At 42.0% G+C, this 217,993-nt stretch overlaps 6 protein-coding genes across 8 annotated transcripts; 4 read left to right on the forward strand and 2 right to left on the reverse strand.

The window, feature by feature from the left end:
* The first annotated feature begins 15,426 nt into the window (after nt 1-15,426).
* Nucleotides 15,427-22,125, forward strand: psmf1 (proteasome inhibitor subunit 1). The gene is made up of 7 exons (XM_030779841.1): nt 15,427-15,647; nt 16,075-16,227; nt 16,353-16,435; nt 17,526-17,723; nt 19,734-19,787; nt 21,612-21,773; nt 21,988-22,125. Exons 1-7 carry the CDS (start codon nt 15,519-15,521, stop codon nt 22,037-22,039), a joined length of 831 nt encoding a protein of 276 aa, XP_030635701.1. The 5' UTR covers nt 15,427-15,518; the 3' UTR covers nt 22,040-22,125.
* Nucleotides 22,126-28,418: 6,293 nt separating this feature from the next.
* Nucleotides 28,419-29,174, reverse strand: tmem74b (transmembrane protein 74B). Its single transcript, XM_030779103.1, has one exon. It carries the CDS (start codon nt 29,172-29,174, stop codon nt 28,419-28,421), a length of 756 nt encoding a protein of 251 aa, XP_030634963.1.
* A 3,710-nt stretch (nt 29,175-32,884) lies between these two features.
* On the forward strand, nt 32,885-35,969 carry blcap (bladder cancer associated protein). Its single transcript, XM_030780791.1, has 2 exons — nt 32,885-32,955; nt 34,178-35,969. Exon 2 carries the CDS (start codon nt 34,317-34,319, stop codon nt 34,578-34,580), a length of 264 nt encoding a protein of 87 aa, XP_030636651.1. The 5' UTR covers nt 32,885-32,955; nt 34,178-34,316; the 3' UTR covers nt 34,581-35,969.
* Nucleotides 35,970-37,726: 1,757 nt separating this feature from the next.
* On the reverse strand, nt 37,727-78,743 carry ripor3 (RIPOR family member 3). 2 transcript variants are annotated; one of them, XM_030780278.1, is made up of 23 exons: nt 78,670-78,699; nt 64,939-65,007; nt 64,020-64,131; nt 61,379-61,528; nt 61,075-61,153; nt 60,556-60,579; nt 60,268-60,321; nt 59,274-59,423; nt 55,420-55,483; nt 55,225-55,268; nt 54,558-54,683; nt 53,419-53,564; nt 48,557-48,686; nt 45,913-46,488; nt 45,683-45,822; nt 44,339-44,534; nt 44,076-44,205; nt 43,103-43,264; nt 42,087-42,245; nt 40,755-40,957; nt 39,929-40,012; nt 39,130-39,220; nt 37,727-38,612 (listed from the first exon to the last, which is right to left on the reverse strand). In XM_030780278.1, exons 3-23 carry the CDS (start codon nt 64,115-64,117, stop codon nt 38,512-38,514), a joined length of 2,907 nt encoding a protein of 968 aa, XP_030636138.1. In that variant the 5' UTR covers nt 64,118-64,131; nt 64,939-65,007; nt 78,670-78,699; the 3' UTR covers nt 37,727-38,511. The 2 variants fall into 2 exon arrangements, with proteins under 2 accessions (XP_030636138.1, XP_030636137.1); XM_030780277.1 differs by lacking the exon at nt 64,939-65,007 and having other exon boundaries at nt 78,670-78,743.
* A 9,071-nt stretch (nt 78,744-87,814) lies between these two features.
* Nucleotides 87,815-148,097, forward strand: chd6 (chromodomain helicase DNA binding protein 6). The gene is made up of 37 exons (XM_030779104.1): nt 87,815-87,857; nt 103,269-103,825; nt 106,275-106,422; nt 107,150-107,299; nt 107,500-107,565; nt 107,710-107,768; nt 108,257-108,374; nt 108,842-108,928; nt 114,226-114,360; nt 116,634-116,755; nt 117,605-117,848; nt 118,420-118,596; nt 120,284-120,427; nt 121,626-121,881; nt 125,138-125,348; nt 125,637-125,832; nt 126,182-126,346; nt 128,365-128,544; nt 129,243-129,353; nt 129,761-129,963; nt 130,575-130,774; nt 131,346-131,505; nt 132,081-132,170; nt 133,214-133,317; nt 136,342-136,471; nt 136,862-136,997; nt 137,120-137,129; nt 137,409-137,655; nt 138,064-138,272; nt 138,510-140,492; nt 142,031-142,182; nt 142,803-143,018; nt 143,563-144,030; nt 144,643-144,834; nt 145,866-146,009; nt 146,466-146,570; nt 146,809-148,097. Exons 1-37 carry the CDS (start codon nt 87,831-87,833, stop codon nt 147,991-147,993), a joined length of 9,087 nt encoding a protein of 3,028 aa, XP_030634964.1. The 5' UTR covers nt 87,815-87,830; the 3' UTR covers nt 147,994-148,097.
* A 5,615-nt stretch (nt 148,098-153,712) lies between these two features.
* Nucleotides 153,713-171,348, forward strand: rbl1 (retinoblastoma-like 1 (p107)). Of its 2 annotated transcripts, none has more exons than XM_030779897.1 (22): nt 153,713-153,871; nt 154,955-155,088; nt 155,313-155,513; nt 156,548-156,612; nt 158,791-158,919; nt 159,047-159,207; nt 160,456-160,520; nt 161,030-161,216; nt 161,646-161,812; nt 163,835-163,947; nt 164,094-164,197; nt 164,499-164,636; nt 164,896-165,060; nt 165,259-165,400; nt 165,732-165,977; nt 166,267-166,451; nt 166,678-166,854; nt 167,084-167,155; nt 167,277-167,367; nt 167,552-167,700; nt 169,560-169,724; nt 170,003-171,348. In XM_030779897.1, the coding sequence occupies exons 1-22, from the start codon at nt 153,713-153,715 to the stop codon at nt 170,171-170,173; spliced, it is 3,186 nt and encodes a 1,061-aa protein (XP_030635757.1). In that variant the 3' UTR covers nt 170,174-171,348. The 2 variants fall into 2 exon arrangements, with proteins under 2 accessions (XP_030635757.1, XP_030635756.1); XM_030779896.1 differs by having other exon boundaries at nt 167,277-167,361.
* The last annotated feature ends 46,645 nt before the right edge of the window (nt 171,349-217,993 follow it).

The following is a 217,993-nucleotide window of genomic DNA, read 5'->3' on the forward strand; positions in this document are numbered from 1 at the left end:
TACCATCTGCAGATTCTAAATATTCACTGGTCTGCTTATATAAAATCTGATTATATCAAATCTGAAAATGAGAAAACACCAGGGCACAAATAAACAAGTCAGATTTCTTCTCTGATTATGTTACTGTCATCAAAATATCAATAGATTATATAGGTTATTTACAAAAGAGCTGGGATTCCATCTAAATGTGATTTTCTTCTCCCAACATCAGCTCTTATCCACTCTGGGCAGACATTCACTTCCCTTGGATTTGCTTGATCTGCACAAGCTTTTCCAAAGGAAGATTTTATCTCATTTCATTTCTCTGCTTCTTTACCACATGAACGTGCACACACACACACACACACACACACACACACACACACACACACACACACACACACAGGGATACAGGTTATTCATTAAGACCTATTTGACTAAATGAGAATTTAGACTAATGATAATCAAACAAAATTCCTGATATCATGATAGAGTAATAGACATATTGACTGACTCACATTTCTGTTAGTGTGTTTTTCTGTGTCTCAGTGTGGGTATAATATGCAAATAAAAGTAAATTTAATTAGAGATAGCCCACTTAAACGTATCTTGCTCTGGCAGCTCAAATGAACAAAACACTAAGTCACATATTTAAAAGAATGTCATCACCACATGCAGGGCCCCTTTCCAAACCCAAGCAGTTTTCTTCAATACAGTTACTCAATTACCATTTTATTTACCTAAATCTGCAGCGGATCCTTCTCTCCATTATGTATCATGATGTTCAGGATAATAATTTGGTATGTAAAGAGGAGATTTCAGCTCCTGATGAAAGTCTGTGTTTGATAAGGAGCCGAAGCTGAGCTGAGGCCTGTTCCACTCACGACAGTCCTCTAAATGTGCACCAGATGCATGCTTGTGCAGTGTGAGTTACTGGCTGCTCTGTGGCACGCTATTCTGCCTCGCGTCTGCGGTTCTGGTCTCTGCTCAGTGTTGTACGGACACTGCAGGTTGGCTGTCCTCTGGCTGATGTTATTCCCAGGGTCACACACAGTTGTTGTCAAGCCTGCGTTTGGCCAACACTTGGCTGATGGGATTCCTGAGTGTAGCTTAGGTCCTGCTCCTTCGCTTGTTTACTCGTCTTTCATTCTTTAATATGGGGTTCCTTTTTGGCCCTGAGGGAGCTGATAGAGTTAACTCTCATAACTTTGATCACAACACACACACTCACAGCCTAACACACACACATAAATGCTCTCTCTCTCTCACACACACACACATGCACACACACACACAAATGCTCTCTCTCTCTCTCTCTCTCTCTCTCTCTCTCTCTCTCTCTCTATCTCTCTCACGCACACACTAACACACACACACGCTTCTCACAGTTTATAGGAGAAAAGGAAACAGTGCAGGAGGATGTGTAATGTAGACTTCCCGCTCATGTTAGCGTCAGATAAATGGACATAAAGCATGTCTTGTCTCTTAATCGATAACACTGATGGTGCAGGCATGATGTTCTGTGTAATGTCTATGTAAAGTCATGCAGTCATACAGTCTCTTGGGTAAGTCTTTCTCACTGTGTTAATGACATAAAGTAGTGTTTACCAGGCATCCAGTAGTCAGACACTCTGATCAGACTAAAAGAACAAATGGGATTTAATACAATCATTCATATTTCAGCTTATGCATGCTCCAGGTGTGGTGTGACTTATAGCATATTAATCGACCAATGTACATTTGTTTTTGTTTTGTTTTGGTGATAAATGAGGGCTCAGGGACAAGTCTCTATGAAAGTTAATGACATCCATGTATCAATGAGATGTAGAAATGTAATGTAGATTAATTATGTCTGTCTTTCTCCATACAGTGTCAAAAGTGGTGTTCCAGTTCCTCTGCAGTTCATTAGCTGCAGCACAAGCACTGTTGCATAAAGCAATGTGTTGCATACAGTTCAAAATAACGTTGGATCAGATTCCTGGTATATTTAGGAGCAAAATGATTTTTCTGCGTTTAGATGGGTGACTGTTGTTTAGCCTGTTTCTACAAATACACACAAACACATAGGTAAAACCATCACTATTTGGCATGAGGGAGACTTGCTATTTTTGTCATATTTATGGACGGTCAACAGGGAACTGTCTTCAAGGCAAACTGTTCCCTCACGTTGTACATGGCTCTAATGAGTGTCTCCTCTCAGAGGGCTCTGTCGTCCTCATACAACTTATGCCAAACACAATAGTGTCAATACCTTTCTTCTCACTGTGTCACAGATACAGGCGCTTCAGGTGGAGAGCAGATGTTTTGTACTCCAGAGACAGAGAGAGAGAGCAAAAAAGAAAGAATTAAACTCTGATGCAAGGACTCAAGCATTTGAGCTCCCTGGGATACAGAGACTCAGCAGGTAAAAACAGTGCCCCATCTCCACATGTGTAAATCACTCCCACTCCTCGTAAACCAGTGTGAGGCAAATGTACCAAGTCGTCCCGCAGTCCAGTGACCTTCCTCTGGCCTCTCCACAAATGATGCCCTGCCATGAGGGAACCGTCTATCAATCCACCTGTAAAAAAAATTGAGACGTCACATTTTGACGGACAGTCCGTTTGAAAAGAGTCCTCTAGCCAGACTTGAAAGAAAAGTGTCTAATGCCGCATGTGCACCATGCACAAACTTCAGACAGCCAATGCATATTCCCCTGAATCCTCCTGCTGGGAAACCAGTCAGTGGTAAACACTGAACAGCATTGTGTATTGTGACTCAAGACTGAAGACATTCTGAAATCTACAGGTCGTGAGACATCAAAGAAATGGTAGTCTTGATTCAGTTAGATCACATGTGTCAAAATCTGGTCCTTAAGGGCCAGGGTTCTGCCGGTTTTTGTTTTCACTTCTTAGTTACTAGTTGATTTTCACTTTGAAAACAGGTGTGCACGCTCTTCAGCCAATCAGAGAATATATTTAGATGGTCGACAAGAAAAACAGCAGGACCATGGCCCTCCAGGACTGGATTTTGACACCCTTGAGTTAGATGTATATGGGCCATTCATGCAGTGATAATTTCTCAGAGTTAATTGAGATAATTCCACATTCACTCCATCACTGCTGAGTCATGAGAAGCTGCAGCTGATATTATTTTGAATGTCTTGGTGTTTGTGCTAAAATCCTTATCCATGGTCTCTTCTTGTGGTGCTACCAGATGAGGTCCTTAGTGGACACTAGCTATGCTAGGAATTAGCACTGTTGTCATGGTTTTTTTTGGAGTGGCTGGCCTGGCACAAGTGAGATGAATTAGCTTTGTCGTCAACCTCTCTGGAAATTTCTGAGACTTATCTATTGTACACAGTAAGGTTGGCATTGCTTTGTGGGAAAGAAAAATGAGGAGTGCGGAGAACTGAGTTTCACAGAGGTGCAAACAAGTTTCTCAGAGGTTCAAGCCCCTAATGTAGGAGTTTAGCTAAGATTTACACAGCAGTCCTGCATCCAAATCAGGACCATCTGTCGCACCTGGACCTATTGTGTGTGTGTGTGTGTGTGTGTGTGTGTGTGTGTGTGCGCCAAATGGCAGTGTGAGTCTGAAGTATGCTAGAGTGCTTTAACGCCATTCCTCCCCAGGCTATCAGACCAGTCTCTGTGTATGATGGGAGTTCAGAGGAGGTCGACAGCAGGGCTGTACCATGACTAACTGCCTCTTTTTCTCCAGCTCCAGTGAGCTAGCACCTTTAAGCTTATGAAAATCCCTTTATTATGTGTTGTTTTCATTCCCAGTTATGTTTTTTTTTTTTTTAATTTTATGTGGTTCAACAACTGTCTTTGATGACAAGGTATACATTTCATTTAGTTTATTTATTGTAGGTAGAGAAAGGTCCCTAAGAACCGACTAGCTTTTTATTTCTGCCATCTATTAATTCCAGTTTGTCTTGTTTCTGTAAATGACTAAGAGGGAGCAGCACTCTATTCAGTGGACGCTCTATTCAGAGGGGCGTCTTTGCATTTCTAACCCGAATTTTGAGAGACTTAAACAATGCTGACTCTGACAGTGCCTGCTTTAACAGTGCTGTTTATTCGTTACACACTTTTTAAAATGTTTCTTTTCCTCTTTTTGAAGTGTTGTAAGTGACATGTTATATAAACATCTGACCCAGGCGCTATGTCCATGCAGTTTCTCTTTTAAACACCGTTTTATATGACATTTCAAATTTAGACAAGGTAATTTAGCACCATTTTCAAGGCAGTCTCAATAACTTTGCGTTACCTTTTTTTTTTTTTTCTTTGCCAGTAAGTGGCTTAGTCTGCTACATATAGAGAATAGCATGCTCAACACTACAAATGACTGAAATGATTCCATGATTCCAAATATTAATCACAAAAACATTACAGTACATGGTTTTTGTTTGTTTGGGGTTTTTTTTTTAAATCTGTCAGGGCAAAGCAAGATATAACATTGTGCACTCTGCCACAATTTACCAACGTACACCACAGCTAAAGATTCCATTTAACACTAACTCTTGTTTGTTTGTCTGCCTGTCTTTCATTGCCATTTTTGTGGCCTGGTCAATGGTTTAAAACAAATGTAACGAAGGGAAATCAAATTCAGTAAAATTTATATATTATCCCAGTTTTGGTTCTCAAAAATATGAATTGTCTCCTTTTTGCCGCTAAATTTGGTCTGCTGTTAAGTTTTTCTCTCAGTGTCAGTTTAAAATGATTTAGGAACATGCCCCTGAAAATGTTGTTCTGTCAGAAAGCGTGCCACAGAGTAAAGAGAGTGTGAGCGGGCTGTAAACACAGTGGGAGGGGAGCCCGTGGTAAGCAGACAACTACAGTGGGTTTTCTAATGAGACCCAGACATGATTCATCAGTAACATTAAACCAAGGACCCAAGGATTCTCACGTCAAAGGCCATAGAGATGTGTGTATCCCAACTAATATGGCATCATACAGCTATCAATAATCATGAGGGGAAACCAGTTCTCCATGCAAAACAGCAAATGTCTCTGAATTGAATTTTTGAGAATTTTAAGATTAAAGGTTAAGATTTTTTTGTTCCTAGAGTGCCAGCCATTCGGGCTCCAGTTTGCCCTCTTTGAAAGTCTGAAAGGTCGCACATTTTGACTTGTACTAATACGCAGACCTCTACAGAAAGAAAAATCTTGGGTAATGCATAAAGCACAGGACGTCTGCAGTGCATATATACATAGGATTTACATATCACTGGGAATCGTATTAACGTCTAAACATTAGCATTTGTTTCTTTATTGTTTGTTTGTTTGTTTGTTTGTTTGTTTTGTTAACCCAGACAACAATAATCCACAACAAATAGAACACAACAGACACTGACAATCTCCACATATATGTCTTACATTCAGGATATTTTAAAAAAATTAATCAGAATATCTCAAGAAAGTAGAGCTGACATTCTCCACTGGTATGTCCCACATTCAGAATATCTAGACATTTAATATTTACAGAAGTTAGAAAGACACTTGACAAAATAAAATATAATTTAATAGTGAATGTGGTGTAATGAAATGCTGAATGAACATCCCACATCTACTGTCAGTATACTGGCATAATGGCAGGATATGCATAAGATCTAAAAATCATAGTCAAAACCAGCACTGTGTTACTAGGTGCCATGGCAAAAACAGTTGGGACCAAAATTTAAATTTAAATTTCCATTTTAGAAGAAGGGGTCTATGTACGTACATACATTTGTGATTTATATCTGATCTGCCTAAAACAAAACTATGCATTACAGCGTTACAGAGTCACACAGTTCACAGAGGTCAAAAAGAAGAGGTTAAGAAAACTCTCGTAAACCCTGTTAATTGGCTAATTGTGCCAACAGCAGAGCATGTAGCTGATGGCAGGCAACATATCAGAGATTACCTTCTGTGCAATGTGTTTTTAATGCATCAAGAGGAGAAACACATGTTACCATTTTTGGAAATTTAACGAACTCAGCTGAGCCTGATGATAGAAGTCGGGACCTTTTTCCTTCGAAGATTTATTTCAGAGGCGCAAATCACAGCAGAGCGGCTCTTCCAACCATATCTGCGTGTAAAGTGTTCATTGTTGAAGATTTGGTCAAATTCTGTTAGCTATTAGTGACTATTAAGCCCAATCTTCAAACAGGTCTGTAGCAGCTCATGTCATGGTCTGTTTTCATTGGTAGATGAGGTAGACTTAAAAGCTGGCAAAAAAGTAGCTGAAATTGCCGATGACCTAATAAATAGTTGTGTCTGTCACCACTGCAGTTTAGCAGTGATATGAGTCAGGCCAAAGGATTGGGCACTGTCATTAATCAATCATTTCCTTTACACCCACTTTCCCAGTTTAGCAAGTCAATGGTAATGTCTATCAGCCGATAAATACAAACAGACTTGCCAAAACTGTAACCTTTTTAGTCACTTTAAAAAATTATTGAAATTGCTCAGATGGCCTGTGATCGGGAATATTTTATTAATACTTCTATAGGAATATGTGGGAAGATGTGGGAAAATGTACAACAGGAGTGGAGCAATTTTTATTGTGTTTGCTGTGCAGCATTCTTTACTGACAAAACATAAGTCTGTCACTGCTTTTGTGATGTATTCGTAGTTAACTTTAACATATGAGGAGTGGAAGCAACAAAAATTAATTGATGAAAATGGAGGTGATGGAAATGCATGTGAATTGAAAAATGGAACGGTAAAAATGGTTGTGAAATGAAAAATAGAGAGATACATCATCAAGTGATTTAATTAATTTAAAGCCGATTTGATTAAAACTGTTGTGATATGAAGACAACAGAGCCATGTTTCATCATTTTCATTCATCATTCACAACACAAAACTGCCATTTATCATTTAAGGAAAGTAACCTCAAGGGTGGAAGTAACAAAAATTAACTGATAAAAATGGAGGTGATGAAAATGCATGTGAATTGAAAAACAGATGGGCAAAAATGTATGTGAACTGAAAAATAGAGTGATAAATTGTTGATTGATTTGATCAACTTGATTGTCATGACACTTGAAACAGTGTTGCTCTGATAATTGACTCGACTGAAATTTATTGTTTACGGCAAGCAATTTTTGTTTCTTCCGCCCAAAATGTCAATCAAAAGCCACGCCCACTGACGAATTGGACGAGTTTTTGACTCTCAACTTCCAGGGACGCGGATATGTGGCAGAAAGGGTGAGATCTGCAAGGAGGGGAGAACTTACCACCTTAAACTTGGCCTCTGAGCAGAGGCACAACGTCCTCAGCTCCCTGTAAACTGAGAGCCACAAACTCGATCAGTTCGTCAGTGGGCTTGTTTTTTTTAATGACATTTTGAGCAGAAGTAACAAAAAGTTGGCAGATAAATCATTTATATTTTATTTATTGACCTTTGCAAGTGTAGGCTAATGGCCATCAATTCCTGTCGTCTTCATGTATAGCCTCAGTACTACCCAGCATGCATTGCAAGACATTTGTTACCTGGATTAAATTGTTCTTAGTTTGGGCTTCGAAACACATTATCTTAGTTTTGTAGTGAGACAATTTTAAACATGTCATTATCTTACTGTGAACTGATTAGGCACACCGTTACTGTGAAATGTACCACTGCACCCTAATACTGACAGCACAGTGCCAGTGAGTACACGTCAGTATGATGGGAAGTGTGACAAGGCTTTGTTTGGTGAAAAGTTCACACGCTACTTTGATTTCCAGGGAATATTCAAAATAAAGTGAAGAGTTCCTCATTAACGTATGAGTTAGCTTTGTGTATGAAAGAAGATTATTTAGATTCAATTGACTGTACTGAATAAATTCAAATCAATGTGCTGATTAATGTGGATCATTTTTACTCATTTATACGTTGTTGCCATGTAGAATTAAATGGATTTTTATTGCAACTATTTACAAATTTAGAAGTTTCTGTATTTCATATCAACTCACTACCTCTGTTGATGTGTTAATTAATTCCTTTTTGTTTTCTATTTGAATCTACTTATTCTAAATGGATAACTATAAAGGGTCTCATTTAATTAATATTAACTCAATACCAAACATAGTTCAATTTAATTAATAATATTCCTTGTAATTTGTTGCCTTAATTTTATCAAGGGGTTGGACAAAATAATGTAAACACATGGCATTTCAAGACCTATAAATTTGCTAATGTTTAGACGTTAATACGATTCCCAGTGATATGTAAATCCTATGTATATATGCACTGCAGACATCCTGTGCTTTATGCATTACCCAAGATTTTTCTTTCTGTAGAGGTCTGCGTATTAGTATAAGTCAAAATGTGCGACCTTTCAGACTTCCAAAGAGGGCAAACTGGAGCCCGAATGGCTGGCACTCCAGGAACAAAAACTGCTGTTTAATTTATCAAAAGGAACTGTTTTTTAACTCATGATGGCATACCAAAAAGTAGGGAAAACTAGTTCTGGGAAGCGTAACTGTACGTTCACACTGAGTCAAAATTCGATAAGGTTGCCAACAACGCTATTGAACATTGTGGACGCTCTGACGTTGATGAAATAGGCGGGTACAAGTTCATTCAGAATGCTTGGTCATGCAAACCTGTAGGGGCTGAAAGGCAAACAAACGTGTAGACCGATATATGCAGACTGACCACAAGTAGGGTATAAGTTAACTGTGAAAAAGTGAAATCTTTTAAATGTGAAGCTGAGAAATTGATTGATTAAGGAAAGAAATGAACAATTACAATGACAGGTTTGGTAACAAAATAAACTAACGAAATAAACTAATTATAAGCCATTTGTGTGGTGTGACCTTTGCGGTCCCCTCCTGGAATCACAGCCTTATCGTGCTGGAGGGGTTTGTGAGCCCCTGTGATCCTGGGAGCTGTGCTGCCTGGAGCATGTAGCTCCTGGTAGGGTCACCCAAGGCAGAGAGGTGAGGGGCCAGACAAAAAGCGATTCTGAAAGCCCTTATGATCAGCACCCACATAGATACAGGCACCTCGCCTGGAATAGGGAGACAGGCCTGGGAAGGGAGCTCGTAGACGAGCACCTGGTGGTCAGACCTGCCCGGCTCAGCCCAAATGAGCAACGTGGGGCTGCCCTCTTGTGGGCCCACCACCTGCGAGGGGAGAGATAGGGGCCAGGTGTGATGCCACACGGGTGGCAGGATGGGGCGAGGGCCCCAGCAGACTGGACTCACGGTACAGAAACTGGCTTTTGGTACATGGAATGTCACCTCTCTGGGGGGGAAGGAGCCGGAACTTGTGCGGGAGGTGGAGCGATACCAACTAGATATAGTTGGGCTCACTTCTATGTACAGCCTTGGGTCTGGAACCAAACTCCTGGATGGGGGCTGGACTCTGCCCTTCTCTGGAGTTGCCTGGGGTGAGAGGCGACGGGCAGGTGTGGGGTTACTTGTTAGCCCCCGACTGAGCACCGCTGTGTTGGAGTTTGTCCCGGTGAACGAAAGGGTCGCCTCACTGCGCCTTCAGGTTGCAGGGGGGAAATCTCTGACTGTCATGACGGCGTACGCGCCGAACGTCAGCTCAGAGTACCTAGCCTTCCTAGATACACTGGAAAGTGTCCTAGTGAAGACACCATCTGGGGACTCTGTAGTTCTACTGGGAGACTTCAATGCCCACGCTGGCAATGATGGAGAGACTTGGAGGGGAGTGATTGGGAGGAACGGCCTACCCTACCTGAACCCGAGTGGTGCTTTGTTGTTGGACTTCTGTGTGAGTCATGGATTGTCCATAACGAACACCATGTTCGAGCATAAGGCAGCTCATAAGTGTACCTGGTACCAGAGCTCCTTAGGCCAACGGTTGATGATCGACTTTGTAGTCGTCTCATCAGACCTGCGGCCGTATGTGCTGGACACTCGGGTAAAGAGAGGGGCAGAGCTGTCAACTGATCACCACCTGGTGTTGACTTGGATCAGATGGCGGGGGAGGCCTGGTAAACCCAAGTGCATAGTGAGGGTGAACTGGGAACGGCTGGCTGAGGACCCTTGTACGGAAGATCTTCAACTCACACCTCCAGAGGAGCTTCTCCCTGATCCCAAGGGAGGCTGGAGACATGGAGTCCGAATGAACCCTGTTCAGAGCCTCCATGGTTGAAGCGGCAGCTTTGAGCTGTGGCCAGACGGTCGTCAGTGCCTGTCATGGCGGCAACCCAAGGACCCAGTGGTGGACACCACCGGTGAGGGAAGCCGTCAGGCTGAAGAAGGAGGCCTTCCGGGCTTGGCTAGCACGGGGGACTCCAGAATTGGCTGAGAGGTACCGGCATGCCAAAAGGGCTGCAGCGACAGCTGTCATGGAAGCAAAAACTCTGGTATGGGAGGAGTTTGGGGAGGCCATGGAAAAGGACTTTTGGTTGGCCTCAAAGAGGTTCTGGCAAACCATCAGGCGACTCAGGAGGGGCAGGCAGGGCCTCGTCCAGGATGTTCTCAGCAGGGATGGGGAGGTTCTGATCTCAACAGAGAATGTGGTCGGACGGTAGAAGGAACACTTTGAGGAGCTCCTAAACCCGACTGACATGCCCTCCACAGAGGAGGCAGGGCCAGAAGATTCAGGAGGGTCGTCACCCATCTCTCTGGCAGAGGTCACTGAGGCAGTTAGAAAACTCCGCAGTGGCAAGGCGCCAGGAGTGGATGAGATTTGCCCTGAAATGCTGAAGGCTTTGGATGTTGTTGGGCTGTCATGGCTGACACGCCTCTTCAACATTGCTTGGGAGTCAGGGACAGTGCCCTGACTCCCACGACAGTTGCGTGGAGTGCTCCTGTGGAGTGGACCGGAGAGTGTGCTCCAATTATCGGGGTATCACACTGCTCAGCCTCCCTGGGAATGCCTGCTCCAGGGTTCTGGAAAGGAGACTGCGGCCGATTGTCGTACCTCGGATCCAGGAGGAACAATGTGGATTCCATCCTGGCCGTGGAACAGCGGACCAGCTGTTCACCCTTGCACGGATACTAGAGGGATCATGGGAATTTGCCAATCCAGTCTACTTGTGTTTTGTGGACCTGGTGACGGCTTACGATTGTGTTCCCTGGGATGTCCTGTGGGGGGTACTGCGAGAGTATGGGGTGCCAGGTTCGCTGCTGTGAGCCATTCGGTCCCTGTATAACCATAGTGAGAGCTGTGTCCGAATTCTCGGCACAAAGTCAAACTCATTCCCAGTGAGTGTTGGACTCCGCCAGGGCTGTACCTTGTCTCCGATCTTGTTCTTAATTTTCATGGACAGGATCTCAAGGCGCAGTCAGGGTGAGGAGGGTGTTCAGTACGGTGGCCTCAGGATTGCGTCTCTGCTTTTTGCAGATGATGTGGTTCTGTTGGCCTCATCAAACTGTGACCTCCAGCACGCGTTGGGGCGGTTTGCAGCCGAGTGTGAAGCGGTCGGGATGAGGATCAGCACCTCCAAGTCCGAGGCCATGGTCCTATGCCAGAAAAAGGTGGCTTGCCCCCTCCGGGTTGGGACTGAGTTTCTGCCTCAAGTGGAGGAGTTCAAGTATCTTAGGGTCTTGTCCACGAGTGAGGGTAAAATGGAGCAGGAGATCGACAGGCGGATCGGGGCGGCAGCGGTAGTCATGCGGTCGTTGTACCGGACCGTCGTGGTGAAGAAGGAGCTGAGTCAGAAGGCAAGGCTCTCAATTTACCAGTCGATCTTTGTTCCAGCCCTCACCTATGGTCACGAGCTCTGGGTAGTGACCGAAAGAATGAGATCGCGGATACAAGCGGCGGAAATGAGCTTCCTCCACAGGGTGGCTGGGCACACCCTTTGGGATAGGGTGAGGAGCTCGGACACCCGGAAGGAGCTTAGAGTAGAGCCGCTGCTCCTCCGCATTGAAAGGAGCCAGTTGAGGTGGTTCGGGCACCTAGTCATGGTGCCTCCTGGGCGCCTCCCTGTGGAAGTGTTCTGGGCACGACCAACTGGGAGGAGACCCCGGGGAAGACCCAGGAAACGTTGGGAGAGTTATATATCTCGGCTGGCCTGGGAATGCCTTGGAATCCCCCAGGAGGAGCTGGTGGATGTAGCCAAGGAAAGGGATGTCTGGGCTACCCTCCTCAGCCTGCTGCCACCACATCCCGGTCCCGGATAAGCGGTAGAAAATGATATGATATGATATGATGATATGACTTTTGTGGTGATGCTAAGTGCAAACATGCTAACAACGCTAAGTCAAATTTCAACATTTCAACCCGCAACGGCTATGATCAAACTGTCCTCCATTGTGCTGGGAACTAAATTACATGTTTGGTGGGAACAAAGGTTTACATGATTGTGTTCTCCAGAATTCTCTAGTGGGTAGCACTTCTAAATTCCGACTGGTTGCCGCTGAACTGAATCATAGCTCATTACCATAAAGTTAACCGAACTTCAACTTTATTCTGACGATTAAACTGCCGCTCTCAGTGTGAACAGTAACTCTGGACAGAAGACAAAACTCTGTAAATGTGACTGCACAGCAATAAAACGCATTGTGTCACAGAACCACAGCTAGTAAAGTGACTGCAGAGCTAAACCAACATCTTGCTAGCCCAGTATCAACCAAAACAGTTCATCGAGAGCTCAGTGCAGCTGGATACCATGGAAGGGCTGCCATTGCAAAACCTTTTCTTTCCTCCATCAATGTTCGAAAATGCCTAAAAATGTGCAAAGACCATCAGAAGTGGACAATGCACCAGTGGGAGAATGTCATCTTCTCTGACGATTCATCCTTCACGCTTTTTCCTTGTTCAGGACAAATTTATGTATGGAGGAAGCCAAAAGAAGGCTATGATTTTGATTGCCTGACCCCCACCATTAAGCATGGAGGTGGTTCTGTGGTGGTTTGGGCCGCAATATTGTGGAATTCTCTTGGTCCTGTGTTAGCAGTGCATGGTAGGGTTACCTCTAAAGAGTATTTGTCAGTTTTGGGTGACCAAATTCACCTAATGGCCCAAACACTCTTTCCAAATGGTGGTGCCATCTTTCAAGACAATAATGCACCAATTCACACTGCTAAAATCGTTAAAGACTGGCATGAAGAGCACAACGGTGAAGTTGAACACTTGGATTGGCCCCCACAATCACCAGATCTTAACATAACTGAAAATCTCTGGTATATTCTGGAGCAGCAAGTAAGGAGCCACTTCCTTCCACCATCATCTCTGAAAGAGCTGGAACACGTTTTGCTTCAGGAATGGATTAAAATTCCCTTAGCCATTGTCCAAAAGTTGTATGAATCTATTCCTCAACGTATTGAAGCAGTTACTGCTGCTAACTCGATATTAAATAATGAAATTGTTATTTAACAAGGTGTTTCCATTATTTTGTCCAACCCCTGTATGTACATATACATATACATATATATCATGTCAAAAAGACCAAAGCCCTCCGGTGCCCAGAGAAGGAAAAGAAGGAGAGAAGAGGAGGATGAATGGGAAAAAGACAGGGGTAATGTGATGAATGAATAGTTTATTGCGTAGTAGTTACCGTTGGAGCAGAGTGTTAGCTTACTTTGGACATAGTAATGATCGTTACATTAATAAATAGCTAGAGTTATCCCCATTTACTCCCACCTTAAATTCATTAGGGAAAGTTGGAAAGACTTTTCAGGTGTTTGGGGAATAACCCTCACATAATTTTGAGAAATGCACTTTTTCTTTTAAGTGTGCTGCATGAACCATCCACTGTTTGCCTCAAGAAACCAGACATACATTTTTCCTGACATCTTTGTCTTGTTAGCCAATGTTAGCCCTGCTTGTAGTGAATTAAATATTTTTCCTTTTCCATCCCCCTTTGTAATTAATAGTTGTAAGCCTTTGCACTTTCATTGTTGATTAGTCTTACATGTATAGCCAACAGCATGCATCATGTGAGAGAAGTGCTCATTGAATACACGTTTTGTGCATGAATGCTAGGTGTAATCACTCTTGCTGTTTGTGTTTAGAATGTTATAGGCTATAATGTGGCTTAGCAGTTTCTGTGTGAGTGTATGAACACAATGATTGGTGGTGGAATTGGCTGTGATGCAAGGGGCACCAGCTAAAATCTTGCCTAGGGCACCAGATTGGTCAGGGCCGGTGTCGTATGAAATATGGAACGGCATGAAATCTGGAACGTGAGCATCTGCTTAGCCATTTGCACAGGAAATGTGTCAAATTCTGTCTACAGTTAATAATGTAAACTATCACATTTGGAGGCACCAATCTGTGAAACGGCTGTTAAAGATACAACATATTTACAAAAAGTAAAGTGTGAAAGAATGAAATCCCACTTTTGTGGTGTATCTAATCCCTTTACAATACGTTTGGCTAACCGAGCCGCTAATAAAGATAATCAATGCTTTGCCGCTATACCTTGGCTCAATAAACTAATTGTAGACGATACGATATGGGATGTACATTACATGTCTATACAAACAGAAATATTGTCGTGAATTTGTAGTTTGGAAGTGTGTCTAGCAATTAAGTATCGTGTTGCTTCTATATTTTAATTCATTGATTTTCACATTTTGATTTTGCAATGCACTGTTGTATTGTCGACAGAATTTGATGTATTTCCTGTGAAAATGGCTAACTGGATGCACGAAATGGTTAACCGGATGTACCCGTTCCAGATTTCATGCCGTTCCATGTTTCATAAGACACCGGCTCTGGTGGCAGAAATATGCTACTGTGCAGAACACTGTTTCAAATAAAATGACAATCAGGTTTATTAAATCAATCAGCATTTTCTAATTTGTTGTTCAGTTCACATACATTTTTACCACTCTATTTTTCAATTCACATGCATTTTCATCATCTCTATTTTTATCAGTTAATTTTTGTTACCTCCACCCTTGAGGCTACTTTCCTTAAATGATAAATGGCAGTTTTGTGTTATGAATGATGAATGAAAATGATAAAACATGGCTCTGTTTTCATCATATCACGACAGTTTTAATCAAATCGTCTTTAAATTAATCAAATCACTTGATGATGTATCACTCTATTTTTCGTTTCACATCCATTTTTACCACTATTTTTTTAATTCACGTGCATTTTCATCGCCTCTCTTTTTAATCAATTAAATTTTGTTGCTTTCACCCCTCATATTATCGACAGTTAAGAAATAATAAGCGGAAACTCAACAGTGCCCTCTGCAGATGCACACCCACCCATGCGCTTTTTTTGTTTGTTTGTTTGTTTTTGGCTTTTTTTTTTGTTGTTGTTTTTTTTATTATTTTTGTTGAAGTTGATTACACTTCAGTATTTCAGTTAAGCATCATGACCTAGATCTACGTCAAATTACATTTATTATGAAAAGCGATCATCCCAGCGTAATTATTTAGCTAAATTAAAATACGTGATTTATGATTTTGAATTCGTAATATTTGATCGCTTTTGTTTCTTTGTACAGCAAATTAATAATTGTGATAAGTTAAACCTTATTGACGCCATGTCGATACCACTTCCGGAACTTAATATACGCTTCTTTGTTCAACGCGACCGACGTTTCGTGACGGACTTCCTCACGATGACAAACAAAAACAAAGTCTGCCATCTTTCAGTTTCATTTAAAATGCTAAATCTGTTGCGCTGGGATAGTCGTTGAAGATGGCAGGGTTAGAGGTCTTATTTAATTGCGTGTCTAGTTCCATAACTTGTCCTCAGGATGTTGTGGTCTGTTTTGTACATTGGGAAATCGTGAAAAGCGGCTATAAGTGTCTGGGGACTGGAGACGAGGTGAGATAAATTACAACACAAATTCGAAATAATTTATTAAGCAGTACTACCTGACACCAGTCTTTGTTCGCTGGTTTGTAAATAATTTTACTCTTAGCTAACAGCCTCTCGGACACAGGACTAGAATCAGATTTATTCGAAATAGTTGAACGTGATCCTTGTTTGGCCTCTTACTGTTTGCCATGTGTTTACAACTGCTTTGTAACTCACTCGAACATGAGCTTGTATCAGAAACGAAAACGAAACATAGCAGTTACATGGATATGAATTCAGTCATCCAATAATTTTCATTTGCTGTTATGATTTGACGTTACGCACAACATACATGAGACGAATCAGCTTTGAAATTACACAGTACATATTGAGCAGCGTCCCACAACACGCACAGTCCAGACTGACTGAAACGTATGCTGCTTTCTCTATACAGCCTAAAGATGGAGAGAAAAAGACAGAGTTGCTTCCCCCCTCCTGGAATGCCAGCAGTGAGCTGTATACCTTGAGGTATAAATCCAGTGACGACAGGAGCAGCGTCTTGTTCAAGGCCATAACAGTGGACTCCAGTATGATCTTCAACCTGATGGTACACACTGCTTTAAAGAGGGACATATTTGGAGAACCATGACACAAAGCTGATTGTACTATGGCCAGCATGACTGACCTTTTTTTGTTTCTTTGTTTGTTCGTTGTTTGCATTTCCCCCCACAGGATTCAGCCACTGAGAAAGTATCAGACTTAACCATTAATGTCAGCGACTATGTGAATGTGGAAAATCTGCAGATGTTTGACAGGTGTGTGGAATGAATACATTTATGCCAACTAACCTAAGATGTCCACTTAATAGTCATGTTCACTTCATTAAGAAATGTCGCTGGCAGCTGCCATAGACCACTTACTGATTTTTTTTTTTTCCTCGGGATCTGGTGGCTCTGCATGTTCACCAGAAGGCAGTCCTTACAAAAACAAAATTTTTCTGCATTCTCTGACAGTGGAGACCTAAGTAACACTGTTAAATGTGGAGTTTTGCCAAAGATCAAGATTTCAAACATATGTTTCTAAAAAAGTTAGAATGTGCTCAAGTTCCATTGTCACATCCTTTGTTTCAGTCATTTTAAAGTGGCGTTGTTAATGATTTAGTGCAAAACAGTTTTAATTACGCTACAAATACTTAGCTCTGTGCATTATACTGAGGATTCTAAATTTTAATTTCAAATAATATTTCATACAATGACCGGCATTTTCTTTGGCCATATTTGTGGGAACAACACTGTGCCAATTTCTTTTGTATGCATAACATGATTTTTTTTTTTTTATTATTTAGAATTATTCAAAAATTGTCACTCTCCAGAGTAATTGTTTGATACATTTAATTAATTACTCTGACCTATTCCCTTAGTAAAAACTCATGCACACAAAGTTTAACCCCACACATTTTAGACTTTCATTAGTCTGTCACTTACAAATTGCCTTTGACAGTCATTCCCTTCAAGTCATTGTGTCCCCAAAGTTTTTAGTCTAGCTCAATGCTCATACACCAAGTTGTCACACCAGGGTTTTTAGTTCAGTGCTGCAGATTCTGACTTCTGTGTTCATCAGGGAGCTACAGCATGGTACCCTTTTCCCCTGTCCCTCCCCATTGGCCACAGCCACCTTCAGAAAAAGCAAGGCTGCTCAGTGGCCCTAATGTTAAATATAGAGACCCTTCACTAACTCAGTGAGCTGCCAGTCATGTGCGAAAAAAAAAAAAAAGAACAGATGCTGAGGACATGGAGGCCTGTGGAAGTGTAAACACAAAACACTGGCCTGTTTTCATATTGTAACTCTCCATGTTTCTGATTTTTCATGCTTTGTGTTATTGCAACTCGCTCTCTGTTTTACCAGTGTGTTCAAGAATACTGAGGACTTGGCTCAGAAAGTCAAAACTAGCCTGTTGCCCTCAGCAAAGGGAGAGAGCACTGCAAATAGCACCAGAGACAGAGATAGAGGAAGAGACAACAACACCAGGAGAGACACACAGCCCGACTCTGACCCCTTACGCATTCCCACAAGGGCTCCCCCTAGTGGCCACAAGCCAAACTGGTAAGTTCATACAACCAGCAACCAGTCACTTGTCATGTACCACGCTGTATTCACTATAATGCTAAATAATACATCAGTGGCGAACTGTCAGGGCCTTCAAGGTATTCAGAGAAGGCCCTGGAATCCTCAGATGAAAAAATAAAAAACGCATCTGGTTAATTCTATAAATAAAATAAAATTTGAATTAAATGAATAAATAAAAATCGTCTCTTTGTTGCTCATCTGTAATATTACAGTGTTATGCCGATAGGCGCAGTTCGCCATTATGTAATACATAATATTTTTATTTGGTCTATATGATATAACCCATGTGACCTCAGTCTCTGTTTATAGACTCTGTAATGATATTAGTCCCCATCTCATGATTAACCCTCTCCCCAGCTGATGGGCAGTCATAATTATAAACAGTAAACAATTAAATAGTAAAAGAAATGTGCTACCAGCTGCTATTCTGTTTAGATCCCAATTTCTCAATTGCATTTCCTAAAAGAACCCTCACAAAAAAAGTAATGTAAGCGAGAGGTGGGTGTTCAGACAAAACTTTCTCTCATTCCTTCATTCCACGTCTCTCACTTTTCTCATACTGCACCTCCCAGACAGGGCACTGAGACATAAGGGGTAAAACCGCTGTTTCTTATTGCGTTTTTTTTTTTTCTCTCTCTCTTTTTTGGTGTTTATGTGTTATTTTATCGGACTGCTCCCTCATTAATTCTGAGTTGTCCTTGTAAAGGAATGTGTTTGTGTATTCAGGGCCGTGAGAGAATCTTGGTGTCAGCGCAGCTCTTGTCCTATGTCTTAGTCAGTATTGATGGCGAGAAGAGGGGAGGTACTGACGGTGCTGGCACTGGGTCTGGGCTTTTGAGATTAAAGGACCGTGTGAGCCAGGCTGCACATTGCCCATGCATGGTGAGAGAGTGATAGAGTATAGGAGCAGAGAGAGGAGGAGAGGATGAAAGATAAGGATACTAAGGAGAGTGTAGGAAGGTTGAGAAGAGGATGGCTGAAAAGAGAGATGTAGGAATGGACGAAAGGATAGAGAGATGAAGTTAGGAGGAAGACATGAGAGTGGAAGAAGAGTAAATTTCAATTTGATGTGATTGCAAAAAATAAGAATGATGGAGAAGGTGAGTGGCTGACAGATGGAGAGGAGCGGAGCAAGGGAGTGTTGCAGAGAGGGAGAGGGAGAGGGAGAGGGAGAGGGTTGGAGGAGAAGGACAGTGTCGTTCTTAAGGACGTGGCACTAGGCCAGAGATGGATCATGTCTCCCGCCCTCCGCTTCCTCTGTCCGCTCTGACCCTATCTGATTTTTTTATTATGTCAGCGTTTTATTGATATTCCTGTTGCCGTGGCATCCGTGGTAACACAAGATAATTAATGCAGTTTTCCAGCCCAAGAGAACTGAAGAGAAAAAGGAATATTTTGGGAGCTATATGTTGAATTGAGCCCAGGGCAAGAACTAAATGACTACTGTGAAGACTAGCGTACTCAAGGTTTTAAGTATCAATAGAGCATGAGCTTAAGTCAGTGTGAAGAATACTTAATGAAGTGTATTAAAATTAAAAATTAAAACACGCGTCATTTGCGCTGACAGTAACATGGTGTGTGTGTGTGTGTGTGTGTGTGTGTGTTGAAATCTTGACAAGAGGAGCTGTAAAGTGATGGGAAACATTCAGTCATATGACAGACAGTGGATACACAAGCCAAACCTGACACAATCATGGACTGTGATGTTTTAGCAAAACACACTTCGTTTCTTAATGTTCACATAATAGCAACACGACATTGTGAACCAGCACCAGTCTGAATTAACCCAGCGTGGTTTTAACTGCTGTTCTCAGATCAGTTGTGATGGTTTGCTCTGGTGTTTACTGGAATGGTTTAGGTTATGGAAAAGTTGAGGAAAGATGAGCCTTGTTAGAAAAGAATGGGCCTACTTGTAAAAGAAGGTAAATGCTGGCCTGAGAGTTTGTGCGAACAGTTCTGAGGGTTTGTGTGTCTGTGTTTCTCCAGGCCAGACCCACTGGCTCCGTTCGCAGCAGGTGGAGCGGACCTGGACCCCTTTGGGTAAGTGTTCTCTCATGTGCCCTCCCTCTCAATTCACTGACCATCTTCAGTCCTCTAGGCTCCCAAAGCGTGACAGACAGCATTCCTGCCATTTCACTAGCATTTACCCTGCCTGTCTGCTCATGGTCACTGTCATTCAAATTAAGCATTTTACATGTTCAATTAAACTGCTACACTACAGGTGTTGAATTTCAGCCCTGGGAAGTGAGACTGGCCACAGGGCAGTTGATTCAACCTTTCACTAAACCACCTGATTTCGCTGAAACACTTGATTTCACTAATGAGTTACCCTCCTTGGCTATGGACTAGAGGTAATTAGTGACCCTTTCTTAAACCTGGTGTATTAGGTAGTTTAAACAAATGCGTACAGAGTAGGGATGTACCCGAATCTGATTACGTTATTCGGGAAAGCACAAACAATGCGATGGAAATAGATATTTCTTCCCCCCAAAGTTACTCGTTATTATTCAGGGAGGGGGGGGCATGACTGACACATCTGTGCATCAGTCATTATGTTTCTTCAAATCAATTCATATCATTGTGGATGGCCACTAGATAAAAATGCCCATTCTATTTGCATCATAGGGGTTTGATTCCACTAACTAGTCATTTCATTTACTACACAGTATTGAAAAGTGATCGCTGTATTCTGGACTTGCCCTGATCAAGTCAGGTCTGGCAGCAAGCAAGACAAAAATCTGGTGTAGCAGCTGGTTTACCCTCACAACGTGTAGTTTTTGTATTTGTATTTTTTGTATTTGTATTTTGTAATTGTATGTGTTAATTTCCTCCATTTAAAAAAAACCTGTTCGAGTCATTTCATTTATTATGCATTATTGAAAAGTGATAGCTATATTCTGTAGTTAGCTGTATTCTGCTGTATTCTGTAGTCCCCGCCAAGTCAGTGCAAGTTACTGTTGTAAAATAGTTATTCACATTTCCCTAGTGAACTGCAGTAGCATTAACACATCAAGAATTGCGTAGCATCATTGGAATTTAAGATTATTCCCTTCAACTGAAGGATACTTTTCTATATATCTTTACTGTCAATAGTTTCTGTTTCCAATGCAAGACAGAATCTTTCATTTTATAAAACATTTTTTCAGTTTCTGATTGTTCCGTGTCCCCCAGTTAAAGGGGTTGTGGGATCCAGACAGTTCATAAAACTTAGTTTAGTTGAAAAGAAAAAGAAAAAGAAAAAAAAGAGAGATGAAAAATACAGTATGAGGATGTGGAAATATATTTCGTAATTAATTATATGCAAATATGAAATTATATGCAAATATGAATTTTTGTGAAGGCACAAAAATTGCATTGCCATTGAATATGAGGTTAGAAATTACAACATTTGCCCGATTTAACGTGACCTCCAGTATAAGCCATGTCCACGTCCGGTCTACTATCCAAATACAGATACAGAGACAGATCATTTTGTTGGTTGAACAGATACAGATAATGACGTCTCTGTAAACTTGTACTACAGAGACACCCTAGAGACTGCACTTTTGTAAGCCTGTGCTAAGGCTGAGTCCGGTCCTCGGACTTCCCCGAACATCTCACAGGTTTGCCCACATTAATAATGCAGTCTCCTGATTGGTGCAGTCTGGAGTGCCAGCTTTGCTAGAGGAAAGAAGCGTACACAGTAGTTGCATGAGCCTGAGGACTACACGAGGAGACACTAACATCAGAAACGGTCTGTGCTGCACTCTTTTGACTGCTCAGTCTCTCTCCCTCTCTCTCCCTCTCTCTCTCTCTCTCTCTCTCTCCCTCTCTCTCCCTCGCTCTCTCTCTCTCTCTCTCTCTCTCTCCCCCTCCACCCTGCAGTGGCAGAGGTGCAGGCGGTATGATTGTAGATCCTCTGAGAGCAGGCTTCCCCCGCTCTGGATTTGACCCGTCAGGTGGCATACCTGGGGTTCTCCCGCCGGGTGCCGTGCCCCCTGGGGCTCGCTTTGACCCATTTGGACCAGTCGGACGCCACAGACCAGGGTAAGGAAGAATTTATCATCAGCTATGGCAAAGCAGATCAGTGTCTGTACACATGTTCAAATATAATTCATGACACAAGTTCACAATTCTTTAACACAATTCATGACACTGATTTCTGTGTACATTTCAGTTGTTAGAAAATATTCTTGATATTCTTAAGCCACCAGAGGCCTTATCCATGTGGTTTTTTTTGTTTTTATTTTTTTTAAATCAGGCCGGATCCTGACCACCTGCCTCCGCCAGGATATGATGACATGTTTATGTAGAAAAGTCGGCACTTCCCCTCTGTCCCGGGAGACTTTGACTCCTCCTCCTCCCCCTCCTACCTTCATGCTCCTGTCTGTTTCCCAGCTGACTGATAACATCTGACATGGGCTTTTGTGTCTGCTTGTAGGAATAAACTCTCTGCACGTTTGTTTAGAGTTTTGTGAGGATTTTGTAACTTGAGGCAGTTTGTAATCCCATCCACTGCAGTGTGACTGGGTTACATGGTGTGGACGCTTTCCCCCCAGCCTGGTGGAGACAGGACTGATTTAGCTAATTACTGCAGGGATAGCTCAGTCAAGAGGGGAATCACATGTCGCATTAGGACAGGGAACAACATCCTGCAGGAGTTTTGATTTCTGAGAGAAACAAAAAAGTGCTGCAAGTTTTAGACATTTTATATTTGAAAATCAAAGTAGTGACTTGCTGTAGGCTTCTTTTTGTGTTTTTCATTGACCCAATCCCTAATTTTGTATGACAGATTAAAAAAAAAAATTCTTTTTCCAAGTTATGATTTAAGACATCTCTCCTACTAGGTTAACAGTTGGCCATTCACTCCTGTGGGAGCATTTTTCTCTGGCTTCACTCTCACTCATTAAAATACATGCTGAGTGTGTGAACATACTAATACCTTGAATAGGGTAAATAAACAATCTCTCTGGAGCAGAACATGTCAAAACTGTGTCTTTACTTCAAGAAATTCACATGCCATGCACTTACCACTCACTGGATAAAGTTCTATTAAATAGTATGGATAAGTCACGCATAACAAAACTAATGTGAGCAGTGGAGTTAGAGCTGTGGCTACAAAAATATGGAGAAATCTATCACTGTTCTACATCCTGAACAAAAATCTATAAGATAAATGATACAAACCATGAAATATATTATGATTTTAAGAGGAAGGGAAAATATTATATTTTTCTCTCAATGAAACAGAATCACCCCAACTCACAAATTATGCATTTTATTAAAGCAAATACTACAGTATTCAGTTATTCTTATCTGTCTTTGCACTGCTTGGTGTTTGTGATCAGGCTCAGTCCTGCAGACAGAAGTGCGCAATACTAAATAATTGTTCAGTTTAACAGTGGTCAGTTTTTCAGGTGTCAGTTTAATGAACCTGTTCTGTGCCACACACATTTCCTGTATGTACTTGATTTTAAAACAAAAGTGCACAGTGTCTCGCTTTTCAGGGGCTTAGGTGTTGTCTTCCTTTTACGTGTTTTATTCCCTATTCTCCTAAGAAATGTGTCACCCCTGCTTGTGTTTCATTCACTGTTCTAGTAGTGTCTATAAATACTACACTGACCTGTGTCTTTCCTCACTCTGTTTTTAAGACTGTCAGGTACACACTCACTGTGTGTGTGTCGGACACATGCTCACTCTGTGTGTAAGCAAAAAGAATCAGTTGGAGTCAAAACTGCATTTGACCTCCACTACTTGCCACATATTCACAAACATCGATGAGGTGATGGAGGAGATTTGGGGCGGATGTCTGGTAACATCTGATAATCGATCTGCGTTGTTTCAGATTCCTCAAGTATCTTACCACACCAGTAATCAATGGCTGAAACAGTAGCCCTTTTAGGAGTGGTCAGTTTTGTCATTGAGGTGGAGGCGGCACATCTGTTATTTATAGAGAGCAAGCGGACTGGGAATCAGCCCAAGCAAGCAGTCCCACATGAGTCACGGCTCTAAAAATGTCATCTCTCATTAACAGATCAGAGCAATGTCACTCACAGATACCTAACACCCATGTGTGTAGCGAGTGCTTAAAAAAAACAACACTTTTATTCAGAGGCAGAAATATTAGAATGGGTTTCATTCAGTTAGTAGGGGGGAATGATGTCTTTGTGTGGAGAAAGACGGAGAGAAATGGTGACTAAGAGAAAGTGCCAGTAATGGAGAGGGCTGGCCACATTGACTAGTCTAGTCAAGGCTTTGGGAACATTAAACACACTGATGTTACAATCTGCAGACTGATTTTCTTCAACTGAAAATATAAAAATAACATTGAAATCGTATGTTTTGGACATATTCTTAAAAAAAAAAAAAAGAAAAAAGAATAGGGACAGAAAAACAAAAGAAAAGAGGGAAAAGGCTTGGATCAAATGAGCATATTACATTAGATGGTTATTACTTAGCAATCAATAATTATGGATTTGCTAGTATTCTATCCACACCAGCAACAAGCCATATCACAGACGGTGTCATTTGTAATGATATTAAGCTGCTTAGCAGATATGCTCTTGAATAGATAAGAGGGCATTAGCTGCCAAGGACTGTGAACTCTGAATTTTACATATTTATTGAGCTCTGTGATTCTACAGGCTTCTTAGTTAATGCGTTAATCTGCTCTTCTGCTGAATACTCTAATGAAATGAGATTGGCTAGTCTGCAACAGATACACACACACACACACACACACTGTGCAACTTTTCCTCACTCACAAAATACCCTCATGGATGCTGAATCGGGGTTAGTAATACAATTTTCTCAAAAAGAAAAGGTAACATTCTGCAGGGGAAAAATGTTAAGAGAAAAAGGAAAAAAAAAAAAAAAAAGAAGTCCCATGGCCTGCATGTGATTATTGCATAGCATTCGACCAATCCTTGAGATTATATTTCACCTAATAAAAGACCTGTCTCAAGACAGATTTCAGACACTGGATGAGAAGAAACAAACAGGAGGCAGAGTCACTCATAACAATTACGGCAATAGAGTTTTATTTTATACATGTAAAGAATAGAAAAAACATTGGTGACACTGGTATGTCAACAGAAAGGAGATTGCAGGCCGCAGCTTCACGACATGTCACAAAAACACACATGCAATCAGATATCATCCATCGCCCCTCTCTTTGGAGAGACACAGAATTTTTATCTAAGCTTGTTGTAGATCCGTTTAGAGGCATCTCTGTCCACCTGTGCAATGGTATGTCTGGAGTCTAACATGATGTAACAGTCTAAAGTATGTGTGTGTCTGGGACCCTGTAGAGTGTTTCTTATTTACCATCATCTTCAACTAAAATCAACTATAACCCACAATTACCCCTCTCTTTGTCTGGGCATTGTGAAGACTTGCGTATAAAATGGGAATGATGGGAACATACAGTGAAGCCATACAGATAGGATATAAACTATACATTTGTGTCAGTTTCTGTTTTTTGCTAAAGGAGCTGGTCTGTGTGACACATTGTTAGCTGCCCTCATGTTCTGTCTCTTTCCTCTGTCCTGACTCTGGCTGCAAAAAGCATGTCTGTAAAAGGTTGTGACAGAACAATTCAAAATATCAGAATATGCAAGGAGATTATGAGATTGATATCAGTTTTAGAGAGAGAGAGAGAGAGAGAATAGCTGACTTAACAAATCCCCTATTTTCTTTAAAATAACAGAGATAACTGGGTACTTTATCAGTGGAGTCATCTCATGTCAGAGTCGGTGAAGCTGGTAGATAATGAATGTGAATTGTTGTATTCACTGAGAATAAATGTGTTAAAGTAGCAGCGTGGCCCTGACATCTCATAGATCACAGCGTAGCACTCAGAGGACATGAGTCTGATTCAAATACTTCACAGAAAATTTCACATATTCAATATATTCAATCCCTAAATACACCTTCTCATTACGGTTTCATACCCCGCTGAAATATTTATAGCATTAAAACATAATGGTGAGAATATTTGTGTTGACATAATTATGAAAATGATCCTTGTGATTGTTAAGGTACCCCTCATCCCCCCAGATTAACTTGTGTCATTCATGATACATCAAGCAATTCAGTATATCAATATGAAATATACAGTATAAAACAAAATATTTGTATTTTCAGTTTGGTTCATATACAAATCATGACCAAATATGACATGTGAATATGTGTCTCTGGTATCATTGCCTATATATATCCAAATATGTAATTATATATTTAATGTACTTTAACAGGTTGATCTGTATTTATACTATGTAAACAATATTCCTTAATTTCATATCTACATGATCAAAATATGAATGTGTGATGAGGACTGTTGTCCTAATACATTGTATGTTCTCCACAAACTGCACTTTAACAGCAAGTTACCACATGAGTCCTTGTTTACACACTAAAAACAAGAACACAGTCAACTGACAATCAACTGACAGATTTAAACATTCCTCTGCCTTGGAAAAACAAGCCAAACTAGGTGATGAAAGTCTCTTTAGGTCAAAACATTTTCAAAGAGGATTTCCTTAAAAAAAAAGGAGCAGATATACCCTCCTTCACACAACCCCTCTCTCTTTCTCTGTAAACATTTTTTTATCCTTACTTAAGTAACCTCTCACTCTGGCAATGATGAGTCTGCTGGTCTTTCAATCCACTGTAGGCACTCTCAAGCCTTGTCTATGAGGACTTCATTTTTTGTTCTAGTTCAGAGTAGACAAACAGAAATTTTTATAGTGGGGCCTGGGGGGCACTAAGACCAAAAGTGATTGAAACTTTGGAATAAGTGGCATAAAAATAATGGGGAGCATCGACATTACCCCAAAACTTCATTTCACATGACATGTACTTTTACTCCAGTGTTGCTTTTATCTAGGACAGGCACCTGAGTGGTCTTCCACATTTCTACATCTTTTCATTCAATGTGTTTCTACCCTGACTCATCTGGCCTCTTTGGATTAGAAGAACATTATCTTAGATTTCTTTTCATGTCTTACAGAAAATGGGTTCCTTCATCCTCAAATGCTGCCTGAGAATTTGTGGATTTTGAAAAAGAATGTGCATCCAAAATCTTGAGAGTGTCCTCTTCCATGACTGTGTTCATTTTATGGTCTGAGAACATTTACTGTCCACACCTGTCAGTCTGAAATATTATTAATGTACTGCTGTAAGAGTTTTTGCTTTTAACCACTGTCAAATGAGTGGAAACATATTTCATTGAGCAGTTTAGTTGCTGATGAATGAGTTAGATTTATCCAGATGGTATTAATTACTGATTAATTTAAACCTACAAATTGAACAACTGTGTATTGTGTTGTTGTTGTTGTTGTTGTTGTTGTTGTTATTGTTGTTGCTGTTGTTGTTTTTCTTCTTTAACAATGGAATTACTTTTTTCCCCTGTTGTAGAGCTTAGACTGTTAGACTGAATAGTTCACTCAAGACCAGACTAGTTTTTTATTCCTATGTTGTTGCTATTGTTGTTGTTGTTGTTGTTGTTTCTATGACTGACAGACACAGTTTGTATTGTTTTCAGAGCACTGTGATCTGAGGGAGTAGCTCTGCTTCAGAAAGAATGTGAATAAGAGAGAGAGAGAGGGAGAGAGAGAAAGAGAGAGAAAGACATCAAGATGTGCCAAGGCACTGCAGGTGTGCTGCTTGTCAAAATGTCACCATCCATTTGCAGCAATGTGCCAATGCAGACAATTGTTCTAGCACTACAGGCTTCTGTCAACACATACAGCACAATGCTTGTCTGAGGACACAGGGCAGAATAATATTTGTGTTGCTGAAAGAAATATTTCCTCTAAGAACTTCATTTAATAATTTATGATCTAGACATAATCTTAAATATTTGATCAAGGTCCTGTGCAACATATAATGACAATATCATTTTAAGTAACATTCGAAAGTCCCCACCACCCCGTTTTTGTTTTGTTTTTTTTGGTTGTTTTTTTTTTTTTGTTTTGTTTTGTTTGTTTTTTTTTTGCTCACTTACATGACTGCTTGTATAACGAAACATTATTAGCTTTTTGAACTTTAGTAGATATGTATTTTGTTTGTACAACCATGGAGATCCCATAAGTTATCTCCCAACTCTATGTGGAAATAATCTATGAATACTAACGTGAGGTTAATGACTACGGTATGTTATATCAGAGTGTTCCACGTTAACCCAAAGCTCCTACTTAAACCCACTGTTTATAAATAAACGAACGTCAGACTTCAACGTGTAAATATTATACAGTGACTGTATATCTTCTTAAGGCATGTTGTATCCTTGGATAATAGCAACATTTAAATATATCTATGAAGTATGCTCTGTCTATAATGTGATAAAGGTTATACAGACGAACATTTTTCAAGTTTTAAGAAGAAGCTGACAGCGATTAGTATGCAGCATGTTATTATATATGTATATTTTTTTTTAAGTTGCCCATTGTGCTTCTGTATATATATGCGTTCCAATACACTTTTTGACTGAGATACAAATACATATTTTCCTTTACAAATTCACGTTCTTGGCGGTGATCCTTGCTTACTTTGTAAATGCTCCTTTATCGTAAGCTCTTTTAGCTACTCTTCTCTTCTGCGTCTCGTTTTGGGCTTACCTGTCTTTGCATGTCATTAAGCAACCCCAAAGTGATGTTCAACGCGAAGATTTAAAATTGTGCTAAACTTGTGCTAGTGTTCTTGCCGTCTACCTGGCGCTGGGGTAACCTCATCAGCACTAGTCGCCCGCACGGCGGTACCGGAGGTTGGTTGACATTCTACCAGAGTCTCCCTTCCCTCACCTTCTGCTAGCTGTCTCATTCGCATATTAATGGATCCGTAGGTTTTCCTCAGTCTGCCTGACATGGCAAAAGTCCTGCGTCGGTAAAGCTCGCCTTTGCATATGGACACCATTAGCAAGATTGATAAAAGCATCCCACCCAGAGTTAGCAAACCTAACCCTGCTATGATGCACTTGTCGAGGTGGGAGCCGAGTTGTGCATAGTACATCTCCAGTTTCTCCATCTGGCGCGCCGTTACCAGATCTGGATTGACTTTAGCCTCCCTGGGGATGGTGTATGCGATCACCACGAGGACGATGCCACTCACGAGAAACACAAGAGCGAAAATAAACCCATAATCAACGGAGTGGTCACTGTAGTCGGGCTCAGGTTCTTCGTCAGAGCGAGGTGACAGTTCATGTCTTTGAAAATGCGGCGGATTTGACTGATAGTTTCTGTGCGATGTAGAGCCTTGAGCCGATGAGCCGGGGTGACTCCTAAACCTCGTTTCGTTCTCCTCGTCCTGAAATGACGCGTTTTCAATGCCGACCCCAGGATCTGTCCGAGGTCCTGAACGCAGAGGTTGCTGCGATGACGAGGCCTCGCGGCGAACACGCCTGCTGTCATCCCCCAGTTCGCGCAGCTCCAGGGCGTTCAGAGACTCCATCTACACACAGCCTGTGTGTTCATGTCGAATCAGAACCTGTCACCTTCCATAAACAGGCCGATACGCACCTGCGGATGACACACAAATGATCTTTCTGTCATTTTTTCACAACAGGTTTATACAGTTATTATGTTCTCATTACTAAAACTATTGCATAGTCAGTGCTTGGATTTGAATCAGAATAACAGAGAATTAATTAATTGAGAATTAAAACCGAAAATTTTCTGCTTAGTGGGATACACTTGTCTACCTTTCATAATGTCTACAGAAGAGAGCGGTAGTTGCAGTGAAAGGAGGCAATCTGATTATCAAGAGAGACATTCTCTACATAGAGGACGATGTCAGTGGCATCTAAACAATCCGACCCTTAACAGACAGTGATCGTATCGTTTAACACGTTGGCAGAACGCCTAGACTTGTGTATTGTATCTTTAGTACTGACGTGCTTAAATGCGAATCGGCCCTAGCTGTGGGAGCGCAGGTTGTGTTTATCGAAAAAGTAGATCCGTAATCGCCACCCTCCAATTCAGGAACTCCAGCATAGCTATATGGCTGCTACTGCAGCCGCCACAGCTGTCTCTGATGAATGGATTGATCGTGTTAAAAATCATCCACGTTCAGTCCCTGTCTGACAATGTCTAACAATGACAGAATGGCTATTAATAGGCAGATTGCCTCTCTCCAGTCATTTAAGTGCCAAAGCGATGCAACATGATGCCTTAAAGCTACATTAGATTACCCGTGCTGAACGATTTGAATATGAACTATGTGAGAAATCTCATGATATTTACCTGATGACCTAATGTTTTTTCCCTGTTAGTTACGTTTAACAGAAATATAAGAGATGACCTTGATACCTGTCGCAAATCTACTTTAAAGCTATATTCACGTCTTATACGTTCGCAGTGTGTGACACCGTATATCTAACAGACCTAAACTGGAAGCTATAATCCACATTAACACATACCACGGCTACGCCATATAGCCTAAATATCAGACTATATACGGCATTTTTTGTTTTTTAATTTTTATTTTTTTCTCTTTTTTCTTTTTCTTTCCTTTTTTTCCTTTTTTTGGAAAAGCACGCCTACCTACATGCAGGTGTTGATGCTCCGCTGATAGCCGTGTACGGGAAAGATGCTGGGTGTTGCGAGGGAGACCTTTGCGAGGGACCTCGCTGAGGATGAACTGGCCATGCGCGAACAAACCGCTGAGAATTTGCCAAATGAGCGTTGCAACAGCAGTAACCCTGAATGAGGATCGCTTTTTTAACGTCACCCGCTTGCGACCGGAGAAAGAACCTGTGCCTGGGTTATTTTGTTGAAGATCTCTGGCTATGAGGCTTATACAGTTCGTTGTACGCATTTAATGTGTCAGGATGTCAGGAGTGTACACGACATGGTGTTAATTCGCAAGAACTGTTTGATCAGATACAAAGGCAGTCGGTTGACCACTTCGAATTTGAACAAGATTGTTCTACCTATCGTTACTTGGTGTTCCATTTAAAATTTGACTGTGGACCTAACCAGCGTTCATGTACCAAAAACGTACGTGAAAAAGCTTTAGTAGTTTTTTGTACCAGACTGTCAGGAGAATTACAATGACATCTGAATTTTAATTAAATAGATAGATAGATAGATAGATAGATAGATAGATAGATAGATAGATAGAGCTGTTTAATCCATATTGTTATAAATACCCATGAATTACTCATCATGAAATCTTAGCCCAGTATAACCAACAAATAAGCATGTATCTTTATCTGCTTTTAAAGGTTACAGTTTAGCAGATTGAAATGTGTTCCTTAATATGTTCCTTCCTTTTTTGGAGGGGGGGGGGGGGGGGGGGGGGTTGCTAGCTGCAATAGCTACAGAGGAGACATTTTACTATGTTGCATTGCATGAGGTTTCTTCCTTTTTTAGTTTCTTGGGTTATGGAAACAACAACCTTCACTGATTTTTCTTTTCCTACCCAAAACAAGCAGATCTGAATGACTGCTCATTGCTGTTCATCAAAGGACAGCCAAATGAGTGTATCCCATTACTTGCCTTTAGGCATCTCAGCTTTCATTTGATTTAAGCAGTGTTGCCCTTTGCATTGTACCTCTGAAAATCAAGCATTCCAATGAAAGAGTGGAATTGCCATGGAAACCGTGAGGAGAAGCCAGCAGTTCTGCATTATTGATGCTGCAGCTAAGGCATGGAGACTCACTGTTCCACATCAACTCTATCATCATTCATATTTTCCCCTTTTCTTTGCCTTATCATCTACTTTACTGTATTTCCTGCCATTTGTCTCTGGTTTGAATTACTCATATCTAACTGTCACCATCTTGAAATGTTGCATTTGTGATGTTTTAGAATGTTACTCACATTTCTGGGTATCCTTATGTTTTATTCTTAGCAGTGGACATTTGATATTGGCATTGCAGTGCATTTTGGTAATCTTGTTTCACATTTCTTTTTTTTACCTTTACTGTCAAATCTCTTCATGACTGATGCTATAAAGGATTTTTTCAGTGTTTAATTTGGTTATGTAGACAGGTTCTGATAAATGATGTAAAACATTCATTTTGAGTCTTACTTATATTACATATCTCTTTACTATGTTTATTGTCATGTCACGTGAAAATACATATGGGGAGGCAATGGTGTGGTGGTAAGAGAATCATGGTTATAATATGAGTTGTAGGTTTAAACCCAAATATGACATTTAACTGCTGATGGGCCCCTGATCAGGGCTCTTGACCACAAAGCTGGTCTAGAGATGTGTAACCACTAATTTGGAACGAAATAATCTCAGACATCTCTAGATGAGGGTCAGTTACATAGTTAATGTTGATGTCTGCAGTGATGGTCAGTTTTGTCCAGGCAGTAAAAGTACTGTAAAATTATACCAATAACTACATTTGTGACCATAGGTCAAGACTGGTTTATGGTTATAAGCTATATGGTTATACTATACATGTGTTTATTAATTCATTCATTTTTTTACAGTGACATATTCATAAATCAAGCAAATTAAGAAAATGGAAAACATGTAGTTTCCCTCCTAAATTAAATTAGATTTGTTTCCTTGGTATACACATATAAACTCAAAAACATATACATGCAAACCCATAGTTTAACAGTAAAACATGATATAAATTCAGAGATTTATGCTGAAGAGACTTATCCTGAGCTCTTCATCCAACTACAGTTTACCGTCCTTGTACCACGAAAAATGTGTCTTTTTATTCAGGAATACTTTGTATCGCTCGCGCGCACGCAATATGTAAAGGTCCCTGGTAGACTGGAGATAGAAACTTTTTACAATTACCGAATGACTTTAATAGACTACACATTGGAATCCCTATGCAGCTACTTCCATCTTGTAATCACAGACCCAGGATCAGTTTTCTCGACCCTTTTAAGGTCTAGAAAGCGATGCATACATGTCATCGATGATCTAAGTTCAGCGCTGCGGCTAAGCCTCAATGCCGTTAATGAGCGCTGATTACGTAGAGTGTAAATATTAGCGTCTGTTAAAATACAAACTAATTAACTTTCCTTGTATCATGGTTAATCATTCGTTGACGATTAGGAGGGGTTGTTACGTGACACTTTTGCTAAATTAGCTAAAATAAATACCAAATACAAATTATAGTCAGGCAACTTTAACATAGTCCTCATTGTGGGGTCCTTAACTATTAGCCGAGCAAGAAGGCTACGCAATCACTTTACACCAACTAATGGGGTCAGTTTGTGTGTGAATGTTCAAGAGTGATACTGGAGAATGGCAGGTCTGAAGATTGTCTTTTAATCTTATTGTCTGTTTTTTGAGAGATCTGATGTCATCAGCTTTGAATCATGCAATTGTTTTGGAATCATATCCTCCTTTCTTTGTCCTCAGTGTCAAATATCTCGGTAGCTAACTAGATAGCTAACGTAGCCGAAGTATTCTACTTTGTAACCGAGCTTAGCCACGCTAACGTTAACGAACATAACATATGATTGTTTTTATTGTAAGAACGTGTGAAGAAGTTTACGTCATTCTTTATCCTCTTATGCAGTTATCAAATACTGTTGTTTTCCTATGAGCTGAACAACCAAGTGATATAATTACATAAGGAATAGTACTAGCTTGCTAATTCAAGTGCCTTTTGCGGAATGTATTGGTTGAGCTAACCTAAGCTGTCTAGGTTAGCGTTAGGGTAATTATACCATTAACTTAACGTTTATTATCTTAACGCTAGCAAGTCGATACTGCCAAGACTTTCCAGTGGGGAAAGTCTAGCTTAGCCATTACTGGCTTAATGTTAGCTAGGCAAGTTGCCAAGGATATCTATTGGTCAGGGATATCATGAGTTACGGCTAACTGGTGTTGTGTCCATGGTCTTGTCACTTTATGCTTAGGCAGCCGCATCGGTAGGTGAGCTAGCATTTAAGTTAGCACTTAAGCCATTATCAGTAACAGCTAAATACGTGGTAGCGACATAATTGTGTGAGCCAGTACAACAACTACAATCGTATTTCAGGGAGTTGAATACTCATTATTCTTTCTGTTGAACTTTGTTTCGCCGTTTCATTCTTCAAATAATTCAGTTGTTTAACTGTCAATATCAGCAACTTGACCTTAAAATAGATAATATGTCACCGAGTTATTTTTGTTGTGGTTCCTAGCTGGCAAACATGAAGTTGTAGGCTAGTATGTTAGGATAAAGCCAAATTGTAAAATTAACGTGACAATCAACGTGACCTTTTTCAAACTCACTGAGCACTGTAGCGTGTCATTTCTTGATGCGCTTACTAAGCAGTTGTTAACTTTACCTTTTCCCCCTTCTGTTGTTCCCTACCATGCAACAGTCAAGGACCGTTTTTGATAGGATAGCAGCTCCACTGTCTATAAAAAGCTTTTAGATGTTTACAGACATCCACAGAACTTTGTGCTGGAGAGGGCTGTGAGCATTGGTTTTAAGGGAACCCAGAGTTTTTAACAAGAGTTTATCTTATGATTCTCCTTAGGCCTGACCTGAAAACAGCATATCAAAGTTGACCTGCTCAGCTACAGGGGTGGACGGCGGGCAGTGTAGTTTGTGTCTCCAATCCTCATCTGTCTCTGGACTTTTCACCTGAATTCTGGTGCGTTCACTCCGTTGAGACAATGTACTGCCTCCAGTGGTTGCTGCCAGTCCTACTCATCCCAAAGCCCCTGAACCCAGCACTGTGGTTCAACCACTCGATGTTCATGGGATTCTACCTGCTCAGCTTCCTTCTGGAGAGGAAACCGTGTACCATCTGTGCCTTAGTGTTCTTGGCAGCATTGTTTCTCATCTGCTACAGCTGCTGGGGGAACTGCTTTCTCTACCACTGCCAGGACTCTCCACTGCCAGACTCAGCCCATGACCCCAACATTGTGGGCACTTAAACCCGCAACAACATGTCTGTCTACCCCCCCCTCCCACCCCCAATGATGATATGTGCACAGAGACCTCTGGACAATCTACATTCAGGCTGTGAATATAATCTTTGCCAGAAATGCTGGGACACTCCTGTTCTTGGTAACCCATATATGCTTCCCGGTCCCGTCTCCCACACTGACGCTCACAACACAGACAGTAGCCCGGCCCCCAACTCTCCCCTGTTCATGGGCTAAAGTCTCTCTCTTTGGGTTCTAGGATCTGAAATTTGCATGGGTTGCCTGTTTGATTTTTTTTTTTTCCTCCATCTGTTTGGGTTTAAATGCAGATTACATTTTCTTAATTTCTGGATGCTGAATGTTTCCAAAGGGTAGATATATTGTGTGATTGTGTGTGAGTGTGTGAAATATTTTGATTCTTGATCCCGTACTGACGGATCGTTCTGATTCAATGTAAGTGGTAAGGAGCTGTTGAATCTCCGTGGCTGTCGAGAGCTGAAAATGAATGTGAGGTTCTGCCAGTCTTGAGGCTTATACCTGGATTCTTCCAGAATGGCTAGAGACAGAGGGAATATTTACTTGACAGTTGAGTACACTTCCCCCCCCCCCCCACACTTTGACTGGTTGTACTTAAGGCAAGCAGAATCTACCCCAGGTTATCCCTAGCCATCTCTCTCAAGTCAGTCCAGGTACTGTCACAGCTTTGTAATCCAATAAAGGTAATTGCTCTACAACACACAGAGGTGGGAATCACAGTGACCATGGGTGTTTTTCTCTTTGTTTCTTGTGAACACTCACACATACACAGACACAGCGCTGTGCATGTTATAGCACAGAGGTCCAGGTGCAGATGACCCGATACAGGTGGGGATGGCTGGTGTGTTTGTAGGGAGACAATAAATTAACCTCCTCCATGACTACAGCACAAGGTAACGAAGACAAACCTTATCCGTGTGAATTAGCTTTGAGCCTGGCTACAGTCAGCATATATGACAACTTGACTTTTCCTTTTGTTAAAACTGTTTAAAAGGGTCAGAGAAACTCTCAGATCTGTTGTCGGAGATCAAACCTTTGGTTGCTATAGAAATGGCTTATTTCCATTGCTGGTTAATTAGTTGCAATTATATTTTCACATAAAATGTTGGGTTTTTTTTCTTTCTTTTTCCTTCCACTTTTGAGTGTTGGTTTTTTTTTTGCAGCTGGAGTCTCTCTGATGCTGCACACTGACTCACAGTTGCTGTAAGATTTTAATGTCATTCTATCCCATCAGCCGTATTTTGACAATGAATGGGAAGGTGTGACTTGTATACCACTGTGTAATTTATGCCATTCTTCAGCAAAACATTGTTGATCATTAAAAGAGCTGAAGCCACCTGCTTTGGACAAGACTTTTCTCTGGATGTGTGTGACCTCTGGATTTCATTTTGTACGGGGTAGATTTTGGACATCTCCTAAAAAAACGTGTTCTGATGGTTGTTTTCCCACTTAAGTCGTCTTATTTTATTTTTACAAAGAGCTTTATGTAGATGAGCCATTTTTTTATGATTACTGGTGTGTTTTCAGGCTAAAGCCGGCTAGCTGCATGACACTTCATTTTACAATTCCTTCCATTCTTTTTTTAAAGAAGCACTGGAAATAAATTTTCTAAATACAGCACCACACAGTTTGACTGTGATTCTGCTTAGTGTTTCTCAGGTAAACACTCTTTCATAAACTTTCTCTGTTTGCCACTTTAAACAGGTTAAGACATAGCCCTCCAGCTATTTCAGCGCTGCTTTTATTGCCGTGGAAACAGATGGTTTTTTGTACATGGCAGAGTTCCCTTGCATGCACTGACACTGGCCCAGTCTTTTTATATCCAGTCTGCGTGTGAGCCAAACGCTCTTCACACATGGCTTTGACAGCTGCATGCCAAGACAGGTTTCTGTTAGTTGCCTAGATACGTGAAGGTATTTACCCATTTGCTCGCTTGCACAATCACCATCTCTGAGACAAAAGAAGAATTTTACGTCACGTTACCTTGTAACACTCTGTGATTTGATTGGTTGTGGTGCATTCTTGCTATTGCAATACATGATGCACAACTGTCACTATACATGACACCAAACACAGGGCTTCAAATACTGAACCTGAACTTTGCCCAAGTTTGGCATTTTATGTTGCTGTTGGAACTGGGCTAGATAGAAACTATGCTGTTCAATGCATGCCCAGGGCTGAAGAAGAGCTGGACTGTATGAAAGTGAGGAACACTGTCATGTTGTGAGAAGGTAGCAGTGTTTTGTTGGGTTTAACTTGGAGGGATCTTATGAGCAGCCCTGTTCTCTGTCACTTCTCTTTATCTCCTTCACTGGTCTGTTCTTCACTCTAAATTAGCACTTCAGCTTTTTCTGATGAAGGCCCTGATAATCAGGCCACACAGTGAGGGAGTCAAAATGAGAAGCAGATCAGGAGCATAAAACACTCGCTCTTGAATGGCCAGTCAATTCACAGGGCTTTTGATCCCGCTCACTAGTCTGCTGACTCCTTAAAGAAATCTCTTGACTTTCACCTTTTTACAGTTCTGACTTGGTTTTCCTGGTCTTAGTTAGTGGCCAATTCAAAGAAGCTCTTCAGGAAGAACTCTGGACAGCCCAGTGCGAAAGATGTAGCCAGTATGAGCTGACAGTCAGAGGCAATCAGAGAGCCATGACAAGTATATTTACATTTACAAAACTATTTACATTTATTATCTGTGTAGTTTATTTGTACATTGTTTACATGTTACGGTGATTCTATATAGAGTAAACTTCATGTTTCCAATATAAATATTTCACAAACACTTTACATATACATATACATTGTTACGCAATAAGACTTAATGAATATTCTTGATAGCTCTCTTTTTTTGGCACCTCACATGGGTATTGATTTTCCAGGGTGTCAGCATTGTGCAGAAGATCATAATTTTGTCTGTCCTTTCTGAGGAAAACTACACAACAAAGCATGAATGCAAAAAAAAAAAAAAAAAAAGAATGGCATGCAAATGAATTGAGAAAACACAGTGACAAAAATACTGCACATATGTGCAAAACATAAAACATGTACCTCCAAAAACAAAAAGGCCGTGCCTGAGAATAAATCTGGAAAACACAGAAACCAAAACAGGAAACATGAAAATAAATAAGGAAGAAATCGAAAGGATCCAACGGCATCAGAGAACAAGAGGGCAGTATGACAGAAACAAAAACACGAGAAAACACTGCATTATGGGAAACTGACAGTAAAAGTGGTCTAGCAACTACAGGGCTCTGAGCGAGACTGAGGGGATGGCTGTTGCTATGTAATGGTTGTAATGCTTTTAAATAGTGGGAAGAATTTGGAACATTTATGCAGAAATGTTAGACAACTTTTTGTCTCATCATGGGTAAGAAACATTTTCATGTGTCTGAATTTAAATGAGTGTTTCCCTCTCTCTTTAACAGCAGATTCTGTCTTTCAACACTGCTGCTACTGATTACTTCTGCTCAACGCAGCACATGTGAGCCATGTCCCAGACACGGCCTCCTGCTTCCTGGAGCACTTCTGTTGTGGATCTCCTCCAAAATTCAGCATCTTGTTAAATGTGATCTAACTGGTCATAGCTCTATGTTACTCCTGAACACTAGGTGTGTGCGTGTGGTTTCATCTCTTGTTTTATGTTTTTGTGCTTCATGTTTCACTCTCATGCGTTTGTTCTTGTCACTGTGCGTCCCCTATTTGTTTGCATGGAGTCCTTTTGCAGTGTGTTGATTGGCTAAGCATTTTGCCACCAAGGGTAGGGAGGTTTATATAATCATGTCAAGACTACTCCCATATATGTGAAGCTTTAATTAATACTGTTATCCATTTTGTGCTGCCCTGTTAGGGAGAATGATATTTTGACCTTTGACCCTGACAGAGGAGCTGTGTTAGGAGGAGGTCTCTATAAGATGGTGGTCTCTGTGTCCAGATTGCGATATGCTTCTTCCTGTAACTCACTGCAGATCCTGTCCATACGCTGGAATGCCAGATGACCCTTTTTACCTGAGGAAAGAAAGCACACAGGATTAAACATTGCACAGAAAGAATACTGATTTTTATTTACTTTTACCTAAGTATCTGTCATCTTTCTCTAATTTGCTTTAACTATTCCAATATTGGATTTTTTTTTTCAGACTGGTTTTTATGAATGCATGAGCAAATGCTTTGCTTTGTGTTCCTGCTTGAAGTTTACAGTTTCTTGTACTCTGGTGTATTATTCTCAAGTACCCAAAACTACTGATAACAATCTCTCTTATTTCAGAATTAAGAAGATATCTCAGGTTACAAATGATAAAATGATCAGAAATAATGGTTCCACTGTTTCTTTGCATTATGCGATTCACAAAAATCTACTTTATGATCCACTGGTTCTGACACTCTCTTTCACAAGAAACTTTCTGTAGGCTTAAAGTAAGAAGAACAAAGACAGAATAATCTGTCATCAAACTGGGATCTGATTTGTTTGACTTATTTCTAAGTAGATAATCTGCTATCCGGCTGTGTAGGACTCAAAAGTTACCGAAAGACAGCACGGTCTCTCTGGCAGCGTTTCGCAAGTCCTCGTCCGCAGAACGCCAGAGCTCAGCCACCTGGTCTGCACTCTCCGTTGCCTAGGAAACACCACATCACACCTCGTAATCTCCTATTTATACATCCTGTGTGAGGATATGGTCTCCTCCACAGATGTTTCACTTGAAATAATCTATACATAATTAAAATGTCCAGAAACAGTGACGAATACCAGGTCAAATCTGTCCTCTCGCTCTCAAGGGGATTTTTCTTTCAAAAATCTAAACTTTCTAAAAGGAAAATCATATTCATAAATCTTTGTGATTTTTGTTGTTGTTTTTTTGGGGGGGTTTTTGTAAGTTATTAAAACAAGTCTACTTGGTGTACATAGAGGGTAAATCCCTTTGAAACATGGTGATTCAAAAGCTGGGATTAAAAATTGCGAGGGACGAGACAACAAGTAGGATTGAAAATGCAGGCCTCAGTAGAAGACTGTAATCTGTAGGATTATCTCACAGGAAATACTGAAATTTGGTGAGAGTGAGAGAACTTCAGGTAACACAAACAGGTCAGTGTGGTCCAGACCAGAATCTCATATTGTCTGAGCAGATGAGTGTGCAAACAGAAGACAGAAGGAAACAGAAACAATAATCTATCAGTTTGATCTTGTCTTTCCCTCTCTGTAGAGGCTTCCACTTTCACTCATTATGTCCCCATGGACTCTTAGTAGCTATAATAATCAAAATATAATTATATCCAATGGAGTAATAATAATTAGTGATAGTTAAAAAAATGTGGGAGGAGCTTACCTTGAGACATTTGAGGGCGAGACACGCTGCCTGCTGCTGGCGTATATCACTGTCTCTCAGCAGCTCAGTGTAGTACACCACAGCCTGATAAAAATCAAATACCATCTTCAACACATGACAACTACAGCCTGATAAAAAATCAGTCAAATATCATCTTGAACACATGACAACTACAACCTGATAAAAAATCAAATATGATCTTCAACACATGACAACTATAGCCTGATAAACAAATCAAATATGATCTTCAACACATGACAACTACAGCCTGATAAAAAATCATATATGATCTTCAACACATGATAACTACAGCCTGATAAAAAATCAATCAGTTATAGTTTAGTGCTTTCTCCAGCACCTGACAATTGCTCAGTGTCACGAGCCTAAGTCTAATGTTTGATTAATTGGAAATGGATTAATTTTAATGAAAGCAATGCTTAGTTAGATTTGAGATTCAAACACTACAGATGGGATTCTGAGAGCCAACATTATGATTAAATATCTAAATTATAATTCATCTGGGGAATGTTGATAAAGCAAGTTCTCAACTGGTCAAATGAATATTTATAAAACAGCTGTCAGCCTTTAGCTTTAAGACTTCTTCATTAAAAACATGGAAACAATTCATCTGAGAGTTCACTTGCGTTGGACTATATTGCCAATTTTCTTTAAAGTTCTAATTTACTGTTTTATAACTGTCATCTGACTGTTTTAGAAGAGACCACTAATCTTGCTCTTGTTACGGTCTAGTTGGTGTAAATCAGAACAGAGCATTTTTCCTGAGTTGGACACATTAATATGGAGATGAAGGACTGTTGCTCCTCACCTTTGACCTGAAGGCCCTTAAGCCCGAGGCCCTGCAGAGACAGGTGGCGGCGGCCTGGGCAACTTTAGGATTGGGGTCGACCTGCAGCAGGGCCAGGAGCTGCAGGGTTCTCCACAGAGGCTGCAGCTCTGAGATCCGTTTCCCTCTGAGCTTCCTCAGGGCCCTCCTCCTCTTTGGGGTTTCCAGACGGGACAGGAAATACACTGACACACAGAGAGACAGAGAAGATCCAATCAGGACAGGAAATACATTGACACACAGAGAGACGGAGAAGATCCAATCAGGACAGGAAATACACAGACATACAGGGAGAAAAAGATCCAATCAGGACAGGAAATACACTGACACACAGAGAGACAGAGAAGATCCAGTCAGGATAGGAAATACACAGACATACAGAGAGACAGAAAAGATCCAGTCAGGACAGGAAATACACCGACACACAGACAGAAAAAAGATCCAGTCAAGACAGGAAATACACTGACACAGAAAAAAGAGATATGCACCACTCGGATTCCTCTGTCACAACCTGCACCTCCATTTTGGACTTTTAGTTTGGTATGTCTTTGTGCTCTTGTTCTGTCTGTCTCCGCCCCTCACCTGTTCCTGTTTGTCTCGTTTATTAACCTTATTAATTTCAACCAATCCTGCTTTGCCCTTGTATTTAAGTCCTAATGTTTGCCTTGTACATTGTCTATCGTTGTTTGTGTTTTAGAGCACTCTGTTATGCTGCACCTTTTTGTTATTGGTTTTTGTTCTAGTTTTACTTGTACTTTGGTCTTCATTTTAAGTAAAGTCTTCCGTTTGGTCACCTTCATCACCGTGTCTTTGCACTTGGGTCCTGCACCACACCACCAGCGTGACATCCTCTCAGTATTAATTGCGTGGTCGGAGATCCTTACAGGTTCATGTGGATCAGTGAGGAGTGAGAAATGTAATCTCCCTCTGAATATTTCTCAGTCATGATAATCTTGTGACTTGTTCCTTCATGTATCCCTGTCTTTGTCTGAACTCAGATTGTAGGAGTGAAGGGCCTTGTGTGTGTGTGTGTGTGTGGAGAACTGTTTTGCCCAAACATTTTGCCGCCCGGTTTATCCCAACAGTTTACCCTGACAGTTTACCTACTCTTTGATATGTGCTCACAGTGTAAAGACACTGTGTATAAATGCATCTCACGCACAGTTACGCCACTAATGACAACTGTGCAGTGAGGACAGTGACATGGGGGTGGAAGTGTATTAGTTTATGCTTAAAACTAGTAGATGACTAAAAAACAGAGTAATATGTGTTAAAAGGGCAGTGAACCGGCTTAACGGAATGCCAGGGCAGTACCTTCTCTTGAGAGTTGGGAGATGTGCTCTCCAAAATCAGTGAGATTCCATCTGCTGAGGTAGACCTGAAGCTGGAAGACCGTCACTCTGTCTGGGGTGTACTGAGCTAAAGGCACCATCCTGCAACCAGCCTGGATCTGCTGTAGCAACTGTATAAACACTACAGACCAGACACAGACAAACAAACACAAACAGACACACATACACACACACAAAAGATGAGGAGGAAGGGATGCCCAAGGTTAGCCAAAAACAACCTTGCCTTTTAGTCCAAAGCATGGAGAAGACAGTAAAGGTCAGCATGCGCTAATTTCCATATTCATATATGAGCTGTGAAGTGTGCTGTACACTTAATAGGTTAAATATCAGATTTCCTGATCTGGAAATCTCGCTTCCAGTTAAGACACACCATACAGCTGCATCAAATCAAATATTAAGCTGACCATTGTGTGGGATCACAAGACTTTTTTCTGGAAAGACAGCGCTTTGGCTCTCAGGTTGCACATTCCGGACGCTAACAGTGCAGAGGTGTGTTCTGCCCCTGGGATTCACAGATTGACTCCCAGCCACGTCACACCTACTTGCAGCAGCAGGAAGCTCACACACACACACACACACACACACACATGCACAGCTCCGCAGACGCGCCACACACACATACATACATGCACACACACTGTTTGAGCATTTTCACACACACACACACACACACACACATTGTTTGGTCATGTTCACTGGCCTGGATGGTTGGCCTGGCCCCCTCTCCACTTGTCACTGAGTGGGGATCACCCATAATAAGCTGTTGATGTAGTTATTAACAGAGAATAGAGAGTCAAATATATAGTGCCCTGCTCCAGATGTGTTATGTTGCTCGGGAATAGCATGCAGAATGAGGAGGAAAATCATTCTGGAAGAAATGTTACTCACCTTAACTGAGCTGTCTGCCTTTTTCAGCAGGGAGAAAAGGGAACTAATTAGTAAAAAGAAATGAAAGAGAGAACAAAAGAAGTCTCTTGCCTGCATCAGACTGGCCGGGCCGCTTTGCTTTGACCTTGTGTATGAAACGTTTCTTCAGAGTGCTGAGAAACCTGTCTGCGGTGCAGCAGAAGAGGGAGTGACCGTCTATACACTCTTCCCAGAATGCCCGAATGCCCTTTGACCTGGGACCTGTAGGCAGTACTGAGACACAAGCAGATGGGGTTAAGACCTCCTAAAGACCACCTGGAGCTCCATAATTTTACCCCGAAACTGCTTGATTCCATAGAAGGTGCAACAGTGCCCTTAAAGGCACTGTTGTGTATTATCAGTTCACCATCCCTGGAGATTACTATTCTCTACCTCCTCATGAGAGTCTGCTCTGAATGTAGTCTTTTGCATTTAGAGGGTTTTTCTCTTTAAGGCTTAAGATTGCAAAGTCCTTCCCAGAAAGTGCTTGTCAGCGGAAGCCTGTTTGAGTGCCTCAGTAATGAAATGAGTCTTTGTATGCAACTAATTTTTCTATTTTGATGAAGCACAATACTCCAAACCAGAGAGAAATTAGTAACAGATGAAGCAGATTAATCAAATATTGTAGCTCTCTCTGGTTGCTATAGTTTCCTTAGTGTGATCTGCTCATGATCTGACTGATAACAGAGCTAAAGGGTTCCTTAGGTCCTGGTCTCTCATGATCTGACTGATAACAGTGCTAAAGGGTTCCTTAGGTCCTGGTCCCTCAGAGATAGAGACAAGTTAAAATTCTACTTCTGATTCTACCACTCACTTCATACGTCTTGTCCATCCTTAAGCTAATGCTCATGAGTACACTGATTACAGAAGTTTGATATAAGTTATGTACAAGTTAAATACGAGCAAGATGGGGAACATCTGAGCATGCCCAGGAAATAAACAGAAAACACTGATCTAATTAAAATTCAAAGAGTCCTTGAGTGACTAATCATTCAGAGAACTAAGAGTGTGGTGTAAGAGCTGACAGTAAGCCTGAGACACTTACAGTCAGATATCAAGAGCTTGTCCATCTTTCCCAGTGACAACTTGACCATTTTTTCAACCACATCAGTTTGTCGAGACAGTTCTTCTAGAATGTCCTTCCGTACAGCATCAGAATCCGACCGACTCAGTGCCTGCCAACAGAATTGGCACAGTTCCAGAGCACAATGTTGTGAACTTCTGAAGTAAACAAGTTTGAGTTGAGATATCCACACACATGCAGTAATAAGAACATTAATGCCTGTTCGTGGTGGATCAGGTTTTTACCCTCAGCAGGACCATGCAGACGCCCAAGTGGACCTCTAAGGCCTGGTCCAGGCTGTGGTCCCCCATGCTGAGTGGCACCTGCTGTCCAGGGCTTTTCCTGCCCCTGGAGGTACGGCCGTCTCTCTCCATGGCCGTGGAGGAGTCCTGAGAGAGGAGACCCAGACTCCTCAGGGTGTTCTCCTGAAACGTACTGATCCTTAAAAAAGATGAACATTTGTCTTACATTTTTCACTTCATCTTTTGTGGGCCAATGTTTTGATAGATTGTCATTCCACAGAGACTGAGTCACTGAAGAAGATACATGGACATCTCCAAATACTTCATTTCCATACCTTTGACCAATAACATAAAATTCTCTTGTTTAGAAACACAAATCAGTGACCATTTATGAAATGAAATGAGCTGCGGTTTCAAAAATGTCCCATACTCTCGCTCATTACATCTGGACATGTTGATAAGGTCAGACACTCTTCATATCAGTCTTTGGCAGTTCTACTGTGGCAAGTCATTTACTTTGAATATCATATTTCTGTGACAATTACTGCAAACTCAGAGATAAAATGATTCAGCCACGGTGCAGAATGTAATCAAATGTGAGGCCCACTGAAGTATTTATCAAAACCAATTACATTCTGTGACCCATGCAAAAAATACAGATACAGATTAAAATTGTAAGTAAACTAGCCTGAGACTGTTTGATGACTGCTGCTTTGGGAAACTGTCTGTTTATCTGATATACATCTGTTCTGTCATCATAGACATGTTTTGCTTTGTAATAGACTGGTATGTCCATAAGGGGGAGCTCTGGCTCCTTACGTTTCCAATCCTTGACTCAGTGACACCAACCCCACACTGACACAGGCTGGCATGTCGGGAAAGCAAACTGAGTTTAACCCAACCATCACCTTTACCCAGTAGACCTTTGCTAGGATAAACCAACCACAAAATCAAGTTAAAATCATTTTAGGAGCTTTAAAGAGGCTTTGATATGGCTGCTCCAATTTAATTAATCTCCACAGGCCAGAGAAAAAGATTAGGCAACATCTGACACCTCAAAAAACTCACAACTGAGGTACATCATCGTGTCTTTACAAGTATTAATAACCTTATATGTTTTCATAACTTATCAGTGCCATAATGTTTCAATGTTATTTTACTAACAGCATTACAGTATTGCTCCACATTATTTCCATCTTACAGAAAGGAGCTTAAGCTTGCTCATAATGAGGCTAATGACCCACTATTACTGTTTATGTTAATGAATTTCAGATAAAGACAGTGTCGAATGTCTGACTGTGTTCTGAGCAGTGCTCTACAGGGCTGTGGAGCTGACTGAAGACCCACCCCGTTTCCCTCAGGCTCATACTGCCCATGCACGACACCTCATCTGCGTTAAAGTCTGTGGACAGGAAGTCAAAACTGCCCAACACCTCCTCTACAGCCAGCGTCTCTGTGGAGGAATTCTTCAGCGACTCTAGGTCATTCTGAGGAGAGTAATAAAAACCGATAAATAAAAGCAGTTACACTCTCTCGACATTTGATCTTTGGGATCACCTTTGGGGTGACACGCTCACCTTTAGGATCTCGTTGAGTCGCTGTATCTGTTGGTCCAGTCTCTTGAGCTCAGGCTCGGTGAGGGTCGTGTTCTCCAGGATGTTGTCCAGCTCTCTCAGGACCGTACTCAGTGTCAGAGCTGCTGCCCTCATCTGAGTGCCACTGACTGCTGGCTGCACCGGGACCTTCTCCTCTGACAGCACCTCCCCAACCGGCCCCGTCTCCTCCTGCCCACCTGTCACAGTTCTGCTCTGCACTCCCTCATCCACCGTCTCTCTGTTCTGTTTCAGAATGTCCGGAGTGCTGTAACGATGGAGCATGAGTGTGGAATCATGCTGGTTTCCGTCCAGACTGGGGCTGGGATCGGCGGACCAGTCGTCAGCCTCATCCTCCAAGGGGGGCTTCAGCAGCTCCTCCCCTGGGGATGTGTCTGAGGGCGTCTCCGGGGAGATGTGGGAAAGGCTCCTGCTCTTGTATGTGTGAGGTGTTAGGGCTGGGGAGCAGTCAGACAGATAACTGAACAGAGACACCCCCCGCATGGGTCTGGAACGCAACAGGAGGGGGCTGTCAGCATCCTGCCACTGTCGCATCATAGACTATTCAGGATAGAGAAGACCAAACACAGCATTTTATTCATTACGGCAAAGAGAGGGAAAGCAAAGAGCTTTGCACTATGCACACACTACAAAATGCATTTAACATGTATACACACTTCATGCACTATATATAATGACAGTGATATATACACACTAAGTACACGATGTATGATAACTTTACTACATACACTTGATATAACATAGTTTATATAATAATATGCATAATAATGTATAATGTGTGTGTGTGTGTGTGTGTGTGTATGTGTATGTAACACTGGCTCAAACACACTAAGTACCATAAATATACTAAAAATTATATATACACATTAAGTACATTACATATGTAACAACACTAATCTATGCACACTACATACACTATATGTACACTGCCTGGCCAAAAAAAAGGTGACACACTCTAACATTTCATTGGACTGCCTTTAGCTTTGATTATGGCATGCATTCGCTGTAGCATTGTTTCAATAACCTTATGCAATGTCACAGCATTTATTTCCGCCCAGAGTTGCACTAATTTTTGGCGGAGACTTTGTTGATGACGGGAGAGTCTAACCATTTCATAAAGTCTTCTCCAGCATATCCCAAAGACTTTTAGTGCGGTTCAGATCAGGACTCTGTGGTGGCCAGTTCATGTATGAAAATGATTCCTCATTTTCAACAATTTGAACCCGATAAATCTTGGCATTGTTGTCGCGGAATATGCCCGTGCCATCAGGGAAGAAAAATTCCATTGATGGGATAACCTGGTCATTCAGTACATTCAGGTACTCAGCTGACTTCATTTTGTTGCCACATAATGTTGCTGAGCTTAGACCTGACCAATGTAAGCAACCCCAAATCATAACACTGCTTCCGTAAGCTCCAAATCCAAATGGCAACTTTTTTTATATATTTATATATATAGCGTATTGATATATGTGCAATCTATCTATCTATCTATCTATCTATCTATCTATCTATCTATCTATCTATCTATCTATCTATCTATCTATCTATCTATCTATCTATCTATCTATCTATCTATCTATCTATCTATCCAACAGTAGACATATGTATCATTGTTACAAATATGCTACAAACATTGTTATGAATGTATTAGCAGTATATTAGTGCTATGAGAAATGTGGAAATTTTGGGCTTGTAAGAGAAATAAAGTCATAAAACATTATCAGAATCACCATCAGCCCAGTGACAGAGCTGATGGAGTTCATTACCTGCCCGTCTAACTCCTCACGGGAGTCTGCAGAGCATGTTTGTGACAGGCCGATGTAAGGTCATGGAAACTAGCAGACAGGGTTGTTAAAAAGCCCCCCCCCCCCCCCCCACCCCCTCCCCCACCCCCCACGTAAATCACAGTGGATCCCATACACAAGGCACACCATCTGGAGACACATTCCTCAGCCATGTACAGTACAAGGGTTAATCAACATAGGAAAGAAGCAGCATTCCTGGGAAGATTTTTACAGTATGTCTGAGTGTGTTGGTATGTGTCTATGTGTGCACGTGTATGTTTATGTGCATGTGTGTGTTTGTGTTTCTGTGTGTGTCTACTTGTGTTCATTTTTCGAGAACCCAGAAATCATGGCAGACCTGCATAGCTGGCAAGGATTCAGTTTTCTCCCCAACTATTCAGCTGTTATGGGAAAAAAGTTCATTGTTACTGATAAGAGTGAAAATTTGACTTTAACATGTGACAAGTGAAGTGTGTTAAAAGTGAACGCCAGACATGATATGTGTGTCCAGAGAAACGTGACACATCTGGGGCTGTACCACTGAAATCCAAACCATGGACTGCACCTCTGTACCCAAAGACTCTGTCTGAAATAACATCTATCTATCTATCTATCTATCTATCTATCTATCTATCTATCTATCTATCTATCTATCTATCTATCTATCTATCTGTCTATCTATCTATCTATCTATCTATCTATCTATCTATCTATCTATCTGTGCATGTGTATATGTGTATGTGTACGTCTATGTGTGTGCGTGTATATGTGTGTGTGTGTGTGTGTGTGTGTGTATGTGCATGCATGGCATGTGGACTCACGATGAAATACTTCTCAGAGAAGCTGGGTGTGTTAGGGGGGGTCCAGCTGTAGACTGAGCCTTTCCTGCTGGGGAGGGACTGACGACTGGCGGACGACACCATTGGTTTTGTCTCTCCACTGTCAAACGGGCTGGAGAGACAGGCACAAAAAGAGTGTGAGATGGGGGCAGAAGTGTGGGATAGGGGTCAAATGAAACATACCAGAAGAGACCTCAGAACCGCCCAAATGTCCAATAGTTATACATCTGTCAGGAGAATGCTGATGAGTAATATTATTTTTTATGGGCAACTATAAGTCATATATCAAATCAACAAGTCCCATAAAAGCAAATAATAATAATAATAATAAAAAAAATCATATTTTAGAGGGTAAAGCCAAAGCCTATCTGTGAAACCGCAGACTTTAACATAAAATGGATGCAGATTCAGATCTATTCTGGAAAACCACAGCGCTCTTTCTCTGCCCTTGAATGCCACTGTGGTCTTCCACAAAAAGGACACAATCTGAATATGGACACTTGTAGTTTCAAGTTTCTTGTTCCCAGAAGGGAGAGGAAACCACTGAAGGTGTCTGCCTGCCCTTTTCCCAAAGACGATCTTCAAGGAACAGGACTAGAAACATCAGGCTCCTTTATTGTCATCGTGAGAAGAGAGCATTAAAGCTCCCTCTTTACTGAGCCCTGCAGGGAGCATTCAGACAGTCTAACATATGAGTGCACTGTCTTGTTTACTCTGACATCAGAAAGACACGGTCCGGACCGAAATTCTCAGTCAAACTAAGACTTAACTGACTAAGTTTAATTCAGTTCTTGGAATCTGAATTAGACCCTGATTTCCCACTTGTCCAGTGGATACAAATATAAACTGAACTTGATGAAATTTCATGGCATTGCACATCTCAGAGACATGTTATGTAAAATTTACTAAATGTTTACATTAGGTTGGTTAGTTGGCCATCAGATAAAATTAATTATTAGTTTGACTAATTTAACAACAATTTTGGTTAATGAATATAACTTCTAAAGTTAGCAAATATGCAATTTAAAAGTTTTATCACTTTTTAAATTTGTTGTCTGTGATTCACTTTGCAAAGTACAAGATATATTTTGAAAAATGTCAAAACATTCAAAGTGGCCAAACTGGGTTCAAAGTCAAGGCTTTGGTGGAATTCTTCAGTCATGGAATTCAATCCCAATTCTATGTTTTCAAAGTTTCTTTCCCATCCCAGTTTATTTCCAGTTCTTCACTTGTGATGGAATTGGTGATGTATGTTGTGTGTAGCAGAGCAAGCACTTCTGTTATTTCAAATGGCTTTCATATGGTCAGGCTGTCAGTTTGCTCCGTTCTCTGTGAGGAGATGGAGCCTGTGGTGTTGTGTGCAATTGCTTGGGCCTGGATGACAGAGACTCAGCAGCAGAGTCTGAATCAAGGAAACACTGCGCAGACCCCTGCATAGCCACGCCTGGGAGATGTGTTTCACTTAGCCAAGCTGTGAAGGAAAACCATGAAAATCCCTCCACCTGGGCCATGGAAAGCCAGAGAAATCTGAGCCCTGTTCTTGTGTGTGTGTGTGTGTGTGTGTGTGTGTGTGCATGTCTGTCTGTGTGTTTCCTTCTCTCTCACACACACACTTGCTCTCATTTTTTGACTTTCTGTCTATATCTCTCTATCTATCTCTATATTTCTCTTGCTTGTTTATTTCAATATATGTAGAAATACAGATGGATTTTCTTATAGATTTTTACATCCGTCAGTGTTTGAGAGCAATTGAGTCAATGGTGTAAATGCGTGTGTGTGTGTGTGTGTATGTGTGTATGTATATGCGTGTGTGTGTGTGAGATTTGATGAATAGGTTTTCTCTCTCTCTCTCTCTCTCTCTCTCTCTCTCTCTCTGATCAGCTGTTTTCTCTCTCGGCTGGCCTGTGTCTCAGTGACACTACAATGCTGTATGTTAGAGTGAATATATCAAGTGCTGTGAGATTCGTCTGTGTGTCACCTAACCCACAGTAAATGGAGAATGAAACTCCTTGAGAAAAAGCAACAGACTCAGTGATAGTCCACAACAGCTGGGCGATATAGCTTTTCACTCGGAGGATTTGCACGTCCAACTAAACTAGGCCAGGACAGGGTATTTATCATATGCACTTTTTTTCTCCAAGTGTTTGGAATTTTTGAATAATGATGAACCACAAAACTCCTGAAATGGACACATATCTAACTGGCTCCAGTATCAGTCAGTAATAGTGTTGGAAACATGTTCTGAATGATTTAGTATGTCACTGCAGAACTGTAAATAATTTTGGTAAACCCCAGGTAATTAGAAATAAGCTTTCAAAAACACTTTTTTTTGGCTTATTCTATGTGGTACTCCTTAATGTACAGTAAGACACTCAAATACCATTTATTGAAACGCTTCCTAATCCTGCTCCTAAAAACTAATAGCACTGCACATTTATTTACAATTTACAATTTGGTATTTGGCAGACGCTTTTAGCCAAAGCGACTTACAATAGGTGCATCAGTCAGATTCCTATTACCTCATGAGCAGAGATCACAATAAGACTGAGCGTTAATTTGCCCCTTCGTATTGCGCCCCTGGAATACATTTATATACCTCCCCCTCTAATTTACAACACATTTATATCCCCCCCTCTAATTTACTACACATTTATACCCCCCTCTAATTTACAACACATTTATATCCCCCCTCTAATTTATAACACATTTATACCCCCCTCTAATTTACAACACATTTATATCCCCCTCTCTAATTTATAACACACTTATACCCCCCCTCTAATTTACTACACATTTATACCCCCCCTCTAATTTATAACACATTCATACCCCCCTCTAATTTAGAACACATTTATATCCCCCCTCTAATTTATAACACATTTATAACCCCCCTCTAATTTACAACACATTTATATCCCCCCTCTAATTTATAACACATTCATATCCCCCCTCTAATTTACAACACATTCATACCCCCCCTCTAATTTATAACACATTCATATCCCCCTCTAATTTATAACACATTCATACCCCCCTCTAATTTATAACACATTTACATCCCCCCTCTAATTTATAACACATTTATATCCCCCCTCTAATTTATAACACATTCATATCCCCCTCTAATTTACAACACATTTATATATCCCCCCTCTAATTTACAACACATTCATACCCCCCCTCTAATTTATAACACATTCATATCCCCCTCTAATTTAGAACACATTTATATCCCCCCTCTAATTTATAACACATTTATAACCCCCCTCTAATTTACAACACATTTATATCCCCCCTCTAATTTATAACACATTCATATCCCCCCTCTAATTTACAACACATTCATACCCCCCCTCTAATTTATAACACATTCATATCCCCCCCTCTAATTTACAACACATTCATATCCCCCTCTAATTTACAACACATTTATATCCCCCTCTCTAATTTATAACACACTTATACCCCCCCTCTAATTTACAACACATTCATACCCCCCCTCTAATTTATAACACATTCATACCCCCCTCTAATTTAGAACACATTTATATCCCCCCTCTAATTTATAACACATTTATAACCCCCCTCTAATTTACAACACATTTATATCCCCCCTCTAATTTATAACACATTCATATCCCCCCTCTAATTTACAACACATTTATATCCCCCCTCTAATTTACAACACATTTATATCCCCCCTCTAATTTATAACACATTTATACCCCCCTCTAATTTACAACACATTTATATCCCCCCTCTAATTTACTACACATTTATACCCCCCCTCTAATTTATAACACATTTATACCCCCCTCTAATTTACAACACATTTATAACCCCCCTCTAATTTACTACACATTTATACCCCCCTCTAATTTACAACACATTTATATCCCCCCTCTAATTTACTACACATTTATATCCCCCCTCTAATTTATAACACATTCATATCCCCCTCTAATTTACAACACATTTATATATCCCCCCTCTAATTTACAACACATTCATACCCCCCCTCTAATTTACAACACATTCATATCCCCCTCTAATTTACAACACATTCATACCCCCCCTCTAATTTATAACACATTCATACCCCCCTCTAATTTACAACACATTCATATCCCCCTCTAATTTATAACACATTCATACCCCCCCTCTAATTTATAACACATTTACATCCCCCCTCTAATTTATAACACATTTATATCCCCCCTCTAATTTACAACACATTTATAACCCCCCTCTAATTTACTACACATTTATAACCCCACTCTAATTTGTAACACATTTATACCCCCCCTCTAATTGACAACACATTTATATCCCCCCTCTAATTTACTACACATTTATACCCCCCTCTAATTTACAACACATTCATACCCCCCCTCTAATTTATAACACATTCATATCCCCCTCTAATTTATAACACATTCATACCCCCCTCTAATTTATAACACATTTATATTTCTCCCCCCTTCAGTTTACCAGATTACACGTTTTACATCTCTCCCCACTCTAATTTACTGGATTACACCTTTTATATCTCTCCCTGCTCCAATTCATTGGATTACATGTCTTCAATTTCCCCAAGCTGTAATTCACTGATTTAGGCATTTTGCATCTCTCCCTGAGAAACAGATGTGTTAGTCACTTTAGCACATACAGAAGTGTCAGCCTCCAACAGCAGGAGAGCGTATCAGTGCATCGGACACTCTACACACATGTTTCAGATGGAATTTCCTGAGTATGCCTATTGTATTCCCAGCTCTTTTCTCTCCATTCTGTATAATAGTGTGTGTTTCTGAGGGAAATGTAATCAGGTCACCTAGTCCACTCACTTCCAGACAACTTCCAGCTGTAGCTTGATGGTACCCAGTTCTGTGATGTCCACCACCATTATCTGTGGCCGCGCCATGAAGAAGTCTGCACTTTTACACGTTACCATGCCAACCAGAATGGAGCCCAGCCCCTTCACCTCTGTCACCTTGGGGAAAAAAAAACCACACCATTGCCTTGGTAAACATTTTTGCCTCTTTTCAAACAGTTGCTCACTGTTTTCATTCAGCCATTGGTGCCAATAGCTGTGGGCCAGTTTTGCTCAAATGGGCTACATCATATTTGTTGTGTATTTTCAAAAAAAATAAGAAACATGCAAAAAAGAAAAATAATAAAAATAAAGTTCTTTTCCTTTATTTGCACACATTTATCAAGCAAGTATAGCAGAACCTGGCTAACAGTGGCACAGACTTCTCTGGCTGTCCGCTATTAACTGAGCAAATGGTTACACACATCGCTGAGTACTTATACAAGTCCCATTAACCAATCAGCTGCATTTTCCACAAAATGACTGTAACTGCAAACCAAAAAAAAAAAAAAAAAGCTGCAACAATACTCACTTGGAACATGTATTAGGCAAAACTTAGCTCTCTGAAGACCAAATGTGTTTTCATCTCTACATTAGACTGCCAACAGTAAAACCTTGCATGGTGCTAACCTCCTCTACTTTAGATTGCCAGCAGTAAAGCCTCACAGGGTGCTAACCTCCTCTACAGAGGTAAGTATCACTCCAAAATTTAACATCATGTTCCTCACTCAAAAAAGCAACTGATCATTTATTTTAGGCCATTACTTTGTCGGCATGTACTTAACATATACTTCATGAGAGTGAATAGATCTGTCTCTCTCTCTCTCCTCTTGTCCAGGACGTTTACCCACATAACCTTCAGATAAAACAAAAATTCTTGAACCAAAATATAAGCCAGGAACCTTGGAAGTCTGGCAAAATGCTGACTGGTTAAACTCCACTGCAGTTGCTCCTTCCTGGTGTGTGAAATGTAATCCATTTTATATATGCCAGCAAGTTTGAGCACAAAGACCAGGAAGCTGGCTGTCATCACATACCCTATAGAGCAGGGGGGAGGGGGGGGGGATCTGGACAGGAAGTGATGTTTGCATATGTTTGGACAGGTGTGCTCACTTTTATCTCAAAGTTCTCATGGATATGAGGGAGGAAGACCATCTCCTCTTCATCCCATGCCTGTTCATCATCTGTCTGGATCCGACCTCGGATTCTCCACCTTTGTCTTCCCAGTTTAATCAGCACCTGTTGACAGACACAGACCTGTGACATCTGTACACTGTATCCAGTTACACTGCCTAAAGATGTGTGAATGTGTGTGAATGTGTGCGTGTGTGTGTGTGTGTGTGCGTGTGCGTGTGTGTGTCTGTGTCTGTGACATACGCAAACAAATGCATGCATAGACACACAAAGACACAGACACACACTCTTACACACACATGCACGCTTACACACACACACACACACACACACACACACACTGCACTACAGTATGCTCAGTCGTCTTCTGGATGAATTCATTGTATTCTGTGTGAGGTCACTGGAAACTGATATCACTGCTAATATTGTACTAAATATGCGCTTTCCTTTTTCTTTAACCTGCTGAAAAACAGTGATACTTCTCAAAGACCCCTGTTTCTTTTTCTCTAACATGCTGAAAACAGTAACATTTCTCAAAGACCTCTTTCCTTCTTTCTTTTTTTTTAAGTATTGATCTACACAGATTAATTTGGATTTCATATAGCCTACTATGTGCCTGTGTAAGATGTTCTGTCAAAGCACTTACCTCATACTGATCTCCAGGGCACAGTCGAGCAAAACCAATTAGTCCTACGAGGAGAAGCAAAAATGAGTGATGAAGAGGACTGAAAAGAAGACAAGTTCAGGCAGAGGCAGGGGAATTGTATAAAAGGAGGGGTAGAGGAGGCAGGTGGGAGGTGAGTTAAGAGGGAAAAGAGGAAGAAAAATATTTTGCTTTTACCTTTCATCTTTATGTGTAACTCGCCCAGCAGGATTTCCAGTTCAGTCTCTATAACACTCATGTCCTGCAGGCACAGAGCGAAGTGGCACAGGGCGTTAGAACCACGACTGACCAACACTACTCACCATTCCCAAACGCTAGCCGCACGCTTCTCAGCCCCAAGCCAGGATGTCTGAGGAGCATAGACATCTTTCTCTGACAACACTTTAGAATCGTGTCAGATTGTCTTTGGTTGGGACTAATTAGTGAGTTAGTGTTGAGGAGTTGATGAGAATTAAAAGACCCAGTGTGTGATGAGATTCTCAGTCTAATTAACTGCATTAGAAACTACATTAACAAGCTCATTCCACAAACACACCATGCTCTGATAAGGCATATGCATGAGGTTATGATGTATAATAATAGGAAAACAATAAGACTGCTCTGGAACAGCCTTAATTCAGAGGCATTAGTGGGCAGCTACTGGCTTGATAAGGCATTTTATAAATGTATTATATTCACCCCATCCCCATTCTAAAGTGCTATAAACCTTTTTATTTGGTTAAATGGACACTTCACATGTGGGTATTCATATGCAACAGGAGACTATTGAATAGATAGGGAAGTTACACCCTAAATTATTAGCACTCTTGAAGAAAGACAAACCAACCCCAACAACAATGAGGACAACAACAACAACAAGTACAATGACAACAACAACAAAAACAATGGATCTTTATGCTTTAGGTCAGTGGATGTGCACTGGGTCATTTGTTGTGAATTGGCTACTTGGTGTGCTTTGGCCATTGCGTGTGCATTGATCAATGGGTGTGTTTGGTCATTGGTTGTGGTTTGGTCATTGGGTGTGTTTTGTCATTGGCTGTGGTTTGGTCATTGGGTGTCCATGGGTCATTGGCTGTGGTTTGGTCATGGCTGTCCATCAGTCACTGGCTGTGGTTTGGTCATTGGATGTGTTTGGTCATTGGCTGTGGTTTGGTCATTGGATGTGTTTGGTCATTGGCTGTGGTTGGGTCATGGGTGTCCATTGGTCATTGGCTGTGGTTCGGTCATTGGGTGTGTTTGGTCATAGGCTGTGGTTCGGTCATTGGATGTCTATGGGTCACTGGCTGTGGTCTGTTAATTGGGTGTGTTTGGTCATTGGCTGTGGTTTTGGTCATTGGGTGTCCATGGGTCATTGGCTGTGGTTTTGGTCATTGGGTGTCCATGGGTCATTGGCTGTGGTTTTGTCATTGGCTGTGGTTTTGGTCATTGGCTGTGTTTTGTCATTGGCTGTGGTTTTGGTCATTGGGTGTCCATGGGTCACTGGCTGTGGTTTTGGTCATTGGCTGTGGTTTTGGTCATTGGCTGTGGTTTTGGTCATTGGGTGTCCATGGGTCATTGGCTGTGGTTTTGGCATTGGCTGTGGTTTTGGTCATTGGGTGTGTTTTGTCATTGGCTGTGGTTTTGGTCATTGGGTGTCCATGGGTCACTGGCTGTGGTTTTGTCATTGGCTGTGGTTTTGGTCATTGGCTGTGGTTTTGGCATTGGCTGTGGTTTTGGTCATTGGGTGTGTTTTGTCATTGGCTGTGGTTTTGGTCATTGGGTGTCCATGGGTCATTGGCTGTGGTTTTGGTCATTGGGTGTCCATCGGTCATTGGCTGTGGTTTTGGCATTGGGTGTCCATCGGTCATTGGCATTGGGTGTCCATGGGTCATAGTGTACTTTAGTAAAATACCGGCCCTAATTTATGACGCATTTGGTAACTTATCTTTATACCATTAGCCAGATTATTGAGGTTCACTCTGTAGGACAGAGATGAGCTCAAAGACATAGATCATTAATGCAATTATGATTTAATTTAGTGATGTTCTTTGAATATTTTAACAACAAAATGTTTTTGAGAAAAGCAGTATTACCTACCAGATTAAATTATATTGTAATAAAAGAATGTAACTGTCCAATTTAAAATCTGTATAATTCATAATTTCTTTTATTGATTTATTGACTACTAGAAACCTAGTTGGTGATGTTTTTGACAGTAGACTATTTATAAAAGGAGGTGAATGGAGAGGTTGGTGATGATTTTGGTCAGTGGACTGTTTATAAGAGGAGGTGAATGGAGAGGTTGGTGATGTTTTTGGTCAGTGGACTGTTTATAAGAGGAGGTGAATGGAGAGGTTGGTGATGTTTTTGGTCAGTGGACTCTTTATAAGAGGAGGTGAATGGAGAGGTTGGTGATGTTTTTGGTCAGTGGACTCTTTATAAGAGGAGGTGAATAGAGAGGTTGTTGATGTTTTTGGTCAGTGGACTGTTTATAAAAAGAGGTCAAGAGAGGAGATGAGTGAGGAGGTTGTGTAAATGTTGTCTGGGTTGTGAAATGTCTTGCAGATTGACTTGGTTCAGTCATGTTAGAGAGACTCCTTTTCCTCATATCTGATGCATTTCAGATGAATTTTCATGAAACCTTAGTAAGAGACTAAAGCAATAACATTTAGCCGACCTCAACATGCTGCATTCCTTTAAAAACAAACACATGCTTTATTACATCTATGCACGAACACTGTCAGCCAGGGACATCATGAGTACACACTGAGCAATGTTCAGTATGATGAATAAGCACAAGATGAATTTAATTTGGCTTAATTCTCAGTTTCAGACTCATAAATGTTTACTTGAGCATAATGCGTTGTTCTGCAGGATCTGTGCTCTCACATAGAAGTAGAAAAACAATGTGTCATTCCACAAAACAAGCTGCCTCAGTCAGCCAGAGATAACAAAAGTCAAAAAAAGTCCAATAGGAGAACAGCAAAGGGTTACTCCTGTACAACCATCTTGATTTTTGATTTAAGTTAACCAGCTAACGGAGAAATCCTGCTGAGCGGTATAGCCTCCAGGTTTAAACATCCATGGCTTGTGTTTGTCCATGCCTTAATGGTTTTTCAAAGTGTGTTTGTATATAGCCAGGCCAGGTGACTTTAGGATGGTGATACACTACCTCCAGAGCACACGTGGTACGTGTTTTAGGTGTAATAAGTAATGCAGTAATAATAAGTAATAGGAATAATGCAGCTGATGTGAGTCACTTTGGGTGCTGTGCACCATTTCACTCATTCAGTCTCTCCATAGCTGAGTGCCTTGGATCTCTATTTTTTTTGTTTTGTTTTGTTTTGTTTTTTTACATGTTCTTTTCCTCTTGGGTTTACACTAACAGAAACCCCAATTGTTTGTTTATCCTTATTTATGGACTACCTGCTTCCAGAGCACACCGAGCTACTATCCCCCCACTGGCCCTCTGGTGTGTCCTTTCGCCTAACTCTGTGTTTTTTTGACCAGATGTCTTATTTGAGATGTTTGGTTTATGGGGCTCTGGACAGAATGTGTGCTGAAGTGCATGTCCGGTGTTGCATGAACTCGTTTGCCTCATGTGTCTAGATCATGGCGGTGGATTTGTTTATACTGGTGTGCTTTAACGGGGAAAATATGAATGATTGTGACTTTATGTGATACTAGTGAACAATAGATAAACAGAGGGGAATTTCTTTTCTCTTTACTGTGTTTCTACACCATGGCTCAGCAATCATCTCTGAGAAGAGCTGAATTTGCAAAAGATTTCCTGCCTGCACTGCTCTGACAGATGTGATCCTACTATCCAGGGGATCATCAGAGGCTTGATTAGATATTGGGAATGACTCACATGGTTTTGATTAGGGCTGGAACAACCACTGATCACCGAAGAGCTTCTCTGCCGAGGAAAGTTTACTGGTCGTGGAAATATAGACACATACAGAGGTGTTGTATGTGCAGGAGTTTCTGTTTCTGTGTGTGTGAGAGTGTGTGAGTGTGAGTGTGTGTAAAGTGTGTATTCAGACTCATACCTCCAGGCTGTGTCTGTGGTTGCGACTGAGCTCTAGCAGGCTCTCTCTGGAGGCGCGAGATGACGGGTAGAGGGAGAAGGCCCTCTTCATGTTCACAGCTCCCTGACACAGCCTCCACTGGATGCAGTACGTCTCATACAACTCCTCCACCTGTCAGTCAACAGCCAATCTCTTATCTCCGCCCTCAGTTAGACAACTGTGTGTTCCATGGTACACAGAACAGACACTCCAGCAATAGGCTAGTATCACTTTCTGTAAACACTCTCTCCACATAGTGTGTCATATATGTAAATATGATGTGTCATACACTGTCCACAATGTGTAAGAAAACACATCATAAACTCCTCATAAACATTTGTTCCTATATTTATGTAACCTTATGATTAAACATCACAGTCGCCTTTTACATTACAATGTATCAGATGACAATCCTAAAGTGATGACAGTCCGAAAGCGATTGTTGACAGTTTCTGAATGAGGACTTTACTTAAAGGGGATGGGTGCCAATAACACCATGTCAGTGCAGGAGTAACCAATCACCTGTTGACACTGACTTAAGGGTTAGCTGTTAGCTGCTTTATACAGTGAGAATTAGGAATGGTTTACAGAGCATCTAAAATTATGTTCTGATGGGAGGACTACACAGATAGGAGACGTTACACAGGAGTCCAAATTTCCATATTAAACACAGTTAAAATCTCTCCACCAGACCAGTGGCTGTGGTTTTACTGGGTTGGTTTTTATAGATTTAGGAAATAAGTGTTAAGGTTGAGTAAGCACCTCTTTCAGTCAAGGTCTCTGAGATGAAGTATTGCTGTTTGTCATAATTCACTCAAACAGTTTGGAGCTCTTGATAAAGCTGGGTCTAAGTAAAAGTGAACCGGATAAGGAATAAGGAACAAGTACTTGTCCAGTCACACTGTTAGAGGTCCATGTAAATTTTAATGGTCCAGTTTAAGCGTTATGTGTGTAATATAGTCACTGACTGTGTCACCTTGCTGATATGAAACTCCAGTCTGCGCACATATCTCTCCAAAGCTCGAATCTCCTGTGGGTCGAAAATAGACGCTTTATTTTATAACTGTTAAAATCAACTCTGTATATTTGATTACTTTTTAAATAGTTTCTTAGATAATGAAAACTCATGAGAATGTTTTGTTTTGTTTTGTTTTGTTGAGATGAAGTGCTCTGCTACAGCTTTGGAACGTGAAAATGAAAGTGAAAATGATGCCGATGAAAGCATCAGTGAGTCAGTGGGCAGTCTCAATAATCATACACTTACCTTTTCAAGATCATAGAAAAAAGCCTAAGAAATAAAGACAAATGAAAAATCATCAAACATTTCTACAAAGACCCTTGTGTTTACATACATGTTAAACTCTGTTTGGGATTCATGTTTTGTAAAAATCATGCTAAAGTATCAAGACATGTTTTGGTCAATATTTATTCACTGTAAAATCAATATATGTCAATCAATGCGTTATGTAAACCATATGAGATTAGATGAAATGAGATGTATGATATGTAGTGATATCTCTAAGACATATGATTGACCAAGTTCAGAATAATGACTTGAGATTTTATGATCCATTTACAAAAGCATGTTACGCATGTCATGAAAGATTTTAGATGTAGGCAGATGTTGCTTCTAAGCTCTGTTCTTGGATCAGTTTGATGTCTTAATTCCCAATGGTAAAAACCAGGATTGGGTTCAAGAGACAAAGGACCAGTTCAGAACAGTGTCCTGACTGTGTGGACCAGTGTGAATATAGAGCAGGTGTGAGTCTGAATCCTGTCTCACCAGTCTGGAGTTCCTCTTGGTATCTCTTTGCTGGGAAGACAGGAAGTCCAGTTCAAGTTGGTGCCCTTCCAGGTACTCCCTGTGAACACCATTATAATGAGACCATGTATGCTTATGATAAATATTAATGTGTGGAACATACATTTTACCACTGATTATTAGCTTGGGTTTGGCTATTTCACGCAAAACACATTTGAATTCAGCTCTTCAGCATGAAATGGGTCGAGACAACCTTTCATTATATTCTAGGCAGTATTTGTAATATATTTTTCAATGGTATAGTAGTTTCTTTGTGCATACGTACTTCAGCCCTTTCCTCAGAGCCTGAAAGATTCTGTCCACCTGTTCTGGCTGTTGTCCCCAGACACTGCTGCCAAGCCGAGTGGAGGGAGACATTCTTGGAGATCTCCCCGCGAAGACTTTGGTTCTGAGAGATCCACGCACTGATGAGGACCTGGGAGAAACAATCTGATCACTCACTGTAAAATCTGGAGTTCTACATGAAGCAGTCAAGATATCTGCAGGTATTCCCCTGTTGGGAATTTAATCTACAGTGTTGCTGGATAGAAAATAAGCAATGTTAGCCTCATAGAGCTGCAGAAGAAGGAGAATAAACAGATTATAAAAGCCAGACACAACCACATGTTCACCATGGGCTCAGTCACACAAACATCTGCGATCTGTCAGTCTGAATTCCTCCAGCTACACAACAAGGTGTTCACAAGACTGTTTGTCATTTGGTGACAGATGGTAACAACAAAATGTGTTTATGAAAGAGTCAGAGTGTAACACCAGAATGACCACAACAATATTTATGAAAGAGTCAGAGGGCAACCCCAGAATGACCACAACAATGTTTATGAAGCAGTCACTCCCTGGTCTTCCCTCAAGTACAGTGCTTTGGTACCAGATGAGTCTGGCAGACTTGGGAGATATGTCTGGTGAAACTGGTAAAACTCGTAAAACTAAAAGCTTTGAAAGGTAAGAGTAGGAAAGATCATTGTGTATGTATGTATCGAACACATTGTGAGTGATACTGCAATCTTTGCTCATCAAATAGCACAGAGATCCATGTTTCATAGTCTCTGTTACAACTTCATTAGATGTTGGCCTTGTTTTTAGGGTACGATGATATTCACAGTTAGAGAGATATTCATGAGGTAAAGGAACTTGGCGAATCAGCAACAAAAATAAACTCATTACTCAGCCACAGGAAATGCATTCCTCCCTAAGCTCATGGGTTGAGAGAGGATGTTCACAAGTTTCCCATTTTTCTTTCTTTTTTTTTTTTCTTTTTTTGACCAAATCCACATTCCAGTGTGCCGTCCCTCAGGTCCCTGGTGTGTGCTGAAAATAAACCATGTGAAATCTTGTCTTTGTCTTTTCACACCCACTACTCTGTCTCCACATGAAAGGCATTCCTGACATCGCAAACAGCATATAAACATGAACCATCAGTTTCTTTTTTTCTCTGTATATGAAAATATTCATATAGGAAATCTAGAGTACAGTGATAAATACCATTATGGACACATACACATGTACACACAGACACACACACACATACATACACACTCACACACACACGCACACATACATACACACTCACCCACACACGCACACACATACATGCACACACACGCACACACATACACGCACGCACACGCACACACACACACACACACACACATACACACGCACACGCACACACACACACAGGGACATAAAGAGTAAGATATGTGAATGATAAACACCTTTACCACCTGACAGGCAATCCTGATGCAGCCTGAAAGATCACAACACTGACTCACTAATTCACCTTTTTTAGTGAAATTATCTTCGATTGTTTCATGGTCAAACCTGACAGATTCAGTTGTGCACTGAAACAGGAATATGTGGTGTGTGCTACAGGGTGCTACTAAACAAGAGGTGACATTCAGTGGTGTCATTCAAATGCATGGGAACAGATTCTATCTAACTGTACAGTATAATGCTGCTCTAAATTCATAGATTAATGTGACAAGAGTAATCTTCAGATTAATCTTTATGTTTTTTGGTTAAATCTCATTCTTAATCTAAATCTCTGCTGTCTGTTATATCTTGACTCATTACAATAACTGTTTTTTTCTGAAGAATTCGCAGAGAATTTTCATTTGGCAGGAGAGCTGTAATTGAATTCAGATCTTAAAAAAAAAAAGCCAAAACAAAACAAAACAAAACATGTTGTTATTGCGACAGAAGAAGCCAACGTTCTCACGCTGTAAGCATTTAGCTAGAGAAGTCCTGCAGGGTTTCATCCGACTGACTCTGATAGTTTATGTTAACCTTACTAACACATAGGGAGATGCAGTATTTCAAACTATTCACACTGAACACACACACACACACAGTGCAGCTGTGCAACTTTACATAATCTAAAGTGAGTGCTGACAACTACAGGCCTCCTCACCTTTTGTTATGGGAAATATCCGACAGAATATAAGATGAAACCATGAAACCTTGCTTAGGTTTATGATTATGAAATTGCCAATAAATGTGGCAAATATATTTTAGTGAACTTTAACTAAATACATTTTCAGCATGGGAATGAGATGCAGACTCAGTCAGGACTTTTAGTTGTAAGGTTTACACTTATTTTTTTTTCTTTCTTACTCCGTTTATTTTTTCAGTTGTTTTCAGCTGCACTGGACAAAAATCTAACATTTTTTCCACAGTGAAATCCACACTGACCAATTCCCTCTGGCTATTCTTACAACAGAATTCAACCCAAATCCAGAACCTCATCTAAAGAATTAACCTGAGCAGAACCCCGATTGAGTACAGACATACTAAAATAATAAAATACACAATAAAAAACACACACACTCACAGGCACATGCACACACACGCCATACACAGTGACACACATAGCACACAGACATACATAGACAGACACACACACTGACCTGTGTCTGCCGCTGATGGTGCTGAATCCAGTGAAGGATCGACTCCTCTGAACCATGCCGCCCTCAGCTGGGCACTCAAACCGTAGTTTCACTGACATGCCCGTCCCAACACCTAGAACAAACACACACACATGCACAGCCCCGTAGACGCACCACACACACACACACGCACGCACACACATGTGCGCACACCACACCACACAGAGACACACCACACAGAGAAAAAGACAGCAGCTGAAATTGTGAATCATAAACTAGACTTGGGCGGCGCATGCCTTTACTGAAAGACACAGACACACACACACACAGCACATTCTCTAACATGACAAATATCTCTTACTTTGTTCCCTCTCTTTTCAAGTCATATTGTCTTTCCACTTTATGAACACACTCGTCTGTTCTGTGCATTTTTTTTCATTTGATCTCCTCTCCCGTGTTCCTGTCATTTTAAATGGTCCAGTCCAGTGGGAGCAGGGGTGCTAAACACTGTGTGTACAGCAGTAAGGGAACATTACCACGGAAACGCGTGGCAAAGCCATCTGGGCTCAGTCTGCCTCTATGTCTGCCAGGGACATTAAGGATGTATGTTTTATTGATCAGAGTAATGAATCAAAACTATTGGACAGAAATCCCACAGAGGACACTCCAAAGCAAGACTGCACACACTGATTACATGCAGCATCATGATATTTAAGTCAGGAGTTAAGGGGAGTTGGGAAAATGGGCTTGCAAATGTCGTCAAATATGCAAATATAGGGAAATATCCAGATACTTAGTTCAAAGACAAGTGTTTTGCTTTGTTTTGCTTTGTCTATTTGCTGTCTGCTTTTTTTTTTTTTTTAAGAAATCTTTAGCAGGAGTATTTCAATCAGGACTGTCCACATTACCCAAACATCCCAAGGTTCTATAACACACTCACAAGCACCTTCTTGTCCTGGAATATGAATTTCACACCAGTCTGAAATCCGCTGAACACAGAGGACTGAAGCTGTTTACAGAGGAAGAAAGGAGAGAGAGAGAGAGAGAGAGAGAGAGAGAGAGAGAGGATGGAGCGAAGACAAGACAGGAGGAATGGAGGAAAGTGATCAGCTGAGACATCTTGATTACAAACGCAGAAGAGAGAGAGCAATCTCTCCTGGGCAGTAAGTCATGTTCTGTTGCCTTACAGGAGGACCTGAGAGAGACACACGTGAGGAACTGCACAGGCCATAGCCCTGTCAGAGACTGCTGCAGCTGTGGACCAGTCAATCTAGACCCAAGCTGATCATTACAAATCCAGGCCAGCCCGGAGCTGCCCCTCTCATCTAATGCCAAAGGCAGTCTGTCTTCTTTGTGTAACTAACGTATAAGAAATATATAACTACATAGGTATATAACACATAAGGACTTTTAAACTCTTTTAAAATCTTTAGACTGCCTATTCTATGCAACTGACTTCAGTTGATCCAACCACAGAGACAAAGGAAATATATCTCAGAATTAGGACTCAGTTCCATTTAATGTGCTGTCAGAAATATCTTAGGCCAAAAGATAACGTGTGAAACCGACACATCTGGACGAAATTGACCCAGCATGCCAGCATGAGTGACTGTTATGTGCGTGCAGTGCTATATCTAAATATGTGTGAAAGGGAAAATTCCTCCCTTTAACTGTACTCTGTCAATGACACTGCAATGGGGAAAAGATATGGACAGGGTTGTAGAGCAAAAATCATTACCTCCTTGATGAGGTAAATAGTGGAATATCGCTTCAGCATGTGTCCGGATGCAAGTTTCAGGTTCTTGTAAATGTTTACATCCTCTAGTAAACAAGCGTGAGTTTTTTTAAGTCTTTAAAAGTAGCTCATTGCATTCTGTTTGGAACTCTGCCCTCACAGGTCAAAGTGAATCCCAGAGGGAAAATGGACTGTCTAAAGCACAGGGAGTCATTCTATACAGGGTCTCTAACAGACACGGCAGGGTTACAGTCATTTTTTTGCAGTGTCATCCTAGTTCAGCAGACATGTGCGACGTCTTAACAGTTGAGAAAATGTTCAAAGGTTGGAAAAATACGCGTTCACTCAAAATATTTCAGCTGGTCAGATAAATGTTGACAAAGGTCTAAACAAATGTTTACATTTGAAGTACCATATGGACAGAGGTTTATGAATTTAATACGATGCATCCTATGGTTTGAAACGTCTCTGTCACAGATGTGACATTTGAAGATCTCTTGAAGAACAGCTCATCAGGGATGTAGTAAATGTGAAACAGAAACACTCAATGCAATGCTCCTCTGGAATGCAGAACACATGGAGGAAAAGAGCAATCTTAATTACTCCTCAGAATCAGCAAAAAAAACAACAACAACAACAAAAAAAAAACTCCAAAGAATCCAAATCATCTGAGCGTTGTTAGCTCTGCCCCTAAGGACAATAGTCCCCCACATGGAAACAAGCCCTGAAGTGTGAGGGCGAGGGAGCCATCCCAAACATCTTCCACATTGCATGTATCACTCTGGACTGCATGGTAAATACTGTTTCAATAAAGAGCATTTTCTGACCTCTTCACACAAACTGCTAAGGGAGCTGAGTTTGAGATGTCCGTTTTCATCTCCCTCAGCGCTGAGAATTTTTGGATGAAGGGAGGAGAAGGGGAGGAGGAGGGAGGGGGAAGAGGTAATATGGGTACACGTGTGACAGAGGCCATGCAAATGATGTCTGATAGAGTTACCAAGAATCTTTCAAATCTACGTCAACCCCAGGAATCCGCCTCCCCTCCACGGGAAGAACCTCAGCAATTGGGCCAATCGAAATATTAGTCTAGAGATCATGTCCAACTTGACAAACTGCTTTGATTTTCTTTTTTTTCTTTTTCTTTTTCTTTTTTTTAATGTTACTTTGGCAGCATTGAAGGAAAACATTAAAGTGGAATGAATGAGTAGAGTCGCAGTCTGTTACTGCAATTCATCACTGCAGCGTTTGCTTGAGTTCAAGAAGGGCCAAAAAACTTCTGGGATCGGTAAACTAGCCCTCATGTCACAGCAGAGCAAGCGGAGGGTGTTGACACTTACCGATAACATTAATGATCGCGAGCTGTGAATATTTCCTCAGGAAAACAATATCCCTTAGCAATACATACAAACTCCTCTGACCACAGGAGATGAGTCAGATGGAAGCCAACAGAGAGCCAAAGATCAGAACCGGGCCAGAACACATGAAGCCCTGGATCCTGAGAAAGTGCCTTTATAATGACTGACAGGCAAACAGAGGCCTCTGTAGGCCAGTGTGTATCTCATTCTATGCACAGTAATGTTGGTTAAGGTCGAATGAATTTATACAGAGGTAATATTAGGAAAACTCATGAGAACACTAATACAGTTGACGCAAAGCAACGACATGCAAGGATATGTAAACTTTAAAACCATCATGTCTGTAAAGCAGAAAGTTTATTTTGAGCAAACAGAAACATTGTCATGGATAGAAACTCCCCCCAGTGACGGATGTATAATGGCTTTGGTGGATCATAGGAACTTCAAGTGTAATGGACGGATTTGGAAATGAATAAGTCAGTCATGGCAGAATTTCATTTCAATGATGTGTCTTCTTTGGCTTTTGCCTACTCTTAATGCTCATGTGGTTTTTGGATCCAAACACATTTCAGTGTCGGTCAGGTAGAACCTATTCACCGTTAGCTAATCTGTCTTAATCCTTCAGAAGAGGAGGATTACGGGTGTGGGGTTTAAATGAGGATTTGTCATGGCTTAGCGTCTGCTGCTAACTAAATTAACTTTCTCTCTCTGACCGTGCTTGCCACAACTTTCCAGCCTTAGTGATGAAAGTCATGGTTTTGGATCTGAAAGAAAGCTGAATGTAGATCTCTTTCTTCTTCTTCTCTCATTGTTTCCTGATTCTCGCCTCCTCTGTGTCTCTCTGTCTCTCTCTCTCTCTCTTTCTAAAAATGGACCCGTTAGTGAGTTACAAACAGGCAATGATAGGGTAGAAATGTAGAGTGAGTGTTATCAGTGAATATTTTGTTAGGAGTCAGTTAAACAATTAAATGATAGACATTTTTTAACCGCCATTATACACCTATTCGATCTGTCTGAGGGCTCATACCCTGGAACATGGTTGGGCATGAATAGTGCCATCTGAGGACAGAAAAAAACAACAACATTGCTCTTTATGCTCACAATAAGTCAGCATTTTGATCATCTGTAATAAACCCGTTACCTTGGGGACAGGTGTGGTGACCTGGAGGCATGAAAAATGGCTACATCATTGGCAACATATCAGATTCTGTTTCCATCCAATTAAACTCCAATTTTCATGTAAATACTGTGAAATCTAGACAGCAGTAACATGTCTGACACATTCAGTGGGAATGAATGGGGCTAATGCCCATGAAATTCAATAACTCACCTCTCATTTTCTGTTAATATTTTCTTGCTTTGGCCAGCCAGCCTGTTATTCATTTGTGTTTTTCCATAAGTATTGTGAGACAAGTCAACATTCCTCTGGCTTTTCATGTCAAATGCTCCTTAGTGCTATCAACAGAAAACTCCTTTAGGTTGTCTAATTCCTCACATCCCTCCACACCTTTCACAGGGAGCTAACTGCCGGTGCTCTCTGCTCCACAAGTGTGTTCCTGGTGGTGTGAGGGACTCTGGGTAAGCACACAGTTGAAAGTATGCTGCTTGTCGACCCTCTTTCTTCTCCAGACTAACCTGCAGCCTCACTCATTCATTCGCATGAAACCATCATCTTTTACCATGACAAACGTTAGCACATTGACACGAGCAAACCTGATGATGTAATGTCCAAAACAATTTGCTTCTGTCAGAGTCAACCAATCACTGAACAACCTTTAACCTTTAAAGACCCTGGATCCATTCAATAGACGATTTCTGAAGTTCTGTATTTAGATGTTAACTTTTCATAGCCTTCTGTAACAGTATTCATGGCACCAGCCTTGTCAAATGTTGTTCTAATATATATATGATGAATCTAATGGTAGACTGTATTAATGGTTATGTGATGTTAATGATTATATAATGGTAGACTGTATTAATGGTTATTTAATGTTAATGATAAATGTAATGGTAGACTGTAGTAATGGTTATGTAATGGTAGACTATATTAATAACAATGTAATGGTAGACTGTATTAATAACAATGTAATGGTAGACAGTATTAACAGTAAATGTAACGGTAAACTGTAGTAATGGTTATGTAATGGTAGACTATATTAATAACAATGTTAATGGTAGACTGTATTAATAGTAAATGTAACAGTAGACTGTAGTAATGGTTATGTAACAGTAATGGTAAATATAATGACTGGAAGCAGTGATGGTAGATTTAATACCAATGGTAAATATAATGGAGGATGTAATAGGAATGATAAATGTAGTGGTGATAGTACGCTTGTTCTTTTTGTGCTCTATGACTTAAGGGTTTGGATATTTTGTTGCATGGTCACAGAAGGGGAGCTCATATTTCTCTCTCTCTCTCTCTCTCTCTCTCTCTCTCTCTCTTTCTCTCTCTCTACTCCATAGAGCATTTTAAGGCATAGTTTTTCACTGAGGAAAGAGTTCCCAGGGGAAAGGGGTTAGTCATGAATGACCCCCCCTCCTCATGGCATGTCCCTAGAGAAAGTTCTGTCTTTTCTGGACGCTGGCCATGGATGATGAAGGACAGACAACGTTAATCTGATAATCATAACAACATTACGGCTGTCTCACAAGGCCTCAGACTTGGGCTCTGTGACACGCTCTGGATGCACACGGTAAACACTAAGCCAAACATCAGAGTGACAGCTATTGCCAAGGTCCCTGGCAGATTGGCTTAGCTGTAAACTTTCTACCTCACTAAGCCTAGTTGTAGATCTTCCTCCAATAAAATTATGTCTCCCAGGCGGTAAAATTACTGCGTTCTGTACTGAAGATTCACTATTGCTGAAACTCTTTTGGTGAGGCTTAGCATGGTAATGAGCCGTCAGTCTCTTTCAGGTCTAGGATCCTCAGGTATGGACATGGTCAGTGAGCTGTGATTCATTCATTGCTTACTTTCAGACGACTGTCCACGTGCAGAATGACAAGTGCTGGCAACAGAACTGTTCTGGCTGAACAAGACGCTCTAAACAGCTATTCATTAAGTCCCCCTCTCTCTCATCAGACATCTTAAAAAGAGATTAACAGATCCTGGAACAAACACACGTGCGTTCGTGCACGCACACACACACACACGCACACATACCTATACACACAAACACGCAGGGGGTGGGGGGGGGGGAGAGAGAGAGAGAGAGAGAGAGAGAGAATGAGAGAGAGATGGTCCATCCAAAACTCCATCCACGTTTAAAAGTAGGGGATACATTCTTTCAGGTAAAATCAGGAAAATTCAGATTATCCACACAGTTTGTACTTACACTGGTGACTGAGCGCTGTGCTATACCACAACGATAATTATTAGGGAAGGGAAGATCCAGAAAAGAGAGAGTCTGGATGAGAATCTATTGTTGTAAGTGTTTAAATATAACTGGGCTAGACACATTGGAGGAGTAGTATGCTCTTTTATAGCTATATATATAGCTATAATCTCTGACAAAAGCAACACTAAGGCACTGCGCGCACACACACACACACACACCATGTGAAGGGAGACATGCCCACAATCAGTCCCTCATGTTTCCCTCACGTGCCTCACTGTGATGCTCAGGGCTTGGGGTTCACTGGGAATGTGTATAAAGTCTGACCTGTGTACCATAATGTGTGAGTGTGTGTTTGTGTGTGTGTGTGTGTTCATGTGTGCATGCATCTGAGAGCAAAGGAATATATGTGTGTGTGTGTGTCTAAGACAAGGGAATGAGTGTGTGCGTGTGTGTGTGTCTGAGAGAGGCGGAAAGAATAAGTGTGCGTGCGTGTGTGTGTGTGTGTGTGTGTGTGTGTGTGTCTGTTTGACTGTGATATATGATGTACATGGTTTTCACAGGGGGAACATGCATGTCCACACTCGGCCCCCTTAAAGGCCATGTAAATCATTTGGGGGTCAGCAGTAATTGTTAAGATCACCCCCAACCCCCCATCCTCAACCCCTTTACAATGGGCCCCCAAGGACTCAGTCAATCTACACACTCACATGCACACAGACACACATGCACATGTGGAAACATAAACATGTGCACACTCTTCCAGACATGCACACACTCATGTGTACACACACATGCACACTCATACACACACACACACGTGCGGTTCTGTACATACATGCATTAAAGAGGCATTTTGACCACTTGCTCACTGATTTCCATTTACTGTATGTAGAGACTGGTAAACCTAAGGCTAAAACCCTAACTATAGACATCATTACAAAAAAAAACTAACAGGCCTGAGTGTTTTATTTATCTAGTGGGTACAAACAAAATTACCGCATGTCCTCACTTCATAGCAGGAGTGAGAAAATCCAGTATTTAAGGGCCGAGATCTCGCTGCTTTTGGTTATGACCACTTAATTACATGCTGTTTTTCACCTGGAAAGTCACTGTGTGCTCTCTTCAGCCAGAGACCACATGTTACCGGTGGACAAGAGACACCCTGGGACCTTGGCCCCTCTGAACTGGATTTTCACACTCCTGGTTTATAGGACATTCCTATATTTGTAATACTTGTAAGACAAACAAGTGCACAGATAACACACACACACACAGACACACACACACACACACACACACACAGTCACTGATTATCCACAGTTATTGTGGAGGCCTCAGCATGGGAGTTTGTAAGGGTTACTGACGTAATCCAAAAGTAGAATCCCAGCTCAAACACGCTGTTTCTCTCAAAAGCGACGGAACAAAACATTCCTCAAAAGTTGCGGGATGTTTGCTGCATGCGTGAAATGTTTTGGCCAGATATTGACTCCTCTCAGAACTAATTCTACATTCAGTCTTCACCCTGTTATAACAGATCTTATATTTCTGATACAATAAACACATACCCCTACATGTTCATACATTTCATTCTCCCTCAGAAAGCCATGAAGATCAAAACCACGTGTGCTGGAGATGTGAGGAGATGACAGCCAAAAGGTCCCGCAATGAATAATATTACATTAGCTAATCAAATTTAATATCATTAATTCAATGTTAAATGATAAAAAGGGGGAAAACATCCATTTTACTACTTTGTCAGAACATCTGAAAAATATTCACTTTACATTTTTGTTTTGGTTTAATTTAAGTTTCAGCTTGAGGGTTTTTGTGTGTGTGAGGGTGTGTGTGTATGAGTGTGTGTGTGTCTGTGTGTGTGCATGGGTTTGTATGTGAGTGTGTGTGCGTGTGTGTATGGGTTTGTGTGTGAGTGTGCCACATGTGGCTATAGAATGCTTTTTTAGCTTTTTTTTGGCACTGCCAAATCTAATGAGATGCTCACATGCCTGTCAGACAGCATTAAGGCAGTGGTTTAAACAGAGTCTGTTCACCAGGATCTGCCGGTGTGTGTGTGTTTGCATTTGTGCTTTGTGGTTGCAGTTTTGAGTTCCTTCGTGTGGTTTCAGGGGTCTGGACAAACAGACTCTCAGAGGGTCCTTCTAAGCGGCACTCTCAGACAAAACGGGAATTGTTTGCCTTCGCTTGTCCCGACAAACAGATGTGAGGTAAACAACAAAGCAACAACTGTTTGCTGCTGTCCAGTTTTCTTTATTCTCACTATACATGCAAGTCTCATGAGCAAAAATGATTTCTGGTCCACAGATGCACGTAATGTAGCTTTACAGTGACAGTCAGTGCTCTCAGATGCAGGTCATTTAATGTGTTGAGGTCCAATGCCTGTTTAGCCCTGCTCTCTATGAGGAAATAAAAACACAACCTGAGGCTGATTATAGAGGCATTTATGCTCTACTACTACCCCAATTGTGTATATGATAGAGAAAAAACAAACGAAAGCTTAAGTTTCTCTTTTTTTCCCTTTAAACCAGTTGTTCCTTACTCTGTATATTTGTTTCTGTTTTGTATTTAATGAATCACAGTGCTTTCTTCTTCTTCTTCTTCTTCTTCTTCTTCTTCTTCTCCCCCCCCCCTCTCTCTCTCTGTCTTTTAATGGTCCTCCTGTTACAGTAAACTGAAGAGGCATCTGGATTATGTGTTTTTGGGGGACAGTGTGTAGGACGGCTTTGCAAGAACAAAAGACAGAAACAGAAGAATGTGCCCCTCCTACCTCATCCCTCAGCCCCCTACAACCCTTTAACCCCCCCCCCCCCCCCCCCCCCCCCCCCCCCCCCCCCCAGGGGCAAATGCTTTAGGGATGCTTCTGGCACTCTGTGTGCTCTCTCTATCTCTCTCTCTCTCTCTCTCTCTCACTCTATCTCTCTCCTCTGGCTAAAAGTATACAGAAGCTTTTTTATAGATTAGGACAGCTACAAACATCAAAGAGAAAAACATGATAAGATACCTAGACACTTTCCTGACAAATACATTAAATCAGGGTTTTTTTGTATCATTAATTCTACTTTTTCACCTCCCTCTGGCCATCTGTGTTGTGGTTTACATTCGTTCAGTTGCTGTAAAACATGTGTTGTGTGACGCTGGACACAAGCGTGAGACAGCTTTTAACATTATTCAGAAAAGGGAACCATGTTGCTTAAGGTAATCTAAGATATTTAGGGAAACCATTCTCTAATTCAAATGAGCCCACCTTCACTGTGACTGAATGCAGTGTTTTGTGAACAGATCTTGGGTTGTCTGGTTAACTGGAGTGGCCCTTAGCACAGTAACCCAGAGAGAGTCCATGGCAAATAGCACTATCCTCTCTGGCTAGCTGCCACCCCTGATTAACATGCCTGGGGATATTCTTCTGTTAGATCATGTTTGATGTGCAAATTTCTCTTTTTCTTCCACACTTCCTGGACTTCTCCTCTTATTTTCCTTTTGTAAATAACTAATGTTTCAAACACCAGCAATGATGACAAGCTGGGATGAGAAAAAAAAAATTGAGAGAGTTCACCAAGGATGAATGTATAAACTATGTGGGGAATCCAGCAGAGAGTATTTCTTTCTTTCTTTCTTTCTTTCTTTCTTTCTTTCTTTCTTTCTTTCTTTCTTTCTTTCTTTCTGTCTTTTTCTTTCTTTCTTTCTTTCTAATACTTTTTATCTAATAATCTAATATCAAAAACAGATCCCCTCATCATATCTAACCCAGTGTTGAAATGCATATATTGGTCTTAGCCTATTGTAACTCTGTGCATGTGAGTGACAGCCTCACTGGCTGAGACTTCAGTACAAAAGGTAAACTGTTGGTGTTTCCATGAAGCAGACCTGTACGCTGACAGGGCACATGCTGTAGGTTTACCTCATAAAAGTCACACAAACTCTATCATCCATCGTCCAAACCATGACCATCTTTGGAATCCTGTCAAGGTGATTATGGTTTCTCAGACCCAGCCTCTCTGACTCTTTCACTTTATGCTCTATGGACTCCAGAGGCTACTGTCTCAAACCTAATTCTCTCTGTCTCCCCTCCCCCCCTTCTGTCAAGCTGAGAAAACCGTCTCAAATTTCAGCATCCACCTCCTAACAGCTTTTCAACTGTCCTCAGCCCTGCTAAGAAGGTGACTCTGTCTGCTCTCTCAACCACTCCACCTGACAGAACTGGAGAACCGGCCCACTCAACCACTCCACCCCACAAAACTGGAGAACCAGCCCACTCAACCACTCTACCTGACAGAACTGGAGAACCAGCCCACTCAACCACTCCACCTGACAGAACTGGAGAACCAGCCCACTCAACCACTCCACCTGACAGAACTGGAGAACCAGCCCACTCAACCACTCTACTTGACAGAACTGGAGAACCAGCCCACTCAACCACTCCACCTGACAGAACTGGAGAACCGGTCCACTCAACCACTCCACCCCACAAAACTGGAGAGCAAAGTGTCCTCTGTGTTTGAGAACTGCTCCAAAGCCATGTTAAGCCCATCACAGTCCTGCAGTCACACTTGTGGATCTGACAGAGAGTTTGGTCCTTAGGCTGTCACAGAAAGACCAGCTGACTCATGCATACATGAGTCAGATGGAATTGTGGGTCGCTGGCCTGTGTGTGCCACGCATGAGTTATCAAATGGCACAGTCTAGAGGTTTTGTGTGCATATGCAGCAGGCAGATACCACCATGAGACACAAACATGCCAACCGGGACACACAAACTCAGAAACACAACAACATACGTTCACGCATGTAACTTTCTTTAACTACCTTTTAATAAACCTGTTTATGTTTACAAGTGTGTTTTTTTGAGACCTAATGCTATCCATAAGCTTCCTGCTCAGTCCCTGCTACAAATCATGCCTTTCACTTCCCACTGCCAAATAAGGAGTGACACATATATAATAATATACAACAACGTGACATACTGATGGCTAAATACACCATGACAATGATACATGCAATTACATGTAATTAAACTAGTGTATGAAAGGAGAGATTTGACACACTAACAGGTAAAGGCAACATGCAACTGACAATTGTCACTGCAATATTCATACACAGGCAGACACACATACACACACACACACACACACACACACACACACTTATGAAAGGAGAGACTGGTAGCTTTGGTGGAGATGGAAGGTGATTATGACCCTTGGTGACCTTTGACACTTGGTGTGGATACTGTATACATGACCTATAGTTTACAGGGTCAGCTCTTTACAACTGAAAAACCAAACGCTCACATCTGCTGTAAACCATCAACCACAATTTATCAGTCATCTCTTACCAGTGAAATCTGTTTGTGTTGGAAGCATGTGCTGTCAGAGGAGTAATACAGTGATAGCCAGAGCAGCTTTTAAATGCATCAGCTAACCCTTTCAGTGCTCTTAACTTCACATTGCCATGGTGCAACTGAGAGAGGAGGACAGGACAGGAAGACAGGAAGACAACAAGATATGATCTCCAACGATCGCTGACAGCTTCTCTCACCGCACCCCTTTTGAAAATATTCTGCATGGGAGGCATCTGTGTTTGGATGGAAATCCCTCACAACCTTTAGAGTTCACATCAAAGCTTGCTTTTTGGTAATGCCAGGAAAAGTGACCCAAGTCCTACACCCCTCCCCCCAATCTTAAGCTGAGATAAAGATGTTTTTTAAAGGTTCACCATGTGGAGAGCCACAGTCAAATAATCTCATATTCAGATACACACATACACAGATCTATATCTGCCAGCGCAGTCAAGCCCCGTGGTTGGTACAAGAAAGGACAAGGCTGGTTCAAAACGGATCTATAGCAAAGGCTTTTTTGGTGTTAGACAGGTTATGTTAGCTACTAATATAATCAACTTTATAACAGGAATATAGCAATAATATAACATATAGCATATTGTAATAGTCTAGACTTAGTCACCGAGTAACCACCCCACTGTATCACTTTGTTCATGGCATTTTTCAACTCCAGTACGCAAAAGAGCATTAACCTGTCTGTGGTAATATTTCCATTACTAACTGAATAAATGAATGGCTTCTCTTTGTTTGGTTTAGTGTGTAAGTGGGTTAGGGAGTCGTTCTCACAGAAAGTATCAATCTGATCAGCTCAGAGCAGAAAAATGGGGCAGATGTTACAGAGTTAGTTATGTCATCCTCTGGACCTATGGGAATGTGTTTTAAATTCTCTCAGAAACAACTCATCAGCTGAAGCAAATTAGATTAAACCCCACATTCACTGAGCTTTCAGGTGGTGTTAGAAGAGAGAGAGCGAGAAGGACTGAGAGAGAGAGAGAGAGGCAGAGAGAGAGGCAGAGAGACAGAAAGAGAGAGAGAGCGAGAGAGAGGCAGAGAGAGAGGCAGAGAGACAGAAAGAGAGAGAGATGCCACACCAACAGCAGATTGTTTTATCTGAGTCATTGACCATGTTTGTAAGAGCTTTTTTTTTTTTCTTTGGTGGAACAAACAACAGGTAAATGACTCTGTAATTCATCCATACAAGTTGCTGGACTGTTCTAAAAAGTTGCACGTTGGTTATGTGAAGCTAATGGAGATGATTACATATTTAATACTCTCCAATAAATGCATATAATAAACTTGACTGATGACATCATCTCTGACATGTCACACAAGCCGTTTTTGGGAGTAATCCAGTTTATACCTCTGCCGAGCATCTCAAAACATCCTGTTTTGTTTTTATGAACCTATGGTCACGTAAAGCCCTCTGAGACGTTAAGCAGTGATATCAGGCTTTAAATAAACTTTAACTTAAAACAACGTGACACGTGACTACATCCAAGCACATCACTCAGGTGACTTTAAAGCAGAATGCAGGTGTTTGTTTACATTTGCAGTTGTGCATGCTTTGGTAAAATGGGGTTCCTTTGTTTCAGTGGAGAGGGGTGCCGAGAGGGGCCGAGTGGGGCCATGGAGGCTGGGGGGGTAGAAGAGTTACGAAAAACCCAGGCATTCTGGATGCTGGGCTGGTTCTCCCTTCTTCACGTCTCACGTTTCTCAAGAATGTAGTATAATGAGGAATTCAGTTTCAGATTTTCTCTGAGGGGTACCAGAAAAAAAAGCAGTTGGGGGGGTGGGGGTGGTTACAGAGGGATGGAGATATCTTGAAGATGTTGGGGGTCCGATGGGGTGGGGGGGGGGGGGGGGGGTGAAATGTAACTGTACGTACATTGAAATTACAACATGGCAACGACCCCTTGGTGAACTGAGTGTTTGATAGATTTTGGAACGTGTCAGAGTTTTCCACTGGGCGCTGCTTTTGATTAGTGCGTGACGGAGTGGTTCATTAAAAGCCATTAGTCATCTTTAGGAGCACACATAACCTTAAATGTCTATCAGCTTTTTGCTAAGATAAGCAAAACCTTATACAGCATATATACAAATACACAATCACACATTCTGTGTGTGTGTGTGTGTGTGTGTGTGTGATGTGTCTCTGAATTTGGCATTGAAAGGGCTCTACCTGAGAGAGAGGGAGAGAGAGAATCGTAGCTGAGATTAGCCTGCAGCCAGCTGTGCTTGTCCAGAGATATACTGAACCGTGGGGTTTTCCGAGCACACGTGCCAGGTTTTGAAAAAATAAACACAAGTTACAGACTTGAGAAGTATGATCCAGTTTTGAACACTTGAAACAGAAAGTTTGAGTGAGTGAACCTCATCTTACTTTCTCTGCTACAGAGGAGAGAGCACGAGAAAGAAAGAGAGAGACAGACACTGACAGAGAGAGAAAGAGAGAGAGAGAGAGAGAGAGAGAGAGAGAGAGGGGGACAGACAGACAGACAGACAGACAGAACACTAAAAAAGTGTTGTTTCTGTTTGGTCTGGTGACACACACACACACACACACACACACACACATCTGTCTGCTGCAAAGAGATACTCAGCTGGATAGTTTTTAAGTATTGCTAGCACTACATACTACATAGTTTGTTCTCAAAGAGAAACAGAAAGAGAGAGAAAGAAAGAGAGAGACAGAGACTGACAGAAAGAGAGAGAGAAAGAAAGAAAGAAAGAAAGAAAGAAAAAGAGAGAGAGAGAGACAGAGAGAGACAGAAAGAGAGAAAACATACAATTTTGACTTATTTGGCTAAAATGTAAACAGAGTAGAGCGGCTGGTCCCAGACTGAACATTAGGCTTAACTTGCGGTATTGTCAGTAACAGTGGTGTTTAGTCTTACCTGACTCAAAGCTTTCCTGTCCCTCTTTCAGTCTTCAGCTGACACAGACGTTAAAACGCAATCCGTATTCATCTCCAAAGAAGCATTCGTCCTGGCAGTCATACATGTGTGTGTGTGTGTGTGACGGCAGGGTGAGCTGATGTCTGCTTTTCTCTGATAGTGAAGTAAAGTCTTAGCTGAGAGGCACCAGGAGGTAAAAGTGACACTTGATTCCAAGAAACAGCTTTTCGCTGAATGCAAAGAAAGAAAGGAAACTGAACTCTGCCTCAGACCCCTAACATTTAGTACACTCTCTCTCACTCTCTCTCTCTCTCTCTCTCTCTCTCTCTCTCCCTCACTCACACTCTCTCTGACTCTCCACCTCTCCCCTGCTCTTCATCTTCCCAGTACCCTCTCTCTGTCTCTGTCTCTGTCTCTCTCTCTCTCTCTCTCTCTCTCTCTCACACACACACACACACACACACAATTTCTCTTTTACTTTGTCATCTTGGCTCTGAAACACATCAAAACTGTAAATTAAAATCCCTCCAAACCTCCCCTTGGCCAGTTGGCTTTGGTGTCTGGCAGCTTGACTAAAATGAAGAACTTGGAACGACCTCACTGCAAATTGTACAACTCTATTAACCATGCTCTGAGTACACAAAAACTCACTCTGCGAGAGGTTGTGGAGGAAACTTTACCCCCTCCCCAATGGTTCTGTGTCTACTTTAAGCTTAAATAATACTCTGTCTTTCTCTTTCCTTCACATATGTTCATACAGATTAATTATATATATTTTTTTGTTTTGAAAGGGACTCCCCCTTCCATTTTCTGTGAAGGGAATCTGCGAAAGGGCAGTCCTAGCCCATACACACATGCTCCAGTAGATAAGACAAAGGGCTAAAAACCCCACCCCAGTGCTGCCTCTGTCTGTGTGTGTGTGTGTGTGTGTGTGTGTGCAGTATGTCTTTCAGCACTTGTGATATGTCCTTCGTCCCCTGTCAAATGATAGTGTTGAAGCAGAAGTAAACAGATGTTTAAAAGCATGTAAATCTGCCTAAAAATGAAACACGTGGGAACATGTCTGTGTCTTTGGCTCTGCGTTGATCACACTCCATTCAGAAAGGTATAGATCAGCACAGTCACAGACTGCCTGGCATGAAACTGAAAGGTGAACATATACACCGGCTTGCGCAGACAGACAGACAGACACCCCGTCCAACCCCCCACCCCACACACACACACACACACACACACACACACAGGGGGGTTACTCAAATCTCAAATCGCTTATTTAGATATTATGTAACGTTTAGACTTTAATTTTGTTTGATACTGAATGAATACTATTTTCTTCCTGCCCCAACAGTTGACTCAGTTGCTTTTAAGTGCTTGGTTTCATATTCTGTATTTAATGTGCCCTGTATTTTTCCCTTGTAATGAGTAAAACATAATTACTTCAGATTGCAAACATCGGACATCGGCGCCTACACTTAAACTAACGTCACACTACTGCTCTCTGCTGTTAAAATAGAGGAATTACATGCTCGTTCAAACATAAGATGTGAGCAGGGAAACAGATCAACAGATAACAGGTATTTCCATCAAATTCATTCACTGTAATAAAGGGCAGTTTCTGCATCTTACACAGTTCATGAAATCTGACAGACATGAAACACATGCATGAAGACAGCCAAAGCAGTTAAAGAAAATGATATTTAATGTGAATATATGTCAGTAACACTCGGTGGTCTGGCATAATTCTTAACCTTTATTAGAGTCATCCGGAATATTTTTCAGAAGTAAATACAGGGTTTCACAAAACTCCCTTTTGTTATGAAACTGCTATCTAATGTTTTTTATAAAACTATAGTAATTACTCATATTGACCGATTATTAATGAATACAGTGATTGGATGGAGAATGATAACAGTCTTCAAATATTGGTGCCAGTTTAAAAATGATCAGCAACTCTATGAGGAACAGTTCTTCCTTCAAGTGATCCATAGATAAAAAGAGAAACAGAAAGAGAGAGAGAGAGAGAGAGAGAGAGAGAGAGAGAGAGAGAGCGCCCGAAATGAATTACCATGATGTTTATGGTTTGAATATTACTGACAAAAAAAAAATAACTTAAACTCGAGCCAGAGACACTCTGGGCTCCTGGCCAACACAGAGAGGAGAGGAGGAATGGGAGGGAGGGAGGAGAAAAGAGAGAGAGAGAGAGAGAGAGAGAAAGAGAGAAGGAAAGGGAAGATGAGGGAGGTCTAGCAAGGGGGTTTGAGAAGCCAAAAGCAGATGCCCGACAGTTTTAACCCTTACTCTACCACGCTGGCAAACTTTCAACCACCATGTCCTCTTCAGGTTTCCTTTTCCGTGGCTTTGCATTCCGGTTTATAACAGACACAACATTTACTATCTCAGAGACTGAAAAAAAACCATTCTTGTATATAACAGACACAACATTGAAAAAAACACTGAAAAAAAACATTAATCATTTATCTGTGCAAACTATCGAACAATGGTTTACAAATTCATTTCTATGTATCACAGCTAAATAGTTCGTCATCATTTGCTTTTTGGTTCTTTAGTATTGTCATCAACACGGTTCAAAATAAAACACACCTCTACACCTAAAGTAAACATATTTGCTGTAACCCAGGACACAGGCCAAGCGTAAAAATGTATTTGCTGTAATGCAGGACACAGGTTATATTTAAATGCATTTGCTGTAATGCAGGACACAGGCCAAGCGTAATTGTATTTGCTGTAATGCAGGACACAGGTTATGCGTAAATGTATTTGCTGTAATGCAGGACCCAGGCCAAGCGTAATTGTATTTGCTGTAATGCAGGACACAGGTTATGCGTAAATGTATTTGCTGTAATGCAGGACACAGGTTATGCGTAAATGTATTTGCTGTAATGCAGGACACAGGCCAAGCGTAATTGTATTTGCTGTAATCCAGGACACAGGTTATGCGTAAATGTATTTGCTGTAATCCAGGACACAGGTTATGTGTAAATGTATTTGCTGTAATCCAGGACACAGGCGATGTGTAAATGTATTTGCTGTAATCCAGGACACAGGCCATGTGCAAATGTATTTGCTGTAATCCAGGACACAGGCCATGTGTAAATGTATTTGCTGTAATCCAGGACAGGCCATGTGTAAATGTATTTGCTGTAATCCAGGACACAGGCGATGTGTAAATGTATTTGCTGTAATCCAGGACAGGCCATGTGTAAATGTTTTTGCTGTAATCCAGGACTCGAGTGGCCCTGTTCTCTTGCACTGCTCCTCAGACCCTGCGTAAAGGCACATCCACATCCAAAGAATCTTCTGTCTGTTTAGTGAGCAGCTCTGATTGCACTAATTGAGAGACACATCTGATTTAAACTTATATGAGGAGTCTGGCACATGCACATGCTGATCGTCCCCACAGGTCAGCGTATCCCTGTGTGTTGCCAAGAGCAACTGATTATAATCCTGTGTCCTCTGTGTCTTGATAGGTGTTGAGCCATCCTTTGGCAAAACCAGTTTCTTATGAAATTAATAAAGTCTTTATTAGTTCTTTACAAAGTAACAAAACGCAGGACAGATGGAATGTCAGTTCACTGACTTTGTGAGAGCTGGCATCTGAGGAAATAATAAAAGAAAGAGGCAGTTCTTTAAAATATATTTAAGACAGCAAAGTTTTCTGAGCTTAAAAAAAAAAAAAAATAGCTGACACATTGGCAACGCATGAAAGTAACAAAAACCTTCACAAAGACTGGACATGTAAGTGGAATAGAAAATGCAGCTGTTATAAAATTTGAGAAATAACTTGAGTGTGCTTTATTTGTTTTTGTGTAAGATCAGACCAGATACAAGCAAAATGCACAGAAAGTCCATCTCTTAGAGTTGACAAACCTTTAATGACCATTTAAGAACACGCTAGGAGGAGAGAAATGTGACATAATTGTCAAGCATAACAGGGGCACATGCATATACTGTACTGTATAAGGATTATGGAGCAGTGTGTACTCAGACTGCAGATAACAAAAGGACATGGGTAAGCCTTGATACAGACAGGCTGTATAACAGTGTGTATGTACATGAACTATCTTACAGATAACAGGGGCTCATGGATAAATTCACCTTCATATGGGCTGTGTAAAAAGCTTTATCTGTTGGAAAGTGATGCGTTAGGTATACCAGCTTAATGACAGTTTAATAATGAAATGCTGATTGAAAGCTGGTTGTTATTGCATTCGATAGAACGTTATCATTTGTAATGAGAATGACTGACAATGCCATTTTCATACAGTGCAGCAGTGAAAGTGAAATGGTGTTTTCTGGAGACTTAAGCACAGGACACAGGGTTTGAGCTGTGAGACTAAGACTGTGCTGACGTCTCAGCTGGACTCACCCCACTGACGGACTGGGCGCACGCTACCAGACTGAAATACAAACGGAACAGGACACAGTCCAGACAGACACAGAGAGGTGCATGCTGACAGACAAGAGACAAGCCTACAGACAGACAAAAGTACAGACAAACTGACTAAAAAAAAAAAAAAGACAGGAAGAAACTAAACGATTTTCTGGGGCGAAAAGACACACAAAGTCGATGGACAGAGATAAACGGGCAGTTCAAGGTTGTGTTCAGCATGCAACTGCACCTGCCTTTTCAGTCTCTTCTGGGAAAAAAAAAAAGACTCTCTGACCACCTCCAGCACAACATGTGTGCTGTGATAGAACAGATGGTTTGGAAATCGGCTCAGTACTGCCCGGAGACTGACGGAGACTCTACTCAGCCAGAGGGAGGTACTCCTCTGCAAGTCAGGTATAAGTCTGATCTTTTATACTGAATGGGGATTCTCCGTAGATAAGTCCTAAACTGCCCGTTTCTCATCTATGTACCAAGCTGATAAGGTGTGAAAACCCAAAGCAAAAACATGAAGAGCAGCTATAAACAAACATTTAATATAAAGTTTACACAACAACTTTTTCCATTAGGCAATGATTACATATATAATACGGTTTGATGCACTAAAAGGACAAATGTCAGTTAATAATGACAAGGTGCCTTGTGTTTTCACGCTTAACTTTTGTTATGCTGGGCATTATATGGGCAAACCCTTCACTTTTCAGTGCCAAGGCTGAAAATCTTTGCTATGTATCTCACTAACCTATAAACATAGCCCGGATTATCTTGAGGAGCTCTCTCTGGAGTGAAGCAAAGCACACAGACTGAGATCTACTGGGTCAGAGTACAGGTGGGTATGGGAAAGGGAGCAGGTTAGCGGTTTTTGACGGGGATATCCACTCCAGTCTGAGGTATGAGCAGCCAACCATTATAATGGGCAAAAGTTTAGAAACGTCCTAACTACAAAAGGGAGTCCCGGTCCATCTGCCTGGGGAAGGCAAGAGCCGAATTCACACTTGAGGAAAACAACACTTTGCGTTATTTCATGTTATGGCGACTCCGAACGCCTCTAAAGTAGAGCGAGAGCAGTTACAGTGAGCATATAGACCAGCTTATATAATGTTCACAGTTTGACGGTGATAGGACCAACATACTGTTCCCATAACCTCGAACGGGAGAGCACGGATCCTTTTTCGGATGAGCTCCTAAGAAAGAAAGGACACGGACATCAACAATGCATCCGCGGAACACGGCTCTTTGTCACCCAATTTGCGTTAAACCTCAGCAATTCTAACATCCGGGATATGAAACATGACCAAAGACGTGGAATGTTAGACATTTTTTCCTCTAGGGTGCCGTAATGAAGGAGTAAAAAGCACCATGATTGGTGGATGCAGGCAAGAAGAAATCTAAAACCACCGGAGAGGTTTAGCATTCGGATCTAAGACGATCAAGGAGCATCAAACGGCTTTTCCATACAGCGAAAAGGTCGAACTCGGTGTATTATAAAAGGAGCGTGATTCGTCGACTTTCATGAAATGCAAGGTATTTAAATAGAACAAAACGTAATGCAGTCTATATCCATGGAGCTAAAAGTGCACAATGGTGTTTGCAATGTGTGGCTCTCAGACAAACTTAGAGCGGCACTCCTTGTTTGACAGCCGGGAGACCAATAGAAATTTCCATAGAGCCAGCTGCGTTATAGAAGGGCCAATGAAAAATAGAATCATACGGGTCCAATTAAGGTTAGGCTGTTGTTGCAGGCGGCCAGTGCTAAACTTCACCAAATAATAGCTGTTTGTATTTTGGCTGCTGCAGTAGCCATTTTAGGTAAGTAGATCTTTTAACTTTTATTTGTAATGTGTGAGGGAGAGACGAGTCTCGGTTTGTAGCGATGTGGTTGGCTAGTCCCGAACGCGTGCATCCCTCATGAATGAACTGCTCTGGTCTTGTGCTTTAGTAGGATTAAGAAATTGCACTCAGTTTTTTTCCGACTCCCACCCCCTCTAATTTTTTATGCATTTTTCTAAACTGTCATGGCGTTTTGTGTCCTTGGAAATAAATGCGGGTTGAAGCGCAAGGTTCGCTGACTGATGTTCGGACCGGTGTGTGCCACTCAGGTAGGTGAGGTCGCATTGTGGGGTAGCGGAGATGTTCCTGCGAGGAGTTTGAGGGGGTGTTCACACGTGTAAGGTCTGGAATATAGCACGCCGTTGCAGTGACATTAGAGTTAGCAAGCTGGCTAGCTCGGCACATAGCTAATTTAAACGGGACACGGTGCTGCCGATGTAGTGGGGGTTTTTTGCCAAGGAGGATGTTTGCCTGTTATTTAACGTAAAGCATCCTGAACCTAATCACAAGTGTACAGGGGAAGACAGACCAACTTGTCACAAATTGGTTCTTTACAGAGCGGGTCTACTGTATCGCTTAAAAGAAGGCCTTTGTAATTATGCTGTTTCATAGGCATTTTTTTAATTTATTGCGATACGACGCGTTTGTTAAAACTACATCGTTCTCTGTCCAGCCCTACCGGGACGTAATCATACAGGTAGCCTGTCTATCAAGGCTTGCCTTGAACGCCATCCCTTACCTGGGGTGCCGAAGTAAACCTCAACACAGCCTGAAACTGAAGTTTGAGCGCTGTCTGCTTTGGCACATCTGATGTTACATTTGAATTTGTGGATGTAAGAAAAGGAAAGGAAAAAAAAGACGTTATACATTTGTCCAGTGTTTTACCACTTGGCGCGAACTTCAGTGTGACATTCCTTATAATTGGGTACATTGATAGGTGGTTTTGTTTGAATGCCGAACAGGTGGACATAGTTGGGATAGGAGTCCTGACCTTGGCTTTTAACCCCGCCCCCCACCTGTACTGTCAGCTCACTAGAAAAGATTTTCTTTCTCTCTTTTCTTTTCGTTTTTTTTCTCCCTCTCGTACGCCGTGATCATAGGGAAACCCGATCCATCCTCAGAAAGACCTATAGGAGCAGTCTACTCATAGATGCAGTGTGGAAAAATAAAACCTCACTTGGTTTTGGACAGAACCTTGCTATGAGATTCAACCCTCTCTGTCTCTTTAGTATATGTTTATATGTCTCTTTAGTATTATCTTTATATGCCACTTTAGCCTGACCACAGCTGTTAGTCTGAACACACAGTCAGCACTAAACTTGCATAAGTCAATGTCATCACAAAGTCAGAATTCTATACTGATTGTCTCTATGAGCTTAATTCCTAATGTATATTAACTATGCATGACTGTATCTTCAGAAAGAGCAGAAATTTCAGTACTCATGAAAAAACTTACTTTGGGGCTTTTTTTAACTATCCCAAAATCCATTGCTATGGACCTAGACACAGAGCAAAAAGTGTGTAGTAGAATAATTAAATTTTTTTTTTTTTTAAAAAAAAGAAAGAACGGCACAAAAGGACCACAAAAACCCAAAACCGGTATGTCAAGAATTATGTCACAAAATAGGGGTGTTTTCGTAAGACAGCTTAGTTATGCACAACTGCATGGTTTATAGGTTTGATTGACAGGAAATCTGTCCAATGACATTCTATCACCTGTGTGTTTACTTTCTGCACACTGTATGTTTGGCTGTTTCATCACATCAGAATGTTCTCCCATGTTTAGTTGTCTTTGAATTTCATATGGATTTTTAAGGGTGTCAGTAATTTTGGCACCTCTCTTTTAGAGAAAAGAAAATATTGCTTTTTGTGAAATGCTTCTTTTTCTGATTGAGTGTCTGTGTCACTGTACAAAAGGACATGCTGTACTTTTCCCATATATATGAGAGTAAAGTGTGGTTCATCACCAGTGTTGTGTGTATTGTTTTTTGCCACTCTATATAAAGGGTTTCATTAGATTTAGAGGTGTATGTTCAGGTTGAAAACCTGTTGAAGTTGCAGTGTACTGATGTTGCTATCAGGCAGTTGCACTAGTCATAAGAGACCACACTTAAATACATTTGTAACTTCACTGTTTGTTTAATGTAGTTCTCTGATGTTGTGTGCTTTTATCTCTCAGACATATTTAAAACACAGCTGTGGGGTAAGTCATATAGTTTTGGGTGTTGTAGGCAGGAAGCTGCTCTCTGGAGACCCTGTGCTGCCATGGCTGGTGTAGTTGACAAGAGCAGTACCTGTGACTTTGAACTGATTGAATTCAGTGAGTCTATCCTTGCTTTGATTTTGGTCGGGCCTGTTGGGTATGGTTCGTTATCCCTAGGCAACCAAACTATTGTCCAGTGCTCTATCAGTGTTTGTTCCGGTTCAGGCTCAGAAGACTACATCAAAACGTAGTAACTTGGCAACACAGTGGACACACTCGATGGCCTTTTGACCAGTGTAGAAAACTTGACAGAGTACGGTTGACCCATCCATTTTCATGATCTCGGCCTCCTCTCCATGCCTTTTGACATTTCACTGGTGGTGTGGTTTCAAACAGTGTGCTTCACGTGCAGTGCAGCAGTGGACCAATCAGAAGTCAACAGCCCATCGTCCCCCTTGTTTCTTTATCCTCATTAGTTCTGGGCTCTGAGATCTTTTTCTGATCTGCTTTTTTGGCTCTCTTTTAACTCAGCAGTGTGTTTGTAACACTTATCCAATCTTAAACTTGGTCAGGTAAGAAATATACCTGATCACTTTTGGCCTCATAGGTGATGTGGTAATTTGATAAAGCAATAAAGATGTGTGTTCTTCTCTCTCTCTCTCTCTCTCGCTCACTCTCTCTCCTCACACAGATGCAGTTGTGAGGTTACAGGGGAAAAACATGAAAATTCAGAAGAAAGATAAGCAGGTTGGTATACCACATCTGGTTCTTTTACTCAAAGTTCTGCTTTCTCTTTCTCTCTCTCTCTCTGTCTCTCTCTCTCTCTCTCTCTCTCTATCTTTCTGTATGTGCGTTGTAGTCTCTCAATCTCTCGCACTTACCTCATGGGGAATAAATAAAGATGAGTCATTATGCTGTAATCATATACTGCCATGGCAGACCACAGCGTTAAACATTTTTAAAGATCCTATTCGCAAAAGTTTGTCTCTTTTGTCCCGCATACTAGTAGAACACCCAGATATATGTTTTGGTTGCTTCTGCTGGTTCGGAATAGATTTTTCTATTTGGTTTGCGTGCTGGAACTTCTGTTTGAAGTATATTGTTGTTTAAATTGCACCTACAATTTTAATGCTGCTGAAACACAAACATATTTCTAAGAATATGTTTAATTTAATCTGAAGAATATCCTTTCATTATCCTGCCAGTTGGGAATTAAAGCCGTTATGTGTGATTAAGGTTAGGATTGTCAGCTTTTACAGTGATGTTGTTAAGATACATTCTGGCATTTTAAAGCAATGCTGTAAGTTATTTGAGTATGTCCACATTGTTATTGCACATTTAAACAGTCTTTAGTCTGTAATTACACTGTGAAGACAGGGTGATTTAGTAGAGTAAGTTGTGATTGTGTGTGGTCTGTTAGCTTCTTGACTTTGTCCAGCGAGTCTGTGCTGTGTGCACTGATCTTGGGTCTTTCTCAGGCCTGTCTCAGGCCTGTCTCTCCTCCGTCAGCAGAGATGAGGAATGTCAACATCACAGACAGGTCATGGCTGAAACGAGATAACTTCTCACTCTGCTTGCTTCCCACTTAAAACCCACCAATGAGACTGTTTTTATTTTGCAATACTGGGTTTACGAAAGTGTTCTGAGGTTATTCATATCTTACCTGCGGAAGTAGCAAAAGAGGAACAGTGAGGTTCAATTTGAACCAGATTCAGTTTGTTGATAGTGTGACACAGGGCTGAAAGGGTTGGGGTTTATTAGTGTTGTGACACAGGGTTGACTGGGTTAGAGTTTGTGGGCATTGTGACACAGAGTTGATTGTGTTGGAGTACGTTGTTGTTGTAAGTGTGTTGACACAGTGCTGACTGAGTTGGAATATGTTGGTGTTTTGATTGTGTTGACACAGGGCTGACTGGGTTGGAGTATGTTGGTGTGATAAGTGCATTGACACAGGGCTGACTGGGTTGGAATATGTTGGTGTTTTGACTGTGTTGACAAAAGATTGGGTGGGTTGCAGTTTAGGCACATTTCCATCACAGGAACTTTTTTTTTGTTGTTGTTGCATGAGAATATGTGAAGTGTTTCATGTGTCGCTTTCAGGAACCATCTAGTTCCTGTACAGAAAAGTTCTTGATCTCTAAAAAGTTCTCAAACCTTGTTGGGAAAGTGCCTTTTGTCACTGATAAAGGTCTGACTGTGTGGGAGTTTGTTGGTGTGTTGATACATGGCTGTCTGCATGGATGTTTTTTGGTGTATTGACACAGGGTTGACTAGGCTGGAGTTTGCTGGTGTGATGACACAGGATTGACTGGATGGGAAGTTATTGGTGTGTTGACACAGGCTTGACTGCATTGGAGTTTGCTGTTGTGATGACACAGGGTTGACTGTGTTGGAGTTTGTTGGTGACACACAGAGTTTTTCTTTGGTTGATCATAGTTTTTTTCTTCATTAAGGTTAATTATCTGCATTGTGTACTGTTTTGACAAGGTTACATGTTCTGTTCAGCGAAGCTTGTGGTTGCCTTTTCACGGTTCCTAGCCTGTGGAGAGACATGGGAGCCAGGGATTTTAACCGGTGTTCTTTATAATTCAAATTTTGATTTTGTGGTTAACATAGGGCTGCCTTTCTGAAAGTGTGGAGTATGTGTAAGAAAACACATGGATGGCTTGGAGATATGATAGTTCATGTGATTTCTGAAGAGTTTTTTTAATGAATGTATACAGCTATGCAAATATTATTAAGCCTGTGGGAATTGGTGAAAACCCTGGGAATAACCTGATGCTCATTAAGTTTGGTGGAACAGCACCTCCTACTTTGTCTCCATCAACATTAGTTTGACCTAGAAGAGGTCACAATTTGTGAGGCTCTATGGACACACACACACACACACACACACAAAGTTGTTTCAGGGAATGTAGTAATGTGATCAAACTGTTTTCATTTTAATTAAGTTTTAATGGTCTGATCAAATCTATTAAAAAAAAAGAACCTTATTAGTGTTGATGTGTGAAAACAAACGTTTCTCTCTTACCAAGAGAGACAAGACATTACTGCTGCTCCCCTGACCAGCCTCTCATTCATCTGTGCTTTGTCAATCACAACAAAATGCAGTGAATTGCTTGTTTTTAAAATTCTTTATTTTGGACCTTTTCTGCTGACCAGCTAGAGACTTGGCTGGTGGATTTGGCATTCTTACCACACATGCTTTATTTGTCACTATTGCTGTGTCAAAAGAGGACAGTTTTGTGAATTTTTAAACTCTTGTAATTGGAGTCGATCCATTGAGAAGGCTCATTTGTTCCTCAGTGTGCCGTGCTGGGGCAGTATGATGGTGTTCCATGGTGAGGCAGACCTGGGGAAAGGTGGTACTTACATACCTTTTGTCAAGGGCAGTGACACTGACCAGAGGAAAAACCAAACCCATCAAAACCCCAGCCCTGCCTTCACCAAGCTGCCTTCACATCATCACTGTCCCACCAAGGGTTTCCAACCAGGAACTCCTCAAACGTACTGTTTGAAATTAAACCAAATCTAAAATTGTACTGAAGTTGTAATGGCTAAAACACAGTGGTCTGAAAGGTCCTAACTGGGCTCCTGCTGTCTGTTTTCAAGCCCTTATGAGATTCTCTCCTCTAGATCTGCAAGACTGTCAAAGTCGCGGTAATTCTCTGAATTGGAAACCAGTGTTTGGTTGTAGCCAGAAGTTATTGAGAAAATTGTCTGGATTTGGTGAATTGCTCTAGTTCGTAGAACATTAGTTACACAGTTACTACACTACCCCTACTGACAGTTTCAATTAACGCAACTCAGAACATGGAGCTAGGCTATGGACAGCTTCCCTGTCTGTGCCCTTGTAATCTTGTTGCTTACCAGCCGCTTATTGCAAATTAGGTGGTATAACAACCTGATTTGAACTGATATTTCATAATATGACAGTATAAAATTTATGAGTCACGCTAACTGATTTTTAGTGATGTGCACCAAATCAAAACAACATCTCCACTGCAGTTGCAGACCAACTGATAGCACTGACAATCACGGATCCCCAGAGATTTTCTGTGACCTTGTCAGGACCCTCATTTACAGCCTGAGTTCTGTGAGGTTCATGTGTTGTAAAAATCGATGACTTACTGTTGTGCTAACTCACTCAGAAACGATCAGATTTCAGTTGTAGGCCTAAGTTCACCGAACCACTGAAGTTACAGAGGATTTTGTGGCACAATGCTACAAAAATGCTGTCCTGCAAACACAGATCAGTTTGAATCGGAGTATTATTGTGTAGTTGTGATTTGCTTTATGTGTTTAGGTTATCTCCAGCGACCAGCATAAGGACATTTTTGGCTATCGAAATGTTGAGGTTGATGTAAAATATGTGGAGATTTAGTTACTTCATCTGGTCTTTAATTTTCATGAAGATACATTGAGATTTAGTGGGTTTTTAATGCTTCCTTGTGTATTTTTTGGAAATTAAGGATTGAAAAAGAGGTACTGTATTCTTTCTCCTGAGAGAGGGTTTTTGGTTGTCGTGTAAAAATTAGTCTGACCAGTGTGTATGCATCTTCCTTCCTTCCGTGTCACATGATTTTAACAGGGACTGTGACACATGCCCTCTCCTTCTGAACTCCTGTCCGACTGGCCCAGGTGTGTTCAGGTGATAGCTTTGGAAAGGTTTGTGCTGAGTTTAGTGACATGTCTGTATTTAGTGGGCGCTTCTATTTCCTTTGTTACATTTTTGAATTTGGGACTGGAGAGTTTGACAGTCCTTGAACGTTTTCTTTCATAGTTAAGTGTGGGAACCCAGTATTGGTGGAGGGACATTTTACTGTGTCATGTAGGTGTATATGGATGTGCTTTTTTTGGGAAGGGTGTAGGCGAAATCGAAATGGTCGTTGATGTTCAATAAACTGGAACCTAACCATGTGGCAGTGAGTGTGTGTCCCGGTGAGTGTGTGTGTGCCAGTGAATGTGTCTGTCAGTGTGTGTTTAAAAGGGTGGAGGAAATAGCTGAAAGGTGTATGTTGCGTACCCGTTTGCTGTGCCAGCGTGTTTTTGTTGCTTGTTCTTTTTTCCTTCTGCAAAGGCGTTAAAGCCAGCGTGGAGAGGTGTATATGTGTATGGTAAGAAAAGAGATGCTAGAATGAAGTTGGCACCTAAGGAGTCCAGCATATGTGGAAAGGTGTGCATGCATATGGTAATGGGAAAAATGCTAGACTGAGCTGCCTATGGCCCGGTTACAGCCGTCGCAGTCAGAAGCCACTATTGATTCATAGGGAATTTGATTGGAGCCTATGTGTGTGCATGCGCACGTGTGTGATTTTGTCTCTGCACAGTTGGGGGATTTGCCTGGCAAGCGTTTTATACTGCGGTACGTCACAAGGCCAATGTATGTGCGTGTGCTTCCATTTGTGTGTGTGAGTGTGTGCTTGTGTGCGTACGAGTGTGCGTGTGTGTGTGTGTGTGTGTATGTTTCATATCCTCCATGTGAAACATATAGGCATGGACTGCAGTATGTTACAGGCTCTGCTCACATGGAGACAGGAGCCAGACTGAGAGAGAGAGAGAGAGGGAGAGAGAGAGGGGAGCACTTGGAGGAAGTCACTCTTTTTTCCAATCATTACCTTGGGGTGAAAATTCTCTTATTAACTTTATGAAAAGCTTTTTTTTTGCTGTTTTGAGCACAGTGTACCTTTTGTATTGATCATTTAATTTTTGTTTTTTTACATATATATTATTTTGCTTAAAGATTCATTCAGTGGTTTAGTGGCAAATTTTATTATCAGAAATACTTTTTCTCAGCATCATTGGATTGCTATGAAAGTCATTACGAACATCGAGTATGTAATTCCTTATTTGCATACCATAAAAATATCTAAAAATATATTTAAGGGTTTATTAAAAGAAAAAAAGAAAGTGGTCTTTGTCTCGATTCTTTGATAGCAGACCCCCCCCCCCCCCCCCCCCCCAAAAAAAAAAACACGTAATTTTTTTTTTTTCTGTCGTTTAAAAGGAAATGTCCCCATAACTCACTTTGCCATGTCCACATTCTGTTCAGACCCTGCACCTTTTCAAATGGCCATGTGTATGGAGTGCTCAGACACATGAAGGGTTGCCGCAGAGACTGCCTGTTTACGTTGCAGCTTTGGTACCGAGCCTGTTGCCGTGGCGACGGCCCTGATTCCAGCCCGGCTTTGGAAGCCACTGATTCATTGACATTACCCCCATACCTGCGACTGATCAGCCACGTTTGGGCGTGCCCAGAAAACACGGCACATTTCCTTTGTTCCCCCTCTGTGTGTTTGGGGTTTTTTTGTGTGTGTGTGTGTGTGTGCTTCCACATGTGTGCTGCTCCCCGCTTGGTTAAAAATAACCGGTGATGAGGAAAGTAGCTACCTGGCTAAATGTGGCTTTCGCCGTACTCTACAGCACACAAAGCTAACCAGTTGCCTCGCAGCTAAAACTAGACTGGACTGCCTTTTAGAGTCTGCTCAAAGAGAACGCACATGTGACCACACAAACCCCTGTTGTATGTTCAGCTGTTGTTATTTATTTTCCTATTTTCTTCTTCAGTTTAGTATGTACAGTTTGTATTTGTGACATACCAGTTTGTGAAAGCCATGTTAGCACTAGCAGAAGACTTCCATGTGTTGAATGGGAGTCTTAGTAAATGTAGCTTCAACAATTAGAAACATTAGAGTCCAGTCATATGGAAACGTCTGGTGTCATGTGTGACCCAGGCATAATAAACCAGCAGATGCATGTGTCTTAGCTAATGCAGAGTGTTGTGTTGGTAGGAGGCTCGGAGAGTATGGGTACCATTCTGAACCAATCCCATCCCCTGAGAAACTGTGGTTGATTTACTCCTCGAACTTAAGAGGAATCCAGAGAAGCAGGCTTGGATTGAGACTTTTAAAACAGCCCTGGGATTTCACAGCAAAAGTGGCAAACTCAAACACTGACAGTTAAAAGTTATAATAACAGAACTAGCCTATGACGTCGTCCTTCAGTGCCTGTTTTCAATAGGCTAATACACGTGCACACACACGCACACGCACACACACACACACACACACACACACACACACACAGTGCACTTGTTATATGACATGGTGCTGTCTGAGTTTGGGCTGTTGCCAGTTAGGTCTGCTTGACCATAACAGGCCTATTGACTATTTTGAAATGGCGCAGTGGCATCATTCTAAGACTTTTGAGAAATGTAGTATACCTGTAACAGCGCTGAAACTTAAAAACCACATCAAAACAAATTCAATTGACACAAAACTGTAAAGTCTAGTGCAGGGATAGCCAGCCAGTCCAGCATAAAGAGCCAAAATAAAAACAAAAAACGCACCAATGCGGAGAGCCGCACAACACACGCAGCAACATTGACTTATAGGCCTAATGACATTATACATAGCCTAGCGGTTTTCACAGGTCTTTTCTTACCTTGGTTTACTCAGTGGGACACCCGGCGGTGTTTGTTTTCCACAGTCATTTTCAGGTCTGGCTTGTACTCAGTTGTGGCCTCTTGAAGCAACTCTTTCACGTGTGTCTGTAAGAACAGAGTGATGTTTTGACTTCACTTGTTTCAGTGTAGAAAAAACTGATTCACAGACATAAGTTGATCCAAACATTGACGTTAGCTTGAGTGCCGCGTGTTTGACGTTGGGATATCTGTCTGTGGGCACAATTTTCCAAAGCTCTGTGGCTCCTTGTCTCAAAACACATTCAAGTCTGTCATCCCCGGAAAGTTCAGTCATCTCCAACTGGGACGCTGCTTCATCTGCCACTAAAGGGGCTTTCAAACAATCCGATTCAGCAGTGAAAGGGTTGATGAGGAATGTGATCTGTGGCCATTTTTGCAGGTTGCAGAATCTGTCCTCAAAACTCTACTGCAGATGATCAACCAGTGTTGCATAGCATGCAGTGCTCCCTTTTGAGACCTTAGCTGCTTCTCCACTTGCCTTCATCAAGGAGGGAAAATGTGTGAGCTCTCCCTTTTGAAGATGGGTCTGGAAGAGCTTGAGTTTGTTGACAAACGTGAACACTTTGCACCAGGTCAGACGGCATGTTTAACTTCCCTTGCAGATCTAGATTCAGTTTGTTCAGATGATACAGCATGTCGATCAGAAACCCCAAATCTGAAATCCACTGGGGGTCATGTAGCTCAGGATAGTCCTTATGTTTCTTTTCCAGAAACAGCTTCACTGGGTTCAAAAGTTAAAAAAAAACGGGAAAGCATGTTACCTCTTGAAAGCCATCTCACAGTGCAGTGGAGAAGCAGACCACTGTGACAGTCTTCATCAAGTTCCTATAAGGTTTTTGAGCTGTCTGTGATTGAAAGCATGAGCATGGTTCCCCCTAATTAAGACTTGGACCCCCCCAAAAGAGGTAAAAACAATAGTTCGGGGGGGGGGTCTAAACATTTATATATCCTATACTAAACAGTCCTGGAGAAAAAGTTGACCCCCCTGATTGTCATTCTATAATTCACGCTCTGAGCATGAGCATGAATAAAATTCATAATTTCTAGCACAGGTTTCATCACGTGGTTCGGCTTCTTAGACACCAGGTGCCCTTGATGGATGATGCAGTAAAATGTCCAAAAATCCGGGAAATGTTCGTCAACTTTACCCTACAAGGCCAATTGCAGATCCCAACATAGCTGGTACACTGTCTATGGCTACTGCTGTTAGTTTTGATAATTGCAAATTTGCCTTCTCAGCAACAGTCATGAGTATTTCTTTCAGGTCGATGCCACGGGTCCTATCTTTTAATGGCACAGTGTCAAGCAGCTCTTGCCTAATTGTGCAGTCTTCTGACACAGTACAAATGTTGTCAACTGTGGCTTATTTTGAACATTGTGAGACTCATCCAAAGCAATGCTGAAATACCGGCATTTCTCAAGATCCGTATATAACAGTGTTTCAGTTGCGTTGTTAATATCCAGTATTCTCTGTTCAATGGTGTGCCTCGACAGTTGCAGGTCTGACACAGAACGCTTCAGATTGTCATTTTCATAAGTGAGGATAGCAACAACATCTCTGAGGCACGTCTTCACAAATTCCCCTTTACTGTGTGGCTTTTTAGCACGAGCAATGTTCCATGCCACCTGTTATGATGCCAATGTGACCGTCTCTAATTGCTTCGTAAATTTTCGAAAAAACTGAGTCTGCTTCTCTGACTGACGTTTCAATGCATTTACCTTGTGCTTGTTAACTTCAGTACCTTTGGGAAACTCCTGGGCCATGTTAGCATGACGTGAGGTGAAATAGTGCTCCAGGTTTGAAGCTTTAAGATGTGGCAGGGAAGTCTGGCATATCAAGCAGAAACGTTTCCCATTTCATTCCATAAAGAAATACAATTCCTCCCATTCAGGTAAGGATATCCTAAGCTCCTCTTCATGTTTGCGTTTAGTGTTACGTTTTCTTGCCATGGCAATTCAGTCAGTAGCGCTAACCTGGCTATCAAACATCTGTGTCTGCGCAAGTATGTTTTATGTTTGGGCTAGAGTAGCTACATGCATGACTTGTAGGAGATTCCTATCACATGACGACAAGATTATTTTTTTATTTTATAAATGTTGGCTAATTTATTGGCAGTATTGTCAAATATCCAAATACATTGTGATTTATCAGAAATATATTATAAAATGTAAAAAAAAAAAAAAAAAAAAAAAAATTGAACGGAGAACGCCGCACAGGAGCAGGCAAAGAGCCGCATACGGCTTGCGAGCCGCAGCTTCGCCACCTCTGGCCTAGTCAGCATGTTTTTGCAGACTAACAGCTTGGGCTTCACCTGGTCCTGGGGGTGGTTCTGCATTAGTAGCGCCACAAAATTTGGAAGTTCGACACGTACAAAGACACAAAGGTCAGTATACCAAGTTCAAAATTACAAACACATTTTGTGTTGGGGTACAGTTAAACAAATCAACTTGTAGAACATGCGGAAATTTTGTTGACAGCCTTATAGTCAAATTGGTTGCAACCAGTTGAAAGCCATTCAGCTTTGTGCGGTAAATTTTATACAGCGATCAGATAGCATGCAGATATGGTTGTCACTTACATTCTATTTACTGATTCAGAGCGACTCATTATTTTGATAGATAAGTTTAGGGAGAAGTTATAGTGAGGACATACATGTGATAGTGAGTTGAAGGGGAGTGTACGTCACCAGCCTAGTTCCCTACCTCTTGTAACCTAGGCTAGTTAGCGAATGTTGGAAAAGTAATGTGGCTCAGACCAAATGGTGCTAAATTTGACATGGTGCCTTTTTACTGTGTGCAGGATATCAAGATATTCCATTCTCATAAAACATTTCAGAAACAGAGATGCATTTATTTAGGGAAAAAAGGCTACCCAAAAATGATTGGCCCGTGGTGGCCATGTGGGTGGGGCTACAGCAATTCTTTTATTTGTTTTCAATAAGAGTCCTCCTACAGATGATTTGCAGCAAACTTCATGCTGATCAGACAAATGGTCAAGGAAGATATGCCTTTTCAAAGATGCGACTAAAGTTCAGACATAATAGTTCATTAAATAGTTCATTAAATAGCATAATAGTTCATTAAAAGGCCAAGCATCTACTAGTCCTAACTGGATTCCAATCTAAACGTCGCCAGATATACACATGTTCATAGTTTATACACCCCTCCAAAGGCTAACCTATCCCAGAGTTTAGCAAAGCACTGGGAAGATGAGAGGGACTCAAAACTGTCATTGTACTTGGCCCTTATTAAACGTGTATAATGGGTGATTAAATCTTATTGGTTGATAGTGGCCATGATTTTTGAACAGTCATTTTTACCATCTGGGATGGGTATTATTCCCTTGATAATACTAATGTGTAGTAAGTTTCAAACAGGACAAATGGCAATCAGGGAGCTCCAGACTCGTCGCTCTAGTAGAGCAAAATGTACTACATTTGGACATTGCTTTTTAATTCGCCTAGAAAACATCTGGGCCAAGTTTGGTGATGGTCTCACATTGTGTTTTAGAGATGGAAACTGTTATGTAGAAATGAAAGGCAAGGCAAGACCTGTAGAAAATATTTACCCAGTTTTGTGTTGGTTGGACAAGTATCTAGGAGGAGATCTTGTAATGGTTTTTATCGAAAGTCAAAGTGTTTCAAATCTAATTCTTCAGAAATAATAGGGACTGTGTGTATTCTCTTTGTCTCCGACCAAGGAGTCGTCAGAAAGAAAATAAGACCTTTTTCCTGTAGGCCACGGGGTTCATGAATGATCGGCCAAAATGTGCCAGTATTTTGCATTTTGCCTTTTGCCCTACAGTGCCACCACCTGGCCAACAGGGGCCTGGTCCATTTCCTGCCTGTGAGTTCCTGCGAGTGTTGAGATCACACCTGCCAAGTTCGATAGCTGTAAGACTCAAGGTTTTTGCTCCCACATTTAAAGCTTGGAAATAAATTAGCTAACAACGAACAAACATACTGTAGGGTTCCTGCTGTTTTGGTTTGGGCACTGTACTACCTTCATGTAGGTTGTCGCTGTGAGTGTGGACTAGGTGACTGGTAGTGGATATTTGGGACTGGTGCCAATGAAGTGAGACCATGTATTTTCCACATGTTTTACTGTAACTGTAAGTCTGCCTACTTATGTCCGCATTTTAGAAAGAGAGTGAGAGAGGGGGAAAGAAAACAGAGCACAGTTGGTTAAATTACAGAGCTCTGCATAGCAAAGCTTTTGAAGGATTTCAGCAAAATATTTTAATTCTTTCCAGAGTTTTTAACAACCAGATCTAGTTTCAGATCTCACTCATGAGGTGCTATAGATAGAGGATCGAGTTTTTTTTGAGTTTCACTCCTAGAGACCTTATGGAGATGTAGCAGTAGTTGTGGTGTAGAGGGTAGTTGTAGTTGCCATGTAAGGTGTAGCTCTGGTGTAGAGGGTAGCTGTAGTTGTGGTGTAGGTTACTGTTGTGGTGTAGGGTATTGTAGGGTGTAGTTGTAGTTAGGCTACCATGTAGGGTGTATTTGTGGTGTAGAGTGTTGTAGTTGTGATGTAGGCGTAGTTGTAGTGTATGTGTAGTTGTGTATATGGTGTAGTTATGGTGTAGGGTGTGGTTGTAGTTGTTCTGTAGAGTGTAAGTTGTGTAGGCAGCTGAGTTTGGGATTACTTATATGCAGTAAAGTACTCAATAAAATATTTATTGAACACAGCTCAGTTTAATTTCTGAGTCCTTTCAGCCTTGTAATTGTGGAGACGTCTTGTGACTGTTTTGTAATCACAGAACTCTTTATACCCGTCATGTTGAGATACCCACAGAACAACAATGCTTCTTGGCTTAACTGAGATAAACTGTGTAAAAACAGGCACACTATAAACTGTGATTACATAAGTGGAGTGACACTTATGTTTTGGTCTCAGTGACAAGTAAGGGTTGTCAAGATGAGCAATTCAAAAATATTTTAAAAATTTGTTGTAAAAGCACCATCAGGTTTGTTAAAATGTATGTCATGTATTTATGTTGGTTTCATGTCATTTGAAATGACATTTGCACCATTTTTTTTTTAACAAAAGGTAAGATTGAATGTGCCTGAAAATGTCAAGTGGTGTAACCACAAAAGAATGAGAATTACTAAATATCTTATCCACCTAGAATGTATGTAAGTGTACTCATAAAAATAACTACTTCATTTTAAAATATCACATGAAAATAGGATTCATTAGGATTATCTCTAAATTGAAATTTTATGCATGTTTGCAATATTGAGGCTGAAAACACGTTTTCTAAATAATCTTTGACAAATTATGTAAAAATTGTTTAAAAATGTGTTATTACACTGCAATAGAGGATTACATTTTATTCCACATTAATTTTCCTGTAAATTATCATATTTTTATGAAAAATACTGGTTATGCTAGTTAACACAAACCAGTTACACCACCTGACCATGTTGCTTCTACAGTCAAAGGCCATTGTTTGTTGAAGAAATTGACACTGAAATCAAGGATGACAATCAACAAGGTCAGCTGTTGATTTATTTTATTTCAATGTAGAAAAAAACATCTGACCACAAGAATCATCTGGGTGAACTCATGTCTTCTGTTGTGATTTCAGTTAAGAAAAAATATCTGACAACGACAAATCGGGTTAAAAACATGTCTTAAAAAATTGTGTGTGTGTGTGTGAGGGGGGGGGGGGGTGTGGAAGGGAGCGAGAGAGAGAGAGAGAGAGGGAGAATCATGCGTGTTTAGGGCCAAGTGTTTCCAGTGAACTCCTATTCCTGTCCAGAAAAGTGTGTGTCACTGTGACAGAATATCTGAATTTTCAGGCTGTGTGTGCTTGGAAATGTTTCCAGTCCTCTGTCATGGGTTTTGTATGATGGGAGTTCAAAGGTCCTGGCTAAGAGATTATGTGCAGCACATCGGACTCATAGTAGAATAGGAGTGAATGATGCCAGGTGAATGATGCCAGGTGAGGACATTCTTCCCACACAGCTGTTGCATGCAGCTCCCCTGCACTTCTTAACCCTCCACCCGGATGACCTGTCCCACAAAAGGCTTACTTTCATGTCTGACCAGAATGAACTTACCTTTCAGATCCTACTGACAGTTGGTAGATGAGGGGAGGTTTTCTGGTAGGTTGCAGAAATCTACTGCAGATGAATCATAGCACTTGTAAGATACCAGGTCTTGCGCAGAAACATGAAATTTCCCTCCACTGAATTGCAGCTGGCCCTTCGGAAGTCACTTGGTGAATTTTCATTGTACCTTTCATGGCTGGAACATTTGTTGGGACTGATTCATCGTACTTTGCAATGGCCTCTTTGGATATCAGTAGTATTTGATGCCAGAGGATTGATCCTTCAGGAAGTTGTAAAGTTCCCCAGCTGTTTGCAAGTCAGTGCCTCTTTGGACTGCTGTATCTGCAATACGCTTTACAGCCCCACCGACTCCATCAGGAGCTCCTTTCCCATGCAGTTTCTCACTACCTTTCACGTCTTTTGGCAAGGTAATTGGCCCTAGCAGCAGGATTAACATTCACTCATGCTCATAAGCACATGACCTCAGTGTGAATATTTTAAACATAATTTCTAAATCAAATGCTCATTTTTATAATTATGATGAATGATCAATGTTTTCCTGGGGTCATACCATTTGACATGTAAACCTAAGCATACCTTACCATGCCTTAAAAATGTCAAATTATCTCATATTTTAAAGAGAGTTACTAACCATGGCATGCAGCAGTTAGGGTCATTAGGGGTCCTCTGTGATATCAATTCCTGTCACATAGTCTTCTTGCACAATATTAACAAAATGGCTCCTTGAGTGGTGGTTACACCACCTTGACACTTCAGGAAGTTACTATTTACTATTAAATAGTTCAAATATAAGATTAGCGTCATGTCATTGACCCTTTGTCTTTTGGTGAACTGTTTGTGGCACAGCATTCACCTCCATGAAAGTCATGAAGTGTCTTTGATCTTGTACTTTTTCTGCGTCCTCATTGGTCAGTACTCCTGAAAAATGGAGCTCGCAATGTTAAGTACTGAACATAGGCATTGCCTTTGTTTGCAAAAACAGAATATTTGATTGTTGTAATTGAGTTTTATAAGAGAACAGACTAGTGTTGTATTAGAGGAGGGCAGCTCAATCCTTCTGCATCACAACTCCCCGGTCTTTCCCCAAAGAACTGCTTCTTAAAGAGTGAAGCCTGCCCTAGAATAATGATGGTTAGCCTATGGATCTACTAATGTACAAATTCAACCTGCCACAGACTTGAAAAGAGAGGCTGGATAGGGGTCCTATGCAACAAGACATCTCTTTCCCTGGAGACACCTCCGGTCCCTCCTAATTTGCATGTTGTTGCATCTTGACCAGTAACATTTCACACAATAGCGTGGATTCACTGTGACACGCTGTCCTTTGCAAACAGCCATAAAAAAGGTGTTGTGTTTTTGTGATCTTCTTTTTTTTTCAGTATTGGATCTGCCTCAAACCATTTTGAAACCCCAGACAAACGCAGTGTACAGGGAGAAAGCTATGTGGACGTCATTATCTTCCCTGTATTCTTTACGCAGTAACACCATGTGCCATTCATGCAGTATTTTTAGCTGTTCTGTAGAATACTGTTTTTTATTAAATAGGCATATGCGGATTCTGCTAGCCAGAATGAGATGAGAGACTGCACCACTACCAAATTCTTAATTGTGATTAACTGTAATTAAAAAACAAGATTTGACAGCCCCCAAACAGTAACAGGTGGATCAGATGACATTTAATCTAGCACTGTTACCATACTGGACCAGTTAGAAGGTTTTGGGAATTATGTCTGTAATTCGTAAGTTTGTCAGATGCATAAGCAGATCTTGTGAAGGCCTGACATGTGCGAGAGTGTGAAAACGTGAGGAGATATCACTGATGTCATTCAAACATCTGTATCGGTATGGAACCAAGACTTTTCTGATCAGAAAACCTGTATTTACATGGCTTAAAGTGACTGAACTTATATGTAGCACTGCTGTGGTGAGTTTACGACTTGGCAGTCAAATTTAACGGTGAGTTGAAATGTAATATGATCTATATAATGTTTTGCAAGGCTATTTTAAGTCACGTCTTTAACTAGACATAAGGGCTGGGTTTGATTGCACGACTGACTTGTGGTTCATTGAAACACTTAGAAAAACAAGGTAAGTGTACGTTTGGATCCTTATCGGGCCATTCTGTGATATGCAGTGAGCTCCATGTTGAACTCCACTGCTTGACAGATATTGTTAACATATGTAACACAGCATCTCTCCCTTTCTCTCTGTCTCTCTCTCTCTCCTATCTTTCCAGGGACACATCCAGTCCATTGTAATTTGCATATTGCTATGTTTTATCCAATCACATCTCAGTAGCACAGGTTGACATATTTAGCCAAACGGGGATTTGAGTTGTTTTAGTGATCTCTATTTTTTTTAACTGAATCTAAATGAATATTCTTGTGCAGTATGGTTGTGGACTTCATAATTAGAGAGGTAAACAAAATTACTAGTAAAAATCTAAAGTCTTTGTGTGTGTGTGTGTGTGTGTGTATGTATGTATGTATGTGTATATATATATATATATATATATATATATATATATATATATATATATATATATATATTTATTTATTTATTTATTTATTTATTTATTTATTTTTGTATTTTTAGATGTCCGCCACCCACTTGTTAAAGCACACTCCAGCCTCTGCAGCCTCTACTGCCACTGACCAAAACGCACAAACAACATTTCCCATCGGCCACCCTGGTTCCAAGGAACAAATCCGGATCATTGGAGGGCAGACCAATCATTGCATGGCCCACACAAAGCACTCTGGGATTCAGGAGGCGGGGCCAGGTGGCAGCAGCAGCAGCCTCAGTCCGCGCCAACCATCTTCTCCAATCAACAGCGAGGAGGACGACGGGGGAGGTGGGGCCAGAGTAAAGAAGAAAAGAAAGAAAAAAGATAAGAGGGAGACCAGAGACTGGGAGAACTCTGAAAAGGAGAGTGACACCAAACCAAAGAAAAAGAAGGAGCAGAAAGAAGGGAAGGAGATTCTTCCACGGAAGTCCAAGGTCCCCAAGGAGCAGAAGGAGCCCAGGAAGACCAAGGAGCTGAAACCACCAAAGGAGGTCAGAAAGATCAGGAAGGGTCGTGAAGTCAAACCGAAGACACAAGAATGCAAGAATGCTGCCTCCCCTCCCAGACAGCGAGGGAGAAAGCCCAAGTAAGTCATACTGTTGGGTGTGGAGTTACCTGTGCTGTCGTCCTCTCGCCTGTCTACTGTACCTCTCTCTTCTCTGGAGCAGTCCGTCATCTTATCATGAAGCATGCCATAAACTGGTTAAATTTGTATGGGACTTTTCACTGTTGTCTCTTATGTCTAGAGAGGTTTCTGTTAATCACTGTGCATCAGTGTCTGACTGAAGGTTGCAGCCATTGGGATCAGTCCTTTATTAAAAGATGAAGGTGAAAATACAACATGGTCGTAGACCATGAGGGTTAGGACTGGATACTTCCTCTCCTTCAAACAAAAGAATTAAAGAATTAGCTCAGGCTTACCCTACAATAACATGGCCCTTTGTCAGTGAAATAGCTTGACTTGCAAGACCTTATTTCTGTCTGTGCTGTGGCTAAATTGTGACTTGGCAGGAATGTGCAGAAGGTTCAGTCAGAGTGGTGGATTTGGAGGATTTTAAAGCTGAATTTGTGGTGACTGAGTGGTGAGACAGATGCTAATTGAAGGCTGCTCCTGTACGACGCTTCAAAACGGCCAGTTTACGTTGACTAAACTCTTGTCACAAGATGTTGATGGGTTATGACAGTGGTTACCCTGGCTTTCACATAAAACTCAATTATCCAGATTTAATCAGCCATGAAAGTATTTTCTCCTCCTTTTATGTGCCCCACCCTTATCAGGTCTTATAGTCTGTGTTTTTCTGTAAGTAAACACACAAACGGCTGCTCAGCTTCTACAGCAGGGTCAGATCTTTTTGTTAGGTTAGGGTGAAAAGCTGTTCGTTGGGGTCAGATCTTTTTGTTAGGTTAGGGTGAAAAGCTGTTTGTTGGGGTCAGATCTTTTTGTTAAGTTAGGGTGAAAAGCTGTTTGTTGGGGTCAGATCTTTTTGTTAGGTTAGGGTGAAAAGCTGTTTGTTGGGGTCAGATCTTTTTGTTAAGTTAGGGTGAAAAGCTGTTTGTTGGGGTCAGATCTTTTTGTTAAGTTAGGGTGAAAAGCTGTTTGTTGGGGTCAGATCTTTTTGTTAAGTTAGGGTGAAAAGCTGTTTGTTGGGGTCAGATCTTTTTGTTAGGTTAGGGTGAAAAGCTGTTTGTTGGGGTCAGATCTTTTTGTTAAGTTAGGGTGAAAAGCTGTTCGTTGGGGTCAGATCTTTTTGTTAGGTTAGGGTGAAAAGCTGTTTGTTGGGGTCAGATCTTTTTGTTAGGTTAGGGTGAAAAGCTGTTTGTTGGGGTCAGATCTTTTTGTTAGGTTAGGGTGAAAAGCTGTTCGTTGGGGTCAGATCTTTTTGTTAGGTTAGGGTGAAAAGCTGTTTGTTGGGGTCAGATCTTTTTGTTAAGTTAGGGTGAAAAGCTGTTTGTTGGGGTCAGATCTTTTTGTTAGGTTAGGGTGAAAAGCTGTTTGTTGGGGTCAGATCTTTTTGTTAGGTTAGGGTGAAAAGCTGTTTGTTGGGGTCAGATCTTTTTGTTAGGTTAGGGTGAAAAGCTGTTTGTTGGGGTCAGATCTTTTTGTTAGGTTAGGGTGAAAAGCTGTTTGTTGGGGTCAGATCTTTTTGTTAGGTTAGGGTGAAAAGCTGTTTGTTGGGGTCAGATCTTTTTGTTAGGTTAGGGTGAAAAGCTGTTTGTTGGGGTCAGATCTTTTTGTTAAGTTAGGGTGAAAAGCTGTTTGTTGGGGTCAGATCTTTTTGTTAGGTTAGGGTGAAAAGCTGTTTGTTGGGGTCAGATCTTTTTGTTAAGTTAGGGTGAAAAGCTGTTTGTTGGGGTCAGATCTTTTTGTTAAGTTAGGGTGAAAAGCTGTTTGTTGGGGTCAGATCTCTGGATAGGTTAGGGTGAAAAGCTGTTTGTTGGGGTCAGATCTCTGTGACAGGTTAGGGTGAAAAGCTCTCTGTAAGGGTCAGATCTCTGGATAGGTTAGGGTGAAAAGCTCTCTGTAAGGGTCAGATCTGTGAGATAGGTTAGGGTGAAAAGCTCTCTGTAAGGGTCAGATCTCTGTGATGGGTTAGGGTGAAAATTGATTAGCTGATGTTGATTCTAAGACAAAACAAAGGTCTTACATTTAGTGGTTTTTATTTACTTGTTCTTTACAACTCAGAGGTTGTGGTGTTTTGTGGTTTAAAAGCATCCTGTGGATGGATGTGTAAGTCTAGTTGTTAAGGTGAGGTTAGATTAGCAAACAAAGCAGCTACAGCATCATCACAGTGAGATGAAGGAATGTGATTTCAGACACACACACACACACACGTTTCTGCCACTCTGTGTATACTTTACCACACAAACCACTAGGATAGAACTACTACTGCTGGGCGCTCTCCTCTAGAGGGCAGTTACATTCGGTTTTGAGAAAGTGCTGGAAACAACTGTGTGTCTGTGTGTGTGTGTGTGTGTGTGTGTGTGTGTGGCATGTGCACGTGTGTGTAAATGCGTGTGTGTCTGTATGGGAGCAGGGAGCAGGGAGCAGTGCCTCCAGAGAAGAAGAAGAAAGGGAAGAGGAAAAGTGAGGTGCTGCAGGAGTCCATGGAGAGTGATGACGCCGCCTCCCTCAGTGCTGTGGCTATGGGAGGAGAGGAGAGTACTGATCCCATGGACAACACTGTGAGTGTCTGAACCATACCTCCCCCTCACCCCTCTCTCTCTCTCTCTCTCTCTCTCTCTCTCTCTCTCTCTCTTTCTCTCTCTGTTTCCCCACCTCACCTCTTTCCCTGTCTTTCCTGTTCTGTCTCTCTCTCAGACACACACACACACACACACACACACACATCCGTCTCCCTCCCTCTTTCTCACACTCTCTCTCTGTCTCTCTTTGTCTCTCTCTCTCACTCACAATCCCCTCTTTTTTTTTTTTACTGTCTGTTGTTTGTAGGGAAAAGAGAGAGCATCTTATGGACAGTGCTCTGCCTCTTTTTCTCTATCTCTCTGTCCTTCCGGGTGTGTTTTCTCTCCAGTTCTCTCTGTTCCCTGCTCTCTTTTTTTGTTTCATTTTTCCTCAGTGGTATGGTGCAATATTATGTTAGCGACAATCTCCCAGCCCTATACAGGCATATGATATACATTGTGGGACGATGAACTTTGAGACTTGGCACCGTGACTATTTTAACTGTGCACTTTTTTCTCATAGTCTCTGTTCCCCCCCTTTACCATCTGTCTGTTTGTTTCTCTCTGTCTCTACCTCACATATAACTCTCTGTGTCTCTCCCCATTAGCCAATGACAGAACATCTTTTTATGTCTTCTCTCTCACTCTCTCGGTCTGCTTTTTCTCTGTCTCTCTCTCTCTCTCTTTCCCTGTCTGTCTTTTTCTCTTTTTCTCTCTCTCCCCATAGAAGAGGCGTTCAGGGCGACAGGTGAAACGCAGGAAGTATAACGAAGACCTGGACTTCAAGGTTGTGGACGATGATGGGGAGACCATTGCTGTTCTGGGCACAGGGCGGATCTCTGCCCTGTCCTCCTCTACACTTGCCTGGCAGGCAGAGGTAACCGTGGCAACACACGCTGTTCCACTTTCCCTCAGATGCGCCCTACTTCTGTCTGCCCGGGTTGGCGTCCCTCTTGCACGCACACACTCTGCCTCTCTCTCTCTCTCTCTCTCTCACACACACACACACACACACACGCACACACACGTTTCCTCACTTTGTATGTGTGACTAATGCAACCACCTGTGGCATGTTAGGAACCCCCTGAGGATGAGGCAAACATCATTGAGAAGATTCTGGCTGTCCGAACTGCAAAGAGAGAGGTACATTACCCCCACCCCCTCGTCTTGACCCCCCTGTCCCAGTCCCTGCGGTCCATATGTACTTGATTTGATAAACATGGTTTACGCTCTTCTCTTTTCCTTCACTCACTTTTTCTTTTTCTTTTTTTTTTCCCTTTTTTTTAGACGTCACTGGATGAGCCACCTGTGGAGTTTGAGGAGTTTTATGTCAAGTACAGAAATTTGTAAGTCTTATCTCCATTATGACAGTGGAGTAGGCTTTCATAGCACTTTGTAGCGAGAAAGCAGATGTGCTGTTTGATCTTTGTTTTTGTCCCTGCCACTCCTGAGATCTTTATTCACAAACTCAATGCTCAGCCTCTCCTCTTTTGTTGTAAAGTACACAATTTTAAAGTGTCTTTATTTGGCTGATTTTCTGACTCAGAAACAAATTTGTTGCAAGATGGCTGTTTTAATCTGTTTTACCAAGAGCTTTGATTAATGATGATCAGACATCCTGTAGCAGATCATTCAAATCTAACTTCATAAAAAATTATTCATCTTTATTTATTTGGCATCAGTAAGAAAATTTTGTCAATTTTACTATTTACTGTTTACTTCTTATCCAGCAGTAAGTAAATGTTGTCATAAACTGTGTGGTCGTGAAGACCAGTCACATGTGTTTGTTTGTGCTCTCAGTCAGAAATTGTGTCATTTTTTTAAATGCTTGCAGCTCTTATCTCCACTGTAAATGGGCCACGCTGGAGGAGTTGGAGAAAGACCCACGCATTCACCAAAAAATCAAGCGCTTCAGGACCAAGCAAGCCCAAATGAAGCACATTTTCACAGAGGTAAGTCAGGTTTTGAATTCATCTGTTTTAAAATTGACTCGAAGTGCTGTGTTACAGAGCAACAGCATGTTTTTTTTGGTTTGTTTGTTTATTTGATGCAGTATAGTGTTTTGTGTTAATACAGTCTTACTATGGTAAGAGATTGTGAGCTGCAGTAATTCTGATCCCAGCCAAAGCTTGAGTGGGGGAATCCACATCAGGAGCTCGTGTGTTCAGGCCCACCATGTTTATATGTCACATTGTTTTCTACTAACCCTGAGGTCATGCTGTTCTGTCAAACTCAACGTCTCTATTGCTTTGGATCAGAACGAAATCACCCAGGGTAGATTCAAATGAGTACTGGTTATCCCACACCATGGGTTTAAGTCAAAGTGAGGAGAGTTTTTTTGGTTTGAATTATACTAAGGATTTTCTGTTTCTGTGTTATGTTGCACTCTCTCTCTCTCCCTCCCTCCCTCCCTCCTCAGCCCGATGAGGACCTTTTTAATCCAGACTATGTAGAGGTGGATCGAGTTCTGGAGGTTGCCCACACTACAGACACAGAGACGGGAGAGGTGAGCATCTTTGGCTTTTTTAAAAGATTTTTTATTTTTGTGTAAATTTGATTTGGTGAAAATACAGTTGTAATTGTGTGGTATTGTAGAAACCTGTATAGGAAGGTGCCAGTCTTCTCTTTTAGGGCCTGTGTAGATTCAGAGAACAGGCAGTGTTGTGTAGAGGCAATGTTGTGTGTTATAGGCACAGCACTGTGCAATGTGGTGTAGAGGCAGTTCAGTGTGATGTGATGTGTTGTAGAGGTAGTGGAGTGTGATGTAGAGCAGTGTGGTGTATAGGCAGTGCTGTGTGGTGTGGTGTAGAGGCAGTGCTGTGTGGTGTGGTGTAGAGGCAGTGTACTGGAGTATAGAGGCAGTGTACTGGAGTATAGAGACAGTGCTGTGTGGTGTGGTATAGAGGCAGTGTACTGGAGTATAGAGACAGTGCTGTGTGGTGTGGTATAGAGGCAGTGTACTGCAGTATAGAGGCAGTGTACTGGAGTATAGAGGCAGTGCTGTGTGGTGTGGTATAGAGGCAGTGTACTGCAGTATAGAGGCAGTGTACTGCAGTATAGAGGCAGTGCTGTGTGGTGTGGTGTAGAGGCAGTGTACTGGAGTATAGAGGCAGTGTACTGGAGTGTAGAGGCAGTGTACTGGAGTGTAGAGGCAGTGCTGTGTGGTGTGGTGTAGAGGCAGTGTACTGGAGTATAGAGGCAGTGTACTGGAGTGTAGAGGCAGTGCACTGCAGTATAGAGGCAGTGCTGTGTGGTGTGGTGTAGAGGCAGTGTACTGGAGTATAGAGGCAGTGTACTGGAGTGTAGAGGCAGTGCTGTGTGGTGTGGTGTAGAGGCAGTGTACTGCAGTATAGAGGCAGTGTACTGGAGTATAGAGACAGTGCTGTGTGGTGTGGTGTAGAGGCAGTGTACTGGAGTATAGAGGCAGTGCTGTGTGGTGTGGTATAGAGGCAGTGTACTGGAGTATAGAGGCAGTGCTGTGTGGTGTGGCGTAGAGGCAGTGCTGTGTGGTGTGGTATAGAGGCAGTGTACTGCAGTATAGAGGCAGTGTACTGCAGTATAGAGGCAGTGCTGTGTGGTGTGGTGTAGAGCCCGACCAATACGGAATTTTTAAGACAGATGCCAATTTGGATATTTGAGGATTTAAAAAAACCATAATGATATATTGGCCTATGATGTATTCTTCTCAGAAATCCATAACATAAACAAAGATTTACCCTAACATTTGTCATGTGTAGTTATTTAAGAGTCCTCATCAAGATAACATGGCATAATGCAGTTTAAAAATAAACCTGTTTTATTGCCATAAATAGCACTTTGAACAAAAGTACAACAAAATATATTCAAGTTTTGATAAATAAAAGTCAAATGTATAAAAATACATAAATGATATATATATATATATTTATATGAGAGAGAGAGAGAGAGAGTACTATAGAGTACTACTACTAATGAACATTGAAGGAAATTGTGTGTTGTGTGGGCTTGCCATATGAACATCAAAAATTAAAAAACAAGCACAAATATATTGTCCCTGAGAAAAGTATGGGTGAAACAAACATAACATGCTGTCTGTAAAGTGTTTAACAAATAAACTAGATACAGTAAATGAGGTAGTGTGCTGTGTGGTTCAGCAGTAGTATGAACATTAGTTCCTCAGTCCTCGATGCTTCCAGCCCAACAGGGGCAGGTTGTAATACAGGAAGCAAAGCTTCTCTGCATTCTCTCCTTTCAGAGCACTCCTCTTCATAAATGTTGTCAATGGTGCTGAACACCCTCTCACTTGCCACAGAAGAGGGTGGACAGCAGAGATATCGCCTTGCCAAGGCTGGATATTCTGTTGAAATGGCTGCTGTTGTCTTTCCACCACTCATAGGGATTGCCTCTTTTTCTGTCAATGATGGGTTCCCAAAGGTACCTGTCAAGTTCCTCAAGGATCCCCTCAGGTTCCAGTGCATGACTGGTGGAAGGAAGCAGCATGGTGTCTTGGTGGGCTTGGTCCTCCATTCTCTGCATTTTGGGATCTCTCTCCTCAGAGCTTCAGTGATTGTTGTTTGTGGTGGACTGGTCTCTGGTTTTTGCTTGTCAGAATTTCTGGTGACAAAGGGCGCTCTTTGTATCGTGGGTCAAGAAGACATGCCCGCACCACCTCTTTTGACTCTCTTACTTTGGAGAACCTCTCCTCTAAGCTCTCTAGCATAGTCTTCCTCAGGGTTTGGATTCTTCTGCTGGTTGGTCCTTGTGACTCCAGTAGACGGTGTAGCACTTCTGTACAAGGTATGATGCAAGATAAGGAGGAGCCTGCTTTGTTTAATTCCAGTGTTATCTCCTCCAGTGGTGCAAGGGTCTCTCTGAGGTTGGATGCAATGTCCCATTCCTCTGCAGCTGGAATTAAGAAATGCCCATGGTCACTTGCATATGCTGTAATGGCCCTCTTTTGTTCCTGCATCCTCTGGAGCATATGTAATGTGGAGTTCTACCTAGTCTGCACAGCCTGTATTATAGAATGCTGGGGGATACCTAGCTCCTCCTGAATGACAGACAGTCGTTTCTGTGCAATAATCGAGTGGTTAAAATGTGTTGCAATTTTTTTCAGCTTGGCCAGAATGTCCACCACCACTCTCTGGGAGCTGAGGCCATCACTGACCAGAAGGTGCAGTATATGAGCATTGCAGCTCAGGTCAGGCATCTCCACAAGCCTCATGCCCTTGACCATGTTTGCACCCCTGTCCCTGAGTACAAGCAAGACGTGCTGTTCATCAATTCCCCATTCCTCCAGCATCGTCACAAACGTCTCCCCTATGTATTGGCCTGTGTGGGACTGTGATAAGGCCTTCATATTAAGGACAGTTTGGACCCTCGTCCAATTTTGGTCAATGAAATGAGCAGTCAAGCTCATGAGGGCTTCAGTTGAGCCAGACCAGCAGTCGGTGGTAAATGAAATGCTATTTCCTACATTTTCCACTGAAAGGAGCTTCTTAATTCTGTGGACGACTCCTGATTGTGTTTCATCCATCATCTTTGTGCGAAAATATTTCTCACTTTTTAATGGGTATCCGGGCTCTGCTTTGGCCATTAATCTTCTAAACTCAGCACCCTCCACTACTGCAAAAGGCAGGATGTCTGTGGCAATCATCTCCATGATTAGTTTGTCCATTTCCTGCGTTCTTGGGTCATTGAGGGTCCACTTTGTGATTTTCTCAAACACATGTTTGAGTGTGGGCTGTGTCAACTGTGTAGTTACAACCTGAGGCTGTGCATCTTTTTGTGCCTTGTCATAGATTTCTTTGTGTTTTGATTTAAGGTGTGCCCACAAGTTTGTGGTATTTTTATGTTTAATGGTGCCAGATCCCTGACTCCCAGGGGTTGTGCAGATGTTGCATATCACTGTATCTGATGGGTTTCTGGTAAAGTACTCCCATACTTTACATCTTCCACCACTTGCCATCTGTCAAAATATTAAACAAAAAAGCCAGGTGAGACATATAAACAAGAAAAGGAACTTTATTACTGCTACTACTACCACTACTACTACTAATAAAATACCATTTATTATTACTCTTGTGATTACAATTATCTGATAAACAGGGCTCTCCTTCATATGCAAAAAAAGAAAATACATTATAGGTTTTTTTTGTTTTTTTTTTGGTGATATAGTAGTTATTAACTTACACCTAATCTGACTATTTTCAAAGTAGCATATTCATATCTAGTTTATCCCTTAACCAGCACACTTGAAATTCTGTCCAATGCAAGCTATGAGAAACCATTTTTCAACCAACATTTGGCGGCGTCTAAAACATGCCATCTTAGACTATGCAGTAAACTGACAGTGGCCTAAACTAAACGCTGCTCTTAAATGCATCTAATCCTACATGACTGTCTGCAACGAGGACTTGCGACTTTGGGATTTCACGCTACATATTTGAAAGAGAAGCTAGATAACTTTGTTTGGCTACCAAGCCATGTTAGATACTTGTTCAGCTCACGTTTATTTACGTGTCCCCTCTGGTTTAATAATTTCCAATGCACCGACTGTAACTATAGACACAAGAGTCACAGATATATTTACCATTGCTTCATTTAGGCAGAATAAGATAAACACCATGGTTTAACCGCTCATTAATGTTAGTGGTCTTCCACTGATAAACATGGCATTAGCTAGCTTTGTGGGTAACCTTATTTAGCAATGGATAGCGCAGTAAGCTGCTGTAAGCAATGTTGCCAGAAAATTTTTAGAACGGACAAGGGAGAAATGATAGGACCATTGTTTGTTTCCTCAGTACAACTGCCACACTTTTTAATAGATAAACCTACAATCAAGTTTATCGACAGCTTAGCCTACACCACTCAACTACCCTAACATGTAATGCAATTTTGATGTTTGACTGACGGTACGGGCTTTCACTTTACTGCAGCAAAACCAGGCATGGCTGACATGAATGTTGTCAAGCTTATTTGGGCTAAAAGGAAAGGTGATGGGGAATGTTTATTATTATTTGGTAATGTATTTCATGATACAGTTATCAGCTTACCATGTACACAGATGATAACCGTCGTGGGCTACTCTGCCAATTGTCATTTGTGGTGTTCGCATGTGTCTTGCCAACCGTAGAGTTGCCATGTGCCCTCTAGAGGACAAACTGTGCAACATCAGCATTCAAAACTTCTTCAATCTCTCCATTAAAAACGCAGATACCAATATATTGGCAAATAGCTCATTTCGGCCGATAATATCGGCACGCCAATATATCTGTTGGGCTCTAGTGTAGAGACAGTGTGATGTGGTGTAGAGGCAGTGCTGTGTGATGTGGTGTAGAGGCAGTGCTGTGTGGTGTGGTGTAGAGGCAGTGCTGTGTGGTGTGGTGTAGAGGCAGTGCTGTGTGGTGTGGTGTAGAGGCACTGCTGTGTCGTGTGGTGTAGAGGCAGTGCTGTGTCGTGTGGTGTAGAGGCAGTGCTGTGTCGTGTGGTGTAGAGGCAGTGCTGTGTCATGTGGTGTAGAGGCAGTGCTGTGTCATGTGGTGTAGAGGTAGTGCTGTGCCATGTGGTGTAGAGGCACTGCAGTGTAATATGATCGCTCTACGGGGATTTGAATGTTTATTTAGTGCCAAGCAAGGAGAGAGGTCACAGTGTCAGATGAACTAATGTAACTAGTTTTGACATGTTCCTAAAGGTCATTCATTAAAGCACCACTGTTGAGGCTCTCACTTAAAGCAATGTTTTTATGTGTCTGTGTGTGTGTCTGTGGTGCGTGTGTGTGCGTACACGTGTGTGTGTCTGTGGTGCGTCTGTGTGTTTTGACAGGAGGTGACTCACTATCTGGTGAAATGGTGCTCACTATCATATGAGGAGAGCACCTGGGAGCTGCAGGAGGACATAGACCCTGGAAAAATCCGTGAGTTTGAGGAGCTCAAGAAAATTCCAGAGATCAAACATGTGGTGAGGCTTTTTTTAAAATATACATATAAATATTGTTCTTTTTCACTTTTATTGATTCAACTTTTGTTTGTTTGTTTTTAAATAAATGAATTTTAGAAGATTCTGTATTCCTGAATTTGGATTTGTTTTCCGTTTTGTCCATTCAGGTAATTGGTTGATATTTAAGTCATTAACTCCAATGGTTTTCCATTCATTAAAGCTGAAAATGTAACTGAGTTGAATCCAGCCTTGCTTAACACACACACAGACAAACGCACACACACACTCTTTCTTTCTCATTTACCTGCCTGTGTGTCTGAGCTGTACTGTAGAAGCTGAAATTCCTCTTGGAATACTGTTGTACAGCTTCTGAGCTGTGTTGCGTGGTGTAACTGACTGTTCTTCTGAGCTGTGTCGCATGGTGTAACTGACTGTTCTTCTGAGCTGTGACACGTGGTGTAACTGACTGTTCTTCTGAGCTGTGTCGCGTGGTGTAACTGACTGTTCTTCTGAGCTGTGTCGCATGGTGTAACTGACTGTTCTTCTGAGCTGTGACACGTGGTGTAACTGGCTGTTCTTCTGAGCTGTGTCACGTGGTGTAACTGGCTGTTCTTCTGAGCTGTGTCGCGTGGTGTAACTGGCTGTTCTTTTGAGCTGTGTCGCGTGGTGTAACTGGCTGTTCTTCTGAGCTGTGTCGTGTGGTGTAACGGACTGTTCTTCTGAGCTGTGACATGTGGTGTAACTGGCTGTTCTTCTGAGCTGTGTCGCGTGGTGTAACTGGCTGTTCTTCTGAGCTGTGTCGCGTGGTGTAACTGACTGTTCTTCTGAGCTGTGTCGCGTGGTGTAACTGACTGTTCTTCAGGATGGCAAGCTGAAGGAGATGAAGCTCTGTGCGCTGAAGCTCTAGGACGTTCCATAATGGTTCACTGATGTATGAGTCTGCTGATTACAGACTCTATGGATGAGTTTGAATTAATCCCGGTGCTTAGAAGCCCACTGTAGAATCTGTTTATCTGTGTGTGTGTGTAGCGTGTGTGGTAGTGTGTGTATGTGTGTGTTTGGTGTGTGTGTGTGTGTGTGTGTGTGTGTGTGTGTGTGTGTGTGTGTGTGTGTGTGTGTGTGTGTAAGTTATGGTCTCAGAGCATGAGAACGTTCTGAGGAAGCTGTTTGAATATAGGATGAAAAGGATAAACCTAAAATAGCAACACTTTGACATATACTGAGATTTCCTTGGCCATTGCTTTTTTTGGGGCCTTGTTTGTTTATAGTTTCTCTTCCCTATTTTTGTCCCAGTGTTTGACTTGCCCAGTTAGCCGTACTTCAGAACTGCTCTGTGTCTCTCTCACATGCAACACACCCGCTGTAGCTCAGCTCAGGTCAGGGTAGCACACTCCTCCCACACCGCAGGCTACAGGATCCAGTACCTGTAACCTCATACATACCTGACGGCCAGTGATGGCCAATAAACAGGGACAGGTCCAGGCTATTGCACCCATTTAAGGGAAGTAGGTTTTTGGCACAGCCTGGCCATCTTGGTTCTTATTCTACCAGGCAGAGCAGTTCCCGGGCCTGTTGCTTCCCTTACCGTGACACATCCACTCCCCTGGTCCACAGCTGGTACCAGGCAGTGTGGGTTGACTGGACCCTGTCAGACATAAACCCCTCTGGATGTGGGAGAGGAAACTAAAACGCAACTCATCAGACCATATTTCCTTTCTTTCCCTCTGATCAGTGGTCCGGATTTTGTTCTCATTAAACCTCATCACGTGTTTCTTGTGCGTTTGCCTTCGGTCACAAAGTGGTTTCCGAATGCCAGTCTTGCCATAAAGACCAGCTTTGTGAAGATCACAACACACACTGGTTTAGTTGGGGCTGATGTACACTTCAGTGTGTGGTTGTTTTTCTGGTGGAGTCTGGGTTAAGTATCACGGCTCTTGAAACACACATGTCAAAGTTTAAAACTTATATAAACTTAAAAAAACAAAACAAAAAAAAAACTTATGAAAGTTTTTAAGAAAAGTTTAAAACATAAAAGTGTCATCTGTAGTTGTGTTTGTCATGCTGTCTCAGTTAATTTAAAAGTCCTTTTTCACGTGCTGTTTTATTTTGTTCATCTCATACATTAGCCTGTACAGAATCACACTTGAGTCTTTTCTCTCTCTCTCTGTCTGTCTCTCTGTCTCTCTCTCTCTCTCTCTGTCTGTCTGTCTGTCTGTCTCTCTCTCTCTCTCTCTCTCTCTCTCTCTCTCTCTCTCTCTTTCTCACTGTGTGTGTGTGTGTGTGTGTGTTTGCAGGAGAGGCCTTTGCCAGAGCAGTGGCAGAAGCTGGAGAAATCTCGTGACTACAGGAATGGAAACCAGCTCCGAGAGTATCAGCTGGAAGGCATGAACTGGTTGCTTTTTAACTGGTACAACAGGTAAAGGCAATGGACAAACACCTGGACTCTTCAAGCCTGCGTCCTGTCAATCATCCTGAAAAAATGTCCCTAGATAATCCATCATTATTCATTATTATTCCATTAGATAATCCATCATTACTTAGATAATTACCGTTACTCCCCTCGCCACTCTGATCCAACTCATACAGCTCTGAATGTCTGCCTTCATTCAGCTGAATTTTATGAAACTTTAAGCATACTGGTCATAGATATAAAGCATCAGCCACATATGCTAGGGTCTGATGGGTGCAGTGTAAAAACTTTGAATCTTAGCTTGCTTTTTTTTTTTTTTTTTTTTTTTTTTAAAGTAGGTTTTGGTTCCTGTTGCTGTTGGTGGTGGTAATTGCTACTGGTAGATTATATCAGGCCTTGTGTTTTGTCAGTGCTTCTATCACATGTCAGTAGCACAGTTACTGATGTTATTTTGCATGCTGCCTTTGTGTTCTGTGGTTACACTGGTGCTGTAATGTGTGATGTAAGCCTGTTTGGTTGTGTTTATGCCTCTCTGTTGTTACAGTACTGTTGTTTGTTACTGGGACTACAGATATAAATGAGCATTACAGTGAAATTTGACACTCTTAGCAAAGATGCTTCAAGCAGAAATATATATGTTCCCCATCACATTAACATAAATATATGAGGTAAAGGCATCAGATAGAAAACAAAATTAAGTTGAATTCTGTCTCTTGTGAGTTGGTTCTCAGCACAGAATCAAAGCTAGCTTTTCTGTCTTGGCGTTGGGCGTATTTGCAGACATTTCTGTTTTGTAAGAAACCTTTGGTGTGTTGTGTATGAAACTTGATGTGAAGTCCGGGTCTGTGTCTACAGGAAGAACTGCATTCTTGCAGACGAGATGGGATTAGGCAAGACTATCCAGTCCATCACCTTCCTCTATGAGATTTTCTCCATGGGCATCCGTGGACCCTTCCTCATCATCGCTCCCCTGTCCACCATCACAAACTGGGAGCGGGAGTTCCGCACCTGGACAGAGATGAACGTGATCGTGTACCACGGCAGTCAGATCAGCCGACAGATGATCCTACAGTACGAGATGTACCACAAAGACGATCAGGTCAGTATCCCAGCATGCACTGCTGGTCGTTTTCTCAGGTATAAGACAGGTGAGTTGCCCATGGATACAAACGAGTAACACTCTGTGTTAGGATGAAGTGGGTTATTGGTGCTGGTCTTATGGATGTTGGTGTAGAGCTGATGGTGATGTGTCTACCCTTCCTCTGGCCAAAGCTGTTTATGTCCTTGAGTCAGATCTGTTGTCCCTCATCTTCAGCATGGTCATAAATATCATGCAAATAATTACATAGGAGACATTACAGTTACGTGGTAAAAACCATATACATATTTAAAAGGTGAATTTGTGCAGTTTCGGGCAAAACTCTGTTTAGAAACCTCACTCCCATTGTAGCTGTAGAAATTGCGTTCAGTATCCATGACGACCATTCAGTTTTCCTTGAACACATAATGCATCTAAAACAGTATTAGAGTAACAGAGGTTTGAGCAGAGTCTTTTGTTTAACTGGAGTTATTCCAATGCGCTTTCTGTCTGTCTGTGTTTCTTTCTATTTCTCTCTCTCACTCTCTCTGTATCTCTCTCTCTCTCTCTCTCTCTCTGTATGTCTGTGTAGGGGAACGTTGTCCCGGGCCTGTTTAAATTCCAAGGTGTGATCACTACATTTGAGATGATCATGGCTGACTGTCCAGAGCTGAAGAAGATTAACTGGCGTTGTGTGGTCATAGACGAAGCCCATCGCCTTAAAAACCGTAACTGCAAACTCCTGGAGGGTCTGAAACTCATGAACCTGGTGAGACCTTTCTACCCACGCTCTCTTTTTTCTGCTCATGCACAGCCCAAAAACCCACTGAACACCTGCAGTATTGCCCACATGTGGATTCCAGCATCAGATACAGGTTCACACTCTTTAGAGTTTATTTTGAGAAACTGATTGAAAAACTCATTGGATGTGCCAATTCCTGTAGAGATATGTTTCATCAGAGTTGCAGGTGAAAATTCAAGAGACCACAGAGAATTTAAAGCTTTTAAAATGCCTCAGCTATTCTAGTATGCTTCAGTGTGCATAAAGAGAGCAATTTCAGATACCAGGAGAAAAATGGAGGGATACTGGATGCGTGTTTCTCAACGTAATGTTGAACAGTGTTGCTGTCCTTTCTGTCATTTCACTGGTGATTTGCTTGAAACGCGCTGGTCTTTATCATTCAGTTTTGTTAATCAGTCACAGCGTTCATACGTGTGAAGATAATTCCCAGGTCACTGGTAGAGTCACACAGAAGTGCATTTGTGTACCATGTCATCAGGGTAACTGTGAGTACATATGAGAACCCTGTCATCTTGTCTACTGACATATAGACTCATGCACATACAGACCTGTGAGTGCAGAGTCAGCCTGGAAGCCCTGTCCCTTAGTCTTGGCAGGCAGATCAGATGTCACTGGGTCAATGTGAAACTATTGGAGGATGGCATTGTGAACTTATAGCCATGGTACTTACACTCTTCACATTGCAGCCCTCTGTGTACAAAATTTCATGTTTCGTCCCTCAAATCAGATTTTTTAGTGTCTGAAAGTTTATCTATACGTTTGAAAGTGACCCATACTCAGTATCAGCTGACTCTTTTGCTGAAATGTCCTGCACACAACTCATGAACAAAGATGCCTGTCTGCATACTCTGCTCTGGCCTGGCTATTCTTGGATGTATCTTGGAGATGAGTCTTACTGGTTTGTTCATGGCCATTCGTGAGCACATGTGAATTATGAGGGAAAAGAGCCACGTTTTCGACAGTCCTGCCAGCACATAGTGCTGACTGGAGTGACCTGTCACCTAGGGCGTGATGCAAAAGTCAGCCTGGCCTCGGAAGGCGCCAGACACGTCCCAAAGGGTGACTCACACGCAAGTCACGCACCGAGCAATCGGACTAAACACCACGTACACATAGGACCCAGGGCTGGTCTGAAAATCAGTGACTGTGTGTGCTTTTTTTTACAGCTGTTCATGTTGTCTTAAAAAGATCCAATCAAAGTCTGATTGATCTTAGACAGGTTTATAGCTTTGTTTATTTTAAGCTGACACCATGATCTTGGCTTGGTTAGGCCAAGGGAAACAACTGATCTGCTGAAATATGTATCTCTGGTTAGAGAGATCACACATATTTCAGTAAGCTTATAAATCTGAAATATTTGAGTTATTGAATTGTGCAGGTATATTACCAAACCATCGTCCCTAACTCGCCATTTCTGAACTATAAACTCTGACAGTCTCCAGTCACCAGCAGAAGTATGGTTGTGAGTCTAGCTGTACCACACATACCACATTTTTGCTCTGTTCTCTACAGGAACACAAGGTGTTAGTATGGTTGTGAGTCTAGCTGTACCACATGGTGAATTTTGACTTTGTTGACTACAGGAACACAAGGTGTTGGTATGGTTGTGAGTCTAGCTGTACCACATGGTGAATTGTGATGGTGCTGATTACAGGAACACAAGGTGTTGTTGACGGGCACACCTCTGCAGAACTCAGTGGAGGAACTCTTCAGCCTTCTCAACTTTCTGGAGCCGCTTCAGTTTCCCTCAGAGAGCAGTTTCCTGGAGGAGTTTGGGGATCTGAAAACAGAGGAGCAGGTGCGTTGGCACAGACCTGACTGCAGGAGATAGAGCAAAATGCAGTGTTGTGTCCAGACAGTTTCAGGCGGTCCAAAAAAGTGCAAAAAAAAACCCCAAAAAGTTTGTGAAACAGAAAGTGAAGCCATAAATACACAACAATTGCTCTGTGATCTGAGATATGTAATGTAATGTTAAATGTAATGTTTAATGTGATGTTAGCACAGCTCTTTGGAGGAAATGACACTTAATGAAGATATTTTGTTTTCCTGCACATCTAAGGGCAATGCAACAACCCTGATACAGATTTATCATGCTTAGTAGAACATTATTTTTTTATGCTCTTTGCAATTCTATTGGCTCTGAAGTCCCTAACAACATTATTCATCCAATCAAGGCCTGAGACCTATATTTAGATTTCCCTACTTGTAGAATTATACCTATAATTAGAGTTACCCATGAAAATTTAAAACCTGTAGGGTAAAATACTGGAAAAGTACCAAAGCACTTTTTTTTTTTTTTTTACAGTCATAGTCAATAGTCGTGAACCCACACAATGTGTAGAAGGAGATAACTCACAGTTAAATTTATTTTTCATCTGGACTCCCAGATGAATAGACAGTTCTGTACCGATTCATATAGTCACAGACTTCCTCGCACAGTGCACCAGAATCAGGCTATCACCAGTTTACCACAGGCAATAAGGATCTGTTATGATTGGAAATATGAGTCAGCTTTTCCATGTTTAGGATAAGGGTTTCAAACATCTGGGAGAACTCAGATCAGTGGTCTAAATATCTAAAGGCTAATTTACGCCTCAGAAGAGAACTGTTGGACAACATGTCGTGACAAAGTAAAAGAAGCAGTTTTGATATTTTTAATGTTAGTTTCACAGTTAGGTAGAGCCGCTCCAGTGTAGAGCACCTGCTTGAACATTGTAAGGTAACAGACGTAGTCGTGTGGAGGAACTATGTGCATTATATGTGTTTGTTGGCAGAGAAGAAGGGAAAAACTACATGAAAACACATGGCAGGCGTGTGGTTGCCAAAGAGACAACACGCTTAGGTGCTGAATCATTAAGGGCCATAACTGTCAGAGCAGGCTTGTCACATGACACCCAAAGCATCAACAAAGGTCATTCACAAAGATCATTTGTGTGGTCCAGCATTAACCTTGCTGGCCAGTACTAAGCCCCAGGCATGCACTGTCAAACCTCCAGGTGAAGAAACTACAGGCTATTCTGAAGCCCATGATGCTTAGGAGACTGAAGGACGACGTGGAGAAGAACCTGGCCCCGAAAGAGGAGACAATCATCGAGGTGGAGCTCACCAACATCCAGAAGAAATACTACCGTGCCATCCTAGAGAAGAACTTCACGTTCCTCGCCAAAGGAGCCAACCAGCACAACATGCCTAACCTGATCAATACTATGATGGAGCTACGCAAGTGCTGCAACCACCCTTACCTCATTACAGGTGATTTTACACACACACCCTTAACCTCATTACAGGTCATTTCACACACACACCCTTAACCTCATTACAGGTCATTTCACACACACACCCTTAACCTCATTACAGGTCATTTTACACACACACCCTTAACCTCATTACAGGTCATTTTACACACACACCCTTAACCTCAGTACAGGTCATTTTACACACACACCCTTAACCTCATTACAGGTGATTTTACACATACACCCTTAACCTCATTACAGGTCATTTCACACACACACCCTTAACCTCATTACAGGTGATTTTACACACACACCCTTAACCTCAGTACAAGTGATTTTACACACACACCCTTAACCTCATTACAGGTCATTTCACACACACACCCTTAACTTCATTACAGGTGATTTTACACACACACCCTTAACCTCATTACAGGTCATTTTACACACACACCCTTAACCTCATTACAGGTCATTTTACACACACACCCTTAACCTCAATACAGGTCATTTTACACACACACCCTTAACCTCATTACAGGTGATTTTACACACACACACCCTTAACCTCATTACAGGTCATTTTACACACACACCCTTAACCTCATTACAGGTCATTTTACACACACACCCTTAACCTCATTACAGGTCATTTTACACACACACCCTTAACCTCATTACAGGTGATTTTACACACACACCCTTAACCTCATTACAGGTCATTTCACACACACACCCTTAACCTCATTACAGGTCATTTTACACACACACCCTTAACCTCATTACAGGTGATTTTACACACACACCCTTAACCTCATTACAGGTGATTTTACACACACACCCTTAACCTCATTACAGGTCATTTCACACACACACCCTTAACCTCATTACAGGTCATTTTACACACACACCCTTAACCTCATTACAGGTCATTTTACACACACACCCTTAACCTCATTACAGGTCATTTCACACACACACCCTTAACTTCATTACAGGTGATTTTACACACACACCCTTAACCTCAGTACAAGTGATTTTACACACACACCCTTAACCTCATTACAGGTGATTTTACACACACACCCTTAACCTCATTACAGGTGATTTTACACACACACCCTTAACCTCAGTACAGGTCATTTCACACACACACCCTTAACCTCATTACAGGTGATTTTACACACACACCCTTAACCTCATTACAGGTCATTTTACACACACACCCTTAACCTCAGTACAAGTGATTTTACACACACACCCTTAACCTCATTACAGTTCATTTCACACACACACCCTTAACCTCATTACAGGTCATTTCACACACACACCCTTAACCTCATTACAGGTCATTTCACACACACACCCTTAACCTCATTACAGGTCATTTCACACACACACCCTTAACCTCATTACAGGTCATTTTACACACACACACTTAACCTCAGTACAAGTGATTTTACACACACACACCCTTAACCTCATTACAGGTCATTTTACACACACACCCTTACCTCATTACAGGTCATTTTACACACACACCCTTAACCTCATTACAGGTCATTTCACACACACACCCTTAACCTCATTACAGGTCATTTCACACACACACCCTTAACCTCATTACAGGTCATTTCACACACACACCCTTAACCTCATTACAGGTCATTTCACACACACACCCTTAACCTCATTACAGGTCATTTTACACACACACACTTAACCTCAGTACAAGTGATTTTACACACACACCCTTAACCTCATTACAGGTCATTTTACACACACACCCTTACCTCATTACAGGTCATTTTACACACACACCCTTAACCTCATTACAGGTCATTTCACACACACACCCTTAACCTCATTACAGGTCATTTTACACACACACCCTTAACCTCAGTACAAGTGATTTTACACACACACCCTTAACCTCATTACAGGTCATTTTACACACACACCCTTAACCTCAGTACAGGTCATTTTACACACACACCCTTAACCTCAGTACAAGTGATTTTACACACACACCCTTAACCTCATTACAGGTCATTTCACACACACACCCTTAACCTCATTACAGGTCATTTTACACACACACCCTTAACCTCAGTACAAGTGATTTTACACACACACCCTTAACCTCATTACAGGTCATTTTACACACACACCCTTAACCTCATTACAGGTCATTTTACACACACACCCTTAACCTCATTACAGGTGATTTTACACATACACCCTTAACCTCATTACAGGTCATTTCACACACACACCCTTAACCTCATTACAGGTGATTTTACACACACACCCTTAACCTCAGTACAAGTGATTTTACACACACACCCTTAACCTCATTACAGGTCATTTCACACACACACCCTTAACTTCATTACAGGTGATTTTACACACACACCCTTAACCTCATTACAGGTCATTTTACACACACACCCTTAACCTCATTACAGGTGATTTTACACACACACCCTTAACCTCAGTACAAGTGATTTTACACACACACCCTTAACCTCAGTACAAGTGATTTTACACACACACCCTTAACCTCATTACAGGTCATTTTACACACACACCCTTAACCTCATTACAGGTGATTTTACACACACACCCTTAACTTCATTACAGGTGATTTTACACACACACCCTTAACCTCAGTACAAGTGATTTTACACACACACCCTTAACCTCATTACAGGTGATTTTACACACACACCCTTAACCTCAATACAGGTGATTTTACACACACACCCTTAACCTCATTACAGGTGATTTTACACACACACACCCTTAACCTCATTACAGGTCATTTTACACACACACCCTTAACCTCATTACAGGTCATTTTACACACACACCCTTAACCTCATTACAGGTCATTTTACACACACACCCTTAACCTCATTACAGGTGATTTTACACACACACCCTTAACCTCATTACAGGTCATTTCACACACACACCCTTAACCTCATTACAGGTCATTTTACACACACACCCTTAACCTCATTACAGGTGATTTTACACACACACCCTTAACCTCATTACAGGTCATTTTACACACGCACACCCTTAACCTTATTACAGGTGATTTTATCATAGTGATCTAACCTCTAAATGAAGTCTCCTCACAGTCAAACCTGAAAGAGGAAAATTTTATGCAATTTTTTTAGTCCACTGTACGCTAAATCATCTTCGAATATGTGCTATCACGTACACACATGCTCTAAATACCTTTTTCTCTCCACTGCTGTCAGGTGCTGAGGAGAAGATTCTGGAGAGCTTTAAAAAAACACATTCTCCAGAAGCTTCAGACTTTCAGCTGCAGGCCATGATCCAGGCTGCAGGCAAGCTGGTGCTGATAGACAAGCTCCTGCCCAAGCTTATTGCAGGAGGACACAAAGTGCTGGTCTTCTCTCAGATGGTCCGCTGTCTAGACATCCTGGAAGACTACCTCATCCAGAGGAGGTGAGAATGAGGCAGTCATGACGGTGAAACATCGGGCCCGTCACAAAGGCATGCAGCACTGCCGCGAAGTAGCAGCCTACTATGACATAAACATTATTTATAAATACTGGAAATTAACAGTGAACGACTGGTTATTTGGTCCGAAAAATGCAGAACCAATTGTAACGTTATGATTATGATTATAATTATAACGGTATAATTTTGTGTTGATTCTGGCATGTCTGAGTGTGTGTGTTTGTCATATATATGTATGTGTGTGTCATGTGTGCGCTGGTGTTTTGACCTTAGATACACATACGAGCGCATTGACGGGAGAGTGCGTGGGAACCTGCGGCAGGCGGCGATCGACCGGTTCTGTAAAGCTGACTCGGACCGGTTTGTGTTTCTGCTGTGTACCCGCGCCGGTGGGCTTGGCATCAACCTCACTGCAGCAGACACCTGCATTATCTTTGACTCAGACTGGAACCCTCAGAACGACCTGCAGGTCAGAGGGTCAACTCTCACATTTATAAAACCCAGACCTCATTTTCTAAAACATGTTTCATGTCCCATCTTCCCTCAGATCATTTCATTTCTGTTGAAAATGCACAGATATCAAACTTAATGTAATAACATAATAGCTCAGGGTTGAGGGCAAGAAGTTTGAGAAAACATTCACAGTTGTACACATTTAGTAACAGTGCTTACATTGGCCTGTGTGCAGGCTTTCTTACTGGCCTTAAACTCATAGTGTAGACTGGATTCATATCTTATTAAGATATCCATCCATCCATCAAGCTGCAAGTCTCAGGTGATGTGCTGATCATTATGAAATGATTTTACTGCCCTGGTAGGCCCAGGCTCGCTGTCACCGGATTGGCCAGAGCAAAGCGGTCAAGGTTTACCGACTCATCACGAGGAACTCGTACGAGAGGGAGATGTTCGATAAGGCCAGTCTGAAACTGGGACTGGATAAAGCCGTTCTGCAGGACATCAACCGCAAAGGCAGTCTGAATGGGGTGAGTGCCTACACAAAGGCAGTCTGAATGGGGTGAGTGCCTACACACAGGCAGTCTGAATGGGGTGAGTGCCTACACAAAGGCAGTCTGAATGGGGTGAGTGCCTACACAAAGGCAGTCTGAATGGGGTGAGTGCCTACACAAAGGCAGTCTGAATGGGGTGAGTGCCTACACAAAGGCAGTCTGAATGGGGTGAGTGCCTACACACAGGCAGTCTGAATGGGGTGAGTGCCTACACACAGGCAGTCTGAATGGGGTGAGTGCCTACACAAAGGCAGTCTGAATGGGGTGAGTGCCTACACACAGGCAGTCTGAATGGGGTGAGTGCCTACACACAGGCAGTCTGAATGGGGTGAGTGCCTACACACAGGCAGTCTGAATGGGGTGAGTGCCTACACACAGGCAGTCTGAATGGGGTGAGTGCCTACACAAAGGCAGTCTGAATGGGGTGAGTGCCTACACACAGGCAGTCTGAATGGGGTGAGTGCCTACACACAGGCAGTCTGAATGGGGTGAGTGCCTACACACAGGCAGTCTGAATGGGGTGAGTGCCTACACAAAGGCAGTCTGAATGGGGTGAGTGCCTACACACAGGCAGTCTGAATGGGGTGAGTGCCTACACAAAGGCAGTCTGAATGGGGTGAGTGCCTACACAAAGGCAGTCTGAATGGGGTGAGTGCCTACACAAAGGCAGCCTTTTAACATGGTTTCTGTGCACTCAGCACCTTAGTTCAGCTTAATAATCAGTCAGTTCCTAGCTATTACTGCATACTTTACAAAACCTTTCTTTAAAAAATGCTTACGACGTTTCTCCACAAGAGAAACTGTTTATGAAGTTCAACTCTGCTAATTTTGAGGTTTCCTAGCTAGGGATGTATCTTTTAAATAATTCTTTTGATCAGTAATCATCGATGTTAACGACCAAATAATTGATGATCGTTAAAATAAAGTCTGTTACACAGTTTATCAATAAAACTGTGAGTGATTCCACAGGCAATACGTTTCCTGACTACAGGCTTTGTGAATGGGTTTTCAATGCTTTAGACCAAAGTATCTACCATGGCATAGGCACAGAGAAGTATTTGTGTACTTGTTTGTTAAATTTAGATAAAAAGGCATGTGATCAACAAGGCTTGGAGAATTGAATGTCCCTTCCCTCTGCTTTCTACACCTAAACTATCAATGGAAACAGCACAGGTGTCACCCAGGGAGACTGTTTTCATGTGTGTAAAAGATGTTTGTCGCAGTAACAAAACTCTGTTCAAACTTATGCTCACTGACGGATCAGGATTTCAGCTCACCTACACAAGAGCAGCACAAGCATGGCCAATGTAACTTAGCCCTCCCTTCCTGTTTTCCCACAATATGCACAAAAGAGAGTATTTTTTCACAAATCCACCAGGGAGTCTATATTAAATTATAGAGTCATAAGTTATGTGGCTATATTATGCCATTTGCCCATTGGTATAACGTCACTAAGACATCATTGCCTGAAGCTCAGCAGCTCTTTTAAAGTTATTGTGCAAATTTCATATAATTTATTAAAATAGGAAAGTATTGAAGAGAAAAGAAGTCTTGTATGTTTCTAATATTTTACATTAGTTAATGTAACTAATGTTGCAAATGTAAAATGATGATGTAACTATTGTCACAAATGTAACTAATGTAAAAGATATTTTACTAATGCTACAAATGTAACAAGCATAAATGGGATGTTACTAATGTTACAAATGTAACAAATGAAGACAAGTGGTCTAACTAGTTTTGCATTACGAATAGCAACAAGCTGAGAGGATTTAAGTCATTTGAGTGGATAGGATTTTTATTCTTTGGCCTTGAATCTTTTTTCTTCTATATATTCATGATGCTTTTTCAACCCAAAGTGAAGTTACTGGTGTTAATTGTTTTACTAATCATCGATTAATCAGGTAAATCCCTAGTGCCAAGCCTTTCCTCTTTGACCCAGATGTAAAAGAGTGATGTCTTTGGCTGAGTGCCTATGGATTCCTGTCCTCCAGGTGCAGCAGCTGTCTAAGATGGAGGTGGAAGACCTCTTGAGGAAAGGGGCATATGGCGCACTCATGGACGAGGAAGATGAAGGCTCGAAGTTCTGCGAGGAAGATATCGATCAGATTCTCCAGCGCCGCACGCAGACCATCACCATCCAGTCCGAAGGGAAGGGCTCCACTTTTGCCAAGGTACAGCTTGTCCTCGCTGCTCTGCTCTCTTCGGCCTGTCTCAAGTGGAGTTCTCAGACTAAACAATAATAAACTAATAAGCTGCTAGAGCTGCCCGAAGGTGAAAAACACAACGCTCTAATTGTTGATGTTTTTGTGGAGAGTTTGATTCATTTTTTGGTGTGCTCTGTCGGTGTGTTTGTGGGTGTATCTGTGTTTGTGTGTGGTGGTATAAGGAGCATCTAATGTCCTCTAGTATCTAAACTGTCAAGCTGCCAAACAGTCAATGGAAAGTTCCAGAACTCGGTAGAATTACACAAATTCAGTGTAACTGCATGGCTGTGCCTACTGAAACCTGATTGATAGTAATGTAAATAAAAACAAGCTGTTGATTTGGTCAGAAATAAACTAGTTATTTAATACAACACGGTGTGTTTTAAAAGTTCAGATTGTGTGTGTGTGTGTGTGTGTGTGTGTTTTTTTTTTTTTCCATATGGAAAACGTAATGATGCATGGAAAGTTTGCACAGGGTCTGATTCCACACCTCACGCATTCTGTTTTATGTCATGTGACCTCGGCCTCTGAGTCCACTCTTCTTTTCTGTCACTCTGTTTTATGTCATGTGACCTTGGCATCCGATTTCACTCTTCTTTTCTGTCAGTCTGTCGCACGTCTGAAATTCCCTCCTTTGATTGGTCCTTTATTTTTTCTTGAAACAGGCCAGTTTTGTGTCATCTGGAAACAGAACTGACATCTCTCTCGATGATCCCAACTTTTGGCAGAAATGGGCCAAAATTGCCGAGCTGGAGATTGACTCCAAGGCGGAGAAGGTGAGTGGAGAAGCTCAGGAGCTCCGGCCTAAATGCCATTCCAATGTTGAAAAAAGGCGTAGGGAGAAGGAGAGAGAGACAGAAGGAGAGAGAGACAGAAGGAGAGAGAGAGAGAAGTGTGGGGGAGGTGGAGGAGAGCCGTTTGAATTTCTGGCTCTCATCATAGACGGAGCAGATGGGCTGCATTAATGAAGGGGAAAGAAATACAACCGAGAGACGAAAAGGTTGAGTCGTGTGAGTGCGTGTGTGCGTGTGTGTGTGCGCGTGTGTGCGTGCGTGCGTGTTTAGTATGTTAACATCTGACATCTGTTACACCTCTGTCTGTGAGTTTCATTGTGTGTGTGTATGTGTGTGTGTGTGCCACTGATTCTTTAATATCTGCTATATAATGTCCTTGCACCTCCTAGGACAGTTTGGTGATCGACACGCCTCGCGTGCGGAAGCAGACACGACACTACAACTCGTTTGAAGACGATGAGCTGATGGAGTTCTCAGAGCTGGACAGCGACTCTGAGGAGCGGCCGTGCCGCACGCGGCGCCTTAACGACAGGAACCGCCGCTATTTACGAGCAGAGTGCTTCCGCGTGGAGAGGAACCTCCTGATATTTGGGTTTGTGTTTTTATTTAAGGGAAAGACATGTTGAGGTGAAATATTAAAGAGTATTATGTGTGTTTTTTAAAACTGGCAGCGGCTTCTGAAGTTGAAGAGAGAAGCTCTCTGTGGGGTTGTAATTGTGCTTTGGTTTGGCCAAATGCTCTGTGGGGGTACATTCAGCTCAGGGTCAGGAACGCCTAAGCCCTCGTGACTGGTTTAATTGCAGCTTTTGAAGTATTTAATTTACTATTCATTGTTAGCTCTGCTCTCTTTGTCTCACTTGGATTAGCCCTTTAATTAAACTGTGTTCTTTGTCTCTTTCTCCCTCCCTCTCTCTCTGTGTGGATGGTTTCTCTACACTCACCCAACGGGCCCCCTCCCTGTCTGTCTGTCTCTCTCTGTCTCTCTCTCTCTCTGTTCCTCTCTCTTTCTCACTCATTTCCACTCTCCTTCTCTGACTCTGTGTCATGCTCTTTGACCCGTGTCTCACTGCTGTTTGCCCACTGACTCTCTTCCCCACGTTCTTCTCTTGCTGTTTGTCTGTGTCTCTCCCTCTTATCTTTACTCCCTCTGCACATCCCTCTCTTCTATTCTCGTCCTCTCTCTGTCTCTCTGACTGGATCCAGTTGGGGTCGGTGGAAGGACATTCTGAATCATGGGCGTTTTAAGTGGCACCTGACGGAGCGGGACATGGAGCTGCTGTGTCGGGCTCTGCTGGTCTACTGTGTCCGTCACTATAAAGGGGACGACAAAATCAAAAGTTTCATCTGGGACCTGATCACGCCCACGAAGGACGGACACAACCAAGCCCTGCAGAATCACTCTGGTAAGATTCCATCCAACTTTTCCTCCATGCAACCATCAGCTCTTCCAGCCATCTACCAATCTGTGAAACTGTGAGATCCAAATGTCCAATCCATTAATCAGTCCCACTATCCATCTACTCATCCAGCTGTCCATCCATCCATCCATCCATCCATCCATCCATCCATCCATCCATCCATCCGTCTATTCATTCATCCATTCCTTCATCCATCCATTCTTTCAAACAATGGATGAAAATTACTGTTTCCCTTTAGTTTCCTTTCCCACCAGCGTTCAGCAGTCTGGAATGAATGAACTCCTGCTGTGTGTTTGTCATCTCCAGTACAACTCTATTCCCAGTGCTGAGGGCCTTCCATGGTGCTCATTTAGACAGTCACAGAAACTGGTTCCAGATGAGGACACATCTGAGGAAACCTTGAGTTCATTATTGGATCAAACAGAATGATTCAGAAAGAAATTTTTAAAGAGTGTGTGTTTGTGCGTGTATGTGTGTACGTGTGTGTATGTATGTGTGTTTGTATGTATGTGTGTGTCACAGTTGAAACAGTGACCTTTCCCACTCATGAATGCAGGTCTGTCTGCACCCGTGCCCCGGGGTCGTAAAGGCAAGAAGCTGAAGAACCAGCTGAGTCCCCCGGAGCTGAGCAACGCTGATTGGCTGGTTCACTGTAATCCAGAGGTGGTGCTCCAGGATGACAGCTATAAGAAACATCTCAAACAGCACTGCAACAAGTGAGTCTTATTGTCACTCTCTTTTTCAGCTGTGAGCAACTTCTTTACATTTGATCATTTTAGCTCGTGCTAATTTATTTAGTGAAGCCTTTTTTTTAGCCTAGTCCTGCCCTGAAACTGTTCTTTAATCACCAGTGTATTAGTTCTGTTCAAACCGAGAAGTGCTCCACGTGACCTGATAAAATCTGATTTATATCATTTATAAGTACTGAGATTGTGAAGACAGTGAAAAAAACAACATTAGTTGTGAAATGAGAGAAAGGAAAAATTGAACAAAACACTTGTTTTTATAAACCTTGATTTAATATGCCGTGGTTTTGCTCTTTTGAAGACGCTTTGTTTGTGTGTGTGTGTGTGTGTGTGTGTGTGTGTGTGTGTGTGTGTGTCCGTGTGTATATGTGTTTTGTTTTGGATGTCTTTAGGCATGTGTTTATTCTTTGGCAGAGATTCTACAGTGTCAGTTGTAGTAGTTCTGGCCAAAGAGAGAGGGTGGTTTGTCCTCTGTTATGGACGGTTTTGAGGTACAGACACTTTCAGTAACTGAGGGTAAAGGAGTGTGTTTATGTCTCTGACAGAGTCCTTCTGAGGGTGCGGATGCTTTACTACCTGAAGGTGGAAGTGCTGGGAGAGGCAGCTGACCAAGCGCTGGAGGGAATTCCTGCCAGGTACTACATTACCCAGAATGTACCTCGCCACCCAGTTTGCTGTTAGGACCTGTAGATCTTTAAATGAGGGACCATACGATGTGTAACTGCATTTTAACAGTTAGTCTGTCATTGATCTAATAGAGTCCCTTGTGTGGTTTGCTAAACATATCTGAGACAGAGCCCTGGCATTGTGTGTGTGTGTGTGGGTGTATGTGTGTGTGTGTGCGACCAAATCAGTTTAATACTTTTTGTCATTCCTATTGTATGTATGATATGTCCTTTACTGGCTGATGCACTGAGGATGCAGTACACTTATTCTGTTTTTCTCATATTTAGTGTAGGGTTAGGATTTCAGTAGGTGTGATTGTTTTAGTGTTTGGTTAAATACATTTTACTGATCCATGTTTTTAGGCCTTAGGTCTTACATTGCCCAGCATTCCCCTCATCCCCTAGTTCTGTGTTAGGAACAGCAGATCAGAGAGGCAATGTGATATATAACTGTATTTTAACAGTAAATCTGCTGTACTAATGCACCTTTTCTCTCTGCATCACGTAATATAGATCCAGATCCTTTTACTAGTTTACTTTTTAGTGTATCTGTCTGTATTTCCACTGAGTGTGTTTCAGATGTGTTGTGTTTTGTGTAGGTGAGGTTATTATGTTCTGATGCTGTGTATGTGTATGTGTGTTGAAGAAGTAAACTGATGGTGAGAGTACTAGGTTCTGATGCTGTGTGTGTATTTATTCAGTAAACTGGGGGAGAGGTTACTAGGTTCTGATGCTCTGTGTGTGTGTGATGTTTGTTTGTGTATTTGTTCAGTAAACTGGGGGTGAGAGTACTAGATTCTGATGGTCTGTATGTGTGTGTGTGTGTGTGTGTGTGTGTGTGTCTCTATTTATGCAGTAAACTGGGGGGTGAGGTTGCTAGGTTCTTATGCTGTGTGTGTGTGTGTGTGTGTGTGTGAGTGTGAGTGTATGTGTGTGTGTGTACTTATACAGTAAAGTGGAAGTGAGTTTACTAGATTCTGATGTTCTCTGTGTGTGTTTGTGTGTTTATACAGTAAACTGGAGGTTGCTCTGCCTGATATTGATTATATCGAGATTCCAGCTGGCTGGTGGGATGCTGAGGCTGACAAATCCCTCCTCATAGGAGTGCACAAACACGGTGAGACTGGGAATGTCTGGGAATCCTGCTTTTACGATGACCTGTCCTGTCCGTCTATTCTTATACTAACCTCTTTTTTTTTTTAACCTTGGTAGTGAGTGTGTGTGGGTGTCTGCGTGTGTGTACATGTGTTTGTGTATTTATACAGTAAGCTGAAGGTGAGGTTACTAGATTCTGATGCTCTGTGTGTGTGTGTGTGCGTGTGTGTGCGCGTGCGTGTGTGAGTCTGCGTGTGTATGTTTTTGTGTGTGATTACAAAGCCCCGGATTATACTGGACTCCTGCTAAGGGAGCTGGAAGCAACCGGAAGAAAGTGCTAAAAATAGCAGGCGGTTTATAGTCATGCTCTGAAAGGTCTTGAGACACGCTTCTGAAAACATCTTGAAATGTTTTAAAGTATTTTAAAAAATCACAGAGTGAATTACAAATAATTTGCTGAAATGTTCATATTTATTTGTAACTGTAATCTTGATTGTAAGTAGATTAGCTCATTAGATTGAATCATGCTAGGTCTTAAAGTAGAATGATCAGAGTAACACTTCTCAGAGTTTTTGTTCACCAAGCTCTCTGAGAACCCGCTGTGTAAAAGCTTGTATAATAAATAACACTGAGAAATAGAAGATTATGCTCACCACACATGAATAACACAGGAAACAATGACCAAATATAGCTCTGTGTATTTCCTCTATGTTTCAACACTAGGTTAGTTTACAGAGGAGTTTTCCAGCAGCTGCAGTAAGGAACATTGGGCTTTCTTTAATAAAAAGAGATGGTTGTGTTTGGACACTGGATAAGCTCCTGTGCCAAACAACATTAAGCTGCTTTGACAGCTACACTGTGTATGTGACTTTATAATGACTTTTATTGTGACTGTTTTGCTATGGCAATAAGTCAGACAGTGAGTGAATGAGTTGTTAAAACATCCAGTGAACTGACAAAGCAGGAGAGTGCCTTGAAACACCACAGGTACACACTGTATGCCACTGCCTTAAGCAGGTACACCCCTCCTGCCACTACACTGGTCTACAGCTGCACCGCCCTGCATGATACACACACCCACACACACCCCAAGATTATAGTCATAACTAACACCAAATCGTCTGTATGAAATTTACATACTGTAATACTGTAACAGTAAACACAGACACGAGCACAGCTGACACTCTCGTCCACCTCCCCCTACATCACAGTGTAAACCCACAGCTCTGAGACAAATGACTTTAAATGTGTGACACTGGTCAACTCAGTCTTTGTAGTTTTACTGCTCTACACTTACAGTAGGGATATTTTACAAAGCCCAGTTCTCTGTTGTTGTTGTTGTTGTTGTTGTTTGTTTTGTTTTTTTTCCTCAGAAGTTACCTCCATATTTATTGTGTGGATTGATGCATGTATTTGTTGGTTTGTTTGCTTGTTTGTTTGTTTCCAACAGTTTTAAATGAACTTTGCATTGACTCTCAGTAGTTGTTCATTAGAAGTTTTCTGTAGAAGCTTTGCTGGATGTTATAGAGTGCTGTGGAGGCAACATGGAGAAGCAAAAGCGAAGCTACAATCTGATTTTTCTGTGGCCTTTTCCTGCCTGCAGTCTACTGGCCTGGTTCCTTTTCCTGAGCTTTTTATTTAAACGCCTGGGTCACTCAGAGAGAAACTTTGCAAGGTTAAACAAAGCGGGTGTTTGTTTTTAATTCAGACAGAATGATAATTCAAATTCTGTTAACGTAATACAGATGGAACAACTAAGCTTGTGTGAATGACCGCTGACTGGGCAAACACATATTTACCATAACATACACACATACATGGACAAAAATCCTTGTTATAGCATGGACAATGTTTTTTCAGAGCGCAAATATTTATCACCATTTAAAAAATGCAGTTAAAAAAAGCAATTAAATCGTTCAATATCTGTGATACATTTACCTGTACTGGTCCCTGTGAGTGTTTTACATAACACTTACAAGTTATCAAATGCCATGGTTTTGCTGTGTAGTACCAGTTAGGGGGTTGTGAGCATTGTGGGGCGCGCGTGCATGTGCATGTGTGTGTGTGTGCGTGTGTGTGTGTGTGTGTGTGTGCGCGTGCATGTGTATGTGTGAGAGAGAGGGAGAGAGAGAGTAATCCATTCTTTGGTGCAACCTAAGCTACGAGGGGCCCCAGAATAGGGCTATCTAGAGACATGTTTTGAAACTCATACCTGAAGACATGCAGTGTCATGTTATCACCTCCAGACATGTTGGGGAAAAAAATTCCATTAACATGTTTCTAGAATACTATGTATAACATCTTGAGACATGTCATCAATGTTTGGAAAATAGCCTTTTGGCTACAGAATATGAGATAACAGTGCACAGTATCAGTGACTGGGAACATATTATCAGCGTAGATGAGCAAAATAGTGTCTTGTGTATGTACTGCATTTGTTCCCAGTACTCATCAATCTGTCTTTTTTCTGCTGTGCTCTTTAACACTTTAAAACAGAAAAAGCAAGCATACTATAAAACTTAACACACTGACTGACACAGTGCCGTGTGATTTCGTGCAGACGGTTGTCATCTGACACACACACTTTAGTACCAACAGCAACACACAAAAAGTCTGGAGTATCAGGTACGAATCAGCTTTAAACTGAGACTGTGGTTACTTCAGTCAGATCCAAGTCCTCTTGTTAGTGCCGTTTGAATGGGATTCTGTGAGACATCTGCAGGTGCGGTATTAAAATGCCTTAAACCTGAATGTGAAGAAGAAAAGAAAACACTTTGAGACATGTACATATTTCATGATGACACAAGAACTTCTCTAGTTTAAGATTTCTCTGAAGACTTGGGTTGTAGTTGGACATGAAGGAGGAAACTTTGGGAGGGCTCTCCTCTAGCCAGGACATGGGAATTCTCCATGTTACTACTCTGCCATTATCAAATGTCAAACAGTTCAGACTTGTCATGTTTTGGGTTGAACTGTAGGTGATTGTGTATGTGTGTGTGTGTGTGTGTGTGTGTGCGCGCGCGCATATGTGTATCTGTGTTTGCAGGCTATGAGCGATATAATGCCATGCGTGCGGACTCTAAACTCTGTTTCTTGGAGCGTGTGGGTATGCCTGACGAAGCCGCACTGTCAGCCGAACAGGGGGGAGTTGAACCTGTGACAGATTTACCTGACAGGTAACTGACGTCCCTCTGTAATAGCAACGGGTATCTCGTTCAGCAGGTGTTCTTGCCTACCTGACACCTAACGCCAATAAGACACCCCCCCCCCTTCATTTCACCAAGTTACCCTCAACTCACTCAACTGCTCTACACACAGATGACTCGTATGTAAAGAATACATTTTTATTTCATTTTTAAGAGGATACAGGTATAAAAAATTAAATATATTTAGAAGACAGGTTTAAAGTACTATTGTAAATATTGATAAATGTTATTTCTAAAAGCTGTTTTGTGTAGCCTTCTGTAGGTCATCTGTGAAAAGACACCAAAGTTCACATTTGTGTGTCTGTGAAACAAATCTGTTGGGGGGTTTTGTTTTGTTTAATTTATGCGTTCATTTTGTAGTGTCTGCAAGAGTGATGAAGTGAAAGAGGAAGTAAAGAACGAGATAAAAGAAGAGGTGAAGGACGAGGTGAAGGACGAGGTGAAAGAGGAGGTGAAGGAAGAAGGGAAAGAAGAGGCAGATGAAAAGCCTAATGGAGTGGAGGAGGGGAAAGAGGAGATTAAGGTGTGAACCGGTTTTTGACATTTAAAACGTATATTTCCTCACTCGTTTGTCTAACATTACAAACTTGGGTTCAAGTTAATTTTTCAGAGTAATAGACATTTCTGTGTGTGTGGTTTTTTTCCTCCTCACAGGAGGAGACCAGCTCTTTCCCAGTCACACCTGAGAAACTGCAGCCCTCTGTCACTGGTGAGTGTGGGTGACTATAGCCAATCAAATGCCACATTGGCTTGGATCAGACAGACTTATATCTGTAATTGTGTGTGAGTGTGTGTGAATGATCCGTTTTAATTGAATCAGCTTCTTATATGTCTTGTTTTATCCCTTTATCCCTTCTTTGCTTTTCTTTTTCTTTTGTTTTGTCTCTTCTCTCCTCTGTTCATGCAGCGTCAGTGCCATGTGATTTCGTGCAGACGGTTGTGGAGCAGGGTAGGGCGGTGTGGCCGACAGGCTCCTCCCTCACGGCACGTCTACGCCGTCTCATCACGGCCTATCAGCGTTACACGCGTCGCGAGCCTCTTCGCCACGACTTCCTCGTGCACGAGGGCGTCGGGCCGGTTGCCTGGCAACTGGGGGAGGAGCTACGGCGCTGTACGGCCGAGCCTGACCCAGTATTCTTGGAGTGGCAGAGGAGGTGAGTGATGTCATGACATGGGGTCTAAATGATTTGGAGTCACTGTCAGCTATTCACTCAGAGATTAAGTCAGCTCCAGTTCATTCAGTTTAATTGTAGCTCATTAAATTCATTCAGTTATTTCAATTATTGTATTTAGTTATTCAGTTGATTGGTTTAATTATAACCCGCTCAGTATTTTTGCTTGCTTGTTTTGAAGTGAACATTGTTTATTCACTGAATGTTGGTAGGCTGCACTATTTCAGTGTTGCAAATGCACATGCTTTCTGTCCAGCTTCTGTCAAAGCAAATGATAATATCAAACACAACATAAGGGGCTGTTGCACAGCACACGTGAGGCAGGTGTGAATGACCAATTCTCACAAACTTTCCTTTACAAATCAGTCCATTTGTTGTTCTTTTGACCAGGTGGACAAGGCGCGAACAGGCAGATTTTTATCGCACCGTGTCCTCGTTTGGTGTGGTGTACGACCCAGAGAAAAAGGCTTTTGACTGGAGCCAGTTCCGTTCTTTTGCTCGTCTGGATAGGAAAACAGATGAGAGTTTGGAGAGATACTTCTATGCCTTTGTGTCCATGTGTCGCACTGCTTGCAGATTACCGCCCAGGAAGGATGAAGGTAGAGATGGATAGAGTGGAGTGTGGTTGTCACGAAATGGAATGTTGATGGGTTCGGGATAGGAATGGCTGATGAAAGTAATGTGAATTTTTAAGGACTGGTAGATTTCATTGTAGTTTTTTTGCCACTAAAATGACAAAATTTAATTACTTTTATACAATATGTTTTCAGAACAACTTTATTACAAGGTCTCTCTCTCTCTCACACTCTCTCTCTCTCGATCTGTTTGTTCCTTAGGTCCCGTGGATCCCTCTTTGTTGGTGGAGCCTCTCACTGAGGAGCGCGCTGCCCGTACCCTCTACCGTATTGAGCTGCTGCGTAAAGTTCGGGAGCAGGTACTGCGTCACCCACTCTTGGGTCAGCGACTGCAGCTGTGCCAGCCGAGCCTTTACCTGCCCGTGTGGTGGGAATGCGGGAAGCATGACCGCGACCTCCTGATCGGCGTTGCCAAGCACGGACTTAGCCGCACAGAGTACTACATCCTCAATGACCCCCAGCTCTCCTTCCTGGAGGCTCATCGAAACTACGTGCACAAAGAGAACCATGGGTACCACGTGCAGGGCATGCCTCACCACCACTGCTGCCTCTACGATACCAACCTCGGGCACTGCCACTCACCTCAGCCCCCCGAATACCACCCCACACCTTCCCATCATGGCCACGCCCACACACACATCCACACGCACATGCACCACCACTCGGAGCCGGTGGCCTCCGACCCCTGCAGCACCCTGGGTATGAGCACCGGTCCCAGAGAAGGGTTTCTGGACTGCCCCCCTCTGGATGACTCTCTCGAGCTTACGTCTCTGCAGCATGATGGCCTGGCGTCGGACTCGCTCCACGGCAAGCCCAGCAAAGAGGCCTTCAATGGTTTCCCCTTCAACTCTGCATCGGGAGGCCAGAGCATGCTCAACTCGTACGGTGTCCAAGGAGACCTGGGCGGAGGACAAGGGGATATGGCTGACTCCATTGCTGGGAAGCTGCGCAGTGACGTGTTGGTCGGGGAACAGGGGTCGTCGGAGGAGACCGGGCTGATGGCCCCCTCGGTGGAGCTGGATGAGCTCCAGACACCCTGGGAGAGCTCCGACCATACCAGCGCCACTGACATCTTCAACGAGGCCGACCCCATCCTGGGCACGCCCGCCTTGGAGACGGGATTCCTCGACGCCGGGCAGCCCGCAGATGGGCCGGAGGGTGACGAAACATTGACAGACTGCCTGAACATGGCCAGCTCTGACTCGCAGAGTAACCCCGTCGAGCCACTCGCTCCCAGCTTCATGCTGTTCAAGGACCTCAGTGTCGGTGAGAGAGCCGTGGGGCAGTCGGATCTGTCGGCAAGTCCTCCTGAATATGTACCTCCACCTCCCCTCACACTATCGGACATGAACCTCCATCAGGCTCCTCCCGTCAGCGAGGAGCCGGAGGAGAAGCTGAGCGACTCTGACATCACTCACAGCATGGCCAGTCCTGGGGACAGGACAGAAAGCGTGGGCTTCGAGTTCGAGAAGGAAGACCTGTCACGAGACAGTCACAGTATGGAGGACACAGTTCTGGAGTCTGAGGAAACCTTAGAGGGAATGAGCATTGGGTCAACAGAAGAAAACCCGGAAGATAATAGGCTGGAATCCCAAAAGGGAACCTCAGAGGAGAATGTTTCAGAGCTACAAAAAGAGGCCCTAGATCTAGAACACCCAAAAGGCCAGCTGAAGGAGCCGTTAGCAGATCCCAGTCAGGAGCAGTTAATGGATTCAAGCAGAGTATCTCTGGAGGAGCCCTGCCAAACAGCCTTACGGGAGCCAGTGGAAATCCCCTTAGGAGATCCATGTGATGGTAATTTAAAGGAGCATTGTGAGGAGAGGCCCAGTGAAGACTCCACACTGGAACCTCCTGAAGAGTCTTCGGAGGAAAGGCGCTCTGACGTGCCCTGTCCGGAACCTTCTGAAACCACGGTAGGGAGCACTCTAGGTGAACCTCTCTCAACAGCTGGGCCTTCACCGCCGTCTCCGCCCTCGACCCCGTCCCTACCCCTCCCTCCACCCGACACCTCCACCTCTCCTGAACCTGGCATAGTCTCCAACATCAAGCAGGAGTTCCTGATGGATCCAGCCTGCTCAGAGATGAAGCCAGAACCTGACAGCACCACCCTCACACCCCATCTGGAGCAGACTGAGGTGCTGGACATTAAGAGTGAGATCAAGGAGGAGCAGGCAAAGACTCCAGGTATGAAACAGAATGCTGTCTTTTGCCTATATCATCATACTGCTTTCTTCAGTCTGTGAACACGTTGCAGAAAGTTTGTGAGAGAGAATTCCTCTCGTTCCTGTTTGATGACTTCAAAGAAAATCTCTAGTAATAGAATGTGCAGCAAGCAGAGTTTTCTGTAAAGTTCTTACACATATCCGAATGTCTCCCAGACATGGCAGTAAGTCTGTGTCACTGCGTTACAAGAGTAGTTTCAGAAGTTACAGATCACATTCCGGTTCACAAAATTAAATTGTGCTCATGAAGTTTTGAGTTTCCCAAACCAACTATCTCATTCATCCCAAACTGCTCACTGTTTTGGCACTTTGAATGTGTACTTATGGATTCCTCAAGCTTAGGACTCCTCAAGAGTTAGGACAAGTCACTGAATCCTGGTCCGAGTGGCCCTGGAGTTACTGCCAAGTCTTCCCTCCTCAGACCAGTTCTCAACAGCTCTTTAATCGTGGTTGTACAAACCCTCTGTGAGAGAGTCTTATCAGGTTCAGTTCTTGGCTGTGGGTTTTGTTTTAGTTTTGTTTTTGTTTTTTTCCTCTCTCAAGAGGAGCTCTTGAAACAGAGTACAGCCTTGTCTCATAATCACTGCCATGCAGACGCAAGTCACTGAGAAGAAAGGCACGTAAAGCTGGTTGTCAAGGCAGCCACCGATTGATCCAGTGGTTGGGATGTGATGACATTTGTTGAAACTGTTTTCTTCCAACGTTCCCTGTTAAAGTGCCTTTGGAGTTAGCAGTAACAAAAATGTGTGCCCAGTGCATGTGTGTGTCAGCTGGGCTCTTTCTCAGGACACATACTATGCATCACTGAATGTGTGTCTTCAGTTTTTCAGTACAGAGGAACTGTGACTTTAAAAAAAAAAAAAAAAAAAAAAGGAATAAGAAAGTTGTTCAAGAAAAGTCATTTAAGATTTTGAACTCTTAAAACACAGAGTGAGTGTTGACATCTGTATACACACATATACAATCAGAGTTGTGTTTAGTTATAATGGCAAATGGCAGTTTAGTTATGGATTTGGATTATGTCTATCACTAAAGTTTTGGAGAATAACAGTGGATGTGGTGTGCTTAGTTTTCAAATTCTGTTGCATTTTGAATGTGTACTGCCTCTGTAAAAGCCATTGCACTAGTCCATTGTGTGAAATAGGCAGAGCCTCAGTTGTTACTGTTGTGATTAATATGCAGTACCTCAGTGTCTAATGTATTTTCTGTGTACTGTAATGTGTAATTTCTTACTTTGTAGTTTTAGGGCTGTTACTGTGACTCCAAATGCATAACATTTCTAAGCTTTTTGTTAGTAATGTGAGAAATGTTCAAACGCCGTAGGCTTGTTCAGGCCATTGTGTTAACACAGTTCTAGAGTCTGATGATATTATGATTAACCAGAAAGCAGCGTGTGTGTGTTTGTGTGTGCGTGTGCGTGCGTGCCTGCATGTGTGTGTGTCGGCCAGATGTAGTGTCTTTCTGCTGAGTCATAATTTTGTAACGGTTGTGTGTGTCCAGGTCTGCTGGTGGATGGTTACGTGGAGGCTCCGCGGTTTGCCCCGCCCATGTCTGTGTGTGACATCACGGACTCTGTCCCTGATGTGAGGGAGCCAACCATCGCCCAGCTGCTGCAGGAGAAAGCTCTTTACTCCTTCTCTGAGTGGCCCAAGGTGCCCTGGCCCTGTCTGTCTGTGTGTCTGTGGGCCTAAGTGTGTGTGTGTGTGTGTGTGTGTGTGTGTGTTTACGTCTGTGTATACCAGTGTGTGCTTATATGTCTGTGTATGTCTATATGTCTGTGTGTGCGTGTTGTGAATATCTTTTGCTCATTCATAATTGAATATTAATATTCCTAGTCCCCCCACACTGTGCCCCTAACTCAAACACTGCATGGCCATTGCTCAACCAAAGTTGCCCACAGCATCTCGAGACTGCTTATCGAATATGGTCTCCCCGTCACTAAAATGTTTTTTTCTAAAAGAATTTCATGCCTCGTTCCAGGGGGATAAGTTTAATTTCTTGACAGTTTTTAATATAGTCTCAGTGTTTCTTTCACTGTGAATGTGACTTCTGAGCCACACGTTTGGTTTTAGTGCCCTCACTGGTTTACTTCACTCAAAACTTCCTTAAACCTGCTCCTCATGCAGTGGATGTAAAACCTGTAGCAAAGCCCTGTTACCGTCATTCACTATTGTTGTTATGGTTACATACCTTTGCATGTATCATGAGCATTGACTTAAAATGGCGATTAAACTTTTGACTGGATCTGTGTTTGGTTCATGTTCCTCCACAGGACAGAGTGATAATGAACCGCATTGACAGTATCTGCCACGCCATCCTAAAGGGCAGGTGGCCCTCCTCCAGTCAGCAGTACGAGTCTCCTAGTTCACTGGCCAACACCTGCATGGCCAACAACAGCCACCCCAGGCCTGGCTTCCTGCCCCCCCGCATAGCCCCCACCCAGAGCCTTAACTTCAACATCACCCCACCCGTCCCACGCATAAACAAGGTGACCGAGTGGTTTTGAGTATCCTCAGACAAGACTTAAATAGGCATGCTTAGTAAAGAGCCCTGGAACAAATGCACATTGGTCTTAAATTATCTAACTGCATACAGTTGTCAAACAGATGAGAAATAAAATTGGACAACAATTCTAAACGTGGAAGTACGTTAGATTAAATCAAGTCAGCTTAGTCAAATGACTGCACCTCTCTTCTAGAAATGTTCTACCACAGCAATCACAAATAAAATAAACACACGACACAAGCACACACACTGCACACACTGAACACAGACTATCATACTATATGTACTCACTATACACATGTGACATCATTGGTACAATTAGTGTCCACAGCAACACCTCTTAACACAGAACTATTAACACTGTTACAATAAGACCTTCAAACACTATTGTCGCTGTTTACAGTCTTAACTTTTTCAAGCCGGCTTGAAGTTTATTGACAAAGTTTGCTCTCTAGTTTATCATAGCTGACCTCATTAACATGTCCTGGTTTCTCTGTGTTGGTCCCTTTGCTGTCTGGTCTCCCCAGGAGAGACTGGTGACCCCTGCGTTTCTGTCTGAGATAAAGCGAGGTAGACGAGAGTTTGACTTTGAGACGGAGGCTTTGTCCAAACCATGCCACTCAGGGGAGAAGATCCCCGTAAGCGTCCCTCACCGCGACGGCTCTCTACTCCTTAACGGCTGGCAGGAGACGGCCATGGACCTGTCCAAGCCTGCGGAGTTGGGGATGACCACAGAGCCCGGTCACATGACCCACACCGTCCACTCCACCTCCCATAAGATGACCTCACTGGGCTCCATCCAGAGCTCCCTGGGATTGGACATGGCCGGGATCCTGCAGGCCGGTCTCATCCACCCCGTCACCGGGCAGATCGTCAACGGCAACCTGCGCAGAGATGACTCCATCATGAGGAGGAGGAGGGGCCGCAGGAGAAACGTGGAGGGTCCTGACCTCGGCTTCATCAAGAATCGCAGCATGCACCTCCCCGAACAGCAGGTTAGTGCAGAGGGAGGAGAGAATTCTGCACTTAGTTATGGGTGGATAGAGGGATGGACTGACACATGAAAGACAGAGAATGAGTGAAAAGGGCAGTGAAGAGACTGCTGAAGATGAGGTATAACTGCATGAATGTTTTTTAGTCTGTCGATCAGTAATGCCATAGGCAGGCTGATGGTGTATTATTTTGGTCTAAGCCTATATTCGGTGGAGACAGATGTTGAGTTGTGCGGAGACATATGGGAACTACATTTAAATGAATTTTCCCATCATTCCCACAGCAGCAACATGAGACTCAATTGCAGCTAATCATCCTGTGAAGAGTACAGATGGTAAAAACATGGTCTTGAGATTTGATTATCAAAAATCTGAATTAGAATCTAACCAACAGGCTGTATAGTCATGAGGATTGGTTTGGATGGTCATGAGAGTGGATTTCTGATTATAGTTTGGCAAATGGGTTTGGCATGCTGTAGTTTCACTGAATCCTTGTGTGTGTTGGTATACGTGTGTGTGTGTGCGCGCGCGTGTGTTTGTGTGTGTGTGTTTGTGTGCGCGCGTATGTGTATGTTTGTGTGTGTGTGTGTGTGTATTTGTGTGCCTGTCTTACAGGCTCTGTCAGCAGAGAGCATCAGTCACCCCATCGTCTCGTCCACATCCTCTCAGACAGAGCGACCCACATGTCCGCCTCCCACCCAGCCACCCAAAGCTCCCAGTATGGACAGAGAGTCCGCCAGTAAGGGGCTGATGGAGTGGCTAAGACAGAACCCCACATACAGTATGGACGTGCCAGCTTTTCCGCCGGTTAGTCATGCCCCCTCTGCACTCCACCGTATCACAGACATACTACTCAAAAAGAAGCTTCCGGTGTGTTTGAGTCGCATGCTCAATGTTTATAAGTTGGAGAATTGTGTTCATACTGGCCATGCTGTGTCTTTTAATGTGTCCCATGATGCCTCTGTGTATTTGTGGGGTTAACAGTTGACTCACGCTAATGTTCCTGGGTGTGTGTGGAGAGCACTGAGAGTTTGCCATAAAAGAGATGAAGACACTGAAATTGGTGTGTTTTAGTGTGAGAATGAAGGATAATAATAATGACCCAGTCATTTGTTACGTGTTTAATCTATGCTCTGAGCTGTTGATTTAAAGTGTGTCTGCACCCACAAATAGTCCAAACCTGGTCAAGGACTTCCATGGTCATTTCAGTGACAGGATGTCAAAACGTGTACTTTTATTCTGTTGAAAATCAGTGTTTGAAAGACCTTCCACACCTAGATCTCCCCTAAAATCCACAGAATACACGGTTAAGAACATCGCTGGCAAGCAGATTGGTTCAGAACTAGGAAGACAATGCACAGAAAATTGGACAAAATGAGAACACTCTGTTCACAAAATGCATTTTATTGTTAACAGCTGTTGTTTTGACCTGTGCCAAATCTTATTGACAACACGAAGAGCGATATAAATAAACAAGTAGGATTAAAATTAGGCGTGAACAGGTCACTGAAAAAGTGCTGCAGGTTTATGATATGAACAGGCCTGCTAGGTCCAGTCTGAGCTTTAGACTGGGACATGGTAAAACTCTACATTCATTTACCCATTTATAGCTCATGTAGGCCTGTTGGGAGCAGGACGTCAGTCTACCCTGCCCAAAACTGAGTCAGAAGGTGCTCTGAAGGTTATAGCTTCCTCCAAATAGAGAGAGAGAGAGAGAGAGAGAGAGAGAGAGAGAGAGAAGCCTGCTGGCTGGAGTGAGAGCAGCAGAGCTCGCTGGCTGTAGCACTGAAATTAGCTTTAGGTTTATCATGCTTGTGGATTTTCTGTCTCTGTTGTAGTCTCAGACTGCTGGAATGTTACATGGCTTTGTGGAGCGGCCTAAGCAGAGGAGGCACCGCTGTAAAGACCCCACTAAACTGGACGTCAACTCCCTGACTGGAGAAGAGAGAGTACCCGTGGTACACCGTAGCACTGGTCGCAGGGTAACACTCCACCCCAAACCAGACCTGGCCTTACTCACTCTGTTCTGCCATCTTTCACTCTTTTACTCTCCCTTTTCTGTGTCCCAAATGGTTCCTGTGTTCACTGCCAGTCTGTTCCTTTACTGACCTCCAGACAGTGACCCCATATAATCCACATTAGTATTCACAGTGCTCACTTTATACACACTCACCTCCAAAGCCGGATTCAACTGAGCAAGAGAGAAAATGAATAAAATCCCTACTGAGCTATATTTTAATTCCTCAGTATATGATTATGAGTATATGATCAGTTGAGTGGAATGAACCACATTCTGCCCTTTTCATATCGACGTCCAGGAACATTAAATGCACGTGTCCGAACCCAGCTCCTGTTGTTCATTTTATTTTAATAAAGTTTCAGGGTGATTATGGAATAATCCATAAAACAGTCTAATGCTGTGGTTCTTTTGTTTCTAGCTTGGTGGCGCTATGGCTCCAGCCATTAAGGAGCTCTCTCGGTGGCTTGACGCCAACTCTGAGTACTGTGTGGCACCTGACTGGGCGGAAGTGGTGAAGCACTCTGTGAGTACTTTAGACCATCCTCCACCATACACCTCCCTCTACCTCTTTGATCAGTCTTACACTAAGATTAGGATCATGTCATCTCTATTGGGTATACTGTTTACACCTGCACTATTTATCACTGTAGAGAAGACAGTGTTAGAACTTTCATCATCTCAAATATAAATCTTTTTTTTTTTTTTTTTTTTTTTTTTAATGGATGTTCTGCATCTGAATCTGATCTGCTGTGTGGTTGCAGGGTTTCCTTCCTGAGGGAAAGTTCACCCGTATCCTGACAGAGCCAGTGTGTCGGGACCCAGGTCCCAGACGGAGGGGACGGAGACCCCGCAGTGAACTGCCCAAATCGGGATCCCTGCTTGCGGAGTCTCCGTCCAGCATGGGGCCGCTCTTCATGAACGGTGGCCTGATCAGTAGCATGGACCTGGTGAGCCTGCAGAACCTGCGAAATGTTCCCGGCATCCCACTGACAGCCGCCGGACTCATGGGGTTCCCACATGGTTTCGCCGCAGTGCCCGCCGGAGAGGCCGATGGAAAGAACGGCTTGGGTATGCTTCCCATGATGCTTCACAGCATGCCAGCCGTACAGCACCCGCCCATGTTTGGTGTGGGAGGGCTCATGAGCCAGCCCCCTCCCACCTCAGCGACACCGTCAGTTTCCACAGCGACACCCGTGAGTGTCGCCACGGTGACATCCTCCTCCATAGCAGTTAGCAACGCCGAGTCTGCCGCCACAAGCGACTGTGCTAACACTAACGCTCAGCCTGCTAACGCGGACAGGAGGAAGGAGGAGAAGCAGATGAGCGGGGAAGGTAGAGCAGGCACCGCGGTAGCTGCGTGTGTGTCTGCGGTTACCGCAGCAACCAGTAGCGGTAGCAACAGCACGAGTATGGCCAGCACCGGCAGCATCAGCACCACAGGCAGTCATCTTACGTTTAACCCTTTCCTAATCCCAGGGATGTCCCACGGACTGCTGTACCCACACATGTTCCTGCCTCACGGCAGCATCATGGCCCTGCCTGCCATGCCTGTCACGGACAGTACCGGCAGCCCCAAGCGCAAGAAGAAAAAAGTAAGGGAAGAAGGTGGAGGAGGGGCTGCAGGAGGAGGCACGGGTGGTGAGAGTGAAAGTGGGAACGGGATGGGTTGCGCGGTTACAGACGGCGAGCCACTGACAGAGCCCAGTGACGGAAACTTGACAGAAAGCACCAGAGAAGAGGGAGGGGATCAGAGTGGAGATGCCACAGAGGAGGTGAAAGGACAGGACTCCTGTGCTCCTCCCGAAGTCAGTACAGAGAAGCACGCTGAAGGTCAGAGAGGAGCAGACGAGGAGGATGGGGGTGAGACAGAAAGAGAAAAGGAGGACAGATTGCCTGAAGGGGAGGAGGTGGAGAGTGGCTCCAGGGAGGACAGAGAATCGCTGTAGGACTCCCATGTTCCTCCTTCTGTTCCAACTTTTCTGTCATGTGTTGTGTCCATCAATGTTCATGTTAAAAAAAAAAAAAAGAAAAAAAAAACAACAGCAACAACAAAAAAACTTTTATTAACCACCTATTAATGTTTGTAATTCTTCTGCTCAAGCTGACAGGTTTCTGTCCACTATCCCTCTCTCCAGAGAATTTGTTCAGTGAGATGGGCATGCATGCATGCAAACGCACACACACAGTTGTTGATGCAGTAGGAGACGGCAGCCCAGCGCCCGAGAATGAGGGGCCTTTGGACTTGTCTTGACGTGGTGGGGTTGTAGCCAGAGGCCTCCTAGTCAGCTGTGGCGGAGGCGGAGAAAAGCGGCCTGATAGACAGGAAAGGGACATCAGAATTGGCCACATGTTCCATCAGACAGTTTCTATGAATGAGAGTCTGTGGACCTGAGAAAGTTCTAGAATGCAGTGAAGGGCTGACGTTGTGCTGTAGAGACAACTGTCTCCATTTTATTGGTGGTGTGAACAGGGTTATAGTAACAGCGCACTCCCACTTTTTTGCACCCCCCCAGTCTGCAGATATTTCTCCTTTAAAATAGCTTAAAATTCATAACCGTTAGTTGGTTATGTCATACAAAATAGTCTTTGAATTCCCTTTGAAAGATTATTGGCCAAATTGCTGCTACATCTCTTTTAAAGGACAGCAAAGTCCAACCATAGCTGGTTGCTGCTATGTTAACATTCTAGTGAAAAAGTATGTAAGCAAACATTAAAATGCAAATCTATACTAAGCTGTCAGATGCAACACTTTGAGTATCATAAATACTCAAATATGAAATGAACACTGCTTGAAATTGATAGCAAAGAACAATCCAGAGGTTTTTTTTTTTTGGTTTTTTTTTTTTAAATAGTTTATTTAAGCAGAGGATATAATCGCAATGCAACTTTGAGAAGATGCCATTTTATCCCTGGTCTCACTGCAGTGAATCATGTTCTGGAGTTGAAAACTTATCAATAACTTTATTTACTGACCAGAACAAGGGCAGAGAGAAAGACTAGTCAAATATGTATTTAAGGGATGTGTATGATTGACCGTGCCCCCTTTATTTATCACCTTAATTTTGACTTAATCTAGAAGATTAGGATTAGGATTGAGTGAATACTCAGACCTCCTGATAAAGCTTTGACTTGTCCAGTCTGTGGAGATTGGTAAGTAGAGAATACAATGACACTAACGCAAGGGGGCGTTGTGGAGATCTGGGACAGGGCCGATCAGTCACAGATGTTGGGTACATATTGACCTCTGACCCTTAGACGTATCTTTTCCAAACAGGCTTAGAAAGGACGCCACAGTTTAGAGGGGAGAGAGACAGAGAAGGATGTGAGCAAAGGGATGCTCTGTGCGAAAAGAAGAAGAAGAAAAAAAGGAAGATAAAGAAAAGCAGTCCATTCCTGTCAGTTTGGTCTGATGTAAGGCAGGACATGGGTTTGCTGGGACGGGGTGGGGTGGGGGGGTACAAAGTCTTGTTCCGTTACACAGAAGAGTTTTCTTTGTGTTCATGGCTCCTCAGAGGCATTTTGGAAATACTGTAGAGTTAGATCCTATTAAGACTTTTTAAAACCATGTCAAATCCATTTTTGCTGTATGTTACTGTTGTTTTTGGTTTTGTTTTGTTTACAAGCACACCATGTTTTCTTTTTCTTTTCTTTTCTTTTCCTTTTTTTTGCCAGTATGTTACTGCATATTGGAGGATATAGAAAAAGCAGTACCAGTGTTCATTGTAATTAACAGACTGTACACTAGATGGACACAAATGATGAAAGAAACATTTATGCCCTTCCCAGTCTCATAACAGGGTCTCCTTTTTTGGATATTCATCTTTGTCTTTCCCTCTGAGTGTAATGTTGAAAGTTTTCTTGCTTTATTTTCAGATATGGAAACATTGTTTTTTATTTTGCACAGTCCTTTACAGTGAACGTTTTCCTTGTAGTCGTATTTTTGTCTAACTTTTTTTTGGCCTTTTTCGTGAGTGTCTGGATGTGTATGTGTGGTCGCATGTGCACACTTACACATCACGGCGTCTGTGGAGGACGGTTTCCAGTGGAACTGTACATTAGTCGTATTGCCCTTATCATCTTTACTGTTGGAAAAAAAAAAAACTGTCATTGTTGCCTTGTCACGTCTTGTGACGCTATAATTTATTTGTTTGGTTTGGCTTTGTTTGTTTGTTTGCTTGTTTTTTTTCTTTGCCAAACTTTCACCAAATATGACATCCTTTGCTTCCTTTTGCTCATCTGTCTTTTTAACGAATTATGTTAAAATTGCCTTATTTAGCATTTTATATATATGGATGTTTTGTTACATCGTAATGTTGGAAAACTGTATATCACAATACTTTTGTGTAGAGGTTGAACGTTTTGAAATGGAATGCATTTTAGCCCCGTTATAGCCTTCTGGTTGTGTCAATACAGGCCTCTGTAAGGTGTCTCCTCATGGTTATGGTTTGAAAACACTCATTTCAAAGCAACATTACTTCTGATTTTACATTGGAATCACCAGATCCTTTTTGTGCAATCTATTTTGAATTGAACATAAACATTTCACAAGCACATTTCACCATATAACACCAGACACAGTGTAAGCACAACAAAATACCAGAGACTAGCCTTTATATATATATATATATATATATATATATATATATATATATATATATATATATATATATATATATATATATATATACACACACACACACACACACACACACACACACACACACACACTCCCTCTTTCAGTCATAAAGCATAGTTCAGAAAACATGCAGTTATACAGTCTGGGTGTGCATACAGACTGTATTAAGCACCATGGCTCCTTAAAGTTGTAATCATTTCTGTGAGCAACAACAAGTCCACCTCACCATATAGCATTGTAGTATTAGTGAATGAATGATTCAGACATCCGCTGATTTTGCATGATAAAGTTCAGACTTGTATGTGATAGGCATCTGATCTGATCGAGAGGCCTTCTGTTTGTCACATTAAAGAGGCCCAGTGTTAATACAGCCAGAGAGGGAAGACAGGAGTGGTCCATTGCAAAAAGAGGGGGGGGAAAGCCCTGACAATGTTGTTTCTGATTGTGCCTATGCTAATCACCAGATAATGTTGTAGCATTTGTTGAATAACGAATTTCTCAACAGGAAAAAAAAAAAAAAGAAAAAACCTGGGTGAACATTGGGGACCTAAGTCAGACAAAGTGATTCTGAGCTTGTGTAGGTTTGGCCTTCTCCAGTCTCTCCTTTCCAGTAGAGCCCTCTGCTAATATCAGTGGTGCAGTTTTTTGAGTACTCTTCGAAGGTCAATGAATATTTATTTTAAAATATCCGTGTCATTATAACACTTCACCTTAACATTTTGTTTTATAAATATTTCTTGTGTCTATGTTCAGCTATTTATCAGACGGTCAGCTACATTTCATCTTTTTGTTTGTTTGTTTCTGTCATGTATTTATTGTTTACTGCTGTTCTGTTTCTGTATGATGGGGTGTTAGTGAGGAGAGGAAGCAGTTTTCCTCGTTCTGCATCACTCATGAAAAAAGAACAACAAAAAAAAAATGAATCTGTCATTGAATGTCCATGTTTTATGTTCCTTTTGACTTCCGTTAAGGCAGAGACAGTAGTGAGATGGCTGCACACTCTCTGTGCATTGCTGGCCCAAACAGCACACACTCCTTTTTGCACGTTGTTGTTGATGTCAAATATCTGTGCAGGTGCCCACTTTCCAGTGTCTCCATGATGTGCTGATCAGAGCATATAGTCTAGTCAGTTATTTGAGAAAGAAAAAAGATACATGTCCCTTAACATGTTAATCTCTGGTTCACAACAGGAAGACATGGTGATATGTTCTGGAATTATAATAATGAAATATGTTGCAAGCTATATTATAAATATTCAAATAAATCACAGATTTAGTCATTTATGGTAGTCAGTCATTACACAGTGTGAAACTGATGTTACCCTGTTGTGTCACTAGCTCTCAGAATTGGAAGGATATTGTTGATACTACATGTTACAAATGTTTTTTGGTACCCTGGTGTCCTGGGTTTCTTTCTCTTTTTTTCTTTCCCTTTCTTTTCTTTTCTTTTTTTTCGTCCCTACATCGACAGACCGGGGAGATGTAGCTTAGTATAACCGGTCAAAGCGCGTTTCCAGAGGAGCAGTAGATCGTCCTACTGCAGCAGGACTTGTCAGATATTGTAGGTTGAATCCGCCCTAGTCAGTGTGGCAAATCCTGTGTCGTAAGATAATTTCTGGACCATACTTATTGTTACAGAGCTACTCAACAAATATGTACAAGTGGGGAGAAGGCGTCAAGAGGCTCCGCCGTTAATGTGCATTTGTGTTTGCATGTCGAGACATGTCGGTCGCGCCAGCTCTCCCTTCAAATAGCCCTTTCAGGACGATTCAGTTTCCAGGTCGCGCAATGCTTGGATGAGCCTTATCGCTAAACTTTTCAGCTGTATCCCGTCTCTCATCTCCTCCACCAGCACTGCTCTCAATACGGACTTAATGGGTAAAAAAAACGGACAGAAGTAACTCCATTTAGGCTGTTCACGCCCATCCAAGACTTTGTGGAAGAACAGTTTTAAGGGAGGGAAGCTACCAGAGGAGTCCTCTTAAAAAATGGGGACTGGACAAAGGAGTATTTCTTATGCATGCTCAGAAGATGCGTTCTTTAGCTGCTTACACGTAGGGCAGTAGGTTGCAGCGCCAGTGTTTACCAAGTGGATGTACGGTAAAAATACATAAATAAATAAAATAAAAATAAAAAAACCTCTTAGTTTCTTTGAACCAAGTACACTCTATATGGGATCCTAATGCTACAATCAGTTTAAAATAAGTAGTCTTGGCCTGAGCTCTGCCACAATACTGAGAGTCCTGGGTTGTTTTTTTGTTTGTTTTGTCCTTTATTTTCCTCTTCTCTGTTACGCTCTTGTACTCCCATATGGACCAATCACATAATTCAAAACATGGTATGTGATCTTTTATTGTGCAATAAAAGATGACGTTCAACTTTCAACTGCGGATTGTATGGAGTGTGTTATTCACCAGTGCACATCTCGGAGTAATGCTGTCGGCTTAGCTTTAGTCTGCTAGGTGATTGTCACTGCGTGCCCCAAACAGGCTTATATTTTTTATATTTTTATATTCAGGCTTATAATTCTTCCATAACTGTTTATTTACATGAAAGTCGTTGTTTCCTAGCTTGGCCAGACCTGATTGCATTGGAGTAAAAAAACCCAAAAACAAACTGCACAACAACTAGTCCATCTATAAGGTGCCAAGTAGCCTTTTCTCTTGGGTTTCATTAGTGAGCGATCTGAGTGGCACAGAACAAAATCGTGCTTATATTCGCACGCTGCTTGGTGTAATGCAAACACGCCAGTCACTGCACTCTGTTTCTCTCAGCTGTTCCAAGCAATTCCGGTCTAAGCGACAGGCTTGCTTGTTATTTTGCTCCACTTCAGTTGTTATCACGTGTACATCGGCCTTTGTTGTTTCTGTGTGACGTTGCTGTCCCTTCCTCTTGTTCATTGGCTGGGAGCCCACCGATTTCGCGCCAATCCGACCTCCGAGCATTGTGGGATAGCATCAGGAGGCTGAAGTTACTGAAACAGTACTGTTTTTTGTTGATATACGTTTTGTCACATTTCAGGAATTTAAAATGCGGGGCGACGAGACGGATTCTGAATCTGGAAAGTCTGACGATAGCTGTATTCGCAGAACGCTTGACGCGCTTTGTCAGGAGCTGAATATGGACGAAGAGACGGCAAACGAGGCGATGCAAAACTTCACTACTATTTGGAACACATACACTCTCGAGGTAACGTTTGCAGTCTTTCCGAGTTAGCCGCACAGTTTTGTTACTTATTACGGTTAAGTATGGTGATCTCATACGGTTAAGTATGGTTATTGACATTAATTGGAACTTCAGTGTCCATTTAATCGAAGACTGTTTCATGAGACACCGATGTCGTCTTACCCGTAAATACAGAGTAAAACTCAGAATAGTTGGGGACAAGGTCGGTTTCGTTGCTTTCAAGCGTTAACTACTTTTGTCTTAACTGTTTTTGTCTGAACTTAGTCCTCTTATGTGCTGGTGGATGTTATTGACTCAAATTCTTATCCAATGATAAGCCGACAGATACTGCACACTGCTCTCGTACTTCGTAATTTAATAACAAGTGAGGTAGCAAGTTCGCGTGAAATCAGATAGTGACCACAGTGAAGCAATTTCGTTAATGTAAATTAATCAAAAGATATCGTTATAGATTATTTGATTATGATTGTGTTTATGGACTCTGCAGTGGGCGTGTTTCTCGTGCTCGAGCTCACCTGGTTGCAAAGCAGGGCTGTATACCACGAAGTGAAAAATTTCGGTTAGTCCGCTTTGATCGCCCCACTGGAGTGATGCTGACGTCCTCCGCTATTGCACAACCAGGGCTTGCGACAGCATGTTTGGTTACCAGTCTACATTCGGAGTCCCAGCTGGCGATAGTCATGGCTTGCATGTCATTATACTGTTAATATACACCCTATTCCCTAAAAGCGTGTCCACTGGTCTCCGTGTCAATTCTCGACCTGTGATTAATCAGAAGGGACGCATGACAACGATCTATAAATTCAATATGTATGTAGTAATTCAACCAGTAACTTTGAACAGAACATTTCTTTGGATCTTGAACATCGTCATCTTAGATGACATTTATATACAGCGTGTCATTTCTCCTATGTGAACGTGCACCTCCCTACAGATTTAATAGCGAACACGATCTGTCATTCAGCGTAATTTACAGGTACCAAAGTTGTCTAAAGCTGGATCTGTACATTAGCAGTAGAACTGTAATATGAAGTGACAGTAACGATTGAACCAGAAGTGAAAGCTATGTCTGTTTACCCTTTTCAGGGTGACATGGTTCACTGGCTTGCCTGCTCTCTGTATGCGGCCTGTCGGAAGAGCTCCACTCCCACTGTGGGACTGGGGGTGTTGGAGGGCAACTGTGTGTCCCTCACTAGGATCCTGCGGACCTCCAAACTCAGGTGAATTGAAGAGCAAACGTGATTTTATTTCAAATGTCATGAATTGGTAGTACAAATGCTACGAATAGTTGTGTTTAGTCTTTGTTGAGGTGAGGTCTCAGCTTTGAGTTTGGAGAAGTAGACAGTTGCTCAGCTCTTGCAGAGGAAATCAGGGAATGCATTTTGTTTGTGTGGAATGTTTCAAGGTTTTTTTTTGTATGTGTGTGTTTTTCTCCCCATGCCAGCTTGATTCAGTTCTTCAGTAAAATGAAGAAATGGGCAGATATGTCAAACCTGTCCCAGGACTTCCGGAACCGCGTCGGCCGCCTGGAGAGGAATTTTGAGGTGTCAACCGTCATCTTTCGGAAGTTTGAGCCAATATTCATGGACGTGTTCCAGGACCCTCAGAGTGAACCTCCACGCCAGCCCAGGAGCAGAAAACACAGGTACCCTGTCATAGCAACACTCCAGTACAGACCTCCTCCATTTGTTCTGTTCTTCATATGTAACGCATGAGGGAGAGCAGCTTTGACAGACTTTTCCTCTCACTTGTCAGATCTGTCCTGAGCGCAGAGAAAGTGTATAGGTCTGCTTGTCATAGAGATTTAGCATGTGGCTCAGGCAATCTCATGCACACAGTATGATAACTGACCATCACTGTGTTCTCTTAGTCACTGTTATGTCCCAGAGAATGTGTGTGGTGTGTGAGTTGTCTCAGTGTGTAAGTTATCACAGCTTGATGAATATTCTGTAATGTTGGCTGTGTTGATGACTGATGATGTGTTTGAGGAGTGTTCTGTAATGTTGGCCGTGTTGATGACTGATGTTCATGCTCTAATTTACTTGCAACTGTAACTGCCCTCTGTGTCGGCACCTATTGCACACCTGTCTGGCCAAGAAGGGGTCTCCTATCTCTGTAGTCCCTCTCAAGGTCCTTCTCCGGGTTTTTTGGGCGTTTGTTCTTGCCCGCCATGAGGATTAAGTCAGGGGGTGCCGTCCTGTTTTGATTTTGACTGTTGTGGCCTGTAAAGCCCTTTGAGACTGTAAACAGTGATATTGGGCTCTAAATAAACTTGAAAGGAGTGTTTGAGGAGTGTTCTGTAATGTTGGCTGTGTTGATGACTGATGATGAGTTTGAGGAGTGTTCTGTAATGTTGGCTGTGTTGATGACTGATGTGGTTTGAGGAGTGTTCTGTAATGTTGGCTGTGTTGATGACTGATGATGAGTTTGAGGAGTGTTCTGTAATGTTGGCTGTGTTGATGACTGATGATGAGTTTGAGGAGTGTTCTGTAATGTTGGCTGTGTTGATGACTGATGATGAGTTTGAGGAGTGTTCTGTAATGTTGGCTGTGTTGATGACTGATGATGTGTTTGAGGAGTGTTCTGTAATGTTGGCTGTGTTGATGACTGATGATGAGTTTGAGGAGTGTTCTGTAATGTTGGCTGTGTTGATGACTGATGTTTGTGCTCTGTTTGAAGGCGTCTCCCTTGCCACATTAGTGATGTGTTTAAGTTCTGCTGGACGCTGTTTGTGTACACTAAAGGTGAGTAGACTACACACTTCCCTCCTGTCTCTGTCTGAAACATACTTTAACAGTTAATGGATGGATGGACAACACAAATTTATGAATAACTCTTTCATGAATTTACTTTTAACTCAATTCCTACTTCCTGGTTCCTGATCATACTCATTTGAAGTCTGTTTTGGTCCTCTTTTAAGGCTGAACAATATGTTGTGTTTTCCTGTTTGTTTGTTTGTTTGTTTTAATTGTCATTGCGATATTAACTTCCGCAAGAACAACATGGCAGAGTGTCTCTGCAGTGAGAATGACTTAGATTCATAGAGCCAGAAAGTTGGTGTAGAGCCGCAGAGGGACAGAGCTACTCTAGCATTACCTGCACACAATTCTATGGTGCCCCTTACAGTGTCATTACCTGCACACAATTCTGTGGTGCCTCTCACAGTGTCACAAGCTTTGGGCAAAATGTCTCAGCTAGTGGTGGCTACTAAAAGGGGAACATGACAAACCTGTGTCATCATTTAAAATTCAGCCCTAATGAATTGCCTGAAGAGTGCTCAGCAAAAGGTCTGGACACACGGTTAGACCCACCCCTCACTTCAGTCTGACAGCTGCTCTTAAACAACCTGTCATTAGTGAAAGCTCTGAAAGCATGGCACCATACAAAGCCGGCTACTGCTGTCATAAGGCGCTTTCGCACCGGAGGAACTTTTCCATAGTTATTAGAACTGTTGGAGAAAGTACCCCCTTTTTCGCGTGTTCGCACCGCAAAAATCTAGAATGAGCATAGTTCTTAGAACGCCGTTTTGAGGGGCTTTTTTAGCTCCTACTTCAAGGTAGGTACTTTTGCAGCGCAATAGGAACCTTGCAATAGGTGTACGGTGATCGGTCCAGACGTAGGTACACGATGATTGCAACTGCCATTTTTAAAAATCCGTGTAAAATGCAAAAGTCTTAGAATGTCTTAAATGTAGTTTTTGATATTCAGGTCTAAAATGTCTTAAAATGTCTAGAATTGTAGGAGGGGAGGCATGTTCAGTTTTTATGTTTTATTTTACCGGCATTTTATATCCCACAACAATGACCATTTCCGTACCGTCCTATATCTATTTGTTTGTACATTAAAGAGCTAGCGTACAACGGTAGGTGCTTGTGTGTCTGCTTGTGTGGCTGTGATCCGCATTTTAACTTAGAAGAAGAATGTGTTTATCCAGTTTACGATTTGAGGGCTGCGGCGGGGAAAAGGGAAAAAACCAAAAGCACGACACTGCCAGCAAGCGTCAGGCACAGGCGCTATGCTAGCACCCGAAAAGCACTATGGCCATCGAGTCGTTCACTGCTACTGTGGTAAATGCAGGAGAACTTTTTTCCTCATTGGACTGGGTCTATCGCCATAAGGTTTTATTTTCGTTAATGAGAAGGTAGTTATGTAATGTGCACTGAATATTTCTGTTATTCAAATTCATTGAAACTTAATAACTGTATACTGTAGTAGTTTGTGAATTTCTTTTGCTGCAGTAATGGTATTACTTTTTCCTTTTAGAGGTATTTAAAAAGTCTTAAAAGTCATTAAATTTGTACTTTAAAAATGTGCCGCTACTCTGGTTAGCCGCAACAGCTCTTAGCGTGACGTTGCTATACCACCGTCGGCCGGCCTACATCACTTCAGCATTCCTACTGGTGGTTCAAATGCAAACAGAAAAAAAGCCCTAGAACGTATGTAGTTCTAGGAGAAGCTCCCCAGGGAGAAGTTCCTCTCGGATGAGACCCTAGAACTGTTCGGTCCAAAAGCGCCTATAGAGACATAAACATGCTCATCACACACTGACTGGTGAAAGATGCAACGTCAATAAATCAAGCCAGCAGAGAAGGGTGTGTGTATCCTTTAAATAAGATTGATAAACAGTCCAGATTTCATCACAAACACAGTTCTTCTAGGTCACCAGCCCACAGGTATTTGAACAATGTTGGAAACATGTCTAGTTTGATCTTTGTTTTATCGCATGTCGTATCACCATCACAATATCCAGCCCGTTTCTCACACTGCGTGTAGTTTCTTCATATTGTGTATCCTCTTATTTGTTTTCCTGCTATAGACAGTAATTAGTCTTCCCTTTGCTTTTTCCTAAATGTTAAAGTTTATAGGTTTTTTTAGTCCAAGCCTTTTTTTTTTAGCAGTGTTCACGTTTTTTTCTAACGCAGGGAATTTCCGGATGATCGGAGATGACCTGGTGAATTCGTACCATCTCCTGCTCTGCTGCCTGGACCTTGTCTTTGGGAATGCTCTGCTCTGCTCTAACAAGAAAGACCTCATCAATCCCAGCTTCAAAGGTAGCTGCTTGTTCATCTCCACCACTAAACAGTGGGAGTATGGTAGTTTGCTCAATTCACTCCGCACTGGGTGTAACACAGAGTGTGGTAATACCCCCAGCCCTGATGGGTGCGCTGTTTTCCCCAGGTCTGCCTAAAGAGTTTCTCCGCCCGGATGCTGAGGTTCCAGATGAGCCGCCCTGTGTGATTGACAAGCTGTGTGAACTGCATGATGGTCTAGTGGTGGAGGCCAAAGGGATTAAAGAACATTACTTCAAACCTTACATAAGACGACTGTTTGAGAAGAGGGTAAGACCACGTCTTGTTCCCATCTCAGTCGGCTCCAGTCCCACACGGTTCATTTCTTTAGATGGTACTCTCAGCCCAGACAGAGTTGCAGATGTAAAAATGATGGTGGTGTACTGGGAGAGTAAAGCTTAATGCTTTAATGCTTTCCTTCATGAATTCTTTGTATGTTCATTCAGGAGCCCACAGTTTCCTTTTGCTTTAATTAGGTATCATTCCTAGCGCCTGCTAAACCGCCCTCAGGTCTTATAATGGCTGAAAGTCCTTTCTGCAGAGCATGTGGCAGAGCTGTATGTCTCCTGGTTGCTGAGAATTTGGTCACATTTTTGTAATAACAGTCATTCTGAGAGCAAGCGTATAATAGATAGTATTGCACTTTTTTAAATTGCACTTAGCGGTACAGCGGACAGTTCTAGATATACAGTGTATTGAGTTGCTATTGTACTTGCATTTACTCATTTTGCAGACGCTTTTATTCAAAGCCATTTCTGATACAGAGTACGAAAACAAGAAAGTATCCCATCGAGAAAATAGCAACTGAGTATTCTAGAAAGCCTGTCACTGGAGTAAGCTGTTTTTCATTCTTTCTTTTTTAAACATTGTTGTGTATGGCTGTTTTTGGAAGCAAGACTGCCTGGGGTGTTGGACAGAGTGACATTAGGCTAGTGGTCATTAGGGATTTGTCAGGCTGAGTAACATTAGGCTAGTGGTCATTAGGGATTTGTCAGGCTGAGTAACATTAGGCTAGCAGTCAATAGGGATTTGTCAGGCTGAGTAACATTAGGCTAGCGGTCATTAGGGTTTTGTCAGGCTGAGGAACATTAGGCTAGTGGTCATTAGGGTTTTGTCTGAAAGATGACTGAGAAACTCTTGTACTCATGGTCCCCTAAACTGTCAACAAATTCTCACCACACACACAGGTGACAGTGACTGTGTCCACAGTTTTCATCTGGCTTTCACAACTCAATTCTGGCAGTCTCACCATTGGATTCCTCTGTACAATTAAATATGTTTTACAAGCTTTCAGTGGGTTGGGGTTTTTTTTGTTTGTTTTTAGCAGACTAGACACTTACATTTATTTACATGTTTATTTCAGATGGTTTATCATTCAGTGGTCAGTCATGTCTATAATTCTTCATTCCTGCATATAGAGAGAGTGTCTGTTCAGAGTGGTGATGATAGCAGAACTTTGGGGCCAGTTTCCCAGTGAGTTCATTCTGTGAATCGTAAACTTTCCTCTTGTTTTGACAGATCCTGAAGGGCAATGAGGAGACACTCTCTGAGCTCTTGGACACCCCCAACTTTCAAGACAACAAGTAAGTTTCTGTAAAAAAAACACCATCAGTGTTTTAATGAAAGAATCCCCTGAAGGGCCCTAAACATCTCATGATGTTTTTGTTTCATCATATTTTCGTCAATAGTATAATGAAATCAAATTTACTTCTTGTATCGTCATGGTACAGTGTTTCGTCTAGTCGTCGTCATTGTTGACTAAGTTAAAAACCTCTTCGTCAACAAATATTTTGGTCATTAATTTCGTTGAGGAGATTAACACTGAATGTAGCCTGGTCTCTCTGAATAATTCTGTCAGAGTATACGTTCCACCCTCCGGGTTGTCTGGACCCTCTCTTATCTCTGTCTGTGGTGCATGCCACAGAGAGAGACCTGCTGTGGAAAGTGACTCAGACTCTGTCTTGTTGTGTGTGTGTGCGCGTGTGCGCGTGTGTGTGTGCGTGTGTGCGTGCGCGCGTGTGCGTGTGCGTGCGTGTGCGTGTGTGTGCGTGCGTGTGTGTGTGTGTGTGTGTGTGTGTGCGCGCGCACGTAGTAAAGCCATAAATCGGGAGTATGAGGAGTATGTCCTGACAGTGGGCGATTTTGACGAGCGGGTTTTTCTGGGAGCCGACGCGGACGAAGAGATCGGCACGCCACGCAAGGCGGCCGCTGAACCTCCCTCCACGCCCCTCTCCGCCCGCATGCAGGTGGAGTCCAACCTGCAGCAGCACTTTGAGAAGGTGTCTGTCCATCAGCTTTAAATTTAGTCAAATTTTCACAGAAAAGCTGTGGGTAGTTCTTGTTGTTACATGAGTAATGTCACCTGAGAAAGACTGAGCAGAGCCTAGAGCAGTCTCCCCCCACCTGGATTATGCAAAACAGCACTATACACTTTGACAGTACATTCAACTCAGTGACTGAGTGTTAAGGCTAGTGTCTGAAGCTGCTGTGTTAGAGCAGGGACAGACCTCACATGTTGAGGGTTGTGTGCCTGTATGATAAAGATTTGGAAAGAAGTACCAGAGACATTTGAGATAAGGCTTAATGCAATCTTGCATTCTTGATTAATCAGCGCAACAGTGCACTGTATTCATAGCTGACATTTCAGACAGAGATTTACTTGCTTGTTTTGCTGATTTGTTTTGCTTGGCTCTTTCCTCTATGTTCAGACGCGTTCACTAGCGCCCTCTACCCCTCTGACTGGGCGGCGTTACCTGAAGGAGAAGGATGTGTTGGTGACGCCGGTCTCCTCAGCGACACAGAGTGTGAGTCGTCTGCAGAGCATGGTGTCAGGACTGAAGAACGCACCCAGTGACACTCTGCTCCACATCTTCAGGTGACAGCGTGGTGTCCTCGCTTGTCTGGCCCACCCCTAGAGGATTGTTTAGAACTTTCTTTATGTCCACAAGTCCAGTTACACACACAGTGTATCGCCAAGCCCAGAGTTATACACACATACAGTGTATCGTCAAGCCCAGACTTACACACACACACAGTGTATCGTCAAGCCCAGACTTACACACACACACAGTGTATCGTCAAGCCCAGACTTACACACACACACAGTGTATCGTCAAGCCCAGACTTACACACACACACAGTGTATCGTCAAGCCCAGACTTACACACACACACAGTGTATCGTCAAGCCCAGACTTACACACACACACAGTGTATCGTCAAGCCCAGACTTACACACACACACAGTGTATCGTCAAGCCCAGAGTTACACATACAGTGTATGGTCAAGCCCAGAGTTAAGGCTGATTTGTACTTCTAGACGGAGCCTACACCATAGCCTACATGAGTGGCCTACGCCATTGTGAGCATTTATACTTGTGTGTTGGTGTGTCTGCTTCGCTCTGTAATGAAGCCTTCAAAATGCTAGTTTGCGGTGGGATTTTTATGCATTGCGGTAGGATTTCCTCGTGCATTATAAACGATGGCGTAAATAAAAAGTTGGAATTCAGTCCTTGCACAGCAATATCTGTAAAACAAGTTTTTTGTTCAAAAGAGGGACTTGTTTCTAAACTTTGGAGGACAAACAAACGGACCTATCAAAATAACGAGCGGTCAGTTCACCATTTTGCCGAAAATTTTCAATCGCGACTGAAACGGAGTGGATCATGTTGGAGTTGGAGCTAATAAATGTTGAACAACCATTACTTTTACTGAAATTACTGCAACGCAGACAAGAGAGAAGACATCGGGGGAGGTGGTGTGTACGACCATTGAACTGGTTGAGCAGAAGGAGAGTGATGCTACCAAGCGGACCAATCACAGTTGTGGTCCGCTTCGATGTGCATCGCAGCGACGCCTAGTTACATTTCTAGGCAGGTGCGCGTCAGGCTACAGTGTAGGGTACACGACTACGTAGAGGATTTTACACGGAAGTATAAATTGGGCTTTACACATACAGTGTATCGTCAAGCCCAGACTTATACACACACACACAGTGTATCGTCAAGCCCAGAGTTACACATATGGCGCTTTTCCACTGCATGGTACCAGCTTTACTCAAATCTACTCGCTTTTTGGTACCTGGTACCTCGTTGGTTTTCCACTGCACTTAGTACCCCCTCGATGAAGCTGATAACGCCGCAAGAAACTGTTGTGACGTCATCATACTACATGACTGTCTGTAAGGAGGACTTCCGACTTTGGGATTTCATACTACACATTTGAAAGGGAAGCTAAATAATTTTGGCTACCAAATCCACGTTAGATACCTGTTCAGCTCATGTTTATTTACATGTCCTCTCTGGTTTAACAATTTCCAATGCACCGACTGTACCTACAGACATGTGAGTTGCAGATATATTTCCCATTACCTCATTTAAGCAGAATAATTTAAAAGCTATAGTTCAACCACTCATTAACTAATGTTAGCGGTCTTCCACTGATAAACAAGACTTTAGCTAGCTTTGTGGGTAACCCAATTTAACAATGTTCAGTGTTATGTAGAGTGTATTGTCTAGTCCAGAGTTACATATGCAGTGTATCGTAAAGGCCTTTGAGCTGTGCACTCCTGGTATTACAGTGTTTTGCTCATTGGTTTTTAAAACGCAAGAAACACTCGAGATAGCAGTGCTGTGACACATCCTCTTATTCTGTTGCTCTTGCATTCATGGAAAAGCCTCTGATTCGTGTGTTTGTAGTCTTATGTACGTACAGTATGTTGACTAACATGTACATCACAACACTTCTGTTCATTCACTGGGGTTTGCCCTTGAGTTTTCCTCTTCTCACTCTGCAGCAAAAACACTCTTCTCTCCATGTGTAATTGTATTTTTGGAGCACTGAGGTCCAGGCTGTGTGTGTGTGTGAGTTAATTAAGTGATGTGATCGGTATTCAACAGTTCTTGTTCCCGGAACCCGACTGAGTCCATTCTGGGCCGTGTGAAGACCCTGGGGGAGAAGTTTAAACAGAGCTACACTAAAACCTGGCAGGACATGCCAGGAGCACACATAGGTCAGTGCTCTACCCCACATGATGAGTCTGTCATTACGGTCAAGTCTTCTGTAGTTCTCTCTGTTGTCCTCTGTTTATTCCTGTCTGGTTCACATGCCGAGAGATGATGTTTTCAGTGTGCTAATGCTTGTGTGGTTTTGGGTCAGATTTTGCGGAGAACCGGCTGAAGCTGGCAGAAATCCTGTACTATAAAGTTCTGGAGAATGTGATGACCCAGGAGATGAAGCGACTACAGGGCAAAGACATGGCTGTAAGTCTCTGCTCCACTGCTCATGCTTTGGTTACCACAGGCCTGGACAAGACCACATGAAAACACTTCACCCTCTGTCTGATAGTCTGAAAGTTTGGCTGTCAAGATGAGATTGAACTGTGCTGAATTTCTTTGATTATTTTTACTCATCTATGAAACGAGGGCAGAAGGTGACATTGAAAGGGTGATTAGAGATTGAATGAGAGTTGTGGTTGTGAGACTCTATTTTCTCAGGCCTGAGTGCTTCTTCAGTGTTCCCTCCCCAGGTGAAAGACGGATGTGCTTGTGTGTCTGTTCTCAGGTGTTGCTGGAGCAGGAGATCTTCCACTGTTCATTACTGGCCTGTTGTCTGGAGGTGGTTCTGTTTGCCTACAGTTCCCAGAGAACCTTTCCTTGGATCATAGAGGTCTTTAATCTCCGCCCCTTCTACTTCTACAAGGTCTGTAAACCCAACTCCCCAAAACAGCTGTGTGTCTTACCATGTTAAAGACCATTTTCTCTTCGTGTCACTTCACAAGTACACCTTAATGTAGGGTGTTTTCTGAGGGTGTTCAGTTTCTGAAGGCTTGTGTGTCTCTGTGTGTGTCTCTGTGTGTGTCTCTGTGTGTGTGTGTGTGTGTGTGTGTGTGTGTCTCTGCGTGTGTCTACGTATGTGTGTGTGTTTCTGTTTCTGTCTCTGCGCGTGTGTGTGTACACAGGTGATAGAGGTGTTTATTCGTTCAGAGGAAAGCCTGTCCAGAGACATGGTGAAACATTTGAACAGTATAGAGGAGCAGGTGCTGGAGAGCAGGGCATGGAGTGGAGACTCTGTACTGTGGGAGGTTCTGCACAACGCCAACAACAAAGTCCCAACTGTGGAGGAGGTATACACACACACACACTAGCATCTCTACACATCACCAACACCTCATTTAGTTTGTCTGATATACCCTTTTTTGATGATGTTCATAAACGTTTTAGTCATCATTTTGAGTGTGTCTCTGTGTCTGTCTGTGGGCGTGTGTCTTTGTGTCTTTGTCTCTCTGTGTGTATGTATGTTTGTGTGTCTATGTGTGTGACAGGTAAATTTCCCCAGTAGTTTTGATCTGAGTGGTAACAACAGTAGCAGCAGTCCTGCCCACCTGCCCCTGGTTGCCCTGTCTCCCATCATCCACCCGCGCATCCGAGAGGTCCGCACGGGGCTGGGCGGCAGCGCTCGCAAAGGTGATGACTCTACTCACACACATACACTCATACTCACACACACACACAAGCTCATTTGTCCCTTTAAACCCACTGGATGAATGAAGTGAGGAAATGTGAAATGATGTGAAAGTGGAGAGACGAATCCCTTACTTTACCATTTAGAGATGATTTCTTGCCTCAGTAGTTGATCACATTAATTTATATTTGCATGAAACATCTGGTTTTCAGACATATGTATAATTTCACGTGGAATGGAATGAGATTTACCCTGCTGGATATTCCAAGAGCCTCACTCTCTCTCTCTGCACCTACACCCTTCTCTCTCTCTCTCTCTCTCTCTCTCTCTCAGATCTCCCTCCGTCACCCATCTCCCTGCATGATCGCTACAGCTCTCCAGCAGCAGGCAGTGCAAAAAGGCGCCTGTTTGGGGATGACAACCCAGCCCAGTCCCCGGTTAAGAAGCTCTCCATTACTCCCATCAAAATCATCCCCACCTCCAGTAACGGTGGCCTGGCCTCTCCAGCCAGCACCTTGCTCTCCATGTCTGCAGCCAACGGCCAGCAGCTCAACAAACTCCAGATCGTCCCCCTGCCAAGTATGACCCCATGACCCCACTCTCCGAATGCTTTACACAAGAGCAGAGGCAGATTCGAACTTATCATACCAGTCACACTGTCTCACTGTGGTAAAACCAGCAGATAAGCAGGCAGAATGAGAGTTCAGGTTTTTCTCTAAGGTCTTTGGTATTCAGAGTGTATGTGGAGACCAGTATATTTTGGAGCTCAGTGTAATGGACTGACACCGCCTTGTCCTTTGCAGATCTCAGATTGATAGACTTTATGCTCTGTCTGTCGTGTTGAGCTTGTGCTGTTTGTTGTTTTCAGTTATGAAAGGTGAAGGAGGTGGAATAACGGTTATTCAGGTCCAGGCCGAGGAATTCAATCCCATCTCAGCCCAGGTTCTCCTCACTGCTTCACCGGGCCGGGCCAGCGTCACGGCCGTAGGTCCAGACACACACACCATCAGCAGACCCAGACGCACGGGCTCACTCGCGCTCTTCTTCAGGAAGGTGAGGAAGATGAGGGTCCAGAGTAGACTTAATCACAACTTAACCATGTTTTTCTTTTCTCTATTTGTTTGTCATGATAGAAACACTGTTTCATATTGTCTGGTATTGTCACTGCTGACTCTCTGTTGTCCATATGCACTCATGAAGCACATTCAAATTCAAGGTGTTTTTCACACATAGCTGTTTCTCTCTTTATTTCCATTTGGCTGTGCTCTTCTGTTTTCAGGTGTACCACCTGGCCAGTGTGCGTCTGAGGGACCTGTGTGTGAAACTAGACATCTCGGCTGAGCTTAGAGGGAAGATATGGACGTGTTTTGAGCACTCTATCGTTCACTGCACCGAGCTGATGAAAGACAGACACCTGGACCAGCTCCTGCTCTGTGCCATCTACATCATATCTAAAGTCAGTTCCCCTCTCCGACACGCGCGCGCGCGCACACACGCACACATACACATACACTGTCACTGCTGATCTATCCAGCTCCTGCACTGTGCCATCTACATATCTTAAGTCAGCTACCCTCACCAGTACGCACACACACTCTCACTGTTGTTCATTCATGGAACTGTTTTGTAAATGTAAATGTATTGAATGTATGATTATTGAAAGTTTTTTTTTTAACTATCTTAAGGTCACAAAAGAGGAACACTCATTCCAAGACATCATGAAGTGTTACCGTAGCCAGCCACAGGCCAGCAGTCATGTGAGTTTCTCACACACAGATATACACACACACACACACTTCTCACACTTGGATGTAATTAGTATGGTAATGTTTAAATTTGAGTCTGTGTGTATGTGTGTGTGTGTTTTCCCTCCTCCAGGTGTACCGCAGTGTTCTTCTTAGGAGGGGTTCCAGAGAGCAGTCGACAGATGAGAATATGGAAGTGGATCCACCAGCAGAAGAGCGTGAGTGTAAAGCCCAGTTTACTTTGACTGTCTGGCTCATTTCTCCATGGCTTTGTCACCAGCAGAGTCTGCTGTCTTCTGCTGTCAAAAAGGCTTTCACCGCTTCAAACAGGTTTAATGACTGAACGTCAGACTAATCCACAGCTGTCTGTCTACTATTACCTCTGATTGGTTGTCTGTATGTCCTCAGCCAATGAGAGAGCACAGCAGCACTACGGTACAGAGGCTGGCGAATCAGAGGAGGAGCGGGGTGACCTCATCCAGTTCTATAACTCTGTGTATGTTCTGAGGATGAAGGGCTTTGCCGTGAGATATGCCACGCCCAACGGAGACAACAGGGTACACCACACACTGCTCCTCTACTCACACAGAGAAACAAAACAGGGTACACCACACACTGCTCCTCTACTCACACAGAGAAACAAAACAGGACACACCACACACTGCTCCTCTACTCGCACAGAGAAACAAAACAGGGCACACCACACACTGCTCCTCTACTCACACAGAGAAACAAAACAGGGCACACCACACACTGCTCCTCTACTCACACAGAAAAACAAAACAGGGCACACCACACACTGCTCCTCTACTCAGAGGAACAAAACAGGGCACACCACACACTGCTCCTCTACTCACACAGAGAAACAAAACAGGGCACACCACACACTGCTCCTCTACTCACACAGAGAAACAAAACAGGGCACACCACACACTGCTCCTCTACTCACACAGAAAAACAAAACAGGGCACACCACACACTGCTCCTCTACTCAGAGGAACAAAACAGGGCACACCACACACTGCTCCTCTACTCACACAGAAAAACAAAACAGGGCACACCACACACTGCTCCTCTACTCAGAGAAACAAAACAGGGCACACCACACACTGCTCCTCTACTCACACAGAGAAACAAAACAGGGCACACCACACACTGCTCCTCTACTCACACAGAGAAACAAAACAGGACACACCACACACTGCTCCTCTACTCACACAGAGAAACAAAACAGGACACACCACACACTGCTCCTCTACTCACACAGAAAAACAAAACAGGGCACACCACACACTGCTCCTCTACTCACACAGAGGAACAAAACAGGGCACACCACACACTGCTCCTCTACTCAGAGAAACAAAACAGGGCACACCACACACTGCTCCTCTACTCAGAGAAACAAAACAGGGCACACCACACACTGCTCCTCTACTCACACAGAGAAACAAAACAGGGCACACCACACACTGCTCCTCTACTCACACAGAGAAACAAAACAGGGCACACCACACACTGCTCCTCTACTCACACAGAGAAACAAAACCGGGCACACCACACACTGCTCCTCTACTCACACAGAGAAACAAAACAGGGCACACCACACACTGCTCCTCTACTCACACAGAGAAACAAAACAGGGTACACCACACACTGCTCCTCTACTCACACAGAGAAACAAAACAGGGCACACCACACACTGCTCCTCTACTCACACAGAAAAACAAAACAGGGCACACCACACACTGCTCCTCTGGTCAGAAAAACAAAACAGGGTACACCACACACTGCTCCTCTACTCACAAAGAAAAACAAAAGATAAAGAAAACACCCTCAGCTGGATTTTATTATCAAAGCACAGTTTTGTTTCAGTTCAGGGATGAGTATACCAAAAACACAGGACTTCAGTCCTTCAGCCGCTTCTGTCCTCATATACACAAACACACACACACACACACACACACAGAAACACTTGCAACCTCATAGTAAGAAACAATAGCTGTGTGTGTGTGTGTGTGTGTGTGTGTGTGTAAAATGAGTGAAGACCGAGCAGTGTATTGGTTGACATACAATAATATTTGATCATGTGGTGGTCATTCAGAAATGTGTGGGTGCATGCATGGAATGACTTTCCCATGGATGTTTGAACTAAGAGGCGTCGACCTCAGCGACAGAAGACTGTCTCTTCAGATTGTTTGTTTTTGAAGACAAATCAATCCTAACCACTACTGTAATACTCAGTTTAAAAAAATTCACACACATTCACACGCTGTAGCACTTTTTCATGGGTTCAAGGTTTTGTACTTAGTTGTGACATATTGTCTGTTCTCTTCTAGGCAGCGTGACTTCACTTTTCATAATTCCTTCTGAAAAAGAGTAACTGCTAAATAAAGTGAATTATGATTGTCTGTCTCAGATGGAGGTCCCCCCGTCGTCACCCTTTCCGTCAGTGCGGGCTCAGCCTCTGTCCCCTCGTCGGGTATCCCAGAGACACTCCATCTTCGTGTCCCCCCATAAGAACGGCGCCTGTCTCACCCCAACCTCTGCCTACACCTACAAGTTCACTGGCAGCCCCTCCAAGGTAAAGCCATGCTTCCCTCACAGGATCTGTTGGGGTTTGAGTGACTGTTGTCCTGTGTCTGTGTGGAGTCAGTGGTGTGTGTGTCTGTGTAGGGTCGGTGTGTGTGTGTGTCTGTGTGTAATTTTCTATAAGGGGTTGAGTGACTGTTGTCCTATGTCTGTGTGGAGTCAGCAGGTCTGTCTGTGTGTGTGTGTCTTTGTGGTTTTCTGTAAGGGGTTGAGTGACTGTCCTGTGTTTGTGTGGCTCTGTAAGTGATTAGTGTTGTGTTCTGTCCACAGGAGTTGAGTGACATTAATAAAATGATTCGTCAGGGTGGGGTGAGTAAGAAGAGAGCCTTCACTATGGAGGGAGACGAGACTGAGTCTCCCACCAAACGCCTGTGTCAGGAGAGTGAGGACGTGCTCCTGAAACGCCTGCAGGACGTGGTCAGCGAGAGAGCTCACCACTGACCAATCAGACAGAGGAACACACTATTTCTGACCAATGGCAGAGCTCCTCCGTAGAGTCACACACCTGCTGTGACCAGTCAGAGTGTGAAGTCAAGCCTCGGACGCAGGATCGGCCTGGCCAACAGTTGTCTCCCCTGGCTGTGCATTCATCAAAACTTGATCCGGTTTCTGACTCAGCTTATCCCAGCCAAAGACGCTTAGTGTATGTTTCTATTACAACTGCTCAGATACTGCCCATGTCTGTCACCAGGACCAGGTGGTCATGATACAGCTGTATTACAGGCACACTGTGTGTGTGTGTGTGTGTATGTGAGTACAGATAAACTTTTCCTTTAGACTGCAGCTATTTTAGAGAGAAAACAGTTCACACAGGCTCTTTACTGATTTCCTAGACATGTTGTAATGATTATTTTGTGCATTATAAAATGTGTAATGCAGTCGTAAATTGAACTCAACTCTATACCAGTGGTCGCCACTCTATTTATCAACTGCTATTGGCAACTAACTAGCTGATTGATTTGATGACGTGACTTCTGAACAGTTACAGGGGGCATTGTCAACATAAGCAATACAAAAATTTAGAAACCTCTAAAGCAGGAGATGACTGTTAGGTTCAGTCTGGGGACCAGTTGAAGGAAGTGGTTTGGACAGTTTTGTGTTGGATTCAGTGTGGGAACCAGTTAACAGAGATGGTTCTGACTGTTTTGTTTTGGAAACCTGGGTTAAGTGAGTAGAGGCTTTTCTGTGGGGTCATGTTTGTTACCTGAACCTGCCTAAAGTTGAAGTTGTGTTGTGTGCTGCTGGTGGTGGTGGCAGCTTTATGTTCAGTTGTGTAGTATCTACACTGCTTTATTTCTTCCCGTGCTGAAAATGATGTGTGTCGCTTTAAGCATCATGTTTTATTTCCCACTTTTCTTTGAACTGTACTCTTTCATGTGCCTTCTCCACTGAGCTGGAGATTGCTGTTTGTTCTGTTTTAATGTGTACTGTTCCTACTACAGTATTTAACCAAATTCTCTCTCCTCAGACAGAAGGGTATGACCAGTTCTCTGCCTGTTAACCTCAGGGGGTTGTCTGTCTGAAAGAAACCATATAAAATTCAGTGAGGAACTCTGAAGTGTGAATACTGAAGAAATTTTGCTTGTCAAAATTAGTTTTCTTTAAGTCCTCTCATTGACCTTTATCAGTTTTCTAGTTTTGATGTGTTTCACTGTTTTTCCTGGCATATATAACTGAATTTTGATGTGTTTCACTGTTTTTGCTGGTATATATAACTGTGCTACAAACTGTACTAATGTTTTAATGAGAGTTGTTTTGTAATACCCTTTGATCATGTTTAATTGTTTAAAACTTTTTAAGGAACGTGTTTTTTACTGTCTCTGTTTTAATTCATTCGTTTTGCTCTACAATACAGATTTATAAAGACAGTAGAGATCTCTGTTACCAGACATGTTTTAAAACCGTACCTTCTGAATGTACATAAAAATAAAGCGTTATGTTTCTGACAGTACACAGTTCACCTTGCTCATTTGTTTTTTTATCTTTAAACCTGTCGTTTGATCCATAAATGGTGGGGCTGTTAAAGCTTTCATTCCTGGCTCTCTAATTTGGATAGAGGTTTAATCTGATGTTGAGGTCCATCGGAATCAAACAACATGACAACGAACACTGGTTTAAAACAGCATGTACAAAACCATTCATGTCACTGGTTTAAAACAGCATGTACAAAACCATATCACTGGTTTAAAACAGCATGTACAAAACCATTCATGTCACTGGTTTAAAACAGCATGTACAAAACCATTCATGTCACTGGTTTAAAACAGCATGTACAAAACCATTCATGTCACTGGTTTAAAACAGCATGTACAAAACCATTCATGTCACTGGTTTAAAACAGCATGTACAAAACCATTCATGTCACTGGTTTAAAACAGCATGTACAAAACCATTCATGTCACTGGTTTAAAACAGCATGTACAAAACCATTCATGTCACTGGTTTAAAACAGCATGTACAAAACCATTCATGTCACTGGTTTAAAACAGCATGTACAAAACCATTCATGTCACTGGTTTAAAACAGCATGTACAAAACCATTTGTCACTGGTTTAAAACAGCATGTACAAAACCATTCATGTCACTGGTTTAAAACAGCATGTACAAAACCATTTGTCACTGGTTTAAAACAGCATGTACAAAACCATTCATGTCACTGGTTTAAAACAGCATGTACAAAACCATTCATGTCACTGGTTTAAAACAGCATGTACAAAACCATTCATGTCACTGGTTTAAAACAGCATGTACAAAACCATTCATGTCACTGGTTTAAAACAGCATGTACAAAACCATTCATGTCACCACTGCTGAGGTGGTGACTCCAAAAATTAGGCCGAAGCTTTTTCAAAAGGAAAGGAGGAACATTGAAAAATGTTTCAGTTGATTTAAGATTTAAAAAAAAATTCTCTGATAATGGAGGGCGCACGATGGCGCAGTGGGTAGCGCTGTCACCTCACAGCAGGAGGGTCCAAAGTTCAATGGCCGACCAGGGTTCTTTCTGTGTGGAGTTTGCATGTTCTCCCCGTGTGTGCATGGGTTTCCTCCAGGAGCTCCGGTTTCCTCCCACAGTCCTAAGACATGCAGGTCAGGTGGATTGGAGACACTAAATTGCCTCAAGGTGTGCATGAATGTGTTTGTCTGTGTGTCTGCCCTGCGATGGACTGGTGAACGTCTTTCACTCAGTTAATGCTGCGATAGGCTCCAGCATCCCCTGCGATGCTAAATAAGATAAGTGGCTAAGATAATGAGTGAGAGTCTCTGATACTGTTCCTGCCACAACTAAGTAAAAAAAGGAGATCTCCACTCAACCACAAGATGGCGCTCAATAACCACTCTATCACTCTCAACGAAGCTAGAACTTTAAAGTCTGATCAGGGCATCTGGTCTTTTCATTCCTCAACCATCTCCTGGCTTGGTTTGAACTTTGTGGCTATTGGCGTGTAAGCATGGCTGTTTCTCTGAGATTAGTTTTTTTGAAAGCTCCGTGTGGATTATGAAATTGTCCTTTCATGGTGATCTTTAATCAAGCGGTGTAGCATAGCGTTGCTGTCTGTGGAGGTCTGTGCTAGGGCCTTTAGAGGAGATGGAGAAAGACAAGGCTAGACTGATGTTCCTCTCTCCACTGTCGGAAATTGAGATAACAGCACAGTACACTGCTCCTGTGTGCCCTCTGAATTCAAAGGGTCATTTCAGGCTTTTTCTCTGCACTTACACAATTCAAAAGAGGCATGTTTATAGAGAAGTGAATGAAAATGAGCCTTCTTCATTGGATCTAAGGAAAAGCAGTCGGCTCACCGACATCTGGGGAAAAGAAAAAAAAAAGCCAGTTTCCTTGCTTTGGGAACTTCTCTCGAGCATCGTGTTGCTTCTCAGTGCAGTTTGTAAAAACAAAATTCAGTGATGGGGAAGCCAGACAGAGAGACTTGAAGGCAGCGGTCCTTGATGTATTATGTAAGAGTTACTCACAAAAGAGTGAAAATAAAGTAATGCTGCATCTACAGCGTGCTGTTCAGACTGCCTGTCTGCTAGCTCCATCCACCACAACTTTTAGCTCCAACTCTATATTAAATTGTCATTTGACACTCAGTAAAGATGCAGCTCCTGTGCCCCTGAGCTTCTGTTTGAACTGATTCATCCAACACTGTAACTTGAACCACAGAATCAGTAATAAAGTGGGAAAGGCCTATTACTGTAATTAGATTATTATTTTACATATTATGCTTTTTAACTGTAAGTTATTACATTGAACTAGAGCCCAGAAGTAAAACTGTCACTGGGACTGTGACTGTGTTTCAGAGTAGTTGCAGTATCCATAATGGTTTGTATGAATCCACACACTTTCATCAGTCTGTGATCAGGTCTCTATGGACTGAGATCTTACATTAACATGAATGGAATTCATGAATTACTGGAACTTTCTGTGAGACCTGATTTAATGCCTTGGTAACAGTGTTCTCAGACCAGCGCCCAGACAGGAGCAGAGAAGCACAGCAGCAGACAAACACCTTATGTCTTCTCTCTTCTATGCATAGAAATAGGAGCCTGAAAAGACAGTCTCAGACTTTTTTCACAGTTTCCAGACGCTTCCACAGACTCGACAGCAATTCATAGGCACCCGTATTGTCTACAGTCAGGGCTGCTCCACTGAAACGCTGTGATGACAGAGCCTGCAGAAAACAGTCATCAGTCAGAAGGACATACCTGAGTTGACTGACTGTGAGGGAGAACAGCAGGGAGCCTGTGCAGATTAAAGACAGTTTTACCACCAGCTGTTTCACCCAGGGTTGGAGAGAAAAGACAAGGCATCAACAAACAGATAAAGATAAGGGGGGGGGGGGGGGGGGGGGGTTAGTGTGTGACTGGCAGGGCCAAGAGATAAAAAGAAAGGGCTTTGATGGCTGGGAGCTGCGTCTCTCTCTCTCTCCCCGCACTGTCTCCCTCTGTTCTCTGACTGGGGCTTGATTAGGACCATGAATAGACAAAGACTCTGAGTGGACAGTGTTTGGTGCCAGGCAGGGTCTTCCCTCATTTAAAAAAAAGTCGAAACACCTGATCCAGTGAACAGTGGGAGAGGGGGAAGAGAGGCAGTGAGAGAAAGAGGAAGAGAGAGAGAGAGAGAGAGAGAGGGGGGGGGAGGAGGAGAGGTTCACTATTGAAAAAGATGAAAAAGAATTTTGGCCAAAGAGTGAGAGGAAAGTTTCTCTCTCTGATGGAACTTTTGATTGAAAATGTGATGGTGCAGGTAATGAAATCAATTATGAATGAGACAAAAATCCCTCAAGAATCTGAGTGCTTCTTTGCAGCTTTACAATCAGATGGATAAATGAGAACTAACATTACTAATACATGAAAGAACTTGATTTTCTAAGTCATTACAGAAGCCATTGTCGAGTGAAATTTCCAAAGCTTTCCCAAGAGATGTTGAAAAATTTCTGTCAAAGAAGAATAGCTTTGTCACTCTTAATGTTTTAAAATGAACGACCCAAAGTGGGGTATAACCCATATTTTACCACTCAAAAAAAGTGTGCAAAAACAACAGCGTCTTTCTTTGAGAAAGGGCTTTTCTGAGTAGTTTCAGAAACTGATGCTTGTTAATTATTATTCACTCACTTTGCTCATTCGATAAAACCTGAGAGTTTTCACTTCAGTTTTCACTGTCTATTTCTGACCAGACCATTTCACAGGCTAACTAAAGGTAAAAAAACCAAAACAACTGGTCTTAGTCCCAGAAGGATCTCCTCCACTAGCCTGGATTTATTCCCCCCATGCTGTTTCATCTCAGTGCTTTGAGTCCCTACTCAGTGCCGAAGACCAGGGGGTTCATTCATTATTATACAGGTGATAGATACACACACACACACACACGCATGCACATGCACACACATGCGCACGCACGCACACACACATACACACACACACACACACACACACACACACACACACACACACAGGGTGGTCAGTATACATCTATGCCACATATCTGACTGTCAGGAGCAGCTCCAATCACTACCTTGCAGAATATCTCAATTTACTTTGAACTTGAAACACATATATTATTAATTGCAGAAACACAAGATCAAACTGTGGACAGTTCATGTGCTAGTCACACCGCGTCTGTACACAGCCCATTCATTTTTAATGACATAAAAGGAATTTCTCCACAGGACAGATACTCTGTCAGATATTGTTTGGACTATACAGTAACATCCATGTTTAGTGTGTGTGTGTGTGTGTGTGCATACGTGTGAATGAGTATGTGTTTACGTGTGTACGTGTGTGTTTGTGCATGTGTACGTGTGTGTGTGTGTGCACATGCGTGTGTGTGTGTGAATGTGTATGTGTTTACATGTGTACTTGTATGTTTGTGTGTGTGTGTGTGTGTGTGTGTGTGTGTGTGGCGCGTGTGTGTGTGTGTGCGTGTGTATGGTTTGTTGGAGAGTGTTTTGCGTGTCTGATTGGAGTGTCTAACTCATTAGGGACACTGTCTGTCTGTGAGTGTAAGAGTGACGTTTAATGGGACTAAAGGCCCAGGACCAAACTGCAGCCCCACAGACAAATCCTCCTCATTTAGGCGCCACTGATCGAACAATGGAGAATCTAATTACAGAGAGATTACTGCTTCCCCCGCATCATCAACACTGGGGCAGTTTGTTTCTTTTTCCTTCTCTCACTCTCTCTCTCTCTCTCTCTTTTTTTTTTTCTTTTTTCCTCAGAGAGCTCTGAGCCTGTGGGAAGATGGGCCGCTTGTGTCTGACATTTTTCTTTGTAATAGAACTATCAGAATTGCATGTTTTCTCTCTCTCTCTCTCTCTCTCTCTCTCTCTCTCTCTCTGCAGGAAGGTGGGGGGTGCAGAGAACAAAACCCCACTGGTTTCAGGAAGGAAATGAAATTCATGATGTCTTCCATGCAAACCATGGTGATTCATCATCTTTAAAGTGTGTGTGTGTGCAGTGTCCAGCACCAGACTAACTTTCTGTGAGCAAACAGGTGATCTTCTTTACCAGGACCATCCCTGCACTCTGTTGTATATGTCACACACACACACACACACACGCACGCACGCACGCACGCACGCACGCATGGTTATATGTGAATGCATGGAGACGCTCTGTTTGACGGCATGACACAGTGGCCTGATCGAGGATCAGTCTTGAGCACCTTCTCTTTAGATTTTCCACATAAAGGTTTCACTTGTGAGCCTTCCCATAAACCTCCTGAAGCAGATCTGAGAGCCCAATACACATGAGAGGAGCAGCCATTATATTCTAATGGCAGCTTAATACGTATCTTCATTAGTCTGTTACAGTGTACATTATATCAAACTAACCATCACAGCATTTACAGCAAACTTGTCAAAATAACCAAACATAACATTTACAGTCAGTATAACAAACTAACCATCACAGCATTTACAGCAAATATGTCAAAATAACCAAACATAACATTTACAGTCAGTATATCAAACTAACCATCACAGCATTTACAGCCAATATGTCAAAATAACCAAACATAACATTTACAGTCAGTATAACAAACTAACCATCACAGCATTTACAGCAAATATGTCAAAATAACTTAACATAACATTCACAGTCAGTATAACAAACTAACCATCACAGCATTTACAGCCAATATGTCAAAATAACCAAACATAACATTTACAGTCAGTATAACAAACTAACCATCAAAGAATTTACAGCAAATATGTCAAAATAACTTAACATAACATTTACAGTCAGTATAACAAACTAACCATCAAAGAATTTACAGCCAATATGTCAAAATAACCAAACATAACATTCACAGTCAGTATAACAAACTAACCATCACAGCATTTACAGCCAATATGTCAAAATAACCAAATGTGGGGCTCATAGGAATAAGCACATTAAAAGGGACACCCCCCTCTTTATTATTTCTTTGTTAATTGTGTGTTTGTGAACGTAAGTTTATTGCATAAGATTTTGATGTAACTTTTGTTCTTTTAGATATATGTATTTGAGCAAGGCTCAGACAGGCACCTGTGACATCTCTAGGAAGACGGGGCGCTCTAGACTGGTCATGTTGAAAAAAGACGCGCGAGAGTAGAGAGCGCGAGAGAGGGAGAGCGTGAGAGAGAGAGCGGACGAGAGAGCGAGTTTAGCTTGAGAAGTGTGTTGTTGTGAAAAAGTTAATTAAAACGTTTTCCGAACTTCACGTACGCCTGGCAAGTCCTTTGTTCAGGTGTGCAACAAAACTGGAGGCACCGCTGGGATTGTTAATGTTGTGCTTTGGAGTGACTAAGAGGGAGAAAACAAAGTCAGCCCGCAGCTGAGGGAAATTCGGAAGTGCGGACGAGTGTGTACTTCTAGAAATGGATCTGGAGATGCTAGCAGAAAGAATAACTGGACAGCTTTGGCTTCTTCAGTTTCATCTGGTTAAGGAGGTATGTACCCGCATCAGAATCCCGACCGAAAATGTCGCAACAAAGCGAACATTAATAAAATTAATAACCGAGTCGATAGACAATGCGATTGAAAATGAGGAGGAAGACGCTGCTAAACAGTACCTCAGTTCGCTGCTACAGCTAACGGAGCAACACGGGGAAAGTGATGAGAACGGAGTTAGTGAGGGAAAGGCACAGGGCACTGGACAGCGTAGCCGCGATGTAGCTGAAGAAATAATCCTACAACAAAAATATTCACAACTGCAGCTTAATAACATGGCAGTGGGGGGCGAAGCTATGAGGCTGGATGAAAGAGTGGGCAGTTCGGAGCCTAGTCAGGCATCAGCACAACACCTTGTGTTAACAGCGCCAGTCAGCAGGCCCTCTGAAGTTACTATTAGGAGAGATTTCAAAATTTGTGGTCAGATTGGGGAGAGAGGACAGAAGGATAAGCTGTCATTTACGAATTTGATGCATCAAATTGATAAGGGATTGAATAAAGGACACAGTGAAGCGGAAATTATTGAAGCTGTGATCAGGGCAATAAGTCCCGGTCTGAGCATTCGCGACATGCTGGAAATCAAAAGAGACCTAACCCTCTCCCAACTAAAAACAGTACTAAAAGGGCATTTCAAGGAAGACAGCTCCACTGATTTATACCACAAACTAGTGAATATAACTCAAGACAACCGTGAATCCCCACAAAATTTCTTGTTTAGGGCCATTGAGTTAAAAGAGAGGTTGTTACATGCCTCCAGAGAAATGGGGTCTGATGAGCACTACAGTTCAGAACTTATTCAAAAGAAGTTCTTGCGGTCAGTCAGCACTGGGCTAGCGAGCGACCATATCAAGTTTCAACTCAGACCTTACTTGGATGACCTGAAGACGACAGATGAGATACTGATTGATAAAATGAATGAGGCGGCCCGTGTCGAATTAGAAAGACTAAACAAACAAAGGAAAAACCCAGCTAACAGAGTGGCAAAAGTAACTGAATTGCAGTCAGAAGTGCAGATACAGCAGCGGGGTCAGGATGAAGCAGCGTTAATGGTAAAGGTGCAGGAACAGTCCAGTGATGTGGTGAAGCCCAAGAACCGCAAAACACCAGCTGTAGCTAGTTTGAGGGAGTCTGAGCTCTATGAAGCAGTTAAGTTACTTAGGGAGGAAGTTGCTGAGCTCAGGAAAAGCATGAGTAACACTCAAGAGTTTGCTCGCCGAGGCAGATGGAGTACTAGGAAAGGGTGTAGAGCTTGTCAGGAGAAAGGGATGGGTGATCAGTGTGAACATTGCTTTAAGTGTGGGCTGTTGGGTCACTCTGCGCGGGGCTGTAGAGCACAGAGGGGGCCAGCTGAAGAGACAGTCAATGTGAACATAGTTCACACAGTGACACCCACAAACCCACTCTTGGTGAACCATAGTGAATCCAATGGAAAAGTCCAGGAGCTCCTGTGTCAGAGAATTAAGCATCTGGAAGCAGAATTAGAGAAAAAGGGGAAGCCTGAGCAGGGAGTGGTTGCCACCTATTCCAGTCACCTATTTCTCCAACGCCAAGCTAAGCTACAGTCTCTCATTGGACCAAAGTGCATGGTTGACTGTTTCTTCGAGGGAGTGGCTGTGCAGGCATTGTGGGACACCGGGTCCCAGGTCACCGTCATAAATGAAGACTGGAGGGACGCCAGCTTTCCACACATACGGGTGCGCAGTATGAATGAACTGTTGAATGAAGGTGAGGCCCTTGTTGGTAGAGCTGCAAACCAGACACCTATACCTTTCTCTGGATGGGTGGAGCTTAAGTTCAGGCTTGGATCGAGCAGAGGGCCCCAACCAGAACTACTGATACCTGCGCTGGTCTCAAATGAGCCAGGAGTGGGACAGCCTCCAATTATCGGCTACAACGTAATCAAGCAACTGGTTATGAAAGGAATGGAGCAGCATCCAGATGTTATTCCAGAGGTGGTGAGAGAGGCTTTCTCCATTGACTGTAATAAAGTTGACGTGTTGATCCAAATGTTCCAGAACAGTGAGCAGAATGAGAAAGAAGGAGTGGTGAGAGTGGGACGGGGAGCAGGAGTGATACCAGCTGGACAGACGAAGGCAGTTAAGTGCAGTGTGCGAACAGGTCCTCTCATGACAAAACAGGATGTGCTGTTTGAACCTGAAGGAATCCCGACATGGCCAGAGGGGCTGAGTATCACTGAAACGGTCATCAGTCTTCAAAAGTGAAGCTGGTCTAAAGTCACCATCCCCATCACTAATGTGAGTAGTCATGATATTACTCTAGTCCCACGCTTGGTGCTAGGAAAGGTGCAGCAGGTCAAAGCTATATATCCAGCTGACACACGACCGGTGACCAGAGAATCAACTTTAAATGGAAGTGCGGTCAGAGTGGCAGCAGGGAAAGGAGTAGCTGCAAACCACAGCAATGCAAGTAAGGACGAGGGAAACAGCGTGACAGATGCAAGCAAAGGGGAGCTGTGGGACCCACCTGTCTCAGTTGATCACCTCACCACAGATCAGCAGATGAAAGTTAAGCTGTTGTTAAGGGAAGAATGTGCTGCATTTTCAAAGGACGAGCATGACATAGGATGTATCCCCTCACTGCAAATGAAAATCAGATTGAACGACTCCACTCCAGTGAAGCGTACATATACATCAATACCTAAGCCACTCCACAAAGAAGTGAAGGAGTATTTGGAGGACCTGCTAAATAGAGGGTGGATCAAAAAGTCCAGATCCCCATACGCCTCCCCGGTTGTTTGCGTGCGTAAGAAGGATGGGAGTTTACGCCTCTGTGTGGATTACCGTGAACTCAACCGTAAATCCATCCCAGACCGTCACCCCATCCCACGGGTGCAAGACATGCTGAACAGTCTGAGTGGAAGTGCATGGTTTTCGATTCTCGACCAAGGAAAGGCATACCACCAGGGGTTCCTGGAAGAGAGTAGCAGACCATTGACTGCTTTCATAACACCTTGGGGCCTGTATGAATGGGTCAGGATCCCATTCGGCCTGTCGTCAGCCCCAGCAGAGTTCCAGCGCAGTATGGAGGAGTGCCTTGCTGGGCTTAGGGATGACACATGCCAACCATATCTGGATGATAACCTAGTGCACAGTAGGACATTTGAGGACCATCTGCATGACATGAGGGAAGTGTTACGTCGTTATCAACAACATGGAGTGAAGCTTACTGCTAAGAAGTGTGAGGTGTTCAAAGCAAAAGTGAAGTTCTTGGGTAAGATCGTCTCAAAGGACGGCTACACAATGGACCCCGCCGAGATTGCACCAGTGCAGGCTTTGAAAGACCGCAAGCCTCAGACAGTGGGTGACTTAAGACGACTGCTTGGATTCGTATCGTACTATCGTACATATATTCCAAACTTCTCACGAATCGCAAGACCACTGTATGACCTGTTGTCAGCTGAGAGAACTCCAGGAAGTAAGGCCCAAAGCAAAGCCAGAGTTAGTAGGAAAGGTGGAGGAAAGCACAGGAAAACAGACCAGCTACCATCGAGTCAGCCAATAGCCTGGACAGAACAACATCAGCAGGTACTGTGCCAACTTCTTGAGTACCTGCTCAGTCCTCCAATCATGGGCTATCCAGACTTCGATCAAGCATTTATTCTGCACTGTGATGCATCTCAAGAGGGGCTTGGTGCTGTGTTGTACCAGAGACAGCAAGGGAAATTGGTCGTCATCGGCTACGGGTCAAGAACACTGACTGCCCCAGAAAAGAACTACCACCTCCATTCGGGGAAGTTAGAGTTCCTCGCAATGAAGTGGGCAATCTGTGAAAGGTTCCGTGAGTACTTATATTATGCACCTTCCTTTGTTGTTTATACTGATAACAATCCCTTAACCTATGTGTTGACAACAGCTAAACTGAACGCCACAACACACCGGTGGGTCGCCGAGCTGGCTGACTTCAATTTTTCCATCAAGTATCGGCCTGGCAGGAACAATGGAGATGCTGATGGCTTGTCAAGAATGCCTCTGGACATGGAGCAGTATATGCATACGTGCTCGCAGGAAGTGGAGCCAGATGTGATTGGCGCTGTCATGCATGCACTTCAACTGAATTCGGAGGAGTATGAGCCTTGGATGTGCCCGATCACCCTAAATACAGCATGTGCAGAGGTAGAACAAGAAAGAATAGCGTCACCAGCGACAGAGCTCTCCCGAGAGGACCTACAGAAGGCACAAGAAGAAGACCCAGTCATTGGGAAGGTACAGGACTACGTCATGGTAGGACGATGGCCAGACTTAGGCAGAAGGGACCGTCGTGACGATCTAACAGCTCTGGTCAGGCAGAGGAATAGGCTGTATGTGGATGAAGATGGTATATTGTGCAGGAAGTCATTAGCACGAGCGCAGCTAGTGTTGCCCAAGAAGTATCTCCAGCTGGTGTACAAGGAACTGCACGAGGAAATGGGGCACCAGGGGGTTGAACGCACACTGGGCCTCATTCGTGATCGATTCTACTGGCCCCACATGCAGAGGGACGTTGACCATTATGTGACCAAGGTGTGTTGCTGTTTGAAGCGGAAGCGTCCAAACAAGCTGACAAGAGCACCATTGGTGAACATTGTGACTACTTACCCCTTTGAGCTGGTGTCGGTAGACTTCCTCCATCTGGAAAGCTGTAAGGGGGGATATGAATACATCCTGGTGGTCATGGACCACTTTACCCGGTTTGCCCAGGCCTATGCATGCACTAACAAATCAGCAAGGACAGCGGCTGAGAAGATCTTTGGAGACTTTGTTCTCAGGTATGGATTCCCCACAAAGTTACATCATGACCAGGGCAGGGAGTTTGAGAATAGGTTGTTCGCTCAGCTTGAAGAATACTGTGGCATTCAAGGCTCTCGTACCACACCCTACCACCCGGCAGGTAATGGTCAGGTGGAGCGTTTTAATAGAACGCTCCTGTCCATGCTGAGATGCCTGACTGAAGAGGCCAAGTCGGACTGGAAGAGCTCCCTAGCAAAGGTGGTCCACGCGTATAATTGTACGCGTAGCGAAGCTACTGGGTTTGCCCCATACTATCTGTTATATGGAAGAAACCCTAGGCTCCCCATTGACGTCATGTTTGGCCTGAAGCCAAGTGAACAGAGTGCTTCCCATAGTGAATATGCCCTCAAGTGGAGAAAACGCATGAACGAGGCCTACAAGTTGGCATCCAGGACAGCTCAGGAGGAGCGAAGAAAAGCAAAACGTGGCTATGACAGAAAGATTTATGGGGCAGAGCTACAGCCAGGCTGTAGAGTGTTAGTGAGAAATTTCACTGAGAGGGGAGGTCCTGGGAAACTCAGGTCGTATTGGGAGGACCAGGTGTACGTAGTCACTGAGAGGAAATACAAGGATGGACCAGTCTACGTAGTCAAGCCGGAACGGGGTCCAGGGAAGGCTCGGGTCCTCCACAGGAACCTGCTGCTGCCCTGCAACTTCCTGCCGGTTGAAGAGGACAAGCATGAGAACAAGAAGGAAGACAGGAGGAAAATACATACAGACATAAAGAGAAAACGACAAATAAAGCAAAGAGACAGAGAACCAGAAAGCAGCACAGAGGATGAAAGTAACTGGAGGTGCATTACTGCACTGCCAGCAGCACAATCAGACCAGACCAGAAGCCAGCTGAGACCGGAAGCAGAGGAATTCCAGCCAAGAACAGCTGAGAGGGAACCAGAGCCAGATCTAAGCGTAGATGAAGAACAGTGTCAGGTGCTGTGTGATGAAAACAGGAGAGAGCCAAAACTGGAACTGGAGAACAGAGATTGTGAAGAACCAGAGCTGGGGACCAGAAGGATGGCAGAGACTGAGCGGAACATGTCAGCTGATGAAGCAGATGAAGGGGACCCTGAGACACCATTCCCTCCAGCGGGAAAGTATCCTTTAAGACAAAGGCACCCCCCTAGTACACTAACATACAAAACACTAGGCCAGCCTTCCCTTACGTACAGACACATGTAATGGTGTAGTTAGAATGTTACTGTTACAGTGGAAAAAAAAGAGAGTTCATAATTGTGTTAGTTCATTGCAATACGACAAGAGACAACAGGACAGAGATTCATGGGTTCATAATTTAAGTTTTTTAATGTGGGGCTCATAGGAATAAGCACATTAAAAGGGACACCCCCCTCTTTATTATTTCTTTGTTAATTGTGTGTTTGTGAACGTAAGTTTATTGCATAAGATTTTGATGTAACTTTTGTTCTTTTAGATATATGTATTTGAGCAAGGCTCAGACAGGCACCTGTGACATCTCTAGGAAGACGGGGCGCTCTAGACTGGTCATGTTGAAAAAAGACGCGCGAGAGTAGAGAGCGCGAGAGAGAGAGAGCGTGAGAGAGAGAGCGGACGAGAGAGCGAGTTTAGCTTGAGAAGTGTGTTGTTGTGAAAAAGTTAATTAAAACGTTTTCCGAACTTCACGTACGCCTGGCAAGTCCTTTGTTCAGGTGTGCAACACAAACATAACATTTACAGTCAGTATAACAAACTAACCATCAAAGAATTTACAGCCAATATGTCAAAATAACCAAACATAACATTTACAGTCAGTATAACAAACTAACCATCAAAGAATTTACAGCAAATATGTCAAAATAACTAAACATAACATTTACAGTCAGTATAACAAACTAACCATCACAGCATTTACAGCAAATATGTCAAAATAACTTAACATAACATTCACAGTCAGTATAACAAACTAACCATCACAGCATTTACAGCCAATATGTCAAAATAACCAAACATAACATTTACAGTCAGTATAACAAACTAACCATCAAAGAATTTACAGCCAATATGTCAAAATAACTTAACATAACATTTACAGTCAGTATAACAAACTAACCATCAAAGAATTTACAGCAAATATGTCAAAATAACTAAACATAACATTTACAGTCAGTATAACAAACTAACCATCACAGCATTTACAGCCAATATGTCAAAATAACCAAACATAACATTTACAGTCAGTATAACAAACTAACCATCACAGCATTTACAGCCAATATGTCAAAATAACCAAACATAACATTCACAGTCAGTATAACAAACTAACCATCAAAGAATTTACAGCCAATATGTCAAAATAACCAAACATAACATTCACAGTCAGTATAACAAACTAACCATCAAAGAATTTACAGCAAATATGTCAAAATAACTAAACATAACATTTACAGTCAGTATAACAAACTAACCATCACAGCATTTACAGCAAATATGTCAAAATAACTTAACATAACATTCACAGTCAGTATAACAAACTAACCATCACAGCATTTACAGCCAATATGTCAAAATAACCAAACATAACATTCACAGTCAGTATAACAAACTAACCATCACAGCATTTACAGCAAATATGTCAAAATAACCAAACATAACATTTACAGTCAGTATAACAAACTAACCATCAAAGAATTTACAGCAAATATGTCAAAATAACTTAACATAACATTCACAGTCAGTATAACAAACTAACCATCACAGCATTTACAGCCAATATGTCAAAATAACCAAACATAACATTCACAGTCAGTATAACAAACTAACCATCACAGCATTTACAGCAAATATGTCAAAATAACCAAACATAACATTTACAGTCAGTATAACAAACTAACCATCAAAGAATTTACAGCAAATATGTCAAAATAACTTAACATAACATTTACAGTCAGTATAACAAACTAACCATCACAGCATTTACAGCAAATATGTCAAAATAACCAAACATAACATTTACAGTCAGTATAACAAACTAACCATCACAGCATTTACAGCCAATATGTCAAAATAACCAAACATAACATTTACAGTCAGTACAACAAACTAACCATCACAGCATTTACAGCAAATATGTCAAAATAACTAAACATAACATTTACAGTCAGTATAACAAACTAACCATCAAAGAATTTACAGCAAATATGTCAAAATAACTAAACATAACATTTACAGTCAGTATAACAAACTAACCATCAAAGAATTTACAGCAAATATGTCAAAATAACATAACATTTGCGACCAGTAACCTTTACTGTTGAGAGAGTTACAGTATATGTCTGTACTGGCAGTCACTGGTTACCTCAAATTGCAATGCATTTAATTAATCTTTTTTTTTTCTTTTCAGTTTCATGTGTGTATGTATTTATGTGCTGAATAAAAGGGCAGGTCAGTAGGCTTACTCTTTCCTATAGAGATGAGTCATGTCCTTTAAAGCAGGACTTGTGTTCTGGTGGATAATAATCTTCATATACAGGCACACACAGCCTTGTAAAGTGAGAATATACATAAAGAATCTACGCAGAAGAAAACAGAAGTTTTGAGGTGAGATTTCCTCGCCATGGAGACCATGTTTCACTGTCTTACTTTTTTAACCTGTCCAAAGAGGTCACATGACAAAACACATCTGTTGGCCTTAAGCTTTTTTATGAGTGTCTGTCAGTACAATAAGTATATCAGTGCAGATGGAAAATGTAGCCAAGGCTCGTTATCAGTGTAAAGCATGTGTGGAGAAACAAAGTTATGGGTACTCTTCCATACTGGACTGATTCCCACAGGTGTAGCAGTTTCATTTAGAGATATTTTCCAGTTTTCACTCCATCTGTGTATGCCAGAAGCAGTGTTACACTACAGTCACTAACAGTGCACATATTAACAAGTGTTCTACACGCTTCATTGATATTCTGATATACGCTAATCTACTGAGAGAGCGAATCACAAGAGCTATACCTAAAACCCAATTAAATTTAATTAGACCTTGAGTCTATGTTTCACACACCTGGTCATAAAACAGCCAGAATGACAGATAAACATTTAATACGCCCCGCGACCATAAAAAACCTAATGTCATAACACATTTCCCATTCCACAAGCCTTATCTTACAAGGAGTTGAACCCATTACAAGTACATTTACCCATTGGCAGGTGCCGCGGCTGTTGGTTTGAATCAGGAGTCTGCAGGGAGGAGAAAAAGGGCAGAAAAGACAGTGAGATTAAATTGAAAATGCCTTTGTGAGAGTGTATTTATCTCTCTCAGCGGGACTGTCCAGATTCCTGCCCCCTGACCTGGTCAGTGTAACTCTGTCTGCATGGGGTAGAGAGTACCATGTACCAGAGCCCCACAGTCCAAACAAAGCTGTCTGTAAACCACAACCCAACCCACCTTTTATAAGAACATCTGACAGAGAAATGAAAGGTAATAGTAATAATAATGAAATAGATGCAGTATTTTTCACAGAGAGTGTAATAATGAAATAGATGCGGTATTTTTCACAGAGAGTGTAATAATGAAATAGATGCAGTATTTTTCACAGAGAGTGTAATAATGAAATAGATGCGGTATTTTTCACAGAGAGTGCCATACAAATGTACGTTTGCTGCTTGTTTTACTCTCCTCTCTGTTCACAAGTCTATAATAACTGACTACATCAGTTCATTTAATCACACAACCTCAGTGTCAAGCTGCCAGATTTACATTGTTGGTTCACACTAATAGCCTTAAACCAGTGTCCCATTAACAAATACACAACCTCTGCCTTAAGAGAACCCATACTCTCTGAATTTCTCATATAAGATTATAAATGGTTTGTTCCCTCACAGGGTTTCTGAAGAACTGGAACTACCTTCTGATGAAGACAGTCAATCTGCTATAAATATGAAATATCAACCAGTTTTTTTTTCTTTTTCCTAGATCAAACAGAACCCTACAGTTACAAAACTAATCTCAACCTAAACGAAGCCAGACCCAGCCAACCCAGCAAAAAATCAATGCAAATATAATAAACTCTATAAACAACAGCTGCGTGCTAAACGTGGAGTGGGGTGTTGATATGAAAATGTGTGGAGGTCTCTGAGGACGTGATGGGTCAGAAGTCATAAGCTTACACTCACTGTAAAACTGTCTCATTCCTCCCTCACCCACTCACTCAGTAGGACTATGCAGTCCTCTGAGTGACACTGTCCATCTGCAAACTGCACAACAGACAAAATCTCCACTGTCAAATGGACACTTTCTGTCACTTTTGGAGTGGAATTTCATTACATTTTATTTTTCTGCTGAGTGGCTCCAAACACAGTCTGAAATGATGTTGGAGGGGGGAGGAAAGGGGGGGGGGGGCGCCACATGACTCTTCTCTCCCTGATGGAAATGAGTGTGTAATCAGTTTTTCTCCCTCACTTTTATTCCATCTTGTCTGCCTGAAGTTAATAAGAGACCTTGTGTATCTATAGCCTGTTTCAGAGAGGAGAAAAACATTTAGTGTGTCGTACGCTCCTGGCCTTTAAGCCGCAGGCAGAACATGCACCGCATAATCAAACCACCTCTGAAATCTCCACTCTTTGATTTACAATTTCACAGGTAAATTAGAGTGGACGTTCACCTGTTTGCTTTTTTTTTTTTTTTTGGAAATACAAGGTTCCTGTCTCAATTATTTTTCTTCATACTTTGGCAACCCTCCTCCCCACTGCCCCGACACAAACACACACACACACACAAACACACACACACACACACACACACACACACACAAATATATAACATCAATAATACAGCACAGAGCTCCTGCAGCTGAACGAAGTTCATTTTGAGTTCACGGATACCTGGCTTTTTAAAAAAAACTGTTTATATGTTTATATTGTTTATATGCTTTATCTAAACTAAAAACATGAGAAAACCACTCACTGGTCAATAGAACAATCTCTCATTTCACCATCTCCACATTTTCTCAGTTTGATCTCTAGACTGGGCCCTAAGTGTCAGATAGGACATGTGGATATATAATGGGGTTTTTTTTTTAATTCAGTTAAGAATATTAAACTTTGTCTTTCCTCACTTCTGCATGCAGCTCAACTAAAGGAAAAGACAGTGTGTTCTTCTCAAGGACATAACCAGCACACCAGCAGTCAAAACTGCAGATCACGTCAGTGTGAAATCTCTTGGCTCTTCCTTTAGGGCCCATTGACTCCTCTGTGATCTGAATGTTTTGCAGATGAAAATGGACAGGATAGTTCTTCTAGAAAGAAGAGCCGAACAGAGGAAAAACAGGGCTGATGTTTTCATTTAGTTTGTCTTTCATTACCTTTCGCCACATGTTCTCCATCCATCCATCCACCCATGCATCCATCATACTCACCCCTCTACACTTGTCCCCAATCATCGGTGCCCCTGCCCCCTAAATAATTACATCCACTCCCTGATAAAGTGCCCACTGCTATCTGATCAATCAGGATTCCCACGCTGTACACCGACACGCCCCCGATGAGACCGGAGCCTGGCAGGGCCTTCTCTCAGAGCTCCCACTCTCTGCCCTACATAACACATAAACAACGCATGTGTCATTAATGACCTTATTAATCACAAACTGCTCTGAATAAATCCGCTTTATCACCCCTTCTCTCATCCCGCAGTCAATTTCACATGAACATCCCCCAGGACAGCAGCCTGAAGTCACATCAAGTTCAAGTCAAGGGGAGAATGAGTATGTGTGCAAGGGCGTGTGTTTCTGTTTGCAGGTATAGATGTGAGTGTTTGTGTTAGAATCCACTGTGTGTGTGTGTGTGTGTGTGTGTGTGTGTGTGTTGTGTGGTTGTCAACTAAGCAAACAAATGTGTGGAAAGTCTGTATAACAAGGTTTTCAAAAAAAGAGAAAGAAAAAAGAAAAGGACTATGTGGTTGGAAGACACTTTGCTGGAGACAGAGGGTTTTTTTCTCTCTTCTGTCTTTTTCTTTTTTAACAGTCCAGTCAGACAGGTTCCAAGGAAGGAAAGGGAGACCGTCAGGGAGAAGATACTCACAGACTGAATAAAAGAAGAGTTTGAGAATCATATTTTGATAAAGATCATGCAGGTCTACGAGACTGGAAACTCACACACTATATGAGTCACTGACACAAACCATTCTGCTCCCACCACTCCATATGACTCTTATTGAGATTTAGTAGAGGCAGAGGTTTAGGAGAAAAAACATGAATAATTCTCTTTTAGGAAATCTGAGGGGAAAGAGAGATCTTTACAGTCTTATGTGTAACGGTTTGTGTTCATGAGAAGTTTGGACCTTCTGTTAAAACACGCCACACAGTGTTCAGACTGATTGTAAGAGGCCCGTGAGTGGAATGTGGCTTTAGATGGCACAGTTCAGTATTGATGAATACAGTGAATCTTCTGATTTATTTCCATATCAGTCTTCTTTAAAGAGAAGACACATTCTTTTCTCATATTTGGATCCATTGCAAAGTTTATCTCATTACAACAAAATTGGGATTGTGATTTTTTCTGACGTTATTTCAGCAGAGCGATGCTTGTGTGTCTATTGTTCAATGCTTTGAAATCCAGGTAATAGAATAATGAGTGATCTTCATGGGCTGACTGAATGAAAAGTGATACCTCCTGTCTTAAAGACCCAAACTAAAACTCTAAAACTCTCTGCTCCATCCTGCCTGTCTGAGAGAACAGAGTCCACACATAACATGTAGAAGACTCAATGGCCAGCACTATGAGTGTTTTTTTAAAAACCCATGAAACATTAATAAAGAAAAAAAAATTTAAAATCCTTACGTACAATTATTATATTAAGTTTCAGTGTCAGTATCTCTATTCAGATTGATGTCCTGATAAATAAAAGTAGTTCTGTACAAATTTAAGGTCATTGCAGAAAATGCAAGAAACTAAAAAATCCACTAAGGTATGCATACAGTATATCACAACAAAAAGGTTCTCTCTCTCTCTGTATGCGTGTATGTGTGTGTGTGTGTGTGTGTGTGTGTGAATATAAAACTAGGAGATCATAGGAAAGGAGAAGAGTGCCTAAAATCCCCACAATCCTCATTACACAGACCATGATAACATTAGCTCATTAGTAACTGTGAGTCAGTGATGTACCCTTCATTCACATGTCTCATTAATTATTTCTCACACCATCAACAAACAATTGTACATCCAGTCACTCACTTTAACATGTTTACTGTGGAAGTGTAAGGATTTGTATTATTTGAATGCATAAATGCCACATATTCAAAGCTGTTGAGAATAATCTGTCCAGAGGTCTCTAGGAATCATCCAAGTTCATCATGCCGCATTTTATAAGATCCACATATCATTAGGTGCCTTATAAACCTTAAAGGTGGCAAAACTCAAAATCCTTTGATGAGAGGAAGATGTGTATGTAGTGGCTGCTATAGGGTAATGATGAAATTATCAGTGAGTGAGACCAGTTGAACCAGTTGGTGGTGTAATAGAAAACTATTTGAGGAATAGCATTTGATCTCTTTTCCAGACTATTCCTTTCTAATTGTCAGTTTATCAAAGCCAAGGGACAGGGTCACAGTGCTGTTCCTGTCCAAAACAAGAGCCACATTTCAGCTCTGTTTAACAGTTCTCTCTTGGTTCACAGTGAGTTACAGTCTCCATTTTCCAAAAAGAACCCAAAAAACAAACAAACAAACAAAAATACTGACAGACAAGCACTCACCTATTCTATGGCTCTTCGAGGTGTTTTGTGAGACACCTTGTGTCATTTATTTGCTTTTTGTCCCCTTGGAACGTAACATCAGAGTAAGAAAGTCGCACATGTTGTTTTATAACACTGTGGGGAACTAAGAGAGGATGATAATCAGTCACACTGTCCAGTGAGTGCACAGTTCTCCAAGTGGATACTCACTCATCTATAATTAACAAACACTCACACAAAGGTATTCACACACAGAAATCTATCCTGGAGTGAAACAGAAGGGCCGATACAGGTCCTGTGCTGCTCTTGGCAATTAGAAACAACTTTGCCAGGCATCGATTTGGTAAGTGAAAGAGAGGGGGGCTGATGCGTGGCTGTGTGGAGCTGTCTTTGAAACAGTGCGGGAGGCTCAAAGAGTGACCTTTCCCGTCTTCACAGGTCTGAGAAGAACCGAGAGCGGAGACAGCAAGGACAGGCTCCTGTAGCATGAGGGACTGTATAGTGGGAATCAATGCTGTCAAACACAGAGAGAATAGAACAGGAGGAACAGGGATGAGTCCCTTTATTCTCTCTCTCTCTCTCTCTCTCTCTCTCTCTCTGTGCCTGGGTGCATGTGTGTGCGTATGTGTGTTTGTTTAAAACTCTCTCCCTCTCTCTCTCGGTGCATCTGTATGCGTGTGTGTGCATGTGTGTGCAAAATTCTCTCTTACCCTCCCTCTCCATGCGTCTGTATGCATGTATGTAAAATTCTCTCTCTCTGTGCGCAAGTATGCACACACTCACATGCATGCTCATGTGTCTGTGTGTGTCTGAAGGAACTCTTTTAATCATGTTTGGCTTTGTAACTAGAATGGCTTGTCTTACAGGATATAACAGAAAACAACAATGTGACTACTTAACATACATCAGCGTGGAAAATAAATGAAGTGCAGGGGAAAAATAAAATTAGGATCTTGTTCTTTCAAAAGCAAAATTGATATTGCACAGTGAGTCAGTGTGCACATCTGTCATACCTTTCTTTCACTAAAAGTTTTAACCTGGAGCCATTTTCCCTCAAGCAAAGAGACAAATGTCTCACCATGCTGACTGAGAGAAGGTGGTAACATTGGGTTACAGTGTCTGAATCTGTATGAGACAGCTGACATTCCTAATATTATTTTACATGATTTGTTCTCTCCTCAGGACTCTGAAAACAAATCTAGCCTGACTGTTTAAATGCATGATTAGTATGATTAGCCAGTCATCTAACAGGCTAGTTATCTTCTCCTCTAAAACAGCAAAAGAAAGGTTTACTAGTCTGCCGATAATCTGTCACCTTTATGTATTGTAGTCAAATGTAGGTGTGTTCCTAATGATCGTCCAGACTAAAGGGAGGTTTTGATGTGGTAATGCTGTAGGACAGCACATACTGAGAGTATCCACTGACTTAAAGCATTACTGACCTTCAATTAGACTAGACAGTACATTCACCTGCCACTCTGTGTGCCCATTTAAAACAGTAACAAAAAGTATGGGGCACAAAAATCTGCTCTTGATTTATCATTGCAGTTTGGGAAGTCATGGTGATTCAAGCTGGATGGAGTTTTGTTTTGTCTTCCCGAACGCTGTGTGTGTCCTGATAGATCCGTTTTGTGTGTGAAAAGTCCCCTGCAGTCTTTTGATTCTCACCTCTCTGTATCTGACTGAGGCCTCTCGCTCCACTCAACCTGACTTCCCGTTGTTTCGGAGCAAAAAGACCAAAGATATACCTTCCAAAAATATGCTCCAGAAGAGAAAAAGTGTACTTGGACCCAGAGGAAATCAATGAGTCATAAAAGATAAATGAAACTACAGCTCGAGTCCAATGAGAACACCTAATGTTTTATGATAAGCTATATTCCTCTTACGGGCAGTTGTTAAACTGACTGAAAACAGTAGATTATGTGACATTTGACCTTCAGATGACATTTAAGTCGTGCACCGTGACATTTGACCCTCAGGCAACATTTAAATGCTCCCGCTTGCTTCTGAAAAGCCTATACAAGATGGATTTGGGTAAACTGACAGCCAAATGATAAAATAATTATTAAGATATTTAGATATCACTGTTCGCTGTTTCACTGTTCACCTTCATGAAGCACTTAAGGCATTACAGACAGAATCAAAGCCAATAGTGACAGGGCACAGGGGTGAGTGTGTATCCCGGTAGCGATGCTTCTGGCTTGGCCGGGTGTCTACACAAACACAGTGTCAGTGTCTGTGGGCAGGACACTGGTAGGGGATTGTCTCCCCGTGTCTGCTATAGTGACTCCCACTGCTTGTTGAGGGATGCCAGATTAATGGTAGATATCTGGGGGAGCATAGCGTGAACTTCTGTGCACATTAAGGCTCCCCTAGAAAAGCCCTCCACAGCCTGGTACAGAGAAGTTGTCAGCAACTCCACATGTGGTGGGGGGCATGTGGTAGTGAAAGCTCTTACACTTCATGAGTGGTTGGCTTAAACCCTCCCTGACTCTACTCAGCACATGACTGTCCCACCATGTGACTCACACCACTCCACTCAGATCCCTGCTGTTTCACACACAGGCCTTCATGTCCTGCATTCACAAAGCTCTGGCAAAAGTCTGACTCAACAAGTCAACCACCTCTTTCCACATCTCTCATTCTGGTTAAATCAATGTCCAAAATGGTCTTTTTTCCTGAAGGTTTGTTTCTGTCTTTGGAAAGAGTGTGATATTTGAAAGAAAGTGAAACAGTGAACCTATTGATGTACTTCCATTAAGCTGATGCAGGACAGTCAACCTGGTATGGCTGGCAGGGCCCTCAGTTCTTTTCAAACCTTGAATCCATTTCTCCTCATCTCTAATATGCTTAGTGTTAATCATCTTGGGCCTACCGAATACATACAGATGTGTACATATAATATCAAACACTATAGGCAAATCGGAATATTTTGGCCTAAAGGGGATTCTTTTTTTAATCTTTAATACAAGAATAAAGGTGCCAGATTAAATTCTTACCATACACATGAACTTCTCTTTGTATGAAGCATGAACACAAACCACACTGATCTCAAATTTAGAAATGATCATTTACAAGTATTTACTGAACAAACATCAAGGCAAAATAGAATTTAGTCTTCTGTTATGTTTCTCCTCCTCAGATTTACAAAATAAAATAAGATACTTGAAATACATCAGCAAATTTACAAACACACAGTCTGTACTTTCAGAACTCATCTACACTGCGTGGGCCCACACAAACTCCAGCGCAACAGCCGGCAATAAAACAGAAGTTAAATAAAATGAGACGTTACGGACCTTTGTCTAAGCTTGTGAGCGTTGTGATCTAAAACGACAAGACAAAATGTAAGATAGTAACTGTTATTGTCCAGTGCCCTCTCCTGTCTTCACCCTCTTTCAGTCGTTGGCGTCTGTCCTCGAGCATGGTGGCGCAGCGTCTCTAAAGCGCTGTCTGTTCAACTATCTCTTAAATTCTCAACCGTAAATGACGAAAACGAGCCAGTAATACGAAGATGTGCTCGTAAACAGGCAACTGAAAGATCGTTCACCTAGTTAGTTAACAGATACCGACTTGGCCAAGCGGTTAACCTGGTACGCTCATGAAAGCACTTCACCATGAAGATTTCTCTTGGTATTTACCAGAGTAAGCAACGTGCAAATCTTTCTCACGATTATCGTGTAGATAATCATAAAAAGTACACATTAATGTACACAAACAAAAAACAAGCTACTTTTGGTCACATGAAAAATCTCTCTAGATGTGCTTCTCGTTCTCCCTCTGAACTCTCTCCCTCAGTTTTTCGCACGTGCTGCGTCTTGCTAATATCATGCAGTCATATGGGAGTAAAAGACATTTCAAAATAAACCAATCATTTTATCTAATCTAATCATAAAATAATCCGTAAACTTTAGCAATGAGACAACGAACTAACACATGCGCTACTTATAAATTTAACAATATGTATAACAATGCACAAATAGGATATATTTTATGTATAGTCTGTCTGTCTGTTTGTTTGTTTGCTAAATAATAGTTCCTATTACAAGGACTATCATGTTTATGTGGCGAAATTATCCACAAATATCTTAATTCTGCATACTATGTTGAGGTGGAAGTAGCCTACATGGTAGCCTACATGGATTGTCTCCTAAGTACTCTGACGTTTAATATCCTAAAACGGCTTCAGCTGAAATTTGAACTCTGACGTGTAATGTCCTAAAGATGGCTTCAGCTGAAATTTGAATTTGAAATTGCTTCGTCAGCAATAGCATGTCTGACGCTGTGTCATTCATTATAGTAGCAACTTATTTTGATTATTAACTTTTGGCTTTGTACACCCAGTACATGGCTTAATCTGTTTATTTCACTGTAGGTGCCGAACACTTGAGCCTTTTTTCAGGGTGTTTACTGAATTTTGTTGTTTTTTATCCCATAACATTAGTGTATACACAAATAAAAGATTTATAGCATTTTTGACAACAGCATTGCTATGGGATTAAATTAAAGAAAGAAAGAAAGAAAGAAAGAAAGAAAGAAAGAAAGAAAGAAAGAAAAAAGCAACGTTGTCTTCTGTTTCTTGGGTGTGTGTTTTAACTGAAATTGCTGTGCTCAAAACTTCTGAAGGACCAACTGAGATTTAAGTGAAAAAGACACCTGTGAAAGTCTGTCAGCAGGCCTGAAGAATGAAACCTCCCCATGTGCCTGTGAGAGTTTTACTGGTCCCTCTGTCAGCAATTGAAGATAGTTCATCTGATTAAGGAAATCTTCTGTAAAGGTTGTGCCTCCATTCAGACTTTCTCCTTACAATTAGATTCACTGACTCCCCCTACAGATTAAAAATACGCTAGAGCTTTGGGCTGTAATTGAATAGTTTAGCTACCATTTAATCAGTACTCTCCAGTTTCTCACAGACACAGGCCAGATGTACAAACTGCAGTGTTGTGTTGAATCTATACATTTATGAGGTCTATGAATTCATATACAGTAGATTCTGAGAAGTCACAGAAAAACAGATGGCCCTACATTCCTTCTCACTGCCCTTCGTGTTCCTGTAGTTAGTCACCCCAGACGGGAGTGGATACATTTGCTTTACTGTAGTGTAATATACATTCATCTCAGATGGGAGTGGATGAGTTTGCCTTATTGCAGTGTAATATAAATTCATGTCAGATGGGAGTGATTACTTTTGATGCGGTGGACTGTGGTCATTTTAGATCCTAACCGCACTATGAAGGTTGTACCGACCGATGTTAAAGGAACGAGTAACTGAGTGAGTGATGGAGAAAGAAATATGCTCTGTAAATGTTCAGAATGAAATATTAAAACTTCATCTAATGGGATAGTTGGGTTGGTGTGTGTGTGTGTGTGTGTGTGTGTGTTGGGGGTGGGGGCGTGGGGGGGGGGGGGGGGCAGCCAGGGAGCAATAATTCAGTATTCATATTGTTTTTTTCTCTAGGCCAAGGGTTCCCAACATTTTTTTTATTAGCTCAACTCCTTAACCTTAACTACTTTCCAGAAGTGCCCCCGCCCCTTAAGATTTTAAGTAATTCAAACTTTTCAGTGAATGCATTGAAAAATTACAATGTCACAAACCTACAGTATTGCCACAACCTCCCAGGTTTTCATTAACCCCCAGTTGGAATCCTCTGCTCTAGCCTATGGGAGCCAATGCTACCCAAAGCCTTTGGTTTCAGTGAAAAGCTGACAGGACAACATTTATTTTCTTGTCTACTGCAAACTGCTTTGATTTAACTAATTAAAGTTTCAATAATTGCTTGGAGACTTGGATTAGGTATGTTTGCTCAGGGTTAGAGCAGAAAGTCCACACAACTACAGCTGGAAAACTGTTTCTTTCTGTCCTCAAGTTTTAAATAATGAGGGAACAGATATCAAATTCAATTAGCACTATTTTATTCGAGTTCAGTTAAAAGACTCTCATTTACACAGAAATGAGGGAACACTAATTAGTTTTCTTTTTTTTCCTTCTTTTTTTTCTCCTCAGTGATTTCCCAAGGCAATGCACTCATCACTTCCTCAATACCAACACTCAAACTCAAAACGTTTCGTGTCACACAACATCCTCATAATTATTTCCAAGGTTTTAATATTTAGCCGCTGGATAATTGTGTAAATTCATTACCGTGGTGTTTGTTGGAGCCTTGGGTACGTAGTATAAATATTTCAGATGTTTTTACAGCAGGTTTACTTTTGGTTATGAATCTCACAATGGTCTCTGGTAATGCTTCTGCAAAAAAGAAAATATTTCATGGTATTTCATTTACTGCACCTTTTCTGTGCGTTGTCTTAATTTAAAATTTTCCTGTGACAGCATTTTTAATGCTGGAATCTACTCAGAAAAGACAAAGTGAAGTAGAGCATGGATTAGTCAGTATAAAGCAGTCAACCAAGGGTTAGTTTTGACCAGTTGCTGAAAAGTACCCCTGCCCCAGTTGTCTAAATGCCCCTCCCCCTGCCTTTTTTCTTTCTTAAGTTTTTCTTTTCATTGACATGTAGAGTGATTAAATATCTATGGAACAGTCATAGGCGGAATCAGAAAAAAGCCCCTTATACGAAGTGCCAGATGTTTCCATTGTTATGTATGGTCAACATTTTGACTTTTATTTAGAGACACACACTGTAAACATTATCATATCAATTAATATAACTCCCCTATACCAAGTGCCAGATGTTTCTATTGTTATGTACAGTTAACATTTCAACTGCTTTCTCTGTGGGTGGTCTATCAGTCCAGATAAATTCATAGACGAATCTGCTCTGACAAACAAACAATTTTAACGAGAAATGAACTCATAAATCATGCATGGCATTTTAGTTTTCTCAGATGTTGACGCTTCATCTAGAAAACACTTCTGGAAAAAACGTTTTCACCTGCTGCTTTAACTGATTAGCTGTTTCAATCCAATTTTATTCTCTTTTCTCTCATTTTTTCTGTACTTCGTTTTTTTTTTTTTTTTTTTTTTTTCATTTTCTCTGTTACAGTGACAAATGAAATTTATTAGAACATTTATACTGCAGTTCCAGCTGTCAACCGTCTTAACAGACAGCAGGAACATTGTTTTTTATGTCTCAGAAAGTGAAGTGGCTCATTATAAACAATGCTGGAGATTAGTCACAAAACAAGTGAAGTTCCATCAGAAACCCTATTACCACCCACTCACTATGTATTTGTCTGCATAGTAAACAGGCAGTATAAAGAGCTGTCTGTTATCTATCGATCTTCTTAAGTGTTTTTAGAACATGACATACTTTCATATTGTATTAATGATATTATCTGTGCTTTTATGGCGCAAAGTGATGCATGCCAGTGTATTCCTCTTCACACACTATCTCTGATAAAACGACTGGCCCTCCAGGGAGCTCGCAGGACTGTGAAGCACCACAACAAAAAACAAAAAAGAAACCTGTCAAACCCATTACTTGTTGCAGTTTGAGGTTTAACGTCTGTCATGCTGGATGCTCCATCTCAAATTAGGAATCAGACACTCATCTTCAGGAGAAGTATTGTGCGTGTGGGCTTTTGCTTCTTCTCAGCTGACTCCCCTATCTGAGTCCTTTACAATTGATCCTGTATCTAAGTGCAACTAGGTTTTGATTTCAGTGTATAGCTCTGCATGGGTTTCCATGTTGATGTGAATTGGCTATGTACAGTAATAACAGTGAAAACTGTCTTCTCTACGTCTGCTTCATTTGTCTGTGAAGTCAACAATATCCCCATTAAAGACAGGCTGATTAAGGGCACAAAGCAACTGGACCTCACAAGCGGTTTGGTGAGTGTGGAAGGCATATAGAATAAATGCAATGTAAATATAGAGCTGATATGTTTATTCTGTAGCTTTTAATCACAGGCTAGTGCAGACTGGCTAAATCTCTACACAACAGGATGATTAATGTTGGCTAGATCAGAATAATATGCCGTTAAAACAGCATGTTTACTTTGTTTTTGTGTACACAGGAGCTTTGGCAGGAAATAAGCTCTTTTTTTGCCTTTAGAAAGACTGCTGATCTAACACTGTTCACAAAAGATTTGTAATGGCTGATAATGGAGCTTAAGTCATCCACAGGCAGTCTTGTTAGCTAACTTGATACTGTAGTTTTATTTGACATTTGCAAAGCCTTAAATTTTAAATTAAGAGTGGAATAAAATCTATTTCCAGTCATGAAATCTAAATTAAAAGGAGTTAAAGACTATTGTTATCTTGGTAGAAATGGACTTTGACCATATTTGGAAGTCTTTTTTTATTTTGCTGACAAATGGTGTTTTCCTAAAACACACTGGAAGAATGTTATAACAATATTTACTGTTAAAAAAAAAAAAATTTCACAAACAGAGTCAACCCAAGGTAAAATATCTTCCTATGTGTTTTGCATGATTTCTCTCTCTCTCATTTACATAGTGCCTTAGTTACAGAACACAAACCAAACCAGGCCCTAACCACACGACCACCTCACTTACACAGGGAGCAGCCCTTCCATCTGGGATTTAAAGGGACTCAATGCCATGCTGTATTCGTGTCAAAGTAAGATTAGTTGTTGGCAACTTTTTAAAATGATCTTTTTGTGGCCACAGGGCCATTGTTGGTTTGAGGATTTTAGGTGGTGGACCAGTCTCCATACAACATTGAGATGGTTGTGTGTGAACACAGCAGAAGGGTACTGTAGTTTTTGCATGCTCATAATGTCTCTGGTGCCACAAACCATTCTCACTCATTCAAAGCGATTTTAAGTTTTTGTCTCAACCATTTTGAGTTTGAATTACACACACACACACACACACACACACGTACTGTTTCTGTAAATAACACAGCCTGAACACATGGTGCTGTCTGTGAGAGAGTGGTTATTTGGTTGTTCGGTGGAAAGGGCGGTTGAAGCCAATAAAGTGGCCACCAAGTGCATCAGTCATATGGATTCTTTAAACGATGGAGGTTGTAAAAGATCAATGTTACACAGGCCCCTGAATTAGAACAGAATGTATGTTTTATGGTTCTTATGAAAGACAATGCATGCTGATATTAATAAATAAAATATAAAAGCTTCTTTTTTCAACAGTCAGATAATGATTTGTATAATAATGTTTACAATGATGACAACATAAAAAGTTAGAAGTTAGATAAAGCAAAACAGCTCCTTTTGTAGATGTTTGGCCAGGGTGGGAATGTGTTAAAGCTCCTGCAGATAGTACATTCACTCTCTCAATGTATTGAATCAGATAGTTGCATGTTTGAGTGACAGAGGACAAATTGTCCAATAGGAAACGGTGTTATGACCCTGATTAGACAGTAAATATTAAGATACTAGATAAGATGCAGGTTGCATACTGACTCTTACATATCAATTCTCCTCTACTCAGTACTGAAACTCTAGATAATAATGTCAGGTAATCATATAGGTCTGTTAAATTCTATCATATATTTAATTCTGTTGGTTAATCAGTCTCATGAGATCTCTTAGATGTATTGAATTCTTTTAGGTAATCAGTTACAAGTAATAGGCTTGTTTTACCCTTTATTTCACCCCGTGTTTCTTAGGTTGGATTGTGTTATCCAGGCTCACAAACTAATATTAGATTATGTCTTGTAAAATAACACCCATTCTTTTTCTTTTGCTTTTCTCACAAAGTGAGAAAACTCCAACTTTTTGGTGAATAAGGAGTGCCTCACCAAATAAGCTTACTTATTTGGCTTACATTCAAAAACTGGATATGCATACTGAACTTAAATAAATAAATAAAAAGTTTGGTTTGATGGTGTGAAGTGTGACCAATGAACAGTGTTGACATATGTGGCACAAGATTACTGTAAAAATAAAAAAATATATAAAATAACAATATGTTACAATATGTTAAAATAAAAACATGTAATACAAAACTGTGGTGTGGCTTCTGATTCTCTATGCCTGTCTGCACCAGGCTCAGAGCAGCAGAGAAGAAGAAAGAGAGATGAAGAGATGATCTTCACATTTATGGTCTACTAATAAATCTCCACGCAAAGAAAATTAGCAGAGAACCTAGGGCCAACCCACCTCAGAAGCAGCCATTTAGAAGAGTGCAGAAAGTGAGCTAGACTTGGACAGAGTCCTCTGTGAGTGAAAACACAGCGGTTTACAATCAGCAAACACTCAAAGTGATGGGACAATATTACAAGACAACATATTGACTTTGGGCTGTAGTCCTGCTGTGGTCCTGTCTCTCATGACACACTTAGGCTTTCTGACCGAGAACTTCTGTCCCAGCCGACACATCTGCACGGATCCTCCATCTGCTAAATATACGTTTTACACAGGAACACAGAGATTTAGCCAAGGATGTTTTATTGCGCACTCTTAAACTGCCATCTGCTTAAAACCATAAAATCTGTTAAAACTGACTCAATTAAACGCATTAGACAAAATTAATTCATTTAGGCCATTATGCTAAATCGAGCCTCTGTCCTTCCCATGAGGGCCTCAAATGTGTGCAGCTGATATAATTAAGAGGAGAAAATACTCGTTTAAAACAAGAAAAAAAAGTACCTCTCAGACCAATCACAGCTTATGCATCCATTTAAGATTTCATTTCAGTACAAGGATTTTTCTTTCTCTCTTTTTTTTGTCCTTCTCTTCCTTCTGACAAGTGAGCATTACTGTAAAGTACAGACCAGGGCCTTTCAGAGAGAGAGAGAGAGAGAGAGAGAGAGAGAGAGAACTTGGTGTGAAATTAATGCAAACCGATGACTAAAACCCTTTGAAGACACGATCCCTGTCCTTGGAGCTTTGACACAGTGTGTTTGTCTTTGTGTGACAAGCCTGGTGAGATGTAGGCGTTTATCTTTTTTCTTTTTTTTTTTTGAATCCCACCTGATTTGCTTTTTTTTTTCTCCTTTCAGGCGACACTCACTCCAGCACCCCTTCATGAAATAATCCCTGAGGGACACCCACGAGGCTCTGTTATCAATTATTTAATCCACTGTAAGACAAATTTAATTTGGCAATGAGATTATGCCCACACATTATGTGTCCCATATCTACAGGATTAAATCTTTTATATTTGCTCTATTTATTAATATTCATATTTGTACTTGGGGGTTTCTCTTATTTTACTGTTTGTTTCATGGCCTATATCTGATCCATTGTGCCTCCAAATGCATGTCTGCATGAAAATACAGATGTGTTTTTTGTTTGTGGAACAGACACGCCCTGAATTTCCACTTTGCAGATCTGATAATTAACAAAACCAGTGTTTACTTTGATGACGTTTCCCTGAATTTGTAGAGGGGAAAGACAGGTGTAGCATGGTCACAAATTCACCACATGACTATGAAATGATGAAGACTAATATGCATTTACAGAAGCCAAATCTCATTTCTATTTAAGATCACATACCTGTCCTGTTAGTCCATAAGGTTTAGCAACAAATAAACCCCTTTTTTAAGATCACACTATGTTTATTCACATTCTCCATCCACCGATTTCCATAACACAACCACTCGCTTTTGCTTGGTGGAAAATATTCAAAAGAATAATTCAGAAATCTGTTTGATGTGGAAAAAAAACTTTAATAATTTTTAAAATGAGCGTTTTGTATGGCATCTGTCCCCCTTCCAGCACTTGAGGAGGTGTTGCGTTTTGGCACTTCCCAGAAGGGGCTATTTTTTGGGCAGGGGGCCATGCAGAGTTTAAACCACCCACGGATTCAGCCAAGGTCCCTCTTCATATCTACACTCTTTAACTGTGCTTTAATACAGCCAAGGTCCCTCTTCATATCTACACTCTTTAACTGTGCTTTAATACAGCCAAGGTCCCTCTTCATATCTACACTCTTTAACTGTGCTTTAATACAGCCAAGGTCCCTCTTCATATCTACACTCTTTAACTGTGCTTTAATACAGCCAAGGTCCCTCTTCATATCTACACTCTTTAACTGTGCTTTAATACAGCCAAGGTCCCTCTTCATATCTACACTCTTTAACTGTGCTTTAATACAGCCAAGGTCCCTCTTCATATCTACACTCTTTAACTGTGCTTTAATACAGCCAAGGTCCCTCTTCATATCTACACTCTTTAACTGTGCTTTAATACAGCCAAGGTCCCTCTTCATATCTACACTCTTTAACTGTGCTTTAATACAGCCAAGGTCCCTCTTCATATCTACACTCTTTAACTGTGCTTTAATACAGCCAAGGTCCCTCTTCATATCTACACTCTTTAACTGTGCTTTAATACAGCCAAGGTCCCTCTTCATATCTACACTCTTTAACTGTGCTTTAATACAGCCAAGGTCCCTCTTCATATCTACACTCTTTAACTGTGCTTTAATACAGCCAAGGTCCCTCTTCATATCTACACTCTTTAACTGTGCTTTAATACAGCCAAGGTCCCTCTTCATATCTACACTCTTTAACTGTGCTTTAATACAGCCAAGGTCCCTCTTCATATCTACACTCTTTAACTGTGCTTTAATACAGCCAAGGTCCCTCTTCATATCTACACTCTTTAACTGTGCTTTAATACAGCCAAGGTCCCTCTTCATATCTACACTCTTTAACTGTGCTTTAATACAGCCAAGGTCCCTCTTCATATCTACACTCTTTAACTGTGCTTTAATACAGCCAAGGTCCCTCTTCATATCTACACTCTTTAACTGTGCTTTAATACAGCCAAGGTCCCTCTTCATATCTACACTCTTTAACTGTGCTTTAACACAGCCAAGGTCCCTCTTCATATCTACACTCTTTAACTGTGCTTTAATACAGCCATGGTCCCTCTTCATATCTACACTCTTTAACTGTGCTTTAACCAACACCAACAGAGCTGTGTCTTTCTTTCTTTCTTTCTTTCTTTCTTTCTTTCTTTCTTTCTTTCTTTCTTTCTTTCTTTCCAAACATTAGAAATCTCTTGTTTTGTTGTGCTGCAGTGTTAGAGTTCTGGCTTTGTTTTGAGTTCTGAGCTGCTGATGGATGTGTTTGTGGCACATGAAATGGTTCTTACACAGACTTCTGCACAATAACTGTATGGAGAGATAGGTCAGAGTGGGTGGGCTTGGTCCTATTTCCGTACATCTGTGAGAAGAGGCTCTAGGAAGAAGAGAGCATTTGTGTGTGTATTGTATGTGTGTGTGTGTTTACACCAGTGCATGTCTGTATCTGTTGCTTCTCATTTCTTGATAGTCGCTTTGGTGCGTTTTCGTAATGACTTGAGAGAAAATACTCATTACCCTTTGGAGTTCTGTGGTCAACCGCTCATTGGTAAAACCCTGCCAGAGAGAGATCCTATGGAGGAGAATACGTCCTGATTCATTCAAAAAACATTTTTGATTTATTTATTTTTTTAGGAAATGCATATGGGCTACTGGTTTATCTTTGCTATGCGTCCTCTGAAGAGCTTAATATGCTTGATGTGCTACTACGTGATGCTGTCGTGTTTCAGCAGGGAGGTCAAAAGCTTGCTTGTTCATTTGTCGTCGCTTCTCGGCTGGCCTTGTACTGCATTACTGTGAGTGGCTCACAGCTAAATGCCAGCCAAGGGGGCGGGACTCTTCACCTGGGTGCTTGAGTGACACATGACGTGATTAATGGCCTTCCACACTGGGGCTGTTAAGTGCTGTGTGTTGTATTATCAGCGTACACCAGGCCCTGAACGATCCATTCCCAGTCTCCCATAAAAACTCTCCAACACCACGGACCAATCTTAGAGCAATAAGAGCAATGACTGCGGCTCTATCCAGACAAGGACTTGCAGGATGAGTGGTGTGTGTGTGTGTGTGTGTGTGTGTGTGTGTATGTGTATGTGTGTGTGTGTGTGTGTGTGTGTGTGTGTGTGTGTATGCGTGTGTGTAATAGAGCACACGTGACCAGGATAAATTTCTTCAGAATTAGGTTTGACTGTCCAGCTAAAGTGCCCTGGTAATATGCAACAGACATCCAGAGTCAGTGAGACAGGACATCAGAGGACTTTGAGAGTGAGCTAACCAGAGTTAGCAATAATAATGACGATATCATTATGCCATTTCAATGAACAAGCCATAAGAGTAATGCCCTGTCTTACCCAATGTGTGATGATGGTACAGTTACACTTGTGTGGAAGGATAAATGGGATGGAATTTAATTATATATCTCTGTGTGCATTTTGAAGGATGCCCACCACATCTGGTGTGTATTTACTCTGTGGTAGTGTCTCCTGGTGCTGTAACCTGGTTACACAGCTATACACTTTATGGTAGTGTAACCTGGTTACACAGCAAAAAGCTTTGTGGTATTTCAACCTGGTTACACAGGCATAAGCTTTATGGGCTAGTGCAGACGATGACTGTGTAAGCGAAGAATCCACAGTGTTCACAGAAAGAAGCTTCTTTTATTATTTTACAGCACATCTAGACTACATCTAGAAACACAGTCCTTGATTTCAATTTTTTATCATGTCTGTTTGTTTGTCTGTTTATATATGCGTGTGTATACATATGTACACACACACACACACACACACACACATATATGTGTGTGTGTGTGTGTGTGTGTGTGATTCTATGATTTGTACATTTGTCAGTCAAACTGAGATCTACAGGGGCTTTGTGAGTGCTCACTCATGTCAGGAAACAAGGGGAAGCAAGGTAAACCAGGATGGGAATATTACTGTCTGAAAAAATCAGTAATACAAATGATATCACTCATACAAATGATACACAAATGGTTCAATTCACCACATTTATGATATTTATGACTCCAGTACTTTTTTGCTGAGTCAGTTTCTCTATTTTCAATGCTTAACCATCATAGTCATTATCCAGTTGTCAGTGCACATTACCCACTGAAGCAAATGTTGTTCTTTTCTAAATGAGTATCTCTTTGTGTTCTGAGTTGGGATAGGATTCATGTGTAACAAGTGATTTTAACTTATGTGTGGATAATGAAATGAGGTCACATAATTCTTCCTTGTCTGGTTCCCAAGTTCATTACATTTCCATCCCAATCAGCAACCCATGCTTTAGCACTTATCATATCACTGGTACTGAGTGGGGGCAGCACAGTGATTATATAGGATGTAATTACTGTTTACAATCTGATACAACAGTCTACGCTGTCAAAAAATGATCCACAATAAATTATTTTAATCCACCTTCTGCAGGTATTATTTTAATCCACCTTCTGCAGGTATATTCCCTGCTTAATTCCTCTTACTCACAACATTTGTCTGCAGTAAACCAAATTTCCACAGCACCCGACACAGTAAATTTAAGCAAAATTTCATCTTTAATTGCATACTGAGATCAGCATTCATATCATTACTACAGTGAAAACTGTATGCAGTGCTATCTGCTGCACAGGAAAGCACAAAGATTGTCTGGGATGAGAAGACACTGCTGCTCAAAAGTGGACAAAAACTCAACCAACAGATCATAAACATGTCCTTAAGATGCAGACAGATCCTGACAACAGATCATAAACATGTCCTTAAGATGCAGACAGATCCTGACAACAGATCATAAATGTGTCCTTAAGATGTAGACAGATCCTGACAACAGATCATAAACATGTCCTTAAGACGCACACAGACCACAGAGACCAGATCATAAACACATCCTTAAGATTCATGTAGATTCTGAAAACAGATCATAAACGGGTCATGTCCGTAATATGCAGATAGACCTTGAGAGGAGATCATGAACACATCCTTAAGACACACACAGATCCTGAGGCCAGATCATAAACATATCCTTAGGATGCATGTAGATTTTGAAAACAGATCATAAACTCGTCCGTAAGACACAGATAGATCATGAGAAGAGATCATAAACGTCCTTAAGACACACACAGATCCTGAGAACCTGGCAGTTTGTTTGGCCAGACAGTCCTTTTTCTCTCTAAGGTCATTAATGAGTACAGTAACCTTCTCTACTGGATGCACTTTCTCAGTTAAGTGAAAAGATGTTGCATAGTGATGTTGATGTGATGATGATGATGATGATGATTATCAGGACGATTGTTATCATTATTAGTAGTAGTAGTAGTAGTAGTATTCTTATTGGTATTATTAATTGCGATATATGTGGATGCTGGGCTGGTAAAAGTCTTTAACACTTTAAAGTGCATCTCAGATGAGCCATTGCAGATGGAGGCATGCGTGACGTGTGTGTATATGTGAGTCAGTGCAGACGGAGGCATGTGTGACGTGCATGTATATGAGTCAGTGAAGACAGAGGCATGTGTGACGTGCGTGTATATGAGTCAGTGAAGACGGAGGCATGTGTGACGTGCGTGTATATGAGTCAGTGAAGACGGAGGCATGTGTGACGTGCGTGTATATGAGTCAGTGCAGACGGAGGCATGTGTGACGTGCGTGTATGTGAGTCAGTGCAGACGGAGGCATGTGTGACGTGCGTGTATGTGAGTCAGTGCAGACGGAGGCATGTGTGACGTGCGTGTATGTGAGTCAGTGCAGACGGAGGCATGTGTGACGTGCGTGTATGTGAGTCAGTGCAGACGGAGGCATGTGTGACGTGCGTGTATGTGAGTCAGTGCAGACGGAGGCATGTGTGACGTGCGTGTATATGAGTCAGTGAAGACGGAGGCATGTGTGACGTGCGTGTATATGAGTCAGTGCAGACGGAGGCATGTGTGACGTGCGTGTATATGAGTCAGTGCAGACGGAGGCATGTGTGACGTGCGTGTATATGAGTCAGTGAAGACGGAGGCATGTGTGACGTGCGTGTATATGAGTCAGTGAAGACGGAGGCATGTGTGACGTGCGTGTATATGAGTCAGTGAAGACGGAGGCATGTGTGACGTGCGTGTATATGAGTCAGTGAAGACGGAGGCATGTGTGACGTGCGTGTATATGAGTCAGTGCAGACGGAGGCATGTGTGACGTGCGTGTATATGAGTCAGTGAAGACGGAGGCATGTGTGACGTGCGTGTATATGAGTCAGTGAAGACGGAGGCATGTGTGACGTGCGTGTATATGAGCCAGTGAAGATGGAGGCATGTGTGACGTGCGTGTATATGAGTCAGTGAAGACGGAGGCATGTGTGACGTGCGTGTATATGAGTCAGTGAAGACGGAGGCATGTGTGACGTGCGTGTATATGAGCCAGTGAAGATGGAGGCATGTGTGACGTGCGTGTATATGAGTCAGTGCAGACGGAGGCATGTGTGACGTGCGTGTATATGAGTCAGTGCAGACGGAGGCATGTGTGACGTGCGTGTATATGAGCCAGTGAAGACGGAGGCATGTGTGACGTGCGTGTATATGAGCCAGTGAAGATGGAGGCATGTGTGACGTGCGTGTATATGAGCCAGTGAAGATGGAGGCATGTGTGACGTGCGTGTATATGAGCCAGTGAAGACGGAGGCATGTGTGATGTGCGTGTATATGAGTCAGTGAAGACGGAGGCATGTGTGACGTGCGTGTATATGAGTCAGTGAAGACGGAGGCATGTGTGACGTGCGTGTATATGAGTCAGTGAAGACGGAGGCATGTGTGACGTGCGTGTATATGAGCCAGTGAAGATGGAGGCATGTGTGACGTGCGTGTATATGAGTCAGTGCAGATGGAGGCATGTGTGACGTGCTTGTATATGAGTCAGTGCAGACGGAGGCATGTGTGACGTGCTTGTATATGAGCCAGTGCGGACGGAGGCATGTGTGACATGCGTATATATGAGTCAGTGCAGACGGAGGCCCTGTCTGCTGTATTCTGTTTGAACTGCAGTCTGTCTCTGTCCTATCTCATCAGGAAACAAGGCATTACCATGGTGAGAGCAACTTAAAAACCAAAGTATGACTTCGCTAGCCAGTGAAAAGGGCGACTGGTGAAAAGTTTCTACGATGAAAGAAAGCTTTTCTGGTCATAGTCTCTCTGTTACTCAGCAACATCTTCTGCTACATATAAGTATTAGTGTGCGTCATTAGCCTGTATGGAAACCGACTGAAGTGATAAGAGCAGAAACATGGTGGTTGTTTGTGTTCTGTCTAAGGTCATTCATTAGCCTTAGCAGAGCTGTCTCTCTTCTGCTCTCTCCACTTTTACCACAACTGTTTCTGTGCAGGGCTTAGTTATAAAGCTAGACTGGAATAGTAGAATATCGCATATCAGAATATTGTTTTCTTTGAAAACTTGCCTGTTGAAAGAGGGAGGGGGAAAACTCTGTTACCTTGTGAGGCAGGCTGAGCGGTGACGGGGGGCACAGCTGGAATGGGATCATGGAACAGGCCGATGGTTTCTAGTGTAGTAATTTATTATGCCACTACTACTAATTTATTATAGTACTAATGATGATTATTATCTACTGTAATAATTTATTTTGCAAAATGACTCCAACATCTTCTGTGGATAACAGATTATTTGCTTTGATTGTTGTGGACTGTGACAACAAAATTATTTATAGACTTTTACAAAGGCAATCCAGGAAGTCATAAAAGGTAGCATCTGATTGGCCATCTCCAGAATGAGGCATCATTGCAGCATTCTCTGTAAATAGCTCATAACAACCCGGTTGTATTAAGTTTCAGTCCTTGGCCAAGCTAGATACTGTCCGGTATTCACCATAAAAGCATGATTTGTGTTGACTGATTTGCCTCTGTGGTAGAGTATCGTATTAGCCCTGAATCCAACGGCCCTCACAAACATGTTTACATTATGTATGTTATTGCTTTATATTGGTCACAAAACACTTCCTCTGTATCTCTCATTGCTATGCGCACTTGTGAATATTTCGCATGGGAAATGTGATTGTTTTATGGAGTGTAGCAGTGATGTGATGCAGTCATTCGGTTGGAGGCAATACATTTCCGAGCCCTTTTAAATTCCAGTGGCAGCTCTGAAATACTATCAGTCTCAGATATCTTTCAAATGATACCTCTGATGATGCCCTTGCACCAGGAACTGAAGATACATCCTATTTTGCACATACTCATTCAAAGTTTTTTTGTGTGTGTTTAGTCATTATTCATGAATGTGGAGGCTGGATGGGACCAGAGAGTGTCAGACCCATATCCACGGATTTTCCATGGCAACACGTCTGGCTCGGCTCATGAAGCCCGGGCCGTTGGTCTGTTCCTCCTGTCACTCTGTCTTACACAGGAAGCGTGGTCATCACATTGTCACAGGCTTGACGTGACAATGTTACGCAGCAAGCCTAGAACAGGCCCAGAACAAGCCCAGGATTGTTTGGTCAGGTATGGACGGACGCACTAACACCCACAAAACACAATCCCTCCTCAAAAAGAATGGTTTTCCTCAGCACCATGTCATGCAAGCAGGTTCACTTTACCATGCAGATATAGACCAGTCATGCTGGCTCCCGTAATGGAAGATGAATAATGGTGTCTGACATTTAATCGGCGTGTTAGAGCCGGGCCGCGTTTTCGTCCCTCAGAAAACATATTAGTTTTCGAATAATTCAACAGGATTTTGATAAACATTTCTTCTCAGCTGATTAATGGCCTATCAGCTGCAGCTAATTACTCTTCTAAATGCTACATTTTTTATCTTGTCACAAAAACATGGCTTAAAGGGCTTGATATAACGTTGATATTTAGATTATTGAGATTAAAATAACACTATTTTTTGTAAATGCTTATGACATAGCAGAATTCTATATAAAACTATGGTACAGAATATCAGTAAAAAGTGGTTTGATTCCCTGTAGCATATGAATTCTTTCATTTTTCAGCTGAAATTGGTTTATATTGCTTTTCTATGGGATTTTACTTCTCAGCCTGTAGGTGAAGTTCAATGACTATGTCTCTGAGATTTTGGCTGAAGTTAAGATGTTACAAGGTGTTGCATCAAAGATTCCATGAATTGAATTGGCACAAAAAAAGTGAGCAGGAGCAGACAGTAAAAAACATGATAGATATATCTATTTTAAGCTAAAGTTGTACGGTGTATGTATTTCTGGAGTCTTTCTCTCAAAGATATTGTGAACTTCACTTTAAGTGCAATTTGTTTTGACAGCCTAACTTACCTTCAGTCTCCGCCACCAGAATAGCATTCACCTTCTGTACCTTCTCACCAAGTATCAGAGTACACACATGCATGCACATACATTCTCTCTCTTACTCTCTCTCTCTCTCTCTCACTCACGCACACACACACACACGTGTACACATACACATGCACACACATACACATACACGTGCACACTCTCTCTCTCTCTCTCTCTCTCTTTCTCTCTCTCACACGCACGCACACACACACATACACACACACACATAAAAACCTGCTGAACTTTCGTATTCTTGTACTGTTTATGTAAGAAGACTATGACTTAAAGTTAATGAGGTCACAGAATTCTGTTTCAGTGTTGGTGGCAGCTTCATTAGGCAGGCTTAATAAGCCGTTAAATGTTTTCATTACTGGTCCAGAGCCAGCTGTTGTCAGAGACCTTGGATGACAAAGGCCTTGGTTCCTCGGAGTAGCTTTGCCAGATTGAGGGCATGGTTGGAGGTTGGTGGCAAGGCCAATACTGACAGACCGATCATGTGTCATGCGGTGCTCTCAACCAACATCCGAGTCCATTAGAACTCAGCAAGTCGATGGAGCTGAAGGTCCTTAGTTTTTCTCAGTGAATGAATCTGAGAGTGGGCCCCTGGAGACTTGGAGGAGGAGTTTGTACAGTGACAGTAACTGATTGCTGTACATGTGCCAAGAAAAATCTATTCTGTTTGAACTATCACTAGGGTTATAAAGAGGAATCCAATAACTGATATTACCTTAAATCAGCAGAAAAGAAATGAATTGATGGAGGTAAAGCTAAAGGTATAAACAGATTGACTGTAGGAAATAAATAACCTGAGCACTAAGACATGGTTACTTTCCCAAACTTACCAGAAAACAATTCATACAGAGTATGTAAGTACAGAAAAGAAAAGACAGAAAAAAGAAACTGAAAACATGTAGCTTATTGGTAAGTATTATCTTTCTTTAGAAGTATTTTTTGTTTGCATTGTCACGGTCATTCTCTGTAAATTCTCCAGCATTGTGTCTCTACAGCTACAACACTAACACTCTATATGAAGAACTGGTCATTATCAAAAGCAATACCAACAACCACTGACAAGAGGACAGTGGCTGTAACATCTCTTTCTGGAATATTCTGCTGGCATAATAGAGGCACATTTCACTTTAAAACACACATCCCTGGTCCTGCCTTTGCTGTGGCTATGGTTGGTGTCTGTGTTAGTGCCACTTCCCTCTGAACGTGTCACCCAGTCCTCTCTGATTCTGCTCTGTGTCCTACAGTCAGAGGAGAAATAGTCTATAAATAGTGTATGATATCTCTTTTCCAACTGCAGGTCGAAGCCTGTGAAGGTTGGCTCTGCTACCACTGGAAAAGAATACTGACTTTTCTTTTAATTCACACTGACAGTTACACTACCTGTACTCTAATGACAGTTACACCAAATATACTCTAATGATGGTTACACTAACTATACTCTAGTCACAGTTACACAAAGTATAATTCAGTCACAGTTACACCAAGTATACCCAAATGACAGTTTACTTCAGTCAAATAAATTGTTTAAAAACAAACTAAATGTTACATTTTTTGTCAAAGTATACGTTTTCATTTCCCTTATTTTGTACATTGCAAATTTACCCTGCAGTTTCAAGAGTTGCCATCATATAATTCATCATGATTCAAATACGCCTAATAAAACTAATAAATGTTGTTGTGTTTGTTCTTCTTTGTTAGTTTAAATCTGTTTATTTCCAAATGGTCAATGTCTTTCTCATATTGCGGACAAATAAAATGTATTAAATGTGTTTAACACATTGAGCACTGAAAATGAATGAAAATTAGGTAGCATATATTTCTCTTTTTCAATTTCAACTTAACATATGTGAGAGCTAATTAAGTCACCCAGACAAACCAATGTATTACTGCAAACAAAAAGAGTTGAAATGATTAGATTACAATCTAGAACAAATTTATACCTTGCATAAAATTAAAGTGATATTTGCACACATGCTCTGGTGTTTAAAATATAATATTCTCAGAGTAAAATGCACAGCCGGTCAGTTTTTCTCTCAGATTTGTCAGCGTCAAAAAAATAGCATGTTCTCACCAGCACAGCCTACGCTTGTATGTGAGGACATAGTTAAAGACTGTCCCTGAGGAAATAGTTAAAGACTATCCATGAGGACATAGTTAAAGACTGTCTGCAGGGACATAGTTAAAGACTGTCCGTGAGGACATAGTTAAAGACTGTCCCTGAGGACATAGTTAAAGACTGTCTGCAGGGACATAGTTAAAGACTGTCCGTGAGGACATAGTTAAAGACTGTCCGTGAGGACATAGTTAAAGACTGTCCATGAGAACATAGTTAAAGACTGTCTCTGAGGACATAGTTAAAGACTGTCTGCAGAGACATAGTGAGACTGTCTGTGAGGAAATAGTTAAAGACTGTCCCTGAGGACATAGTTAAAGACTGTCCCTGAGGACATAGTTAAAGACTGTCTGAAGGGACATAGTTAAAGACTGTCCGTGAGGACATAGTTAAAGACTGTCCATGAGAACATAGTTAAAGACTGTCCCTGAGGACATAGTTAAAGACTGTCCCTGAGAACATAGTTAAAGACTGTCTGTTTGGACATAGTTAAAGACTGTCCATGAGAACATAGTTAAAGACTGTCTGTTTGGACATGGTTAAAGACTACTGTCCATGAGAACATAGTTAAAGACTGTCTGTTTGGACATGGTTAAAGACTACTGTCCATGAGAACATAGTTAAAGACTGTCTGTTTGGATATGGTTAAAGACTGTCCATGAGAACATAGTTAAAGACTGTCTGTTTGGACATGGTTAAGGACTGTCCATGAGAACATAGTTAAAGACTGTCTGTTTGGACATGGTTAAAGACTGTCCATGAGAACATAGTTAAAGACTGTCTGTTTGGACATGGTTAAAGACTGTCCATGAGAACATAGTTAAAGACTGTCTGTTTGGACATGGTTAAAGACTGTCCATGAGAACATAGTTAAAGACTGTCCCTGAGGACATAGTTAAAGACTGTCTGTTTGGACATGGTTAAAGACTATCCATGAGAACATAGTTAAAGACTGTCTGTTTGGACATAGTTAAAGACTGTCTGTTTGGACATAGTTAAAGACTGTCCATGAGAACATAGTTAAAGACTGTCTGTTTGGACATAGTTAAAGACTGTCTGTTTGGACATAGTTAAAGACTGTCCATGAGAACATAGTTAAAGACTGTCTGTTTGGACATAGTTAAAGACTGTCTGTTTGGACATAGTTAAAGACTGTCCATGAGAACATAGTTAAAGACTGTCTGTTTGGACATAGTTAAAGACTGTCTGTTTGGACATAGTTAAAGACTGTGTCTGTGTCTCTCTCAGTTACATCTCTCCACAGTGCTCCTGAGCATGCTCACTGGACCCAACCAAAACACTGAACCTCAAGGTTGCTCGACAGATGCTCGAAATCAAAGTCATTTTAAGTTACTGTGGATAAAAATTGGAGAAAAAAATACGGATTGGCATTGTGTATTGTGTTTTTTCACATTTAACATGCTTATGATTTGGATTGGAGGTTTTTATGCAGTATGTATATTTAAAATGCATTTAAGATAACGCTACTTCAATGTATTTTGCTTACTTCATCACTTTATCACAACCTGCAAGAGTTGCATAATAAATTTTCTAAGTGCAACCAAAAAAACACTTAAACCCACATTAATACTAATGTACATCAGTATACTACATATATAAGAATATCTGAGTTCATTTTAGTTTGTTTTACAAGTGATCTTATGTTACACTGCAATGCCCTGCTTGTCATTGGTCGTTTTATTCCAGTAGATTTGGAGACTACTTCTTTAGTGAGCTTTAACTTACTTTTTAATGGAGAGACCAGCTAGAAGCTTATTCATTGTTTTGCAGTGTCTAGCAATGCACAACTAAAATTTAATTTCAGATCCTCCTAGCTGACTAGGTCTGTGTGTACTTAGAACAATGTAACACACACAATACTTATATTATTTAGTGTGTCATATTTGGCCCAGGTAGTAAACAGGGGGAAAAAACACACGTCTGTTGTGTGGAATGTGTCTTTGGCCAGTGACTGCGTGGAGTCTTTTACAGTCTCAGCCTTAAGTCCTTTAGGTGCCGCAGGCTCTCAGACAGAGCAGGTGGCCTGAGCTCTGCTGGATCCGGGTAGAAACACCAGGACAGAGAACATGAAGCTGGCATGCCCAGATTGATCACTCCACCCATGATGGAAAAGCCCTGCAGGCCTAAATAAATAATAGTGTTGTTGACTGCATGGAAGGATAATGGCTAGCCAAGGATAAATCTTCCCATTCCTCCTCAATTATTAAAGCGGATTTATTTTTCGCAGGGAGGTCAATGCGTCTTCGGTGACACGCAGTCATTTTAGCCTAAATTACACCTTTACTCCCTCCATGGCCTCCAAGCTGCCTGAGTCCAAAAACGTGATCCCTTACTTAATGAGCCTGAATTCCCGAACAAGACTTCAGAGACGCCGGGCTAATGAACCATTAGCATATAAAACCCGTCCCGGTGGAGTTCTGACGGCTTCCTGTGAATTATTTACATTTGAACTTCCTTATGGAGAGATTTTTGGACTTGAGGAGTTGATGAAGGGAGTGGACGTTGTCTCGTTCTCTGTCTTTGTGATGGTTGTTTGTGTCAGTGCCAGGGGGTAATGAACAGTTTTGAACTGCTTCATATCTCAGTGCCAGTGGCTTTGTGTGTTTGAAAACATTGTTCTTCGAAGTTCCATTAAGAAAAATGGATTTATACAATGCTAACATGTAAGTTGGGTGTAATTTTTGTGTAATTATGCACAGTGTAAAAACAGTAAATGGGTCATTGCGTGTGATGTAAATGAAGAACAGAATAACAATTTGCATCCACACTGGTCTTTGAAAATGCGGAAAAACATTTCATCTGAAGTTTTTTTTTGCCTCTTTAACTCTGATCTAAACCATTTTTTTTTTTGGCTTTTTTCTCTTTGACAGTCATTTTTAATGACCCCCTTTGGAACTTGTTTTGCATATGATCCAAAAAGCTCAAGGTCTATCAGGGCTTAGAAAATCTTTGACCTTTACCCTGCCAAAGGTCTCAGGAGCATCCACCTAAGGGGGGGAGGGGGCTTGAAGTTCGATAGCTTTGACCTGTGAGCCTTTTGTGGTATCAGTGGATGGCTTCATTCATTATGCATATCCTTAAGAGTGAGACACTGAATAAAAACCCATCTGTCTTCATGTCACATTTCTTTTTAATGGACATTTTTTATTGATACCCCCAGATTTTTATTATATGGGGTGAACATCCAGCACTTTCTTAGCCTGATGGATTAATTGTCTGTCATTTTCTACTTGTGAAACATGACTGGCATGGTGTTGTGACAGTCACTTGAACGTGCTGGTCTTAATAGAGCTGTCTCGATCTCGCTATGACATGAATGTTCACGCTTAAACATTTCATGTTGGTAATTGTTGGATGAGCTGATGTTAGGAGCTGTCTGTATCTGTATCTTATCTGTAATTCTCATAAACAATTCTTTTTAATTGAGCTTCTTCAGATATTTTAACTGAGTGAAGTGCTTTTGGTTTATGTAAAAAAAACCCCAAAAAACAGCATGTGATTTCATATTAGTTCTGCTATGTGAAAAAAACCCAAATGACTTGATTATGGTTTATGCATGCAGGCTAATGATTTTCTTCTCCTGAAAAACACGAGGACTCATGATTGTCTGATCACTTTACCTCATTTATTCAGTCTTTGAGTTTAACGTCAGGAAAATTGCCTAATGAGACTAATTTAAATATTATGGAATAACACACGCACTCGCACACACACACACTCACATGCACACCCGCACGCACATATACACGCACGCACACACACACACACACTCACAAACACACAGGGCTGGGATTGGGAATTCAATATGTGACTAACAGTCCATTACGAACACTTGACTGCTAAGACTCAAGCCATGTAGGCCTAGGATCAAAGAGTTTTCCATGGGTGTGGACAGGGGTGGGGGTAATAGTTGTTTAGATATAGCTTGGCTGTTTAGACCACAACTGCTATAAAACACGAGACTTTCTGATGACATGTATTGTATGCAGGGTATCTGCTTCTGAAAAAGCCAGACAACACTGTTACAAATGACTCCTTTGGTTACATGAGACTGCACAGAGACATCATGACCAGATTTTAAAAAGCCTGTTCCATATTATACAGATTCTTGCCTTAATTATCACATTCATCAGGTAGAAAAATAACAAGCGGCTTTTAACTGGATCCTGAGTTGTGTTTCTCACACTCAGAAATGATTCAAAAAGATGCTGATTGGTCTGTTCTACACATTTTCTTTGTCATTTTCA

Source organism: Chanos chanos, chromosome 7 (genome assembly GCF_902362185.1).
Source record: "Chanos chanos chromosome 7, fChaCha1.1, whole genome shotgun sequence".
NCBI classification, from domain to species: Eukaryota; Metazoa; Chordata; class Actinopteri; order Gonorynchiformes; family Chanidae; genus Chanos; species Chanos chanos.

Excerpts from the sequence above, each read along its gene's own strand:
- psmf1 (XM_030779841.1), top strand. The coding sequence starts at position 15,519 with ATGGCAGGGTTAGAGGTCTTATTTAATTGCGTGTCTAGTTCCATAACT. Across the intron at positions 16,436-17,525 it reads AATCTGCAGATGTTTGACAG|TGTGTTCAAGAATACTGAGG; the intron begins GTGTGTGGAATG and ends CTGTTTTACCAG. Across the intron at positions 21,774-21,987 it reads GTCGGACGCCACAGACCAGG|GCCGGATCCTGACCACCTGC; the intron begins GTAAGGAAGAAT and ends TTTTTAAATCAG.
- ripor3 (XM_030780277.1), bottom strand. The coding sequence starts at position 64,117 with ATGTCAGTGAAACTACGGTTTGAGTGCCCAGCTGAGGGCGGCATGGTT. Across the intron at positions 43,265-44,075 it reads CAAGCTCTTGATATCTGACT|TACTGCCTACAGGTCCCAGG; the intron begins GTAAGTGTCTCA and ends CTTGTGTCTCAG. Across the intron at positions 40,013-40,754 it reads TAAGGGCCTTCAGGTCAAAG|GCTGTGGTGTACTACACTGA; the intron begins GTGAGGAGCAAC and ends GATTTTTATCAG.
- rbl1 (XM_030779897.1), top strand. The coding sequence starts at position 153,713 with ATGCGGGGCGACGAGACGGATTCTGAATCTGGAAAGTCTGACGATAGC. Across the intron at positions 163,948-164,093 it reads CATGCCAGGAGCACACATAG|ATTTTGCGGAGAACCGGCTG; the intron begins GTCAGTGCTCTA and ends GTTTTGGGTCAG. Across the intron at positions 166,452-166,677 it reads TCGCGCTCTTCTTCAGGAAG|GTGTACCACCTGGCCAGTGT; the intron begins GTGAGGAAGATG and ends TTCTGTTTTCAG.
- blcap (XM_030780791.1), top strand. The coding sequence starts at position 34,317 with ATGTACTGCCTCCAGTGGTTGCTGCCAGTCCTACTCATCCCAAAGCCC.
- tmem74b (XM_030779103.1), bottom strand. The coding sequence starts at position 29,174 with ATGGAGTCTCTGAACGCCCTGGAGCTGCGCGAACTGGGGGATGACAGC.
- chd6 (XM_030779104.1), top strand. The coding sequence starts at position 87,831 with ATGAAAATTCAGAAGAAAGATAAGCAG. Across the intron at positions 129,964-130,574 it reads AGGAACCTCCTGATATTTGG|TTGGGGTCGGTGGAAGGACA; the intron begins GTTTGTGTTTTT and ends GACTGGATCCAG. Across the intron at positions 144,835-145,865 it reads ACGTGCCAGCTTTTCCGCCG|TCTCAGACTGCTGGAATGTT; the intron begins GTTAGTCATGCC and ends TCTCTGTTGTAG.